This window comes from Podarcis cretensis (genome assembly GCF_951804945.1).
Source record: "Podarcis cretensis genome assembly, chromosome: 2".
Taxonomy (NCBI): Eukaryota; Metazoa; Chordata; class Lepidosauria; order Squamata; family Lacertidae; genus Podarcis; species Podarcis cretensis.
This window is the reverse complement of record NC_137171.1, coordinates 10,078,357-10,366,714: the sequence shown is the minus strand read 5'-3', so window position 1 is coordinate 10,366,714 and position 288,358 is coordinate 10,078,357. Positions and strand designations below refer to the sequence as shown.

The following is a 288,358-nucleotide window of genomic DNA, read 5'->3' as shown; positions in this document are numbered from 1 at the left end:
GGGCTGGGGTATTTACGGTAAGGTAGCCACGGCGGCCACGGCGGGTCCGTGTCAGGTGATCTGAGGCGAGTTGCCGCTGGCGCTGCCGCCCAAACGACGCCGCTTGCCCGGAGGAGGAGGAGGAGGGCAGAGAGGCGAGGAAAATGCAACATGGCCCAGCAGCTGCAGCGGCGGCGGGGCTGTGAGGAGGGGCTGCCTGGCGCGCCCTCCACGGCCCTGACGCGCGGGGACTGCGGCGAGCACTGAGAGCCACTGCCTGCCGGACGCCTTCAGCCCAGACGTGCGCACAGCTCGTCGGTTCCACGAGACATGGGGCTCTGCTACAGCCTGCGCCCGAGGCTCTTCGGCGACTCCGGAGGCAGCGAGCACCCCCCCCCAGATGTTGCGCCCAGTGCGGCCGGGCCCCCCTGCACCCCCCACGCTACGCCACTGTGCAGAGGTAGTGATGGGGCAAGGGGAGCAGGGAGACTGTGGGGAGGGAGTGAAAAAGTGTGCGCACACAGAAGTCCCTGCCCACAACTTTGTTGTTCCCCTAGTAATGGAATCTTGCAGTGTCAGTGAATTTCCTGCGTGTGGGGTGGAGGGAATGGGGCTGGGGGTTGGGCAATGCAAGTGGGACGTGTGTGTGTGTGTGTGTGTGTGTGTGTGTGTGTCTAGGGCAGTGTCATTTCCACCCAGCTTTGCCATGATGGAGAGCAGCGCATCTGCACAATTCATGGCCTGCGGGGTGCTCGGCGCAACCATTCCGACACTGCCAGTGAAATATGTGCTTGCCGTGCATCGCTAATGCGGGCCAAGCAGATGGCACCGCAGCCATTAAAGGAATAAATAACGGGCACCGCAGCCTGCCTGGCATGGGGAGTAGGTGCTCTCTGCCACCTGGACAGATCCCTCCGAGCAGGGGAAGGGAGACACCTAATGGTCACCCCTGGACTACACAGCTAGGCAAGGTGTCCTGAACACAAGTTTCTCCAGGGATAGTCTCTCTCTCTCTCTCTCTCTCTCTCTCTCTCTCTCTCTCTCTCATCTCCTTTGAAGTGGGTGTAAGAATATAGGAAAATCTCAACAGCTTCTAATATTTCTATATGTGCTTTTGAATGCATATAGCACCTTGTTTTGCTCTAAGGGATCCCAAGGCAGTTTTACCTTTCAGGAGGCTGTTTCAAATAGCTTTGGCATGTGTGCGTGTTGCATTTTAATTCAGCAATCATCTCCCCCAAGTTCCTATCAGTGTGGCAGGTGGTGAGTAGACAAGGTAACTTCAGGGTCAGCCCGAGTGGTGTCATGATCAGAGCGTTGGGTAAGACCAGAGGGAACCTGGATTCAAATCTCCCAAGCAGCCACAAAATATACTGGGTGATCTTGGGCCAGCCAGTTGTCATTGCTTAGCCTTATGGTGATGTTGTGGGAGCATGAAGTGGCAGGACAGCGCACACCATGTACACGGCCCTCAGCTGCTTGGAGATATTGTGGAATAAGCAATATGCAATAATACATATTGTTGTGTACCGTTGTTCAGTACCCAGCTCCTGCAACCTAGCAGTTCGAAATCACGTCAAAGTGCAAGTAGATAAATAGGTACCACTCCGGTGGGAAGGTAAACGGCGTTTCCGTGCGCTGCTCTGGTTCACCAGAAGCGGCTTAGTCATGCTGGCCACATGACCCAGAAGCTGTACGCTGGCTACCTCGGCCAATAAAGTGAGACGAGCGCCGCAACCCCAGAGTCGGCCACGACTGGACCTAATGGTCAGGGGTCCCTTTACCTTTACCTTAGAAAATAAATCGGAACAAACAAAACTTGTAAAGGTTACAAAAAATTGTTATTATGGTTAACCACACCTAATATGGTTTTTATGAAAATGAATTCCAAATATAATTTAATTTGTCCGTGGCAAGTCTACGTTTATACACAACTTGTTCATGTGTAGTGAGTTTGTACATATCTTCAATTGAATCGGGCCAGGGAGCTGCATTTTTATTTTTCCAGTTCATCAATACCTGTCTTTTTGCCGTAGTAAGGGCACAGAGAGTATTTTCATATTGTCCCTTGGTTAGATTCCATGTATTGGGTATATAATTCAAAAGGATGTTTTCCTTTGAAAATTTAAAATTATTCCGTACAGTTGTGTTGATTGTCTCTATTACCTTTTGCCAAAAAATTATCAATATAGGACATTGTACAAACATATGTTTTAGAGAAGCATTATCCCTGATACATCTCTAGCAGCAAGATGTCTTAATAAGTTTTAAATACTATTTTTTGTACAACAAAAGCAATATGTAATAACATGCCCATGGTGAAAGAGAAAAATGACCACAATCAGAAAATCCTAGGGTCTAAATCAGAGCTGGGAGACGGTGGCCCCAAAGATATTGATGGACTTCATCTCTCTTCCTCATTGACCCATAGCCATGTTGGCTTGGGCAGATGGAAGTTGTAGTCCAGAAACATCTGGAGGGCCACAGGTTCCCCATCCTTGGTGTATTGAGTCTCATGTCACAGATAAAAAGCAGCCCAAAGCCTGAAAAATACAGGTGTCCAGGTCTGAACACAGGAGGCTGTCAGGTCATTGGTCCAGAAGGTCAGTACATTGGCCCATCTAACTCAGAGCTGTCTACTCTGACTGGCAGCGTCCCAGGCAGAGAATACTGAACATCACCTGCTGGCTGTTCCTTCTAACCAGAGATGCATAGGATTGAATCAGGGACCTTCTGCATTCAAAGCATTTGTTTGACCACAGAACTGTGGGCAAGATCTCCAGCCACAGCCTCCCTCTCCTAAACTCCCTCCAACCTCTGTGCCTTCTGCTCATCTTCCTCCTCTTCGGTAGTCAAACTGATCTCTCTCCTCTTCCTGCTGTCCTTCCAATTCCATCCCTTCAAAATCTACCCATGGGGGGTTTTGTGGGGTTTTTGTGTGTGTGAAGCCTTTCATTAGCTCCCATTTAGCCTGGCTTGAGGGACACGGGTGGCACTGTGGGTTAAACCACAGAGCCTAGGACTTGCTGATCAGAAGGTTGGTGGTTCGAATCCCCGTGACGGGGTGAGCTCCCGTTGCTCGGTCCCTGCTCCTGCCAACCTAGCAGTTTGAAAGCACGTCAAAGTGCAAGTAGATAAATAGGTACTGCTCCGGCAGGAAGGTAAACGGTGTTTCCATGTGCTGCTCTGGTTTGCCAGAAGCGGCTTAGTCATGCTGGCCACATGACCCAGAAGCTGTATGCCGGCTCCCTCGGCCAATAAAGCGAGATGAGCGCCGCAACCCCAGAGTCGGCCATGACTGGACCTAATGGTCAGGGGTCCCTTTACCTTTTACCTTTAGCCTGGCTTGAGCCTCCACAACACCCTGACTCTGAGCCACAACACATATAATGCAGAATAAGCTGGCTGGTGGCCACTGGAGCTGATGGGGTGGAAAGCAGAGAGACCAACAGGAGATGGAGCCAGAAAGCCAATGACAAGCAGAGCTCACACATTCTAGTTTTATTGCCACTTTCCCTCCTGCTCAGTTCCACAAGTGTAACACTGGGACGAAGGAGGAAGAAGCTGACAGAAAGTACCCTCTGGACCAGTTGTAAGTAAGGTAGGCAGGTGGTGGTTGAGGGTAGATGAAGGTTGGTGGGGCAATGCCCCATTCAGCCTAACTGACCAGCCTCCACTGTACTTGTGATACAGAAATGGCAGAATTTAGGCTTAATAGCTGTTGTTGGAAGTTTGTGGCTTTGTGGTGTGGAGAGAATAAAGTTTGAGAAAGAACTTCTTTGAAAAGTCCTTTGAGGTCAGAGCTAAATGGCAAAGAGGGCAACAACCACTCAAAGGATGAGGTTCTCTATGGTGAATCAACATACAGACAGTAGCATCAAATGGTTGAGTGAATCAGTCCAAACTCTCTTCTGAACCTGCTACTGATCGGCTTAACTGAGTAACTGGTGCTATTGAAGGGAGTGGGTAGAGATTCCTTTTTGTCTCCATCTTCACTTAGTTCAAAATATTATGTTGTTGCTGTTTAGTCATTTCGTTGTGTTCGACTCTTTGTGACCCCCTGGACCGGAGCACTCCAGGCTCTCCTGTCTTCCACTGCCTCCCGCAGTTTGGTCAAACTAATGCTGGTAGCTTCGAGAACACTATCCAACCATCTCGTCCTCTGTCGTCCCCTTCTCCTTGTGCCCTCAATCTTTCCCAGCACCAGGGTCTTTTCCAGGGAGTCTTCTCTTCTCATGAGGTGGCCAAAGTATTGTAGCCTCAGCTTCACGATCTGTCCTTCCAGTGAGCACTCAGGGCTGATTTCCTTAAGAATGGAGAGGTTTGATCTTCTTGCAGTCCATGGGACTCTCAAGAGTCTCCTCCAGCACCATAATTCAAAAGCATCAATTCTTCGGCGATCAGCCTTCTTTATGGTCCAGCTCTCACTTCCATACATCACTACTGGGAAAACGATAGCTTTAACTATACGGACCTTTGTTGGCAAGGTGATGTCTCTACTTCTCAAGATGCTGTCTAGGCCTGTCATTGCCCTTCTCCCAAGAAGCAGGCGTCTTTTAATTTCGTGGCTGCTGTCACCATCTGCAGTGATCATGGAGCCCAAGAAAGTAAAATCTCTCACTGCCTCCACTTCTTCTCCTTCTATTTGCCAGGAGGTGATGGGGCCAGTGGCCATGATCTTCATTTTTTTGATGTTGAGCTTCAAACCATATTTTGCGCTCCAAAATATTATAATTGTCTATCACACCCTCCTTTACGATTCTTCCAGGTGGGCGTTTATTGTGGGACTAATGCTCCTCATGCATGCATATATTTATATTTTTTGCCATGGCCCCATGATGCTATCATCATAAAATGTCAGCCTACATCACCCCACCCCACCCCATTAATTTAGGGCTACCCTTTCCAGGATAATCTGATAAATGGGGTGTGATGCCTACAACCCATTTGCAGTATCTCAAAGACCTATTTACAATCTGAAGTCCCCTTCTGGAATTTATTTCCAAGCTAAAAAAGTCTCCATTTGGCCTTTCCTTGTAGTTTGGCAACCCAAACCTCTCCAACATTTTAGCTGTTCTTCCTGGGTCCATATTATACCCTATTTGAGATAGGTTTCCTCTGTCTCCCACGTCAGTTATACACTTTACAGAAAACAGCAGCTAGCCTTTGATTTTCTCCCATCAAGCTTGGACTCTTGGCTCTCACCTCTCAAATGAGAGAAGCATCCAAGATTTTGAGGAGAGCTGCTGGTATTTCCAGGGTCATGTCTTCAGCTCCGGATGGGGCACACAAGCATTGACTCTGTACTCCCCAAGGAGTCTGGACTTCTGTGTCTAACCTCTCTAATTGGTAGCTCTCCTGAAAAGGTGGTGTGGGGGTGGACGTAAGGGCATTTTGTGTCACGGTCAAGCCAAAGAACGCTGCTCTTTCCCATGAGTCTCTCTGCTCGGGACTTAGGTTCATGCTGTTGCCACGGCAGCAGCGTTACCTCAGCAGCTGCCTGGGCATAATTAGGTGGGGCATAAATCACAGCTGCCTGGCACAGATGCTAGGACTGGCGTTGTCCTGCCGGCTCGACGTCTCTGAGCCCAGCCAGGTCATGGGCTGAGTTGACAGGACCCACAGTATGGTGCCTTCTATGAGCTCAGGGCACAAAATTTTGTCGCCATTGGCGGCCTTCACTTCTGACAAGGCCAGGAGGGAGTATTCCCCCTGGGATAGGAGTCATCTTGCGGCATCTATCCAGTGCTGGATTAAAATTCATGTCCTAAGACTAGTAGATCTCTCTCTCCCTCTCCCTCTCTCTCTTTCTCCCTCTACAGTTTCCAATTTTTGGCAGATCTTTCTGAAATCTGGGTGCCACCTGCATAGGCAATAAGGTAACTTTGTGCTAGCAGAACTGCTCCCCCATGGTGGCGTGACCCTGTGGCCCGGAGATGTTGCTGGTCTTAAGAGCCCACCAGCCCCAGCAAGTATGGCCAGTGGCCAGATGTTATGGGAGCTGTGGTCCAATAACATTTGGTGGGTCACAGATTTCCTGTTCCTATGAATCTAAAGTAAGTAGGAAATGGTATCACAGGCAATGCTGGTTGGGCCTTGCTGGAGGTGGGTGGGTTGGACAAGAACATCTGGGAGGCCACAGATTCCCTGCCCTTGATCTAGACCAGAGTTTCCCAAACTTGGGTCTACAGCTGTTTTTGGACCACAACTCCCATTACCTCTAGCTAGAGGACCAGTGGTCAGGGATGATGGGAATTGTAGTCCAAAAACAGCTGGAGACCCATGTTTGGGAAACCCTGATCTAGAAGTTTAAGAAAGTGGACCTAAGAGGCCCAATCCCTCTTCTTAATAGGAAAAGCTGTGGCTTGCTAGAATGCGGGCAATCAACAGAGACTGTATCTCCTGTGCCGCAAAAAGGGAAGACTCTGGCTATAGGGGAAATGGCTTGTCTGCTGCATCAACAAGGCAAATATGTGTTAGATTCCCACTCTCTTTATTCAGGAATAGGGAACCTGTGGCCCTTGGTTCTTCTTGCATGCAAGGCTGATGGCCTCCCACTGCACTATACCCCTTCCTGTTGTGTATCTCTATACTGAACCCCGTCGAAACGAAGGGTAACAACTGAAAGAATGCTCTTCTTGGAGGCGGCATTCTTACCAAAGCCAGACGAGTCATCACATATTTTGCACCCTTGTCCCGGGCATTGAAAGTTGACTACAACAGCCAGCTCTCTGCATATGCCCAGAGACACTATCCTCTCCAAATAGGTTCAGAGATCAGGAGGAGGGAGAGGTGAAATAAAGCACCAGTAGTCTGCCTAAGAAGTTGTGGAACATTGCAAGTACAATCGTACCTTGGAAGTTGAATGGAATCTGTTCCTGAAGTCCATTTGACTTCCAAAACGTTCGAAAACCAAATCATGGCTTCTGATTGGCTGCAGGAAGCTCCTGCAGCCAATCAGAAGCCGCAGAAGCCCCATCAGAAGTTTGGGTTCCAAAAGAATGTTCGCAAACTGGAACAATCACTTCTAGGTTTGCATGTTTGGGAGCCAAAACAGACGAGTTCCAGGACGTTCAAGACCCAAGGTACAACTGTATACTCTTAGCAGGAGCGGAATTTTTTTCCTGCTTGCTTGCCTCCTTGTATACCTGTTTCTGTGATTGCAGTGAAAGGAGAGAGTGCAATAAAAGGACCAGTGAATTATAGAGTCCAGTCGCAGATGACTCTGGGGTTGCAGGGCTCATCTCGCTCTAGGCCAAGGGAGCCGGTGTTTGTCTGCAGATAGCTTCCGGGTCATGTGGCCAGCATGACTAAGCCACTTCTGGCAAACCAGCGCAGCACACGGAAACGCCATTTACCTTCCTGCTGGAGCAATACCTACACCGTATTTATCTACTTGCACTTGACGTGCTTTTGAACTGCTAGGTTGGCAGGAGCAGGGACTGAAACAACAGGAGCTCACCCTATTGCAGAGATTTGAACCGCCGACCTTCTGATCGGCAAGCCCAAAGCTCTGTGGTTTAGACCACGGTGCCACCCGCATTCCTTATAGAACTCAAATAGACTTTAAACCACCAGCTCTGGAGCAGGGCACATTCCATCCCCTTTACCTTCTCTTAATTTTCAACAACTTCCATCTCCAATAAGTGGAGAGGCTGCCATCTAGTGACACTTTTGAGCAAAGTCATTAAAAAAACAACCACCTAGGGCTGAAGCAGAACCAAACAGAGGAGGCTGCCTTGAACATGGCTCCATCTATCTCAGTTATGTCTACACGACTGGCAACAGGGTTTTCCAGACAGGGGCTTTTCTCAGCACTACCTGGAAATGCAAGGGACTGAACCTTCTGCATGTAACAGCTTGTGTTCCGCCGCTGAGCTGCAGCCCTTCCAAATAAAAGCCAAGCCAACATTTCAGAATTCTGGTCTTGAAAGAATTGTCCTTCTTTGCTTTTAAGGTTCAGCATTGAGCAATTCATTAAACAAACATAAATAAACAATCTGAGCAAATTAAAGTACATTTTACTGGATTCAAGGGTGAGTTCAGCATGGGCCTCTCCCAGATATCAGGGCTTCAGTTTGGCAGGGCTGCACAATCTTGTTGCTAATGATGAATATTAAGGCAATTTTGTTAGAACTGACTGTCCCAATACAGTATGTTTACACTTTGGGTGGGGGTTGTTTTATCCCTAACACCAGCATTATTTTACAAATGGGAGTGAAAGGACCACATAGTGAATATACAAATTTCCACCCATTTTTGCAGTTCGGTTATTTTATCACTGCCTCTTTTTGTTACGTTCCACTCCAGAAGATAGAGGGGGGAACCCTTTTCATCATCACTTCCAACTCATCCTTTCCTGCCAATATCCAACCAAGGAGATCCATGTGGAGGGAAGGAGTTTCTGAGAACCTGTCACTTGTTGGATCAGAAGCTGCCTTATACTGAGTTGGATCACTGATCCACCTAACTCAGTATTGTCTACAGTTCTGCAGGGTTCTGGGCAGGGGTCGTTTCCACCCCTTCTTGGAGATACTGGGCCTTCAACCCTGGGACCTTTCGAATGCAAGGCAGATGTTCTACCTTGCACAGGTAGGCTTTATTTTTTTAAAAAATAATATTTATTACTTTTAAAAGGGAAAAAGACAAGAGAAAAAACAAAAGAGGAAAAAAAAGACAATACAATATAATATTTAAACAATACGAAACACAACCTAAACCCATTAAACTAAACCCATTAAACTAAACTAAACCAAACCCACTCCCTAGCCCTAACCCTAGATAAAACAAAACAAAAACTATTTAAAAATAAAAAATAAAAAAATCCCCCCTTTTCGATACTCTTTCTTTCATTCCCTTGTTTCCTCAACCTCCTCTCCCCTCCCTTTTCGTATTCCACTTCTACAAGTTATTTCAGCAGATCCTTTCCATCTTTCTCTATTCTCTATCATATTATAAATAACATATTTTTTAACCTTATTTTAATATTAAAACTAAAATACTTATATATGCTTAACTCCTTATAACATTTCTGCTAAATCCATAAAATATCAATCCACCATTTTTCTATCACTCATTAATTTTGCGATATTTCTATATATAAACTTTAAATTTTCCAGTCTTCTTCCATCAACTCCTCTCCCTGGTTTCGGATTCTGCCAGTCCTTTCCGTCAATTCCATATAGTCCATCAACCTGGAGATCTTATGTCCGAGGCTCTTAACTCTTTTCCAGGTCCCTTCTGCAGATCTTCTTCATATTCTTTAATGCTAGAGAGCAAATCTCGAGAAAACTCCATCCTAACAATATTTTTATTCCTTCTGGACAGTTCAGCCAAATTTCCATAGTTGAAGCTAGGGTCTATACAGTGTTTCAGGATGTATTTCAAGATTCCTCCAAATCCAAAGGCCCCCAAAACTTCAATCTCCTCCAAATCCAAGTCCATGTCCCAAAAGTCAATTAATCCCTGGATAGAAGGATCTTTCCAACTTTCCTTCTTCAGTCCAAGCCGGGATCCAATCTTCAAAATCTGGCTTTTTCTAGATTCAATCATAAAAGGCCTCAATTTATAGTCCTCAATTTGCTTCTGTAGAACTAAGGATCCCGCTTGTGTTATTTTAGGTTCAAAAACAACGACTTTCTCCTTTTCCTCCACCATTTGTTCTGCCAAAGTAGGTTCCTGTGCCAGGTCCTGAATTATTTCTGTGCTGGTGCTCGCTTTTTGTCTCAAATTAGTCACTTTCTGTTCCAAATTATCAATTTTAAAAGTCATGTCATCCATCTTTTTATGAAGCTCTTCCAGCAAATAGTTTATCTTACATAATGCAGTCACAATAACTTCTCCTATCAACATTTTGAATGGCCCAAGGTCAATCTCTGGTTCTCAGAATCCTTATCTTGCAGCTGGAGACCTCCCAGTTACACTCCTATAACAATTTCAAAGGCTCCCTCTAGAGGGAAACAGTCTCCACTTGTATCAGTTCTTTCAAGCACAACTCAAGCAATAAACATAGTTTCGATTTTCAGTTACTTTTTCCTCCATTTTAAATGCAGAAGAGGACAATGGAAACAGTATCTTACTCTTATTTTAGCTAGCTGTCAAATCCGTTCTGTCAATAAACTTTCCCCAAGCGTCATCTGGCAGCCCGTTCCCAGGTTCAGAGCTGTGGTAATTTGATTTTCCCCTCACTCCTGCAGGCTTACTAAGTTCAAAATTTCCCCCCTCTTCACCTGCTTCCAAGGGGTTTTTTGTATTTTTAACCGATGGAGATTTAATCCTTTGTCAAAAGCTTTCAAAGACTTTAGCTTGTAACGTCTTTGCTTCAGTATATATATATATATATATATATATATATAAAATAAATGTTCGTGAATGTGCCAGCCAGGCACGTGCATAGATGTGTGGGCCACATGTCTGGAGCAGCACAGGAAGACCGCCCTGAAACCATTTTGACTCCCAAACTGACCAAATGTTTTCTCTGCAAGGAGAGAGGGGGTGAGGGAACCTTCCCATTGTCTCAGGAATTGGGTAAGCACCATCTCAAAGGAATGCCCAGACTACCAGGAAACCCAATCAGATAAGGCATTATCATATAACCTGGCAGACAGGAAAAACAACAACATTCAAATTTCTGTTGTAGACCACCTTTTCTGTGATGTAGGTATGATGCTTGTGGTGAGTGGTCTTGGGTTACCCCTTCTGTGATGTATGTATGATGTATGGAGGGGTGGTCTTGAGCTCCAGGGCAGGGAATTTAAAATGTCTATATAAGGGCAGACACACCTTTGTTCTGGGTCCTCCTCCTTTCCTGCGTGTGAGGGGAGCACCCTGTTGCAACAGCGTTCATAAACATCAGGCTTACTAGCTGCTTTGCTTCTCAATATTCTCTGGTTGGCCTCTGTTATTTTCTCCTACCGATAGGGAACCCACTTAAGGGCTCTATACAGGCTCTTGGATACCCCATAAGGGAAGAAGGGCAGATTTTGTTTATAACAACACCACACCCAAGACTGTATGCCTAATGTTTGTGTGTGTGTTTGTGACAGGTCTGCTTCCTGATGAGGCCTTTTCCTCCATGAATTTGTCTAGTATTCATCTGCAGCCATCCAAGTTGGTGGTCCTCATTGTCTCCTGTGGCAGAGAGTTCCATAGTTTAACTGTGCACTGTGTGACATCCGTCCTGAATCTTTCAACATTCAGCTTCAAGACAGTCCTTATGCCTGCCTCCTGTGAGTCATGGGGGCCTGAGCCCTGGGTTTTTTGGGGGTTCAGATCTCCTGCCCTACACCCCATTTCTAAACTTTAACACACACACACACACTGCTTACAGGGCTCCTGAATGTGCTTTAACACACAGTTCCTGGGAGGCCTCTAACACACACCATCTTAATTTGCTCAGAGACCTAAACTTGCATCACTGCATATGGAAATCATATGCAAATTACAGCCATATGGGGGGTGGGGGGAAGGATGCCCTGAAGCAACACCCTTGTGCTGATCAGAAGAAAAAAATTCTTCTGAATTCTGCAGCCCCAGAGGCCTCTCTTGGAAGATTCTCTGCTAGGGGAGCTGTTCCTGGAGAGCTTGAAGAGGGAAAGGGAGATTTATGGCCCTTAAGTGTAAACTGCATGGTGATATATCCAATCTGCTGCTGCGGAGGAGGAGGATCGCTTAAGATGCATCACTGGGCAGAACAATGAAAGGAAATCCAAGGCCCCTGCTGGAGAGAGGCTGCGGTGCTTTGCCAAAGAGTAAACTCAATTGGGGGAAAAAATGAGACTTTCCTTAATGATAATAATAATAATTATAATAATAATAAATTTTTCTATATATACCCCACCCTCCCCAACCAAGACCGGGCTCAGGGTGGCTAACAACCAGTAATAAAAACAAGTTGATTGAAATACAACTTAAAAAACAAGATTAAAATACAACATTAAAACAATTAAAACATTAAAATTCAGCCTCATCACAGGAGGAGAAAGGAAAAAAGAAAGAGGGGGAGGGAATCAATTTGTTTCCAAGCCAAAGGCCAGGCAGAACAACTCTGTCTTACAGGCCCTGCAGAAAGAAATCAGATCCCGCAGGGCCCTGGTCTCATGAGGCAGAGCGTTCCACCAGGCCGGAGCCAGAGTTGAAAAGGCCCTGGCTCTGGTTGAGGCTATTCTAACTTCCTTAGGGCCCGGGACCTCTTTGTTGTTTAGTCGTTTAGTTGTGTCCGACTCTTCGTGACCCCATGGACCAGAGCACGCCAGGCACTCCTGTCTTCCACTGCCTCCCGCAGTTTGGTCAAACTCATGTTGGTAGCTTCGAGAACACTGTCCAACCATCTCGTCCTCTGCTGTCCCCTTCTCCTTGTGCCCTCCATCTTTCCCAACATCAGGGTCTTTTCCAGGGAGTCTTCTCTTCTCATGAGGTGACCAAAGTATTGGAGCCTCAGCTTCAGGATCTGTCCTTCCAGTGAGCACTCAGGGATGATTTCCTTAAGAATGGATAGGTTTGATCTTCTTGCAGTCCATGGGACTCTCAAGAGTCTCCTCCAGCACCATAATTCAAAAGCATCAATTCTTTGGCGATCAGCCTTCTTTATGGTCCAGCTCTCGCTTCCATACAGCACTACTGGGAAAACCACAGCTTTAACTATATGGATCTTTGTTGGCAAGGTGATTTCTCTGCTTTTTAAGATGCTGTCTAGGTTTGTCATTGCTTTTCTCCCAAGAAGCAGGCGTCTTTTAATTTCGTGGCTGCTGTCACCATCTGCAGTGATCATGGAGCCCAAGAAAGTAAAATCTCTCACTGCCTCCATTTCTTTCATTTGCCAGGAGGTGATGGGCCTGGGACCTCTAGGGTGTTGCTGTTTATGGACCTTAAGGTCCTCCATGGGGCATACCGGGAGAGGCGGTCCCGTAGGTATGAGGGTCCTGGGCCGTGTAGACAAGCAAAGAATGGAGCTGTCCCTGTGATGTCTTCAGTTAGAACTGACATATGTTTGCCCCCCCCCCCAAGGCTCACTTAAACTGGATGATGGGGACGGGCTGTAGCTCAATGGTAGAGCTTCCGTTTTGCATGGAGGAGACTCCAGCTTCAATCTCCAGTATCTCCAGGTGAGGCTGGGAGGGTACCCTCCCTGGAGGGTCTCTTGTCAGTCACTGTGGACAAGAGCTAGATGGACCAAATGACCTGACCAATTATAAGGCAGCTTCCCATGTTCCTATGCTAAGTGAATAGAGAGAGTTGAGGGGTGGGGTTTGAGAGCAGCAACATCAAACGCTTGGGTGGTCAGCGTGGTAGGAGACCATGGTTCAAATCCTCACTCCGCCATGGAGATCACTGGGCAACCTTGGACCAGTCACTTTCTCTCAGCCTAACCCACCTCTCACAGCCATGGTCTGTGGATCAGTTGGTCATCTCCCTGGACTATAAGTGGCTACAGTGGTACCTCGGGTTAAGTACTTAATTTGTTCTGGCGGTCCGTTCTTAACCTGAAACTGTTCTTAACCTGAAGCACTACTTTAGGTAATGGGGCCTCCTGCTGCTGCTGCGCCACCGGAGCATGATTTCTGTTCTCATTCTGAAGCAAAGTTCTTTTTTTTCCCCCAATAATTTTTTATTATTATATATTTTATAAATTTCCATCCAATTATTCATTTGAAACCACATACAACAAATTATAATTGTTTTTTGACTTCCTTCAGCATCTCTGACAATCCTCCGTAGTTATACCTTTAATACACATTCCCTTCTTTCGTATTGCCATTTTTCTCCCTTACTCCCAATATTTCTCATAAACAATACTTATTTTCTTTTTTTACAGTGCCTCTTTGAAACCCACTAGCGTTGTATTCACACCACATATATTTTTCAGATAGTCCACATATTTCCCCCAGTCCTCGATGAACTTTTGGTCTTTAGTGTATCTGATTTTCCTGGTTAATTTATCCAATTCTGCATAGTCTGTCAATTTTAGTCTCCATTCTTCTATTGTTGGTATCTCTTCTTGTTTCCACTTCTGGGCCAACAGGATTCTGGCTGCCGTTACCTCATACTGGAAGAGCTTACAGTCCTTTTTTCTAATATCCTTTCCTACAATACCTAAAAGAAAAGCTTCGGGTTTTTTCACAAAAGTATATCTTAACATTTTTTTCAACTCATTATATATCATTTCCCAAAAACTTTTCACTTTCTTACATTCCCACCACTGATGAAAGAATGTCCCTTCATTATCTTTACATTTCCAGCATTTGTTATCAACCTTATACATCTTTGCTAGTTTTACAGGTGTCATATACCATCTATAAAACATTTTCATCACATTCTCCTTCAGTGCTGTACAAGCCATAAATTTTAAGTGCTCTTTCCACAATTTTCCCCAATCTTCAAATTGAATATTGTACCCCAAATCCTTTGCCCACTGTATCATTACCGATTTAACCTCTTCATCTTTTGTATTCCATTCCAGCAATATCTTATACATTTTTGACAGAATTTTATAGTCATTATTTATAATGTCCTTTTGGAAACTTGATTCTTTTTCTACATAACCTTTTTCCTTCAAATCTTTTTTAAATATTTCATTTACTTGGAAGTGGTGCAACCAATCATAAACTAACTCTTTAACTTGTTCATATGGCTTCAGTTTCCATTTTCCTCCCTCATTGATTACCAATTCCCCATAGGTGGCCCATTTGTTTCTCATGTTAATCTTCTTTACACTTATTACCTCTAACGGAGACAGCCAGTGTGGAACTTTTGGTTCCAATATATTTTTATATCTTTCCCAAACCTCTATTAAAGAGCCCCTGAAGATGTGGTTTCCAAATCCTTTGTGAACCCTCTTTTTGTCACACCAAAGGTACGCGTGCCACCCAAATCTGTTATCAAATCCTTCAAGATCTAATAGTTCATTATTTTCTAGTTTTATCCATTCTTTTAACCAACAAAGGCAAGCTGCTTCATAATACAGTCTCATATCTGGTAGGGCGAAGCCTCCTCTTTCTTTTACATCCGTCAATAATTTAAATTTTATTCTAGGCTTCTTCCCCTGCCAGATATACCTTGAAATCACTTTTTGCCATTCTTTAAAAATTCCTATACCCTTTAATATGGGTATGGTCTGAAATAAGAATAACATCTTTGGTAGCACCGTCATTTTTATTGTGGAAATTCTTCCCCAAAATGATAATTTCATTCTGGCCCACACCTCCAGATCCTTCTTTATTCCCTTCCAAACCGGAATATAGTTGTTTTGGTATAAATCGATATTCTTAGTTGATACCCAAATTCCCAAATATTTAACCTTTTTCACCACCTCTATCTCCGTTCGTTGTTGCATTGATTCAATCATTTTTTGATCCATATTTTTTGTTTTTCTCTTGTTCAGTCTGAATCCTGCCACTGTTCCAAATTGGTCCATCTCATCTAGTACCTTCTCTATGCTTTCTGTTGGTTCTTCCATAGTCAATACCAAATCATCGGCAAAGGCTTTAACTTTGTACTCATTTTGACCTACTGTTACCCCTTTTATTTGCTTATTTGCTTCTGTTCTCATCCTGAAGCAAAGTTCTTAACCTGAAGCACTATTTCTGGGTTAGCAGAGTCTGTAACCTGAAGCGTATGTAACCTGAAGTGTATGTAATCCGAGGTATCACTGTATAGGCGAAATAAATATACTTGGGGTTTTGTGGAATAGTAAAAATATACAGCCGTACCTTGGAAGTCGAACTTCCAAAACTTCCGTTTGACTTCCAAAACATTCGAAAACCCAATTGCGGCTTCTGATTGCCTGCTGCCAATCCCTCGGTGTCAGGGATACAAGATGAGCCATTTTCTTCCATTGTTATACTTCTTGTACCCTGATAAACGCATAGCACATAAAAAACTTTATTTGAATGTCTGCCACCTTCTGCCTGGTTCTATGCAGACTCCATGGCCTCAACATCACTATGTCTAGGAAACACCCCTCATTATTTCAGCAATGCTGCCAAGGATGCTGAGGTGTGACATCACAAAGGAGTGAATGACATCAGGTGTGTGATGTAAGACTGCTTCTGTTTTCTGATCAGTGTTGTCTCACTGGGATTTCTATCAGTAGCACCTCTCTTTTGCTTTAGGTGGGAGATCTTCCTCTGTGGGAATTATAAGCAAAAGGAGAAATTGACACCACATTCAAAATTTGCTAGGGAATTTTGAAATTTAAAAAATAGGAAATTTCAAAATAATGACATTTACAGATTCCACTTCAAAATTCATATATGAAACTATGGCTTTCAAAAAAAACAGACCTTCCATTTTAAGTTATGTCAGTGCTGGGAGTAGCTAGGATTTATGTTGTGGGAGGGGCCGGCTTTAAGTTAGAAGGGGCAGAACTGAGGTATCTGCGACACGACTGGTCAGTTAGTTAAGAATTTTTATTTATTCACTAGATTTAGCTGCCTCACCATCCCCTTTGGCTATGCCCATGATGTCAGTAAATTTTAAAGCAACAATGTCATGTGCGAGCTTGCCGGGCTTACCTTACAAAATTTTGAAAATTTGATGGCCAGATTTGACCTAAAAAAATGGATATTAGGGTTTCAGTGTTGAAGCTTGAACTCAGCATTATAGCTGTGTCTGTTTCAGTAAAGGTAAAGGGACCCCTGACCACTAGGTCCAGTCGTGACCGACTCTGGGGTTGTGGCGCTCATCTCACTTTATTGGCCGAGGGAGCCGGCGTACAGCTTCCGGGTCATGTGGCCAGCATGACTAAGCCGCTTCTGGCGAACCGGAGCAGCGCACAGAAACGCTGTTTATCTTCCCACCAGAGCGGTACCTATTTATCTCCTTGCACTTTGGCGTGCTTTCGAACTGCTAGGTTGGCAGGAGCAGGGACCGAGCGACAGAAGCTCACCCCGTTGCGGGGATTCGAACCACCAACCTTCTGATCGGCAAGTCCTAGGCTCTGTGGTTTAACCCACAGTGCCACCTGCATCCCTTCATCTGTTTCAGTCGGTTTAATTAATTACTTTAATATTTAACAGGGGTGGGTGAACCTTAGGCTTTGGCTGTGGCGTAGGAAGGGGTGTGTGGTGGGTGCAGACCTCGCTGGGTGTCATCACTGAGGGGGGGGTGACAAAATGGCAAAAATGTGTGTTTTTGGAAAAAATAACTCCCACACACCCCTTCCTACACCACTGCAGGAGCACTGAGTGATTTCCAGAAACCAGAAGCATTGCTGCCTCCAACATTGCAGGCAGAACACAGCCTTTATGGCCAGTAGCCTTTGCAGACCTCTCCTCCATGAATCTGCCTAATCCAGAGGCATAGCTAGGTGAGGCAGGGGGCACTGGGTGCCACACCGCAGGGCCTGCAGTGTGCCTGAGCCACACATCTCTGCTGAGGGGGAGGCGGCTGGTGGACTGTCTGCAAGCTATACATTGCTTTTTCGAGCACCGCGGGGCTTGCATCTGCCCACCGCCTCCGCCGCCCCACAGCTGAGGAGAAGGCTGTGGAGAGGCTCCACGCAGCGCACCCTGCCTTGGCTTGCCTCGCCCCCATGGGTGGCTCATTCCACCCCTGGCTGCAGGGTGCACACGCCACCCTGGGCACCTGAGTGGCTAGCAATGCTGCTGGGGCCAAATGTGGACTTTTAGAGTTCTATAAGATTTTGTATGTAGACCAAAACCAACCCCTTCAACTTGACTAATTGGCAGCCAGTGCAGCTCCTTCAGCATGGTGTGTGTGTGTGTGTGTGTGTGTGTGTGTTAGGGTGTTCCACTGGGCAACTTAGCTGCTTCCTTCGGCTCCAGCTGCAGTTTCCACACCAGCTTTAATGGTAGCGCCATTTAAAGCACATTAGAATAACCTAGCCTTGAGGTTACCAACACATGGATCGCAGCAGCTGGGCTCTGCCTCTCTAGGAATGGTTATAGTGGGTGTTCCAGCCGAAACTGGCATTGGATCCTTGCTGTTGAAGTCACTTGGGCCTCCAATGACAGAGTTGGATCCAGGAGCACCCTGGTTTACGCGCAGTACCAATCTCTTGGGCGTGATTTGTAGAAAGGTGAGCCATTTTCTAATGCTACAGAAAACACTTCTCTCTCAAAAGTAGCTTAAGAGTGAAAGATCTTGTAGTTGCTTTCATATGTTGTTTACCCCACACTGATGTGCAAAGCAATGGTTTTATAGAGATTTCAATGGTTTATGATAGGGCCGACATTGTTCCATGGTGTACACAGATTGGCACACTTTCATTTATTTTGTAATGCTACAATCTCAGGTCAAATAAGTTCAGCAGGTTTTTGAAGCACCAAAAACTTGCAAAACCTATTTGGTCCAAAATTGTAGTGGGCCAGAAAACAGAATGAATTTTATTATTACAGTCACACACCACTTCCAGCTCACTTACAGTATCAGGAGAATCATAAAACACAACAGGAATACACTGAATTGCAATTGGGTATAACAGAGACAATTCAGATATAGTGGCAGTTAAAAATATATATTAAATCTTGATCACTAAAATATAACCTAAAATTGTCAACCAGAAAACACACACACTATAAGCTCCCTCTTCCTACCTGCAGTTGTTGTTGTTGCTGCTGCTGCTGCTGCTGCTGTGTGTGGATTGCTTATATTGTGTGATAATCTCATCAAGTGTGAAATATGTTCATTTTGCTATGGATACACAGAATGGGCAGCCAACACAGTTTAAACCTTGCAGAATGCTACACTCTCTGTATAAAAACCTTTTCACGTGAAGATTCTTGTAGGGGGCGGGTATCATCTCTGGAGTAACTTTGCTGCAGCTTGAAGATGATGTGCTAGCCTAGACTCTGACTTACAGGCAAACGATGCCCTCTAATGTACACTTGTGGTATTCAATCATATCTAGAACTGAAACCAAGATGCTGTGCTTTCCCATTCAGCGTTGATCACCGCCCCGCCCAAAATATGATCAGAGAGCTCAACGGGAGCCAAGTCTCAACTGCAAACTTAGTTTCCCAAGCCAGACAGTAGTGAAAGAGCACACATTCAATGAGAGTTCCACCACAAACTTGAACCTTTTTAACAAACAGGCTCTCCAACTTCCCTAAGTGGCAAGAACTTCCAGGGTCAGTGTCACCCCATGTTTCCTTCCCTTTGGGTGAGAGAGCACTGGCGATGGGTGACTTTTATTTGTAATATTTGCTTTTATTTGCATATAAAGTGGGACTGTCAACAGATTGTAAGGAGTTTCTGTTTAGGCTTCTATCCACCCCAGTCTATCCACCACTCACACGATGTGGCCCCTGGAAGGTTGCCCAAATGAGAATGTGGCCCTTGGCTGGAAAATGGGTTCCCCATCAGAGGAATTCACTACCCTGTTTGTTTTTGTCTGTGACTAACTGCTCTGAGCGTGCCTCTGGAATGGAAAGAGGCAAGACCAAGGAAGTGACTCATTCAAAGATGCAAAAAGGTCAAATTTCAGCTATGAATCATAGATGTGAATCATACCTTTGGAAGCAACACTAGAGGTTCCCATTTGGGTCAAATCAGGGTTTCTATCTCCTACTTGAGAGGGGTGAACTTTCCTGATGCCTAAGAGTCACAAAATGGCTGTGTGGGGACAGAGACCATGACAAAACAATGGCAGGTGGCAGCAGAGTTTGGCATAGTGAGTTGCCCATTATTGACATTGCTGATCAGGTATGGGGGTGAAGAAAGGAGACATTATTGGCAAAAACCTATTGGTGTTTCGCAACTTTCCAACTAGTTGCAGGACCTTAGCCAGACCTAGCAGAGTACATGCAGAATCCACGGAAGCAATTGGCGACTTGGCTGCAGACAGGATAGAGAAAGCAGGAACCAGGAACTTGTAGTTAGGTGTTTATTATATACAGTGGACTATTTACAGGAACAGAACACGGATCTTTTGCTAGCTCTCTCTGACACGACTCACAACTCCTACACTGACACACAGAACTCTGAACTTTGAACTAACACATTCCAGTTAGTAGGCCATTAATTATCACTCCCTTGAGAGAGCTTGACCAATCAGGGAGCTCTCTCCATGTCTCTGTTATCACCAGGCAGAATTACTCCTTCAGATTGCCTTCTCACTGTCTGCCAAACCTTAATTGACTCTGTGTGAGTAGCTGCATGTACACAGTTTCCGACAACAGGAAGAATTTTTCTTCTCTTTCTCCTAAAGTTATGGTTTTCAGAACTCAGAGGGTTAAGGAGTTCTGTGTGACGTCTGTCCATTCTGATGTGTGATTTGGAAGGTGGGAGGAGTTTTCCTCACAGTCTCTTTGTCTTTGAGAGAGACAGTGGCCATGGCTGCTAGCAGCCCAGGAGAATCTGAGAAATGCTGATTTGTTCTCTAATTGCTGTAATAAAGGACTGATAAATAAACACACAAGACTGGGTGTGTTTGCATCTTTTACACCGGAAGGCAACAGCTCCGCTGTGTTTTTACTCTGCACTAGTGGCGAATGGAAGGATCGGCGCAGCTGAGAGGGAAACGTGCCGGACCAAGATCGCTGTAAGCAGCTGGGGCTAATTGGGTTCGTAAAGCAATTAGCCACGTCACGCTAATTTTCCAAGAGATATCAGGGCCGTTCAGTGAAGCTGAACTTTGGATGATTCAGGACAGACAAAATAAAGTACTTCCTTCACACAGCACATAGTTAAACTGTGGAACTCTGTGATGACCACTAACTTGGATGGCCTTTAAAAAGAATTAGACAGATCCATGGAGGTAAAGGCTATCGAGGGCAATGTTACTGCCAGCGGCAGTATTCACCTAAGTATCAGTTGTGGGAGTCAAATGTTTGAGAAGTGCATGTCTCTGGGCTGGCTTCTGAGAACAGAAGGATACTGTGCTGGTCCCAAGGGTTAACCATGTGGCGAGGTCCGAGTCCAGTCCGAGGTCGAGGGTGCAGTATGGAGGCTGTCCGTCAAGGCTGAAGCGGGGTCCAAGGAAGGAAGTTAGGTGAGGTCAGGAACTCTGGCAGGAGAGCAGGGCAGGGTGTAGGCAGGAACAGGCTACCAACAATGTTGCTCCCACAACTTGGGACTGGGGCTGGCTGGCTTTTATCTGCCCCGAGGCATAGGGTGGCCCCGGTCCACAGGTGACTCGCCTCTCCTGGCCTGGAGGCGAGCACTCCTCCTGCGGGAACTTAGTTCCCTCCGCCTCTCTGCCCTGAGCCTCTGCAGCTCAGGAGAGGCTGGAGGGTTACCGGACCCAGAGGCAACCTCATCTTCCCCTGACGGGGCTGAGAGTGGAGCACCTGCAGGCAATGGGTCCTCCATCACCTCAGGGGCCAGAGCAGACTCAGCTGGTGCCTGCACCTGAGGATCCAGCACAGGTGAGGACCCTTCAGGCTCATGCCCCAGCCCTGGCTCAGCTAGTTCTGGAGGCGGGGACTCCTGTGCAGGCTGGGATTCCTCAGGTTCAGCCTCAGAGTCCGAATCCCAGGCCATCACAGATGGCCTAGACAGACCTTTGGCCTAATCCAACAGGACTTTTCTTATTGTCTTATTATTTTCCATTGATATCTATTTCCCTTTGGAAATACTTCATTCTTTACTGCAGTGACCAACTTGTGTTCTCCCCTTTCCTTCCTTTTCTCCCCTCCAATTTTGCCTGGGACAGACAGACTCCTACCTTGCTCTCTAGCCAAGCACCTACTCTCATGAACCTATGTGCTGTGCATTCAAAGAGCTATTGGTACTGGTGTTGGTTCAACTGAAAGGCAAAGTCATCTCAGTGAACCCCACCAGAAAGAGGGTGGACATAGTGGTCCTCAGTTTCCAGCTTTGAGAAACGCTGGGTTAAATAGCTCCATAAGTCCACCCCAATGTTCTGTGTCCCTCTGTTGGGAAAGAATCTGCTCTGGATCCACACAGTTCATTGCACTACAGTGCCTGCCACCGAGTCAGCCAGAAACAACTCACTTTTGAATAGTGGAAGTTTGTCTTCAGCACCAAGGACAGCACCTACCAATTTCTGCCAAGATCAAGGGACCCAAAGGATAGCAACCTTTCAATTCTGCACACCTAAAGGACATTTGGACTCTGGTTCTGAAAATATCAGGTCCCTGTGATCCATGGCAAACCAATGTTTGAAAAATTTGAGATGCATATTGTGATATGGCCCCAGCGCCTGCTGTTCAAAAATGAACTTTTTTTTTTAAGGCAATCACTGAGCATCTACAAACCCAGTGGGTATGCAATGCATATTAGCTTTTTGGATCCTAGCCCAAATCGTCTGTACAAGGTGGAGAATTTTAATTAAGCCATTAACACTATCCATAATAGCATCAAGTAAACAGAGAAAGCTAAACCTAAGGAATATATTTCATAATCTAGATATGTGACACCAAAAATGCTGGAGATTCTCTCTCTATATGGATATTTATTAAATCATTCTTATTCAAGTCCATGATTCTTCCAGTATACAATGAAATTCGCCAAGGTAGTGGTGGTGTTTTAATGACTGTCTGAGCTTTCTCATATTTGAATAATAAGAAATTAGAAATAATGGCAGACTTGATGGCTACTCACCCTGGGACCTTATGGTGAAGGATGGGAAATAAATATATATTGTCACCATAATTTGTGAAACCCCTAAGATAGGGCAGGAAAACAGGTGAGGGACCTGTGGCCCCTTCAGATGTTAGACTGTCAACAACTCCCATAAGTCCCACTCAGCATGGCCGATGCAGTGGGATTTTCAGTTCAGAAACCCTTGAACAGACACAGGTTCCTTATTCCTGGGTCTGAAGTTAAGGGCTTCTGCATACTCAAGGGGCACCCGAAGAATCAGGTGGAGGGGGAAGGGAGACAAAAATCAGAAGCCCATTCTGATATAGTACCTTCCTTCTGTGGTCCATTGTGGAGTCAAAAAGGGGAAGGGGGTTTCACTTAAAGCACTGTCCATCACAGCTTCCCTCTCCCTTGAAAGCTGCCTGAATCTGACCAGAAAGGTCAAATGTTTCACAGTGCAGTGTGTCATCGCGATTAAGAGCTAGCATGCTCACAGGCTGTGGGTGTCACCAGGCATGAAGCAGTTAATCTGTCCTGATGTCACAATGCTCCATGACAGGAAGAGGTGTCAAGCCCACCCACCCACCCACCCCATCTCTGGCTGCCATTGTCTGTGCAAGGCAGCTTTCTAAGTGGGAGATACGGGGGGGGGGGGTGTTGGGAGAACTCTCTTGTCCAACTTAGCCAATGGTGCAGGCCTCACCTACAGACTGGAGCTGGTGCATCGGAATGGTTAAGGGCACAAGCTATGAGCTGGAAGCCTGCTGTTCATATCTCAGAGGTGCAAACTCAAATAGTCTTCTCTCTGTCGCAGTGGGATTAACAATACCAGCCTACCTTCTAGGTTTGTTGTACAGATAGCTGAGATAACGTATGAGTAGGATACAAAGTGCTGTGAGTATGATATAAACATATTGGTTTTATTCGTTTGTTTCAGACTGGAAGACCTTTGGCCATGACTGAGTCAGTCAGTACAAGCCTCTGATGGTAAGCGGTGATTGGCTGTGCCAAAATCAAGAAATCAAGGTCTTTGATGTGTCTTTGGAAGAAGCTGCCCACTCCTCCCCTCATGATGACTATTTCCTTTGAAGCTTAATAGCTCTGCTATCTTAAAAAAATAAAAATGGGGGCAAACATAAGAGCATTAAGCCCAGAGTCCAAAATGACCTAATTGTGCCACTGCAGCTTAAAGGATAGGAGGTGTTGATGCTGAGAAAAATAGCTCTGCAGGGTTATACATTCTCCAAGTCTAATTAAACACACACACACACACACACACACACACACACACACGACCCATTCTGAATGGAACTGGTCCAGCACTTAGGCTTTGAACGCATATTCACTGTACTAATATAGGGAATAATTAGATTGTCAGAGTTCGCTATATAAGAAACCTATATTGGGGAGGCAGTGAGAGAGTTTACTTTCTTGGGCTCCATATCACTGTAGATGGTGACAACGGTCACGCCTGCTTCTTGAGAGAAAAGTGATGACAAACCTAGATAGCATCTTAAAAAGCAGAGACATCACCTTGCCAACAAAGGTCCGTATAGTTAAAGCTATGGTTTTCCCAGTAGTGATGTATGGAAGTGAGAGCTGGACAATAAAGAAGGCTGATCGCCGAAGAATTGATGCTTTTGAATTATGGTGCTGGAGGAGACTCCTGAGAGTCCCATGGACTGCAAGAAGATCAAACCTATCCATTCTGAAGGAAATCAGCCCTGAGTGCTCACTGGAAGGACAGATCGTGAAGCTGAGGCTCCAATACTTTGGCCACCTCATGAGAAGAGAAGACTCGCTGGAAAAGACCCTGATGCTGGGAAAGATTGGGGGCACAAGGAGAAGGGGACAACAGAGGACGAGATGGCTGGACAGTGTTCTCGAAGCTACCAGCATGAGTCTGACCAAACTGCGGGAGGCAGTGGAAGACAGGAGTGCCTGGCGTGCTCTGGTCCAGGGGGTCACGAAGCGTCAGACAGGACTAAACAACAACAAATATTGTGTCTGCTTGTGCCAATATGGTGCTGTTAGGAAAGTGGTGAGCAGGTGGCACCACCTAACTACCCCACAAACCCACATGGTAGGAAATCATCCCAAATTCTGTCTCACATGGCAAACTTTTGGAATTTAGAACACAAGAAGAATCCTGTTGGATCAGGCCGATGGCCCATTTCCTCCAGCATCCTCTTCTCTCATTGGTCAGTCACATGTTCCGATGGGAAGGCAGCATGCAAGACCACAAACACCCTTGTCTCCTGCAATTGTATTCAGAAGCATACTTCTGAGTACAAATTCCGGGTTTATGTCAGAAAAGTAATACAAAACTTTGGCTGGGGAAGTTTTGTTTTTTTCCAAAAAAAATTAATTGATTTTCAAAAAAAATTTTAAACAAACAAACATAAATCTCAACGGTATTTAAACCAAACTTATTAACATTGTTTATGTGACTTCCTCGCATCCCCCTGGTTGAATTTCAATGCATATCATTTTAATGGTTTTCCAAAACCAATATTCTTATAAAATTAACTTAATCACTTAACATCTTTTTTTCCCCTTTCCAGTTCGGCAATTAAACATATTCATTCATCACATTACATATTTAAGTCCTAAGCCTATCTGGTATTTGCAAGCTTCTCCAATTAATTTAACTTAACATATTTAACTAAATAATCTTTAAATTTTGTTCATTCTTCCTGATAATCTCCCTCCTTCTGGTCACGGACTCTTCCAGTCAGGTCGGCTAGCTCCGAAAAATCCATCATCTTCATCTGCCAATCTTCCACTGTTGGTACTTCTTGTGTTTTCTAATTCTTAGCTAATAAAATTCAAGCAGCAGCTGTGGCATAGAAAAACAATTTAACATCTTTCTTGGGCAGTTCCAAACCTGTTATTCCAAGAAGAAAGGCCTCTGGTTTCTTAATAAATGTATATTTCAACTGTGATGGTTCTAGGGGTTGCTCGTGCGTAAACCGGCGCCACACCTGGCTGGGTTGCCTGAGTGAACCTTTTCTGTCCGGACAGCCACTCGCCCGTGGCTGTCTCAATCGCTGGCAGAATCTGTCAGTGGGCGTTTCTTGAACTTCTTCCAGCAAAGAAGTTCTTTGACGCCTAGTCTCCGCCTACTCTCCCTGCGCGGAAGCCTTCTGCGCAAGGAGGGTGTGGGCAGCGGAGGACCCGTGCTCTCCCCGCTGGTCCCCGGTGAGGAGTCATGGGACCGCCTCGCCGATTCCCCCATCTGCCCCCCCTCTCCACTGGTGCTACACTGATTTCCTTCCCCAGAAGATGGGCTGCTTCTCCTCATCCCGAGACGCTCTCCGGAATCCTTCTGGAGCCCTCTCCCTCCCTCTGGCTCTAATGGCAGTTCCCTGACATTCAGCATTTTTTTCAATTCATTATAAATCTTCTCCCAGAAGTCTTTCACCTTGGGGCAGGTCCACCACATATGATAGAAGGTACCCTCCTTTTCTTTTCTTTTCTTTTCTTTTCTTTTCTTTTCTTTTCTTTTCTTTTCTTTTCTTTTCTTATTTCCATGGCTGGGGAAGTTTTGAGAGGCTATCAGACTTTAGGGTTGAAACATGCAAACATATGGAAAAACTTTTCGACAGTAAAAGCTGTTCAACAGTAGAATGGTTTCCCTTGAGGGGTTGTGGACTCTCCGTCCTTGGAGGATATTAAGCAGAGGTTGTCATCGATGCTTGAGCTGAGATTCCTGCATTGCCGGGGTTGGACTAGATGACCCCGCGGGGTCCCTCCCAACTCTATTATTCTGTAAACTGCAAATGCTTCTCTATGCCAGTTTAGAAACATTTTCCTCTCCCCCCACAAGCTTTATATAGTCTGTTTTTCTCTCTCTCTGTAAAGGGTAAAGGGACCTCTGACGATTAGGTCCAGTCATGGCCGACTCTGGGGTTGCGGCGCTCATCTCGCTTTACTGGCCGAGGAAGCCGGCGTACAGCTTCTGGGTCATGTGGCCAGTATGACTAAGCCACTTGTGGCAAACCAGAGCAGCGCATGGAAATGCCGTTTACCTTCCCACCAGAGCGGTACCTATTTATCTACTTGCACTTTGACGTGCTTTCGAACTGCTAGGTTGGCAGGAGCAGGGACTGAGCAACGGGAGCTCACCCTGTCGTGGGGATTCAAACCGCCGACCTTCTGATTGGCATGTCCTAGGCTCTGTGGTTTAACCCACAGCACCACCCGCATCCCTATATCTCTCTCTGTAGCTTCATGCTAATATACATTGGTTTGTTTTGATCTGGAGTGATTTCAATAGACATGCCATTTTGCATTAAAGCCTTTGTCATTCCAAAGGGTCACAGTTTTGGGCCACCCTCTTTGGTGAAATTGCATGACCTGTGACCCCTGCAATGGGGCTCAGTTCTAGGTAAGTGCGGATATAAGACTGAAGCTGTACTGTACCAAGTTGCATATGGCTAGGTAAAGGGACCTCTGACCATTAGGTCCAGTCGTTGCCGACTCTGGGTTTGTGGCGCTCATCTCGCTTTATTGGCCGAGGGAGCCGGCATACAGCTTCTGGATCATGTGGCCAGCATGACTAAGCTGCTTCTGGTGAACGCTGTTTACCTTCCCGCCAGAACGGTACCTATTTACCTACAGTGGTACCTCAGGTTACATACGCTTCAGGTTACATATGCTTCAGGTTACAGACTCTGCTAACCCAGAAATAGTACCTTGGGTTAAGAACTTTGCTTCAGGATGAGAACAGAAATCGTGCTCCGGTGGCACAGCGGCAGCAGGAGGACCCATTAGCTAAAGTGGTGCTTCAGGTTAAGAACAGTTTCAGGTTAAGAACGGACCTCCAGAATGAATTAAATACTTAACCCGAGGTACCACTGTACTTGCACTTTAACGTGCTTTCGAACTGCTAGGTTAGCAGGAGCAGGGACCGAGCAATGGGAGCTCACCCCATCGCGGGGATTTGAACCACCTCCCTTCTGATCGGCAAGTCCTAGGCTCTGTGGTTTAACCCACAGCGCCACGTGCATATGCCTACTCTGAAGCAAATCCCATTGAGTTCAATGGGGCTGATTCCCAAGTACCTGCACATGGTGCTAGTCCCTGATCTCTCACTGCTGCTCTTCTCTCCAAATATTCAGTGGAGGGGAGGGAAGGGGTGGCAAACCTGCAGGCCATGGACCAGATCAACTTACCAAGCCCACTTCAAAGGGCCCACCCTCAGAAAATTGGTGGCAGTTCTTTCCCCTCTTGCAATGTACCTCTCCTTCCTTTTGCACACGCTAGGAAGCTGAGATACTCAGGAAACAGGGACTACAATTCCTTTCTATTTTCTGAGCATCCCAACCTGTTATCAGTCGTGGCGGTGAAAGAGGGGTGAGATTGTATTTGCCTGGTAAGCACTGAGTCAGACTTTATTTTTTTAAAAAAATATATTTATTTATTTTTCCAAAAACAAAGGAAACATCAAAACAACACAAAACAGCAAAAACAGTAAAAAAAGTAAAAAGAAAAGAAAAAGTTAAAAACAAAAACTCCGCTTTTCAAACTCATGTTTACAAAGCTTTCTTTTTTGACTTCCTCACGCCACCCCTCTTTGTATTCCTCTTTGTCCAATCAGTTACAGCAAATCCTTACCCTTCTTCAAAACTCATTTCTGGTTATTGTAATCACTTCTATTATGTCTCCAATCTTTCCTCCTTATAATTAAACACCTTTAACATATTATTTACTTTGACATAATATAGCCTTACTTTTCCACCCTTTTTCTGTTACATTTTTTACATATTTTTTAACACTGTACCCCTGATGCCATATTATTCCATATCCAACATCATTTTAACATTCATACACTTTGCAGTGTTTCTGCAGATAGTTCTTAAACTTCTTCCAGTCCTCTTCCACCGCTTCTTCTCCCAGGTCTCGGATTCTGCCAGTCATTTCTGCCAATTCCATGTAGTCTATTACTTGCATCTGCCATTCTTCCAAGGTGGGCAAATCTTGTGTCTTCCAGTACTTTGCGATGAGTATTCTTGCTGCTGTTGTCGCATACATAAAAAACGTTCTATAGCACAGAGTCAGACTTTAAGCACCTCTGCCACAAGGTGGCACCATCTGCTCATTACTCACCGGTGGATGCATCTCCCGCTTATCGGAGCCTTTCTTAAAAGCTATTTTTAAGTCCTCAATAGCCTATAAGCATCTAATAGGGACGTGTAATCGTTCTTAATGGAGATTAAAAAGCGCAAGAAGGGCACCTGCGATTTGAATGTGCTAGTTAATGTTGGTTTCGCATCTGCATTGCAGGCATAAGAATATAAGATGAGCCTTCTGGATCAGGTCTCATCCAGCACCCTGTTCTCATAGCAGCAGTGCTCTGGGGACTCTGCATTTGCTCAGAGGCACTCTCTGTTCCAGGAGTGAGCTTTGGCATTCAGATCAGAACAGGTCCTGGGTCTGCGCTCCAAGGAAGTTTGGTTATACATTCATTCGTTCATATATTCAGGCATTTTCCAACTCCCAAGAGACTGCGATCTAATCCCGCTATAAAAAAATTGACAGTGATCTACCCATTGGATTGACTAAAGTTGTTGAGCTTTCTTTAGGGGGAGGAAGACACAAAGTTGTTGAGGTTTTCTTTGTGGGGGGCATCAATCAGGCAATCAGGGTCACGCAAGCGACCAGGGACGCCCCGCAATCGACTGATAGATTGACCAGTTGGGCATGCCTGATATATTCCATTTCAGTCCTGTTCCTCATCAGCTAATATCCCATGGCAGGTTAAAACATTAAACGTTGTTGCATTCGCAAAGTAAAGGAAGGATTGGCCCTGATTAATAAGAATACACACAGAGGCTTGAACCAGCAAGACTCTGGGAAGGGTGCGTATAATCGTGTCTCTCTGTGCTTGTCCGAGTCTGCAGTAGCCCCTGGCCCAAGCCGTTTTATTCACAAAAAAGCTTTTTACAGAGTGTTCGTAAGAACCAATCAGATTTCTTCTGGGCATTCAAACAAACCTCAAGTGGGGACAAAGTTAAACTATAAACACTAGTTAACCATGCATACTTTTGGGGTAAATGAATGAATACTACAAAGGAGCAAATACATAAACAATCAGTACACATGATAAGAAGGATGGCCAGGAGGAGCAGATCACTACCACCTTCATGTGAGATCTGTTTCCTGGCTCCAAGATTAACATTTTAAGCTTATATATAAGAAAACTACATCAAAGTAACTTGCCTTCTATCTTTATGGCCCAGGAAGCCTGCCTGGCGAAGCAACTGCTGTGTACTGCTGTGTACGTGACATGAGGAGAGAGAAATGGGCAGTAGGGTCAAAAGGGCCAGAGATGCAGAGGTGTAGATTGATCAAAAATCATATCAAAATAGTTTAAACCCAGACAACGCAATGCTTTCATTGCTGACACAGATGGCTTACTCTATATCTGTTATAATTCCTCATAGCAATCCCACCTGATCACTACATCTCTGGATATTTGCACTCCTACAAACGTAATAATTTTAATTATAATTATTTTTCTCTGCCCATCTAGCTGTGTTGCCAAAAAAATTAATTAATTAAAATTGAAGACTCTCTTGTCTAACAGAGCAGGCATGCTATCTGCTGAACTCATTCAGATTAGAGCCCTGATATTTAGGAGATTGGGACGTGGGTGGCGCTGTGGTTTAAACCACAGAGCCTAGGACTTGCCGATCAGAAGGTCGGCAGTTCGAATCCCCACGACAGAGTGAGCTCCCGTTGCTCGGTCCCTGCTCCTGCCAACCTAGCAGTTTGAAAGCACCTCAGAGTGCAAGTAGATAAATAGGTACCGCTCTGGCGGGAAGTTAAACGGCGTTTCTGTGCGCTGCTCTGGTTCGCCAGAAGCGGCTTAGTCATACTGGCCACATGACCCGGAAGCTGAATGCCGGCTCCCTCGGCCAATAAAGCGAGATGAGCGCCACAACCCCAGAGTCGGCCACAACTGGACCTAATGGTCAAGGGTCCCTTTACCTTACTCTTTAGGTAAGAGTAGCAGAGTGGAGACATTGACCTCTGATAAAGGGGAAAGTCTGACTGACCTCCAGAGCAAACCCTGATGCTAAAATCTGGGGAATTTCACCCCCTCTCTCTGCCCAGATCCCCACCCCTGTTGAGGTCCCCTCACAAGACTTGCATAGGCTGCAGTTACCCAAGCCCTGAGCTTCTACTTCCTGTCGGTTATTTTGGAGAAACTGGAAGTGACTGGTTTGCTTAGAGTCACCATTAGACCTTTAGAAGGGAAGGGGGAACTGCGTAACAAGACAGAAATTACAAAAATCTCTGACAGGCAGGAATAGCAAATGCGGGGTGGGGTGGGGGGGTTATCAACCAAATTGGAAGGGAGAGCAAAGAGCAGGCGTGCCATTGTGTGAAAGCAGGACTGGCGACTCCAACAGTGTCCCTGTGATTATTTCTCAGAAACACCTATATATCTGGTCAGTATCTTGGTTGTGTGATATAGTAGCAGTATTGTGTACTATGCATGCCAATTGTACAAGACCCTTTGTTTAGGAAGGAAGGAAGGAAGGAAGGAAGGAAGGAAGGAAGGAAGGAAGGAAAGATACTTTTCAACCTATGTTGGAAATACAGTGGTACCTTGGTTCTCAAATGTAATCTGTTCCAGAAGTCTGTTCGACCTCTGAAATGTTCAAAAAACAAGGCGTGGCTTCTGAATGGCTGCAGGAGCTTCCTGCACTCAAACGGAAGCCGCGTCGGATGTTCAGCTTCCGAAAAATGTTTGAAAACCGGAACATTTACTTCCCGGTTTTTGACATTCAGGAGCCAATTTGTTCATCAACTAAATTCTTCAAGAACCAAGGTTCCACTGTATTGTAATCATTCTTATGAGACATATTAGAGGCTGCACCCCGCTGTCTTTGCATGCAACCCCCCCCTTTGCATCTCACCAAAGCCAGCCACCCCACTCCTTACTCCTTGCCAAATCCACCCCCTTCCTTCTTGCCAAAACTACTCCTGATACTTCTAATAAAAGCCCTCCCCACCCTCCTCACCAAATGTGAATGTGCCTTATATGGATGGCATGGATGATGCACTTTGTACAAGAAAATCAGGGTGACTGCTCAATAAACCAGCCGTCCAGGGGAAGCCCCACAGATTTCAGTCCTGTAAATCTGACGTCCTGCAGTCCTGTATGTGGGCTGGTTGGAAAGCCAGCAGCTCTGGGTCCCCACTGCCATTTGTAGGCAGCTGCCAGCTGCAAACTTCTCCACAAACCCCAGAAAGTCTCTTTCACTTCCTCCCCATGCCCCGCCGCTGCCATTCTCTCCACACCACATCCTGTCTTAACTGAGGAAAGTGCAGTAATTGCTGAAGGAGCTCCAGATTGCATCAGTGCCTTTTACTGACAACAGGATATCCCTAAGTTAGGTGCTTTCCCTTCTTCTCCTTCTTCAGATGAGAACAGGGTGTTCCAGCTACACAGAACACTCTGTTCAAAGCAGGACCTCCCTTATTTTATTTTTTGCTCATAAAGCATAAATGACAATGACATTCAGCAGCAGCTATGCCCAGTGAGCCAGAAAAGGACACACTGGTTGAATTTTTGCCAATATGGAACTTTCAGTGACACGGCATGGGAGCCTTAAAGAATGGGCAAATCCATTAAATTCAGCTTCTTATTTTTTCAGCTTTTCTGTTCTGCTCTCCAGATTTCCACATCAGCTTGCAGTTTTCCTTTAAAAAAAGCAGAGTCCACGTGAAAATTCTCCAGCGTTTTTAGTGTGAATTTCTCCTAAAATACACATTCTTGCATGCCCTTTTGTCTAATTTCTGCACCCATTGCCCACAAATTTCCCCAATTTTTAATGTGCTATTTTCACCTACATATGCTTTTATAAAGCACACTTTACTCCACTAGGTGTATCTCGTGCACATTACTTGGCTGGAGAAAGGAACTGCAAATTCCCGAGAAGCACGGATTTCAAAGGATAGCTGTGTTTTGGTTCAGATATTGCTTCAGAAAGTCCAAATTCACCTCTAAATGTGAATGGAATGGAATGGAATTTTCCACTCATCCCTACTTGTGTAATGGGGTGCGCTTTCTCCCTCCCCCCAAAATCTGTTCTAGGGGTTTCCCCAACTCTCTCAAGCACATTTGATGCGGACACAGGGGGAGAAGAGGGGGGGGGATGTTCCATTGTGATGCAATATTTGAATGACATCCTATGTTTAGAACATGCACCCTGCAGCACACATACAAGAAATGGTTGGGCAAGATGAGGAAGTGATGCAGAAAGACCCTCCAGTTATTGCAGTCTCTTGGTAATCCCTCTAAGACACTTCCTTCCATTCTGAAGAAATCATATGATACCACATGGAGAAACGGGGGAATGATGATTAATGGCAGACTTTTATGTAATCAAGACCGGCCCTATCGTTGTTGTTTAGTCGTTTAGTCGAGTCCGACTCTTCGTGACCCCGTGGACCAGAGCACGCCAGGCCCTCCTGTCTTCCACTGCCTCCCGCAGTTTGGTCAAACTCATGCTGGTAGCTTCGAGAACACTGTCCAACCATCTCGTCCTCTGCCGTCCCCTTCTCCTTGTGCCCTCCATCTTTCCCAGCATAAGGGTCTTTTCCAGGGAAACTTCTCTTCTCGTGAGGTGGCCAAAGTACTGGAGCCTCAGCTTCAGGATCTGTCCTTCCAGTGAGCACTCAGGGCTGATTTCCTTCAGAATGAAGAGGTTTGATCTTCTTGCAGTCCATGGGACTCTCAAGAGTCTCCTCCAGCACTATAATTCAAAAGCATCAATTCTTCGGCGATCAGCCTTCTTTATGGTCCAGCTCTCACTTCCATACATCACTACTGGGAAAACCATAACTTTAACTATACGGACCTTTGTTGGCAAGGTGATGTCTCTGCTTTTTAAGATGCTGTCTAGGTTTGTCATTGCTTTTCTCCCTATCATTTGGCAGGGTGAAATGGCCAACTTCAGGTAGCAGACTTTGGGCTACCCATTTCCGTGCATCGTACAGTGGTACCTCGGGTTAAGTACTTAATTTGTTCTGGAGGTCTGTTCTTAACCTGAAACCGTTCTTAACCTGAGGTACCACTTTAGCTAATGGGGCCTCCTGCTGCCGCCATGCCGCCGGAGCATGATTTCTGTTCTCGTCTTGAAGCAAAGTTCTTAACCCAAGGTACTATTTCTGGGTTAGCGGAGTCTGTAACCTGAAGCGTCTGTAACCTGAAGCGTCTGTAACCCGAGGTACCACTGTATTGGTTTTGAATGCAGTCCTATGGCAGCTTGCTTTCCTGAGTGCAAGCTCCACAGAACCCCAACACTTTGTAACCATGCACAATAACCGTATTTCTCGCTCTATAAGACACACTTTTTCCCTCCTAAAAAGTAAGGGAAATGTGTGTGCGTCTTATGGAGTGAATGCAGGCTGCGCAGCTATCCCTCTTGCTGTTCTAGATTCTGGCTTAGCCACACGAAGCCTCTTCAGGGCAGGGGGAGCCTTCATCCCACTGTCCTGAAGAGGTTTCACGCGGCTATCCCAGAAGCCAGAACAGAAAGAGGGATTGCTGCTTTCACTGTACAACGATCCCTCTTGCTGTTCTGGCTTCTGGGATTCAGAATATTTTGTTTCTTGTTTTCCTCCTCCAAAAACTAGGTGCGTCTTATGGTCTGATGCGTCTTACAGAGCGAAAAATACGGTAATTAAAAAAAAGTGTTCAGCCATCTTTCTAGTGCTCTCAAAGAGGGCTGTGATTCCTGCATTGCTAGATGCTCCCTTCCAGCTCTAGAATTCTATGATGTGTAGATCATTTGCCTGTGTCATTGCTACCATTTTGCGGAATGTACTGGATGTTTTTAAGAGCTGCGCAGACAAGTCATTCATTTCTGTGGAGGGAAATTGTTTCTTTGTCTGAAGAACGCAGAGTGGTGGACTCTACCCCTCCGCTTAACGTCCCCACAACAACCCTGTGAGGTAGGGTTAGGCTGAGAGTGACAGGTCCAAAGTACCCAGTAAGCCTCCTGACTGAACGGGAATTTGAACTTCCAACCCTCTTAAACACTACATTAAAAAAACATCTTTATTGAAAGTTCAAAAAGTACATAATTATATGTGCACTAAACATTGTGAGACGTAAATAAGAGAGAGAGAGAGAGAGAGAGAGAGAGAGAGAGAGAGAGAGAGAGAGAGAGAACCCATGTAGAAGGGAAAATAAAGGAGGGAGGAGAAACCCCCCAAAACTGTATATTTTACAAGGTGGTTATAGTACTTCACCAGTTCTTAACCTATTACAATATTTGTAAGAATGAATTCCAAATGTCACTGAGTTTGTCCATGGCAAGTCTGCGTTTATATGCAAGTTGTTCATATGTTGAGAGTTTATATAAGTCTTCAATCCAATCATAGAAGGGAACCACATTTTTATTTTCCAATTCATCAGTATCAGTTTTTTTGCTGTGGCAAGGGCACGGAGAGTCCGCTCGTATTGTACTTTTGTAAGGTTCCATGTGCTGGGTATACAGTTCAAGAGGATATTTTGCTCTGTAAATGTAAGGTTCTTCCATACAGTTCTGTTGATGGTTTCAGTTACCTTCAGTTGCCAAAAATCTTTCAATATAGGACAATGAAAAAACATGTTTTAGAGAAGCATTATCATTTGCCCAAGAGACACGGGTGGTGCTGTGGGTTAAACCACTGAGCCTAGGGCATGCCGATCAGAAGGTTGGCGGTTCGAATCCCCGCGACGGGGTGAGCTCCCTTTGCTCGGTCCCTGCTCCTGCCAACCTAGCAGTTCAAAAGCACTTCAAAGTGCAAGTAGATAAATAGGTACGGGAAGGTAAATGGCGTTTCTGTGCGCTGCTGTGGTTCACCAGAAGGGGCTTAGTCATGCTGGCCACATGACCCGGAAGCTGTATGCCGGCTCCCTCAGCCAATAAAGGAGGATGAGCTCGGCCACGACTGGACCTAATGGTCGGGGGTCCCTTTACCTTTGCCTTTATCATTTGCCTATGTCATTGCCAGCATTTTGTGGAATATGTTGGATGTTTTTAAAAACTGTGCGGACAAGTCATTCATTTCTGTATTAACATGTGGAAGGAAATTGTTTCTTTGTCTGAAGAACGCAGAGTGGTGGATTCATCTTAATGTCTGAAGAAGAAGAAGAAGAAGAAGAAGAAGAAGAAGAGTAGTAGTTTGGATTTGATATCCCGCCTTTCACTCCCTTTTAAGGAGTCTCAAAGCGGCTAACATTCTCCTTTCCCTTCCTCCCCCACAACTAACACTCTGTGAGGTGAGTGGGGCTGAGAGACTTCAAAGAAGTGTGACTAGCCCAAAGTCACCCAGCAGCTGCATGTGTAGGAGCGGAGACGCAAACCCGGTTCCCCAGATTACGAGACTACTGCTCTTAACCACTACACCACACTGGCTTGTGTGGTAGGGTTAGGCTGAGAGTGACAAGTCCAAAGTACCCAGTGAGCCTTGTGACTGAATGGGAACTTGAACTTCCAACCCCCTTAAACACTACATCAAGATTTTTTTTACATCTGTGCTAGGAAAAAACTTCATCAGTCAGTCTCTGACTGTTATAGAATCATATAGTTGTAGAGTTGGAAGGGACCCAATGGCCATCTAGTCCAACCCCCTGCAATGCAGAAATCTCAACGCATGGTCCCCCATCCAATTTAAAACCATACTGGACCCTGCTTAGCTTTGCAAATGTGGTAGCAGTTTTACTGCTGCTGTTAAAAGTACAAAACTGCTCCTTCTCCATGTGTTTGGCGGGCATGAAAAGAAAGCCTATATTATAGAAAGACCTGTCCATTTCTCCCCACTCCCAGACAATAATGTGAATTGCTTTGAACTTTGAATCACTGCAGGCTCAATTGCAAATACACCTTGCGGTTTAAAAAGAAGAAGAAATGAAAGTTCATGAGGTTATAACCGCTTTTTATTGGCTTTTAAAATGTAGGAGCTGCAACGGAACATCAGGCTAGATCCATACTTCAGCCAGTGGGACTTCACTTAGCATGACTAATGTGTCACAGTGGTTTCAATAGCTAATTAAATCTGGATCCAACTCATATAGTGTATCTAAGGTTGACGGGTTCAGGGAGAAAGTTCCTGTAGGTATATTGGCAGTGGAGATACAACAATTTCTTTTTTTTTTTTTTTAATAATTTTTATTCATTTTTCAAACACATAATAAAAACAAAACACAAAACAGAAAATCAAAATACAAAACAAAAACATACAAAACATTTAAACAAATATAACTTCAAAATTGTATTTTCATACCCTTCTTTCCTTCGACTTCCCCATACCTCCCCTTCCCTGCATCCTTGTTTTATGATTCTTTAGCAACCCTTTGGTCAATTTATCCTGATTCCCTTTCATTAAATTTCCTTTAGTTTTTTAGTTACAGCTGTAATTCTCTGTTTCTTACCCCTTGACATCTTAGCATTCCTCAATTTTGCAACAGTTTTTAAGGTATATTTTAAATTTCTTCCAGTCCTCTTCCACTGTCTCCTTCCCCTGGTCACGGATTCTGCCCGTCATCTCAGCCAGTCCCATAAAGTCCATCACCTTTGTTTGCCATTCTTCCAGAGTAGGTAGCTCTTGCATCTTCCAATACTTCGCCAGTAGAATTCTTGCTGCTGTGGTAGCATACATAAAGAAAATCCTATCCTTCTTTAACACCAATTGGCCAACCATGCCCAAGAGAAAAGCCTCTGGTTTCTTAGGAAACGACCACTTAAGGACTTTCTTCATTTCATTATAGATCATTTCCCAGAAAGCCTTAATCTTCGGGCAGGTCCACCAAAGGTGATAAAAAGTACCTTCAGTCTCATTACATTTCCAACATTTATTATTTGGCAAATGATAGATTTTTGCAAGCTTGACTGGGGTCATGTACCACCGATAGATCATTTTCATTATGTTTTCTTTTAAAGCATTACATGCAGTAAATTTAATACCGGTAGTCCATAACTGTTCCCAGTCAGCGAACATAATATCATGACCGATGTCTTGTGCCCATTTAATCATAGCTGATTTCACCGTCTCATCCTGTGTGTTCCATTTCAACAGCAAATTATACATTCTTGATAAGTTCTTAGTATCGGGTTCTAACAATTCTGTTTCTAGTTTTGACCTCTCTTTCTGAAATCCTATTTTCCTGTCCTGTTTAAATGTCTCATTTATCTGATGATAGTGCAACCAGTCTCGAACTTTGGGCTTTAATTTCTCGTAACTCTGAAGTTTAACCCTTTCACCATCATATTCTAAGATTTCACAATATTTTGGCCATTTAGAGTCCATATTAAGCTTTTTCACTTCCTTAGCTTCCATTGGTGACACCCACCTGGGAGTTTTACTTTCCAACAAATCTTTATATCGAATCCAAACATTATACAATGCTTTCCTTACAATATGGTTTTTGAAGCCTTTATACACCTTTGCCTTGTCATACCATAAGTATGCATGCCGGAGATACGACAATTTCACGAGGTGTGAAATTCCCCCCCCCCCCTTTATGGCAGCAGGATGGTGGGGAAACACTTCACAGGTGAAATGCACGAGTTCTCAGGACAAGTGCTTGTCTGTGTAAAAACTCTTCCTTGGGAACACAAGTCTTTCCCTCAAAGAATTCTGGGCATTGTAGTTTGCTGTTCACAAATTTACAGTTCCCAGCAACCCTTAACAAGCTACAGTGCCCAGAATTCTTTGGGAGAAAAAATGGGCATCAAATAGGCTTCAAATGGACAGTGCAGATTCAAGATTTCTCCAATGAAAATCGGGATGACCGAAATAAATATAATAATAATAATAATAATAATAATAATAATAATAATAATAATAATATCCCACCCATCTGACTGGGTTGCCCCAGCCACTCTGGGGAACTTCCAACATACAGGGTTAAGTACTTAATTCGTTCCAGAGGTCCATTCTTAACCTGAAACTGTTCTTAACCTGAAGCACCATTTTAGCTAATGGGGCCTCCTGCTGCTGCTGCGCCGCTAGAGCACGATTTCTGTTCTCATCCTGAAGCAAAGTTCTTAACCTGAAGCAATATTTCTGGGTTAGCGGAGTCTGTAACCTGAAGCGTATGTAACCGGAGGTACCACTGTATATAAAAACATAATGAGACATTAAACATTAAAAAACCTTCCCTATACAGGGCTGCCTTCAGATGTTTTCTAAAGGTTTTATAATTACGTACTTATCTCCTTGACTTGGGGTTTTTCAGAATCCTCAGAGCCTTTGGCAACACATAATTTATGAGGTTTTTCCAGCTAATGCTAAACTCCACATATTTTTACACCAAAGCAAAAGTCGCAAGTCTGTAAGTTTTCCATCTTGGGGCAATTGAAGTTCTGGCAGCCGCTAATGTTCATGTCAAGAGTTCCTGAGAGCTGATACCTTTCAATCAATCGTCCCAAAGATTTAATAAACAAACTTCAATGAAGTTGGAATGGGATTCATGTCATACGTAAGTTGGCCACTAATGATCTGTGTACTATTTATTTAATTTTTTCTATATTGTTCTGTACTGCAGGAGATTTAAAGCAGCTCAGGGCAAGAAACAGGATGGGCCCATTCTGCATGTTAGGAAAATAATAATAATAATAATAATAATAATAATAATAATAATAATAATTTATTTGTACCCCGCCCATCTGGCTGGGTCTCCCTAGCCACTCTGGGCGGCTTCCAACAAAGATTAAAAATACATTAAAATGTCACACATTAAAAACTTTCCTGAACAGGGCTGCCTTCAGATGTCTTCTGAATGTCAGGTAGTTGTTTATCTCTTTGACATCTGATGGGAGGGCGTTCCACAGGGAGGGTGCCACTACCGAGAAGGCCCCTTACCTGGTTCCCTGTAACTTTGACTATTGCAGTGAGGGAACAGCCAGAAGGCCCTTGGGGTGGACCTCAGTGACTGGGCTGAACGATGGGGGTGGAGACGCTCCTTCAGGTATACTGGGCCCAGGCCATTTAGGGCTTTAAAGGTCAGCACCAACACTTTTAATTGTGCTCGGAAACCTACTGGGAGCCAATGTAGGTCTTTCAGTACTGGTGTTATATGGTCTTGGCAGCCTCTCCCAGTCACCAGTCTAGCTGCCGCATTCTGGATTAGTTGTAGTTTCTGGGTCACCTTCAAAGGTAGCCCCACATAGAGCGCATTGCAGTAGTCCAAGTGGGAGATAACTAGAGCATGCACCACTCTGGTGAGACAGTCCATGGGCAGGTAGGGTCTCAGCTTGTGTACCAGATGGAGCTGGTAGACAGCCGCCCTGGACACAGAATTGACCTGCGCCTCCATGGACAGCTGTGAGTCCAAAATGACTCCCAGGTTGCACACCTGGTCCTTCAGGGGCACAGTTACCCCATTCAGGACCAGGGAGTCCTCCACACCAGCCTGCCCCCTGTCCCCCAAGAACAGTACTTCTGTCTTGTCAGGATTCAACCTCAATCCATTAGCCGCCATCCATCCTCCAACCGCTCCAGGACCTTCGCTGCCTTCACTGGTTCCGATTTAAAAGAGAGGCAGAGCTGGGTATCATCCACATATTGATGGAAACCTAGCCCAAACCCCCTGATGATCTCTCCCAGCGGCTTCATGTAGATGTTAAAAAGCATGGGGGAGAGGACGGAACCCTGAGGCACCCCACAAGTGAGGGCCCAGGGGTCTGAACACTCATCCCCCGCACCACTTTCTGGACACTGTCCAGGAGGAAGGAGTGGAACTACTGTATAACAGTGCCCCCAGCTCCCAGCTCCTCTAGATAAAATTATCACATTGTCACATTGCTTTTGAGCTAGGATCTTTCCCAGTAAGGTACTTAGCATCATGGTAAACCCTAACCAGTGCCAGTTTAGCACCTCTGGGTTTCTTATAGATATCCACAGCAGGAAGGGATAGCATGTGGGTCCAAACTAATGGAAAAACTTAGGAACAATCTGAACAAAATGAAAAAGCACAGTTGGGGCATAAAGGAGGAAAACAATGGCTTTCTGTTCCTTCACCACATCCTGATCCTTGGTCATATGCTCAGTTTTGGACTATGACGTTGCACACAGCCATGTCAACATTCACGCAGAGACATTTCCACATTTCCACACGAACTGACACCAAGCAAACACCCAGCGATTACCTGCCAAGGTGTTCTGTACCAGTAACACCAAGGAATTGTTGCTGATTGATTTTCACCGAATTTCCCCCCTGTTGGCTTTGTTTCAGTTTACCTTGTAAACTTGCCCCAGGACGAACGTGATGAAATATTATAAACGCCTTAAATAAATAAAGAGCATTGCAATGAAAGTTAATTATATAGGCTGCTATAGTCAAGGAGGAGAGCTTTTAAAAACGTGGAGGCAATAGACTGGAGGCGCAGTTTTGTGGCACTGAGCTCCTGGTTCACGTACACAAAGAATATGAGGCTTGGTAGCTCTCACGTTTTCTATCATTGTGGACTTCAGTTTTGTCCTCTCCCCCCCCCCTTTTTTTGGCCTTGCTCCTCTCCCTTTTTGCAGCAAGCAGTTAAGCAGGGGAAGCTTTTTGTGGCATAGAGAAAAGCAGTATATAGATCCCATCTAGGTAAAGGTAAAGGGACCCCTGACCATTAGGTCCAGTCGTGGCCGACTCTGGGGTTGCGGTGCTCTTCTCGCTTTATTGGCTGAGGGAGCCAGTGTACAGCTTCCGAGTCATGTGGCCAGCATGACAAAGCCACTTCTGGCGAACCAGAGCAGTGCATGGAAACGCCATTTACCTTCCTGCTGGAGTGGTACCTATTTATCTACTTGCACTTTGCTGTGCTTTTGAACTGCTAGGTTGGCAGGAGCAGGGACCAAGCAACGGGATCTCACCCCGTCACTGGGATTTGAACTGCCGACCTGCTGATCAGCAAGTCCTAGGTTCTGTGGTTTAACCCACAGTGCCACCCGCGTCCCTAGATCCCATCTAGAACAAACCAAACGAAGGTGAAATCGTGGAGATAGGACTGGAAAGTATCATAGCATGTCTTTATGGATTGGGCTTCAGGAAAGTCACCTGTGCCATTAGCAGCCAGAATATGAATGAGGAAATGTAATGGCACACAGGCAACAAAAAGTGGCCACCCTGGTGAAGAAAAAGGTGATCCCCAGAATTTCTGTGTGCCAGGCTGCTGTCAAGACCATGTGAGTCTTGTTTGGGGGTGCGGGAGAAAAGAGAGCATTTTTAAAGCTGTGCTATTTAGCAGCTCGAATTTGCAACTCCATCCTGTTCAAAGTGCAGTGAGAATCCCAAATAAGTACATGCAAAGGCTTGCACTCTTTGTTAAACCTGATGTGCCGCCGCAACTGTGTCGCTAAACAAAGCTCTTGAGCAATCTTAACAGACAGCATTACCCAGCAAACCACAGGGAAGGTGGAACTGATCAGAAGAAACACAAGGTCTATCTCTTACTATTTGTCACATTTTAGCAACTCAGAGATCAGGGTCTAAATTATTTGGGTCCCAAAGAGCTGAAGAAGTGCTGCTTTGCATAGGTGTTTAGATCTGCAGTTCCACTGCCCTGTAAAATCCATGGAGTGGCAGTGCAGGAGAGGGCCTTCTCTTTGGTGGCCCTCAGACTCAGGAATGCCCCTCCGAGGTGCTTCTAGACCCATCAGTGCTACATGTTGATGCCAGCCAACCCCCACAGGCCTCTGGGTATGGAGAATGAGATCAGGACACCCCTACTATTTCCAAGTTAACGTTTACATGCACTATGACTGACTAGTATCATGCTATACTCTGGGACTGCGTGCAGATGCATGGTCTATAAACACCAAATAAATAAGCCATTATTATAGATTGTTTTATTTCAGGTTTACAATGACAACATTTATGCAAATTCCATAATCCGACAGTGAAACATTTTCTAAATAGGCCAGCAACCAATATATTATATAGTGCAGGTACACTGGGTTTTGAAATGCTCTAAATTATGATGTCCAAATGTGGGGACAGTGAAAGGGGACCAGATGTACAGGAGGGAAATAAGCTTTTATAGAAAAAGGAATCCCAGCAAAACTCAATTTTCTCACCCTTGAAGCAAACCACCAGGTGAGGTTCTGGTTCTTACATTTTTCTTTCTGCTTTGCATGCAGAATGTCCCAAGTTGAATCCCTGGAATCTCCAGGCACTGCTGGGATTATCCCCTGTCTGAAACCTGGAAAGCTGTTGCCAGTCGGTGTCAGTTATGTTGAGACCAATGATCTGACTGAGCGCAAGCTGTGTCCAAAGCATGTGCAGGTTTTCAGGGAACAGATGGGAGTTTGAAGGAGAGATTTGAAGGAGAGAAAGAGGCGCCATCATGGAGGTGATTGGGGAGGCAGTTCCAAACACGAGGGGCAGCCAGGGAGAACAGGTGGAGCCATTTGCAGGGCGAAAAGATTATTGGATAGCTGGGAATAGTGGTGCTGGATTAGCAAAGGCTATAGACAGGTGGATAACTGTGTCCCTCTAGGTCAGCCTTTCTCAACCTGTGGGTACCCAGATGTTGTTGAACTACAACTCCCATCACCCCTAGCTAGCAAGGCCAGCTAGCAAGGCTTTAAGTGTTGTTGGACAACAACTCCCATCTCACCTGACCACTGACTGGGCTGGCTGGGTGTACAAGCAGAGAGATAAGGAAAGGTAAAGCCATGGAGGGCTTTGAAGGCAAAGACAAAGTTCTTTTGCAAGACCTGGGAGCCAGTGGGAAGCCAGTGAAAGCTTTTATGGAGGGAGCTGCCATCATGTGGTCAGATCCATAAGAAGGTAAATTGTCAACAGAGTGGTGCTGTGATAAATATAAATACATATTTACAAAACAGAATGGTTAAAAGATATAGAGAAAGGGTTGTATCCAAGGCTAGTCCTACTGAAATCGATGGAGCTACATTGGATGCAACCCATCAGCAGCAAAGTGCAGACCAGGCACTGCAGCCTCTTAGCTCCTATTAAAACTGGATGATTGTCCAGGGAGGAGAGACTTTGTGGAGGTACAACATTTGCTTTCGTATCTGAAGCTCGGCAAGTCCAAAAAGTTTTTCTGTAATCCAGCTTCAACAATATGCCAAAGGCAGGGCCCATTATACCAGTTCAGTCTGATTTCCCTATTGCCCATAGGGGCCACAACAGAATATGGAATTCAATTTACAATAATATACCGTAGCAAAAGAACAGGGCCCGCATCATGTGAAGGCCTGGATTAAAGAACTGGGAATCTAGTCCAGTGTGGAAAACCCAGTTAGCTTTTTTTCCTTTCTGGTGACATTACAGCCCTGAGGGCAAACCAGGGTTGGTGGGAAGACCGTATCCCTTTTCCGGTGATGGAGAGCAGCCTGGCTTCCAGTTAGCGGTGGCAGCGGAACCTCTTTGCGAAGTTGTAGACCACGTCTCTGTAAGCCTCGCGGAACTGGCGGTTCATAGCAGCATAAAGCACTGGGTTGATGCAGCTGTTGAGCCAAGTGAGATTGGCGGCGATCATGTGCAAGACGGTTGGAGCCCGGTTCTTGGCATCAAAGATGTTGATCAGCAGGAAGGGGATGTAGCAGATGACAAAGAAAAGGAAGACCACAAAGCACATGCGGGTCACCCGGCGAAATTCTGAGTTGCTGTCCTTGGCCTGGCATGGGGTCGCCTTCTTAGGAGGTGTTTCGCCATTCTGGGAAGCTGATGGGAGATTGGTACTGGCAGTCGACTCAGAGGACGGAGCTTCACAGCTATGCTGGGAAGGACCAGCGCTGTCCACTCCGCTGTCAAGTTCTTGGTATCGTCCCGGTGTGGCTAAACTGGCACCAGCCACGTGGCCCTTCTTCAAGCTGGTCTTCTTCAGCTTGTATTGGTCCATGGCACGGGCGGCACTCTTGACTTTGCGGTGGATGAGGAAGTAGAAGATCCCGACGCAGCTGAGACCCACCACAAAGTAGAATCCCATGAGGATGGTGGTGTAGGGCCGTCCGCGGAGGCGGTGGAAGCTGCAGGTGCACACCTTGGGCACTAAGACATAGACGGGCCACAGCGGCGCGAAACTGGCCAGGCCAGCAACCCAGGTGCCCAGGATGATGAGCATCGTCCCGAGGCGGGAGAAGATGCGGTCAAAGAGGGCGGTGTTGGCAATGATCAGGTAGCGGCTGATGGCGATGAGGCAGAGTGTCAAGATGGAGACGGAGTTGGAGACAAAGAGCAACATCCCAAAGACACGGCAGAAGTCGGCCCCTGCCCGCCAGTGGAGATGGAGGTAGGAGTCAACCGAGAAGGGCTGCAGGAAGGTGCAGTACAAAATGTCCGCCACAGTCAGGTTGACAATCAGGAGGTTGAAGCGCGTCTGCAGCTTGGCGTCAGCTGCGTAGGCCAGCAGGGTCAGCACGTTGCCCACTGTGCCCACGATGGCCACCACAATGCCCCAACTCACTGCCACGTAGCGGTAGCCAACAATGGACGGGTCGTAGCAGGAGAAGTTGTTGGCAAGATCCGCCATCTTGGGTGGAAGTGGTTTTTGGCTATGCTGCCCTCTGGTGGAAAGGTCAGGACCTAGCAGGTCAAAATTCTAACATTACAAGGAAATGGGAGAGAGATAGATTTCAGTTTGAGTGTGTCAAGCTATCAAGCACACAAATTAGCGCTGACTCCAAGGCTGGCACAGGGAAATATTTCAAACAACACCTAGTTAACTTGTCAGATGTTTTGGCACAGAATGTTGTCACGGCAACAAACTTTCCCAGCAGCCACTTCAGATCTCCTTGACTCCCCAAAAAGCCACTTCTGGTCTGTCCAAGCCAGGTAGTAATCATGGTCACTGCTACATTGCCAAGTGCTGAGGAAGCTCTGGCATTTTTGTTTTGGGGAGACAGGAGGACTCCCTGGTCCTGAATGGGGTAACTGTGCCCCTGAAGGACCAGGTGCGCAGCCTGGGAGTCACAGGTCAATCCTGTGTCCAGCCCAGCTGTTTACCAGCTCCATCTGGTACACAGGCTGAGACCCTATCTGCCCGCGGACTGTCTCGCCAGAGTAGTGCATGCTCTGGTTATCTCCCGCTTGGACTACAGTCGTACCTCAGGTTAAGTACTTAATTCATTCCGGAGGTCCGTACTTAACCTGAAACTGTTCTTAACCTGAAGCACCACTTTAGCTAATGGGGCCTCCTGCCGCCACCGCACCGCCGGAGCACAATTTCTGTTCTCATTCTGAAGCAAAGTTTTTAACCTGAAGCACTATTTCTGGGTTAGCGGAGTCTGTAACCTGAAGCGTCTGTAACCTGAAGTGTATGTAATCTGAGGTACCACTGTACTGCAATGCGCTCTATGTGGGGCTACCTTTGAAGGTGACCCAGAAACTACAACTAATCCAGAATGTGGCAGCAAGACTGGTGACTGGGAGAGGCCGCTGAGACCACATAACACCGGTCTTGAAAGACCTACACTGGCTCCCAGTACGTATCCGAGCACAATTCAAAGTGTTGGTGCTGACCTTTAAAGCCCTAAATGGCCTCGGCCCAATATATCTGAAGGAGCGCCTCCACCCCCATCGTTCTGCCCGGACGCTGAGGTCCAGCACTGAGGGCCTTCTGGCGGTTCCCTCATTGCGAGAAGCCAAGATACAGGGAACCAGGCAGAGGGCCTTCTCAGTAGTGGCACCCGCCCTGTGGAACGCCCTCCCACCAGATGTCAAAGAGATAAACAACTATCTGACATTTAGAAGACATCTGAAGGCAGCCCTCTTTAGGGAAGCTTTTAATGTTTGATATATTACTGTATTTTAATATTTGGTTGGAAGCCGCCCAAAGTGACTGGGGAAACTCAGCCAGATGGGCGGGGTATAAATTATTTATTATTATTATTATTATTATTACAGTGGTGCCTCGCAAGACGAAAAGAATCCGTTCCGCGATTCTCTTCGTCTAGCGGTTTTTTCGTCTTGTGAAGCAAGCCCATTGACGGCTTAGCGGATTAGCGCTATTAGCGGCTTAGCGGCTTTTAGCGGCTTAGCGGCTTAGCGGATAAGCGGCTTAGCGGCTTAGAAAAAGGGGGGGGAAGGGGGAAAAACCCCGCGGGAACTCGCAAGACATTTTCGTCTTGCGAAGCAAGCCCATAGGAAATTCGTTTTGCGAAGCACCTCCAAAACGGAAAACTCTTTCGTCTAGCGAGTTTTCCGTCTTGCGAGGCATTCGTCTTCCGGGGCACCACTGTATTATCTCTGCTTCATCTCCCTGCCCCCCTTTACAGGCTTCTTGCCTATGGGCTACTGAGGCTGCGTACACACGATACCTTTAAGGCACATTCAAAGCACATTCATTCCCTCAGAGAATTCTGGGCTCTGTAGTTTTCCTCTCACCGAGTCACACTTCCCAGCAAAAACCCTCAACAAAACCACATAATTCCTTGAGGGAAAGGATGTGCTTCGAATGTGCCTTAGAGTTATAGTGCACATTCAGCTTGAGGCTGAGAGGCACATGCCACCGTGAAAGGACTCCCATCCCAGCTAAGCAGTTGCCACCATGGTGCAGCATATAAGAAAGCCGGAAAGACCTGGAAACCAAAAGAGAAGTGTATCAAGAGCGAGAAAAGATTTCCTTGCCAGCCAGCCGGACGCCTGAGGCCTCTGTCGCATGCGAGTTTCAACATGCGCAAGACTCTCTCTCATTTGCATCCCGGCTTTCTCCAGGGAAGAGAGAGAGATCAAAGCGCAACCCCATTCCTTCCTTTTTAAGGCCTAATTGGGACGTTGCCACGGAAACAGACGTCTCCAAATCGGTCCTGACAGGCACCATCCTCTACCTGGATGGCTCCGCTTTCAAGTTTGAGACGGAATGGCGGGGAGGTAGAGGCAGAAAGGCAGGCGTCTGCCCCCCCACAAAAGAGCCCTAGATAAGGTAGTCATCCTGAGCTGCTGGGAACGCCCAAACAGCCGCAACCAGCCCTAATGGATCTATTACAGTGGTACCTCAGGTTACATACGCTTCAGGTTACATACGCTTCAGGTTACAGACTCCGCTAACCCAGAAATAGTGCTTCAGGTTAAGAACTTTGCTTCAGGCTGAGAACAGAAATCATGCTCCGGCGGCGCGGCGGCAGCAGGAGGCCCCATTAGCTAAAGTGTTAAGAACAGTTTCAGGTTAAGTACGGACCTCTGGAATGAATTAAGTACTTAACCCGAGGTACCACTGTATTGTAGAACATGGACACACACACACACACATGCCCCCCTCTTCATGATGAAAAGTAGCCACACGTTCTGCTTAGCTCTTTAACCTCTTTGGGTTGCCAACTGACCAGGCAGCGGGGGGGGGGGGGGACAACGACCCCAAGCCAGGCCTCATCTTCTGCCGAACACAAGCGTGTGAAACCTCAACTGATCTTCCGGGCCTCCTTATCTGGCTCCTGGCTCTCCCCGCTAGTGTTAAATAAATGATTTCTGTGCGGGGGATTCCGTTGCTAGGAAGGGAGGTGTCGGTGTCTGAGGTTTTATTTTTCTCTACTGGCTAGTGGGTTAAGAACGTAGTTTACTTTTTTATTACTTTGCTACCAGCGGGCGGGGACAGTTTTTTTTGAAAATGCTGTATGGAATGGTCATGATTGTATCTTTTCTTTTCTCTCATATTCTCATTTATATTTCATTCATTATTTCTACTTTCTTCAATGTTACGTTACCTGGGTGCATGCGAAGTGACAAGTGGCTAATAAGTTTAATAAGGAAATAAGAGGGAGGACCCTCCAAGTGTTTCTGTTTTCCAGGGACAGCCCTGGATTTACAGAAGCTGCCCTGGTTTCTGATTTGATCCTGAAATGTCCCACTTTTCCCTAGGACGTCCCTATTTTCATCGGAGAAAGGTTGGAGGGTATGAAGTTGATGTGACCCGTAAGCCAAGGATATAAGTAACTAGACAACCTTTAGAAGACAACTGAAGGCAGCCCTATATAAAGGTCCAGTCGTGGCTGACTCTGGGGTTACGACGCTCATCTCGCTTTATTGGCCGAGGGAGCCGGCGTACAGCTTCTGGGTCACGTGGCCAGCATGACTGAGCCGCTTCTGGAGAACCAGAGCAGCGCACGAAAACGCCGTTTACCTTCCCGCCTGAGCGGTACCTATTTATCTACTTGCACTTTGACGTGCTTTCGAACTGCTAGGTTGGCAGGAGCAGGGACCGAGCAACAGGAGCTCACCCCGGCGCGGGGATTCGAACTGCTGACCTTCTGATCGGCAAGTCCTAGGCTCTGTGGTTTAACCCACAGCGCCACCCGTGTCCCAGCCCTACATAGGGAAGTCATTTTATTTATTTTTCAATTATTTTATATGTCGGAAACTGCCCAGAGTGGCTGGGGCAACCCAGTCAGATGGGCGGGGTATAAATCATATTATTATTATTATTGAATAGGACACCCCTATTTTCATCAGATAAATGTTGGAGGGAATGCGGAGGAATGTGTGAGCATGTGTAGAAGCTAGCCTAGTGCACAGAGGTGAAGTTTAAATTCACTGCTCCATGTCTTTCCCCTATTACTGGCATGCAGTACCCGGAAGGTTGCCCAGAGACCACGTGACCCTCGAGGTCAAAAAAGAAAATGTTCCCCCAACCCTTGCCATAATACAGGCATAGGCAAACTTGCCCTCCAGATGTTTTGGGACTACAACTCCCATCATCCCTAGCTAACAGGACCAGTGGTCAGGGACGATGGGAATTGTAGTCTCAAAACATTTGGAGGGCCGAGTTTGCCTATGCCTGGCTTAATATATTGGCTCAGTGTGCAGAAATCAACAGGAAAAGCCTACTTCCTGTGTGGAGGGGCATGGAGATAATTATTGCTACATATTAAGGACTGCAAATCAAGCCCCTTTTAAAGGCACAGCTGCAGGTCACAGTTCAGATTCTGGCAACCTTAGAGCCTCTAGAACAGGCTTCCTCAACCTTGGTCCTTCAGATATTTTGAGACTACAATTCCCATCATCCCTACCTAACAGGACCATTGGTCAGGGATGATGGGAATTGTAGTTTCAAAACATCTGGAGGGCTGAGTTTGCCTATGCCTGATCTATCGGGCACTACATTGTTCACCCTTGTGCTAATTCAAGTGACCTCCCCACAAACTTTGCACAAACAAATCAAGACGGAGGCTCAATAAATGTGCAATAAAGAAGCCATCTTGGAACTGAATTTAAATTACTCTGGAGATTATACAGCACCAGATATCTCCATGGCAGTGTTCTACCCATAAATGAACAACGTAATAAGGAAAGCATGCCGTCTGGGCATGTTCAAACAGCATTCTCAGGGCTAAGAGATCAGTTATGAGCCTCCTCCCTTCACCCCATCCTTACTGCACCACTGTGGCTTTTAACACCAGCCTCACACTCAGTAATACAGTCCATAAAGTCTTTAATCTCTTGTTTAAGCTCTGTGCCAGAAAAGGCTCCATTGCAGACAACTTTATAAGCCAGGGGCAGCCAATGTCACGACCTCTGGGTGCTTTGAACTACAGTTCCCGCCAGTCCTCCTGGCCATGTCAGTCTGAGATCAGGGATGATGTAGTTAAAAACACATGAAGGACATCACCACATTACCTACCCCTGTTCTAAGCAGCCATGGCGCTAAACCAGACTTGAAAGTTAATATCAACTCTACGCATCTACAGAAAAATAACAGCAAAGCCACCCAAATATTTCAACTTAAAAACTTTATAGATTCTCTTGTATGGAAACTTTAAGGATGTTAAGCAACTTACCAGGGAAAGATGAGCGTTTGGATCCAGGGATTATGTCCATGGGGTGCCTCTACGTTCTGGACGGCTATTTATAAAGGTTCCTCACTGGCTCTGCTGAGAGGAGAAAAACTCCCAAGTGTCTAAACTCCCTGAAGCAACTTCCTCTTTCCCCGCAGGCTTGTAAATGTCTGACGCCCAGACCTGTGTGTACTCACAGTGCGTGAAATATGCTTGCATGTGCGCCTTTAGGCAGGCTCGCCTACAAATGTTTAGAGCAGAGATTTAAACAAATGTAAAAAAAAGGAAGAAATAAAAAAAATTAAAGATTAACCCCAACTGGACGGGGTAGAAAGGGAGTGAGGCAAAGCAAGGTGCCTTTCCCAGACTGCCACCAGTTTAGCAGTATTTTGCAGGAGTGCTTCAAGTTCATCCTGAAACTATAGGTGCAATAAATCTACATTTAGAAAACCCTGACTTTTTGAGATTTGGAAAGTGATGGGTATTGGGAGTGAAGCTAAAATACTTGCAGTTAGTTAGCTGAACACTAGAGGCGACACGTGACAGAAAGGCAATCTTCCTTCTCAACCGATCTCTCTTAGTAGCTGCTTGTCGGTAAACTGGATTACTTCCTTTCAGGTGTTTAGTGCTTTCCTGTTCCTTCTCCAAGCTTTGTTAGTTCCAGCCAGTTGCAGTAGGAGTGTTAACTTCTTGAATCCATCATGGCCACATGAGTGACAAACCATCAGTTCTCTCTCTATGGAACGATCAATTATGTTAGCAAAGATTCTGAGCAGAAATTAAATAAGTGGGAGGCTGAGACTGGTTTACAGCTAGTGGAAATGCTTGTCTATTAATAACAACCTTCTAAAAGCAGAGCCATCACCTTGCCAACAAAGGCCCGCATAGTTAAAGCTATGGTTTTCCCAGTAGTGATGTATGGAAGTGAGAGCTGGACCATAAAGAAGGCTGATTGCTGAAGAATTGATGCTTTTGCATTATGGTGCTGGAAGAGACTCTTGAGAGTCCCATGGACTGCAAGAAGATCAAACCTATCCATTCGGAAGGAAATCAGCCCTGAGTGCTCACTGGAAGGACAGATCCTGAAGCTGAGGCTCCAATACTTTGGCCACCTCATGAGAAGAGAAGACTCCCTGGAAAAGACCCTGATGTTGGGAAAGATGGAGGGCACAAGGAGAAGGGGACGACAGAGGACGAGATGGTTGGACAGTGTTCTCAAAGCGACTAACATGAGTCTGACCAAACTGCGGGAGGCAGTGGAAGACAGGAGTGCCTGGCGTGCTCTGGTCCATGGGGTCACGAAGAGTCGGACACGACTAAACCACTAAACAACAACAAAAACACACCTTTATTGAGTAGAGCTCCTCCTCCCGTTCTTCCCTCCTCTCCATCCTGTGCTATAATTTAAGTGCAGCAATGATTAAGGTCATTTTTAGCAGCCAATTCCGTCTCTTTCAGAACCACAAACAGCTCTCACAATAGCAATTTCCTCAGCTTTGTTCAAGGAGCTTTAGATCAAGTTGAATAGCAGCAAAGTGTGCTGAAATCATTGCTTCGTCATTTCGTTCATTGCCAGCAGGTGGTGCTATTGCTTCACCTATCTGCACTGTAAGAGATACTGTGGTTAAAGGGAATTGCAAAGAAAAGCAGCAAAAGGCCGTAGTCCTGTGCACCCTTAACTTGGAAGTGAGCAGCATTGAACACTGTGGGATTTACTTCTGAGTAGACTGGACTGCAACCTTAGGCTTTGTAGAGCCCGTAAGCAACGTACAGCTCATCTAGGATTTCCTCCACCCCCAAAATAGCAGATCAACAAATGAATCCCATGGAGCACATGACCTTAGCACCTACAATTCAATGAACCATGAACTATTCTCAGACTGATTGATTAATTAATGCATTGAATCTGACTACAGGCATGGTGTTTCTTTTGAAAGCACACACTTCGGTGAACTAGTATTCCCAACCACAAAGTTGATCAGCTCTAAATTCCATTTGACAGTGACAGATGATCACTTGCATCGTAAGGTTCAAGAGTAAACACTGGTAAGATGAATACAGACTAGCAAGAACGATGCAACCTGTTGCATCAAGTAAGGGGTAAGTGGGGTCACTCTCAATGTTGATGAATTCTTGACTTCAAGCCTGTTGCACAAGTCTATATTTTTTTAATCTCCAGCGATAAATTACTCAGACAAAGGCTTAGAGCTCAACCCAAACGAGAGAGGCCACCAGGAGAAAAGTTAAACACTTTAACAAGAATAAAACCATGCAGTTGTAAAAGATCCATAGTTGCGGGGGGAAGGCAAAGTAGAAGACAAACTTGAACATAGTAGAATGAATTCTCTATGGCCCTTATTTCAGAGGTGAGGTGGGAAGGAGGAGAAAGAGAGATAGAGAATGGAAGTAGCGCAGCTGGAGCATTTCCAGATTGTGGGAGGAATACAAGAAATAGCATCTCATTATTTCATTTTATAGGTTAAGTAATACTGCATTTAAACCAAGGGGGCAGTGCTTACATGAGTAGCATTAAGATCATCAGAGCGATACACATCTTAGTCATAGTTGCATGGTGTGCAAAGCTGCACAGAAATGGATAAAGGTAAAGGGACCCCTGACCATTAGGTCCAGTCGTGACCGACTCTAGGGTTGCGGTTGGCCAAGGGAGCCGGCGTACAGCTTCTGGGTCATGTGGCCAGCATGACTAAGCCACTTCTGGCGAACGAGAGCAACGTGTGGAAATGCCGTTCACCTTCCCGCCAGAGCGGTACCTATTTATCTACTTGCACTTTGACATGATTTTGAACTGCTAGGTTGGCAGGAGCTGGGACCGGGCAATGGGAGCTCACCCCGTCGCAGAGATTCGAATCACCGACCTTCTGATCGGCAAGCCCTAGGCTCTGTGGTTTAACCCACAGCGCCACCCGCATCCCTACAGAAAAGGATAGGTAAAGGTAAAGGTACCCCTGCCCGTACGGGCCAGTCTTGACAGACTCTGGGGTTGTGCGCCCATCTCACTTAAGAGGCCAGGGGCCAGCGCTGTCCGGAGACACTTCCGGGTCACGTGGCCAGCGTGACATCGCTGCTCTGGCGAGCCAGAGCCGCACACGGAAACGCTGTTTACCTTCCCGCTGGTAAGCGGTCCCTATTTATCTACTTGCACCCGGAGGTGCTTTCGAACTGCTAGGTTGGCAGGCGCTGGGACCGAGCAGCGGGAGCGCACCCCGCCGCAGGGATTCGAACCGCTGACCTTTCGATCGGCAAGCCCTAGGCGCTGAGGCTTTAACCCACAGCGCCACCTGCGTCCCAGAGATTGTGGGATAGCCAGCCTCATATAACCAACATGGTTCAATCTAATTGATGCATGAAGGGGTTAATACCATAGAGTAAGCTGTCCTGCCAGGCTTAGTGAGGTCACTTCCTCTTACCTTGGGAGGAAATGGGTAATCAGGCCTGTTGTTCAGTTTACCTGAGAAGCTCAAGTGTGAGGAGGCTCTCAGAAGCTGCTTTTGAGTTCACCTACTAGTGATTTAGGAACTTTCACCACTAAGCTGAGTTTTACTGCCTGTGCAAATTTCTGGACGACAGGAAACTGACCTTTGAAGAGTTTGTAAGTAAACCATTTTTAATTCACCAAACATGGGTTTTTTCCCCTCTTCTAGGGAAAGAGGGAAGTTTTGGATCTCACAGGGGCATATTTTAAAGGTCTAACAGCCTGTATTTCACTTTGTTGCATGTTTTGTGATTTTAAATCTCTGCTGGGATTCTCTCACCAGAGTACATAGTCCAAACATGGGTCTTGGCATCCAGGAATTCTCCTTTTATATACCTATTCCCCCCCCCCCCCTTTGCACACACACAGATGGCAGCAGAAAATGTTACTTCTTGTTCTTTGCAGTTTATCCATTGACTTATTTGGGGCTTTACTAGTGCAAATGCGATTCTGAATAATAATAATAATAATAATAATAATAATAATAATAATAATAATAATAATAATTTATTTATACCCCGCCCATCTGGCTGAGTCTCCCCAGCCACTCTGGGCGGCTTCCAATCAAGTGTTAAAAACAATACAGCATTAAATATTAAAAACTTCCCTAATCAAATCCTCATGAACTGACAACCACAAAAAGGGGTTTTGTGTGTGTCCTTATGTGAATAGGAAGTAATCTCCAGCCCAGGGAGCACACAGTAGTAGAGGTGTGTGTGTGTGTGTGTGTGTGTGTGAGAGAGAGAGAGAGAGAGAGAGGGGTAAGGCTTCACCTGTTGGATTTCAGACTGCCATGTCCCCAAGCTACTAACAGGATAGGAGCCTTGCCTGAGCAAAATGGGACACTAGAATAGGCCTGTTATGTTGCCCAATGTCAAGAGGCTCTGTGCCTTTAACTGCTGTGTGACAGGCACCAATTCAACAGGTGTAGCCTTTCCCTTCATTATGCCAGCTGTTTACTTTGTACTTGTGATGAGGCTTGTCAGCTCTGTAAGCCCCTGTAGTCTAGATTGACGCTTCAGAAATCCTTTCGACCTATCCAGTACCTTTTCAGGCAGAAATCCTACAAAAACACTCCCGCGTTCACCCCCTTCCCCATCTGGTAAAAAACAAGAGCTGGCCCCAGCTGGCTGTTTGTGGTTTGGCCTGGGATGGGTGGAGGCCTGTTGGCTAGGAGAGCTATTTATCTAGCACATCTTGGGACATTTCCACGATTCTTCTTCCTCTTTTTTTAGCATGCCAAAGCTGTGGCTGTCAAGTGAGGGAAGAAAAGAGACTTTTCTTGGTGTAAACAGCATGCCACAGCGCACCGCCGCAGCCACGAGCTTAGCACGAGAGGAGGATAAAAAACTGGGAGTGGTGGAATCGGCTCTTAGCGTTTCTTTCTCAAAAATATTATTTGATGGCTTCATATAAACCAGGCCTCACTCCCCTCCAGGGCTTCTTATCAACGGCTTCATCGCTGGAACATGTGCTGCAACAATAGAGCAATGATGGACATGGGGAAAGTACTTTTCCATTTATCACTGAGTAGCTGGTAAGGTAAAGGTAAAGGGACCCCTGACCATTAGGTCCAGTCGTGGCCAACTCTGGGGTTGCGGCGCTCATCGCGCTTTATTGGCCGAGGGAGCCGGCGTACAGCTTCCGGGTCATGTGGCCAGCATGACTAAGCCACTTCTGGCGAACCAGAGCAGCGCACAGAAATGCCGTTTACCTTCCCGCCAGAGCGGTACCTATTTATCTACTTGCACTTTGATGTGCTTTCGAACTGCTAGGTTGGCAGGAGCAGGGACCGAGGAAGGGGAGCTCACCCCATCCACTCATAATTTTCTGGGGTTAAAAGGAGAAATTTATGGTTGCCATGTCTGCACACACCACTCCAAGGCCCTGTTCCTGCGCCTTTAAGAGCAACCACACAATTGGGACATTAGCAGGTGAAACAGTTTCTGACAAGGAGGCATGAAGCAGGTGGGGGAAAGCTTCGTATGGTTAACTTTTATATGGCAGGGTGCTGTTGAGAAGCATCAGGAGCCAGGGCAGTAAAAGTGGCAATTCTATAGGAATTCTAGGGTGGAATAGAGACACAAATAAAAAATGCTGTGAAAAGGCTTTTTTTTAAAATGTGTTTTGAAAAATATACTGTATTGAATTTGCCATAAGCTCACCATTTAGTCTCCCATTTGTATAATGCACTTAAAAAGCTATATTTGCAGCTGTATTCCTAAATCCCAAGGTGCAGGATTTGGGTTCCTTCCAGGCATCACAAAACGTCTTTGAAAAACGGGCCACTGCAGTGCATTTTGGTGTAGCAAGGAATTGCGTGAGAGAGGATCTCAGACCCTCCAATTGTCCCTATTTTCCAGGGACAGCCATCCTGGTTTCTGATTCGATCCTGGAATGTCCCGCTTTCCTTAGGATGCCTCTATTTTCATTGGATAAATGTTGGAGGGTATAATAATAATAATAATAATAATAATAATAATAATACTTTATTTATATCCCACCCTCCCCAGCCAAACCCAGGCTCAGAGTGGCTAACAACAGTAAAAATAGCACAGTTTACATAAAATCACAATCAGTTAATTGAAATACATTCTAAAACCAATTCAGAATTGAATTAATGGCAACCATTGGGCTAGAGTGCTATGAGGATTACCAAAGGAGGGGGTCAGGCTGTGCCTTGGCCAAAGGACTGGTGGAACAGCTCTGTCTTGCAGGCCCTGCAGAAAGATGTCAAGTCCCGCAGGGCCCTAGTCTCTTGTGACAGAGCTTTCCACCAGATTGGGGCCACGGTCGAAAAAGCCCTGGCTCTGGTTGAGGCCAGCCTAACCTCCCTGTGGCCCGGGATCTCCAAGATGTTTTTATTTGAAGACTGTAAGGTCCTCCATGGGACATACCAGGAGAGGCGGTCCCGTAGGTACAAGGGTCCTAGGCCGTATAGGGCTGTTAAAACCAGCACCTTAAACCTGATCCTGTACTCCACCAGGAACCAGTGCAGCTGGTATAGCACCGGGTGAATGTAATCCCATGGCGAGGAACCCGGAAGGAGACTCGCTGCGGCATTCTGCACCCGCTGGAGTTTCTGGGTCAGTCTCAAGGGCAGCCCCACGTAGAGTGAGTTACAATAATCAAGCCTGGAGGTGACCGTCGCGTGGATCACAGTGGCTAGGTCAGGGCGAGAGAGGTAAGGAGCCAACTTCTTAGCTTGGCGGAGTATGGACCTCCAGTGACCCCTGAGCCAAGGAGAAAAGTAATTATACAACCTGTAGAAGACATCTGAAGGTAGCCTTGTATGAGAAAGTTTTTAAATGTTTAATTATGCTTATATATACAGTGGTACCTCAGGTTAAGAACTTGATTTGTTCTGGAGGTCTATTCTTAACCTGAAACTGTTCTTAACCTGAAGCACCACTTTAGCTAAGGGGGCCTCCTGCTGCTGCCACACCGCAGGAAAACGATTTCTATTCTCATCCTGAAGCAAAGTTCTTAACCCAAGGTAATATTTCTGGGTTAGCGGAGTCTGTAACCTGAAGTGTATGTAACCTGAGGTACCACTGTGTGTTTGTGTGTGTGTGTGTGTGTGTGTGTGTGTGTTGAAAGCCACCCTGAGTGGCTGGGGCAACCCAGTCAGATGGGCAGGGCATAAATTTTAAAAAATGTTATTAATATTATGGAATAGGACGTCCCTATTTTCATTGAAGAAATGTTGGAGGGTATGGGATCTCTGCTAGGTTGCCATATTTGATAGCAACCTCTTTAGCTGTCCCTTTAACAGTGGCTTGATATCCAGCAATTAGCAAGACCCCATCATTGGCATCACCCACCAGAGATTCACAGGAACAAGCCAAGCCAGCCCCCCCCCCCCCCCCGCTGCCGGATGGCAACCCTCATCTCCATGCATACCCATTATGAGCAAAGTCTCTTGTGACATCATTTTGCATGATTGGGGGGGGGAATGCTTGCAGTGTAGTTAGTCTTGGTAGGCTATGAACACTGATGTCTACGACAGCTCTGCTTCTTCCTCTGCAACATCTGCTGGTTCCAGAGCCCTGGTCTAAAGTCTCCATCTTGCTGCGTGCATTTGGTATGTAAACATCTGATCTGCAGCACAGTCCTCAGTATGTTTACTCTGAAGGGAGCCTTGTGGATTTTACTCACTAGCTGAAAGTGTTTTGGCCTTCAGCCTTAAGGAGTTGGCTCCTTTTCATAAACATTGGAGCCTTACAATGTGCTTAATATTGTGTCTGATGCCCGTCAGGGTGGGATTTTTTGAACCCGGATTCCCTTTGCTCCTCAGCGTCCTCACTCTCAGGGGTGATGCGATGTCTCCTCTTTAGGTTTCAGAGCGGCTGAAGCCTGGGAGGTCACATGTGTTTATTTTCCTTTATATATATATATATATATATATATATATATATATATATATATATATATTTATTGAAGATTTTTTTTAGTTACCATACAAATGAAAAAAGAAACAAAATAACACATATCATAACATATTTTCTTAACTTCTTTGGACTCCCTCGCATCTCCCGCTCCTACGTTCCTAATTTATAAATGTCTAACCAGCAATTTATCCCCTTATTTCCATTCTTATTATCTATTTTTCCAATATTGTATCTCTAATTTTAGATATCTTTTATTCAAACCTGAAAAATTTAAGTTTAGCCTAATAATTATCCAAAATTTTTCTTTTCTTCAGTTTAACTTATCTTCATATTTCACTTCATCTAGCTTAATGGTGCCAAATTATTTCTAATCTAGCATCCTTCTTAACATTCATACAATTTACAGTGTTTCTGTAGGTAGGTCTTAAATTTCTTCCAATCTTCTTCTACCGTCTCCTCTCCCAGGTCTCGGATTCTGCCAGTCATCTCGGCCAGTTCCATATAGTCTATCAGTTGCATCTGCCATTCTTCCAGTGTGGGTAAATCTTGGGTTTTCCTATGCTTGGCAACGAGTATCCTTGCTGCTGTTGTTGCATACATAAAAAATGTTCGGTCCTTCTTTAACACCCTCTGGTCGACAATACCCAGAAGGAAGGCCTCTGGTTTCTTAGGGAAGGTATACTTAAATACCTTTTTCAGCTCATTATATATCATTTCCCAGAAAGCCTTCACTCTAGGGCAGTTCGACCAGAGGTGAAAGAAAGTTCCTTCGTTTTCTTTACATTTCCAGCACTTATTATCAGACAAGTGGTATATTTTTGCAAGATGGTACTGGGGTCATGTACCATCTATATATCATTTTCATAACATTTTCTTTCAAAGCATTACATGCAGTGAAATTCAGCCCAACAGTCCACAACCTTTCCCAGTCTTCAAACATGATATTATACCCAATGTCCTGTGCCCACTTTATCATAGCCGATTTGACCGTTTCATCTTGTGTGTTCCATTTTAACAGCAAGTTATACATTCTTGAAATTACCTTAGTCTTAGGCTCTAACAGTTCTGTTTCCAACTTCGATTTTTCCACCTGGAATCCTAACTTTTTGTCAAGTTTAAAAACTTCTTTAATCTGAGCGTAATGTAACCAATCTCGCACTTTGTCTTTCATTTTTTCCATACTCTGCAATTTCCAATTATCTCCATCTTTTTCTAATATTTCCCAATACTTCGGCCATTTGGCCTCCATATTGAGTCTTTTGCGGGCCTTAGCTTCCAATGGTGAGAGCCACCTTGGAGTTTTATTTTCCAATAAGTCTTTGTATTTTGTCCAGACATTAAACACAGCTTTTCTGACAATATGATTCTTGAAAACCTTGTTAATCTTAACCTTGTCATACCATAGATATGCATGCCAACCAAAAGCATTGTTAAAATCTTCCAAATCCAGTACATCAGTGTTTTCGAGAAGCAGCCAATCTTTTAGCCAGCAGAAAGCTGCTGATTCGTAGTACAACCTTAAGTCTGGCAGGGCAAAGCCCCCTCTTTCTTTCGCATCAGTTAATATCTTAAACTTGATTCTAGGCTTTTTGCCCTGCCAGACAAATTTGGAAATATCTCTCTGCCACTTCCCAAAGCACTCCGTTTTGTCCACAATCTGTAAAGTTTGAAACAAAAACAGCATTTTTGGCAATACATTCATCTTTATAGCAGCAATCCGGCCTAACAAGGAAAGTTTCAATCTTGACCAACTTTCTAAATCTCTCTTAATTTCTGACCAGCATTTCTCATAATTATCCTTAAATAAGCTCAAATTTTTTGCTGTTATGTTCACCCCTAGGTATTTTACTTTTTTAACCACGTTTAACTCTCTCTTTCTGAAACCTTTCTGACTCTGTAACTGTTAGATTTTTTCCCAATACCTTGGTTTTTTGCTTGTTTAATTTAAATCCCGCCACCCGACCAAACTCTTGAATCAATTGTAATACCCTTTTCGTACTAGATTCTGGCTCCTGTAAAGTCAAAACCAGGTCATCTGCAAAGGCTTTAAGTTTGTACTCTTTCGCTCCGACCTGAATTCCTTCAACCAACCGGTCTCCTCTAATCATGTTCAAGAGCACCTCCAGGACCGAGATAAATAGCAGGGGAGAGATAGGGCAACCTTGTCGTGTTCCTTTTTCAATATTAAACTCTTCTGTCACCACATTATTGACTATCAATTTAGCCTTTTGTTCTGAGTAGATTGCATCTATCCCATTTTCAAAACCCCTTCCCACTCCCATCCCTTCCAAATTTTTCTTCATAAATTTCCAGTAAATATTATCAAAGGCCTTCTCTGCATCTATAAAGATTAACACAGCTTTTGTATTGATATTTGTTTGTAGAAGTTCCAAGATATCAATAATATTCCTTGTGTTAGCAAACAAATGTCTACCTGGGAGAAAGCCTGCCTGGTCCTTATGAATTACTTCATTTAAAACTTTTTTAAATCTGCTTGCTAAAATGTCTGCAAATATTTTGTAATCCACATTTAAAAGGGAGATGGGACGGTAGTTCTTAAGTTGTGTCTTTTCCGTTTCCAATTTAGGTATCAATGTGATGAAAGCTTCTTTCCACGATTCCGGCGCCTTCTTCCCCTCCAAAATTTCGTTGCCAAGCTCCATCAATGGATGTATCAAATAGTCTTTCAGTATCTTATAGTACTTGGCGGTGAGCCCGTCTGGCTCTGGAGATTTGCCCAGTTGCATATTCTGAATGGCTTGTTCAATCTCTTGTCGTGTTATTTTACATTTCAGGATTGATCTATTTTCCTGTGATAGTTTTGGTAGTCCATTCTTTATCAAAAATTGCTCTATTTCCACCTCCTTTTGCGGCCCTTGAGTATACAGTTGTTTGAAATATTTCAAACATGTGTTTATTTTCCAAGTGTACATATTTGTCTTGAGCTTTTCTGGATGCTGCAGAATAGATACCCTGTGTAAACAAACATGAGCCTTGGCGGCGTTTTGCCACACTTGCCAAATCGGCAGAGATTTCAAGGGCTCAGTGTGACAGAATCCAACATGGACCCATCCTTTTCTAACAAGGGACCTGGGCCTGGAGAAAGACAAGCATAAGGCCGGTCAATGTGTGTGTGTGTGTGTGTGTGTGTGTGTGTGTGTTGCTGCTTTGCAACTACAGAAGTATTTGAACCTCCCATAAGTCCTCTCTGACCTGTTTATTCAGCATTCATCTTGATTTGTTTCCACAAATTTTATTTGGTGGCGAGAATCGCCTGGCTAGGGATGGAGAAGGAATTTGGCATTTAAAGGCAAACCTACCTACTTCTCCCTTTCCAAATATAATAACAATAATAATACATGAAGCAAAGCACAGCCATCCTTTGAAATTTGCACTTCTCCAAATTTAACAAACCAATTCTCCAGGCAAGTACAGTAATGTGTACAGATATGCACATACTCAGGAAAGAGTCGGTTGATTTGGTTGTGGGAAGAACAATGCACACATGCCTTCCTCACCAGGCACATGGTACATTAGGAATTACCCCCAGGCAAGTAAGCAAAACATAGGATCTCAACCAAAGACCACGATCTTACACACACACTTGGCCACAAGCCACATTGATTTTTGCAGGCTCTCCCACCTTTTTACTTTTGAGCAAATAACCATTAAAGGCGGGGGGGGGGGTGTCTTTTGGATGGGGACCACAGCCAGGGGAGGAAATACTCATTTTTTAAAAAGTGAAAATCTCTTCTCACTCCTGCAGCCTCTATTTTATTCTGTTATTACCGTATTTTTCGCTCTATAAGACGCACCAGACCACAAGACGCACCTAGTTTTTTTGTGGAGGAAAACAAGAAAAAAAATATTCTGAATCTCAGAAGCTAGAACAGCAAGAGGGATCGCTGAGCAGTGAAAGCAGCTATCCCTCTTGCTGTTCTGGCTTCTGGGATAGCTGTGCAGCCTGCATTCACTCCATAAGACGCACACACATTTCCCCTTACTTTTTAGGAGGGAAAAAGTGAGTCTTATAGAGCAAAAAATACGGTAGTTATTCTGTCATGAGTGAATCCCATCAGTAACATGGCACTGTGGGGAAAGGGGGCAAATCTCCCCCACACTTGGGGCCACAGTTCTGATCCAAATCACCCTCTATGCCATTTGCTGAAATTCAAAGAGACGATCATGGCTCTCCATTGCCTTGGCTAGTTAAATCATAAGTCTGCAGACATGGGATCTGCATGTGTTGCAATGCCCTCTTTGTTAATTAGTTGGGCTGATTTTTCATTGCTTCCTAAACCCAACCAAAGCTGCTCTCTCTGCATCCAGGAGAAGGTCACACAGCAGTCCATGAGAACTAGGATTGAAAGGATCCGTTCATTAATACGTGGATTCTGAACTGGACGCATCTGTGGCAAGAGAGAGCTCGGTTTCCAAGCACTGCTGCTGCCATCTCTCAATTCGGGCAATGTCTGATTGCAGAGATAAACTGTTACCTACGTTCAACTTCCTCCAAAACAAAAATATTTGTGTGCCAAAATATTATCCACTTTATCTTCTCCTTATTCTTCTGGTTCGTCTGCAAATGGGTGAATTAAGATGGATAGTTGCTTCACAGAATCTCCACATCTGTTGACAACAGCCCTTCATATACCAGGGCCCCTTGTTCTCCAGGGGTGCATCTGAGAGGAAATACTGTCTTCAGTTTCCAATCCTCTGCTTGGCTGCCTGCTTGGGCGCTAACAGCTGAGCACAGCTGTGTATCTTCCATTTGCCAAGAGAAGCTTGGATGTTTTTTACCTTTGGGGGCTTCCTTAATTCCTGTGCATCGGTTCAACGGAACAGAATTTAGAGGCACCCTCTTGCTCTTACAGGGAAAGACAGCTACAAGCTTCTGGGTGTAAATGTCGCCTGTGAGTGGGTGTAACAAAAACTCCAAGTCTGGCTGCTTCTCTGCAAAGCAGCACAAAGAGGAGGCAGCCTGGAATGAGCGGGAAAAGCTGTGCGTCACCCTTCTCCCACCGGCTGCTTTCCCTCTTCCACCCGAAGCTGCTTTATTCCACCTGTGGGGTTTCGATCGCAGAATTGCCCTGACCTTTCTGCCCCTGCCTGTCTTCCCACCTGTATTTTCTGCCCCAGGCTGCTTTTCTCATCTTGGGTTCGAGACACACGGTCACCTTGCAAATAGCTATCTATTTATTACTATTCTAAAAATAAGTTTACCCGAAAGATGATGGGTGAATGCTGCAAAGCTACAGGGTGTGTTCCAATAAAGAACAAAAGGTACGCACTTGCCTTGAAACAAAAAGATCAATCCATTTCCCTTACATACAGTGTCAGTGAATTTATCACATCCGGCAACTTCCAAAGCTTGAATCAGCCATGCTCTAATAGCTGTAAAAGGCAATTTCGAGTGTTCCAGTTCCTAGCTAGAGCTATCCTGGCTGAGACTAATAAATTCCAGATCGATAATCTAACAGGAAGGTGGAGAGAGAGATCTAACTTGTTGAGTAAAGATCACCCTAGAATCCAGATTAAGCAATTATCTGGAGCACTGTGGGCAGGGGGGTGGGGGTGGGGGCAGAGTGAGCAGCAGGGAGCAGCAAGTGCAGGGAGAAAAGCTGTGTTGGGTGAAGGGAGGGTTAAAAACACCTCTGCTGCTGCCCTGCTCTGAATCGCCCCTTCCCCTTGCTACTTTGCAGTGAAAGTGGAACACTGAACATTTTTGTGTCAGGTTTAGTTAGACCAAGGTGCCCTCCAGATCTTCCTAGACCTCAGTTCCCATCATCTCTAGCTACTGACCGTGCTGGTTAGGGCTAATTGGAATTGGAACAAAATCTGGAGGGTCACAGGTCCTTGGATGGCCAACCTGGCATGGATGCTTTAATTGAGATGACCCTTGAGGTCCCTCCCAACTCTATAATTCAGACCTGGATGTGCCTCTAGATCAGGGGTCAGCAACCAAAATAAACCCCCAAGTCACTCTAAAGCAGGGGTCAGCAAACTTTTTCAGCAGGCGGCTGGTCCACTGTCCCTCAGACCTTGTGGGGGGCTGGGCTATATATTTTTTTGGGGGGGGGGGAATGAACGAATTCCTATGCCCCACAAATAACCCAGAGATGCATTTTAAATAAAAGCACACATTCTGCTCATGTAAAAACACCAGGCAGGCCCCACAAATAACCCAGATATGCATTTTAAATAAAAGGGCACATTCTACTCATGTAAAAACATGCTGATTCCCGGACCGTCCACGAGCCAGATTGAGAAGGCGATTGGGCCGCATCCGGCCCCCGGGCCTTAGATTGCCTCCCCCTGCTCTAGACGGTCTGCATTTTGTTGGAGGGATTCAAGTGCATGCTGGCACTTTAGTGCTCTTAACACCCTAGCGAAACAAATCCACTTAAAGCAAAAAGCAAAAACACCCCTCTGCGGTTTGGAAAGTGAAGAGGTAAATGCACTGAGAAGTGTGGAGGAATGAATGACTAATGGGAAGACTTAAGCATCCCACAAGCAATTAAGAAAGAATGCTCTTTGTTGTATAACCAACCAGCAAACAAATCAAAAGGAATGCTCAATAAAGACCAGACATGGGCCACATTTGCACCATCCATTTGTTGTTGTTTAGTCGTTTAGTCGTTTCCAACTATTCTTGACCCCATGGACCAGAGCACGCCAGGCACTCCTGTCTTCCACTGCCTCCCGCAGTTTGGTCAGACTCATGCTGGTAGCTTCGAGAACACTGTCCAGCCATCTCGTCCTCTGTTGTCCCCTTCTCCTTGTGCCTTCCATCTTTCCCAACATCAGGGTCTTTTCCAGGGAGTCTTCTCTTCTCATGAGGTGGCCAAAGTATTGGAGCCTCAGCTTCAGGCTCTGTCCTTCCAGTGAGCACTCAGGGCTGAACGGGAGGAGGAGCTCTACTCAATAAAGGTGTGTTTTTGTTGTTGTTTAGTGGTTTAGTCGTGTCCGACTCTTCGTGACCCCATGGACCAGAGCACGCCAGGCACTCCTGTCTTCCACTGCCTCCCGCAGTTTGGTCAAACTCATGTTAGTCGCTTTGAGAACACTGTCCAACCATCTCGTCCTCTGTCGTCCCCTTCTCCTTGTGCCCTCCATCTTTCCCAACATCAGGGTCTTTTCCAGGGAGTCTTCTCTTCTCACGAGGTGGCCAAAGTATTGGAGCCTCAGCTTCAGGCTCTGTCCTTCCAGTGAGCACTCAGGGCTGATTTCCTTCAGAATGGAACCATCCATTTAAAGAACTATTTATTATACCACTTGAACAGTCATGGCTGGGATTTGATAAGAGACCACCATTCCCTTCCCAGAGTTTTCTGGGAAGAGGGACTGATTTTAACTCCCAGAATCCTTAAACTACAGTTCCCAGGAATCTTTGTGGAAAGCCATGAAAATTAAAAGTGGCATAACTGTGTTTTAAATGCAAATGGCACCCAGGTCTAAATTTACGGAAGCGGTTCAGGATGAATGCACAATAAACAGGTCACCTGGAAGAATCCTTAATCTTTACTTCATTATTGCTTTGCTGCAGAAAGCGTTGCAGGTGATATTAATGCTTGTTTTGATTATGATGATGGAGCTACAGATAGTAGGACAGCTGTATGGGATGTGTTTAAATCTGTCATTACTAGTGAGTGGTTCTTTGTGCCACAAAAGCAGGGAGAGGCAGGACATAGATTTATTGTTAGGGCATTTAGGAAAGAAATTGTATTATCTGGACAGTATTTGACAGCTCCTTTGTGCTTGGAAGAAATCGGATTGAATGGATGCTCTTAAAACTGAAAGAAAATATGGTGGCATTTCTTAGACGAAAACATTTTGAAAAAATGAACTAAAGCAGGCAAATTGGGAGTGTCGACTAACTGGAAAGCTCAAGTTGAGAAACTCTCTGGCAAGCTAGTAATTTTAACAAGAATTTTAAAAAGACAGTTGTATAAAACAGAACGTTATCCAGTAGCTTAGATGACTTCTTTTTTAGATAAGTTGCAAATCCCTCAAGTTTCACTTGAAGGCAGGGAAAATTTAAATGCACCATTCCCCTTCCAGGAGGTATTATATCAGATTTAAGTCTCTTTTAAAAAGAGCATGGCTCCCTGTATTGATATTTTTATGTTCCAAAATCTGTAATAGGGCAATAACTTTATTAAGCCAACCATAGTATCACAAAGTAGTGTGCAAACTTTCAGCTTTGGCCAAACTCTTCATCTATGTACCTGGTAAGCAGAGCAATGGGATTTGGTGGGGAGGGGGATTTTTTTGACTGATGTTGAAACTGGAGTCTGCATCCGCTGAAAGTTTTAAGATGGAATGGGCAGTGGACATAACTGCAATTCAAACGAGTCTGTTTAGATGCTATGCATATATCAGCTACCTTTATTGTTTGTGTGATTTTATATTACATCTTTGTGTGCAAATACTGGCTCCCATCTTGATGATTTTTTTTAACATATTGACAAGAGAGCTGAATGTATTGGTGGTGGACTCTGCTTAATTGAAAGTTTTTAAGCAGAGGTTGGATGGGTCCGTCAGGGATGCTTTTAGTTGTGATTCCTGCATCACAATGTTGACCACTCATGGTGCTATCTAAAATAAAAAGAACATAACAGTAATGAATTGCCTCTTCTGTTCGGATCACTGCAATTTTGGAATTTTAGTTTTTATTCACGTTTTGTTAGGGAGGAATAGACCCTGAACCCCATTGGATAGGATCACATGTAGGATTTAAAACTTCGATCAGGAAGAACCACATTCTGTGATACTATGAAACTGCACAGATTTATTTGCTTGGACTATGTATGTCACAAGAGTAAATGGGATGCTTTTTCGGTTAGAACAAACATGAGCCACAACTCACAAGCAATTCCTTTAGATGAGCCTCCCCCAACTTGGTGCCCTCCAGATGTTGTTGGACTCCAACTCCCATCATCACTGACTGTCAGAAATGCTGGCTGGGACTGATTGGAATCATAGTCCAATGGAAATCTGGAGGGCGCCAGTTTGGGAAGGTTGCTTTAGAGGTGTTAATGCAAGTGCAAAGCTTTTTTAAGGCAAAAGTTAATACTGTTGGTGTCATTGAAAGAATGGGAAAAACAGAAATAAGCTGAGTATGGGTATCACCCCATTAGGATTAGCCATGTGGGATTCCACATTTAATTTAGAAGACACAGTAGGGTGGTTTTCTCAGTGGGAAAAATCATAATTTTTCTAAATTTAAAGACTTGCTGGAACATAACAGCTTCATTACCCACGAGGAGGTTAATTTGAAATCACAGTAGTGGATGCCGCCCTCGGATTGTACTTTCAAGTATGGCATTTGCTCTTATAGGAATTAATGGCTGACAGTGAGTTGAAGTTTAACTCAATGTGAAGAAATGTTGGGGGAAATTGATAGCAGGGAGGAAAAAGAGGCTATCACATTTCTGTGAGATAATATCAGATCTAGAAATCATGAGAGACTCACAGACATATTTGGACCAGAGACATGAGAATGGATATTTTATGTAAAATTTGGGGGGAAATACATATCATTCAGTTTTCATCTTTTAAGTGAAGTGCAGCATAGAATTGTATATTGCTAATGCCCGACTCTTTCAAGGTTAAGCAATATTGTGTAAACACATGCTTTTAAATGTTAGAAATGTGACACATTGAATATGCAGAATATAATAATGTGTGGCAGAGCTGTCTGTATGTTTAAGATACATTGCCCCATGATTGGTGTGTATGTGTGGTACAATTGATTGATTTATTGAAACAGCAAGAATAAGATTGAAATGGGCTAGCTTTAATTTTGGGTGATCTTGGTCATTGGAGGGGCAGCTGAATCTTTGCTGCAAAGCATTCTGGTTGCTGCATAAATTTTATTAGTTTGTCACTGGAAAGCTGCACCGCTGGCAACAAGAATGACATTACTAATTGCAGTGCAATAGACATTACTCCCAGGTAAGCATATATAGGATTGCATCTTGAAAGCCCTGGATATAGCAGAAATGTCTGAATGGGCAAAGAACCCTTTTCTGCCCTACTATGGACCACATTTCCTCATGGGCAATGTGCTGGGACTCACATTCCTGTGGCAAAAGTGGATGGGGCAGTGGGCGTGGCACTTTGTACAGGAGGCAACATTCCAGCCATACACAAGTCAGTACTTGCAACCGGCCCATCTCTCCATCCTCCAACCAGACAAGCAAGAGATATCATCACAATGGAAGGATCCATTCCAGGGAGGCAAAGGCATTCCAGAAGGGTAGGGAGTATGGCCAGTGAGAGCACACCCTCCAACATTTCTCCGACTGAAGTATGACTCTCTCTCCTAATGATAGCACCCTTCAGCCTGTGTAGGAGGAAATGCCTACTGACTTCTTACTAACCAATGTCTAGTTTAGTAATAATTGGAAAAAGCATCTCTCAGACTTGGTGGGTGCAAAGTTGAGGGTGGGCAAGTCTGTCAATTTCCATTTAATTCCGTTGCTTGTTTTCCCAGTCTTAAATTTATATCCTCACATATTTTTACTATTACTATTTTTAAGTGCAAGCATTTTAATGCAAAAGTCTCTGTATATAGTGGTACCTCGGGTTACATACGCTTCAGGTTACAGACTCCACTAACCCAGAAATAGTACCTCGGGTTAAGAACTTTGCTTCAGGATGAGAACAGAAATCGTGCTCCGATGGCGCGGTGGCAGCAGGAGGCCCCATTAGCTAAAGTGGTGCTTCAGGTTAAGAACAGTTTCAGGTTAAGAACGGACCTCCGGAACGAATTAAGTACGTAACCAGGGGTACCACTGTACACACATTTTCTTATGCAATCATGTGCAAGTGGGGGATGCCTGAAGTATGCATTTAAACACACATTTTATCTAGTATGTGCACTTTTGTAGTCATTACTTGCTTGGATAGTTTTATTGCAAAATTTGGAAAAGTGAGAATTTCAAAGGAAGATTGTGTTTTGTTCACATACTGTTTCAGGAAGTGCAAATTGGATAGGCTTGCTTTTAAATTCAAACTGAACTGATTATTTCCCCTTCCCCATCCCTATTGACAATGCTAATCAGAAAGCTCCAGGGCCGGCTATTTGTCCACTCAAAACTTACCCACTCCCTGAATTACTATGCCATTTCCCTTGTCCCACTCTGCAGGGGAGAGAGAAGCATTTTGCGGGACAATTCTAAGAAAAAATCCACTAGCAGCAAACAAGGTAACACTGCCACCCCTTTGACTGTGTTTAATTAAAATACACAGATTTCCATGTCACATATAATTTGGACCGAAGTCCATCCACCCTCTCAGCCACAGGTTTGCCTGGGACAACTTTAAATACTATCAGTTGAAAACAAAAGTGGCCTTTCATTATGTGCAGTGCTTTGAACATCAGTCCAGTGCTCAGATCTAAGCATATGTGATTGAACACCTGTCAGGGAAGTCATTTAGCAAAGCCGCTCTTTGTGATGTGCTAGCAAAACACCTGCAGGTGGGATGTCTACTTCATCATCTGCTTCTCTTTCTTCACCCATCATCATGACAGGTATGGTGAAGGGGTATGTATCTTTCAAAGACCCCCCCGATGGACACAGATGGGGATATATACCCTTGTGGAGTCACCATGTCGTCAGACCTTGTTACCGTGTGTGTGTGTGTGAATGTGTGAGTGACCTCTTCACCACAAAGATCATAGAATCATAGAGTTGGAAGAGACCACAAGGGCCATCGAGTGCAACCCCCTGCCAAGCAGGAAACACCATCAGAGCACTCCTGACATATGGTTGTCAAGCCTCTGCTTAAAGACCTCCAAAGAAGGAGACTCCACCACACTCCTTGGCAGCAAATTCCACTGTCGAACAGCTCTTACTGTCAGGAAGTTCTTCCTAATGTTTAGGTGGAATCTTCTTTCTTGTAGTTTGGATCCATTGCTCCGTGTCCGCTTCTCTGGAGCAGCAGAAAACAACCTTTCTCCCTCCGCTATGTGACATTCTTTTATATATTTGAACATGGCTATCATATCACCCCTTAACCTCTTCTTCTCCAGGCTAAACATGCCCAGCTCCCTTAGCCGTTCCTCATAAGGCATCGTTTCCAGGCCTTTGACCATTTTGGTTGCCCTCCTCTGGACACGTTCCAGTTTGTCAGTGTCCTTCTTGAACTGTGGTGCCCAGAACTGGACACAGTACTCCAGGTGAGGTCTGACCAGAGCAGAATACAGTGGCACTAAGATGTGAGTGACCTCTTCACCACAAAGGTATCCCCAGAATGCAATGCTTACATCTCCCATCGGATGGAACCCAAATAATTCACTTGTATTGGCAGGGGAAACATCTGTGGCCCTCTGGAGGTTGCTGTGTTCAGTTCAGCACTGGTTGCTAAAAACTAATTCCTAAACTCAGAGGCACCCCATTATTGAAGACTACAATTCCCATAATCCCTGAATATTGGCCATGTTGGCTGGGGCTGGTGACATCTGGAAGGCCAAAGGTTTTCCCATCCCTGACATCTATGGTGTAAAGTAAAATGGCACACTTGCGGACGCCATTGCAATAGCAGCTAAGTTCCTGTCTTGTTGCTTCTGGTTGTCTAGCCAGTAAGATATAAGCAAGCCCTGGTTTGCACATCCCTCCTGCACCTGGTCCTGATGCAAATGGTCCAAAGTGCAACTCACACAGGCCTCTTTTTCCGCATATAAATATTTATGGAAACACCCTGCCAGTTAGAGCATCTGCATGGACACGGTTGAAATGCATACAGATGTGGCTGAATATTTCCTGTATGGAAGTTAGGTCAGTGTAAGGAGCTTTATCTGTTTCTGTGTGTGTAAAATACTCTTCGAGAAGACAAAATATAGGCGGCTTTGCATGATGCTAAAACAATGCAGAAATACCCTTCCTTCCCTGGGAAAGAGAGCTGTTTCTTTAAGAGTCCCAAGAGAGAAAATACAGGAGACGCGGGTGGCGCTGTGGGTTAAACCACAGAGCCTAGGACTTGCCAATCAGAAGGTCGGCAGTTCGAATCCCCGTGACAGGGTTGCTCCCGTTGCTCGGTCCCTGCTCCTGCCAACCTAGCAGTTCTAAAGCACGTCAAAGTGCAAGTAGATAAATAGGTACCGCTCGGGCGGGAAGGTAAATGGTGTTTCCGTGCGCTGCTCTGGTTCGCCAGAAGCGGCTTAGTCATGCTGGCCACATGACCTGGAAGCTGTACGCTGGCTCCCTCGGCCAATAAAGTGAGATGAGCGCCGTAACCCCAAAGTTGGTCACTACTGGACCTAATGGTCAGGGGTCCCTTTACCTTTTCCTCCATCCCACGGCCCACCAGCCATCCAGAGCATGTGAAGAGAAGGATGTTTGGACTGTTTGGCATGGTCAGGGAGGGGGGAGTTGAGCTGTATTTCTTTGTGGCCCCAAATGCTCTGTTGGCGGAGTTGTGGAGGTCCGCAGCAGTAAGCAGGAAAGCTATGTTAGAGGCAACGACCAAGACGATCAGTTAGAATCCATGCGTCACACATCTAATTTATCTCGGACTAGGCAATAGCCAGACACAAGTAGAGTTAAATCAGATGTCTGGCCCAGCATTTAAGCACAGGAACCAGCGCAACAAGCTTCTAAAGTTTTAAAAGCATTTTTGGCCTGTGCTCTCAGGTTGCCGTCAACACCTGTGGCCCTCCAGATGTTGTTGAAGTCCAGCAGCTGTCATCAGGCCCAGCCAACATTGCCAATGATCAGGGTTGATGGGAGCCGTCATCCAACAGGGTTTTGTGCTGCTGTTCCTTTCTCTACAAAGGCATGCCCACAAGCCAGGAGGTGGAACCTGCGGACCATGTCCTCCTGTAGGTTTTATGCTGGAATTCACCAGCAGATAATTGCTCAACCAGTGTGGTGTGTTAGTCAGAGTGCTGGATGAGGATGTGGGATACCAGGGTTTGAATCCTTACTTTGGGCCTATCCTACCTCACAGGGTTGCTGTGAGGATGCAGTGGCGAAGAGGAGTACAGTGGTGCCCCGCAAGACGAACGCCTCGCAAGACGGAAAACCCGCTAGACGAAAGGGTTTTCCGTTTTGGAGGCGCTTCGCAAAACAAATTTCCCTATGGGCTTGCTTCGCAAGATGAAAATGTCTTGCGAGTTCCTGCGGGTTTCCCCCCTCTTTCCCCCCCCTTTTCCTAAGCCCTAAGCCGCTTATCAGCTGATCCGCTAAAAGCCGCTAAACCGCTAATAGCGCTAATCCGCTAAGCTGTCAATGGGCTTGCTTCGCAAGACGAAAAAACCGCTATATGAAGAGCCTCACGGAACGGATTAATTTCGTCTTGCGAGGCACCACTGTAGTGTCTCTGCCACCTTCAGATCTTTGGAGAAAGGTGGGATATACATGTAGTTCCCTCTCTCTCTCGTTCTCTTTCTATGTGTGTGTATAAAATATTTGCTGGGAAATAAAATCCAGTGCACATTATTGATAATGGCCAAATTCCTATCAATGGCAGTGATAATATGGAGGAAATTAACAACCTGAAGCTGAAAGGATTATGTCCAGAGTGTGATCCTGAATTGCAGTTACTATGTATTTTCGTATTTTGTTACGTATTTATAATATTGGTAGGGACGCAGGTGGCGCTGTGGGTTAAAGCCTCAGCGCCTAGGGCTTGCCGATCGACAGGTCGGCGGTTCGAATCCCTGCGGCGGGGTGCGCTCCCGCTGCTCGGTCCCAGCACCTGCCAACCTAGCAGTTCGAAAGCACCTCCGGGTGCAAGTAGATAAATAGGGACCGCTTACCAGCGGGAAGGTAAACGGCGTTTCCGTGTGCGGCTCTGGCTCTGGCCAGAGCAGCGATGTCACGCTGGCCACGTGACCCGGAAGTGTCTCCGGACAGCGCTGGCCCCTGGCCTCTTAAGTGAGATGGGCGCACAACCCCAGAGTCTGTCAAGACTGGTCCGTACGGGCAGGGGTACCTTTACCTTTACCTTTAATATTGGTATCCTCTATGGGACAACATTTGTAGGGTCCCGGGCCCCCATCCATGCTGTAGGCAGTGCTTAGTGGGGATGGGGCATGGCCTAGGTTCAGGCAGACAAATCAGTACTACTAATAATGCAAACTGTCTTAGAAAGAAGTTGTGCCTTTTAGTCAGGTGTGAGGTTCAAACTCAAGAAGGAGACGCCCTACCCCACCCTCCGGAGGTATGAGGCAACACATACATCACCTCAAATTGTGACTCCACAAGATGAACAATTAATTTTTCAATATATTGGCATTGTTTTCTGTTAACCTAACACAAATAAGTTAAATATTGAGACCCCCAAAGATGATAATTATTAGGTGGGCTGTGCCTAACTTTTAAAGTACAGTGGTACCTCGGGTTAAGTACTTAATTCGTTCTGGAGGTCCGTTCTTAACCTGAAACTGTTCTTAACCTGAAGCACCACTTTAGCTAATGGGGCCTCCTGCTGCTGCCATGCCACCGGAGCACGATTTCTGTTCTTACCCTGAAGCAAAGTTCTTAACCTGAGGTACTATTTCTGGGTTAGCGGAGTCTGTAACCTGAAGTGTATGTAACCTGAAGCGTATGTAACCCGAGGTACCACTGTAATGAGATGAGTTGGACCTCTTTCCTTTCCTTCCTGAATTCCACCCGTTTTTAATTCTGGGGAAGAAGCAAGGTCACCATTCCTAATGAGGGAATGGCATGCTGTACACGGGAGGAAGTATTGTATAATGAATGTATTGCCTTTTTCATTGCAAAGAGGCAGTGCTAATGGATCTATCTCAAAGAGATCAAAAGCACCTAAAAAGTATAGACTTGGTTGGCATTCAACACACAGCCACAGTTTGTTTTACAAACTGCAAGTTGTCACACAAGCAGTTAAGTAAACCATGGCTGGTTTTTCCACTGGTTTTATTTCCCAGCTGCTCTTGCCTCGTGCCTTTGTGGTCTGGTGAGCATCTGGGGCAGGGTAATGAAACAAACCATGGCTAAGGAAGAGTGCTGGGTTTTCATGTAATGCCAAACCAAGTTTCATAAGCCAGCAATGAACCATGGGTTTGTACCATGGGTTGTTAACAAAGCTGCTGGGCAGAGTTCGCACATAACACTAAGCCGAGGTTTAATAAACCACAGTTCAGCAGTATGTGCAAAGCAGGATGCAGTGGATCTCCAAGCAGCGACAACTGCTCCTGCTCATTTAGTACCCGCTCCTTTCATTTGTCCCACCACCATCATCACCTGGAGTCCTGCTTGGCACAAACAGGTGAAAGTGTGGACAGAGAAAATGAACGGGTTGCTGTCTCTCATTGAGGAAGATTTAAGGCCCACACCCAAGGGAAAGGAACACTCCTACAAGGAATGCTACCCATGCCATCAGGTACCTTACTCAGTGATGGGGAACCAAATGTTGCTGAACTCCAATACCCCAAATCTCCTAGTGGATGGAGCTGCCCCCGGCAGAGACAAAAGGATTGCTGACCCAAATTAAGCACTGAGCTGGGATTTGGATCCAGGTCCCCCTTTGGTGAAAGAGTTGTGTCCTGCATTTGTTTTTTAACTTTGGGCAATCTGCTTGGCTGGGATTTACCTGTTCTCACCTGCTTCTGCTGCTGTATAAGCCTTGCTGCTCTCCGTGCTTGCTATAGGTCAGGTTCAGACAACCCATGAAACCCATGACACAGGCTCATCCATAGAAACCACCCAGATTTATCCTGGGATGCCTGGGTAGCACTTCCACTGCAAGGTTGCATACCTTCAGATATTCTTCCAGGCCCCAGCCAGCTCTCTCAGTTGGCCAGAAGTCATTCTAGATATTTAGCATCTAGCATCTTTTCTACTGCCAAACTCAGCAGTATTCACACACCGACGGCAAGGCAAGCAGCTTGCTTGGAATTAAGACATGATGCAATCCAGGAGTTGCCAACGTGGCACCCTTGAGGTCTTCCCCTGGTGTCCATGAAGCCTTTGAGGCTCCCAATAAACATACACACACACACACACACACACACACACACACACACACACAGCACCCTTGGTCATTTTGAGACTTGTTACCTTCTTCTCACTTGACAAGTACAGAGAGCTGGAGGAGGAAGCTGAAAGAGGGACACTCTTTCCTACTTCCTCCTTTTACCTCTATGTGTTTTTCAAAGCTCAGATTAATTCTACTGGATCCTAGTGTGTGTTTGAGCATTTTCCCTCCATGGAGGCTGATCCACAGGAGCGGGTAGAAAAGAGATCATAGCACACATTCAAAAATCTGTATATGCCCACAGACCTCCAAAGGTTACTGACCTTGATGTAATAATATGGTATGTGTTTTTGTTTTGTTACAGTGTAAACAGCCCTGTGATCTTCGGATGAAGGGTGGTATAGAAATTTAATAAATAATAAGAATAGTAAGAATTAATTCTGTGTCTGTATTTATACACACAGGGCTTCTTCGGCTACAGCTGCCATATCCCAGCCTGAAGAGTCTTTCCGCCTTTCATAAAAACCTAAGTACTGCCTTGACAGATGAGCCCAAAGGTATGGTAATTTAGTCATAATAACTAATGTTTAATTAACCAACCAATGTTGTATGAATTTGTGTAATCCCTTTTACAAGCTATCTAGGCCAGGGTTGGGCAGATGGTAGCCTGGGATCTACTGGTAGAAGATCTCTGGTTGATTTACTGTAGATGAGCAAGGATTTCTGACACCCGCCGTTTAACAATAGCAACTGTAAGACAACCTTTTCACCCAAATTAGGCTGTAGAAATGACACAAGCTAACCAGGACTGGATTTTTGTGTGGAAGGGCTTTTGTGTTCAGTTCAGTACTGGGTGCTGAAAACTATTTCCTAGGCTCAGAGGCGCCCCATTAATTGAATACTAGTTGCATGTCTTTGCACCCGATTGGAGTTCTAGAAGAAAACATACACAAGTAGGTCTGGCAAGACAGAAACCTCTGATTTAAGCTTGTGCTGTCACATCTTGTGATAGTGAGTTCCACACATTGATTACACACTACATGAACCTTTAAAGAGCTTAAAGGCAGCAGCAGCAATACCTTCTGCACAATTGCTCTAATGGTCCTTTTGTCCATCCTCTCCTGCCTGCTGCCTGTGAGCTGTGGAAGTGATTGCCTGAAATGTTCCATTGGCACAGGGTGGATATAGACAACCAATAGCCAAGCAATAACTTAACCCATGGGGGTCAAACCACTTGCTGTCAGATGTCTGTAATCAGTCGCAGAGATTTTTTTTTTAACTGCACATCAAACGTTACTTTTGTATACTGTATATACAGTATACACAATATACTGTGTCTATACACTATATTTGATGTTTGCAGTACATAGACCGAACAGACACCTGTATATCTCCACATTCATGGTTCTTAAGGGCTGTCGCACCTTAAGAGCCATGTCATTTTGAATTGAAAGGGTGTTGAGTCAAGTGATTGAGAAGATGCTGCAAGCCCAGCAAGAGCCCTGATCAATGGGACGAGGATTGTGTGGGATGAAGGTGCTGTGGTGCAGAGAACAAATGTGTTCTTCTGCCCCCTGCTGTCGTGAGCCAGCACTGCTCACCGCATGTCTAAGGAAGCAAAAGATTGCCAGCAAGGAAAGGTTTGTCTGTTTGTTAGGCGCTAAGAGGGTCAAAGGCACCTTCTCTTCCTAAGCCCCTGGGAAGTTTACTGCAGCACATTTTCAAGAAGCAGGAGAAGGCTCCTGGGGAAATGCTTGTGGTACTCTGGCTGTGCATGATGCTGTTGAGATTCCTGCATTGCAGGGGGCTGAACTAGATGATTCTCAGGGTCCCTTCCAACTCTACAATTATATGATTCTATAATGTGAATTCTGTGCTATAGGCAGCCGCACTCTCAGACCCATGGGCCAGCCCCAGGCTGAAGTCACATGAGCTGATAAAATGGAAACTTGGACCCAGCACAATCCGTAATCTACCCTCCCTTGCTTGCACTTTCTCTGCACTGCTTGAGCAAGCAAGGAAAAAAGAGGATTAAAAACCAGGGGAGGCAGCAATCTGCATGATCTCTCTCTCTCTGGGAGAGGGCTAGGTCTAAAATAGACATGCACACAAAACCCAGAGCCAATCGGAGTTGTTTGCGGGGCTGCCCTCAAGACATTTCAGTGATTGAGGCAGGAAATCTGAATAACATATTTAAACTGTTCGCCCCAAGGCAGTGGGAAAATCTCCAGCGCAAGCCACACTTAAATGAACCGAAAATGCTCGGGAGCATCATGTGCTCACACAGCTCTTAAGTTTGGTGGCGCTTGGAGAACATCCCAATGAACCATGACCTGCAGGTCACATCTGCTTGCCTCCCACTCTCCTTAATAGCACTCAAAATATGCTGCCCGAAGCAATGGCCTCATTTTGCCTCAGGGTAGAGCCACCTCTGGGTCACATTGGTGTTCAAGCGTAGGCTGAGACAGTGTAGGCAGTCAAGATCTCCTCCTCTGAGGGACACATCACATGCTACAGTCTCAATGGATGCACATTACAGACTTGCAACGTGCATCGGTTGGAAACTGCAATGTTTCAAGTGTGCTTAACACTTTTTACCTATGCCATGGAAACATTCTCAGGAGTAAACAGCTGCAGCATGGAGATGCATCGTATACCTGTTAATCAGGCACCCTCAAACTCGGCCCTCCAGATGTTTTGGGACTACAACTCCCACCATCCCTAGCTAACAGGACCAGTCGTCAGGGATGATGGGAATTGTAGTCCCAGAACAGCTGGAGGGCCGCTTTGGGGGTGCCTGCCGTTAACGTATATCGTCATGTATGAAACTGGTCTGAGCAGAACTCTTGTTTTTAGAGTTGAGTGGTGGTAGTCAAAATTTGTGGTGGTAATCAACTAAGTTTTAGTCAAAGCAGACCCAGTGAAATTAACGGAACTAGTCATGTTCATTAATTCCAGTGGGTCTGCTCTGCGTAAAACTTAGTTGAATCCATGAACTCGTTTTAGGGCAAGGGTAATAAGAACAATCTATATTGAAGTTTCTTATCCAGTGGTAACTGCAACTAAAGCTGTACAAGAAGGCAGATTAAAGTTGCTTGCAACTCAGCAGCTAATAGGTGATGCGCAGCCATGGGCATAGCCAGGATTTTTGTTAGTAGGGGAAGGACCTCAAATTTGTATTGATTTGTATTGATTGGAGGAGGGGGGCTGGCCCCCTGCCTCCCCCTTGGCTATGCCCATGGATGCAGCTCCCTTATCAAGATCTTCACAAATCTGACCAGTAGGGGGTGGAAGTGGGAATTTGCTTCCCCTGAAATCCCCACCCCGTATCCCAAGGCTCTGGGATTTTGTACAGTGACATTTTCATGACTAGATCCAGGGGATGGGTTCTCTAGCTAAGTGTCCCTGAGGTCAGTGGAGCAGGAACAAACAGGATGCACTGGTCTGCTGACCTGGAGAGAACAGAAAGCCACTTTCCCCGTGTTTATACCAGTCCTATCCAATGCAGTGTTTCCATAATGCCTGCCAATCGCACGTTCCATGCCTTCCCTCCCTTCAGCATCTGACGTGGGCTCTGGGATCAGGGCACACGCTTGCCCACAGAGCCTAGGGGTTGATCCCAGTCTGAAGCCGCCATGTTGAGCCCTGGAGTCCCCGACAGAGGCGAAGAATGCAGGCGAAAACGAGCCTTATCACTTTTATTGTTGTCAAGGGGCAGAGGGATCATAGGTGCTATATGGGATGAAGCAGAAAGGCATTGGTGTCAGCAAGAAAGGTGGGGCGGGGGGGGGGGGAGACAGGGCAAGGAGAAAGTCTAGCATGGACAGACGGATGGCAGATGGAAAGACAGACACTCTGGGGTGAACAGGACACCTGGGATGGGCAGAGGGAGGGGGACAGATTGCCCTGTGGGCTTTGAGGGACTGAGGTAACGCGGGACAGGACTGGTGTGATTCATGCCAGCTAGGGGGAAGGTGGGTCCCATTCCCCCCACATACACCAGTGTCTCTATTGCTCTGAACGTCAGTCACAGTTTTGAAAGGGGCAAGGTAGAGGAGTGTGGCTAATGGCCATGGCATGGAAGACCTTCCTCCCTGGTCTACGGGGTCATATTCCGGGCCTTGCATTGTTGTTCTGCTTGGGGCAGATGGGAAACAGCAGACCATGGGTGCATGCATGCGTGTGTGTGTGTGAGAGAGAGAGAGCGAATCCGAACCTCCGTTCTTCCATTAATCAACACACACAAATGTACACACACACACGCAAAATCCACGGATAGGCGCCAACTAGGATGCGTGCCAGGGAATTTAACAAGCATCTGGAATTTTATGTGCTCCGGGTGGGGTTGGGCTTTAGGAGAAGGGGGCCTGGAGAGGAGGAGGCTGTTTAATCTCCAGGAAACTAATGACCTGGCCTCCTGGTTAATGTCCCACCCACTCAAGAAAGGGGTGGAGGGATGGGGACCCAACGCTGTCGAAAAAAAGCAGAGGGGGAAGGAGACACAGAGAGATGTTGTGCTACCATGGCAACAGCTCAAATAACCCAAAGGGAAGGTCTACAGGCAGAACGAGATGCAAGGAACTCCTTTCGAGAGGAGATCCCTGCTCTTCTTTACTTAGGAGCCAAGAGTCGAGGCTGACAACCCAGACCCAGTCAGATGAGTCAAAGCCCTTGCTCCTACTCAGTGAGATAGCAGTGTGAGTCCCAGTTTTTCATCACCACACACACACACAACCATACCCATCACATGGTTTCCAGGTTAGGTGATGGGATCGCACTCACTTTCTCAATTCGGAGTTCTTCCTGATTCCTCCAGATTTAACGAAACGTAACTTTAAAAGAAGAAAAACAGCCCAGCCCAGATTCCCTTGATTTTCCTTACCTAGGGAGGGTGGGTGGTGTAGAGGTTGTCTGACTCAGGAGTGTGGATGTCACTTCTGAACAGAAAACGATGCTGAGTTTGTTTGTGTCTGTCTGCCTCTTAGAGGAATGGGGGGTGAGGGCAATGGGAGCACAGTAATTGCTCTGCCAGTCTCTTGACGAGGTGCAGCAGTGGTGGGGCCACGGGGGGCCCCCATTGCATGGAAGCGCAGTGAGGGTGGGGCCAGCACAGGGGAGCGTGGGGGAATCGGGGGGGGGGATATGTACATGGAGGTGCCGGCCAGCATTATTGCAGTAGGGGCTCTGTCTTCCGGAGGCCCTGTCTTCTGTCCCGTACACACAAACACACACACACACACACAAACAAACCCCTTTCAGTGCAAGTGGACAATGGCTTGTATGAGTGGGGGAGGCAAGGGCCCCCCCTTAGCTCTGGGATGGAAGGAGATTGCTTGCTGATCAGTCCCTGAGGTACCAGAACTGCCTCCCCTTTCGATGCTCCACAGAGTCCTGGGGAGGCACTATTACTCCCCAACCTTTTGTGTACCTCGGGAGATGTGACTGACACACACACATAGATGCACACGAACACACCTTGGCCCAGCCTGTGGGAGACCCTGGCTCTTGTGCAGATTTGGCCAGGGACCCCAGATGGGGTTGAGAGCAGGTGCGTGTGTGTGTGTGTGTGTGTGTTTGTTTGTGTGAGGGCGGGATTGTCCCTTTTTCTCTTCTCAGAAAAATATTTCCATCTCTAGTTACAAAGAAAAAAAGAGGAAAAGAAACAAAAAAAGAAAGGAAAGAAAAAAATCGCTCCCGTTGGATGGAGCCGGGCGCCATGTGACGTTGCCGAGACCTGTTGCTAGTTGCCGGAGTGGGCGGTTCCAGTGGTGCCAAGAGTCCCGGGATTGTGGCAGGCAGGTGGGTGGACGGGCGGCATCAGTATGGCGAGAAGAGGATGGGTCCGTGTGCAGTTCGGATGGGCCCCGGAGCCGGGCGCAGGAGCGGGTGCGTCAGAGGCGGGCCCTGCAACAGCGGGGGCGTCGGGGCTGGTCGCAGCGTCAGGGGCGAGGAAGCGGCGGCTGCCATGGCTGCTGCCACAGCCAGCGGATTGGGCAGCAATCCGGCCGCCAGCGACTTGGGAAGCTCCTTCGGGAAGGCCAGGGAGCCCTGTGGAAACGAAACGAGAGAGGCAGGCGTCAGAGGCAACGTAGGAGATTGGTCCACCTAGCTCAGTAGTGTCTGTCTGGCAGCAGCTTTTGCACAGTCCCAGGAGTGGACATTCCCAGTTGTCATGGACTGGATACAGAGAGGTGGTGGCAGGCACCAGCTGGGAAACCCCAAAGGGAAGAAGGCTCAGAGCTAGGGGATTGGTGGTGGGACAACAGTGCCAAAAGCTGAAGAGGTAATAGGGTTTTTAGGGAGAAGGAAGAGGTGGTGGCAGAGAGCAGTCCAGAATCAGTGGCAGAAGCGGAGTCAAGGAGCAGAACTGAGGCAGGCTGTTGAAGACGCCAGGGAGTAGGGCTGGGCAATGTCAGGTTTTTGACATTGTGATCTGGCACCGCGATGTTGAAATGGAGGAAGGAACAAGATGCGTTGGCTCCAGCCCTGCGAGGTATCAGGGTGAAACTGCCACCACTCTCACCGAGGGAGCCGTGGTGTTTTCACCCTGGTTCCTCACCAGGGCTTCCTTGTGCTGCTCAGCTGGGGAGAGGGCATGAAGGCACCTGTCCCCCCAGCTGAGTCCCAATGTCCTTCTGGTTCAAGTATGAGGCATGGGGGCTCGCTCAGCTGGGGGGTTGGATCAGTTTAACAGAGCTCCCACCCCGCCTCTGGCTTGCGCAAGCCAGAGGCGGGATAGGGCTTCTTTAAACCGCTCCGCTGAGGAGTGAGCCCATGCCTTAGCGGAGCTGTTTACAGCTGAGGGAGGAATAAGCTGCATTGGCCCAGCAATGCAGCTTGCTCCTCCCTCTGTGTTAGGAGGGGCAGTGTGTGATGGTGGCTTCACCCAGCAGTATGTAGTGGGTGAAACCACTGCTGCTCCCGAGTCCCTCTGCTTCCAGCAACCCTGTTAGCAGAGGGGATTCAGGAGCAGCGGCTGTTACCCCTGCAATATACTGCTGGGTGAAGCCACCATCTTTGTGGGCAACACATCGCCCAGGCCTACCAGGGAGTCTCCCCCTCCTGCTGCGACAAACTTTTCTCTTCCCTGGTCTCCCTGAATCAGGAGAAGTAGAAACAGGTGCACTGGCAGAGTCCCAGACAGCTTGGGAAGGACTAGGGAGAGGAGGGCACTTAGGCAGCTTTGAGAACTTCAGTCCTCACCGGGGCAAGATATACCGGGAGTTGTTGTTGTGCTCATTAGGCCTGGCACTATTGAGCAGCCTTGTTACTCCTAATAAAGAGTTAACTTCACTTTGTGTGATTTATTGCTGGACACCCAATGTTATATTGAGATGCCAGGGACTGAACCTGGAACCTTCCACGTGCAAAGCAGATGCTCTAGCCCTTCCCCAACATTGGGGGGGGGGCTGTTACGCATGTGTGATGTCACACGACTGTCGCAGATCTCCCAAGTGTCTTCCGTTGCTGCGTGGCCTAGGATGACCTCCAGCCAGGCCATGCAGCATCTCCCAAAGCAGTGCAAGACAGCAGACAAATGGAGGGGGGCAAGGAAGGAGTCGGCCTCCTCAATATTGGGGGAGGGGCTTGACCCCACCCCAACGAACATGGGGAGTGCGGGCTGAAGATGCCTCAGCCCTGTAGAGTTGGTGCCTATTTTTATGAATAAAAAACCACCCTGGAACAAAAAGCTACCTTCAGACGTTTTGTTTTGCTCAGTTTATGTCATCTGGTGAGATTTAGGGGTATGTATGTACAGGGTGAGCAGAGACATCACCCTGCCGACAAAGGTCCGTATAGTTAAAGCCATGGTTTTCCCAGTAGTTATGTATGGAAGTGAGAGCTGGACCATAAAGAAGGCTGATCGCTGAAGAATTGATGCTTTTGAATTATGGTGTTGGGGGAGACTCTTGAGAGTCCCATGGAACGCAAGAAGATCAAACTTATCCATTCTGAAGGAAATCAGCCCTGAGTGCTCACTGGAAGGACAGATCCTGAAGCTGAGGCTCCAAGACTTTGGCCACCTCATGAGAAGAGAAGACTCCCTGGAAAAGACCCTGATGTTGGGAAAGATGGAGGGCACAAGGAGAAGGGGACGACAGAGGATGAGATGGTTGGACAGTGTTCTCGAAGCTACCAGCATGAGTTTGACCAAACTACGGGAGGCAGTGGAAGACAGGAGTGCCTGGCGTGCTCTGGTCCATGGGGTCACGAAGCGTCGGACATGACTAAACAACTAAACAACAACAACAATGTGCAGGGTGGCAGCTCTCAAAGTCTGTCCAATACTGCTCTGAATGGAGTTACCCCAACCCACTCCAAACAGCCCCTGCCCGCCCTGGCCAATGCCACCACTCACCTGCAGCTCTGCCATGCCTCGCTGCTTCTTGTGCCGACTCAACAAGGGGTTGGGCTTCCCAGCTACTCCATCCCGGTGCCGTCGACTGGAAATGTGCTACAAAGAGGAAGAACCAGACATAATGCTTAGGAGCAACCAAGGAATCTTCACTCCCTGACTTGGTTTCGCTCAACATCTCCTTCCCTTCCCCAATCCATCAACAAGCATGCCCAGAATTCAGTAAGTGAAGTTCTGACATGCTCACTGGAACTGCTAATTTCTGTTTTCTTGTGCACATACCTAGGGGAGAGTCAATGGGGAGTGGGATGTGGGAGCATTCAGGCATTATTTGTACACAGACAGCAAATAATGGGCTATGCCATGGTTGTCTGGTGCCTGAGGTGGGCAGCGTCAATGTTTTCCCCACTCCAAATTAACAGAGCACAATCCACCAGAGAGAGCCCCACTGAATGATAATAATAATAAAATTTTATTTATATCCCGCCCTCCCCAGCTGAAGCCGGGCTCAGAGCGGCTAACAACAATAAAAGTAACACAGTTTACATAAAATCACAATGAATTAATTGAAATGCATTCTAAAATCAATTCATTCTAAAACCAATTCAAAATCCAATTAATGGCAACCATTGGGCTAGAGTTCTATGTGGATTACCGAAGGAGAGAGGGGGTCAGACTGTGCTTTGGCCAAAGGCCTGGCGGAACAGCTCTGTCTTGCAGGCCCTGCGGAAAGATGTCAAGTCCCGCAGGGCCCTAGTCTCTTGTGACCGAGCGTTCCACCAGATCGGGGCCACGGCCGAAAAAGCCCTGGCTCTGGTTGAGGCCAGCCTAACCTCCCTGTGGCGCGGGATCAACCAGAGCCAGGGCTTTTTCGGCCGTGCTTAAATTTATGCAATAGGAAGTCCTGATAGGGAGCTCAAGGTACCCTGGAAGCTGTGCTCTTTCAACACAAAAGTGTGCTATTCTCTAATCCTGGACTGGCTGCCATTACTAAGAGAAGAGGATAATGTACTCTGTGTATGCTCAGAGGCACATAGCTCTTTCATAGCTGAGCATTATAAAATAAAATAACTTTGATTATACTGTGTCCCTTACACTCTTTCTAGCAGCACAAAGGCCTCCACCTGCTGTGGTATTAAAATGCCTCCCCACCTGTTTGAGCTGGATCTCCGAGTTGACTTTGACATTGCAGATTTCACAGTGGAAGGTTCTCTCCTGAGCACCGGGGTCTTGGCTGCCTGGCTCCCCTCCAGTGGTGGGGCTCAGGCGTGGATATGCCTTGATAGGCCCCAACCCGCTGCGTGCTTCCAGGATAGTCTTGTGCTTTGTACCTAGGAAGAGAACAAGAAGCAGTTCTGTAAGTGTAACGGCTCAAAGTACCCTCTTGAGATACTTCTATTCATCAGAACTCTTCTTTATAGCACTCCAGGCTGGATGCTTGCTTCACAGCGAGTGCTATGCACAAAATGGATCATTAATCTTAACCAGCCCTCCATAATATAGGGGTTTAAGTGAAAACTTTAGTTATTTTAATTGTAATTATAGAAATTATAGTCCTACAATTAAAGGAATTTAACCTATGGTTTGTTGTGCATCCCATGGTTCCCCGTGGGAAGATCAGTGGGGACATGGACCAGGGTCTTTTCTGCAGTGGCACCAGCTCCCTCAGCAAAACCACCAGGCTCCCTCGTAGCTCCTTCCGCAAGCAAAGGAATGTGTTTTTATTTCTTTCAAATAGATGGTTAGCCAAAGGGGCATGATATGTCATCATCTTATTTAACATCTGCTGCCTGTTTTTATGTCACAAATAAAGTACAATTGGCAACTTCACTGACAAGAGCAAAAAAACAGACCTCTCAAACATTGACCTAACACCTCCCTCCACAGAACCTCCATTTGTTCTCAGAACATCCCTCCGGGATTAGGAATCTTCTCACAGCAAGCTTGACTCTCCCTGCCCTCTCTCCCTACTGGGTTCATTTACAATTGCCACCTCAGATTTAGGTTATAACCTCATGGAAGTGGGCATGGTAATAACCAAGTTCTCACTAAGGTGGATAAACCTGTATTGGGTTGCACTACTTCAGTGATGGCCAAACTTGGCTCTCCAACTGTTTTGGGACTACAGTTCCCATCATCCCTGACCACTGGTCCTGTTAGCTAGGGATGATGGGAGTTGTAGTACCAAAACAGCTGGAGGGCCAAGTTTGGCCATCACTGCACTACTTCATGCTTCAGGCAGAGATTTAAACAGTGGAATCCCCTTATGCACAACATTCCCAGAACATGGAAAACAAGCATGTCAAGGACGAAGATAAGTTAACATTCTTCTCCCCAACATCTGGCTTTCTCTGTTGAGGGCTCAGGTCCCCCACTCATGACCTATAGAATAAGAAAATGGCCATGGAGGGGGAGGGCAGAGGCAAGAAAGCCAGGGTCTGCTTTCCAACCCTGCACTGTATGGATATAAGTCTTACGGCAGGCATCAAGGTCACTTTCAAATAGCTATACATTAATTTTATGCCAATCGCACAGGGTTTTGAGGGAAAACCCAGGAAGCCCATAGGTTAAAAACTGTTGTGTGTGTGCAGCTGACACGAAACACAACTACTCTACTGATGCATGACATCAGGAGCCTCTGGGCAGGCCTATTGGATCAAATCAAGACACTGAGGTAACAAACTTGACAGCCATCAGACGTCAAGAAACCTAAAAATGGACGGGCCTATAGCCAGAAATTTGGTGGCAGTGATGGGGCCTAGAGTTACACTGAGGGCCCTTTGTAACTCAGTGCAAAACAACAAAAAACCTCATTTCAAGAGATGTAATGAGTTTATAGGCACTTATTTTCTTAGAAGTTACAATAAAACAAATGTAAAAAAATATTCAGATTATATTCACAAGTGCCAGTGTCCATGTATTAAGTAGGCAAGACCCACTGGCAGGAGCAGGCTTCCATGTTACTGAGCCCCTGGGTAGGGTATTACCTAGGCACTGTATCTTCCCTTACACCTTTTAAAGTCAGGGATGGGGAAACCTGTGGCCCTTCAGATGTTTTTGGACTCCAATCAGCCCCAGATAGCATGACTCAGTGGCGAAAGATGATGAGAGCGGTAGCGCGACAATATCTGGAGCGCCACCAGTTCCCTATCTCTGCTTTAAGTAAGAGGGCTAGATGTGGTCTTCAAAAAACAGACAGTGTCCTGGAATATCCTGGCCCATGGGCAGACACCCCTCTTGTGTGGGTTTAGCTCAGAAATGATTGGATTCATTCACCTGAGAAGCAATAACCTACTCTAACACAAGGTAATGAGGTGTGTGCATGTTGCATGTGACAAGAAGAGTTGCATTGCTACACACTAATCATGTTCCCAAAAAGCTGAATTTGTACAAATTAAACAAATATGCTTTTATTTGAAAATTTGTTCTGCTCTACTGGTCAAGGAGCAAAGCAATAAGGAGGGCACTGAAACATTGCTCTCTCTCTCTGCTAGCAATCCTGCTGAAATCTGCCTCTGCAGCCACAAGGGCCAAACACTTGGGTTTTTGTCTGCTTTCTACAATGAGGCCCAATAGATGCTGAATTCTGGATGCAGGTGGCACTGTTGGTTAAACCACAGAGCCTAGGACTTGCCGATCAGAAGGTCGGCGGTTCGAATCCCCACGACGGGGTGAGCTCCTGTTGCTCGGTCCCTGCTCCTGCCAACCTAGCAGTTCGAAAGCACGTCAAAGTGCAGGTAGATAAACAGGTACCACTCTGGCGGGAAGGTAAACGGTGAGTGCCGCAACCCCAGAGTTGGCCACGACTGGACCTAATGGTCAGGGGTCCCCTTTAAGGTATGTCTGCAGAGTTAGGGAATGTGCGTGCACACACACACACACACACACACACCCCTACCTTGCAACTACCCAGCTGCCACTGTTCATGAAGAGGGGACAGAGAAAAATTAAACCAGCCACATATACACAAAACATCCAAAAGTACAGTGGTGCCCTGCAAGACGAATGCCTCGCAAGACGGAAAACCCGCTAGACGAAAGGGTTTTCCGTTTTGGAGGTGCTTCGCAAAACGAATTTCCTATGGGCTTGCTTCGCAAGACGAAAATGTCTTGCGAGTTCCTGCGGGTTTTTTTTCCCTCCCCCCCCCCTTTTCTAAGCCGCTTATCAGCTAATCCGCTAATCCGCTAAGCCGCTTAACAGCTAATCCACTAAGCCGCTTAACAGCTGATCTGTTTTCTAAGCCGCTTATCAGCTAATCCGCTAATCCGCTTAACAGCTAATCCACTAAGCCGCTTAACAGCTGATCTGCTAAGCCGCTAAGCCGCTTAACAGCTGATCTGCTAAGCCGCTTATCAGCTGATCCGCTAAGCCGCTAATAGCGCTAATCCACTAAGCCGCTAATGGGCTTGCTTCGCAAGACGAAAAAACCGCAAGACGAAGAGACTCACGGAACGGATTCTTTTCGTCTTGCGAGGCACCACTGTACCGTTCTCCCCATCCTACACCCCCCCCCCAAAATCATCAGGAAAAGAGGTAGCATTCTAAACTTCACATGAGCCCGCTTTATTAAGGCGAGGTTACCATAACGGTGGAACAGAAGGTCCCAAATTCACTTCCCTACCTCTCAGGCCAGGGGTGGGGTGGGGTGGGGTGGGGTGAGGAAGCGGCAAGGTCAGGAGAGCTCAAAGTTAGTGCCAGGGGCCCCACAGGTATGTGCACACCTGTGCCACTGCTGCCACCAAACTGAAGCTCCCCACGCTTCACCCCATCCTGCCACTGCCTTGATTCTGCCGCTACCGCCACGGCATGTGCCGCTGCTGCAAAACCACCAACACAGAGCTAGAGCCTGACTTGATACAAGGCAGCTTCCAATGTTCCTAAATCCAGCTGTTTCTGAAACGATGGGAAAAGTAATCCCCAACTGTAGCATATCAGTTAAGAGTATGAGCTATGAAGTCAGGAAAAGCCTGGTTCAAATCCCAGCTCAGGGAGCCAAAGAAGAGGCAAAGTCTCAAAGATGCGCTGAGAAATGAGTCTTGTTCAAATAATACACAGTCCTTGTGAGGCAATAAAATGCCAAATGTGTTTCAGCTGATGACAGCCTTCCTCAGGGGCTCAATATTAAGGCTCTCCACTCATGTGAAGGTTAGTATCAACCAAAACACGTTGGGCAGTTTATTGTTCCATAAGGATTATGGTTACTCAGTAAAATATTTAATTTTGCAGTACTGTTCTGAGGCTTCCTTTTGTTTTTGGTGCTGCCCAAATCTTGCTTCAGCCACCAACTAACTCCTGAGGTGGCCTAAGTGAGACCTCCAGGTATAGGGCGGTATACAAATTAAAAAAATAATAATAAAATCCACTCTTCTTCCACCTCAGTCCTATCACCAGTCCCTACATCGTGGGGGAGAATTACCGTACAACACTTATAGAGCTGGTGGGAGTTTTACTTCGGGCCAAACTACAGGTTGTATTAAAAGTGTTTTTCACCAGTATGCTGAGAACTGCCCACAACTTTTTCTTTTTTCCTAAATCAGCCATGGGGGGGGGGGCGGGTCCCTGATCTGGATTGGGATAGGTAAAAGGACTACGATCCTATCTCTGTGCTTTTTTTTCCTGTCAACACCACCTCCTCTCCCACCGAACTACGATTTGCTCCCAAAGGTGTGCAGGACCTGCCCTGTGGAACACCCTCCCACCAGAGAATGACAACTATCAGACTTTTAGAAGACATATGAAGGAAGCCCTGTTTAGGGAAGCTTTTAATATTTCATGAATGAGTGTATTTTAATGTTTTGTTGGAAGTCTCCCAGAGCGGGTGGGGTATAAATAATATATTATTATTATTATTATTATTATTATTATTATTATTACAATGGTACCTCGGGTTAAGTACTTAATTCGTTCTGGAGGTCCGTACTTAACCTGAAACTGTTCTTAACCTGAAGCACCACTTTAGCTAATGGGGCCTTCTGTTGCTGCCGCGCCGCCGGAGCACGATTTCTGTTCTCATCCTGAAGCAAAGTTCTTAAACTGAAACTGGGTTAGCAGAGTCTGTAACCTGAAGCGTATGTAACCTGAAGCGTATGTAACCCGAGGTACCACTGTATTAAAAAACAACACGGGTGGGAACGGGTTAAGCTCCCTTCTCACCTGCTTCATGGTCCTCATCCAAACTGGGGGGGGGGCTCCAGCAGTCCCCCTCCCCCCCCCCCCAGTCCTAAGCACGTTACTTTAAAAGGCTTTCACCACAATGTGTGGCTTGGACCTTAGATAATGCCTGTGAGGGTTTTGAATAATTGAAATGTGTTGTATAAAGTGCTAAGCATTATCATTAAAACAAAACATAACAGCCCCTTCATACTGTCACAGTTCTGAGGAACTGTCTATAACAGAGAGAGGCACTAGAGCCGAGCCTCCCAAACTTGGGTCTCTGGCTGTTTTTGGACTACAACTCCCATCATCCCTGACCATTGTTCCTGCTAGCTAGGGATGATGGGAGTTGTAGTCCAAAGACAGCCGGAGACCCAAGTTTGGTTATCACTGGATTAGGGGATAAGCCTCAGAATATGATACCACAGACAAGGTGCCAACAAGGTGAGAGCCCTGTTCTTGCTGGCACAATGGTTAAGCCCAGCCCTGTTCTAACAAACCCTTCTTTTTTTTACCGGTTTTCAGCAAAGTATAAGGTTTTTCCAGGTAATGACTCAGTACCACAGAACACCCTACTATTCTATTTTTACCAAAATGGAAGGCAAAGCTCTTTTCTCCCCCTGCTGGGGCTGGCTAGAGCAGAGTAGGTCTACAGGCAGCAAATGCTGGCTGCCAGCAAAGGGTGGGAAATGATCCATTGCTTATTTTATTCTTATATATATATATATTTCTATGCAAGGAGGAGGAGGACAGAGAAGGGGAGAGAAGCACCAATCAGATTTCCTTCCTCAGGCGCTAACATGTCTTGGGTCACCCTGCTTGCTATGATGGCCTTGGCTTTGCTGCTGAGCCATCGCAGTTCTGACCCGCGGGACCCTTCCAAAGTCTCCAGTTTCCTTTGAAGCTGCCCAGCGGCCTCTCGGCCAGAGCGCTGTGGCTCTTGACTAGATGCTAATGCATGTGGAAGGGAGATACAGGCCGAGGTGAGGCATGCAAAGGGACGAGAAAGGATACAGCTTGCAAAGTATTGGAAGACACAAGAGCTACCCATGCTGGAGGAATGGCAGGCGAAAGTGATCGACTTTATGGGACTGGCAGAAATGACCGGCAGAATCCGTGACCAAGAGAAAGAGACTGTGGAAGAAGACTGGAAGAAGTTTAAAATATATCTTAAGAGTTATTATAAAACTGAGGAATGCTAAAATGCTAAGGGAGAGGGAGATGTAGAATTACAGCGGCAAATTTTGCTTGATTTAGGGTAAAATTGAAAAGGAGAATGAATTTATATTTAAATTGACTAAAAGGGTTGTTGAACAACTGTAAAAAGAAAAAAAGGATGCAAAAAGGGGAAGGTATGGGGAAGTCCGAGAAAAGAGGCTTATGGAAATAGGGTCAAGAAAGTATGACTTTTTGTGTTTGTTTTCATGTTGTTTTTGTTGTGTTTCTTAAAAATTGGAAAATTAATAAAAAAATTTATTAAAAAATAAATAAATAAACCACCAAGCCTCCTGGGCTTGCAGATTGGAGGGTTGGCAGTTCAAATACCCCCTCCCCCCCAAAAAAAGGAGATAGGATACAGCTTGCTGAAAGGCAAAGCCTCGCTCAAGAGCGGCTGCTGCGCTGCTCTCGTCTCTTGATTCTCCAGACCTGGAAAGTTGGTTGGGAGAAGGGAGCAGGGGTTTCCACAGGAAACTTAAGCTCCTGTGCCTGTGAGCTCATTTTTGTGGGGAATGCCTGACGGGCTGCCAACAGGGGCTCTGCAGCCGCACCCAAGGCTCCAGCTATTGTTTCCATGGTGACAAAGCCAAAGCTGCAAAGCACTATGGGGAAAGGAGACAAAATTGCTGAGTTTGGGGCAGGGGAAAGAGAGGAGGAAGGAGTGTCAGGAAGGTTGCCACTTTTTTTCCTGGCGGGGCTCCTGTGTCTTTATCAGCTGCTGAAAGTTGGGCTAGGAGGAGAAATGGAGCAATTTTTACTGGCATAGTAGGGCAATGGCTATAAAGCTGAAGCAGGGTGTATAAGAGGTGCATGAGACTACTTAAGATCAGCAAAGACTAGTACAGGGATGGAAGAATCCTTATGTTCCAGAATTGCCATAACCCCTAATCATTGGCCATGCCGGCTGGAGGTGATGGGAGCGGGAGTTCAACAGTGTCTGGAGGGGCTAAGGTTAGTAAAGGTAACGGGGCCCCTGACCATTAGGTCCAGTTGTGGCCAACTCTGGGGTTGCAGCGCTCATCTTGCTTTATTGGCCGTACAGCTTCTGGGTCATGTGGCAAGCATGACTAAGCCGCTTCTGGCGAACCAGAGCAGTGCACAGAAACGCCGTTTACCTTCCCACCAGAGCGGTACCTATTTATCTACTTGCACTTTGACATGCTTTCGAACTGCTAGGTTGGCAGGAGCTGGGACCGAGCAACGGGAGCTCACCCCGTCGCAGGGATTCGAACCGCCAACCTTTTTATCGGCAAATCCTAGGCTCTGTGGTTTAACCCACAGCGCCACCTTAAGGTTACCCCCCCCTTTACTAGGGCAGTGGCAGAACAGGTGTTGCCTTCTTGTTCTATTTCGATCTGGGGCTCATCCACACAAGGTTAATGTGGAATTGCAGCTGTGTTTGCATATCGTCTTCATTCAAGTGGCAGTCTGACGTTCCCCCTGCTAAATTCTTATCTTATGGATGCACAGATAATCTGATACAGGATAAAAAATCAAATATAAAACCATGTCACCCAACTGTGGATGCCCTGAAGCACATTGTGCGGGTGGGCAGGCTTGTTTTTGTTTTTACACATGTGGTATCATTTCACTGGGGGGGGGGCATCTGGTGCCACCCCCACTACTTTTATTTTGTTTCCATCAGCCCAAAGGAAAGGATGCCGACTGCCCTTTCCCGCTGGTTGCTGCTGAAGTCACATTTGCCATTATTTTTTAAACAGCCATTTTGCGCAGAACTGCTCTTGCACAGAGTAGCTGTATTCAAAATTAAAACAAAATGTGGCCCTGCAGGTGCAGGAGGTGAGAAAGGGAAAGGAGAGCAAAGGAAACATTTGGCAGTCTTTCATGCAAGTGAATTCAAATACTTGCCATGCTTGGAGCAACACACACACACACACACACACACACACACTATTCTTTTAGACACACCTTAAAATTATATTTGACTGCTCTTTTGGGTATATTGGAAAACTTGCATATTGTTCTAAAGGTGCATGCAGAGCTAAAGAAATACCTGTACGCACAGCCACAATGGGCCTCAGGTTTCTGGAACTTATGGGGAAGTACTACTTGTGAGGAGGGGACAATGCACAGCATGAATACATCTCATCAAGCACTGCCCACAAGTGTGGACAGGAAACACCGAGAAAGATTCCAGAGGTATAAAACTGAAAGCACAAAAGGACACATGGGAACAGCAACCCATGAACGGGTGCATGAATCCCCGAGCATGGACACAGCCTTGGATCAGCTATCCTGCACATTCAAAGATCTGCCCGTCCTCTCCCATCTCTCTGCCAGTCCAGGGCCTTCACATGGAACACTTTTCTTTCATCTCCACCATTTCTTACCGTAGAAAGAAAGAAAACAAAAGCTTCGTCTTCAGACACTAAAGGAAATATTTACACACTTCAGTGCTGTTCAGTGTGCTGTTCAATTGGCGCTAAGAGATTTTGAATGACTCTGGCTATGGCACTGAAGTTCCGCTGGAAAGCAAGTGGGGATTGACACCTCGCGAGAAGCCAAAGGGGGAGGCTGAATGCAAATTCTAGTACTGATGAGCACAGCTCCTTGCTCCTACCAGTCTCTCCAAAACTAGAACTAATTACACAGAATAGGGGAAAGAAGCTATGCAAATGTGTATATGAGTTTCAGAATCCCCTTTTTCTTGATACAGGATTTGGAATACCTGGGTGCAGAACATGAGGGGTGGGAACAGGGAATATTGTTTTCTAAAATGCAGACTATACAGATCTGGTTATCACCAGCTGGAACACACAACTCATAAAACTGTTTTTCCAAACTACCATGTTATTACACTGATGCATGTAATGATAGTTTGATGCCAAACCTCCTTCCTTTGCAAAAAACTTTAAAGCAGGGAAGCTGTGAGAGGGGCAGGGAGGGAGAATGGGAGCACATGCCTCCCCTTGCCCCTTGATTTTCACCTGATTCATACCACCACTACCAAGTTGCTTTTATCTTTGATGAGATTTTGGGCTGATGGGTCTGCAATCCTGCAGCAGAAAAAGCAGCTTAGGTACTAATTTCAAGTGGAAATTAGTGTGGCCCTAATTTCAAGTGGATGGGACGCGGGTGGCGCTGTTGGTTAAACCACAGAGCCTAGGACTTGCCGATCAGAAGGTCGGATGTTCGAATCCCCATGACGGGATGAGCTCCTGTTGCTCCTCGGTCCCTGCTCCTGCCAACCTAGCAGTTTGAAAGCACGTCAAAGTGCAAGTAGATAAATAGGTACCACTCCGACGGGAAGGTAAACGGCGTTTCCGTGCGCTCCTCTGGTTCGCCAGAAGTGACCTAGTCATGCTGGCCACATGACCTGGAAGCTGTACGCTGGCTCCCTTGTCCAATAAAGCGAGATGAGCGCCGCAACCCCAGAGTCGGCCACGACTGGACCTAGTGGTCAGGGGTCCCTTTACCTTTAATTTCAAGTGGAAATTGACTGGGATAAGTACTACCCACTTCCCAAAATCTGTGCAGCAAACCACCTCCCCACAAGGGCACTTTGCAAAGGAGAAGTGAACCCTGAACAGGACCATGAAGTGGTAATGAGAAATCCTATCTCATGAAAACATGCTCTCCCCAAAAAAAGTTTTTACCTTTGTTGTGGGCCTCGAGTTGAGACAGTGAATTGACAGCCACTTTGCAAAGTGCGCAGTACAACAGCTTCTTGGCCTTCTCTTCGTCAGGCTTGGTGTTGCCGTTGCTACTGGGTGCCGCCCCTGAAGTGGCTGGAACTGCAGTTGCCGTAGAGATCTCTCCCACCTTTGTCGCCCAGGTTTGCCCGCTCTTGGAACTCTGGCTAGGTTCTGGGCAGGGGGCTGAGTGGGGCGGCGGGGGTGCTGCCGCCGCCGGAGACACCAGACAGGGCTGCTTATCTGGAGAGGTGGGAGCAGGGACGGGGGGCACCGTCACCGAACCTCCGATGCCGTTCAGTTGCTCGGCTGCATGAGAAAAAGAGAAGGCAGTTAAGTAGGGATGGAGCAGGAACAGGGCAGATATAGATACACACACACACACACACCTATGGCCAGTGCTTAATTTACGAAATGCCAAGTTGGGGGGGGGGGGCTCAAAGTAATGATTAATTTCAGCTCAAGCTCACCAGGGCTCTGCCCCAAAATCTTTTCAATTGCAGGGCTTAAGCAGAGAGCAACGCCAAACACATCACTACAGTGGTACCTCGGGTTACATATGCTTCAGGTTACATTATTTTTTAAGTGGTTACATTATTTTTTATTATTTTTTAAGTGCAAGCATTTTAATGCAAAAGTCTCTGTATACAGGGGTACCTCAGGTTACATAAGCTTCAGGTTACATACGCTTCAGGTTACAGACTCCCGTAACCCAGAAATAGTACCTCGGGTTAAGAACTTTGCTTCAGGATGAGAACAGAAATCGCACAACGGCAGCGCGGCAGCGGAAGGCCCCATTAGCTAAAGTGGTGCTTCAGGTTAAGAACAGTTTCAGATTAAGAATGGACCTCCGGAATGAATTAAGTACGTAACCAGAGGTACCACTGTAATAGTAAACACAGAACACATGGCTCACTGGATAGCTCAGTTGGTTAAGAGTGTGGAATTGATAATGCCAAGGTTGCAGGTTTGATCCCCATATGGGACAGTCGTGCATTGCAGGGTAAAGGTAAAGGGACCCCTGACCATTAGGTGCAGTCGTGGCCGACTCCTGGGGTTGCGGCACTCATCTCACTTTATTGGCCGAGGGAGCTGGCGTACAGCTTCCAGGTCATGTGGCCAGCATGACTAAGCTGCTTCTGGCGAACCAGAGCAGCACACGGAAACGCCGTTTACCTTGGGCTAACTAATCCTCAGGGCCCCTTCCAACTCTACAATTCCGATTCCTGCCCCTCACTACAGAGAGCCAAAGCAAGGTGCCATTATGTATTTATTTTATATACCACTTGATTCTCCTGCCAACCTAGCAGTTCAGAAGTACGTCAAAGTGCAAGTAGATAAACAGGTACCGCTCCGGCAGGAAGGTAAACGGCATTTCCGTGCGCTGCTCTGGTTCGCCAGAAGCAGCTTAGTCATGCTGGCCACATGACCTGGAAGCTGTACGCCGGCTCCCTCGGCCAGTAAAGCGAGATGAGCGCCGCAACCCCAGAGTCTTCCGCGAGTGGACCTAATGGTCAGGGGTCCCTTTACCTTTACCACTTGATTACATCAGTCTCTTTAATCACTGTATAGAATGCTCATCAGCTACAATAGAAGTAGAATCAGTTAGCAGCTATCTCAGTGAATGCCTTCCCCGAGCCTCTCCCTATTACAGCAGGGATGGGGGACCTTTGTGCTGCCGAAGGCCACATTTGTTTGAGGGTTAAGTGTTGGGGGCTGCATGCTGGCAGCATATAGGGGCTGGAGCTCCTGGTGGATGGAGCCTATGCCAAAACATAGGATATCCTTTTCTCTCTCTTGGTGCCAACTCCCTTTCCCTCATTTCCTCTCTCCCTGCCACGTACAATCAGAGTTGGAAGGGATAACGAGGGTCATGCAGTCCAACCCCCTGAAATGCAGAAATCTTTTTGACCAATATGGACAATCTGAGATTAAGAGTCTCAAGCTCTATTGACTGAGGTATATCTCTCTCTCTCTCTCTTTCTCTCTCTCCATACCAGCCCCCTTTTCCTTATTTTCTCTCTCCTTGCCCCCTGCACAAAGATAGGCTGCAGGTTCCCCACCCTTGCCTTATAGACACACATCCCATTAACAGGTCTGTGTTGCAGGCATGGCACACATCACCTTCCCTGCATCAGGACTAGCTCTGCCACTCTGTCAGGAAATTGGGTCAGATCAAAGGGATACCACATTGAGGACTGAGCATGCCCAGTGGTCGTGGAATGCAGGCTGACGGTTGGAGGGGGTGGGAATGGAAAACTGGGGGGGGGGGAGGGAGAGAGAGAGAGAGAGAGAGAGAAGGAATGGTGTATTGTGGAAGAGGGTAGAGTTCCAGCTAGCCAACCACAGTTCACCATTCTGTTTGAAGTCCCACTTGTATATTTCTCTATTTCATTCCATCTTAGACAAAGCTAGGAAACTTTTGCTCCTAAGCAGGGGGTGCCAGTACCAATGTATTAATATTTGGCATGCCTTAGATCTGAGCTCTGGCATTCAAAGCAGGTTCCAGAGCTGAGCCCTGGCTTATTAAACCTTGCCTCTGGGGCTGGATTATGGAGACCTCTTTACGAGAGCAAGAGGAGCAAGGCTGTAATACCGCCTGCTAAATATTTTAGTTTATTATTATTTAAAATGCAAATACCATGCCCAGGAGCCCTCAGTTTTATCCTCAGAACACACAAATATATATTGCACATGCATTTGCTTGGCATAATTTATTCTGCTGCCAAGATTGAAAATTAAAATATGTTTTATCATACAAATGTAGATTCAAAGATCAAAGAAGCTAACGAAGAAAGAACAGAAATAAATAAAATCTACTATTCTCTGCCAGAAGAGCAATCTTTAACATGGTTATTCTCTTTCCCCTCTTATTTCCTATTAATGTAATACAGCAGAGCCCATATATTTTATATATCACACACACACAGTTATTCCTCCTGCAATGAAGATTGTTATAATGGTCCTTTGGGGTTCTCAGGAAAACAGATCCTGCGCCAAATACCCCAGATTCTCAAACTTCCAGAGTGAATAGCAGAATATGTCCGAACACAGATGCAGATCTTGTTCACCCAGGAGCTAGGGAGATGACTTTATAGCAGGCAGTCCCCACAGGGCACGGCAATGGACTCGTCTGATCACGCTGGGAGCAGAATCAATTATGAACAGTCAGGAGGTGGCTTTGAATGGTCTAATAAAGCACCAATTCTCATGTGTGAAGTGTGCCTCCCTAGGGAGATGTGGACAGTTGCTAAATCTCTCTGATCCCTGCCACAATGCACATCCAAGATCACTTTACTGAGATTAGTCCCCTTTTAACAAAGATTATCCACCTCCCCACCTTCACCAACAGGGACTTTCCCAAGCCTTTTTAATTGAACCCACTTTAGCGACTGACCACGGAGAGAGGACCCACTGTGCCTGGCAGCTTGTCCAGATTAATTTAGTGGGGAGTATGACTTTGTGCTTGAGGTATGGCTCTGTCCTCTGACTGACCCAGCAGAAGTGTCTGTTGAGCCCCTCTTCACTTTCTAAGTCAGCATCGCTGATGAAAGAGGCAAAGCTGGGCTCCGAACCTCTGGAAAAACTAGAGCTGCAGCAGAGAAAGCAACCAAAAGCTGCGAAACTCAGAGAAGGGTACAGCGGGCAGGAGAAAATAAGGAGTTTCAAGGTGTGTACCTGGCAGCAGAAAACAAACTGTTTGCAATGCGATGCATTATTCATTGCAAGCAGCTCTTTGAGTAAAAATGGGCCAGTGCAGGAGCTGGAGCTGCCTGTCTGGTGGGGGCGGGGGGGGGGGGAGGTCTGCAGCAAGAGCCTCCTGGCAGAAGTGTTGCTGCAGCTTAAAGGGAGGAAGAGGGCCAAGGCTGCTGTGAGGTTGGGGCCGGCACCGGTGGGAATGGCGAATCGGCTCCATCACTGCCCTGACCCTGCCACCACCTTACTCCTCCCTGGTAAGCGACAGTGATGCTTCTGCAGGGAGATTGTTGCTGCAGCTCTGTTCCGCCAGGTGACCCACTCCTAGGGCAAGTGTTTTCTAAGGAAATATGTATTTGAGCGTATATGCCTCTCGCATCTGAACCAAGTTCGTCAGTCCTGGTGGATTATTATTATTGTTTATTAAATTCCATCCAAGGATCACAGGGCAGTTTACAATATAAAAACACAACAATAAAGGTAAAGGGACCCCTGACCATTACGTCCAGTCATGACCGACTCTGGGGTTGCGGCACTCATCTCGCTTTATTGGCCAAGGGAGCCGGCGTACAGCTTCCGGGTCCTGGCGAGCCAGAGCAGCGCACAGAAATGCCGTTTACCTTCCTGCCGGAGCAGTACCTATTTGTCTACTTGCACTTTGACGTGCTTTCAAACTGCTAGGTTGGCAGGAGCAGGGACCGAGCAATGGGAGCTCACCCCGTTGCGGGGATTCGAACTGCCGATCTTCTGATCGGGAAGCCCTAGGCTCTGTGGTTTAACTCACAGCGCCACCCGCATCCCAATATGTACCATAGCAACAAGCAAAAACAATAAACTCCCCTATAAATCCTCCCAAGGCCTGGGAATGTTTTTGCCAGGCACCTAAAGATATGTAACGAAGGTGCCAGGCAAGCATCCCTGGGGAGAGCATTCCTCAAGTGGGGAGCCACCACAGAAAAGGCCTGTTCTCATTTGCTGCCCTCCGGACCTCTCACAGAAGCACACAGAGAAGGGCAACAGATGGGGAGGAAAGGAGGGGCTGTCAAAGAAGCAGCTAAATAACTACCAGCAAATAAATCTGACAGTTGTGGTTTGCAGTTTAAAGTGGGGGGTGGGGTGGGGATAACACTTTTGGAAGATCTGAACTGTTTCCCAACCCTCTTCTCCATCTTCGAGGATGTTTGCCTTTTTAAATCCCTGTTCTCAGCAACCATTCTCCCCACACAGCTTCACAGCACTCCCCGTGGTTCCATTCCTGCCTGTCCCAGAAAACAGAAGGTTTTGCTTCAGTCAGTCCCTGCAGGGTGAACATAGAGCAAACCAATTTGACGGGGGGTTAAACAATGTGATTTAGGAGATCAATAGGAAGTCCAGCCCTCTGAAAACAAAACAAAAAATATTGAGAGAAAACGGTGATGGTCACATCCAGGAGCTGGCTATCTTATAAAATACATTTATTTGGAGCAAGCACTGGTTTCCTTGCTAATACAGCCCTGATTTGTAGATACAATGGGTGAATTTTCAGCTGCTCTCAACTAGGTAATTACCGTATTTTTTGCTCTATAAGACTCACTTTTTCCCTCCTAAAAAGTAAGGGGAAATGTGTGTGCGTCTTATGGAGTGAATGCAGGCTGCGCAGCTATCCCAGAAGCCAGAACAGCAAGAGGGATTGCTGCTTTCACTGTGCAGCGATCCCTCTTGCTGTTCTGGCTTCTGAGATTCAGAATATTTCTTTTCTTGTTTTCCTCCTCCAAAAATTAGGTGCGTCTTGTGGTCTGGTGCGTCTTATAGAGCGAAAAATACAGTACCTACTGGTAAAAAAGATAATCAACTGAAAGCAAGGAGCAATGGCAGGCTTACAAAGCTATATCCTGTGGAACATATCACAAAGCATGCAAAAACTCTAGTTTTTGCATGAGTTTTTGATGAGTCACTTGGAGTCCTTAAGCACTGAGTCCACAAAGTTCTAGGACAAAGAGAGGATTCAGGCTATGGAGATTAAGTGTGACCTTGCGTCTATTAATAGGACCTATTTTTCTTGTTAGTTCTCGGTAATTAAAAAGAAACATGGCTATGAAGATTGGCTCCCTGTTTTCACGCCTGAGAGCATATGACTCGCCTCCTCGCATCATGCCCAAGGCCTATCTGGTCCAACAGCAGCCACTGCCATGTGCTCCTGGGAAGCTCAAAACCAGAGCATGACAAAGGAGAAACTCAGAAGGGATTCTTCCTCCTTCCTCCTAGTAACAGAGACTTGGGGGGTCAATGAAACCAATTGACAGCAGATTCAGGAAAGACAAAAGAAAGGACTTCTTCACAATGCATTACAGACCACAAGAGGAGGTGATGGTCACTGCCTTAGATGACTTTAAAGTAGTTGCGGGGAACACCTGCCCCCCCACTTGATCTTGCTAAAATACAATTTCCATCAGCCCCTGTAAGCACGGCTAATAGGCAGGGATGATGGGAGTTGTAGTTCAGCAGTATCTGGAGGGCACAAGGTTCCCCACACCTACTTTAAAGGGAGATTAAAAAAGGTAAAGGGACCCCTGACCCTTAGGTCCAGTCGTAGACGACTCTGGGGTTGTGGCGCTCATCTCGCTTTATTGGCCGAGGGAGCTGTCGTACAGCTTCTGGGTCATGTGGCCAGCATGACTAAGCCGCTACTGGCGAACCAGAGCAGCGCACGGAAACGCCGTTTACCCTCCTGCTGGAGCGGTACCTATTTATCTACTTGCACTTTGACGTGCTTTCAAACTGCTAGGTTGGCAGGAGCTGGGACCGAGCAACAGGAGCTCACCCCGTCACGGGGATTTGAACCGCCAACCTTCCGATCGGCAAGCCCTAGGCTCTGTGGTTTAGACCACAGTGGCAGTATTAACACCCTTTTGCTTGCCCAAAAGAGTTCAGATAATGCGTGTGTCCTCCAAGCAAAGTCCCCCTCCCTCAAGGATCCACTATGCTCACCTGGGCCACAGGGAGGAGGTAGCAGTGACAGTGACCCCCCCCCCCCTTCAGCAGAGTGGCATTTCTCACTAAGTAAGGGCACCAGGGATGGAGGCCACTGACTGGCAGAAACTGACACCAACAGCGTATTATCTTTTTAATGAAATAAATAAATCCCTGCCAAAGGGGCTGAGACTTATGGCCCCAGGGTCCTTCCTCAGTAGGCTGTTGAGGAGCTGCAGCAACTCCACCACCTCCCCCTTCCTGTGCACCAGATAACCTAAGTGTGCTTGCCTTTTATGGGGTCAGGTCATTTGTCCATCCAGCTTGGTATTGCCTGCACTGACTGCCAGCAGCTCTCCAGGGCTTCAGGCAGGGGTCTTTCCCAGGGACTGAACCTGGGACCTTATGCATGCAAAACAGATGCTCTCCTGCTGAGCTATGGCCCTTCTCCAAGGAAGAGGAGGCAGTGGTAGGTGCAGAAGATGCAGACTGCATGAGCCTTGCTTGCAGCAGGCACCTCTTACCCATCCCTGAAATAAAGGTAAAGGTAAAGGGACCCCTAACCATTAGGTCCGTCTCGCTTTATTGGCCAAGGGAGCCGGCATTCAGCTTCCGGGTCATGTGGCCAGCATGACTAAGCCGCTTCTGGCGAACCAGAGCAGCTCACAGAAACACCGTTTACCTTCCTGCCGGAGCAGTACTAAGGAGCAGGAGCAGGGACTGAGCAACGGGAGCTCACCCCGTCGCAGGGATTCGAACCGCCAACCTTCTGATCGGCAAGTCCTAGGCTCTGTGGTTTAACCCACAGCAGCACCCACATCCCCCTGAAGTAAACATACTCACAAATAAATAAAAGCTCTCAAACAGTCGGAGTTAAAGCAAGCACCTGCCTCTGCTCAGCTCACAATTCCTAACAGAAAATTCGCCTTTTTTTGGCTTTTTTAGCTCAATGAGCTGCTACCAGTTGTTTTCAGCAAGCTTTCTCTCACCTCCTTGTGCCAATGTATGTGGTATACACACACATACTTGAAAAATACACTTCTCCAGGGATAAAGCTCTTTATCTGCAGTGTGCAAGAAGTGGACAGTTTACTTCTCCACTTATATGTATGGTCCTTTTAAAATTCAATCAGGGAAGAACTGCTTGAGCTAATTTTTAAAAAGACACTTCATCATCCTACCATATTCCAAAGTGATGTATTTATTACTGGGTGGTAAGTATACGGCAGAACATTTTGCAGGGAAAGCTGCCGGTACTTCTGGAAGTTTCTGGCAGTCGACGTGCATTTTGTGACAGTGGGGGTAAATTGGGTGCAAGAAATGTCTGTCTTATTTTAACTACTATGCCTCATTTGAATTACCCCAATGTTTGATGAAGTGCAATATAAAAACGATGTTTAAACAGTCCTTATTTGTTGTGACTGATTAAAATGAAGAATAAACCACAGATACCAGATATGTGCATATGCACACTGTACAGATTCTACATCCATTCAGCCCCAGACAGCCAGCATTGCTATTGGTCAGGGATGATGGGACTTGTAGTCCCAACAACATCTGGTGCTCCACAAATCCCTGCTCAGCCCTTGGTCACGGCACAATTGCTGAAGCTTATTTCACAGGCAATTATTACAAAGGCAATTGTTCCCTGGAGGCATAGAAACATAACAAATATATATATCCTGATAAGTGGTATCAGTCAGGCTCATTGTTAAGCCAATGTCTATCATCAAAAGTGTAACTGAAGTTGCAATGCAATGCACATGTAACTGGAGAGTACATCCCATTGAACAAAATTGTAACTTACATGTCAGTAAAAATGCATAGAACAACATTGGAAGGCTGCAATCCTAAACACATTTAGCTGGGGGGTAAGCACCTCTGAACAGAATGAGACTTACTTCTGAACACATTGGATTGTGTTGTGAAACTCTTCTGATTAGGTTTTTTTAAAAAAAACAAACAAAAAAACCAGCAACCCAAAACCTTCACCCTTGACTCATGAGGCCATTAGCTAAGCCTTCTGAAACATAGAGCTTCTGTCTCTAAAATGGGCAGTCTGGTTTGTCCTTATGACAATGTACTTGGGTAACACCTCTTCAATTCCCAATATTGAAAGTACAGAATGAGACCTCCAGTGAGGCAGAGCATACACACACCCAACCTGGCCAAGAAACAGCTTCCATCCTCAAAGTGTTCCTACCATCAAAATATTTCTCTTAATGCTCAGCCAGAGAGCATGAACATGCTCCTCGCTGAGCAGACAAGAGGCCCATCAAGTCTTGCGTCCTGTTGGCCACAGTAGGCAGCCAGATGTTTACAAGAAGCTCCCTAAACAGTCAAAGGCAACAGTCAAAGAATAACCAGGATCTGGCAGCTGTCATAGGCAATAGCTATTCATGGGCCTGGCACGTTTATGAATGGCACGAGGAAAACTTTCCGACACTCTTCTAAGAGCCTGCACCCTGTGACACCAAAGTCTATCAAAATTCACTATTTATTGTGGGAAGAAGGGTTTTATTTTGTCTTTTCCAAAGGGCTGTCACATAGATGATGGAACAACCCCACTACAATTGCTTCAGATGGTAGAGCCAGGACCAGTGGGTTCAAATTAGGTAGATCATTTAGACTAATTCTTAGGAAGAGCAAGGCCCCCTTTTCTTTTTAAGCAGAGGTTGCATGGCCTCCTAGCAGGGGTGCTGTTCCAGTGGATTTCTTGCATTGGCTGGGGGTGTGTGGACCAAATGGCTGCTGTGGTCCCTTCCATCTCCAATTTCCTACCAATCAATTCCACTAAAGGACCCTGTGTTCTACCATTGTGGGAGAGAGTAAAACTTCTCTCCATCCACTTTCTAAACACCGTAAAGGTAAAGGGACCCCTGACCATTAGGTCCCGTCGTGGCCGACTCTGGGGTTGTGGCACTCATCTCGCTTTATTGGCCGAGTCGGTGTACAGCTTCCGGGTCATGAGGCCAGCATGACTAAGCCGCTTCTGGTGAACCAGAGCAGCACACGGAAACACCGTTTACCTTCCCACTGGAGCAGTACCTATTTATCAACTTGCACTTTGACATGCTTTCAAACTGCTAGGGAGCAGGGACCGAGCAACGGGAGCTCACACCGTCGTGGGGATTTGAACCACTGACCTTCTGATTGGCAAATCCTAGGCTCTGCGGTTTAATCCACAGCGCCACCTGCATCCCCTCTAAACACAATGCATATTTTAAAAACATATCTCAGGTGTGGTTCCATCCCATCATCTCTGGCCGCCCAGCTAAAAATCGCAAGGAAAGCTCTCCAATCCCCTGATCATTTGGATCCCCCCCTTAAAGCACTATGCCCTCCCTTCTGAGAAGGAGCAAGCAGACATTTTCACAGTATTCCAGATGCAGCCACACCATCGGTTTACATAAAGGCATTAGGAGAGCAGCTGTTTTATTTTCAATCCCTTTCCTAATAATCCCTCGCATGGGATTTCTTCACAGCGGCTGCACACTGGTCTCACTGAGCCACTTGGCATAAGCTCACGATCTCTTCCCAGACTGTCCCTGAATATGCAAAGTTAGGATTTTTGTTTTTTTAGTTTTGTCCCAATGTGCAACATTTCCCACTTGCCCTTAGCTCCATTTGCCGTTTTGCTGTGCTGGGTCTTCATGGTGCCCTTTCCTGGGAGCTTGAGTTCAGCAACCTCTTGGTTCCCCATCCCTGTGCTAAAGCAATAACCTGTGTGTGTGTGTGTGTGTGTGTGTGTGTGTGTGTGTGTGTGTGTGTATGTGTGTGTATATTCATCCCTTAGCAGGCAAGTGTTTTCCCCCTCCCCCGCACAAAAGGAAGTCTTCTACCGAGTGGATTGGTGAAGTTCTAGAGTCACCCCGTCCTCCACCTCTGCTAACACTCTGCATTTCTATACTGGGAATTTAAAAAAAGGGTTTTCCTTCCTCCATGGCTAGCACAGAAACCAAGTGGCCTCTCCCACCTGTGCTCCTGCTCACCTGCACAGAATTCCTGGTCACCTATGGTGACCAAGCGAAACTTGGGTGTCCAGTTGTTTTTGGACTACAACTCCCACCATCCCTGGCTAGCAGGACCAGTGGGTCAGGGATGATGGGAATTGTAGTCGAAAAACTGCTGGGGAAACCCTGTTCTACACCATGGCTGGGGAACCTGTGGTCCTGAAAATGTTGTTGAACGTCAGCTCCAATCATCCCTAACAATGCTGGGCAGTTGGTGATGAGAATTAGAGTCCAACAGTGGTCAGGGATTATGGAAACTGCAGTCCAAAAACAGCTAGAGACCCAAGTTTGGGAAACACTGCCCTAAATGCTCTCAAGGCTACCTGCTGGGTGCCTTCGTTTCACCCAGTCTTCCCTTCCGCCAGCTGGGTTTCAGCAGCAGAAAGTGCTTGTCTCGCACTTGCTGGGTGGGGAGGAGCCATTACGTTAACCTCCTGGCAGGTGGGGCACTTCCAGGCAGGGAAAGGAGGTTTTCGTTGTTGTTTCCCTGCCTGCTTAAACTATACGGATCTTTGTTTGCAAGGTGATGTCTCTGCTTTTTAAGATGCTGTCTAGGTTTGTCATTGCTTTTCTCCCAAGAAGCAGGCGTCTTTTAATTTCGTGGTTGCTGTCACCATCTGCAGTGATCATGGAGCCCAAGAAAGTAAAATCTCTCACTGCCTCCATTTCTTCCCCTTCTATTTGCCAGGAGGTGATGGGACCAGTGGCCATGATCTTCGTTTTTTTTGATGTTGAGCTTCAAACCATATTTTGCGCTCTCTTCTTTTACCGTCAGTAAAAGGTTCTTTAATTCCTCCTCACTTTCTGCCATCAAGGTTGTGTCATCTGCATATCTGAGGTTGTTGATATTTCTTCTGGCAATCTTAATTCCGGCTTGGGATTCATCCAGTCCAGCCTTTCGCATGATGAATTCTGCATGCACCCTCGGGAGTGCCAGACTGCCCCTGCCAATGTGTCTGCACCACGCCTGTCTCTGTACCATCTCTCCCTCTCTCTCTCCCTGCAAGCAACGGCAACCCACCTGCTAGGAAACCTGTGTGGCAGCTCTGCCGTACCAGAACCTCGACTTGTGGGTCCCACTAGCTGCTCTGTAGAATGTCTCAGGCCGGCCCTGTCTATATGCTCCATCACCACCGGATCACAGTTGTTGCTCTATTTAGCTCGAAGCAGACAGCTATTATTAGATCCAATTTTGAAGAATTGCAATCAGACTGAGCTGGGGATGGTTTCTGGGCTCAGGCAGACGCCTGCTTGGCCCAGCTCAGTCGAAACCAAAGCAGCCCGGCCCAGATTAACGTGTCAACAGAATAAACAGCGGCCCTGGCTCAGGAGCCAGACATGTGCTCCGAATTATGCCGTCCCCCAAAAGCAATAATTTCATTAACACAGCTGCAACAAAAAAAAAAGAGAAACAAAAAGGCTCCCTAGCTCAGCATGCAGCATGGACAGCAAGAATGGGGCTAAGGCATTACAGTGGCTCCTTTTCTGCAGAGAAGGCAAGGGTCGGGCTTAAGTGCCACTGCCTAGTGACAGACTCAGGTTCCTACAGAGAGACAAGGAACCTATGTCTCTCTATAGATATTGACAGACTCCAGCTTCCATCATGCCTGACCATTGGCCATGCTGGCTGGGGCTGGTAGGAGCTGGAAGGCAGCAGGCGCTCTGCTCCTGGTTTAAAGGATCAACTTCTTCCCATTAAAACACAGCTCTGGTTTCAACCTGGGAACTCCAGGGCCAAGAAGGATGGATGTCACTGATCTAGGGAGCAGAGAGAGTGGTGATCTCTTTCTAAATGTCCAAATGGACAGAGGTCAAGCTAGCACAATCTGATGCTGGAGAAGACATGTGACAACTGTGAAGAAGAGGAAATTCTGGCATGTGCCCCTCTACCACCCTGTGGCACTGTGTTAGTGGCCAAAATCCACTCTCATATAGAAGAGTACCCCCCTGCTCTCCCCCTGGCTTAAGCCTGTCTGCAATTCCTGGCTTTTTATTTCAGATGTGTAGAGGCAGGATGTTCTGGGGTTGAGCAAAGGGCTTTTCTTTCAAAACTAGCCCCGGCCCTGTATATTTTAACAGCAACGTGACACAACTGAAGTCTTCCGTGGCCTGGAAGAAAAATGACAGAAGAAATCTCACCACCTACATCTAAATGGTTCAAACTGTTGTCCAAGGTACAGGAACAGACCCTTAAAAAAAAAGAGCTAGCAGTCTGATCTCTCACTTGTATTAAGCCTATGCCATGCCTCTTTCCCCAAGAACCTTCACTTTATTTACTTCAAGGCTGTGATCCTGCCATAAAACAAAGGGTTTGGCTTGGTGCAGCCGTGAGATTCCTGAAATTCCCAGCTTTCCATTGTTTTCATTTGCAAATTCCCAGCTTTCCATTGTTTTCATTTGCATCTTACCCTGTCTGCCTTTCAGGATCTTAAAAAGGCGTGTGCGTGTGATACTGCACAGGCGCACCCCCCACACCCCACGAGGCAGAACTTGCGAGCTTGCCAGGTCAGCATGTGGTTCCTATTCATACATAAGATCAGTGAATCCTAGCCTACCAGGCTTCGATTGTCCGCTTTCTCCCAGAAAGGAAGAAATGTGGAAGAAATGAGCAGAACTGGGAAGGCAGACTTCCTGTCCCAAATGCATCCCTCTTCCCCCTCCGGAGAGTAATCTCACTTAATGCGCAAGCTGGTTCAGGGCTGGGACAGAAGCAGCATTGCCAAGATGCAAGGAGCAAGGAACGGATGCTCTGCCTCTGCAGTTGCTCTGCACCAAATGTGTGTGATGTCTGGTGCCCATTTCAACCCGCAACCACCCCCCCCCCCCAGGGATCCCAACTTCCCTTCCTTCTTTTTAAACGAGTTTGTAATCTTTGTGGCTGTGAAGATAAGCTTGCAAATACAAAGGGAGTTCGGTCATCAGTATTCTGCCCAAGTCGTTGTTCCTCTCTGGACTTGAGCGTGCAGATATGAATTAAGCAGAACCCCAGTATGCACACATTGGTACAACTTACTCAGCTGATTTGCCAACAAAGGTCTGTATAGTTAAAGCTATGGTTTTCCCAGTAGTGATGTATGGAAGTGAGAGCTGGACCATAAAGAAGGCTGATCGCCGAAGAATTGATGCTTTTGAATTATGGTGCTGGAGGAGACTCTTGAGAGTCCCATGGACTGCAAGAAGATCAAACCTCTCCATTCTGAAGGAAATCAGCCCTGAGTGCTCACTGGAAGGACAGATCCTGAAGCTGAGGCTCGAATACTTTGGCCACCTCATGAGAATAGAAGACTCCCTGGAAAAGACCCTGATGTTGGGAAAGATGGAGGGCACAAGGAGAAGGGGACGACAGAGGACGAGATGGTTGGACAGTGTTCTCAAAGCTACCAGCATGAGTTTGACCAAACTGCGAGAGGCAGTGGAAGACAGGAGTGCCTGGCGTGCTCTGGTCCATGGGGCCACGAAGAGTAGGACATGACTAAACGACTAAACAACAACAACTCAGCTGATACAATTTGGTGTTTTGGGGCAGAGAACTTGGGACCATTTCACTGAAGAGACTACAGCCCTGAGTACAGTGAATGCTTACAATCAACTATTTCCGTACCCATCTTAGTACACAAAGCTCCTCCACATATCTGATCTTTTTCCATCTGCATAATCGTACTGGCGAAGCTGTTCACTGCTCCTCCTCTGTGACAGACAGAAACCAAGATAACATGGAGCACCAAAGGTTGCCAGTTTTGTTCAGTGCCTCTAACTTTCATCGTCAAAATTCAGTGTTACTTTTCAACTTTCTGCCAGTTCCGAGCTTGAGTTTAAACATCTGAACAACAGGCCAAAATTTAGCCACCAGGAACAGAAACGTTGCCAAAAGAGGGGTGGGTGGGTAGCTGACAAATTTGCTTTCATCTATGCCATGAAACGCAGGCTTGAACTTTACCTGGCTGAAGTCTCACTGGGGGTTACAGCCGTTTCATTGGCCTATGCCCCTAACAGCAACCCGAGACTCTGAAAATTAAGCATGGAGAGATTTCCAAGCATAGAAACGGAAGTGACAGTGAAAGCTTCAGCTGCGTAATTTCTGTATGGCGGGTTGCTGTTAAAGGCACTTAAGAAGGTGGCAAACCTGTTGACCCAATCCTGCTACACATTGCTGTGATTAATTCCCTCTGAAGGCAGTCTGATTTAAGTTAGCTGAGCTATCTTTATTCCTCTGGATTCAATCAATGGGTCTTCAATCAATCCTCAGTACTCAACCCCACTTTGTTCAATTCTTACTCCCAGTAATAATTAATAGGACCCCAGCCTTACACACAACTTAAGGTGGATTGGACCCCCTATCTGCCTGGCCATACTGGTTCCTATGTGACCATTTTGGTTTCTGTTTGGCTCTTCTTCTTTCTCAGTACTGCAAATACAGGTAAAGGTAAAGGGACCCCTGACCATTAGGTCCAGTCGTGACCGACTCTGGGGTTGCGGCGCTCATCTCGCTTTACTGGCCGAGGGAGCCGGCGTACAGCTTCCAGTTCATGTGGCCAGCATGACTCAGCTGCTTCTGGTGAACCACAGCAGCGCACGGAAGCACCGTTTACCTTCCTGCCAGAGCAGTACCTATTTATCTACTTGCACTTTGATGTGCTTTCGAACTGCTAGGTTGGCAGGAGCAGGGACCGAGCAACGGGAGCTCACCCCGTCGTGGGGATTTGAACCGCCGCCCTTCTGATCGACAAGTCCTAGGCTCTGTAGTTTAACCCACAGCGCCACCCATGTCCCTAGTACTGCAGATACTTCTATGATTAATCACAAGTGGAGAGAGGGCTGTAATGGTCAGATCCTGCTTTGCAGGCTTCCCATAGGCATCTGCTTGGCCACCGCAAGAACAGGAGATTGGACTAGACTGGCCTGATCCTGGCAAGCTCCGCTTATGTTCATACTGCCAGACAATAGAGAAGGCTGCCTCAGAAAGTGATGGCCTCTCTCTCTCCTTAAAGGTTTTTAACTGAAGCTAGATGACCACCTAGGAGAGATGCTGTGACAGTAGATATTCCGGATTGTCAGGAGGTTGAGCTGGACGAACTTTGAGGTTCCTTCCAAATTGATGAGTCTATATGAGAGTCTGTGTTTCACAGCAACCATAAACCCCAAAGCTTTTTTCGTACAGAGTGAAGGAGTCAAGTCTTTCAGGGAAAACAGGTTGACACACAGAATCAATAAATGTGTTGCCTCTGGGACCCTCTGTAATCTCCCAAAGAAGGGTTTGCCGATACCTAGCAGAGAGGCACCAAGTCTGTGAATGTTATCTATACAGCAGCACCATCCACGCATATCGTGGTTCACAGAGGAGGGGGCTCCTCCCTAAAGGGGCTTGCAATCCAGAAACAAAACAAGAGGAGGGAAATCGAAGCTGGGGTAAACCGTCGAAAATGCAAGTATTGAAATGATTTGAAAGAACAGAAGAAAAGCGAAATTAAAAAATTCCTTCCAGTAGCACCTTAAAGACCAACTAAGTTAGTTCTTGGTATGAGCTTTCGTGTGCATGCACACTTCTTCAGATACGAAGAAGTGTGGTATCTGAAGAAGTGTGCATGCACACGAAAGCTCATACCAAGAACTAACTTAGTTGGTCTTTAAGGTGCTACTGGAAGGAATTTTTTTATTTTGTTTTGACTATGGCAGACCAACACGGCTACCTATCTGTAACTAGAAGAAAAGCGCTGCAGGATCAGGCCAGTAAGTAGCCCATGTAGTCCATCATCCTTTTCTCACAGTTGCCCACCAGAAGGCTATGGGAAAAACATGAGCAGGACTAACAGTACTCTCCCAATTTGTGATTCCCTGCAAACATAGCCATTGTGGCTAGCAGCAATTGATAGACGCATCCTCCCCATCAATTTGCCTAATCCTCTTTTAAAGTCATCTAAGTTAGGTCATGTGGGGACGCAGGTGGCGCTGTGGGTTAAAGCCTCAGTGCCTAGGGCTTGCCGATCGAAAGGTCGGCGGTTCGAATCCCTGCGGCGGGGTGCGCTCCCGCTGCTCGGTCCCAGCGCCTGCCAACCTAGCAGTTCGAAAGCACCTCCGGGTGCAAGTAGATAAATAGGGACCGCTTACCAGCGGGAAGGTCAACGGCGTTTCCGTGTGCGGCTCTGGCTCGCCAGAGCAGCGATGTCACGCTGGCCACGTGACCCGGAAGTGTCTCCGGACAGCGCTGGCCCCTGGCCTCTTAAGTGAGATGGGCGCACAACCCCAGAGTCTGTCAAGACTGGCCCGTACGGGCAGGGGTACCTTTACCTTTACCTTTAAGTTAGGTCACTGCCTCCATAGTTCAACCATGCACTGCATGAAAGAGGATTTCCTTTGTTCTACCTGGACTCTTCCTGCATTTAGGACTAGCAGGGATGTGCTTGCTTTATAGAAGATTCTGCAGCTTTTAATTTTGTTTAAAGCCAGGCTCAGTCTAAAGCACACACCAGCTGAGCCAATTGGGAGAATAAGACCTGCACAACTTGAATGCAACACCTGGGCTCCCCTGGGATGGAGCCTGAGGGAAAGGTCTTGAACAAGAGCCCCCAGTGAGAACATGGCTTTGGAATCCTGCCTGGGATTGTTATGACAACACCACCAGCCAGAAGACACACATGGTGAGCATGCAGGCAGCACTGAGTGCTCTGTGTTGTTGTAAGTTACACCCTTCTCTGGTGAGTCACCTAGATGCACTTCTCATAATCCCTACCCCTTCTCTCAGCCCAAATCCTGAGCAAAAGCAACAGGGTCTTGCTCAGGAGAGGGGAGGGAAGCCCAAAAATATAGTTCTGAGGTCATTGGTGGCAAGATCCCAGCAGCTTTGAGTAATTATTCCTATAATTTCTATGTCTCAAGACAACAGCATCTGTGCCAAGCATTTGCTAGACCTTGAGAAAATGTCCAGCAACTGGCTGATGGAGCCCTACAGAGTTCAGACACACCTTACAAGATGGGAAAACAACAGCAAAAGCTCACATTAAATAGGTGTTTGTGTGTGTGTTTAAGTCAGTTTTAAAGAGTGGATTTGATGGGCTCTGAAGTCCTCTTGGGGATCAGGAACTGATTAAGAGTAGGACTAAATGGACAGTTGTCTGAATGGTGAGAACAGAAGTCCCCAAGAATTGGTATCAGGACCTGGGATGAAAAGGTACTTATTTTAATCTTAGCATCAGAAACAAAGGAACCTGCTTTATATGAGAGCAAGCTATTTGTCCACCTAGCTTCATGGACTTATAGAATTGCAGAGCTGGAAGAAACCCATGGGCAAAATGGATTTCCTACGCCAGTTGTGGAGCCGCAATGTCACCACAAAAAATCTGAGATTAGGAAGCAGAGCATATTTTCTCTTATTCTGACTGGCAGCAGCTTCCCAGGGTGTTGGGCAGAGAGAGGTCTTTCCCATCACCTATGGCCTGATCCGTTTTAGCTGAGGATGCCAAGGATACAGCCTGGGACCTTCTACATGTAAAACTCAGCTAGGAGCCCTTCCCATATAATCTAGGGCTGTGTGCTGTATATAGACTAAAGCCACCTGCAGCAGAGGTGAAATAGAATTGCACACAATGTCAAAAATCAATCTTTTAAAAAAGTTTCTTCCCCAATGTTTACTTTTAAAATATATTTTTAAAGAATTTAAAAGTATTGAGATTTATTTATTTTTGAAGCATCCAGAGACAATAAATTCTTTGAGGAATCGGCTTCCCAAGGGAGCTTGCTGAGCTCACCTGCGGGTGGTGTTCAGGAGTTTGGCAAAACAACAACAACAATCTTGTTTACACATGCATTTCTGGCCCCCAGCTGATTCCAGTTGGTTGTTTCATGTGGTGCTAATACTCTTGTTTTCCACTACTTTTTGTTTTGTGTTTTTTCATCATTTTTTGGTCTGAGCCATTGAGGAAGGCAGATGAGGGGAGGGAAGAATGTGGAGCAACATGAGGTAATGAATGCAAATCAAACCATATAGTGACTAAATTTCTAAAAGGGGCTTTAATCCTCTAATCTGGCAACCTATGCCATTTTGTCCAAAATATTCTGGCAGTGCCAGCCCTATCATTAGGTAAACAGAGGTGGCTGCTTCAGGCAACAGAATACCCAGAGCTGGGGAAGGGACAGCAACTTGCCCTGAGCCCCCTAAACTAACCTGTTTCCATCAGGGGCCGTGAAGGGTGCTATTACGTCACCAGTGGTGAAGGAAGATCCAATTGCCAATTGCACTTGTCATTCACACGGCAAAATTTGGGGGCTAGCCCCCAGGCTGCCATCAATTATATGGCAATCAGAGATGCTTTTTCTGTGCATGCTCATAGGCATGGCTCAACATATTCTAGGCCTAGCTCCTGCCATTCACAACTTATTCTGGGCTAATCCTTCACCTGTTTCTAGGCTAAAAGGCAGAATATGAGGTCACATTCATACCACATGTTTAAAGCTCTCTTAAACCACTTTAGCAGGCCTGGCTCGCCCCCAAGAATCCTGGGAACTTTGGTTTGTTAAGGGTGAGCTAGAATTGAAATACTTTATTGTCACTTGTACAACTTGTATACAGTGAGATTACACAAGCACCTTAGTCTTAATTCCCCTCGTTTACTGACGCACACCCACCAAACCTGAAAGTCGGTTGCCCTGTTGTTACCTTTTCATTCAGCAGCCTAACAGCCCACGGATAGAAGCTGTTCTTTACCCTGTTGGTGCAACTAATTCCCAGCACCCTAAACAAACTACAGTTCCCGGGATTCTCAATGACTGTTAATCAAGCTTTAAATGTATGGTGTGGATGTGACCTAAAGTTTGAAGCACATTTTCTTTAAAAGAAACCAGCTTGGCAATTTTCACATACTGCTTCCTTCTCTGCTCGAGATCAACAGAGTGCCAGCCTGCTGAACTGGAGTCCACTGAAAGATAGGACGCTTTATTTTATTTAATGTGTACATTTATTTTCCACCTTTCTTCTATCGCAGAACTCAAAAGTTGCCTACAGGGAGCTTCCAGATGGTCTCCCATCCAGGCAGCAATGGGGGAAGCCTGTGCTTGCTTAGCATTAGCAAGGCATTTGCCTCTTGTGCCCTCAGACCATGTCCTTATCTGACACCATTTCATTATATAGACATCATTTCTTTGGGTTTGAATGGTGACATGGCTGGTTAAGTGGTTGCAAACAGTAATTACCCTCACATGTAATGCAAATTGAACATCAGCCTGAGAGGGTTGGTTATGTCTGGGGCCTATCTACATTTATGGGCTTGTCAATTTCTAAATGAATGTTAATTTTGCTTGGTTGAGTCACGCATTGTGCCTGTTTGCAGAATATGTTCCTTCGTCGCCTTTTAAAATCACCTTGCAAAATATAGACTCTGCACACTCCCAGACGCAGGCACGCATGGGTTTACAGATACCTAGCAGAGAGGCGCTGAGTCTATGAATTTTATTTATACAGCACCCACAACACACACCCTGAAGAACATCTTCACAGTTTCTTCTTGACTGTTAAGCTCCTGGCTTTTAAGGTAAAAGGTAAAGGGACCCCTGACCATTAGGTCCAGTCGTGACCGACTCTGGGGTTGCGGCACTCATCTCACTTTATTGGCCAAGGGAGCCGGCATACAGCTTCCGGGTCATGTGGCCAGCATGACTAAGCTGCTTCTGGTGAACCAGAGCAGCGCTCGGAAATGCCCTTTACCTTCCCGCCGGAGCGGTACCTATTTATCTACTTGCACTTTGACGTGCTTTCGAACTGCTAGGTTGACAGGAGCAGGGACCAAGCAACGGGAGCTCACCCCGTCGCGGGGATTCGAACCGCCAACCTTCTGATTGGCAAGTCCTAGGCTCTGTGCTTTAACCCACAGCGCCACCCGCATCCCTACTTTTTAAGGTACTGCAGGGCATTTGGTGTTTTCTCAAAGGATCAGAAGGGGAGAACCTTTGACACTCTTGGTGTTGCTGGACTCCCAGCTCCCGACATCCTTGCCCACTGGGCCAAGCTGCCTGGGGCTGGTGGGACTTGGGAGTCCAACAACATACAGTGGTGCCTCGCAAGACGAAATTAATCTGTTCCGTGAGGCTCTTCGTCTAGCGGTTTTTTCGTCTTGTGAAGCAAGCCCATTGACAGCTTAGCGGATTAGCGCTATTAGCGGTTTAGCGGCTTTTAGCGGATCCGCTGATAAGCGGCTTATCAGCGGATCAGCTGATAAGCGGCTTAGGGCTTAGGAAAAGGGGGGGGGGAGGGAAAAACCCCGCAGGAACTCGCAAGACATTTTCGTCTTGCGAAGCAAGCCCATAGGGAAATTCGTTTTGCAAAGCGCCTCCAAAACGGAAAACCCTTTCGTCTAGTGGGTTTTCCGTCTTGCGAGGCGTTCGTCTTGCGGGGCACCACTGTATGGGGAGTATTGGTTCCCCATCCATGGGATAAAGTGTAGTGACACGGCAGAGAAAGCTCTCATTTCAGCCCTGGGTTAAATCCTGCCATAAAAACAAAAGCCTCTTGCTGGGATGACAACCCCTGCTCTTGTCTTTAGCCTTCCTGCTACTGGCAAGGTGGCGTCTGTTTTTTACCTGTGCTCCCTCCCAGTTTACCAGAGTCCCCAAGGCATCTACTAGCCCCCTGCTCTTTGCTCTTCCTCCTTCCTTAAAGCACACAAAAGTTCTCAGATTAGCTATTGTACTTGGCAGCGGCATAGCAGGGAGGAGGGCGTCAACCCATCTCATCTGAGGTTGTGTGTGGGGAGTGCCGTGGGGCTGGGGGAATGGGTTACTTGGCACCCTTCTCTACAGCTGGGAGGCAGAGTTCCCCAGGCGAGTCACTTGGCTACAGCCCCAGCTCCATTTCCACTGGCCATCAGAGCCGTGATCAATGTTTAATTAGATGCGATTTAATTACCCGCTTGCTCCTCCGTCACCAGTGCTGACAAGTCAGCTCAAGTTCCCAGCACTGAGGACAGGCAAGATGTCAAAGGCAGGATGCGAGAGCCAGGCCTCCCCCCCCCCTTCTGAGCAAAGGTTTCGCCCTTGACCCTATAATTGATGCAGAATACGGCTAATGTCTTATTGAACCCTGTAATTGAGGCGGGATACAGGCAATGCCCAGGGCCCTGTATTTCTTCCTTAGCCAGCATTGTCAATATTCACCACACCTGCCTGACTGCGCTGCGGCAAGGAAAAGGCTGCAAAATCCTGCAGGGCATGTGGGGAGAGCAACACACTCTCCTACTGGGAATGAAGGGCAAGTCCCCCCCCCCCAATAGAATTCATAGAATCCTAGATCATCATTCTAGTCCAATCCCATGCAATGCCAGAATATGCAGTTGTCCCATACGGGGCTCGAACCTGCAACCTTGGTGTAATCGGCACCATGCTCTAACGCAGGCTTCCTCAACCTCGGCCCTCCAGATGTTTTTGGCCTACAACTCCCATGTTCCCTAGCTAGCAGGACCAGTGGTCAAGGATGATGGGAACTGTAGTCTCAAAACATATGGAGGGCTGAGGTTAAGGAAGCCTGCTCTAACCAGCTGAGCTATTTGACCACTGAGCTATTCATTTGTTGTTGTTGGTTTTTTTTAAAAAAAAAACAGCCAAGAAAATACATGTGACTGGGCTGTATTTAGTGGTGAGGGAAATGCTCTCTGTGAATGATCAGGGCCACACCTCTTCAGTTTTACTTCCTGTGTTTCAGGGCAGAGTTCTTGTATGGAAACGGTTCCTAGACTTGGGGTGACAAGTTCTGGAGCTAAGCTCTGGTGCAAATTGGGCCACAGGGAGCTCACAAAGCCCAGTCACCTTCTTCTGGGAATACATAGCACTTCAAACACTGCACAAACAAACATTCCTCAGGCTCTAGGGCAAGACCAGAATGGGAAACTCGGTACCTGTGCGGTCAGAGTCACTCTCCCCGATGCTGGAGGACGGACTGCCCACAGGCCCCGGTTTGTCACCCTCGCGGGCTCCCGATTCCTTCTGCCGTGTCCTGGCGGCCTCAATTCCCTTTACTCGCCGGGCATGGCGGTTCCCCTTGTAGTGTGCTTCGGCTTGGCTCTGTGGAAAGGAGAAAGCACGTGAGCAATCAAGCAAACCACAGGCCTATGCCTGCATACTTCTGGTGCTGCTTCTTCAAGCTAGTCAGCTGTCAGTACCGCTCAGCGTGAAGCCACAGCCCCTCACCCCTGCCACAAACCTGTCCTCTTAGGAATACAGTTCAGCTAAAACTGATGCCAGATCACATCGTGCTGTAAGTCTGGAGCTCAGGGGTAGTCAAGCTTGGGCCTTCAGATGTTGCACTACATCTCTCCTCATCCTCAACTGTAAGAACATTATCGGGCCAACCAGATGGTTGTGAGAAGCCCGTAACCAGGACCCAAGAGCTCTTTCCTCTCCTGTGGTTTCATTTCTTTTTTTAATACCCGTATTTTTCGCTCTATAACACGCACCCGACCATAACACGCACATAGTTTTTAGAGGAGGAAAACAAGAAAAAGAATATTCTAAACGAAACAGTGGATGTATGATTTTTGTGGTTCATGCAGTGGCCACAGACATGTGATCTGACGGTGAGTTTGGGGTAGCCCAATGCAAAAATCCTGAGGATCCATGTGGATCCGTGCTTTGTAACCACATTTTAAGTGGGGAGGGAAGGAAAAGCACTCAAGGGACAAGGAGCACGCGTGGAGTGGGTGGAGAAGGATGCTGCTAATAATGAAGAAGAGGGGTATAAGTGGAGAAGGCTGCTCTCTTCTCCTGCTTTGCTCCTTTAAAGCAAGCAGGCTCTGCTTCTCTCCCTCCTCCCATGCTTGCTGAAAAACTTTGCTGCTATTTAGCCAGGTGAGTGGGGAGGAGAGAGGGACAGAGAGCCTGCTTGCTTTAAAGGAGCCAACCGGACAGGAGCCACTTACACTAGTGTAAGCGGCTCCTCTCCTCTCCTCTCCCGCTTTGCTCCTTTAAAGCAAGCAGGCTCTCTGTCCCTCTCTCCTCCCCACTCAGCGGCTCTTCTCCCACTTTGCTGTTTCAAAGGAAGGGGAACCATGGATCCTCTGCTCATGACTGCAGCAGATCCCCCCCCCCCCCGCCACCCGTAGGCATTCCCTCCATAACACGCACAGACATTTCCCCTTACTTTCTAGGAGGAAAAAAGTGAGTGTTATGGTGCAAAAAATACGGTATTTTTTTATTCAGAATTAAAACAAAACATATTATCCAGAAATATATCATCCTTATTCCCCCCCCCATTTTTCTTCCCTCCCCCCCCACAGAACCCACCCACCCCTACCCCCCGACTTCCCTCAGTTCCAGTCTTTGATTTCTCTAAAAATGCTGTTTTCTGCATGTTACACAGTTGTATCGATCCTCAAACTATTTAGCTGATTATTATCAATAACAAGTTTGTGAATGTTTATTCAAAACCAGCCAAGGAGTCCAGTTCACTTTGTTGTGTCTTCAAATACTTTGTAAAGGGTTCCCATTCATCTTTAAAGTCACAGTTATCCTTGTCCCATAGCTTGTATGTCAGTTTTGCCAGTTCTGAAACAGTCCATCAATTTTTCTTGCCATGATTCTTTAGTTGGGGTTTCTTCAGTCTTCCATCCTTGTGTTATTAAAACTCTCGCGGCCGTTGCCACATACATGAAGATGTTTTTCAGCTTTTTTGGCAGATCTTTCCCTTCCTATGGTTTCAAACAAGTCGCTGAAGAGGCATATTGCCTCTCACAGTGAAGGTAGCCATTGATAACCTTATTCCTCCATGAAGGTGTCTAATCCTCATTTGAAGCCATCACTACTTTTTGTGGGAGCAAAATCCAGAGGGAAAGAAGTACAGTGGTACCTCGGGTTACATACGCTTCAGGTTACATACGCTTCAGGTTACAGACTCCGCTAACCCAGAAATAGTGTTGTTGTTTAGTCGTTTAGTCGTGTCCGACTCTTCGTGACCCCATGGACCAGAGAACGCCAGGCACTCCTGTCCTCCACTGCCCCCCGCAGCTTGGTCAGACTCATGCTGGTAACCTCGAAAACACTATCCAACCATCTCGTCCTCTGTCGCCCCCTTCTCCTTGTGCCCTCCATCTTTCCCAACATCAGGGTCTTCTCCAGGGAGTCTTCTCTTCTCATGAGGTGGCCAAAGTACTGGAGCCTCAGCTTCACAATCTGTCCTTCCAGTGAGCACTCAGGGCTGATTTCCTTCAGAATGGAGAGGTTTGATCTTCTTGCAGTCCATGGGACTCTCAAGAGTCTCCTCCAGCACCATAATTCAAAAGCATCAATTCTTCGGCGATCAGCCTTCTTTATGGTCCAGCTCTCACTTCCATACATCACTACTGGGAAAACCATAGCTTTAACTATACGGACCTTTGTTGGCAAGGTGATGTCTCTACTTCTCAAGATGCTGTCTAGGCCTGTCATTGCCCTTCTCCCAAGAAGCAGGCGTCTTTTAATTTCGTGGCACCTCGGGTTAAGAACTTTGCTTCAGGATGAGAATAGAAATTGTGCTCCGGCAGCGCGGCAGCAGCGGGAGGCCCCATTAGCTAAAGTGGTACCTCAGGTTAAGAACAGTTTCAGGTTAAGAACAGACCTCTGGAATGAATTTTGTCCTATCCTAAACCTTCAGCTTCACTGAATGTCCCTGAGTTCTATGAAAGAGGGAGAAAAAACTTTCTCTATCCACTTGGCTCCTCACCATCCAAATTTTTATTTTAACCGTTGGCCACATGGGCTGGGGCTGATGGGAACTGCAAGCCAGCTACATCTGAAGGCTGCCATGTTGCCTACCACTGCCATAACCTTTCCTGAGCATGTTAAAAGCTCACACCTGACTGATCCAGGGTGACCAAGAACACCAGGAAGCTCTATGCATAAATATATGTGACTTCCACATACAGTACTAGCCTCTCTCTTTGGAATGGCCAGCCTTTGTTCATGTGGGTTGTCTACTTTTGTTAAGCCACATTGTTTCCTGTGCAATCCTCCCATGAGCTTCGCACACCCAATTTGTGGGCGATTCTGGAACACAAATGCTGCAGCACCAGCTGCCCTGTCCCGTGCGGACAAGCCAAGCACCTTTAAGGGTTTCCAGGTTTAATGAATGTTTGCAGGTCCTGTCCATTTTATTGCCTGCTTGTGATTGCAGCTGGGGGATTAGCAATAAATAGCCTCTTAATTGCTTCTTGAATAGCTTCTCTTAATTGCGCTCTCTCTCCCCCCCCCCCTTTTCTTGGGAGAAGGGGGAGTGCTGAAGACGCTTTAATTACCTATTTCCTCTCATTATCCTTTCTAATTTCTTTCTTTCCATTGTTTTTATAGCCAAGCAACACTTCTGCTATCCTAGATGGCGTATTTCCTGGGTAACATTTTTTAAAAAGTGTGTAATAGTAGATTAACGGTCTTTTTGCTTTTCATACTTCCATGAAAAAGTGAGAAGAAATTTTAAAAAGTCTTTCCCCACTCCCCCACGAAATATAAACAACTGGGGGCTTATCCACATCTCCATTTGCCCCACCAATTCCCCCAGGAAACCCGATCTTAAGCACCAAATTGGAACAAATGGCAATCGGGTTTTCTGCAGACTGCAGTTTGTTTCGATTCAGCACTAAAGACTGGGTTTTCTGGGGGAAAGCGGGGGGGGGGGGCAGAGCAAAGGCAAAACCACTCAGACCTTGCCTATAAAGTGTGGGACAAGCAGGAAATGTGAATGAGAGGCTACTTTGTCACTGATCTCCCAAACCTGATTGACCATGCCATGAGCTTTTTGTCTCATCCTGTGCAGCTGGGATGGAACGAGGCATTACAATAAGGTTACCAGATTTTTTTTTTCAATGAATCCAGGAACACTTTTCAACTTCAGTAGGAATGACAGGATTTTGTCAGGGGACTGATTTGTAAATCCAGGGACTGTCCCCGGGAAACGGAGAAGTCTGGTAACCTTACATTACAAGTAACAGGGTTACTGCAACTGTCTGTCTTCCTAGTCTTCATCCCCTTGTGCGTTTCCACACTGCCTGTCTCACATAATTGGCTACTGGCACAAGGGAAATGACATCACACTGCAGGTTGTATCTAGTTTCATCCTTACAGTGTGAACCTAAGCGGGTTTCTTCAGAAGCAGGCCTCACTGATGTCAACGGCCCTCACTTCCAAGACAGCAGCCTTCCTCGGATCTTGAATTTACATGACCTGACCTTGAATTAAATGGCTTCTCGGGTCTAACAGGATAGCTATTTGTACAGTGGTGCCCCGCAAGACGAATGCCTCGCAAGACGGAAAACCCGCTAGACGAAAGGGTTTTCCGTTTTGGAGGTGCTTCGCAAAACGAATTTCCTATGGGCTTGCTTCGCAAGACGAAAATGTCTTGCGAGTTCCTGTGGGTTTTTTTTCCTTTCCCCCCTTTTTTCTAAGCCGCTAAGCCGCTTATCAGCTGATCCGCTAAGCCGCTTAACAGGTGATCTGCTAAGCCGCTTATCAGCTGATTGCTAAGCCGTTTATCAGCTGATCCGCTAAGCAGCTGATCCGCTAAGCCGCTTATCAGCTGATCCGCTAAGCCGCTTATCAGCTGATCCGCTAAGCCCCTAAGCCGCTAATAGCGCTAATCCGCTAATGGGCTTGCTTCGCAAGACAAAAAAAAACGCAAGACGAAGAGACTCGCGGAACGGATTCTTTTCGTCTTGCGAGGCACCACTGTATTTTCCTTTCAAAAGCACCTTGGCTAACCTGCTCCCATCCCCTGTGGAGGGGCCATGCGCTACATGTAGAACTGCCTAGGCACATTCCCAGGCATCACCAGTAATAGGCATGGAAAAGATCTTTGCTGGAGACCTTGAAGATTGACTGCCAGTTAGGGCAGCACTGGATTAGATGGGCCAGATCGGAGTGAAGCAACTCCTTGTGTTCATACATGTCAACCTGCAGGTTCATGAAGTGATGTACTTTGTTGCTTTCTTCATTCTACGGTAAAAAATCTCACCTTGGGGCAAGAGGCTGGGCAGTAACCAACTTGGTCTTTGCGTCTTACGGTTCAGATACGGAGCGTAAGGCTTACCATTTCATAGAGGCTAAAGCAATCGATAGGATGACTATGTTCCGCCTCCACTGTCACAGGCAGTATGCCTCTGAATACCAGTTGCTGGTAATCGCAGGAGGGGAGAGACCTGTTGTGCTCAGGTCCTCCTTGCTGGTTTCCCATGGGGACAACTGGTTGGCCATTGTGAGATCAGGAGGCTGGCCTAAATTGACCTTTGGCCTGATCCAGCAAGGTTCTTCTTATGACATCACCATCATCTCTGAAACCAGCCCTACAGAGATCCCCCACATTCCAGATTTCTTAAACCACATGCCATTTCCCTGAGCCTCGTTGAGTCTCTGGCTTGCGTGAGTGGGATGTGACCTGAGCAATGTCTCTCAATGCATCTTCAATGGGATTTGCACTTCTCCCGCCCCTCAACAGCCCACTGCCGCTCTCTGAGACCCACCACCACGGGCCGCACCGCATGAAAAAGCTATGAAGAGAAGGGCTGGGACCTGGGGTCGCCAGACCCTCCAAGACTCACCTCAGAATTGAAGCGGATCTGGCAGACGTTGCAAGAGATGATTGGGCGCTTGGCCTTGGTTACGGGTACCCCAAAGGTGTGGTTGATCACTGCTTTCTGCACTGGGTCCATCTGCCAGAGGAAAACGAGGAGGAAGGAGAGGGAAGAAATGGTGGTCAGCGAATATAGCCTGCTACGCCTACAAGGCCAACTTCCTACCATCTAATCTAACTGAAGGTAAAACCACGTAACCCTGTCAAGCTATGGCAGCTACTTTTGAGGCTTCTGAGCCAGACACCCAATGATGAGCTGGTCATGCACTGTCTGTAAATCAACAAGTTCCAGTGGGGTGGGAATAGCCCTAGCTTGGGCTGGAAGAGGTGGCCAAGATTTCAGAATTAACACTGAAGGCTACATTTGACTATGGTTAGCTTTCCCTCCCCCATCACTGCTGCGGGCAGAGAATCTGGATTTTCTGCATTAGGCAATGAAATGTCTTGGGCTGCTACGGAGCTGAGAGAATTGAGCAAATTGCTCCCCACCCCCATTCGCACCGTTTACACAGAGGTTCTATGTATGTGATAATCCCAGGAACTAAGGGAAGGGGAAACAGAACAAGCACTGGACAGTCTCCAAGAACAAAGAGATAAGGCAAGGGTAAGTAAGGAACATCTGGCCTGGGGGGGCATGCATTTGGCCCCAGGCCTATATCCGGCCTAAGGACTCTCCCCAGCCACTCCCCTCACGGGGCCTGCGTCAAACTTTCCTCGGGTGTTTTTGCCGGGCTAGGATCTATCCCCACTTGCATGGATGGAGGCTACAGAGGGGTGTGTGCAGAACAAAGGAAAAAATGGAAATTTGTTGCTTGCCAGCTTTTGCCTCTGGAGGCAATGACCCCCCCAGAAGGCTCCCCAAAACAGAATGAGGCCCTCAGAGTGAAAATAAGTTCCTCACATCTGGGATCAGTGCCGGATTTAGGGTGTTGCAGGCAGTTCCCCCAGAAAATGGTGCTGAGCTGAGGGGGCACACAACAACAACAACAACAACATATATTTATATGAGTACCTACTCAAAGTTTGAAATATTGGGGGAGCGGGGGATTTTGTCGTTGCTCAGGGTGCCATATTACAAAAGTCTGCCCCTGCTGGGACAGAAGCCCAGATAAATAATGGTTTGGCTTAGTTGTGGGGGGGGAGGACCAAGAGCGGGGAGGAGGGGGAACCCCACCAGGATGTGGAAATCTCACTAGGGACACCTATGACCTATTTCCATGATGACCTAGATTTACATATTATACCAGTCATCCATATGCTGTGGAAATCTGTATTATATTGCCCTTTTCTTGAGAATCCCCAACTGGACAACGCCCTTCCCCGCTTGTATTTGATAATTTTCACTTCTTCCTCTTATCCTTTATTTACCCTGTAACTCAAGACATCTCGATTTCTCTCATTTGCTATTGCTGATTATAGGACAAAAGCAACCCTGAGATCCAACTGAAAATTGAGAACAAAGCATGATACATTTTAAGTTTCATCTTCATGCAAATGGTTGGTGACACCAGGTGGTTAACTGCACTTTGTCACAGTTACGTTAAACAGGAATGTGTGTACTGCAGGGTGACTGGCACTTAAGCAAAACTGCACACCGTTTTAGGGTTCCTGTGACTTTAAAAAGATGGCTGCTGGTGGAGTCCGTAGCCTGGGAAGTTCCTGAGTCAAATCTTGCCTTAGCTATGGACTTGCTAGGTGGCCGGAGGCAAATCGCCCTTCTCCACTGCAACATGGGAGTGAGAGAATAATATTTATTGTATTTATCACATTTTTATATCCCACCCTTTCCTCCAACGAGGAATAAAGATGTGGCCAGTCCCATTATATCCTCAAAACAACCTTGCAAGGTAGATCAGCTGAGAGATAGTGATTTGTTCGGGGGGTGGGGCTGGCCAGCGAGCAGAGATCTGGTACCCCCCCCCCCCAAAAAAAAAACCGTCCACTCCATCACACTGGCTTCTGTAACAGTTCCTTCTCTACTTGTAAGGATTACCAGGTTAGCATAGGCAGTGCTTTCTTTTCTCATAAAACAGGTCTGGCACTCAACATGAAGTTGTTACAGTAAGTGCCACACTTTTTAACAACTAAAAAAAAAAGTGGTGTAAAAAAAAAAAGCACTGAATATATGCAATGTGCTTTGTACGCTCGTAAGTTTTCCATCATGGGTGGTGCTGGGGGTTAAACCACAGAGCCTAGGACTTGCCGATCAGAAGGTCGGCGGTTCGAATCCCCGCAACGGGGTGAGCTCCCGTTGCTTGGTCCCAGCTCCTGCCAACCGAGCAGTTCAAAAACACGTCAAAGTGCAAGTAGATAAATAGGTACCGCTCCGGCGGAAAGGTAAACGGCGTTTCCGTGCGCTGCTCTGGTTTGCCAGAAGCAGCTTAATCATGCTGGCCACATGACCTTGGCCAATAAAGCGAGATGAGCACCGCAACCCCAGACTCGGCCACGACTGGACCTAATGGTCAGGGGTCCCTTTACCTTTACCTTTAAGTTTTCCATGAATGTTAAGTAGTCATGCTACCCTCCACTCCACTGGCAAAGGAATTATGAAAGATTTGCAACTTAAAAAAAAATAATAATAATCACTTGATCAACATGATACACTCGTTTGGGGTGGGGAGGGAGAGGTTCAGAGAAGACAGGGAAGGGCGTTGTTAATTCTCAACGGAACTGCCCCTTTGAACACCACAGAAATCCAGTTGCTTAGCCACCCAGTGTCCCGCCTGAAAACCTATCTACTACCCTCTGGCCAGTGAAACATGTGATTCTGCACATACGACTAAACATACGGAAAAATGTTCTGACAGTAGGAGCTGTTCAACAGTGAAATGGTCTACCTCATGAGGTTGTGGACTCTCCTTCCCTGGAGGTTTTTAAGCAGAGGCTGGATGGCCATGTGTCATGGATGCTTTAGCTGAGATTCCTGCATTGCAGGGGTTGGTCTAGATGACTCTTGGGGTCCCTTCCAACGCAACGATTCTGTGATTCTAATTCCCTTTGGGAGACCTGGCAGCGACGTTGACTGAATCTGAAACCGGGCTCGGTCCATCAGCCAGCGGGCCAAAGATTCTGGGAGTTCCCTGGGCTACTGCTCTGGCCCATCCATTTCTCACGCCTCTGTCCCGGGTCTCACTCCAGTCTTCTTTCGCTATCCCCAGCTGACACATCTTGGACTGCATATATTATACCCTTATCATCGCACGTTGCGCTGGGGGACTCCATGCTGACACTTCCATACAGAACTGCATGGGCTTGCAATGCTGCTGGAGACTTTGAGATCCAAGAGCTCCACTCCCCCAAGTCTAACCTACTGGACACCCCAGCCACTGACAGCACAGGCAAAGGTTTGATTGGCTTGCTAGCTGCATCGCAAAGAAGTATGACCAGGCTTTGAAATGCTGCAAAGGAGCCACTTCAATGGGCAGTCACGCCCCCATAAGGATCCCAACAGCGCAGAACATAATTAATAAATTCTTGGCGTAAAGCTGGAGCAGGGCCCAGCCTTGGTTGGCTGTTTGGCCCCGGTTTCTGTGATTACAATATAAATTGTCAACAGGCAGCTGCTGAAAAGGCAGGAGCCAACTCCAGCGCCAATTGCCTCATCACAGAGAGATTTAGTATTCAGGGGAAAGGCAGGAATCGAGGACACAGCGCCATATGGGGACCCTCAAGAAATGATAGCTGAGTCTAGTGTTTGCCCACAAGGTCCACAGTGGGGAAATGGCATCATCTCAGTTGCGGATGTCCAAGTTGGCAGCCGGTCAGGGCATTTTCATACAGCAGACTTAGATTTCAGAGCTCTTAGCTTCAGCTGGGTTGCTAATGTAAATTTAATACGTCACATTACGCAAAATCCTCATCTGCATTACAAATGCCCCTTTCCCACATTCTCTCCCACTTGAAGAGTGACCATTTAGGTTAGCAGAGGCCTCTCAGAGGCTATTTGAGCCCCATATAGGAAAATGGCCAGTGGCCAGCATATATAGTGCAGAGCTCCTTCTGAGACCTACTTATTTCACTCTTGCTCTCAGGAAGGCATGGTGGGGGGTGCACAGGTTCGTAACAGAAGAGCTTTTCTTTTATTAAGGCATTACACTTTTGCAGGATTGGTCTAGTTTACCTTGTTCACATGTTACACTGAACACACGTTCTCTGTACACATGTACAAGTGCTTGTGTGAAAGAGTATACTGTATGCTTAATTTGGACAACTCAGTTATTGTGTGCAGAGGCACAAAGACTGTAAAGGTAAAGGTAAAGGGACCCCTGACCATTAGGTCCAGTCGTGGCTGACTCTAGGGTTGCGGCACTCATCTCGCTTTATTGGCCGAGGGAGCTGGCGTACAGCTTCCGGGTCATGTGGCCAGCATGACTAAGCCGCTTCTGGCGAACCAGAGCAGCGCACGGAAACGCCGTTTACCTTTCCGCCGGAGCGGTACCTATTTATCTTCTTGCACTCTGACATGTTTTCGAACTGATAGGTTGGCAGGAGCAGGGACCGAGCAATGGGAGCTCACTCCGTTGCGGGGATTTAAATCGCTGTCCTTCTGATCGGCAAGTCTGAGGCTCTGGTTTAACCCACAGCGCCACCCGCGTCCCAACTAAGACTGTACACTCATTGGAAAACTGTATGAGTGTATAACTAAACTATTTGTGCACGCAGGTACACAGATCGTACACTCGTTGAATGCAACTTGTGTCCCCCGCCCCTTCGATATTTTTTTTGTCCTGCTTTTCCTCCATTAACCATTTATTATTGCTTTTCCCATGGCAAATTCAGGTCAGGTTTCATTGTGAATAGAATCCGCTAACTTGTTCCAGCAGAAGCTAAAGGTAAGGTAAAGGTAAAGGTACCCCTGCCCGTACGGGCCAGTCTTGACAGACTCTGGGGTTGTGCGCCCATCTCACTTAAGAGGCCAGGGGCCAGCGCTGTCTGGAGACACTTCCGGGTCACGTGGCCAGCGTGACATCGCTGCTCTGGCCAGAGCCAGAGCCAGAGCCAGAGCCAGAGCTGCACACGGAAACGCCGTTTACCTTCCCGCTGGTAAGCGGTCCCTATTTATCTACTTGCACCTGGAGGTGCTTTCGAACTGCTAGGTTGGCAGGCGCTGGGACCGAGCAGCGGGAGCGCACCCCGCCGCAGGGATTCGAACCGCCGACCTTTCGATCGGCAAGCCCTAGGCGCTGAGGCTTTAACCCACAGCGCCACCTGGCTAATTACAAATCCAGAGCCAAAATAATTCACCCTCCTGCCTCAAATGTCTCCCTCCCCACTTCCCCACGTTTTTCTAGTAATCTGGATCAAATTTATGGGGTGCTGTGTGTTGTGTATGACCCAACTGCACAAATTCCATTTCTTATTAGGGAGGAGAAGGCACAATAACCTAAGGTGTGCTAATCCAGGAAAAGGAAGGATGTATGTATTGAAAGCGTGAAAAGCTTTGTCCTGGGACTGCGAGTAGCAAAAATTAAAATTAAATGAAAATGCAATAGAAATACTGATCTAGAATAGATCCTTGCTCATGGTTTGTGGATAAATGTTTGGATGCACTATGGTAACAGCAATGAAGAGCTGGAAACAAGAGGCCTATTCAGACATTACTTGACTTCAGGGATTCGGGGGAAATTATTCTATTCCAAGCAGATCTCAGGTTTGGAGCTTCCCCTCTCTGCCTCTCTGCCTGATCTTGGGAAGAAGGTAATGAACAGGGGAAATGATGTGATGATCTAAAAGTTAAATGCAGGATCTCCCTGACCCAATGAGATGGATCTTGCTTTCCTTGTGGGGTTTCACAAGTTCATTTTCTGCCTAAAATGAGGTGGAATGAAGGGGAGAGCATGCAAGTCCCAGGTCCATTCCCAAGCCAAGTAGTATATGAATAGCTGCAAAGGAACAGCTTTCATTAGTTTGTTCAGCTTTAGACATTTCTGCAGTTGACACACCAAGATGGATACAGTGGTGCCTCGCAAGACAAAATTAATCCGTTCCGCGATTCTCTTCGTCTAGCGGTTTTTTCGTCTTGCGAAGCAAGCCCATTGACGGCTTAGCGGATTAGCGCTATTAGCGGTTTAGCGGCTTTTAGCGGCTTATCGGATAAGCGGCTTAGCGGCTTAGAAAAAGGGGGGAAAGGGGGGGGGAACCGCAGGAACTCGCAAGAAAATTTTCGTCTTGCGAAGCAAGCCCATAGGAAATTTGTTTTGCGAAGCACCTCCAAAACGGAAAACTCTTTCGTCTAGCGAGTTTTCCGTCTTGCGAGGCATTCGTCTTGCGGGGCACCACTGTATATGAATAGCTGCAAAGGAACAGCTTTCATTAGTTTGTTCAGCTTTAGACATTTCTGCAGTTGACACACCAAGATGGATATAGCCATTTTCTATTTGTGTGAAACTATTCAAAAAGAAGATTCTATTACTGAGTAATTGCAACAAGCCCCGCTCTGACATGACCCAAGTTCAGGATGTTTATATGCAAAAAAAATTCATCGAGACCTAGCAGTTGTTTGACTCGTTGAACTCTGTTGTACGCTGCTGTGGAATTATTTTAGCATTTCATTGCTTATAAATATCTCAATAATAATAATGGATTTTATGACCAAACTGCGGGAGGCAGTGGAAGACAGGAGTGCCTGGCGTGCCCTGGTACATGGGGTCACGAAGAGTCGGACACGACTAAATGACTAAACAAAATTATTTATACCCCACACATCTGGCTGGGTTTCCCCAGCCACTCTGGGGAATATAAACAAACAAACATACACACTCCTATTTCTATAGGGGATCTCAGTGTGGAAAAAGATTCCACACTGACCAAAAAGGATTTGGAAGGAAAGATGACGATTTAGTGCTTTCAATCTGGGTTTTGCCAGTCTATTACAGAAATAAATCTTCGACTGAATCTTTGTTGACTAGAAATATTTTTGCTTAAGGATACCACAATTCACCCTTTGCCAGCCTGGTGCCCTTCATGTGCTTTGGACTACAAATCCCATCAGTCCGGGGGGAGGGGCGCTGAATTTTGGCCTTGCACAGGGCGCCACTGAAATTCGAAGGACCAAAGTCCACCCCTGATTGCATGCCCGTGGCCCTCCAAATATTGCTGGTCTACATCTCCGCCCTACCTAACAGCAGTCACAAAATTAAAAGATGCCTGCTTCTTAGCAGAAAAGCAATGACAAACCTAGACAGCATCTTAAAAAGCAGAGACATCACCTTGCCAACCAAGGTCCGTATAGTTAAAGCTATGGTTTTCCCAGTAGTGATGTATGGAAGTGAGAGCTGGACCATAAAGAAGGCTGGTCGCTTTTGAATTCTGGTGCTGGAGGAGACTCTTGAGAGTCCTGTGGACTGCAAGAAGATCAAACCTATCCATTCTGAAGGAAATCAGCCCTGAGTGCTCACTGGAAGCACAGATCCTGAAGCTGAGGCTCCAATACTTTGGCTACCTCATGAGAAGAGAAGACTCCCTGGAAAAGACCCTGATGTTGGGAAAGATGGAGGGCACAAGAAGAAGGGGACGACAGAGGACGAGATGGTTGGACAGTGTTCTCAAAGCTACCAGCATGAGTTTGACCAAACTGTGGGAGGCAGTGGAAGACAGGAGTGCCTGGTGTACTCTGGTCCATGGGGTCACGATGAGTCAGACACGACTAAACGACTAAACAACAACAACAACAAACCTGACCATTGGTCATGCTGGCTGGGGCTGATGGGAGCTGGATTCAGGAGGGCCACCCCTTCCCAGTCCCTGCTTCAACTGCTTTCTCACAGGAAACAGAACATGAGCTAAAGCACACCCACCATTTGTGAAATCAAAGCAACGTACAGCAGTGCATGTGGACTTGGGCTGTTTTTGCAAGCCTGCCTTATCTCAGCAGTGCTGGCCCAGCTCTGGAAAGGAAGGTGACTCTGGTCACGGTGGAGAACAGCCACACCAGGCTGTCCCATGGGGTGCCAGAAAATTCCTATCCCTCCCAAAAGCTGTCAAGTGACAGAAAAGCCACCAGGTCGGATGAGCAGAATGGGTGCACAGCCAAGCCTTGCAGGCCTTTCCAGGCATTGGGTAGGGAGGCAAGAATTTCCCAGCCTCTTAGGAGAGGAGCCGCCCTGCTCAGAAGACACATGTCAGACAGAACAAGACAGAGCGAGTGCACTGTTTCCAGCCCAGCCAGTAACAGAGCCTGGGGCTTTGCATAAACTGGAATCCCTTCACACGCCTCCACAGGGACAGAGAGAATAGGAAAAGGGTGCGGCAGCTGTTTAAACAGCTCCCACTTCATTGCACACTTGGCCAGGACTTTAGAAATTCACAGGGGGATGTGGAGTGGGGGAGACGCCACAGCTTACAAGCGGCTGGAAATGGTTTGCAGCCTCTGTTTTCGCTCTTGGACAAAGGCAGCATCTTCCCAGATGCTTAACAACTGGGATGCAAGGCAGCAGAATTGCATGTTGTTGTTGTTGTTCAGTCGTTTAGTCGTGTCCGACTCTTCGTGACCCCATGGACCAGAGCACACCAGGCACTCCTGTCTTCCACTGCCTCCCGCAGTTTGGTCAAACTCATGCTGGTAGCTTCAAGAACACTGTCCAACCATCTCGTCCTCTGCTGTCCCCTTCTCCTTGTGCCCTCCATCTTTCCCAACATCAGGGTCTTTTCCAGGGAGTCTTCTCTTCTCATAAGGTGGCCAAAGTATTGGAGCCTCAGCTTCACATGACTGCATGATGTAGCACTCACAAAACTGGAGCATTTTAGACTGCAGGGGCACGTCCCTGTCCCTACCAAAGCATTGAAAACTGGCCTGTTAGAGGAAAGGATTGAACCTGCGATGCTCTGTGCATTGCCAGTTTTCTGTCTTCAGCGAGTTTCCTCCCCTCCCTGCACCCCATAAGAATAAGCATTCAAACATGTTCATTCACACCTCCCACCTGCTGTCTGAAATGGTACAATCCAGCAAGAGCTGTGCCATGCAATTCTCCTGGCCATGTAACTAACCTCTTACAGACTCAGGACAAGCATGGTCTTTATGTGGGGTTCTAAACCTGAATTCCAATGTAGTCATGAATTTGTGGGTGCTTTACTCTGCTTGCACCTTGCAAACAGAGCTAGACAAGCTTCAGGCGGCTACTATTTTCTACTCTGACAAGGAATGGTTCTTCTGAAACAGAGGGCTCTCTCAGCCATGCCATCCCAGACTGTGTAAACCAGGCTTCCTCAACCTCGGTCCTCCAGATGTTTTGAGACTACAATTCCCATCATCCCTGACCACTGGTCCTGCTAGCTAGGGATCATGGGAGTTGTAGGCCAAAAACATCTGGAGGGCCGAGGTTGAGGAAGCCTGGTTTAAACAATACCCACCTAAGCCTTTAAAGCCTTTAATGTGAAATACTTTGTGTTACATGCTTTTCAATGCACAAACTCTTGCCTGCAACTAAACCAATGCCCTTTCAAACTGGTACTCCACCTGCACAGTCCCACCTGACCGAAATACCACTTTCTCAACATCTATGTTGCACAGAACGCAAGAGAAGAAGTAGGAAAGAGGAAGGAAGCACCTGAGGCCCACAGAGTATTTCCAGTCTGAAATGAACCTAACCAGCAGCAATTCTTCAGGATCTCAGACAGAATTCTTTCCCAACTCTACTTGCTTGTGAGCTATTAACTGGAGACACCAAGGACTAAAACAGGGTAGGGAAACTGTATTTCACTAATGAGATTTGCACCTGCCTAGTCATCTGTCATCATTATGATATCAGTTGTTGACTTCAAAGAGGCCCCCTTCTCAGTGCTGATCAGCTGAAGGGTACTGAGAAGAGCTCCTTTGAACAAATGGACTAGAGAGGGATGAGTAGCTGAGAGCAGCCCATCACAGCCATGTTTTTACCTGTTCCACACTTTGACATCACATATAATATCAGACGTTGGACAGGTGGGTGTGATTAGGTGAAACAGCCTGGAGGTACCCACCATTGGAATAAGCCAATGTTCTTTGCACATGCAAAGCATGCACTATGCCACTTGGGTCTTGTTGCTTGTTATATGGAGAAAAAACCCTTTCTACAATAACTCTGTAAATTGAGCATCCTTATTTGGCTGTCATTTTAGTTACTGGGCATGGTGCTTCCGATATGCATAGTCAGAAGGGCACCGAACAAGGAACACAACATGCTGTTGCTTGAACATACCCTAAGGAGCTGAAGCAGTTTAGAGGAAAAGTTTACGGTAATTGAGGATGGAGTCACACACACAAAACTTGATTCGTCACTCAATTACTCATCGCTAAACATGTAAACTGCTTCCACTTCAAAGATGGTACATATGAAAAGTTATGTTTGTGATATTTGATCTTGGGTGATCCACCTTAACAAATGTGGTTGCAGACTCATTGTGCAATCATCATCATATATGTGCAAATTCGCCCAAAGGGGGAACACGAAAGAGGTTTTAAGAACACACACACACAGTAACAGAGAAAGCCAGGAGAGAGAAAACTGCTCACTGTCCCTCAACACACTGACTTAGCTTGGACAATCAGTTCCTGGAAAAATACATACATCCTTTGCAGTCATTTCACTCCTCCCTTCAAATGAGTGTCTGAACAAACTAGGAAACCAAAGCTGACCCTAGCTTCACCATTGTCTGAACCAAGAATTGATGGGTTTGCAGCTTCCAAAGCTTGGCTTACATGTCTTGAGTTGTTTGGAAGCCATTAAGCATAGTTTCCCAGTTCAGATGTAACAGGAAGCTATGGTTCACTGACTTCCTGGTTTGCTCAGGATGGCTGCTTACATGAAGGGAGGAGAAAAGGGGCTGCACAGGAGCCGTGTGTGGCTACACAGAGCTCATGATTATCCTGACTCTGTAAGACAGAAATTGATGGTACAAATGTAGCCTTCATAGAAATGTAGAATTGGAAGGGACCCTATCAACTAGTCTAAGCCCCTGCAATGCAGGGATATGCAGTTGTCCCATACAGGGATCAAACCTGAAACCTTGGCATTGGCAGCACCACACTCATCAAACCAACTTGACTGGCATGCAGTTCAGAACAAAGAAGCACAGCCCACATTTAACTTATGCAATCTAAGCAGTTCTGTGAGTTTTAAGCAGTTTAATTGAGAAATCAACTTAAATTTATCAGCAGGGCTGCACAGAAAGAGTACATGTGCAGTTTCTGAAGAAGAAGAAGAAGATGATGATGATTTTGCCAAGCAGTCTATTGTAATAGAGAAGTAAAAGCAGGAAGCTGTTGCAGATGAAAAAAAAAATTCAATGATGGGTAGCTGTGTTTGCTCACAAATTTTCTTAAAAGGGAGCAAATGTTTTTTATCTAATGTGCAAGTTATCTTGAACTTCCTTTTAATGATTTGAAAGGTGATGAGAATATTTGAGTTTACCCAGCTTTCATTAATTAATCAGCAGAGTGACAGATGGTTTATCAACTAAACCTTTCCTAACTGCTACAGGGTGCTGTGAAGGCCACTGGCATAGATGGATTCTAAAATGAATTAGGCCAAATCCTCCACTGAGTTATCCGCTGCAAGCTATTAACCACAATTGTTCGGAGACTGAGAGAGAAAACAAGAGGAGACAGCTATCCACCTCTTGCTTGGATTATATAACTTCTTTGGGCCATCTGACTGGCCACCAGAGAATGTCTATAACTGATGGTACATGTTAATTGATTTTAATATTTGGTTTGAATTCATTCACACACACACACACACACACACACACACACACACACACCCGAGGGATACAGAAAAAAGGGCAGGAAATAAATTGTAAAAATAAAACCATTGAAGCCACAGTGTTGGGCTAGATTGAGATAGATAATTTGTTGCCATCCGTATGGTATTAAACAACAACTCCCATCAACCCTGGTCACTGGCAGTGCAGGCCGAGGCTGATGGTAGCTATAATCCGCACCTTGAGGGCATGCTGTTTATCCTGGGCAAAATGGCTTTTGATTATCTGACTGCCATTTTGTTTCTTATCCAGGCAAAACACACACACGCACCCCATTTATGTGGAGGCTACGTTCTGAGGCACCGTGCATTTAAGTGAAATCGCATATATATGAAACCACCATTTGAAAAGCCAGCAAACACTCTCTAAACCTTTGCAAAAACAAAAACCTAAACAGTAGCACTTAGCAGATGCCAAACTGCACCACAATCACTTCCTCCAAACCTCCTTGACCAAACTCCAACTCTCCACAGGCCTCACAATTGGTGCAAAGGCTAGTGGGATTGCTAGGTGCGGTTTTTGCACCATTTTTTGCCTTTTCTTTTGCACGCGGATGGCACTGTGGGTTAAACCACAGAGCCTAGGACTTGCCGATCAGAAGGTCGGCGGTTCGAATCCCCGAGACGGGGTGAGCTCCCGTTGCTTGGTCCCTGCTCCTGCCAACCTAGCAGTTCAAAAGCACGTCAAGTGCAAGTAGAAAAATAGGTACCGCTCCGGTGGGAAGGTGAACGGCGTTTCCGTGCGCTCCTCTGGTTCGCCAGAAGCGGCTTAGTCATGCTGGCCACATGACCTGGAAGCTGTACGCCGGCTCCCTCGGCCAATAAAGCAAGATGAACGCTGCAACCCCAGAGTCGGCCACGACTGGACCTAATGGTCAGCGGTCCCTTTACCTTTACTAGGCTCTTTTAGGGCTCCATTTGCAATTTTAAACTTCACTTCGGTTTGGCGTTATGCATGGTCACGCATATATTCAACACACATAAACGAGGGGTTGCTTGTATACTTATGCCCTTCAATGGTCTGTTCTCCAGGGACACTGGTTTGGCAAAAGTCTCTCTGACCTTCCCATTGTCGTTGTTTTTTTTTTTTGGGGGGGGGTGACAGTGAAATGACTGGAATGACAAAGGAAAAACGAAGCGTGCAGGTGAGGTCACAACTGTTTTAAGGAAGTCCCTATATAAAAACACCCCAAATAGACATGCTTTTCCAAATAGGACACTGAGATGATACAAAATGCAAGCCATCCTTGCTATGAAGGGAGGAGAGGGTGTTTGTGCGTGAGAGAAGATGCAAGGTCAGTTCACGGAGGGGAGAGGGCTCACAAGACCCAGCTGCCACTGCAGTCAGCGCCACGCTGCAAAGCTGTTATCGATCCCTTTGCAGTGAAGCCACTGAAGAAGTGGGACATTGCAAGGATTAATTATGGGACAGCAGTTGCCTGGCTACTACTGTTTAGCACTATCAACTTAGTTTAGCACTGTAGTCAACTTCAGCAGCATGGTAGGTGTTGTTCAGAACAAGAAAGCAGCTAGAACCACTGACCCTACAATTTACATTACAAAAGGACGAGCAAGGAATGAGGAGAAAAAGGTTGGGGTGGATTGGAGCTGGATTCCAATAACATGTAGAGGGCTACTCTAAGAAGATAAACACACACACACAAGTAAGCTTCTCAGGTGAAGACATATATATCATTTTAATGAGTGGTAAGTGTGGTTTGATAACATTTTCTCCTGGAAAAAGGAGAAGGAAGGAATAGACAGTTTAAAAAAGAATAGAGAGAACCATCTTTGGAGCTGTTCTGGGTTTTTTTTTTTTGTAAGGTGAAGGATGTAAGTACAGTGGTACCTCGGGTTACAACCACCTCAGGTTACAAACACTTCGGGTTACAGACTCCGCTAACCTGGAAGTAGTACCGCAGGTTAAGAACTTTACCTCAGGATGAGAACAGAAATTGTGCGCCGGTGGCAGCAGGAGGCCCCACTAGCTAAAGTGGTTCGTCAGGTTAAGAATGGTTTCAGGTTAAGAACGGACCTCCAGAACAAATTAAGTCCGTAACCAGAGGTACCACTGTACATATAGATCAAAGAGCTTGTTCCTCTTTTTTAAAAAAATCATTTTAAATAAGTGAGACATCCCACCTGATACATACTGACTCCTTCACCAATCCAGTGATTGCTGTGCTGATGTGCAGGCTTGTATTGCCAATATTACAGGCAGGCTCACTGCTTTGACCACTCCAGAATATACATTTGTCTTCACCCAAAATAATCTACTCAGACAAATGTTCACACCATAGGACATAAACCCAAACAAATAGCAAATCACAGTCCTGTGTGTATCTCTATATGACTTTAAACATTGGTGGCTCCCCTCTTCTTGGTGCAGAGAACACATGCCTTTGACGGTGAAAACAGACATGGATCACAGACACAGGAATCTGTGATCAGTTCTCCCGGCTTTTTAAAGCAGCAGCCACAAGGCGCTTCTTTTGATTGGAGGAGTGGCATTTGAGAGGAGGTATTCAATTAACTAACCCTCCCTCTTGAACTGGGGAGGGTATATTTAATTCTTTCCTTCCGCTGCCATGTGTCCCAGCTGAAACTGTTGGTGGAAAAAAACTGGCACCTGTGTTTCCCCCTCCAGCAGGGAGTTTTGGAAAGAGGGTGGGGGGATTTAGACAGAGAAAATGGTGTGGGAGGAAGAAATCCTGAAATTCAGCACCCTAAAACTCTAAGGTTTTATGCATGGGGAAAACAAGAAGTTTCTAGCCTTTAGACACACACACACACACACACACACACACACACACAAAATAAAACAACACAGACACTATGGGGCTGCCCTGATCAAAATCAGATTCCTGGTGGTTGGCCTATTAATAAAAAAGCTGTGAGATTGGATTGCAGATCTCCCACATCATGCCTGTTTCAGCCCTGAGCCAGATGGATTGTGACCTGGAAGTCATGGGATAGCAAACCAAGGTAGCTGGTTCTCCAAGGTCACCCAGGGTGATGGCCACAGTCACGGCAAGGGCCAAGGATTCTCGTACGTCTGCCACAGAGCTACTTCTAGAAAGAACCCAGGAGTGCCTAGTTTGAGACAAGCTGGCCCCTGCCTCTGCCAGCCGAGGCCCGCTGGCAACTTCCCAGGCCCTGTCACTCTACCTGTTAACATTTCCACTGCCTTTGCCCAGCGTGTAACAGACACCAGTGCTCCTCAAGGCCGCCGAGAGTGTCATCACGCCCTCTCTCTCACCAAGAGAGATGGGGAAAGGGTTCTCGTTTTAGACACTGACCTCCGCTGGTTATGTGCAAGTTGTAGAACAGGCAGCCGGCCCAAAATGATGGAGAGTAGGAACTAGAACCAGGAAATTGCAATATCTCGCATGCTCATGGGAGGGCTGCGTATGCACATAATTAAGAAGCCAGCAATTCAGGATCCAGAAACTCTTAAATTTTCATGAATTGAAAATTTCTAGCCCTTAGGGGATGAGTCTAAGAGCTCAAATGCCTTCAGTCGATGTGTGATATACAGTGTAAGGTAAAGGTAAAGGGACCTCTGACCATTAGGTCCAGTCGTGACCGACTCTGGGGTTGCAGCGCTCATCTCGCTTTATTGGCCAAGGGAGCCGGCGTACAGCTTCCAGGTCATGTGACCAGCATGACTGAGCCACTTCTGGCGAACCAGAGCAGCACACGGAAACGCTGTTTACCTTCCCACCAGAGTGGCACCTATTTATCTACTTGCACTTGACATGCTTTCGGACTGCTAGGTTGGCAGGAGCAGGGACCAAGCAACGGGAGCTCACTCCGTTGCGGGGATTCGAACCGCCGACCTTCTGATCAGCAAGTCCTAGGCTCTGTGGTTTAACCCACAGCGCCACCCACGTCCCTTGATATACAGTGTAGAAGGGGACAGAAGGTAACTAGGAATGGAAGGTGTTTTAAACAAAAGTTGGGAGGAAGATGGAACTTGCCTTTTCGCAGTAGGCTAGCAGAGACTTTCTAGATTGCCAAAACAGAGCGGCAGTTGGAAGTTAAGCACTGCTCACTTCCATTTATTCCAAAGGGACTGTTTAAGCACCTGTGAAATCTCTGTGACTTAAAAGGGTTTTATTTTCCATGGTTACTGATCTAAAGGTTTAAATTCATATTCTTTGGCCCATTTCATGTGATGTTTTAAAAACTGCATTATGCGGCACAAAGTTCCCACCCAGCCTTGCTTGTTAAACCATAGGATTAAAGCTGGTCATTTGACTGGTCAAATTAAGCACCCAAACATTCCAAGTATTAATTTGTTAAAACTATTCTATTAATTTGTTAAAACTCCTGTTCAATCACACACACAAATTAGTCATTGTACTGAAGCAGATTGTACTGAAGCAGATTCCCAACAACTGTAATTATTACTTTTCATAACACTGTTATACAAAGCTAAATGAATGCGAATGACCAAGGAATTTCAACAATTCCTCTTGGCTTTCATCCCAGAACCCCAGAGAGAGCACAGTTACAGAAAAAAATTAAAAATGAAACCAAACCCCGGACACATAACATCTGCAAAGAGACCAAGATCCAACTGGAAGGTGTGTGTGTGTACAATGATTGTAGTAGTGCAGGCCGTGTGTCTAAATAAATGTGCACCCTGATTCTTGCACCACTGAGAAACTTCACTGGGTAAGCCCCTGTCGCCCGGCCTTTCACCATCAGATGACATCACAATGCAATTACAAATTTAGGATACCAGCAGCTCTAACACAACCCAGAAATGGAACTCAAAGAAGGCCTATGCAGTTCAGAGGAGGCTTCCATCTCAATGGCTGTGAGGGTCTTCAAAGCCAGAAAACACCCCATTTACTTTGCCCCTGAACAGGTGGTATGCCCTCTTATCGGGTGCGGGAATGAAATGTGGCGCTAGGGGACAGTGAGCCATAAATGATACCTTCTGCCTCTGAAATTAGCCCCTCTATATGCACCCCCTATAATCCATATACCCTTCACTATGACGTCCTTTCTTCTACCTCTCTCGCACAGCAGTACCTCCCTCTGCACACATTAGGGTGTTTCCGATTGGTGTTTATTGTTGTTCATGCGTGCAAATTTTTTGCCGCATCCATACAAAGTCATCAGCATCAAAACGACAGCCTGTATTTCCACCCCATTTAATCTGGATTTACTCTCTCTCTGCAGAAAACCTGAGGTTAAAAAGCAACAACCTAAAAACGGAATGAAAACCTTTTCCAACGACCCGTTTGTGATATTAAGCACTTATCTGGAATCATTCGGTCACTGGCCTTGCTCCATCCTTCTGGCTTGTTCTTGGTCCTTCCCATATTTCCCAAGGGGTGGGGGGAATCGGTGGAGTGAAGTGGGGGCCAGAAGACCCTATGACAAGGTCAAGAGACCATGCTGATCTTCCTCCCCAAACTCATTGCAGCAACCTCAACTGCCCTACTGACACCTCTCCTCATAAGTCCACATTGTACGGTACATTCATGAATACGTTTTGCACATTATGGTGAACATATGTGCCAGGGCTTGTAGGGAGGGTTGCACAAGTCACCCCCTCCCAGCTTTCATGTCCTCAGCTTAGCCTATGTATATAAGATCTACACGGGATGGAGCAAAAGTTACACCTGCATCTACTAGTAAATCTCCAGCTAATTTGTATTAGACCAGCTAGGGTTTCAAACTCCTAATGGCTTAACAAAAGCACCAAGAAAAAGTCTCCCCCAGGCCCGCTCCGAAATTAAGCTGCCGAAATCTAGGAAGGCCGGATTTCCAGGCTGAGCATGTGCTCAGAGCAACATGTCCAGCAATTCAGTGCCCATCTTCCTGAGCCAGCTGGTGGACCTCAGCGACCTCGGCGATCTATCTAGCAAATAAAAGCACAAGGCTGTCTACCGCTAATCTATGCACATGGAGTGTACCCATATAAGTACGGTATATTTCTGAGCAACGGAGAAGCCTGATTTTCCAGAACCCCTGACTGCACAGCAGGGTTGTACATACACATGTGTAGAGGCCAGGACTGGAAACAGCACAGGTGATCATGTGCATTCACACATTCTATGTAAGAAAAGCTGCACAGAACTCACCATCCCACCCCCACCCCCCACGTTTTACTCCAACATGTCCTTTCTCCACACAGCAACCAGGCCAAGGACCATATGCCTGCTCAGTGTCTTTCTGGCACTTGCAAGTTGCAGACTCAATTCCCATCACGGAACATGGCCTGCAACCGCGCAGTGTGCACAAGTTTGCTGCTTGTGTCAGGGGAGCTCAGACAATGTTGCAATTCATAGCAAACCATGGGAAAAGGGACATCTGAACTTTGTATATCTATTCTGCATATTTGCATTATTTCTATCCTCCCCTAATAATCGTTTTTTTCTTTTGTATATATCCCAGTTTTGCTAGTCATTATCGATAGGGCAAAACTAATGGAAAAGAAATTCTCTAGAATCCCGTGAGATGAAGGGGAGATTAAAAGTGTAACACATACATGCGTTAAAAAAAAAAGGTAAAGGACCCCTGACAGTTAAGTCCAGTCGCGAACGACTCTGGGGTTGTGACGCTCATCTTGCTTTACTGGCCGAGGGAGCCAACATTTGTTTGCATACATGCGTACATATACATATACTTTAAAGCATATGCACACAGCCATAAGGAGTAGAAAACTTTTTTAAAAAGTCTGAAATTTTCATGGAACTGATTTCTGCAAACACCACCACTTTCTGTACATTTTCTTCATGCCCTTGGAATGCCAAGTGGTGATCTGCCTGTATTGGCCAGAAGATTGCTAAGATTGGCTAGTTTGACATTATCAGTTTCCATATGTATGCAATAGCCTAAGAACCGTCTGTTGGGTCAGGCCAGTGGTCCATCAACTCCATCATCTTGTCCTCACAGCAGATGTCCAGCAGATGCCCCTATGGGAAGTGCACAAGCAAAACTTGAGCACAAATTTTGGTCTCCAGGAACCGGCATTCAGTATTTTCTTCTGTCTGTTCTGAATCCTCCACATTCAACTTCACTGGATGTTCCTTAGTTCTCGTGGTATGAGAGAGAAATTTCCCTATCCACTTTCTCTACACTGTGCATAATTTATACATTGCTTGCCATTTCTCTAAACTAAACAGCCCCAAAGGTTGCAACCTTCCCTCATAAAGAAAGGCTCCACCCCCTTGATAATTTTGGTTGCCCATTTATCTTTTTTTTGGGGGGGGGGGTTTCTGGCTTGAATATGGCCCCAGCTTTATTGGTTACATTATTGGTTATCAACCTTTTCCCAACAGCCTTTCGAGGCGAGATGACTAGATATGCTTTAAGCTGCCCAGAGTGGCTGCGGAAACCCAGCCAGATGGGTGGGGTATAACTAATAAAATTATTATTATTATTACACAGGATTCCATGTGTGGCTGTGCCATAATTTGCATAAAGACGTTATGATAGCCGTCTGAGAATGGCAAGACAGTATCACAGGTAATCAATCTATCAGGGATTGAGGGAGAATTGCATTCCTTGTCTGCATATTTGCTTAAATGCCAAGGACCCTCAGACTTGGGGGCTGTTAAATATTGATGGCACATTCCAGAAAGCATGCAGACAAAATCCCTTCTAAGGGGGCTTCTTTTATCTAATTCACGGGGAACAAGGTGTGAACAGCCCAGATCTTTGAAGTAGAGAAGAAGCTAAGGTGCTCTCTAGTGAGGAAGCAGTTTTCAGTAGGTTGTGTGATGTGATGATGAGTTGAATGCCTTTGGTCACCCTGTGCCAAAGCAATGAGATAATGATATGAGGCCGCAGGTCAGATTTCTAGGGCAGTTTTCAATGAAAAATGGGCAATTGCCAAACTGTAGCGGGAGGGGGTCCTGGCCTGTTCTATCAGTTATGACTCCAGATGTTGTTGAACTCCAAGACCCATCAGCCATAGTGATGATGCAAGTGGCAGGGATGCTGGGTCACAATCCAGCAACATTTGAAGGGCTACAAATTTCCCACATCTGAGCTACATAAACAAATTATTTTGGACTGGATTTAAAGGTCTCATGGGTTACCTGTTCTGTGAAGATGTTATAGGAGACAGCAAGAAACCCCTACAGCAGTGATGGCCAAACTTGGCACTCCAGCTGTTTTGGGACTACAATTCCCATCATCCCTGACTACTGATCCTGTTAGCCAGGGATGATGGGAGGTGTAGTCCCAAAACAGCTGGAGGGCCAAGTTTGGCCATCACTGCCCTACGGGATGCGACAAATGCATCTTCAATTGCCTTCAGAGCAATTTGGGGTGAGTAAGAGTATTCATCTAAACTTTAAGTGAGGCAATGAAAGTCTTGTGGCATCTTAAATACTAGCAATATAGTGGTACCTCTGGATGCGAACGGGATCTGTTCCGGATCCCCATTCGCATCCTGAGCAGAACGCAACCCACGTCTGCATGTCTGCACATGCACGGGTTATGATTCGTTGCTTCTGCGCATGTGCGTGATGTCTGGGCACGCGCGAGCGGTGAAACCCGGAAGTAACCCGTTCCGTTACTTCCGGGTCGCCGCGGAACGCAACCTGAAAACACTCAACCTGAAGCATATTTAACCTGAGGTATGACTGTACTTATTTTGGCAGCAGCTTCCACAGACTGGAGTCCACACTTCATCATTCTGCATCTTCTGAAGTCCACAAAAGCTGATGTCATTGTAAATTAGTTTGTCTTTAAGGTGCCACCATACCCTTGGTTTGTGCTGCAACGGATTAGCAAGGTTAACCCTCTGGAAGCCGTTTGAAGGGGTGGCCGTTAAAAGGGTTTACAGTCCAAGTCAGCATGGCCAACGGTCAGGGATGATGGAACTTGTAGTCCAGCAATGCCTGGAGGGCATTGGGTTGGGGAAGGCTGCTTTAGCAAGAAGACATCACAACTTCGGGGCAAAAGGTTGGATGGGATGAGCCAGCAGTTTTCATTGCTATGTCCTAACTGCAGAAAATGAAACAAGCTGCTTCACAGAGTTCTGGACTTTGGGGGAACTTTTTTTTAGATATGGTTGAGCAAGCTGCTGCTGCTCTCAGAGACAGCTTAAGAACTAAACAACTGTAGCTGTTGCACAGAGTTGGACTCTGTGGTTAACATCTAAAAACAGGAGAGTTACGTTGCTTGGCAGCCATGACTTCTGACCTGAAAGGCTGACTTCTGGAGTGTCAGGTTCAATGCAGCCCAAGTGGCGCTTTAGTGCCAAGATAAGCAAAGGTATCTGGGTGGCACTGGCAAACAGTGCTAAACGAATTAAGAGTTTCCACTATATGCAAGGGGGGGGGGGGATGGTCGATGCTCTTGCCATTCTAACGTACCTTTCCCGCTTGGTGTTGAAGGATTTTCCTTTTGAGCTCTATGGACTTCACCAAGTTGCTCTATTGTAGAGAAAAGGCATCCTTCACATGCTCAGGAGCACTGTTGTTACTTTGCATGTTCCAGAGCTAAATGCAGAATGCAACATAAAGGTTGCATCTCAGGTAAAATGGAGATTTAGGTTGGGCTAGAACAGGGGTGGGGAGCCTTTTGACTCCTGGCTCCCATCAGCCCCCAGCCAGCATGGCCAATGGTCAGGGATGATGCAAGTTGTGAGTCTGGAGGGCCACATATTCCTGGTCCCTTAGAAACGTTCTTTTTAAATCTTAAAATGCTCAAGCTGTAACAGATTATTATATCTACTGAAAAGAAGCCAGCCACAAAAACAAAAACAACCACGCCCCTATCCTGGTCCTTCCAACAATGTCCCCGTATAGGGCAGAGCCTTGGAATAGTTGCAAGTCAGCAAAACAGGCTGCAACTGCAGGGTACAATGGTGGGGTTTTTTTCCAACTGGGATGAGCTGGCAGGCTGCCTATCACAGCAGCACACTGAGCCAGGAAGGTCAGAGAGCTGAAACTCTGCACAACCCCTTTTCCTCCAAAAGCAAGTTTGCAAAGCTGCAATTGGCTTGGCCTGGCTGAGCTCTTCTTCCAGGATCTGCCTTGCTCCAAGGGCACTTCAAGCCTTATTATGTTCCCCACTGGGCTGCAACTGCACAGAGCACTTCGAACGGGGAAACCAAGGCACAGCAGCTGCTCCTGGTTCCGCTGTGGCAGAGAAAGGGTTGGGATTCTGGAGTCACTTCTGCTGCCTGCTGCACACTTGTTTGACCCAACATACCTCCATCCCTGCACTGGCTCTGGTAGTTAATCCCCGGACTCAAATAGAAGCCAACATGCAAGCACAGCATACTCTCAAAGTCGGGAACTGATTTCTCCGAAGCCCCATTTTGAGAAGGGAGACAGAGAAAGAGAGTGACAGAGCACACTAAAAGCCCTAACTTCCACGCCAACAACACAAACCACCTTTAAATCCCATCACTGTGTAGGCTACTTTCTCCTTCACCTACAGATTGCAAACAGGGGAGGATGGGGAGGCAAGGAATGTGAATTAATGGGAATTAACCAAAGGGAGCCCCTTACAGACTTTGTAACAGAGTTTACTTTTCTGTTTCATGCAGTTTGTTCTCAGATTGCAGCCTGTCAAGAATGAATAGGTAAAGGGTAAAAGGACCCCTGACCGTTAAGTCCAGTCGTCAACGACTCTGGGGTTGCAGCGCTCATCTTGCTTTACTGGCCGAGGGAGCCGGCGTTTGTCCGCAGACAGCTTCGGGGTCATGTGGCCAGCATGACTAAGCTGCTTCTGGCGAACCAGAGCAGTGCACAGAAATGATGTTTACCTTCCCGCCAGAGCGGTACCTATTTATCTACTTGCACTTGACATGCTTTCGAACTGCTAGATTGGCAGGAGCAGGGACCGAGCAACAGGGGCTCACCCCGTTGCGGGGATTCGAACCGCTGACCTTCTGATTGGCAAGTCCTAGACTCTGTGGTTTAACCCACAGCACCACCCGCATCCCCCAAGAACGAATAGGACATCATATAATAATATACTACCACAACTATCACCAAGGAGCAATTGCTGGGGGAAAACACAGGAATCTTGATACCCAGACTAGAATCTCCCCACCCCAAAAAAATCCAACCTCTGAATATGAGTTACGAGGACTCACTAGTGGGGCGCTGCTGCTGGGCTCCCATCTGATTTGCTTACCGTCTTCCCAAAGGCATCTAGCCGGCCACTGCAAGAACAGAACCCAGAACTCCTTGTCTGCTACTGGAGTAACACACCTCTCCCAGGAATGCAGAATGGATCTGGAGTTCTCAAAATATGCCCACCACCCTGCGTGAGCTGCACTTCCGAATAGCCTTTTTAACTGCCTGACACCCTTCCAGGCAGCTTCCAGGCAGCTGAAACTGACCACACCACCCACCCTCCATTCAGAAGATGCTCCGGTGCCCTACCTTCCATTCATCCATCTTCCTGCCTTCCCCCCAAAATGTTTGCTCTCAAGCCAGGTTTGCAGTGCTGTACAAAGGACAGGCAGCGGCAGCAGCTCTCTGCAAACCTGACGCTCTCCACTCTGGGGTCCATAAACCCAGGGGCATGAGCACAGGCGTCATTCAAACGCTTTAGCAGGAGCCGGGCAAAGCGAGAGGCTCCTGTGAACTCTGGGAGTTGGAACGGCCAGCACAATCAATTCGGCAGAGAGCAAAGCTAGCCTGGGGACAGTTCCCAGGGACTCCTGCCTGCTTCTCTTTGATACTCTGCTGTGAAAGCAAAGTAGCATGTTCTCTTACTACACGTACACACACACACACACACACACACGCCTGGAGAGCTCCTCCCCAGAAGCAGCTGCATGCCCAAGAGCTCCTTGTTGTGAAAGAAGATTTTCCAGGCAGGGAAGCATGTCTCATTATTAGATGCCTTTGGGCTCCCCAAACTTTGCAAGATGATCCTAGGAGAGCTGGCAGCCAGCAATCTCCCACCCTGCTCCTTCCCAAACCTCATCCCCTGTCATGACAAGCGAGCAAGCAAGGATGGCGATTGTCTCAGTCTGCCTGCGCTTGGCTGCAGGCAGCCTGCGGTATCTATTCTGGAGCACAGAGCTGGCACCCGCTGGGTGGGGATGTAACTACATCTTGTCATGACATCCAACAAGCAGAAACCCCGCGTTCAGCAGATAACAGCTCAAAATAATACCCAAGCCATAAATAGCCCCTGTGGTCTTAGCATCTGACCCTGTGGGCGGCCCAGGACAAGAGGTAAGGACTTTTTTTCTTTCTTTCACTTTTTCTTTTTTAAACCTTCCTGGACTTGAGAAAGGGACAGGCCCCTGGGGTGGTAAACCTGTGACACTTCAGAAGGCAGGTGAGGGCTCACGTGACGGAACGTCTTTTGCATTGGGAAAAAAAAATAGTCCCGGCACATTGTAAACTAGCATGTCAGGGAAAAGGGGCGGCTGGAGCCCTGCTCCCTAATATGATAGTTTTCTATCATGCAGGTGTGTGTAGAGGAAATCAGTCATGTGAGCCTTTTCCTGTAGCTTGAAGTGGTAAAGCCCAGATACACATACAGTAGTTTGTACTAAGGTTGTGAGCTAAGTCACAGATGCACACCTCACTCCAGTCAACCTCAGGAATTGTGCCTCCCTCTTCAGGGAGAGGGGAGAGGTTCCACCACAAAGGTGTGTATATATATATAATGACACCCAAGCTCCTCTGTGTTCCCAAACCGCCACGGTCTGCTTTTCCAAACATCATCCATTGAGCATTCTCACACCAGTTTCACAACATGTCCCGCCTGAATACACAGTGTACCTTCTAGAACTAAAAGACTTGATGCATGAGGAAGACAGTGTAAAGGAGGGTTTTTTTAAAAAATATAGGGTGGGAATGACAAAATAGTGGCATTCTGCAGCCTGGGAACTTGAATTCCCAGCTTCGAAGAGGAGCAAAACCTCATAGGGAGCATCTATCGCAGAAAGAGATTAATAGATTGGAAACTGAGAGTCTATTACTAGGTGAAGACCAGGGTTTGTGTTCTAAAGGCTTCTGGGTATTTACTGTGTATACCTAAGAGAAAGCAAGGGGGAGACAGGCTGGAAGCTGGTCATCTCGTTTTCAGTTTTGGGAGAGGTGTAGTACCCAGTGGGAACTAAGTTTCTGCAAACTTCTGAATGCCAAAATGCACTTCTACAATTGGAGGTGCACCTGAAAAGGTTTACTTGGAATATAAGCAGGAGCAGGAACTACGCATCCTCAAAGGAGCTCACCCTCTTGTGTTCCCGTCCAAATCACTGTTGTGAGCTTGCCTTCTGGATGAAAAGTGGTGTCTCCAGAGCAGTGACTCATACAGAGAGATGCAACATACAGTTTACTCTGAAGGCGAAAAACTGCTGCAGTTCTAGCACAAGAGATCTGATCTCTCCCTAAGCAGAGAAGCAACAGCATCCCAGCCCCTCTCAACAGAGGCTGACTCAGAGAAATAAGGTCAGAGCAACAGATCATGCTGAGATGCAGCGGCAGCCTCCTCAACGCAGAATTCATTCTCAAATAAATTTATCACTGGGCACAATTCGGGAATTACTAGATGTGGATGTGTGTCAAGAGAGCCAGGGCTCCTGGGAAGTATTGGGTGGAGCAAACCAGGATTCCTTGGTTCTGCCTTTAAATATGGAAAATACTTTGACATTTGACATCCTTCCGCAGGGCCTGCAAGATGGAGCTGTTCCGCCAGGCCTTTGGTCAGCGTTCAGTCTGATTCATTTTCTCTTAGTATAAGTACAAGCATGAAAGAGGTTTCCCAGCCCGCTCACAGGTCCTTTTAATATCAGTGGAAACAGTTGGTCCTGGCGAGTATTAACCACTTTCAATTTTAACCTGAGGATTGTCATTTGTCCAGTTTTAACTTTAATTTTAATTTATTTTAATTAATTTTGGGATGCATTTTAATCAACTGATTGCTTGTTTTTATGCACATTGTATTATCTATATGATGTTAGCCGCTCTGAGCTCGACTCCGGCCAGGGAGGGTGGGGTACAAATATATTATTATTATTATTATTATTATTATTATTATTATTATTATTATTATTGGGATCTACTGTTGGGAGGTACAGCCTAGCTTGGGAGCCAGACTCGCCTTGCCTTGGGAGATAACAAATATCTATCAGTGACTCTAGCACTACAAGGGTGAGATAAGGAAGGGAAATCAAGACTCTTTGGCTCAATTATGCAAACCTTTCCAGGAGAAAATGAAACATGGTCCATACAGGTTGTAGGGGTTAGAAGTCAAGTTCCCTATTAGGTTTTTACCTCTGCCATTTCCTTTCTCTCTCTCCTCTCTCTGCTGCCTGGCCAGAGCATCATGAGATTGAACATTTTAAAATGCCAGGGATGAAAATGAACCAGAATTGGCAGGCCGTGGTGGTGGGGAATCAAGCATCAATGAAGAATAGTGGCAGGAAAGCCAGCTGAAAGGCTCAGAAGAGGGGCAGGGAATGTGCGACAGTTCCTGGGAAAGGGGACGAGAGGGTGACAACAGGCCTGCGGGACAGGAGATCCAGGGCCCAGAGCAAAAGCTCCCAAAGCCATCCCTGCTAACCATGCCCCTGCTTCAGCATTCTGTGTGCAAAACCACAATCGGAAGAAGACGGGGTTGTTGTTCTTAGTAAGCAGGGCTGTTGGGGTCTCACAGCTCATCAGCCACTAAGGCTGTGTACGCGTTAACATCTTAAAACGCAGCTAGGTTGTTCTTTTTTTCTAAATGTGGATCCCAAATTGGGTTGCGGGGGGCTGCAATGCATCAAATCACACTATTTCATAAGAACCAATGGGATAGAAACGGATTGTGGCTAATGTCCTGCAGAGACTGCTTCCCAAACAAGCTGTGGGAGAGCTCGGGTTGGAGAGGGAACAGGAGAGCGTAAACAGCCTAAGTTGGTTCATGGAGGTTGTAACTTAGGATCTGCACGTGTTCTGTGCACACAGCACAGCACAACATTTTGATTATTGGCTGTTTGGCACAGTCAGGCCATGACTAGGATTGAGCATAAAGGCACCTGTTTTGCTTTGGAAGCCAGGCACAAAATACTGTAGCTGAGAGATAATTCACAAGAGCACCCACAGTCCAAATACTTTGACTGGAGTCAGAGTGAAACTCAGAGACGTGCGGCTGTTACTATCCTCCCTGTTTCAAAAGATCTGCCACCACCACCCTGCAAATACATTATCCAGGATTTAGTAGGACTTTTTGCGGGTGTATGCCACAACTCGTCACTGGTGCAATATTAGCGGTGGTTTTTATGCTGGACCACCTACAAATTATTCTGCTTTATTGGTTGTTCCCTGGTGCTTTCCTAATGTTCTTGCGTGTTTGCTGGCTGGAGCGGCAGTTGTACTGCAGTGCAACAAAGGGGGGGGGGGCAGGCAAAAGAAACCCGGATCATTAGTCGTATAGAAAGTTACAGGGTTTCCACTGGATGTGACATGAGGTGAACTGATTGGAAAGAGAGCAGCACGTTCACCCTGAAACCTTTGCAGGCTCAAACAGTATTGAAAACAGAGGTGGGACGTGTTACTGCTCTGTACCATCAGAAGCACAGATCATGAACACACAATGAAAATGACATGTGGAGGGGCCCTCCAACGCTAAAACTCCAGACTGCCACCAGTTATCTACAGAGGGGGGCAGTAGTGTATCCTGTGACAGAGGGCCAAGAGGCTCTGGGGCTGTAACCCCAAACCCTGGGAAGGCAGGGGACAGGGAACCTGGTTAGCTCAGCTGGTTAAAGCCTGCTGCTGATAAGGTTCGATCCCCATGTGGGGTAGCTACATACATATTCCTGCACTGCAGGGGGTTGGACTAAATGATCCTCAGGCTGCCTTCCAACTCTACAATTCCATGATCCTAAGTAGGCTGGACTGCAAACCCCCCCCCCCCGCCACTGGTCCACATCTGGAGGGCCACAAGTGCTTCAACCCAGGCTGAGACTAGATGAAAGAACCAGGGGGTGGCAAAACTGGGTCAAATGGATTTCAACAGATAACTAGCTACCCAGGAGACCCTTTCCTGCTCAGAAGGAAGCAATGCTACCTAGTGGGTAGAGCACCCCCTGGTTTTTCCCCAAGGCAGTGGTCTGAGGGTCCTTTTACCTGACTGTGGAGGGAGGAGAAATCCCAAGAGAAAATGGAGACGACCCCCCCCCCCGGCTCTGCAGAGGGATGGTGATTAAATGGTGAGCGGGGTTACGACAGGGCTTCTCCCTCTTCCAAGCATCCCTGCTTACAAACTCTGCTCCCCGTCTCGGAAAGCAACGGAGGGAGGCAAGAGGCGGGGGGGGGGGGGGAACGGTGTCAGCGCAAGCTGGGAGAGGAGAACCGACTCCGGAGTGCAGAGGCTGGCGGTGTTTTTGCATTTCCAGGGAAGCTGTGCAGCTGAATGGACCAGAGTGCGCGCAGTGGGGGGAGTAACTTATTCCGTAGCCCCCGCCGCCGCCACCTACCTCTAGAAGCCCCTCTCCCCCGCACTTCGGATCTCTCGCGCCGCAACCCCCCCCCCCAAGCCGCTTAATCCGGATCAGGGCAGGCGCCTCTCTTACCCCGTGCAGCTTCAGTGCGCGCTGCCCGCAGCGGCCGAATCCCCCGGCGCATCCCGGCAGCCAGCGGAGAGAGTGCGAGCCGGGCGCCCGCCTCCCTTCCCCGGCTGGGGAGGAGCGACCGAAGGGGACTCCCTCTTTCCCTCCGCCCACCCCGGGGCCGGACAAGCCCTGCCGCCCCGTCGCCCCGGCTAGAAGGGGGCGCCCTCGGGAATTCTCCTTCCCTCGGAATCGCCAGGTGATCTATTAGTGATCTCCTCTTCCAACTCCACTAGGCAGGAACTGCTTTGAACCAAGCTCTCAGCCCCGGGACCCTATCTGCAGCGCTATGGAAGACAGGAGCAGTGGCGTAGCGTGGGTTGTCAGCACCCGGGGCAAGGCAAGTAATTTGCGCCCCCTAACCCGTGGATTTGCGCCCCCTAACCCTAACCCCCACGGGACGCAGGTGGCGCTGTGGGTTAAAGCCTCAGCGCCTAGGGCTTGCCGATCGAAAGGTCGGCGGTTCGAATCCCTGCGGCGGGGTGCGCTCCCGCTGCTCGGTCCCAGCGCCTGCCAACCTAGCAGTTCGAAAGCACCTCCGGGTGCAAGTAGATAAATAGGGACCGCTTACCAGCGGGAAGGTAAACGGCGTTTCCGTGTGCAGCTCTGGCTCGCCAGAGCAGCGATGTCACGCTGGCCACGTGACCCGGAAGTGTCTCCGGACAGCGCTGGCCCCTGGCCTCTTAAGTGAGATGGGCGCACAACCCCAGAGTCTGTCAAGACTGGCCCGTACGGGCAGGGGTACCTTTACCTTTACCTAACCCTAATCCCCAGATGTTGTGCCCAGTGCTGCCGGCCCCCCCTGCACCCCCCACGCTACGCCACTGGACAGGAGTGTTTCTAAGAGAGTGCAGAGTGCACTTCCGTCGGCCCCGGACACGGGCAGCTCTGATCAAATGGGGTTAATAAAATCCTAAAGAATATCATCATCATCAACAACCTTTATTACGGTCCAGAGACCCAACAAATCATTACAAAGCAATACACAATTCATACAGCCTACCTCCAGGTTAAACAAGCATTTTGTTCAGAATAAAGGGCTCACTGGTTCTTGGAACCACCAATAAAAACTTTGCCACTGCTATGTTCTAGCGTTTGTCCGGTCTTCCAATAGGAACCTGACATAGTGAGCCTCTGATTTTCCCGGGAAAGGTACCAGCAAGGGTAATCTCAGTTCAGCCCTGGCTTGCTCATATTTTGCACAGTGCAACAAAATATGTTTTATGGCATCGATGTCTTGAGCACACGAGCAAAGTCTGTCCTGGTAGGGAACTCCTAAAGAATAAGTAGTATTTGTGCCATGCAGAAAATATTCCACAAGCAACTCTGCCACTCCAATACCCCAATCTCAGAAATATATGAGAAGCAGCCCAGGTATTAGAAACTCATCTCAATATTATAGCTGGGAAACAGTGGCTTAAATAAGACAGTGTAATGTTTTGAGATCCTTATTTTCTCAGCTCATATTCTTTTCTGCCTATCTGTAATGAGCCCCAGAGGCTATTTTCAGTGCCAGTACTTTAGCATTGTAACATGGGCAGTAACCGGAGGTCACTGAGCATGTACAGAGCGTTTTCCCTTCACCAGTGCCAGTGAGATCGAGGCTATATGCATCTACAATAAGTATGTCTCATTCAACTTCTGAGCAGGCATGCCCAGCAGCCAGTGACCCAAAACCTTTGCCCCAAAATCTTTGCAGGTGCCAAGCATACTGAAAACGGAATTGTGTGGAACCCCCCCCCCTCATACCATCACAAGCACAAATCATAATGAATGCACAATAAGAAGGGAATCTGGAAAGACCCTTACATATGGTTCTCAGGTTGTACCCTATCCATACAAGATATATCGTTAAATACAGAATAAAAAATAAAAATGCATTCCCTAGGTTGGGGCCCGGCAACCCTATTTAGAAAAGGTTCACAGCCTTTGATGCTACCATGACTATCACCACTAGCAGTCAAGCACTTTTAGGTCCATTTTACAGATGCGGAACTGATCAGAACAGTAACATGCAAGATAGATGCTTCCAAGATTATGGAATTTTTACATGTGCACAGACTCGGGGGTACGAGAATGAAGTGTGCTTTCAGTTTCAACTTGTGGGGTCCTGGGGGAGGAAATGTGCCTCAGATATTAGAGTTGACAAGTAGTAATACTTTGGGGATTTGGAATTCCTAAAAGGACTGGCCCTGCATTGCTTCCCTTCTCCTTGTGACTAGCTTGAGGAAAAGGAAAGCCTGTGGAGTTAAGAAGGAGTTTTTGGTTACCGATTCCCTATCTGCAATCTGAAGATGTATATGACCCATTAGCAGGTCTACTAACTTCACTGTTGTCTGCATGTAAAAGTCGAGACATATTTCACATTAGGGAGAGAGAGAGGGAGAGAGAAAGAGAGAGAAAAACTGGGCATCTTTCTTTTAGCAGGCAAACTGCTTAAGGTATTTGTGCTACAAGGAGAGTTAAGTGACTTGAGTTAGCAAATCACTTTAAAAAAAAGCGAAAACAATTCAAACCCTAAAAGGGAGAGAGAGAGAGAGAGAGAGAGAGAGAGAGAGAGAGAGAGAAAACCCTTTCAGTGTAAACATTTTCACCTGAATGTGATTGGCAGGTGAGCTTCAAAGGACCATTGCACAAGCACCAATCATTTCACTGGAACCAGCTGTTGGAGCATTACTGAAAAGAGGAGCAGGCAACTCAGATGCAAAGATGGGCAAGCCATGTGCGCTCTGCAACAGGTGCAACCAGAACAGGGTGATTGGAAGAAACACAGCTCCTTACTGAATATACACCCCAAAAAGTGTGGCAGGGAGGAGGAGGAGAGGGCTGCCACAATCTTTGGTGTAAGAAGACGGCACATTGCGCACCAGAGAGAGGGAGGGAGGGAGAGATCCCACCCCCACCCCGCTTTCCATCTGTGAAATGTTGGGAGGATGTTTGCAGTCCTTGGGACAAGATACGTTTGTGACATGTGGCACTGTAGCAACAATCTCGTGAGGCATCTTCCATGCACCTAGGAGAGACACTTAATACGCATGGAACAGCTAATCCACACCACATCGGATCTGCATAAGCACAGCAGGCTCCTCCCCCTTCGCTGATATCTCATTACCGGGGATTTCACAAACATCCAAAGCTCCCAAAGGATTTCTTATCCCAAGTGAAGGCTGGGTGAGTGGGGGCCATAGAACCACACTTTCCCAAACTGAGCGACTTCCCCGGTCCCTGCTGCCAAAACCTTTTAGCAGCATAAGCATTCTGCGTGTAGAAATTAAACAGGTGAAACTTATCCTGTCCCTTATGATAGATGCCAGGAAGAGATTAACCTGGAGCATTTCTACCTTCTAGACAGCTGTTAAAGGCGCTAAAGACCTGCCAGGAATAAAAATACCAATGAAAATAATTTCACTCAATAGGTGACTGGTGTGCAAGGCAGACAATGGGAGCCAATGGGCAGATCCATCCTCTCTGTTGGTACCTTGCAGTGTCTAAAAGAGTGGTTCTTAAACTTGGGTCCCCAGTTGTTGTTGGACTAGAGCTCCCATCATCCCCAGTTTGAGGTAAAGGTAAAGGGACCCCCTGACCATTAGGTCCAGTTGTGGCCGACTCTGGGGTTGCGGCGCTCATCTCGCTTTACTGGCCGAGGGAGCCGGCGTACAGCTTCCAGGTCATGTGGCCAGCATGACGAAGCCGTTTCTGGCGAACCAGAGCAGCGCACGGAAACACCGTTTACCTTCCCACCGGAGCGGTACCTATTTATCTACTTGCACTTTGAGGTGCTTTCGAACTGCTAGGTTGGCAGGAGCAGGGACCGAGAAACGGGAGCTCACCCCGTCGCAGGGATTCGAACCACCAACCTTCTGATCAGCAAGTCCTAAGCTCTGTGGTTTAACCCACAGCGCCACCCGCGTCCCTCCAGTCTGAGAAACACGGGTCTAAAACATGCACAGGGAACCTGTTGGACTCCAACTCCCATCAGCCCCAGCCAGCGCCCAGGGGTGATGGGAGCTGTAGTTCAACAAACATCTGGAGGGCCACAGCTTACCCATCCATGGGTTTACTTGCATGAATATTTTTTATTTATTTAAGGCATGTAGATATCTATTGCCAGTTGCCCTGGGAGTAGAGAGCATCCTCTGCCAAGAGAAGAAGAAGAAGACGAAGAAGAAGAAGAAGAAGAAGAAGAAGAAGAAGAAGAAGAAGAAGAAGAATAGTAGTAGTAGTAGTAGTAGTAGTAGTAGTAGTAGTAGTAGTTTGGATTTGATATCCTGCCTTTCACTCCCTTTAAGGAGTCTCAAAGCGGCTAACATTCTCCTTTCCCTTCCTCCCCCACAACAAACACTCTGTGAGGTGAGTGGGGCTGAGAGACTTCAGAGAAGTGTGACTGGCCCAAGGTCACCCAGCAGTTGCATGTGGAGGAGTGGAGACACGAACCCGGTTCCCCAGATTATGAGACTACCACTCTTAACCACTACACCACACTAGCTCTCCAAAGAGCCAAAGGAACAAGGACTGCTGTGGCAGTTAAGGAGCTATATCTGAGGATAAAGACCACAGCTTAGTGGTAGAGCATCTGATTTGCATTCTGAAGGTCTCAGGTTCATACCCCAGCATCTCCATCCTAAAGCCGCAGTCAGTGTAGAAAATACTGAGCAAGAGGGACCAATGGTCTAAAGCAGTTTCCTCTATTCCTACCCAAGCAAGAAGACCAACAAGGAAAGACCAGAAGAGCTGCAAATGGGTATAAAGGCAAGTTTGTTCTAGTCTTGCCATTTTTTACTTTGTAAGCTTGAAGGCAGGGCCTCTCTGTCTGTGCACTATTTTGGGAGACGGTATCTGGTATGAAAAGCAGGATAAAAATATAATTAAATCTCAGGATTGGGCACTTGATCAGTCAGGAAAGATATAGCCTATCAACTGGTCCAATAATGGCCAAGAATTTAAAGTATTGTTCTTGTTCTAATAAATGTTAATGCTTAATCATCAACAGACACTTGTAATAACTTGTAATGTTTCGTTGCAATTTTTTAAAACTTAAACAGCATTACGGTAAGGGTTTGTTTTTTAAGAAAATAAAAAAGTGAGCAATGTGACTGACCTTCTCTTTGTCTTTCATCCCAGAACACTAGTTTCACATTTTATTAAAAAAAAAGCAAAATAAAAGAAATTATCATTTCAACACAGCCTTCAAGACGTTACGCAACGTAACAGCAGGCCAATTCTGCAAACATCATGTATTCAAAGAATATTGATAATACTGGGCTGGTCAATTGAACAGCGTGCCAACCCTAATATATCAGGCCTTGCTCATGCCAGCATCTGTTTCATCTTAAAAGTCAGGAGTTGAATCCAGGAAATGTGCTTCCCAAGAAGAGTGAATTATCCACAGAACATAGCGGAGGCATTGTTGCAGCCCCTCTTCCATGCATACTATTTACACACATACTGGGGGGTCCCAAAGACCACTGCTCCATTAACTCAAGGGTGGTGGTGTTGATGTTGTTGTTGTAGTAGTAGTAGTAAGATAAGGTACCGTATTTTTCACTCTATAGGATGCACCCGACCATAGGACGCACCTTGTTTTAGAGGGGGAGAACAAGAAAAAAAATTCTCTCCCTCTCTGTGCAGCGCCCCTTCAGTGAAGCGGCAGGAGAAACGGAGCCCCTTCCATTTCTCCTCCCACTTCGCTGAAGGAGCGCTGTGCAGAGAGGGAAAGCTGCGCAGCGCCTCTCCAGCGAAGCAAAGCCAGGAGAGTGAGAGGGATCGGTGCGCACCGACCCCTCTCGCTCTCCAGGCTTCAGCGAAAGCAACGCAAAGCCTCCGGAGCGCGGCGGGAGCGCTCCCACTGCGCTTCGGAGGCTTCGCGTTGCTATTGCTGAAGCCATGGAGCCTGCATTCGCTCCATAACACACACACACACATTTCCCCTTACTTTTTAGGAGGGAAAAGGTGTGTCTTATGGAGCAAAAAATACGGTATTTGCTGCCCTGCGGAGAATGATTCTGGGTGAGGCCGTTTCCAGACTCTGAAGCAGAGGTGGAGAAAATGTGGGCCTAAATGGATACCTTCTAACCCCAACCAGCATGGTTAATGGTCAGGGATTATTAGAGTCATGGTCCAAGGACAACAAAATCCTTCTTCACCACTGCTCTTAGGGGTCAAAGGCAGTGTGGAAGCTGTTTTCAGGAAGGGATGCAAGAAGGAAGGAAGCAACGAAGGCAGGAGGGAGAACAGAAGAGTTTTGAGATGGTGACAGCTTGGAAGTGAGATTGGACGGGCCAGAAGGTTAATTCATCTTGGAAAAACGTTTCATCTTTGGGGAGAGCCAAGAGCAATTTTGAGAAAGTCTGTTTTTCTGTGCAAAGAGTACCGAAGTCTGTGTGCTCTGGTACTCTCTGGAATAAAGCAACGATATTCCCCGGAGGGGACAGGGAATAGAAGAAGCTGGGGGGGGGGGAAGTCACTAAAACAGAGCACCAAAGATTCTTTGGCTAGTCCTGCCCCAGGACATCCTGATCTCCGCCCACCTTAAGTGTAGGGTTATTTGGGGCCAAACTTCATGTTACTGAAAAGATCCATGGTTAGATTTTCTGTCATGTTTATTTTTACTTAATGCAGCTGTGCGGAGGGGAGGCATTTGAAATATTATCTCTGCTTCAATCAGCCCCCTCTCCCCAAATCCTAGCCCAAAGCTGCCATTAGATGATATCGGATTTCCCCCCCCCCTCGCTTTTGCAGGGACTAATTAGCATTTTGCTAGGGAAGAGAAGATTTAGATGGAGGAAATTAGCAAGAAGAAAACAGTGCTGCCCCCTCCTCCAGCTCCAAAAAAATATCATAACGCCCCATCTCTCCATGGTTGCATTTAAATATCAATCACAATAAAAACACCACTCTGGGAGATCTCGATTGTGGATTATTTGCTTAATGTGCAGCCTGGCCCACAGGGTTCCACCTGGGATTATTTTGACCTGGGGAAGCAAGTGACGAGAGAGAAAATGGAGGGCTCCTTGGCTTTTGCCAACGTGGGTGTTACACAGTATTGGAAACTCAGATACAGTGAGGGGGAGAAGTATTTGATCCCCTGCTAAATTTGCCCATTTGCCCTCTGACGAAGAAATGACCAGTCCATAATTTTATGGTAGTGGCGCCCGCCCTGTGGAACGCCCTCCCATCAGATGTGAAGGAAATAAGCAGCTATCTTATCTTTAAAATACATCTGAAGGCAGCCCTGTTTAGGGAAGTTTTTAATATTTAATGCTGTATTGTTTTTAACACTCGATTGGGAGCCGCCCAGAGTGGCTGGGGAAACTCAGCCAGATGGGCGGGGTATAAATAAATAAATTTATTTTCATTTTTATTTTTATATGGAAGGTTATTGTAGCTGTAAATAATCTAATCACCAAATGGCACCTTTAACCTAGGCTGCGGTCACCACAATGGAATGTGTAGGCACTGTTCTCTGCCCCCTAAGCGATTGTTGTTGTTGTTATTTCCATTTCTATTACCACCGTATATTTTAAAGAACAAATTTCAATGTCGTTTACAACACATTGTACAAAACATCACACAAAATGTTACAAAACATCACACAAAACAATCCAGAATAAAACTAATTCAAGCTTCAAGGAAAATATTTCAGGTCCTTCTCTAAGTGACATTTTGTTCTCCCAAGTTGCCAGGCTGGCATCTAGAGATCTCCACATGGTCACAACTGGACCCTTGGATAGTATGTTTTGTTTTAATTTTGAATAAAATATATATATTAAAAAAGCAACAATAATTGGACCCACGTCAGTTGCAAAACGCACCTGGCGCCTGGCTAATTTCAAACACTGCTGGTCTTACAAGCAATGTCTTAAAAATCAAGCCAATATAAATTCCAGAAAATATATCTATTGCAGGCCATTTTCACTGTGAGGTTATTAGAGGCATGTCAATTTCATTCTCAGGCAGGAATTCAGGACAAACAGGAAACCCAGCAGGGTGGGCGCCTTGCAGCCTAATTTCATATGACACGGAACCCGACTGCACGTGGACAGCTAGCAGGAGAGAAAACAGTACAAAAAGGGGGTGGCGAGAGAAGCAAAGGGGGGCACCCAACTCACGTTTGACTCTTTCTCACTGCTCACCGCGGGTTCTGGCAGCCCTCAAAGGATTACCTTGGAGGGAATGTGGGCCTCAGCAGGGAAAAAAAGGAAAGTTTTTCCACCCCTGAGTTAAACGCTGACCTCTCACAGTGAAGAGTCATCAGTGGGGCTCTTAATAATTGAGGTCTTAAGTGGCCTACTTAACACACTAAAAGAAACAGCAGGCAAGCGTGGTTTTCTTCTTTAGGAAGACTGTATGGCCGTGCCATGGGGAGCCCCAAGTGTATGTGTGGTTTAAATACAAAGGGGGGGGGGGAAGGCTCCCATCCTTTAACAGCACAGATCCGCTCCACTTCCCAGTGGGGAGGAGTTGCGGTGGACCGCGTTCGCCACCCACTCCCCACCGGGGGCGGGGAACTTTGTCCCCCATTGCCTGGGGGATCCCGGTCACGCTAGAGCCCGGCCAGCCAATCCGCTGGCTGCGGGAGCCATGGCCGGAGCCGTTTAAACGGAGGAGTGAACCAGAGGACTTCCTCTTTGGCTCGCTTTCTCAATCACCCGCCCTCCCTCCCTATTTTGCAGGTTAGGCAATGACCTTGCTATGGACTTCGGCTGGTCGCCTTGGTTGTCCGAGGGGCCTGGTAGGAATTTTTCCACTTGGCAAATTGGCACTGGCCACTTGGTTTTCGCCTACCTTGTAGCAATCGTCACAACTTTGTTAGGGTTGCGGTTAGGCATGGTTTGACCTTGTGTGGGGGAGGGGAGGTGTGGCCATCACCTGCCCCTCCATGCTTAAGGGTAATCCGTTAAAGGAATCCGGGGGTGTTGATCTTGTCTGAAGCCCGGTCGGGGGCTAGGGCCATGCCACGACCCTGACGGGAACACCAGGGGGAGCTTGAGTTGGTCTGCAACGACAGGGCACCCCCTACCGGTAGCTTACCCTTACTGGACTTCTTGCACAATGGGCAGGAGTCAGATATAGTCAGGTCCAATCAATGCCTAAGCCAATACAGCTCACATTCTGTAATTTCAATAAAGTTGTGGCCAAAATTTGCCCAATAACATAAACCTAATATCTGTGTCCTTGTGTGAATTTTTCCAACGAGGGGGTGGCTGCGGGGTCTCAACACACAACATGGGCCAAATGTGTGATGGCTTGTATTTCTGGATTTCATGCATTTGTGCCTTTAAGGATAGAGGTATCTGGAGTGTAAGTTACCAGTGTGGCTGTTTTTCCAGTCCCAGTGCTGCAGTGACAAGGGAAGCGGCCTTTGCAAGAATCCTCTCTTGCAAGCAATTCTTAAAAACCAAGGGTCTGGGAAATCTGGATATCACAACCAGATTCTTCAGAAGGAGGAGGAAAATGTAAACCTTGGGAACTCAGAGATGGGGGGGAAGAATGTCAGAACAGGCCAAAGCTCAAGAAGAACAGAATGGCCAGAGACACTTGGTATTGTTCTTGATGGCTTATCTAATTTTAAAGACATGTTCATTGTATATCATGCAAGCTTTGAAGCTGCTCTGGATTCAGTTTACCCATTAGCCTCAATTCCTTTAAAACCAAGTGCTTTTGGGGGACAGGGACGCGGGTGGTGCTGTGGGTTAAACCACAGAGCCTAGGACTTGCCAATCAGAAGGTCGGCGGTTCAAATCCCTGCGACGGGGGGGGGGGGGCTCCTGTTGTTCGGTCCCTGCTCCTGCCAACCGAGCAGTTCGAAAGCACCTCAAAGTGCAAGTAGATAAATAGGTACCGCTCCGGCGGGAAGGTAAGCGGCGTTTCCGTGCGCTGCTCTGGTTCGCCAGAAGCTGCTTAGTCATGCTGGCCACATGACCCGGAAGCTGTACGCCGGCTCCCTCAGCCAATAAAGTGAGATGAGTGGCGCAACCCCAGAGTCACTCACAACTGGACCCAATGGTCAGGGGTCCCTTTACCTTACCTAGATTGGTCTGGGATAGGCAGAGACAGGCTAGCTTTCTGCAATGGTGATGATCAATGTTTGAAAGGGAAAGCAAGATTGTTATCCCACACATTTAAAGCCAGGCCAAATGGTCAAATCTGGATTTCAAAAGGTGGGTTCCCACATTACGGTTTGAAATTTTAGTCCCCCCTCCCACCAAAAAAACCCATCATGCCAGCTCAGTGCAGTAAAACATGGCTGGAAATTGCGGTAAAATTCCATGTAGCACTAAGGAGACTGTTCTATCAGCACAAGCTTTTCTGCTTGCCCGATGCAAGCTTACTCTCTAGGTGGCACAATGGGTCAGTGCACCTGACTGTTAACCAGAAGGTTGGTGGTTCGAGCCCAGGCCTGGGGCAGGATTCCTGCATTGAAGAGGGTTGGACTAGACGGTCCTCAGGGTCGTTTCCAATTTTGCGATTCTTTGAGTCTTATGACTCTGTAACTATCTCCCCTCTCCTCCCCTGCACCTGCACCCTGTTTTGAGGGATTTCCTAACCCTCCTGAATGGATTTGTAGGACACAGCGGGAAGAGGGGCAAACCCCACTGCACTAGCGGGAGTCCTTATGCAGGCTTCTGTGAGCAGAACGAGGTAGTTGAAAACCTCCCTAGTGGGAGAGGCGGAAGCATAAAAAGGATTGGAATGATTCTTTTGTGAAATCGCTTTGAGATATTTGATGGGAAGCAGTTCACAAACGAAAGCAAGTAAAGTCGAAAAATAAACCGTCAACAATCCATCTTAGCAAAGTGACAAGAGTAACAATGTGGAGAATGTGTTTCGCTGGATTGTTTGGAGTTTCCTTGACGTGTTTGGGGGAGCTCAGTTTGCAACTAGGAGATCCTGGGTTCAAATCCGTGCAGAACACAAAGCAGCAGCCTCAACCTGACATACCTCTCAAGGTTATTGTGAAGGTAAAGACAATCAGGGGAGTCCTCCAGGACTACAGCTCTAATCATCCCTGGCCACTGGCTATGCTGGCTGAGGCTGATGGGAAATGGAGTCCGACTACATACGGAGGGCACTCCTTGAGTGGCAGGTGTGGAAGAGAATTCATTAAAAAGTTTACCTTCTCCACATTGCAGAGCTAAGCAACTCTACTATTTGCTTATACTGCTGCAAGAGAATTTGCTGCCCTGCACAGCGGGGTCCTGACTCTCTAAGGGGAACTCAGCCTGGGACAGATGGCCCTCCTGTTGCTTCTCATTTCCCAAGTACTGTATAAAGTCATCGCTGCCTGGACATCCGCCATTCCAGACAGATATGTCTGGAGAGCACCCACCATCCCAGCATGGACATACAAGGGCTGTGGCTCCCCCTGCAGACAGCTGCCTGGCAACACAGGAAGGAAACCCACTTCTTCCTTATTCTTGTACTTTTAATACATAAAAGGCTGAACTGGACCCCCAGCTCCTAAACCAGGTTGCTGAAGAGCTGCAGAACAGTGAGAACAATCTGCAGTGGGAGAAGCAGCAGGCGTGGCAGTTTAACCCTTTACCCAATTCAAAACACTTTCCCTTGCGATGTAGCAAATGTGCATTCTAGGAGGGGTTTGGAGGGGGGAGAAGGGGGGAATGTCAACCAAGAAAAGGTGTGTATCTGAAGAAATACACAAGAAATCAACCAAGAAAAGGTGTGTATCTGAAGAAGTGTGCATGCACACGAAAGCTCATACCAAGAACTAACTTAGTTGGTTTTTAAGGTGCTACTGGAAGGAATTTTTTAATTTTGTTTTGACTATGGCAGACCAACACGACTACCTATCTGTAACTGGAACCAAGAAAAGGGTTAATGGCCCACCTGCTGCTTCTCTGCTGCAAACCTTGCTCCCTCTGCCAGCGCTTCCTGGAATTAAAGCTTTAGGTATAGTCTAGCAGGGTTTCAGCCTGCTGATTACAGCCTCCAGACCTAATCTCTCTCTCTCAATCTATCGCTGTCCCTATTTCTAACTCTATCCAGATGTGATTTTGGAAGGAAGGTAGATGGGATCAAAATAAACCCCCAAGTCACTCTAAAGCAGGGGTCAGCAAACTTTTTCAGCAGGGGGCCGGTCCACTGTCCCTCAGACCTTGTGGGGGGGCCGGGCTATATTTTTTTGGGGGGAAATAATGAACAAATTCCTATGCCCCACAAATAACCCAGAGATGCATTTCAAATAAAAGCACACATTCTACTCATGTAAAAACAGCAGGCAGGCCCCACAAATAACCCAGAGATGCATTTTAAATAAAAGGAACACATTCTACTATGTAAAAACACACTGATTCTCGGACCATCCGCAGGCCGGATTTAGATGGCAATTGGGCCGGATCCGGTCCCTGGGCCTTAGTTTGCCTACTCATGCTCTCTTGCCTTCCCTGCAATCATGCAGTACAGCTTTCAGAGGGGTAGCAGTGCTAGATTCTTGTAGCTAAAACCACCTAAAGGTTTGTGCACCTTCAAAGACTAATAAATTCAGGGTACTGGTAATTCTAAACTGCAGCTATGTGTATGACCCAGATCGAACGCTGCTCCCATGTCTTCTCTACCAGCACTATTACAGGATTCAGCAATGTCATCTGCAACACCAGGAGTTCATTTGTCTGCACATCTTTCAACAAGATATATGTCGTCATCTGCCAACGAAGTCCTTCTACAGAACCATTTCTATGCAAAAGTTTAAATGGCAATGTTGAGAAACCAGTGGAGGAGTATTTCAACTTCCCAGGCCACTCTGTATCTGACCATACTGGGACAAAGGACCTTCAAAGGAAGACTGCAGCATGAAACTGCTGAATTGTAATTCCTCAAGAGGTTCCGTGCTATCGCTAGCGGATTGAATCAGCACAATCACACTGCTTACATTAATTGGCTAACCAATGCCAGGATGCCTGTGCTATCGGTCACATCTGTGCCTGCCTGTTTGTTTTGTGAATGGCCACTATTAAGGATATAATCATCACCATCTGTACCCTCTGCTACACTTCCTTTCCTTCTGACCACACTGATTACAATTATACACACCCATATTCCTGCAGCTCGGAATAACACTCCATGCATCTGATTAAGTGGATTGTAGTCCAAGAAAGCTTATTCCATTAAAAAGAAAAATAGCCTTTAGGGAGCCAGTAGCCAGTACAGCTTCTCATCTCTCTCTCTCTCTCTCTCTCTCTCTCTCCAGCAGAGGTCACTCCAACATAGGCAAAGCGACCAAATGACTAAACACACCATCACCAGCTGAGAATACCTGCCTCACTCCGTGCAGGAATGGGAATGGAGTCACTGCAAAAGAGCCTGATTACTGCTCTTTAACACATACACACGTCTTGGTTCCTAACCAATGACCTGAGCACAATCACTGATCTCCAGCTGCCCCCTGAAATGGAGATGAGAACTCTCCACAAGGCGGCAAATCATTACTAGGCATGCTCACATGGTACTTCGTATCTTAAAGGCCAGGCACACATGCAGTGAAGAGGAGGCTGCCCTCAAAGGTGTACAGCAGGGACAAGGAACCGGTGGCCTTCCATCAGCCCCAGCCAATGGCCAATGGTCAGAGATGATGGGAGTTGTAGTCCAGCAACATCTGGTGGTGGTGGGGAAACAGCTTCCCCATTCCTGGCGTACAAGTTGAGGTGGTCTGGTGAGCAAAAGATTCCCTCAGGCTCCCTTCCAGCTCTACAGTTCTATGATGCACCACACATGCAGTGGATCTGATCTCCTCAACCCACATACATTAAAGGCTATGTTCCTTCATGAGAGCCAGCGTGGTGTAGTGGTTCAGAGCGGTGGACTCGTAATCGGGTGAACCGGGTTCGCTTCCCCGCTCCTCCACATGCAGCTGTTGGGTGACCTTGGGCCAGTCACACTTCTCTGAAGTCTCTCAGCCCCACTCACCTCGCAGAGTGTTTGTTGTGGGGGAGGAAGGGAAAGCAGAATGTTAGCCGCTTTGAGACTCCTTCGGGTAGTGATAAAGCGGGATATCAAATCCAAACTACTACTACTACTACTACTCTTCTTCTTCTTCTTCTTCTTCTTCTTCTTCTTCTTCTTCTTCTTCTTCTTCTTCTTCTTCACCACCTATTTGTGGTACCTACCTGCCATTACAGTGGTACCTCGGTTTAAGAACAGTCCAGTCTAAGAACGATTTGGTTTACAAACTCCGCAAAACCGGAAATAGTGTCCTGGTTTGAGAACTTTACCTCGGTCTAAGAATGGAATCTGAAGGGTGGAAGGGCAGGAGGACTCATTAGGGAAAGTGCGCCTCAGTTTAAGAATGGTTTTGGTTTAAGAACGGACTTCCGGAACGGATTAAGTTCGTAAACCGAGGTACCACTGTATTATTATTTTTTTACTAGCCTGACAAGACAAACTGAAAAACTAGCAAAATTCCAAAGCCAGCAAAACTCCCAAGCAAGGCTAGTGAGTCCCAATTTCCCTACAGAACCTGACCCCCAACAACTTGCTGAAGCCTACCCATTTTTCTGCTGCAGCAGTGAGTGGGCAGAGAGGCAGGAGACCATCGACCGAGTGGCAACATGCTTTGGAGTGCATGTAAACACTTGACGAGCCAGTTGTCCTCTCTCTGCCCGTCCCCACCCCACTCCAGCAGAAGCATGATGGTTAATTCCAGGGTCATGGGTGGCAGCCCCACGTTGGGCAAAATATTCCTGCACTGCCGCAGTTCAGACTAGATGACCCTTGTGGTCCCTTCCAACTGTGCAGTTCTATGATTTGAGATCTCTTGTGATTTAAGGAGATGTGGTGCTGCAGTCTCCTTAAGTGAGCCATTTGAAGCGTGTGCTTAAAGCAGGCATAGCTAGCTTCCCTGGCCGGGGTCTGCGTTCAGATCTCCCCTGGAGGCTGATCCATTCGGCTCGCCCACCAACCCCAGCGTGGCCCCCAGCCAGCCCCCACCTGACTGCCTTCAGAACATGGTGCTGATAAAGCTAAGGTTGCAGCTTCGATCCCCGTATGGGACAGGTAATTAATAATAATAAATAATAATAATAATAATAATAATAATAATAATAATAATAATAATAATAATAATTTATTATTTGTACTCCGCCCAACTGGCTGGGTCTCCCCAGCCACTTTGGGCGGTTTCCAACAAAGATTTAAAATACATTAAAATATCACACATTGAAAACTTCCCTGAACAGGGCTGCCTTCAGATGTCTTCTGAATGTTAGGTGGTTATTTATCTCTTTGACACCTGATGGGAGGGCGTTCCACAGGGCGGGTGCCACTACCGAAAAGGCCCTCTGCCTGGTTCCCTGTAGCTTTGCTTTTCGCAATGAGGGAACCGCCAGAAGGCCCTCAGCGCTGGACCTCAGCGTCCGGGCAGAATGATGGGGGTGGAGACGCTCCTTCAGGTATACTGGGCCGAGGCCGTTCAGGTATACTGGGCCGAGGTGCATATTCCTGCATTGCATGGTTTGGAGTAGATGACCCTCAGGGTCCCTTCAACTCTATGATACAACTTGCCATGAGCTCTCTGGCGCCACCTACTGTTGATCTCCCTGCCTTCCACCCTACCAGTCCCAAACGGGCCCCAGCCACCACTTGTCTCCAGGGCTAACGTAACCCCTCCCGCACCCTCATCTGTGAGCCCTGGGTGCCTCACCTGGCATTCCCAGGGGCCAGGTGTCCAGGTCAAAGCCCCTTTCTCTGGTGGGGGCAGAGGAAGAGAAGAAGGAAAGTAGGAGGAGTTATACAAACAGTCCTACCCGAGCCTGTACCTCCTGGGCCGGAAGCAGCCACGGCCTTACCGTGTTGAAACCTGCGAAGAGGCCCACGGCCGGCTGCGCCTCCATAGGGAACGACAGGAAGGGCTTGAGATCGAGGGGTTGCTGCATCATGGCAGGTGGTGGGCGCAGGATGGCCGGGATTGGGCCCGCCCGGCTCAGGCTGCCTAGGCAAGGAGAGACAAGGGGAAAGCATCAACAGTTTGCCCTGTGATGTGGGCGATGCAGAGGGTCAGGGGTAAAGGGCAGAGGAAAAGAGGCTAGGACCAAATGATTTTAAACTTGCACAAATTTTACAAACGAAAAGGACTTTCTCAAAGAGACTTGCGGAGTATATTAAAAAAAAATGCAGTAACAACAATCCATGAAAGCAGAAGCAAGGAATGCAAATGAAAGCTTAGGGTGAACAAGAGCAAAAATGAATGGTTGAAGATTTAAATCAAGCTATTATCAGCAACGCTGGACATTTCCAAAGAACACAATAACTGGTTGTTGCACATATCAATATCTCAAACTTAAAAACATCCAAATTCCCAGACAGGGCCTCATATTTCAAATCTGCAGAAATCTCAGACTATGCGTTTCAGATCCGAGCTTGAATTCAACAGTATTTTTAATTTGGGGAGAAATCTTTTCAAGTTAAACACAGATTTTGAAGGGTTTTGGTGGGAGGTTTTTTTATGTTCCTTTGCAGCATAGATGAGATTGGCCCATTTTATTCTCACGCACCACAATCTTGCAAAGTAGATTATGTCAAGACAGGGGGGGCTTCCACATGTCCGTTTACTGTGGACTCAGTGCTGCTCATATTCAGCACATAAACACACAAATCCTGTCTAAACAGCAGCTCCAGATTAAACGGGTAAAATATAGGATGGCATTTTGACAGGGACAAGCTTGTGTGTGGACACTGTGCAGAACTTGCGTGCCCAATCAGCACCAAGTCCACAATAAATTGCTGTGGGAAAACACTCAGAGGGAGATACCCAAGTGGACTTCATACTATTTAAACCCTGGGTCTACCCAATGGTGTCCAACATACTGTTCACTACGTTACAGCATGCTGAACTGAGCACACACGTGCTAGCTATGTGTTTCATGCACATATCTGTCGAAAGAAACCAGCAGCATAAATGAGAGAGTTGAGTTTGCAGGTTTGCACACCTGATAAATTAGGCCTAGGCGCCGGTGTCCTGTGGCATGCTAGCTGGTTGTACCTGTCAACCGCTACTGTCACAAGCAAAAGTAGGTTCCAGAAATACAAGCGGGTTACTCTTGTGGGTGGCAAGTGGATCCCAGGAATCAAACCCTGCATTTGCCTAGAACAGTCAAGATATTCATTGCCAACTTGGTGGCCAAGGCTTATAGAAACTGACATGAAAGATATCCCAGAAGAGCCAAAATAAGAGAACCTAATGACTGTTCTGTGGAAGAATGGAAGCCCTATTCAGATTAGTTAAAGAAATACTCTAGCATGATGAACTCGCGAGCAGGATTTGAACTATGAGCAACAGAAGAAATGAGAGATTATTGTATTGTTGTTGTGGTATAGGGCGTAGGACTTGCCAATCAGAAGGACGGCTGTTTGAATCCCCATGACGGAGTGAGCTCCCGTTGCTCGGTCCCTGCTCCTGCCAACCTAGCAGTTCAAAAGCATGTCAAAGTGCAAGTAGATAAATGGTACCGCTCCGGCAGGAAGGTAAACGGCGTTTCCGTGCGCTGCTCTGGTTCGCCAGAAGCGGCTTAGTCATGCTGGCCACATGACCCGGAAGCTGTACGCCAGCTCCCTCAGCCAATAAAGAAAGATGAGCACCGCAACCCCAGAGTCGGACACGACTGGACCTAATGGTCAGGGGTCCCTTTACCCTTTACCTTTACTAGGGTGCAGCAGAGGGGGAGAAATAAAAACACCATGGAAAACAGGGTGGGAAGTCAACAGAACAAAATAAAAAATTTTTATGTATTGGAGTGTACAGTATATGTTAAACTTTTGAAAGTTGCAAAAATAATTGAATTAAAAAGGAAACTATGGCCCTCTAGTTGTTGTTGAGTTTCCAGTTCCCATCAGACCCAAGAAGCATGGATGGCCAGTTGTCAGAGAAGATGGGAAATGATGTCCAGCAACATCAAGAGCCTGAAAGGTTTGCTATCTCTGTTCTAGGGATTCTTTTAGCAAGCACACTCAGCCACGCTCCCCAGCGCAGTGAGTCTTGGGGCTATGACTGATAAGTCCTTGCACATGGCAAACGAGTTGACTTGGGTGCTATAAACGCAGCTTTACACGAAAGGGTGCAAATCTGCAGCACACACTTGGAGCGCAGCAGCAAACTATACAGTTAGGGATGTGTTGAACTGGTCCAGCCCACCTAGAGCCAGATAGCCAATGGAAACACTGCAAAATATCTGACATCTGTGGAGTTTCCACCCCAAAAAAGGCTTCTGCATGGGCATGCGTATTCCCTCCACCACCACAATCACACCGCCAAAAAAAACAAAGAAAAAAAGCTGTTTCTCTCTCCCTCCTCGATTGCTTACATAACCATTTGTGCAGCCAGCCATCAGTCCTGGAAAGTTCAGTGGTAATTGCACATCATCTAGTCGCCACCGTAAAGGCAGAAAAGAGCAACAGTGAAACTGGCATTCTTTCGCTCCCCGCTCTGCACTAAGCTGGGAGATGCCTTTTCACTGTGGAGGTGAAACTGGAAAGGGGTCTTGAGGTGAGCAGAAGAGGAATTGGTCAGTTTTGCCAGCGCTCTTTGCAGCCTCTGTAGGCAAATCCCCAAACTTGTACAAGGTGTTGCACATCCATTGCGACTTGCTGGGCGCCCTCTGCAACGTATTTATACTGATAAGGACCCCTACAAAGTCACAAGGGAAGATTTTCTATTTCCCCAAAGCCTTGGTGTGCTTGGATGTGTCCTCCTAGAGCTTAATTCAGTAATGAAGCAAAGCAGCAGAATGTATTAAGTAAAACACAACTGTGACGCCGCAAGGAGAGAGAGAAATCAGACCCAGACACTCACTGGTCCGTGGTTTTTGGGCCGTTTCCAACAGCAAGGTCATGAACAATCTCACAATGGAGAAGGAAGTGGATCATTACAGTATTGTGCAAGGGGGTTGCAAGAGGGCTAAGATTTGAGCTTATTTGAGCCAGAGAATAATTTGAGAAATGGGAAGGTTTGCTGGGGTGGGGTGCTAAAGCCTGCATCAGCTGCAAAATTCAAGCTTTGTCAGAGTTTCAGGTTTCATTTTTGTAAAGCAAGTTTCTAGACCTTATGGCTGCAAATATATAAGTGTATATTTAAATTATATGTATGTATATATGGCAAGAAGCCTGCTAACAGTGTGATCTGGTACATGCCTACTTAGAAGTAAGCACTGCTGAGTTCAGTGGGGCTTACACAGCCTAAATCTCAGAAGTAAAAGGGGTAGCTGAGTAAGTTTTAATAACAGGATATCATTGCCCTTCATAGTTCCCACCTCTACATACCCCACCCCATAACTAACAAACCAGAATACGTAATGAAGGATAGTGAATAAAATAAAATGCAGAATAAGTAAGGCAGTCTGCAAAAGTTTGCATAATATATACAGGTTGCAAAATTCAGCTTCTCTGGATGCAGAACTTAGATTTGCCTGGGTGCATAACTGGTTTACGTCTGTATGACACCCAGTCCTGGGTACACACTTGTACAGATGTTATAATATATACCAATGCAGCACATTTATGCAAATCAAGTGAAGCTGCAGCACAGCTGCAAGTATTAAATGATTAATTGCTGTGTTTATATCAACCACAAGCTTAACATGCAGGTGAAAAGTCCCCACCGTCAACACACTGCCAGATCAGCGGGGCTGACAATAAGGAAACTCTGGCATTACGCACTTTTGTAAGGGCTCATCTCTGTCTGGAAGGGGCCAACGCCATCCTCGCTGTTCCACCTTTAATGTTAAACCAGTCCTCACACCCAGCTTTGCCTTCTGGCCTCTGTAAAGAGTGGCAGATAGCTGAACACAGCAAAACAGTAACATAAAATTATGACGCTCCCTTCAAAAGCCTCAAAAGGGCTTCCGAGTATACAAACGAACTTAAATGCAAATGATTGATTGACCGATTGCTTAAAAGCCAGACAGTTAATCGATTTGGAACAAAAAACCTTTGCTTCGGATGAGAGGCCTAACTTGCATATGATATATCAATGTGCTTATTCGCCACGCAGAATGAAGGCTTCTCTTGCTCTGAGCACAAACAGAGCTGACATTTGTTAGGCCTGAATCCATAGAGAATCTCCATCGTTCTTGCTACTGGACTTTCACAGCTGTGGCTTTGACTCCAAAGCTGCTCCCCTCACCTTAGGGGCTTACAGCGCCTGCTGAACTGATGTGTTACACAGCCTGGGAATGACAGTGTGAGAGCAAGTGGGCTGCTAAACTGATTTGCTGCCTGTCCTGGTCATTCAGAGACAGAGCAAACAAGAACAAGGCAAACTGTCATGTGTGGACTGTCTAGGCATACCACAACTGATCAGTATACCCTGCAAATGTCCCTATTTCCGAGGGACAGCTCCGGATTTACAGATGCCATCCCGGTTTCTGAAATGATCCCAGAATGTCCTGCTTTTCGTTGTTGTTGTTGTTGTTGTTGTTGTTGTTGTTGTTGTTGTTGTTGTTGTTTAGTCGTGTCCTACTCTTCGTGACCCCATGGACCAGAGTATGTCAAGCACTCCTGTCCCCCACTGCCTCCCGCAATTTGGTCAAACTCATGTTGGTAGCTTCGAGAACACTATCCAACCATCTTGTCCTCTGTCGTCCCCTTCTCCATGTGCCCTCCATCTTTCCCAACATCAGAGTCTTTACCAGGGAGTCTTCTCTTCTCATGAGGTGGCCAAAGTATTGGAGCCTCAGCTTCAGGATCTGTCCTTCCAGTGAGCACTCAGGGCTGATTTCCTTCAGAATGGATAGGTTTGATCTTCTTGCAGTCCATGGGACTCTCAAGAGTCTCCTCCAGCACCATAATTCAAAAGCATCAATTCTTTGGCGATCAGCCTTCTTTATGGTCCAGCTCTCACTTCCATACATCACTACTGGGAAAACCATAGCTTTAACTATATGGGCCTTTGTTGGCAAGGTGATGTCTCTGCTTTTTAAGATGCTGTCTAGGTTTGTCGTTGCTTTTCTTTAGGACGTCCCTATTATCATCGGAAAAATGTTGGAGGGTATGGAGTTATGCAACTCACGAGCCAAGGAGATAAGCAACTCTACAACCTTTAGAAGACATCTAAAAGGCAGCACTATATAGGGAAGTTTTTTTAAAAAAATGTTTTTAATACCTTTGCTTTGTACATTGCATTCTTTCCGGGACAGCTGATGACTTTATGTGTTGCGAGCGGGGGGGTCCTTCCTTGGAGTAGGGCTGATTTGGCATGTGGCATCCTCTAAAGGCCTGGCACACCGGCCATATAATAATAATAATAAATAATAATAATAATAATAATAATAATAATAATAATAATAATTCATTTATTTATACTCCGCCCATCTGGCTGGGTTTCCCCAACTGCTCTGGGCAGCTTCCAACCAAATATTAAAAACACAATACAGCATTAAACACTAAAAACTTCCCTAAACAGGGCTGCCTTCAGATGTCTTTTAAATGTAAGATAGTTGCTTATTGCCTTGACATCTGCTGGGAGGGCATTCCACAGGGCAGGCGCCACAACCAAGAAGGCCCTCTGCCTGGTTCCCTGTAACCTCACTTCTCGCAGCGAGGGAACTGCCAGAACGCCCTCGGCGCTGGACCTCAGTTCTTTGGTCCAAAGGCAGCCTGGACCTTAAGTGGTCCGCAACTTTCCTGTCACATGGCACTGGCCTAGGAATGGGCAAGTCTTTCAGTTTTTAGTTTCTCTGTTTAATAGGACGTCCCTATTTTCACTGGAGAAATGTTGTAGGGTATGAAGAGATCAAGTACAGTAGCTGGTGTCGAGTGCAGACATCCCTTGAGGATGCACAGAGAAGATCACACCTGTGCGGAAGAATAACCAAAAGAAGAATAACCTTTACAGCTTTCACACAGAGGGTGCCCCCAAAAGCCCATTTGCAAGTGGCGGCAGCTCCATGCGAAATCTGTAACATTTGCAAGTTGCAAACCCTGTGGATTGGCACACTCCCCGCAAAAGGGTCGCCAAAATAGAGCAATCAATATGCTGGAACAACTCTCTTAAGAGGGAGGTTCACAACATTAGGGCCTTTTTAGCTTGGGGCCTTTTAGTTTTTAGATCTGAGCTGTGGTTTGAACAAATCATTTAGATTCTTTGCCTTTTACTTTATATAGGGATATCTCTTGTCTTCCTTCTTATTTAAACTGGGCAGGATCTCTGCAGGTGAACTCATTGATACAGGGTTATGATTATAAAGGTCACTCACAGCTCCTCAGACTTTTTGCTGACAACCTCTCTGTTCTTTCAGATCCCCAAATGCCTCTTCCGCAAGAGAAATTGGCAAATTTAGCTCTGTGACAGGGCTGGGCATTAATTTTGATAAATTGGAGACAATGTTTTTGGAAGCTGGGGCCAAGAACATGGCTGTTTATTAGGTGGCGCTTTTGGTATCAAGGTGTGTCTGACTCCCCTGAAATACCTGGGGGTTCATATGTCACAGGATTTATCTAGACTTAGGTTGAATAATGTACCTGTTTTGCAATGTATTACATATGACTTATGATCCTGGCATCCTGGCATCCCCTCAATTTATTCTTATTAGGCAGGATTGCTGCTATTAAAATAATAGCCCTCCCACGCCTTCTTTTTTTCTTCCAAGCCCTCTCAATTTTTATCTCAGACAGGATTATGAAACAATAACAATCACTTTTGAACCGTTTTATTTTGTGAAACAAGAGGGCAAGATGACTGACCAAACTTCCTTACGCTAAATCTCAAGTTGGGGCGAGTGTGGGTGTGAGAGACAGACAGACAGACTGTATTTTGATGCCTTTCAATTAGGGCAGATTCTTTTTACGGTCTCTTGGGGTCAAGACTAAAACTTGGGTAGGGTTGGAGGCAATGAATGAAATCAACAGCTCCTTAATAATAATAATAATTTTATTTATACCCAGCCCTCCTCAGCCAAGACCGGGCTCAGGGCGGCTAACAACCAATAATAAAAACAAGTTGGTTGAAATACAACTTAAAAAACAAGATTAAAATACAACACTAAAACATTAAAATGCAGCCTCATCACAGGAGGAGAAAGGAAAAAAGAAAGAGGGGGAGGGAATCAAATTGATTCCAAGCCAAAGGCCAGGCGGAACAACTCTGTCTTACAGGCCCTGCGGAAAGAAATCAGATCCTGCAGGGCCCTGGTCTCATGAGACAGAGCGTTCCACCAGGCCGGAGCCAATGTTGAAAAGGCCCTGGCTCTGGTTGAGGCTAATCTAACTTCCTTAGGGCCCGGGACCTCTAAGGTGTTGCTATTTACGGACCTTAAGGTCCTCCGTGGGGCATACCGGGAGAGGCGGTCCCGTAGGTACAATGGTCCTAGGGCACTTCTTTCCCTACCAGCCAACAAGGTAATGTAGAAGAAAGTGACACATCCTTTCTTTCATTGTTTAGTTTGGCACAAATGGCACAAGAAACGAGAACCCTTTCTTTCTGCAGTGACCACTCTCCTATTTCATCTGCCATATCAAGCAAGGGTGCTCTGAGTTCCATAATGCACAAAGTGGGGCTGCCACACTAGTTGCGGGATGTCTTTGATCGATCTATCCCTTTGTTGGCACAACAAGTTACAGATAAGATTAGGGGCACTTCTACTAACTGACTGAGGATTCACTAAATTAGCTCATTTTTGCAGGAGCCTTCTGTTGAGAGAACAGCAACTACCGTATGTCCCCACACAGCTTATAAACTTCTCGTTGCTACCTCTCCAGAGTCCAGAAGAGGCCTGGTATTCGACTGAGGACCACCTTTTCTTCTTTTTCTGGCCTTATGGTCCTTTGGGAGAGAGGTACTGGACAGGAAGTGGGTCCTGGTCTTTGGAATAACCTTTGGACCCCTAAGCCCCTGTCCTCTGTTTCAGCCACCATTCGTGAGAACTCACTGAGTTGCACTCCATTCTTGCTTGCCAGAGTTCAAGCATTGGGCAATGCCGTTTATGTTGGCAGAACCGCAATGAGAAGGGGACTTGACGGCACCTCTGGTGGGCTTGTCCAGGGGTGGGCGTCTTTGGGGAACACATGGTGAAACAAATTGGGGTTATTATTGGGGAAAGTGTGATGTTGGAGTCCAAGTTGTGTTTGCTATCAGTGTTTGAGGAGAGTAATGTAGCTATTGTGTGAAAATAACTAGTAATTTATTTAATGGTCCTAGCTTAATTGGTCATTTCACAGGGCAAGAAAGATTCTTCACGCATTACTTTGGATAGATGGCATTCAAAGGCATTATTTATTACTGTTTGAGAGAAGCTAACCCATCATTTAAAGACTCTTAGAGTCCAGGCAGAGCCAGAGAATTTTGCCGCAATTTGGTGGGAGTTTTATCTCATACACGAGCATGAACAACCATTTCAGCCTTTCATTCCATCTGAGTTTATTGGACAGAATTTTTAAACTTTTGTTCATTGTCCTTTTGATCCTTTCCTCTGTTAGCTCAGTGGATGCCCTGGGTATTATTAGATGTATTGTAAGAATACGTTACAGCTACTGTTTTAGGTCACCCTCTTGAAGGTACGTCGTATCATCCTGCCTGCTATTTATGATTTTCTTGTCTTTTTAATTTTTTTTAAGGCAAGTAAAGGTGGGGGTGGGGAAGAAGGCTTGTTGGAGGTATATACATTTGTGGATGGTAGAGAGAAAGTGGATAGAGAGCAGTTTTTTCCCTTTCTCACAAATCTAAAGAACAGGGCTCATCCAAGGAAGCTGAATGTTGAAAGATTTGGGACAGGCAAAAGGAATCACTTTTTCACGCAGCCCATAGTTTAACCGTGGAACTCACTGCCACAAGATGTGGCAACAGCCACCAACCTGGACGGCTTTGAAAGAGGATGGGGGGGGGAATGGATGATAAGGCTATCAAGCTATTAAAGCGATCAGCCTTCTTTATTGTCCAGCTCTCACTTCCATACATCACTACTGGGAAAACAATAGCTTTAACTATACGGACCTTTGTCGGTAAGGTGATGTCTCTGCTTTTTAAGATGCTGTCTAGCTTTGTCATTGCCTTTCTCCCAAGAAGCAGGTGTCTTTTAATTTCGTGGCTGCTGTCACCATCTGCAGTGATCATGGAGCCCAAGAAAGTAAAATCTCTCACTGCCTCCATTTCTTCCCCTTCTGTTTGCCAGGAGGTGATGGGACCAGTGGCCATGATCTTCGTTCTTTTGATGTTGAGCTTCAAACCATATTTTGCGCTCTCCTCTTTCACCCTCATTAAAAGGTTCTTTAATTCCTCCTCACTTTCTGCCATCAAGGTTGTGTCATCTGCATATCTGAGGTTGTTATTTTTTCCGCAATCTTAATTCTGGTTAGGTGATTCTACGTTACTGGAATCCAATTCCCATCATCTCTGACAGTTGGCTATCCTGGCTGAGGCTGATAGGAGCTGGAGTCAGGTGACATTCAGAGAGCACGACATTGGCTACCCTTGGGCTACATGGCGAGACGGTGTCACCGCTTTATGTCATCATAAAGCCTACCAGTTAGAGGTCAAAGCTTCCTGTCCACCTTCTAAGGGCTTGCTGGGTGGAGAAACCAGCTGCCAGGATTCATGCGAGGTCCCCTTGCTTCCATATGCTAGCTTTTGCACCCCCAAAAGCGACCAAAAATGCCACACCAACTTCCCAACGTGGATGGTGAAGTTGGAGGAAGCATTTCAGCTCAGCCCCAGCTTTCACCCCAGAGATGCAAGGATAGAACAACACCGCTCTCTGCATTCACAAGGAATCATAGGCAGTTTTCAACATCATACCCCAAGGTGCAGAGTAACTTTGATTCTAGCCTCCCTCACCTACCTCTGTGGTCTTCGCCCCGGCAGAGGAGAGCAACGGTGCAAGAGGAAGTGAGGAACCAGCCACAGAGATAGAGGGTCAGCTGTCCTTGCAGCGACTGCCTTCTCGGTTCCTGTTACAGGCACGAGGGAGAAGCCCATCGCCACCAGCCCTGCCCCATGGCAGAAGCCCTCCTAAGCTGATGGGGTTCCCAGGAGGCTAAAACACAGCCTTAGCCTTCCAGAAGGGAAACTTGCCCTGCTGAATCCCGCCCTAATATCCCTTTGTTCCTCCAGCCCAGGCACACACAGAAGTGCAGAGTCAACATCAACCTGCTGCTTTAAAGGCTGCCTGTGTCCTTGCTGTGCCCGGCCTGTCCCTGTCACAGTTGCTTGGGATGGCGCGAGGGCTTAAAGGAGATTAGCGTCCACTTTTACCCGGCAGGCACAGTGGCAAGGTTCCAGAACAGGAGCTAGAGGATCCCTCCACAAGACCAGGGAGATAATAAGGGCCTTCTGGGTTTCAAATCATACACACACAGAGAGAGAATGAAGCCAAATGCACTTACCTAATACATCCACAGTTATTACCTATAAACTAAGGGCTAATCCACATTTACCTTTTGCCTTGATCTTTCCAGACACTGGTCTGTCCTTAAAAGCTCCATATCTGCACATTTTCTTTTTATGCTCAGGAGCTTTCCCCGCAAAAACCCACTCTTTAGTGTTATTTGTTTTTATGTTTGTTTGTTTTACATACCGCCCTTCGTCAAAAGATCTCAGGGCAGTTTGACAATCCAAACTAAGGGATATGATTTCCAGGTAGACTTGAACTCTAGCACATCTCAGAGTTAGAAATTAATGCCCTTATCTTCTGCATGTTTACTCGGGAGTAAGTCCCACTTTGTTCCCTCGGGCTTACACCCTATTTCCTGGTTGTAGGCATCCCTGGAGAACTGCACAAAGAACTTTGGCAGGTTGTCCCGCTCACCTGTCAAAATTGGGCTGCAGGGATGGGGAGAATGAGGATCTGGCCAAGTCAAAAACAGTCCCCCACTCTTGCCCTAACAAGTTAGGAACTGCATCCGAAGCTTGCTTTGAAGGGAGCACTTTGGGGCTGAAGAAAACCCATCTGCTCTCTATAGATATCTTCCCCCTCTTTCCTCACGGTAAAACAGCTCCTTTCTTACCCATTAAGTGCAATGTTGCAATGTTGTGTTTTGCATTGGTGCTTTTGGTTCTTCAATGGCTAACAACACAGAGCAAAACCCTCTGACCCTCTGAGCAAGTCCTAAATGTCAGGAGACCAACTTTGGTGCTCAGGAATTAGATGTCTGCAAGCCTCTGCAGCAATGCCAGAAAGGAACAGCTATGAAAATGAAGTCTGGAGGTGGGGGGGGGGGGGACGGGGGACGAGACGGGATGACTTGCCCATCACGAGCACCACAAGTCGCTTGACTGACAGCTTTTCAAAGATCTAAATACAGAGAAGGGGGATTTCCCCGAATTCAGCAGTTGAGCAATTTGAGTTTCTACCCATCATGCCCACCAGCAGCAGCAAAATTTATTTTGAGGGAGGAAAACCATCCGAAACCATCTGCCTGTGTTAATGCAAGCATGTTTTCCTCCCTAACGAGGCCACACAGAACATCAATAAAAGATGGCACTGCAATTTGTGTGGGTGGTGACAGAAGGGTGTGTGTGTGTGTGTGTGTGTGTGTGTGTTTGGGCTTGTGTATAGTAAGGAAGAGAAGGCCTGACGCTTTGCAATAATGATCTGTGGCTGGGAAAATGTCATGCACCTGGTGCTGCTGCTGTTGTTTTTGTGAAAAAGAAATATGATACTAGAAGTGGTCATGGGGACACACACACACACACACACACACACACACACACACACACACACACCCTCTCTCCCCACAAGCCTGAACAAGGCTGCCACCTAAGAAACTGATACAGTGGTACCTCAGGTTACATACACTTCAGGTTACAGACTCCGCTAACCCAGAAATAGTGCTTCAGGTTAAGAACTTTGTTTCAGGATGAGAACAGAAATTGTGCTCCGGCGGCTCGGCAGCAGCAGGAGGCCCCATTAGCTAAAGTGGTGCTTCAGGTTAAGAACAGTTTCAGGTTAAGTACGGACCTCCGGAATGAATTAAGTACTTAACCCAAGGTACCATTGTACTGCTGGCTATTTGAGGGGACCAGAGCTGAGCCAGAACATTTTGGTACCTGGGATGTGAAAAAGCCATGTGGCGCTCGCTCTCGCACGCTCACTCTCTCTCTCTCTCTCTCTCTCTCTCTCTCTCTCTCTCACACACACACACACACACACACACACAATTGTGCCCCTGCTTGCTCCACTCACCAAGCCACCAAGCCCCTTAGACCTTACCAACTCCCTCCCCTTGCATCTCACCAAAATACAAACCTCTCCCCTTAGACCTCCTCCCCACCACCAAACATACTTTCCCACCTTGCACTCATGATACTGCAAAGAGGAGGAAGCAAAGGATGCTAGAATTAGCCATGCGATGGGAAGCTCCCATTGGCGTCAATGGGAGCTCCCCCCATCCCACCTACCCAGGCTGTTTTCAGCACCAAGGAATGAAGGGAGGGGGCAGTGAGGAAGAGATTTGCACCAAGATTGTGCTTCCTTCTTGCTGCGCTACCATTAAAACTTGAGAGGTGCTGGCTGTGTCTAATTTGGAGGGTTTAGAAAAACAACTACCAAGATGTGGTTACTAGCCATACAATTACTTTTAACATTTGGTTTGAGCCTAAGCTTCACTAAAAGCAATGTTAGTCATCAGTGGGGTTTGCACAGAATCCCCCCATCTACCACTCTTCCAAACTCGTAGGAAGGCTAGTTTGGCTGAGGGCATTCCCTAGCCGCCACTGCCACCTGTTAACACCCACAACAGTTGCCACCCATACAAATTGCAGTGCCATGTTTTACTTGATGTGATGTTTGGCCTTGTTATTTGGACTGCCATGGTTCCTTGCACAGTGACAGAGCAGGAAGTGACAAAGCGCCCAGAATGAGTAACAGATATTCCTCAACATTCCAGGAACCTATTTCTGGATTTAGAAAGCTCATTCAAGATAACCCACAGGAATATTCACCTACTTTATAATTAAGCTTATTTAACAGATGCATAACTAGGGCTGGGCAATATCTGGTTTTCAACATCAAGGTAAATCACCAGCTAAACATTGTGATATACCGATATATCACGATGTCTGAAATAAGGATGGAACTATGTACAGGCAAATGCTAACCCACCTTTTAAGAAACATCATTCATAAAGCAGTTTACAAAACACACCATCAGCACATAAACAATAAAATATTATTTGAAACTTCTTTTTCGCAATACTACTAAAAGCCAGCGCAACAAATAGTCCAGCATTATTTAAACATATAACACCCACACTATTTCTCTAGCTGTTTGCAATTAGCCACTGAAGGTCATCACAAAAAGGTCCTCCAAGGCCTATGGATAAACACAGTGAGGGATGGGACTTGATCACACTATGATGGAGCTTCATTTCACAACTGTGGGGCCACCATTGAGAGGGCCCTGTTCTGTATGCCCACCACAGGGATTGTCTTTGTAGGTTGGCACCTAAGCAGGGCCTCTGAAGTACACCTTAATGCATGGGCAACTTGATATTTTAGGTAAACTCAGACTATTTAGGGCTTTAAAGGTCAATATCAGCACCGTGAATCGGGCCTGGACACACAGCGAAACCGGTACAATATAGGTACAGAACAGCTTTTAAGACAGCAGAAATGTTACATGTTCTAGACTGAGCCAGTTCTATGCCTTAATGCCCCCATACAAGTCCTCGTCTTCTCGCCTTCTTCTCTGAAACCCACACAAAGCAGAACATGTGCCAGCATGCAGTTGAGGCCTGAATATTTAAAGTGCGTGCCCAAGACATTTCGCTCTCTAAAGTGGAGTCAAAAAGAAGCATCTTCCCCACCCTTAGGCTAGGACCAGCACTTATAGGGATTCTTGCTGCAGTATTAAGACAGCGCATTCTGGTCTTCATCTAACCTTTCCCCTGATGCAGCCTGAACTGCTCTGCTGCATGGCCTTAGAAGCTTAAAAAGTAACATACACATCAAGTGAAACGTGCGAGTCCTGAGCTCCGGACCACATAATGTGATAAACCAGAAACTGCATCTTAGCTTGTGAAGAGTAGCTTTTGTTCACCATCGAACAACAGCATCTGTCACATCTGGGATTAGGGGCAAGATCAAAGGGTGTAGTTTTTTAATTAAGTTTGACATTCAGCTCCTCTATTTTTAGCAATTAAGTTACAAAATTTATACCCTCTTTCCCTTCTCTCCCTCCCAACCATTGTGCTGTGATGTAAGGTGCAAAACTAGCCACAGAAATCTGCTACATTTTTCCATTGCGGGAGGGGAATTGATGTCTTAAAATGCCATTGTTTTGTAAAATTAATTAGCAACATAACAAACGTTACGTGCCGAAATTGGTATGTTACCAGTTTCCTTCACCCCCCCCCCACCCTCTGTCCAGAAGTGCGGAGCCTTTAGCACATGGACCAATGATGGGAAGTTTTGCTTCTGCACATGACTCTGGCAAACCGCTCTAAGCTGAAGCGTTCCTTCCTCACCCACCCTAGAATGTTTAGTTCACATTGAGTTCATGGAACATCGTACCCTGACCTGTTCTCAATGCATGGTCAACCACATCTACGGAATGCGATAGTTATGTTCTTTTAAGTCATGTTATATCAATCATTAGTAATAGTTTAATAAGGAGGTTTTCATACCTGTCCAATTCTGTGTTCCCTTTCCCAACCTTTAATCTATTGATGATTAATGCCTATATGCAACCTTTGCATTGTTTGCATTGTATTTGTGTTAACCAATCAGCAACAAGCACATATGTGGCAATGCTGTAATATTCAATAAAAGGGACTCCCCGAGACATGCTCGAGAGATGCCTCCCATATGACACTTGTCATTCGTCTGTCGTTTATTTCAACCCAACAGACCAAGTTTAGTCCAACAGTTCATTTGCCCTAAACCACGCCTACCAGCTCCACACCTGATGTAATATGTGACGTCAGATGTAGGGAAGGTAGAGACCTTGCAGGATTGGCTTATTTGCTGATCCCTGCAGAAAGCAGGGCTGAACTTCCCACTGGTCTAAGGGACGCAGGTGGCGCTGTGGGTTAAACCACAGAGCCTAGGACTTGTGATCAGAAGGTCGGCGGTTCGAATCCCTGCGACAGGGTGAGCCCCCGTTGCTCGGTCCCTGCTCCTGCCAACCTAGCAGTTCAAAAGCACCTCAAAGTGCAAGTAGATAAATAGGTACCGCTCCGGCGGGAAGGTAAACGGTGTTTCCGTGTGCTGCTCTGGTTTGCCAGAAGTGGCTTAGTCATGCTGGCCACATGACCCGGAAGCTGTACTCCGGCTCCCTCGGCCAATAAAGCGAGATGAGCGCCGCAACCCCAGAGTTGGTCACAACTGGACCTAATGGTCAGGGGTCCCTTTACCTTTACCCCTGCTCTAGTCATTGGAAGAATGTCCATGAGGCCCTTGAATTTTGCAGGTCTGAAAGGGAGGCTGTCCTCAGATCCTCCCTTCCAAGCAGCATGAAAAGACCCCTGCTGTTGCCCCTCTCATGACAGAGAGGGCAAAAAGGGAAAACTGGATCTGCTAGATCCAAAGCCCTCACATTCCCTTACAAGCCCACAGAACGGGAAGGGTGGGGGAGAGAGCAATACACACTCACTCTCCCTTCCCCAGTCTATTTCTCTCCAGCATTCCCAAGATACTGCATGCTGCTGAGCTGTCATATCTTAAAATATTTACAAGTATTTCATTAAAAATGATTTTCATGTAATACTATGAGTAGAACTTTTAAAACCACAATAGCTGTGCTTTATTGAATTCCTTCCCGAATCAAATATTTCCAGTTCAAATACTTTAGATTATGAGAGAAGGGAGGGGGAATATTTTGAGACATTTATGCAGCAGGTAATATTAACAGGGGGTACTTTTTATTAGATTAAGAATTTATAAGCTGCTTCGCAACCAAGTTTTCCAAAGAAGTTCAGTAAAGGTATCAGAAAACCTAATGTATACTAGAAATGCATGCACAGCAATTTAAAAGCAAATCTCAGAATCACCAGATTCAGTATGCATTATAAAATGGCTTCAACAAGCTTTAGGGAAGGCCCTCTTTAAAAGGTAAGTTATCAGTAGTCTCTGCTATGCATTTATCTAATTTCAATCGGAACCAGATTCCAGAGGCTTGGAACTGCAATTCTCAATGCATGGTTTTTAGCTGATGTCATGTGTGCTGTCCTCTTAACAATGCTCCACCAGAGTAACACAGTTCCAGCCAGGTGTGTATGGGACAAGGTGACCCCTCAGGTAACATGGGCACTAGTTGCATACGGCTTCAGTGTTAGAAGCAACCGAGACTGGTACCCTATTGGCCGCCAGTGCAGTTCCCTTGGCGGTGGTGTTGAGAGGATGCCCCAGGCAACAGCCTAGATACCATGTTTTGCACTAGCTGCAGCTTACAGACCATGGCCAAGGGAAGCCCCACACAGGGTGTGTCACAGTAATCCAGTCTTGCAGTTATCAGTGCCTAGATCACAGCTCCAATACTTTGGCCGCCTCGTGAGAAGAGAAGACTCCCTGGAAAAGACCCTGATGTTGGGAAAGATTGAGGGCACAAGGAGAAGGGGACGACAGAGGACGAGATGGTTGGACAGTGTTCTTGAAGCTACCAGCATGAGTTTGACCAAACTGCAGGAGGCAGTGGAAGACAGGAGTGCCTGGCGTGCTCTGGTCCATGGGGTCACAAAGAGTCGGACACGACTAAACAACCAAACACAAAGACCACAGTGGTCTAGCTCACATGCTTCAAGAGTGGTCATAGCTGCCTTCCCAGCAAAAGCTGATAAGAGGCTCTTCTAGCTACTGATATTCCAGTGGCATAGATGCATTGAAGAGCACTCCCGGACTGTGCACTTGCAAGCCCATTCAGAGCAGGAACTTGGCCTATTTAATGGACACAGGGACCACTCACTCTCAGATCCTCTATCTTGCAAGGATTCAAATTCGGTTCACTGGCCCTCGTCCAGCCCATCACTACTTGCAGACACCTGCATGGTCACTCCTGATTCAGATGTTAAAGAGAACTGGAGCTCTGTGCCATCAGCATACAGATGACTGCCCCCAGTGGTTTCATGTAGGTATTAAATAACACTGAGCACAGAATAGTGCCCTGCATAGCACCATAGCACAAGGGGGGCATGAATTACTCTCCCAATGCTGCTCTCTGTATTCGACCCTGCAGAGTGGAACAGAACCACCTTAAACAGTGAGCCTGTTCCCACGGAGGCAATCCAGAGAGACAGACTACTAGCCAGGTATCACTCCCATTGCCCCTCACTCAATAAATACTGTTAGTTAGGGCAACCAAGACAATTTGGCCCCCAAACTAGGTCTGAACCTAGAATGGAATGGGCCTAGATGATCAGTTCAATCCAAGAACAACCGCAGCTACTGCCAAAACCCTTTCAACCACCTTCCCAATAAATGGTGAATTTATTCTCCTTAGCTTTGTTTACTAAAGATAAGTGCAGTAAACATGCCGAATTAGGTCCCAATTAATTTAGGGAACACAACTCAAAATTAAAGGCAAGCGCACACATCTTTTCTTACAGACCCTACAACTCGCCCGTCAGTCAGGGCCTATTTTTCTTTAGGAAAACGTATGCAAAACTCTTTTCCCCAACCAAGAGGCGACAGCATTAACAGGAGCAGCAAGAGAGTCACCAGAGGTATACGCACCACTCTGGCCTTTGCAGTTCCAGCACGCAGAGCAAATACCCCACCTGCCCAACAAACCAGCCGGCCCAGGCTTTAGCGCGAAGTGGATAGAGCTGGCTTAGCCAATCATCATGTCTATCCCCCGGGTCTGTTCCTGCCTCTCCAAAGGAGCACAGAACAAGCAGGAGGCATCAGGGGAAAGCCTCTTTTCGACACTCTTAGACTTCTTAGCAATTCCTAGTAGGCAGTCATGCTGTTTCGTTTCCCCCAAGCACACGCAGGAGATTCCCCAACTGGATTGCCGGACATTTTTATCTCTAGTTTTTAAAGAAGCTGAGGTGAGGGCCTTCTGAATCGGACAAGAGCAGTAGCACTGGGGAGGTGGGGGAGGCACTTAACCCTTCCCCTCCCATCTTCGTTTTCCCTATCGAAAACACCCTTCCAAAAGGTTCTGTTGGCCCGTCAGAGGGGAGCTGGACACAGGTGAAGCCATGATGCCCTTGCTCCTCACCCCCATTGCCGTTTCAATGTCAAGGGCCACCAAAGAACTAACAAGTCACTGCAGAGGTTCCAGAGGTGAGCTGCTGTCCCCAGCTCAAGACCGGCTGCAAGCTACTTTTGTGATCCATGTCCCTCTGGTCATAAGCAGGTAGTGGAAGCATTTCACAAGCTCGGGGGCAGCGGGAGGAGATGCAACAGAGCAAAATCATTGACGCCGCTGAGCTGCAGCGGCAACAAATCCCAGAAGGGCATGAAACTAAGTGGACCAGACAGGCGCGACAGCACCACCGATTCTCCCAGCTAATGTCTCCCTTGGGATTTCTTTTGGAGAGGGGAAGGTGGGGGGGGTGCAGCATGCCATTTACCTGACCAAAGGCCCCACCCCCACCCCATGGCCTCCCTATCCCCCAGTAGCTTCGCTCACTCGCACATGCAGGAAAGCGCAGGGCGATTACGTAAAAAGGACAAAGCTGGAAATAGCCCAGATGCAGTGATTCCCAGTTCCCCGTTCCTTCCCCCCCCCCATCAAGAACCCAAGCCACCCTTCCCCCACCACCATGGAGCTGCCCTCCCTCCCCACCCCAACCGCTTGTAAGGGGCTCTGGAAAGCACAGCCAATTAAAGACGCTCAAAAGTGGGGCAAGCATGCAGCAGAGGGAGGAGGGGGATGCTGGAAAAACTGCAGATGGGGGGGGTCTTGTGGGAGAGGGGATAGCGATACGACCATCCCCACCACCCTAGAATTAATTTGCCGCCTCCCAGGTTCCAAAAGGGACTGCAGGTGACAAGCCAGTGGAAAGGAGGGAGGCGCAGAATGACATACACCCCACATAATAATAATTGTGTGATACACAATTCTCTCTGCAGATTGGATTTGATATCCTGCTTTATCACTACCCTAAGGAGTCTCAAAGCGGCTAACATTCTCCTTTCCTTTCCTTCCCCACAACAAACACTCTGTGAGGTGAGTGGGGCTGAGAGACTTCAGAGAAGTGTGACTGGCCCAAGGTCACCCAGCAGCTGCATGTGGAGGAGCGGGGAAGCGAATCCGGTTCACCAGATTACGAGTCCACCGCTCTTAAACACTACACCATGCTGGCTCTCCAAATATTATCCAATGAAGCGAAACAGACAGCACAAGTGGCAGCTGGGAGGCAGGACTCCTGGGTTCTTTCACCAATACAAGGCTGTGTTGAGCGGGTCTTAGTATATGGGGCACATTGCTGTCTGGCCTCATATCAGAGTCCCAACTTTTTGGGAGCTCGACACCTCAAGACGGTCATGTTTGAGGGGCAGAAGACCAGACCCTACTTAGCGTGCTTAGATCAAAAGAAAGAAAATTCTAGGGATTTGAATGCCAGGACTAAGAAACACACCCCTACAAGCCATGGACCTGAGATGAGTTAGAGTAATGGATGGTTCTTTTACCTTGAACAGTGGCCCCATAGGAAGATTTCTTGCAAGAGAAGAGGAAATAGCTCCTAACAACTAGTCCAAACACTGGACATTTGTCCCTGGGTGTCATTGGCTTGAAAAAGGGACAATCACTATCGCCTCCAAGTTGGTGTTTTGCATCATAAGGGAATGTGATACAGTTACTAGGCAACTAAGGATATGATCCTCAACTACTGTTAGGTCATTTGTCAGGATCAAAGAGGCAGCAAGCCTAGGGGACCAAAGCACTGTGTTCCCAGAGGCTAAGACCTATCCTTCTGCTGTCCATCTCAGCCTTCTCTTGCCCATCTCTGAACAGTTCCCGCAGAATCTCTGCAGACCTCTCTGGCAGAGTTACGTCTCCTCGCCGCCAAAATGGGGGAAGGGACAAAGATAAACAAGGACATCTCTGTCAAAGTCAGATAGAGAGTCCTCCCAACCGTTGTTTAGCAAACTACTGTCTTGGCAGAAGATTTAGGGCTGCTGATGGCATAACCCATGTGTTTCACTTTACAGAGAGCAGTCCTCTGTTTGAAGTGCTGTCGGTCCTAGCCTAGTTTAAAGAGCAGGAACCATAAGAAGAGGAGGAGGAGAGGGTCTTGAAGTTGCCTATCCAGGAGTTAGCAGTACCTGGGCTGTGGAAGGACACAGGTCACCAAATCCCTGTCTTCTGCCCTGCCCTCCACCATGATGAGTTGTGTTGTCCTTCTGTACACATCAATTAGCACATGCAATTTCTGTGCAAATCTGGGTTCTTTGCGTGTGCATGAGAGAGACAGATGTATGTCCTCTTTTTTGGTGATGTGTATGTGGCCACATAGGGACGCGGGTGGCGCTGTGGGTAAAACCTCAGCGCCTGGGGCTTGCCGATCGCATGGTCGGCGGTTTGAATCCCCGCGGCGGGGTGAGCTCCCGTCTTTCGGTCCCAGCTCCTGCCCACCTAGCAGTTCGAAAGCACCCCTAAGTGCAAGTAGATAAATAGGTACCGCTTTATAGCGGGAAGGTAAACGGCATTTCCATGTGCTGCGCTGGTGCTGGCTCGCCAGATGCAGCTTCGTCATGCTGGCCACATGACCCGGAAGTGTCTCCGGACAGCGCTGGCCCCCGGCCTCTTAAGTGAGATGGGCGCACAACCCTAGAGTCGGACACGACTGGCCCGTACGGGCAGGGGTACCTTTACCTTTACCTTTTATGTGGCCACATGGGAACCAGACCAGATGTCTATGTTAGTAGTAGTACTCATTTAGTAATGGGATAGTTCCCATAGTACCACTGCCCATCTTTGTCCATGGAGTTTTGCCAACAAACCTTGCCAACAAAGGTCCGTATTGTTAAAGCTATGGTTTTCCCAGTAGTTATGTATGGGAGTGAGAGATGGACCATAAAGAAGGCTGATCGCCGAAGAATTGATGCTTTTGAATTATGGTGCTGGAGGAGACTCTTGAGAGTCCCATGGACGGCAAGAAGATCAAACCTATCCATTCTGAAGGAAATCAGCCCTGAGTGATCACTGGAAGGACAGATCCTGAAGCTGAGGCTCCAATACTTTGGCCACCTCACGAGAAGAGAAGACTCCCTGGAAAAGACCCAGATGTTGGGAAAGATGGAGGGCACAAGGAGAAGGGGACAACAGAGGACGAGATGGTTGGACTGTGTTCTTGAAGCTACCAGCATGAGTTTGATCAAACTGCGGGAGGCAGTGGAAGACAGGAGTGCCTGGCGTGCTCTGGTCCATGGGGTCACGAAGCGTCGGACATGACTAAACAACTAAACAACAACACCACTGCCCACCCAGGACAAGGAAGTGGAATGCTTAGCCCTGACCCATCACCCCTGACTCTTGGCCATGCTGAGTGAGGCTGATGGGAGTGAGAGTCCCACAACATCTGGGGGGGCCACAGTCTTCCCCCTCCATCCTTGTTTCAGACCATCTGGTGCTGAGCACCCCAACACCACCCAAGCAGGCCTGGTCTGCCCATTCGGAGCAGGACGGATTGGGGCACTTCAAACTGCAAGCAAATGTTTGCTCTTGTAATTACTCATCTAAAGACATCCCTACAAGTAAAAACAAAACCTGGAAAGGTATTGCGCCTGGGAGAAAAAGCCTAGCACAGTCCTATCCGATTTGTGCATGTGTGCATGCATGCGGTCTATGGAAGGGAGCATTTTTTTAATAAAAACGAAAACAATGACATCACACCCACACAGCCCTTCAGTCTGAAGTAGTTCAGTCTGTTCAACCCCCCCTTGGGGCTCCACTGGCTCATTTACACTGCATTCTGCTGACTCCCGTGTAGGCCAGGGCCTCTCCTGGAGAGAAGCTTCCCAGTTCCCTGCCCATCGGTCTCCCAGCATGCCTGTGGGGCTTCTCCCATCCCCTTCTGTTACCGGGAGTTGGCTCCCCTCATTCTGCCACCTCTGAGAACTGTTTTCCTCCCTAGGCAGGTCTCAGCATGAAAAAGATACAGCTGAAACGAAATCCAAGTGTAATTGAGTTTGTCCCTGGGCTTGTGGGTGGGGGAAGCAGCAGGGAGTGCTCAGCTAGTCCCGGTTTTGTGAGGCTTGGCAAAAAACAGCAACCAGGGGCAGGGGTGAGGCCTGAAGTCCACATACCCCACATTGATGCAGAAACACACACATGTTCCCACACCTATGTGTGTGTTCCTGAACAGGGAATACTGAAGCACCCAAACATTCTTAACCAGTGAGTGCATGCACTTCTCAGGCCACATGGTACATGATTGCCATACAGCAGCGTTAACCATTGCGTTCTCTCACACACTCACATGCCTGACACACACGTGCACTTACATGTATCACAGGCAAACGCATCACAAATATGCCTTTGCCACAAAACCTCAGCAGTCCGCTCTTTTTCCCCCACCCAGTTCACCCTGTTTCTCCGACGAAAATCCACAATTCACAGACTTACAGGCATCGCTCCCCTGTACGCACATGCAGGCAGAACTGCGTGTCTTTCTATACGCACACTCACAAGAAGCACATCATCTTTGCACCTAAACCCCTCCTGCCACACTGGAGACAGAAGTGCCAGCATTGAATCATCAGTGGTGGTGTCCCAGGCCTGGCTCTCTAACTCCTGTCCACTCTGCAAAACAGAACCACCAACAGCCACAGATCCCATCTCTTTCCTTCATCCACCCACCCCGCTTCAGCCCAACTCTGCTGCCCAGGATCAGGACCACATGCAAACCTCAAAGGAGCTCTGTTCCTTGCCGCCATTGGCCAGGTCATAGTACGGTCAAGAGGGAGGAGGGAAGCAGGTGAGACAAAAGCCCTTTGTTTGGGGGAAGGCAGGTGCTGGGAGTGGTATGGCCCATGCCACTCCTCTTTGAGTGAGGGACGGCAGGGAAGCCGACTGTACAAGGTTTCTTTGCAACCCCCCCCCAACATACACACACTCACCGGTTCCGAGAGACACTCAGAATGGGAGAAGATTTTGTTCCCTGGAAGCTGCAGGTGCACACAGAGACTTAGGCACCAGAAGCCTTGAAGCATGGGGGAATTCAGCGCCAAACTGTGTGTATGATGGGGTGTGTGGAGGGGGCTGGAGAGCAAAATGTGAGATAAGCCAACTAACCAATTAGGACCCAGGAGTCCCAAAGCAGCCCTCTGCCTTGCAATGCACTCTCTCCAGAAATGAAGGGGTTTGAGCTTCGGTGCCACAATCCCAGAGGTGACGATCTGAAGTTTTATGTAGAGGAGGTAGCAGGAGACAGCAGACAGAGCAAGTAGCAAAGGCTGCCCATTGCCTACTTGCTCTCTCTAGCCAGCAAGGGAAACAGCTAGGACCAAAGAGATGCTCAAATTACTAAACTGCAACTAAAACAAAGATGTGAAGGTCACAGCGAATGAGGCACCAAGCCAGGCTTCTACAGAGTCCTGGCTGTAACCACAAGGGTGGCAAAAGCTGTGGCAGAGACCCACCCACTCCCAGCAAATCTGGCATGGACGCTAGTGACAAGTTGGAGGAAAATACTCCTGGCTAAGCTGGAGGGGACGCGGGTGGCGCTGTGGGTTAAACCACAGAGCCTAGGACTTGCCGATCAGAAGGTTGGTGGTTCGAATCCCCACGACGGGGTGAGCTCCCGTTGCTCGGTCCCTGCTCCTGACAACCTAGCAGTTTGAAAGCACGTCAAGTGCAAGTAGATAAATAGGTACCGCTTCGGCCTTTCCGTGCGCTGCTCTGGTTCACCAAAAGCGGCTCAGTCATGCTGACCACATGACCCGGAAGCTGTATGTCGGCTCCCTCGGCCAGTAAAGCGAGATGAGCGCTGCAACCCCAGAGTTGGTCATGACTGGACCTAAGGGTGAGGGGTCCCTTTACCTTTACCTTTAAGCTGGAGGCTGAGGTCACATGCACACCGTGTATTTAAAGCACTCTTACACCACTCTGACAATTTTGCCTTCCTCAAAGAATTCTGGGAGCTGTAGTTTGTTAAGTGTCTCCTATCAACTCTCAGCATCCTTAACAAACTACAGCTCCCAATATTCTTGGGGGGGGGGGAGGTAGGAAAGTGGAATAGGAGCACTTTATATGTCCTAGAAGGGGTGGAAGAGGGAAAGCCATTTTCTTCACCCCCTTGTCCCTATGTGCCACCAACAAAGAACAGGTGCACGGCAAGAGCTGCTTACAGAGCAACCCCTCCAGATGGCTCACAAAAGCAAGTCAAGCCATATCTGATGGGTTATGTTGGGGGGGGGGGAGCAATCGAAGGAAACATGGAGGAGGTAGAGAGAAACCCTGATCTGGCTGTGAAACATCTTCTGCTGCAACATTCAAAGACCGGGGTGGGGAATTAAGTCCTTCCCTACACTAGGTAAAGGTAAAGGGACCCCTGACCATTAGGTCCAGTCGTGACCGACTCTGGGGTTGCAGTGCTCATCTCGCTTTATTGGCTGAGGGAGCCGGCGTACAGCTTCCGGGTCATGTGGCCAGCATGACTGAGCCGCTTCTGGTGAACCAGAACAGTGCATGGAAACACCGTTTACCTTCCTGCCAGAGCGGTACCTATTTATCTACTTGCACTTTGATGTGCTTTCGAACTGCTAGGTTGGCAGGAGCAGGGACCGAGCAATGGGAGCAACCCTGTCGCTGGGATTCGAACTGTCGACCTTCTGATCAGCAAGTCCTAGGCTCTGTGGTTTAACCCACAGCACCACCCACGTCCCTACACTACAGAATCACCGATTCATGCGATCTTGTTGAGGAAGGCGGAGTGGCAAAGACACCACAAGTTGAATTTCTGATGGAATGCGAGTTCAAGCTACACAGGCTCTAGAAACAACCCAAAATTCTGCTCTGAGGAAAAAGTTGTTGCTTTGCAGCCAGTAAAAAAAGGTTTCACGAGCAACAGAATCCTACGCAAGTTTAGTTAGAATTCTGTTCTATCACATTGAAAAGGTGGGAAATGAATTATTCCCAGCTGAGTCACCATGGTATGGTAGTTTAAAGCATCAGGCTAGGACCCAGGAGACAAGGATTCAAATCCTCACTGGGTTACCTTGGGCCATTAACTCTCTCCCTCTCAACCTAAGCTGCCTCAAAGGGTTCTTGCAAAGACAAAATTGAAAGCAAGACACCCTGCGCACCACTTTGATTTCTTTGCAGGAAAGGTAACCATCAATAAAGAGGCTCCAGTCTCAACATGACCCTGATTGGCACTTTCAATATTAATTAGATGAAGAACTACGCACTTGAAATGGCGAGTCCCAAGAACAAAGGGCTTGCATCACAAAGACTCAGGGGCAGATCCCACCCTGATCTGTGTCCCCAATGTCTCATGGGCCAATTTTAATTCAGCTTTCAATTCACACTGTGTCTTGCTCCACCCAAGTCTTCCTGATCACCGAAGCAGTGAACACACTAGCCTTTTTGCAGCACAAGAATGTCGTTTTTTTCTTAATCCAGATTTATGCTTATCCCCCAACATGCTTCTTTCAGTCTAGATTTTACATATAGATACATAGATCCTGCTGTCCACAAGGATATGACTACTTGATTCACATTTGAATATTCTCCTCTTCATAGGTTACCCAGTATTTTCCTGCCTGCTCATGCCTATAAAGGGGGAGGTGGCAATTGCAACCTTAGCACACGCCCACCCACAACACCATTGGGCAAGGGAGGATACCCTCCATTGCTAGGACCGCCTACATTGGCTTTGATCCAATTTCAAATGGGCACACTGCAGGGTAAAAGGTAAAGGTAAAGGTACCCCTGCCCGTACGGGCCAGTCTTGACAGACTCTGGGGTTGTGCGCCCATCTCACTTAAGAGGCCAGGGGCCAGCGCTGTCCGGAGACACTTCTGGGTCACGTGGCCAGCGTGACATCGCTGCTCTGGCCAGAGCCAGAGCCAGAGCCGCACACGGAAACGCCGTTTACCTTCCCGCTAGTAAGCGGTCCCTATTTATCTACTTGCACCCAGGGCTGCTTTCGAACTGCTAGGTTGGCAGGCGCTGGGACCGAACGACGGGAGCGCACCCCGCTGCAGGGATTCGAACCGCCGACCTTTCGATCGGCAAGCCCTAGGCGCTGAGGCTTTTACCCACAGCGCCACCTGCGTCCCTCAACACTGCAGGGTAATTCAGATTAATCTCTAGAAATGCGTTTCAGAGGCATTGTTTGTTTGGATTAAGCAAAAAAAAAAAAACCACCAACTCCTCAGTCTCCATTAATTCTAGAATAAAATGTGTGTATGCAGACGAAGCTTGCTTGGGTCTCCTCCAAGGCTTCCCAAAGTTTATCATATATTGCTTGCACACTCACACACACATCTTCACAGCCTCAGTAGCTAGAAACCTCGGTCTACCCACAGTAAATGAGGTTGTTAGGCTATAACATGAACTTCTCTGGGCAGCTTAATTAAGAAGTATAAAATACATACACAGCAACATATGCAAAAATACAGTTCCTATGCTTACCCAGTGCAATCATTTAATATAAGCAACCTTGTGATTATGCCCAGCTCGCAGACATTTTGGTGCCCAAGATAAAAAATGCAAATAGCAGCATCTCTCCTCCACTAATTAACACGAGGCACAATCAAACAATCCACTACAAAATTCTTTTGCCTGGGACTCTTTCTACACTTTCCAGCCTGGGAGGAGAGCCAGACCAGACCACTGCTATTCACCCTCAATAAGATTTGGGCAGAAAAAATACTCAGTGTATTGTGCCTCTTGGGTCAGATCTGCCTCCTTCTTGGCTGTTTCTAAAAGGCACCCAAAGTCTGTCGCCCAAGATGGTTGCCTCATCTTGCCTTGGGACAGGGCCACCCCACAGCGCATGCGCGCACACACACACCAAGTCAGGCTTTTGTCCCATCTAGCTTAATACTGTCTACAAAGAGACTCTGCAAGGTTTCAGACAGGAGTTTCCCTACCTGGAGATGCTGAGAATTGAACCTGGGACTTTCTGTATGCAAAGCATCTGCCCACTGAGCCACAGCCCTTCCACACATATTCCTCCTCTTAGCTCAACGCCACTTTTAAATGATGCTCCAGGACATAGTTCATTGTAGCCTCCACACAGGACCAGCAGTGTCTCATGGGCCAAGTCAGCCTTGCCTGAAGAAGGAGAAGGCGGAATGACTCCACCTGCAGCTCATCACCTTCCACAGAGGAGAAGGCCCTGATGAGAACCAGCTGGCTCTGGCCTTCTCAAAGAGAGCTCTCAGCAGTAGTCAGATGCTGGAAACAATGCCTGTAGTTTCTAGCCCTACCTTGCTGCTTCCTGCTCACCATCTGGGTTCCCTGTCCTCTGGACTGGACCCCTGGCTGTGGGACCATCCAGCTTCCCTGACTTCTGGACTGTGTGTATGTGGATTTTGCTCTCGGAGTTCCTCAGAGACTGCTAGCCCCTCAGTGCCGGATTAAACCCTGTGGAGACCCCTAGGCCAGGCATAGGCAAACTCGGCCCTCCAGATGCTTTGGGACTACAACTCCCATCATCCCTAGCTAACAGGACCAGCGGTCAGGGATGATGGGAGCTGTAGTCTCAAAACATCTGGAGGGCCAAGTTTGCCTATGCCTGCCCTAGGCAGTCAAAATATTGGGGGGGGGGGTTGCAAATTATCTCCTGATAGGTTTCTGTACTTTTCTTTCAAGATCAAATCAATATTGTTTTGATCCGTTGTTGTGGGACCCCTAAAAGGCATGGGGCCCATAGGCCAGTGCCTACTCTGCTTATTTGGTAATCCGGCACTGTAGCCCCTGCTTAGTCAGCAATGGGACTTAGAATCATAGAATCATAGAATCATAGAATCATAGAGTTGGAAGAGACCCCAAGGGCCATCGAGTCCAACCCCCTGCCAAGCAGGAAACACCATCAGAGCACTCCGGACATATGGTTGTCAAGCCTCTGCTTAAAGACCTCCAAAGATGGAGACTCCACCACACTCCTTGGCAGCAAATTCCACTGTCGAACAGCTCTTACTGTCAGGAAGTTCTTCCTAATGTTTAGGTGGAATCTTCTTTCTTGTAGTTTGGATCCATTGCTCCGTGTCCGCTTCTCTGGAGCAGCAGAAAACAACCTTTCTCCCTCCTCTATGTGACATCCTTTTATATATTTGAACATGGCTATCATATCACTCCTTAACCTCCTCTTCTCCAGGCTAAACATGCCCAGCTCCCTTAGCCGTTCCTCATAAGGCATCGTTTCCAGGCCTTTGACCATTTTGGTTGCCCTCCTCTGGACACGTTCCAGTTTGTCAGTGTCCTTCTTGAACTGTGGTGCCCAGAACTGGACACAGTACTCCAGGCGAGGTCTGACCAGAGCAGAATACAGTGGCACTATTACTTCCCTTGATCTAGATGCTATACTCCTATTGATGCAGCCCAGAATTGCATTGGCTTTTTTAGCTGCCACGTCACACTGTTGGCTCATGTCAAGTCTGTGGTCAACCAAGACTCCTAGATCCTTTTCATATGTACTGCTCTCATGCCAGGTGTCACCCATCTTGTATTTGTGCCTCTCATTTTTTTTTGCCCAAGTGCAATACTTTACATTTCTCCCTGTTAAAATTCATCTTGTTTGTTTTGGCCCAGTTCTCTAATCTGTCAAGGTCGTTTGGAAGTGTGATCCTGTCCTCTGGGGTGTTAGCCACCCATCCCAATTTGGTGTCATCTGCAAATTTGATCAGGATGCCCTTGAGTCCATCATCCAAGTCGTTGATAAAGATGTTGAATAAGACCGGGCCCAAGACAGAACCCTGTGGCACCCCACTAGTCACTCTTCTCCAGGATGAAGAGGAACCACTGATGAGCACCCTCTGGGTTCGGTCAGTCAGCCAGTTACAAATCCACTGAGTGCTAGCATAGTCAAGACCACATTTTATCAGCTTCTTTACAAGAATATCATGGGGCACCTTGTCAAATGCCTTGCTGAAATCAAGGTAGGCTACATCCACTGCATTCCCTTCATCTACCAGGCTTGTAATTCTGTCAAAAAACGAGATCAGGTTAGTCTGACATGACTTATTTTTCTGAAATCCATGCTGACTATTGGTGATCACAAGACTATTGGTGACTTGGAAGGGGCTACAACACAGTGATGAATGGGAATGGGAAGTCTTCTTCATGGTAGCTGCAGCATGTTGGTGGGGGCTGTTTGGAAGTAGCATAATGGATACAGGAGTGATATTCAAAAAGCCAATGCAAAAGCAACAGGAACATAATACTTTCTTAAACCCCTTTGAGGGGTTTTTCCTGCAATCAAGCAGTATATAAATTTCATTAAATCAATTAATTAAATATCGAGGCCAGCTGGAGCAGCAGGCAAACCTTTCAGAGCATGATGGTTCATCCAGCCTCTAGAGCAGTTCTTGGAAGCTTGCTCACTTTTTTTACAGCTAGGTCTGATGCAAAAGGCAATGCACTGCTGGTACTTTGGAATTCAATCTTAATAGACCAGTCTGGCTACCCATGCTTTTTGTCATCAACCCCAATGGTGTTCAAGTGACTAGAGAAAGCTGAACTTAGACTCAAGTATCCTCCTCCCATGGGTTCGTTTTGTGGTCCCACGCAAGTGGCTCATTCATTCTTGGCCTCAGTTCTCGGTTGTGGTTCCCTCGGTGGTGGACTTTCCTTCATTTGAGGTTTTTAGGCAGAAGTTGGATGGCCATCAGACACATATGATTTAGTTGAGATTCCTGGATTGCAGGGGGAGTTGGAGTAGATGGCTCTATGTTTCTCTGGTTCTATGAATTACAAGCGCCCTGCTTCAGAGAACTCTTGTGATAAGCTCAATATGGATCAACGTATCCTCCCTGTATTTCCTTATCCGTCTGTTAGAAAGGAAGGAGAGGAATGGGAACCCTGTGAATAGAGGATGTCAGAGAATTCTAATGGAAGCAGAAGCGTGGTTGCTTCCTTGCCCCATGTCCGGAACAAAAATCAATCCAGGGAATATGATCAGTATTCACTGCTGCTGTTGCCTTCAGTCCACAAGTGATAGGTAATAGATGGCGTCCCTTCCACCTGTCATTTGCAGTGTTCTTCCTTCAATGAATGGCCTTTGCACTGAAATGAATGTGGTGGGATAATGCAATGGCAATGTCATTACGTAGCTATGGAATTAATTGCGGAAAAATTCAGCAAAGTGGACAGCGAGACAAATAGTGCAGTTTTGGGCGGACTACGAACTGCAGAAGAATGGAAACAGCTCTACATGGAACAAATATAGGGTAAAACAGGTAATGCTGCCTTCTTGTACCCCTGCCTGTGCACACTTTAGATGATGCTAGACTCCCAACTTTCAGAAGCTCCAGCCAGCATAGGGATCCTAGAATCACACTGTAGAATTAGAAGGTACAATGCAGGAATCTTTTGCCTAATGTGGGGTTCAAACCCACAACCCTGAGATTAAGAGTCTCCTGCTCTATTGACTGAGCTATCCAAAAAGCAAATACAGTGGTACCTTGGTTGTCAAACGGTTTGGCTCCCGAACAAATTGGCTCCCGAGTGCCGCAAATCCAGAAGTGAGTGTTCCGATTTGTGAACATTTTTTGGAAGCTGAACATCCGACGCACCTTACGCGGCTTCCGATTGAGTGCAGGAAGCTCCTGCAGCCAATTGGAAGCCATGCCTTGGTTTTCGAATGCTTCCGGGAGTCAAACGGTAATGGGACCTGCAGTCCAATAAACACCTGGATCCCCGCAGGTCCCTCATCCCGGTTATATAAGTAAGCAACCACAGCATTTTTTACTCTGTGCAGGCACTTGGTGTTTAAAAAGGTGGAGGAAGCAAGCTCAACTTAGAGGCCCTTATACCTTCCTTCCCATATGTGAGGAAAGGGTAGAGTTAGGAGCCCATCGAAAATGTTGCCAAAATGGCCCACAAAAAGATGGAATCACACTTGTCCCAAGATGTACAAAACCACACACAAGATTGGCTTTCAAAGAGGGCTCTGATAACATCAAAAGCTGAATGGGGGCTTCTCCGAGAGTCGTGGCAGTCAAGACAATACCCTGACAACAGGAATTTCCTGGCACTAGTGACCTTCCCCCATAATGCACCACTGTAGTGGAGTGTTGGGACTCTTCACTCAAAGTTCCTTTGGGGTCTCAACAGGCTAGTAGAAGACTCAGTCAGGCTAGTAGTTCATCTAGCTCAATGTATTGATGGCCGTTCTTTGCTTTTTCCTGGGCCCCTAAGGAATCTAGGGTCCTAGCAGGTCTTCCGGCAGACACATTAGCATGGAAATGACTCCTTGAAGGTAGAGAGACTGGAAACCATTGGCATGCTGGAGCAATCTGTGGCACATTCATCCCACCTCCCTCCCCTTGGAGTCAGTGTGCAACAACTTCACCACATAGCCACAACTTTACAGAAAAATGAGGATGTGGGAGATCAGGGTGGTCTGAAATTATAGAGCGAGAGATAACAGTAGATGCAGGGTGACCTCAGCCACTGCAGTGACCGACATATTTGTCTCTCTTTCGCACATCAGCAGCGATGACATTACAGTGTGCGCCTTGGCAATAACATCTTATTCTACAGAATCGGTGTAACTCTGCTCCTGCCCTTGACAGCAAACTGCCCTGGCCTGGACGAGAGATGGCTCCCTGCCCATAATCACGGCTGCCAGCAGGCACCACCTCAGCTCTTTTCAAGGGGTCTCTGTCACAGCAGGAGACGCTGCAGAGTCTCTCTCTCTCTCTCTCTCTCTCTCTCTCTCTCTCTTCCCCATCCCCAATTCACTCACACAAAATGACCATCCAAGCTTTGTGAGCGAAGATAAATGGTTTTTTTCAAGCTCTGCCATAACAAGCCTCCCAGGCCAAGAAGAAGAAGAAAAATAATAATCACCAACTGTAATTACGACAGAACAAAGATAGATCACTTGGCTACTGGTGCACTTTTTTTGTCATGGAGCCAGGTAGAGAAGCAGCTCAAAAGGGAGGAAGAGTTATGTGAAGGTCTGTATGGAGCAACTGCACTGGGATGTCGTTCAATCACCCAGTAGAAGCTCATCTTTTGCCCCCTGGGCAAATGGCTCCCTTGGTTTCTCTCTAACCTTCCCCTTTGGGAGCAAGAGGGCATTTATCCGACTGCAATCAGCATCGCCTAACTAAGTCGACATCAGCACCATACATTTTAAAGCATTCTTGTGCCACTTTAAACAGTCATGGCTTCCCTCAATGAATGCCGAGTAGTTTGTTAAAGATGCTGAAAGTTATTAGGAGACCCCTGTTGTTCCCCTCACAGAGCTATAACCCTCTTCCCAGGGAACTATGGGAATTGCGAGGGAAATTAATAAAACATTGGGGCATGATGAGTTGGATTTCCATCTCCATCATAATGTCTACATCAGGGGTCAGCAAACTTTTTCAGCAGGGGGCTGGTCCACTGTCCCTCAGACCTTGTGGGGGGCCAGACTATATTTGGGGGGGGGGGGATGAACGAATTCCTATGCCCCACAAACAACCCAGAGATGCATTTTAAATAAAAGCACACATTCTACTCACGTATAAACACCAGGCAGGCCCCACAAATAACCCAGAGATGCATTTTAAATAAAAGGACACATTCTACTCATGTAAAAACACACTGATTCCCAGACTGTCCACAGGCCGGATTTAGAAGGCGATTGGGCCAGATCTGGCCCCGGGCCTTAGTTTGCCTACCCATGGTCTACATCACATAAGAAGCAACTGAGAAGCTACATACCCCACCAGTAAGTAATTTTTAACCACCAGGGCCATATTTTAAATTGAGAAAGGGTTGAAAGGCCAGCAGCACTGACTCTGCCAGCTGACTACTGGGAAGGTAGGTGAGAGGCATTCTTTAATCCTCTCCTTCCGAGCACAAATGGAAAACCAGTGCTCCATGCAGCCCAGTATTTCATCTGTGTACAACACAGAATTAGCCCACTCAACTCAGCCTCCAAACCAGGCCATAGGTTCCTAAATGCTGCATGGGTAGAGGAGACCAGTGCACCAATTAAGAGGCATTTAAATTAGAGAACAGGCCAAAGGTAGGAACCTTTTCTAAGCACGTTTGCCACCACCCAGGCAATTAAAAAAAAAAATGGTTGCAAGCTTTAGTATGCAATGCAAGCTTCATCAAAGTGCATAAGAAGGTCATTTGATAAAAACTAGGCAACAGCAGCGCTATTCAGTCAAAAAATAGAATCCCAGAGTAGGAAGGTTATCTCAGAGGTCACCTGGTCCATCCCCTTAAGAACATAAAAAAGAGAGCTGCTGGATGAGGCCAACTGCCCATCTAGTCTAGCATCCTGTTGTTGCAGTGGTCAGAAAGATGCCTGGCACAGCCCACAAGGAAGACATGAGCACGGCAGCAGCAGTATTCAGAAACATACTGTCTCTGACAATGTCTGCAGAACCATAGCCATTAATATAGGCTTGTCGATACAGGAAATCTGCTGCCACACCATTCCCAAGAGCTGGGAACAAACATTCGTGCCTGCATAAATCCTAAGAGCAGCCCTGCGAGGTGAATTCGGGAGTCCATCAAGTCTGGTACACAACAGTGGTCAGATAGATGCCTCTAGGAAGCCCAGAAGCAGAGCATGGAGGCAAACAGCCCTCAGCAGTTGGTTGGCTTCCTCCCAATAGTGTCTGGAGATTGTTCCTCGGAGCTTTAATGGCTAAGAGGTAGCTGGACCTATCCCCCATAAATTTGGCTTTAAAAGAAGATGAAACATCTAAGCCTGTGGTCAACCCCATATCTTGTGACAGCAAATTCCATGTTAGTTATATATACATATATGAAGGCTTGCTTGCTTGTTTTCACCAACCCTGAATGCACAGCTGGATCAATTTCACTGGTGATCTCAGTGAATTGGGGGGGGGGGAGTGGGGGAGAGAGACAGAGAAGAAGAAGCCCGGCTATGGACTATTTACAGAATTACTACTATCATCATGCTTTTGCCTCATTTGGGACCAGGGCTGAATTAACCCTTTACATCAAGTGCATCATGGCACCAGAGGGCTTAATTTCTAAATCATCGTACATGGATCCAAGCCTTCAAGGAGATAAACATTGTGTAACCTGGGGACGGAGGTGTCCAATCCCGCAATACAGCAATGTTACAAGGCTGGGGCACAGAGCAGTCATCTTTTCGAACAGCTAGGACAGACCCTGCAAGTGTCCCTATTTTCCAGGGACCATCCTGGATTTCCAGAAGCTGTCCCAGTTTCTGTTTTGATCCCAGAATGTCCCGCTTTTCCTTAGGATGTCCCTATTTTCCTTGGCGACATGTTGGATGGTATGGTTACATGACCGCCAAGCCAAGAAGATAAGTACAAGTTTTAGATGGCATCTGAAGGCAGCCCTATATAGGGAAGTTCTTTTTAATGTTTAATGTTTTATTATGTTTTTATAAACACTGGAAACCGCCCAGAATGGAATTATTATTAGTAGTAGTAGAAGTATGGAACAGGACATCCCTATGTTCATCAGAGAAATGTTGGAGGGTATGCTAGTACCACTGTGCCTTTAACAGCAGTTTGATGTGCAAACATTAACAGCTCAAGAACCTTCCACCTCCAGCTGTGAAAAGCTTCAACTGATGTGGCTTCTTCACATCCAACTGCTGCTAAAGGCACAAGAGGAAACCAGGCCGGTTGTTTTCTAGTCAGCTGGCAACCCTAGGGAGCAATAAGAGCATCTCTTCTTGGAACAGCTGGAATGGAAATGCAAAAACAAAACAGAGTCACACGTTGAAAATACTGACAGCTAGGGATGTGTTCTTTCAGTATAGAATAATTAAGCCTGTCTGCACAATGCGAGATGAAAAGCCAAACATTAGCTTGCTCAGAGGCCTGGTGAGGGCAGCAGGTCTGACCCTATAGCAGTGTAGGCAGCTTCTCATTATCCCTGCACCTGCAGCCTAACACAGTACAGCACATTCAAAATGATCCCAGTTGGAAAAAAGGGAAAATGGAAGTTATGAGGTCAGGCAGCAAATGATCAGGTCAGCAGGGGGGGGGGGGGTTTGCACACCAGGTTCCAAGCAACGAGAATTTGCGATTTTGCTACAATACTTTTATGGATTTAGCTACAATACTTTTTACTTTTATGTTTATATAACTATTGTTCCTCCCCCTCCACACACCCCTCTCTCGTGCACACTATATTACTATAATTGGAAGCCTACTTCAGGCATACAAGTGGAGGCACACAGGTAAAGGGATAGCGGTTAATTGGCGGTGGGGGAAAGGCGCATTGCACAAGTTCAGAAGCGCACATTTGTCATCATTGCAACGGGTTGAGCCTGGCATTAAAAACTGGTTGCAGGGCTAATCCCTGGCTCAAATTAAGCCTTGACAGAATGGATGATTTAAGAGGAAAATTCAGAATGCGCAACTTTTGTCCCGCGGCATTTTTGTTTACGCAGCACTGCAAAAAGGCGCACTTGCCAAAGTTCTCCCTTCTAAACTGCTATCGAAAGGCTTAGGGCCCCATCTTATACAGAAACTGGCAATTCACAGCCCACCTGCATATGAGAAAGCCTCTAGGTGTGAGCAGGGCTGTGTTGACCTTCCAGGTGACCTCAGTCCCGTTTTGCAAGCATGGCACAATACTTTGCACTTCAAAACTCTCAACTTTCCCCACCTTCCCACCCCGTACTCTCTTCTCTTTTTAAAAGAAAGTTTCCAGTCCTCATAACTGGGTGAAAATCTCAAAAGCATGCAGAAACTAGGGACTTCCACTGGTTGAGAGATTGTGCTTTTAGGAACTTGAGCAGCTCTCTCTCCTCCTGGTCAAGTTTATCGGAGAAAATAAATTACACAAAATAAGAAAACACGCCAAGATACTTAATCTGCATAATTATTCCAGTCTTATAATTTAATTCATTTTGGAGCAGAGAATTTGGATCCCTTGGTGCAAAACATGCATTAAAAAAAGGGAGGGGAGACCAACAGAATACGCTTATCGCCATCTCCAGTCTCATTCTCCTTCCAGGCATCTCTATGTGGACGAAGCTGATTAAAGTGATAAATCTATTGGATCTGATGATTCAAGAGGTTTGTGGGATGCTGAGCTGGTGACCTTTACTCCTCCACCCCCCCCCCACTTTTTTTAAAAAAAAAATCTTACGGATCTAAATGGAAGCGGGGGGGGGAGAAAGAGAAGATGCTGATGTACGGGGGTGTCCCTTAAAATATTGAGTGCCTTCTAAAGCACAGTCGTGGCGAAGTGGACCCAGGTTCACGAGCCAAGGCCTTGGGAGTCATGAAAAGCAGCTCTGCCGCGACTCACAGCCTTGAAACAAGTCAGGATCAGGCCCCCTCTCCCCATCATGCATCACTTGGCCACCCACACAGTGCTCTCCTATGCCTTGCGGCTCTGCTATGTCTGAGCAACGAGAGGTTCTTCCCTCCCCCCCCCCCCCGCTCCATGTTCTGGCTGCCCGGCACGCCATGCGCCCCCTTCCTCTTCTTGCCCCCACCCCGATCCAACCATTGCTGCGTGCGGAGCAAGGAAGCGCTGAGGCAGAAGAGACTCTGATCTGTCCTGACAATCTGGCCCAGTTTCCTGCTGCCGCTGCAGCAGCCAGGGGTGTGGAGGAGGCAGCTAAGGGGGAGCCCAAGGTTAGTGGCAAGGCAGGAGTTGTGGGGAGGGGAAAACGGGGGGGACGGGGACGGCTGGTTGTGACATGAGAGACTGCATGAAAGGGACCAAGCCGTAGCGAGCTGCGTCTGTAACTGAATAGCCAAAGCAGGGAGGTTCAGTTGTGAGAGGGTTGTGTGGCTACACAAGGAGGCCACATCACCTGTGTTCTAGAACTGGATTTTAGACATGAAATCTAGGGGCTTACAGGGAACCTCAAAAAGTGCAGAAGTCTTGTATTATTTATTTAAAGGTAAAGGGACCCCTAACCATTAGGTCCAGTCGTGGCCGACTCTGGGGTTGCGGCGCTCATCTCGCTTTATTGGCCGAGGGAGCCGGCGTACAGCTTCCGGGTCATGTGGCTGATAAATTTGAGACAGAGTGTTGATAAATAAAGGCATCATAAATAGGCCACCTTATGACAGCTGCTTCTTCCCACCTCACCCCACCCCAATACAGTCCCTCCTGTCAAGAAAAGAAAAGAAAAGCAAGAGGAGTGATCCTGACCTGCCTTGTGTACTAGGAATTGGCATTGTTCCTTACAAAATGGCGTTGGTTAGAAAAGGGGCCTTTGCCCTTTTTGGACTTGTCACGTGACACTGATTCACAAAGAGTACCTTGGACATAGGTAAAGGCCAAGGGACCCCTGACCATTAGGTCCAGTCGTGGCCGACTCTGGGGTTGCGCACTTATCCCACTCTATAGGCCGAGGGAGCCGGCGTACAGCTCCCGGGTCATGTGGCCAGCATGACTAAGCTGCTTCTGGCGAACCAGAACAGCGCACGGAAACGCCGTTTACCTTTCCGCCGGAGCAGTACCTATTTATCTACTTGCACTTTGACGTGCTTTCAAACTGCTAGGTTGGCAGGAGCAGGGACCAAGCAACAGGAGCTCACCCCGTCACGGGGATTCGAACCGCCGACCTTCTGATTGGCAAGTCCTAGGCTCTGAGGTTTAACCCACAGCGCCACCCGCATCCCAAAAAGTGTGCTTTCGAACTGCTAGGTTGGCAGGAGATGTAACAGAGCAATGGTAGTCGCGAGGATTCGAACCGCTGACCTTCTGATCAGAATGCCCAAGAGGCTCAGGGGTTTAGACCACAGCCTGTGCCTAAAGAAGTCGGCAGGAAAACAACAGTAGGATCAGGAGGAGACCATGGCTAGCTAAACCACCTGGTCTGTCTAGACTGAACATTGCCACTCCGTTGCTCGAAGAATGGAACAGGGTCCCCTTGTTTACAGTCAAAAATGTGCCCCAAAGCTGTCATCCACGCTGTATTTTGTTTACCTGGGGGACAAGACCCATCATGGGCACAGGTTGGGAGAGTCATAGGTGTAGAAAATCCAGGAATAGTTTCCCCAAAGCACCTGTGTTAGCAAAGGACTTTCAGGATGGAACTGGATTTACGGCAATGCAAGAAGTTTCCCAGCACAGGGTGCTGAGCCGACAGGGTGCAAAATAATAATTATTAAAACCCTATATTTATATGAGTACAGTGGTACCTCGGGTTACATACGCTTCAGGTTACATACGCTTCAGGTTATAGACTCCGCTAACCCAGAAATAGTACCTTGGGTTAAGAACTTTGCTTCAGGATGAGAACAGAAATTGTGCTCCAGCGGCGTGGCAGCAGCAGGAAGCCCCATTAGCTAAAGTGGTGCTTCAGGTTAAGAACAGTTTCAGGTTAAGAACGGACCTTCGGAACGTATTAAGTACTTAACCCGAGGTACCACTGTAGCTACTCAAAGTTTGTTTGTTTTTTGCAGAGGGACACCACATTTTGTTCTCACTCAGAGCACTGTATTACCAAAGTCTGTCTCTGCTGGAGATGATGTTTTATTTGGAGGGCCTCCAGTTGTAGACAGAAAAGGGTTTTGATTTTCCTTCCTACATAAGTGAATGGGATCTTTAGCTTACATAGGAATAGAGGAAGCTGCTTTATACAGAGTTAAACCTTGGGGTCCATCTAACTTATCTATACTGACTGGCAGTGGTCAGAACCTCCCCCTCTTCTAGGGAACCAGGTAGTGCCCCAGCTAGATATGGGGATGGAGAGTAGGAAATATACGCTGTATGCTGTATACAGCATACTATTAGAATGGGAGACAAAAGATGAGGTAAAATCAGTTATGATTAAATGGGCACCAGATGTAGGTCACAACATTATGATGGAAGATTGGGAAAAATTATGGAAAACTGATTTAAAATTTACAGACTGATCCCTATTGAAGGAGAATTACATGAAGATGATGTACAGATGGTAAATAACACCAGTGCAGTTAGGGAAAATGTACAAAACTAGTTCAAATATATGTTGGAAGTGTAAAGAGAAGGAGGGGACATTTTATCCTATGTGGTGGGATTGTAAGGTAATTAAAAATTTTGGGGAAATGATATATAACGAATTGAAGAAAATGTTCCATTTAATATTTGTTAAAAAACCTGAAGCATTTTTATTAGGGATTGTAGGGAAAGATCTCCCAAAAAAGCTGAAAAACATCTTCATGTATGCGGCAACGGCCGCAAGAGTTTTAATAACACAAGGATGGAAGACTGAAGAAACCCCAACTAAAGAATCATGGCAAGAAAAATTGATGGACTATGCAGAACTGGCAAAACTGTCATACAAGCTATGGGACAAGGATAACTGTGACATTAAAGATGAATGGGAACCCTTTACAAAGTATTTGAAGATGCAACAAAGCGAACTGGACTCCTTGGCTGGTTTTGAATAAACATTCACAAACTTTTTATTGATAATTATCAGCTAAATAGTTTGAGGATCTATACAACTGTGTAACATGCAGAAAACAGAATTTTTAGAGAAATCAAAGACTGGAAATGGGGGGAAATAAGGATAATATGTTTCTGGATAATATGTTTTGTTTTAATTTTGAATAAAAAAGTTTTTTTAAAAAAAAGAGAGAGTAGGAAATATATGACCCAATAAAAATATCCTTTCAGGAAATCTGGTAGAGCCCTTAATAATAATAAGTTGTTATGTGTCACGGCTGCAGTGTTAAGCATGAAAACGCTCGAGCAATACATGGTCAAATTCCAGCAATCAGACCAGGGAGAAGTAACATTTCTAGCATGCAGGAATTTCCAGAGGGTGTGTGTGTGTGTTAGGGAAAAACAATAACAACAATGGAATCCCTAAAGACAAACACATTTTATTGTGGCATAAGGTTTTGTGGGCTAAAGCCACTGACTTATGTATCCTGCAGAACCCTTTCCCGATCAACATGTTTAGAAGACGATGTTATGCAAAATAAAGCTGTTTTAGGGAGGCTTTCCTAATTTGCATAATCTATATAGGTCACAGCATTTGTCTTGTGATTTGGTGCAGAATCTGGGCACAGAAGGAGGTCTGGGGTACAGTGCATACAGTTCTGGGTACAGCGTGCCAGGGATGGTACCCATCATTTGTTCCTGTGCTGAGGCCCAGTTCCTGAGGGTAGGGTAAAAGGTAAAGGTAAAGGGAACCCTGACCATTAGGTCCAGTTGTGGCCAACTCTGGGGTTGCGGCGCTCATCTCGCTTTAGTGGCCGAGGGAGCCGGCGTACAGCTTCTGGGTCATGTGAGCAGCATGGTGAACCAGAGCAGTGCACAGAAACGCCGTTTACCTTCCCGCCGGAGCGGTACCTATTTATCTACTTGCACTTTGACGTGCTTTCGAACTGCTAGGTTGGCAGGAGCAGGGACCGAGCAACGGGAGCTCACCCCGTCACACGGATTCAAACCGCCGACCTTCTGATTGGCAAGCCCTCTGCGTCCCCCGAGGGTAGGGTAGCCAGGTTCAAATTCCTGATCAGCCACAAAGCATCTTTTCTTAGCCTAATCTATGGTCATCATGACGATAAAATAGGATGCCCCAAGCATGCTATCCTAAGAACCTTAGTGGGAGGGTGGCATACAAATGGGAAAGGAAAACCAGGAAGTTGCCTTATACCTGATCAGACTATTTTGTCCATCCAGCTCAGTATTCTTCAGCTCTCCAGGCGAAGAGGGCTTTTCATATCGCTTGCTACCAGATTCTCTTTTAACAGGAGATGCCAGGGATAGAACCAAGGACCTTCAGCATGCATCATGTGAGTTCTGCTGTTCAACTACAGCCTTTCAAATTATAATCAGAGGTGTGGATAGATCTTGGGCTGGAGAGTGGGGCCTGTTTGGGTGGAGGACAGACTTGAAAGCATTGCAGTCCCTTCCTGGAAGCTAACCTGGTACAAGTGATGGTGAACTGCAAAATACTTTTGGTGTTTTAGGTGACTTGCACAGTCCAGGACTTACCGTATTTTTCGCTCCATAAGACACACTTTTTTCCTCCTAAAAAGTAAGGGGAAATGTCTGTGTGTCTTATGGAGCAAATGTGTGGTCCCTGGAGCCAAATTGCCCAGGGGCGAAAAGCAGATCATGCTTTTTATATATATATATGAAGAGGGAAGTGGGTGTTGAAAGAAAGCCGCTGATCGGCAAGCGATCGGGAGGGAGGTAAGGCTGCTGGTAAAGGAGCCTGCCAGGTAAAGAAAGGAACTTGCAAGGAGAGGAGACAGGAATACTAAAAACAAGCAATGAGGAGAAAAATTAGAAGAAAAGGAGGAGCAAAAGTCTGCTCCAGCTAAGGAAAAGACACTAAGGCAAACAAGAGGGAAGGGGGTATTGAAAGGAAGCAGCTGATCGGCAAGCAATCGGGAGGGAGATAAGGGACTCTAGCGATAAAGGAGGCTGCCTGAGAGGGGGAAGGTAAAAGCCCATGGATCCTCAGGATTTTTGCATTGGGTCACCCCAAATTCACCATCAGACCATATAGCATGTCCATGGCTACAGCCTGCACCCAAAAAAACACCGCATCCACTGTTTCGTGGGGCCACAATGGTGCAAAAACATGGTTACAAAGCTCGGGTCCACATGGATCCTCAGGATTTTTGCATTGGGCTACCCCACACTCACCGTCATATCACATATCCTGTCTGTGGCCACAGCATGAACCACAAAAATCATACATCCACTGTTTCATTTGGAATATTTTTTTTCATGTTTTCCTCCTCTAAAAACTAGGTGCGTCTTATTGTCGGGTGCGTCTTATGGAGTGAAAAATACGGTAATCCCAAGGGAACTGATTTACCGCAAGCTGCAATCTTAGGATTCTTGCACTGCAAGGGGTTGAATGAGATTACTTTTGGGGTCCCTTCCAACTATACAATTCTATGATTCTATGACTAGGTGAACCAAGCCCTCTAATCAACGTGTATGGTGGCATTCAACAAAGTTTGACTCAGAACATTAAATCAGTCTAACTTAGCCATGCTTATTCATTTCAATGAGTCTACTCGAGTAAAACATGGCTGCATGCCATTCGTATTGGGCAAGAATAGTAACGAGAATGAGAACAGCAATTGTTCTCACAGTGGCCAGCCAGCTGCCCTTATGGGAAGCTCACAAGCAGCGCATGGAGGTAGAACATGAAAAAGATGCTCTATGCTAAATCAAATCATGAAAGGCTTTAATAAATCAGACTCAGGCGTGGGCAGAATTCCACTCTATATCAACAGAACTGGCAACAGGTATTAATTTCCCGCCTCTAGTTATTTCCCATCCTTCACCCTAAGGCCAGAAGATGGGTTACAGCATTAAAAAAAACCCCTAATTAAAACAACTTAGTCAGCAATATAAGGTGTGTCCTCAAAAGCCGTTGTCAGGCAGCTTGCCATGGTATCATCCTTGATTTAAATTAAAGGAAAAAGGCGATGAGATAGATTGGGTCCTGATGTAGGAGGAGACAAGTTTCAACCGTTTGCCCCACTGTGGTTTTGATTAGAATTGTGCCCCCGCTCCTTCCCAGTGCCTACCGTTTGCAATGAGAAGAAACTGGCATTCATTGGTATGAAACTGGTGCAAATGGGAGCTTTCCACCAACTGCTAATAGCAGAATTGAGGGGTTACCTGGAGGGCAAAGGGTTAATTCCTTCCTCCTCTACACCATAGTCCCAATCAGACTCATGGGCCCCTCTTCCACCTATTTATTTACTGGGGCTGGGAGGAGATCAAACACACCAGGTATCCTACCTAGTTTGGCCTTTCCTTGAACAGGGGGACGCAGGAAAGCTGGGGAAGGGCTGTGGCTCAGTGGGTAGAGCCCATGCCTTGCATGTACAAGGTCCCAGGTTCAATTCCTGCTATCTCCAGGTAGGACAGGGAGAGAGCTCAGTCTGAAACCCTGAACAGCTGCTGCCTATCAATATATAGAGAAAGCTGAGCTAGATGGAACAAGCTTGTGTAAAAGGCAGCTTCATCTTCTACAGTCGGAAGTCTTTTTTCAATGGCTGGCAGTGGCTCTCCCAAGATATCAGACTGGGTTCTCTCTGAGTCCTACCTGGAAAGGCTGGTGACTGAATCCGAGACCTTATGCATACAAAGCAGGGTGGATAAAAATCAATTTTTTTAAAAAAGATTTTTTTAATTTAAATCAGATTTTTTTTATTTAAATTGGATTTTTAAAATAAATTGCGCTTGGAGGGAAAATCTTTCTACAGATAGTTTTCTGTTTAAGTTACATTAAAGTCCAAAGGCTATTCATCAGGAAATATGTTTTTCATGTGTGCTAAAACTCACGTCTAAGTTGTGTTTTTTCCCCATTTGTAACCACATCAATCAACAAACATTGTTACATATGATATAATGTTATTGTTTTAGTTAAATAAATTGTTTAAATTGTTGTTAAGGGAATGATTATTTTTCTCCTTCCAATAAAGTACAGCAGAAAAGTTGTCGAAATATAAACAGTTAACTTATTAAACCTCACCATAGTTTCATAATTATCTGTCTATGTATTTCTAATAGTATAACCAAATCAGTCATTTTTTATATAACTGTAAAAACTACTCTGAAAACTTATAATTCCAAAAATGAAACCTTCATCTAGTTGTAAATATTAAGATTATACCAGCAAAAATGAGTCTTTCTGTAAAAAAAATTGATTTAAATCAAGTCTTACTGACTAGTGATTTAAATCATGATTTAAATCGATTTTATTTAAATCAAATCCACCCTGATACAAAGTAGAATGTTTGCCACTGAGCTACACTCCCTTTCGTGCCAATTTGGGTGCTCCAGTTCTAACTGCAGACGGAGGAGGCATTGCCCTTTGAAAACATCGAAAAGGTAGTCTACAAGGGCAAGGTTAGGTCTGTCTGGTACTGAAAAGGAGCTAAAAAGCCTGAAATCTGCCAAGCCTCAGAGCTTTGAGTAGATGCTGTCTTACTTTCCCCCCCTTTACTGCCCAAAGACCAGAACCTTATTCTTTTATCCATACTGCAACCTGAATTTACAACTAGTGCATGTGCATTGCGACTATTGAGATTCAGTACACCCTTGTTGTTCCTTACATTTGCTGATGCTCAGCTGACACTGAAGAAGGTTCTCAACACTAAAGTAGGGATGCTCAGGTTGGCAGTGCGTGCCACATTTTGGGTATGGCACAATTCATTTAATAAGTAATCTGGATTTGGAATCTATACCTCCATCAAGAAATCCAACTCTGCCCCAGCCCAAAGAACTTGCCTTGGGTGTTCCAAGGTAAAGGTAAAGGTAAAGGGACCCCTGACCATTAGGTCCAGTCGTGGCCGACTCTGGGTTGCGGCGCTCATCTCGCTTTATTGGCCGAGGGAGCCGGCGTACAGCTTCCGGGTCATGTGAGCAGCATGACTAAGCCGCTTCTGGCGAACCAGAGCAGCGCACGGAAACACCGTTTACCTTCCCACCGGAGTGGTACCTATTTATCTACTTGCACTTTGACGTGCTTTCGCACTGCTAGGTTGGCAGGAGCAGGGACCGAGCAACGGGAGCTCACCCTGTCGCGGGGATTTGAACCGCCGACCTTCTGATTGGCAAGTCCTAGGCTCAGTGGTTTAACCCACAGCGCCACCTGTGTCCCTCGTTCCAAGTGTAGGCCTTCAAAAACAAACTTCTTCTACATTCCTGTAAATGATACAAGGACCCAGCCCTGCAGAGCAGATCCAGAGAATCCAAATGCAACTTCCAGAATGCAGTATGCTTTGTGCTCTATTTCATTCATCCAAAAGCTCTTCCAAGAATTAACATACAGCAGAACTGGAGGTCATCTGACCATGAATTGCCCAAGAGCATTCCGTGACCTCACCGCAGAATAACAAATGGAATGCGTGTATCCCACTTTCACACATCTAATGGGGTGGCCTGGGAATTGGTTGTGCAGATGAAGCAGCAAGTAGACCCCTGACAACGAGCACATCCTGGGGGTTTCCCTGCCAACAGCTTAAAGCAAAGACAGGCACCACACACAAAACACAAGGCAATTCCTCCTCCTTGGCAGCTGAAATCTGTCTCAGCCAAATTCCCCCCAGGAGCAGGTGCCTGGCAAGGGACCAGTCTCCCCTCCCCAATGCATCCTTCTCTACTCCCACCATCCCAAGAGCATCCCGGGCGTGTAGGAGTCAGCCGACAACCGCAAAGGGCAGCCAAAGCACCAGATGATGCCACCTGCCTGGTCCAGCGTGGAAGGTGACCTCCATCACATCCACTGCCAACATGCGTGAGCAGCCATCTATGACATGGCAAGGGGCCATATCCAAACACTGTGACACCAAGTGGTGGCACCCAATGCGGTCCTTAAGATAAACCTGCATCAAAAGGAGCTGGTTAGATGGCTAGTTCAAAACTTTCCCTATCCTGCCCGGTTTTACAAAGAAACTCAAAGGGGCAAACAAAGCAGTAGCAAGAGTCCCCAAATGAAGCCAAATCACAGAATCAAATACAGTCGTACCTTGGTTTTCTAACAGCTTAGTTCTCAAACCTTTTGGCTCCCGAACGCAGCAAACCCGGAAGGGATTGTTCCGGTTTGCGAACTATTTTTGGAAGCCGAACATCCAACGGAGCTTCCACGGCTTCTGATTGGCTGCAGCAGCTTCCGAATGTTTTGAAAGTTCCGAATGTTTTGAAAGTCGAACAGACTTCCGGAACGGATTCCGTTCGAATGTATTGATGCAAACTGACAACGAATCAAACAGTTCCAAAATAGCCATCAAATTAAACACCCGCACATGCCCAAGCTAAACCAGAGAAAACATCCTAAGTAGTAAAACAGTAGCCTATTAAAAACAACAACACCACACACACAATTTACCTATAGCCTAAAGCAGTGTAATGATGGGGCCTCACTCATCCAGTTCCACTTAATACAAATCCCTCTCTCCTCCAGTTCTTGCAAAACCAGCTTGAGTCGTATCAGAATTTGATAGTTCCAGGAGTTTTTCCAAAAGCTCAAAAACTGGAATATCTTTACAGTGCTACCTCGGGTTACATATGCTTCAGGTTACATACGCTTCAGGTTACAGACTCCACTAACCCAGAAATAGTGCTTCAGGTTAAGAACTTTGCTTCAGGATGAGAACAGAATTCGCACTCTGGCGGTGCGGCGGCACAGGAGGCCCCATTAGCTAAAGTGGTGCTTCAGGTTAAGAACAGTTTCAGGTTAAGAACGGACCTCCAGAACAAATTAAGTGCTTAACCTGAGGTACCACTGTATATTACACATTTGGTATGGGAACTTCATAGCAAGTTCCCTTCCCCCACCAGAGGGTACCCACAAGCCTGGTTGCTCACACCAGATATGAGAGGCCACTGCTTGGAGATGAAAAGGCTCCTTTTGCAGTACAGTGGTACCTCGGGTTAAGTACGTAATTCCAAGCCAATGAGGCTTGTTTCTACTTCAGCACAAATCCCAACACGTAGGTCAGAAAAGATGTGGGAGAGGTCCTCTCCATCACTTGGAGCAACCTCTTTCCAAACCTTTACACAGAATAAGCACTTACTAAAGCTGCACGAATCCCAACACCACAGCTACATGTGTTTTCTGATCTACTGCTCAGACAAGCACCCGGCTTTCACAAAGGCCCCTGGGGAGCAAGCAGCGCTCTTGGCAGCAAGCAAGACACTTACTTGGATTGAAAGGAAACATGGCTGTGTGAGATCACCCACAAGGGGCACAATTTGGGTCTGAAGTTTGTGCATGCCTCAGCCTGACCTTGCAAAACACACTGTAGCTGTTGCTAAGCCCCAAGGGTAGGATGCGTTCCGCTGAAGTAGGACATTTGTAAAAGTCATGATCAAAAGAAAAAGCGAGCTACCTTAATTGTGAGATCACTTCCTCTTTCAAAATTGAAAATCCCCCACAGCTATTCGTGCTGAGGTTGCTGGTCTTTCCCATACATGACGGTCCACTGTGTAGCAGGGAGGGGGAACTTGAGAACCCCTGCACGTTGCTGGACTACAACACCCATCATGCCCAACCACAAGCAGGCTGTCTGGGGCTGATGGGAGTTGAGGGTCCAACAAAATCAAAAGGGCTGCAGAACCCCTATCCTTGGCGTACAATAATACACAATGCAAAGGAAAAAGCAGAAAAGAAAATACCATGGGCTAAGTAGCTGATAGGGACGTGGGTGGCGCTGTGGGTTAAACCACAGAGCCTGGGACTTGCTGATCAGAAGGTCAGCAGTTCGAATCCCCGCAACGGGGTGAGCTCCCGTTGCTCGGTCCCTGCTCCTGCCAACCTAGCAGTTTGAAAGCACATCAAAGTGCAAATAGATAAATAGGTACCGCTCCGGCGGGAAGGTAAACGGCGTTTCTGTGTGCTGCTCTGGTTCGCCAGAAGTGTCTTAGTCATGCTGGCCACATGACCCGGAAGCAAACACAAGCTCCCTCGGCCAATAAAGCGAGATGAGTGCCACAACCCCAGAGTCGGCCACAATTAGACCTAATGGTCAGGGGTCCCTTTACCTTTAAGTAGCTGATAAATTTGAGACAGAGTGTTGATAAATAAAGGCATCATAAATAGGCCACCTTATGACAGCTGCTTCTCCCCACCTCACCCCACCCCAATACAGTCCCTCCTGTCAAGAAAAGCAAGAGGAGTGATCCTGACCTGCCTTGTGTACTAGGAATTGGCATTGTTCCTTACAAAGTGGCATTGGTTAGAAAAGGGGCCTTTGCCCTTTTTGGACTTGACACGTGACACTGATGCACAAAGAGTACCTTGGACATAGGTAAAGGCCAAGGGACCCCTGACCATTAGGTCCAGTCGTGGCCGACTCTGGGGTTGCGCACTTATCCCACTCTATAGGCCGACGGGTCATGTGGCCAGCATGACTAAGCCGCTTCTGGAGAACCAGAGCAGCGCATGGAAACGCTGTTTACCTTCCCGCCGGAGCAGTACCTATTTATCTACTTGCACTTTGACGTGCTTTCGAACTGCTAGGTTGGCAGGAGCAGGGACCGAGCAACGGGAGCTCACCCCGTCGCGGGGATTCGAACCGCCAACCTTCTGATTGGCAAGTCCTAGGCTCTGTGGTTTAACCCACAGCCCCACCCGCGTCCCACCTTGGACATAATCACCACTAAAACGATCTCTGGGCACAACCCTTACTCAGGTTCTCCCAACCCACTCTCTTGCACACTGGTGCAACTGTGAAAGTTTTCGGGTACTAAAAGCCAATCTAGCAGGGGTTGCAAAAGACACAGTGCCTTGGGGGCTTCCTGTGTTGCTTGCCAATATATTCTTAAGGCACCCATATTGACTGGTGCTTTTGTAGGTGCGGTTTGGTTTGCAGTTGTCCTAGGACTCCTCCATGCATTCCTGGGAAGAGGAGAAAAGGAGGAGGCAAATCAGCTCCAGCTGTACACCAACATCATATGGCTGGTGTAGTGCCACTGTATTCTGCTCTGGTCAGACCTCACCTGGAGTACTGTGTCCAGTTCTGGGCACCACAGTTCAAGAAGGACACCGACAAACTGGAACGTGTCCAGAGGAGGGCAACCAAAATGGTCAAAGGCCTGGAAACGATGCCTTATGAGGAACGGCTAAGGGAGCTGGGCATGTTTAGCCTGGAGAAGAGGAGGCTAAGGGGTGATATGATAGCCATGTTCAAATATATAAAAGGATGTCACATAGAGGAGGGAGAAAGGTTGTTTTCTGCTGCTCCAGAGAAGCAGACACGGAGCAATGGATCCAAACTACAAGAAAGAAGATTCCAGCTAAACATTAGGAAGAACTTCCTGACAGTAAGAGCTGTTTGACAGTGGAATTTGCTGCCAAGGAGTGTGGTGGAGTCTCCTTCTTTGGAGGTCTTTAAGCAGAGGCTTGACAACCATATGTCAGGAGTGCTCTGATGGTGTTTCCTGCTTGGCAGGGGGCTGGACTCGATGGCCCTTGTGGTCTCTTCCAACTCTATGATTCTATGATTCTATGGTGGGAAACTGGGTAAATTCCCATATTCCGACAAGCCCTGCACAGAGGTGGCCAGACAAGGCTTCCTGAGAACCCTGAACTCACCTTGCCAGGCTATGCCCGCAGCTGCGTACAATTTCTATCATGTGCCACTAAATGCCAGTTTCGAAAACCTGCATTTATTATGCAAGTGTGTGCATACACTTACACAGACCAGATAATTTATATGAAATTATATGCAGAACCCTGAGGTCATTTTCCCTAGCTGTTGAAAGCCCCAGATAGTCTTCCCTCCCACATCATCATCTGAAATTACATGTCATTGCCCACACCCTTTCAAGCTAGCCCTCAGAGGTTTGCATTTTTAAAGAAAGCAAAAGCTCGGAGTCTGAGTGTATGGAATTCTGTGCCCAGTACCAGAATGCTGGGGAAGCACATAATGGCCTGATTCAGTTGCTATGATCTCAGTTTGGTGAACCATGGTTTATCAAACTAAAAGTAAGCATCATGCTCTAATTCTTCCTCTCCACCTTAATGCCAGATTTCCAGGATCTGTTAGTTTTCCATTCTAAATAATAATAATAATAATAATAATAATAATAATAATAATAATTTATTTATACCCCGCCCATCTGGCTGGGCTTCCCCAGCCACTCTGGGCGGCATCCAACAAAATATTAAAATACAGTAATGTATCAAACTTTAAAAGCTTCCCTAAACAGGGCTGCCTTCAGATGTCTTCTAAAAGTCTGGTAGTTAGAAACCATGGTTTAAGATCCGTCCTGGCTTGCAAACTAGGAGAAAATCATTGTTTCTTGGTTCAGTTGGTAAGAGGACTGTTTAACAAGTCCTGGAAGTCTTACATGAAGGCACAAGAGAGAATAGAAGAAGGTAGACATAGGCACAATGGCTTATCAGACAGGTCATTATGTCTGAACTTGACCAATATATAGATTTCTACTGAGGGTCATCTACTGGGGTGAAGCCCAATGCATGCAGAAATAAACCTTCGTACATGAACTGGCTGTGCATCAAATGATAACGTTAAAACACACATGATCCAAACTGTCCCTGTTTACAGATAGTCTCTGTTTCTTCCTGGTAGATCCCTGTCCTTCTATGGTTGCTCTTAGGAGTGCCTTGTTAACAGAGATGGTTGTTCTTAGGAGTGCCTTGTTGCCAGAGTTGTCCATGGTTCAAGCTCCTGCCCCAGGAGATCAATATCTCTTACCTGGGATGTAAACACCTTGCATCTAATGCACACACATGCAACTGCGCACACAGGCTTGGTTTGCATGTAGTGCTAAGCCGTGATTTATCAAAACATGGTTTGTTTGATCATCCATAGCCTGCCAAACTATGGTTTGTTTACTGCAAATGAATCATGAATCGAAGCTGCAGTTATTTTGTTTGCTTACAAACCTTGGTTTGTTTTAATTACAACTTAGATTTACGTGCAACACCAGCACCTTTAATTACAACTTAGATTTATGTGCAACATCAGCACCTTTCCATAACCATGATTTGCTTGGCCACCCCATACTAGACACTTACCAAGTGATAAAAGACCTAAGGCAAGAGCAAGTGGAAAACAAAACAAACTTTGGAGAAGCCAACCATGGTTTGCTTCCTCATTTGTAGGACATCTCCCACTAGCATTATGTACAAACCAAGTCATATACACCAAGATGCCATGTGGAACACAGCCTGCCATTTCTTGTGGCAATGGGGCATATTTCGAACTGTCACTAAGAGCTTCTGCGGCTCTGAAGGCAAGGCAGACAAGCTATCGCAAAGTCAACAAATACAGAAGAATGAAAAAACTTTCTTAACATGTGCTGGCAGACAGTGAGGCTTGCAAAACATCCTTGGCATAAGAACAGAGGTGTTATGAAACCCATAAACAAACAAGGGTGCTACATATTCCTATCCTGACCAGTAATATGTTGGACACTAGCCCGGCCCTACCATTAGGCAGAATGAGGAAGGCACCTCAGGTGACATATGCTGGGGATGGGGCAAAGAAGTGGCAGCCCAACAGCCGTTCTTCCCAACCCCTTGGTCATTCCCCTCTGTTTGATATCGGAGCTGATGTCCTGTGGATCGATCATACACGCCTCCTGCCCAGAAACTGATGCATTGGAGGATGCTATCCCACTGCCAGTGCTGAAGATTCAGTTGCCAGTCCACTCAGCTTCTCCGGCGTGAGTGGGAGAGGGAACATCTTGTGGTTTTCCTCAGGGCCTGGCTGGGGGCATATAATGACAGCATGGCCCTGAACCCTCTTGGTGGAAGTGGCTCCTGGGCTTTTGTCAAAAGGCCGACGCAAGCACGTGCCAGGTGAAGGTTTTCCTGGCATGGGATAAAGTGATGGGGAGGGGAAGAGAAGAGAGGGGGCAAAACTTCACCAACTCAGGAACAATTCCAAAAGTGTGCCACTACCGCACAGCCACTTCACAAATCACAGCAAATGGACCTTCCAATAAACAAACAATCACAGCAGACTAACATCTGAGCTTTGGAAACAGAAGATTTGGTTTGAGACTGGGTGTTGTTGTTTTTAATAAAATAAAACTTGATGGTTGGTACTCAATACAAAATTCCCTCCCTCAAGCAAGTAGGAGCCAGTGACGCTATCTAGGAAGCGTAACAGTTTGCTGCCACCAGGCCTGGACCTGGTTCCCCCCACCCTCAATAGATACCTGGCCAGGAACAGAAACAAGAGATAGTGGTTTTAGCCTATCAATCAGGGTTTCCCAAACTTGGTTCTTCAACTATTTTTAGACTACAGTTCTCATCATCCCTGACCGCTGGACCTACTAGCTAAGGATGATGGGAGTTGTAGTGTAACAACAGCTGAAGTCCCAATTTAGGGAAAAGTAAAGGTAAAGGGTAAAGGGGCCCCTGACCATTAGGTCCAGTCATGGCCGACTCTGGGGTTGTGGCGCTCATCTCACATTATCGGCCGAGGGAGCTGGCGTATCCGGGTCATGTAGCCAGCATGACTAAGCCGCTTCTGGCGAACCAGAGCAGGGCACAGAAATGCTGTTTACCTTCCCACCGGAGTGGTACCTATTTATCTACTTGCATTTTTATGTGCTTTCGAACTGCTAGGTTGGCAGGAGCAGGGACCGAGCAACGGGAGCTCACCCCGTCGCGGGGATTCAAACCTCCGACCTTCTGATTGGCAAGTCCTAGGCTCTGTGGTTTAACTCACAGCGCCACCCGCGTCCCCAAGTTTGGGAAAACCCTGTTATAAATGAATGATTCTAGAGCAAGAACAGGGGAACTTGAGACCCACTACAGTGGTACCTCGGGTTAAGTACTTAATTTGTTCCGGAGGTCCGTTCTTAACCTGAAACTGTTCTTAACCTGAAGCACCACTTTAGCTAATGGGGCCTCCTGCTGCTGCCACACCGCTGGAGCACAATTTCTGTTCTCATCCTGAAGCAAAGTTCTTGACCCGAGGTACTATTTCTGGGTTAGTGGAGTCTGTAACCTGAAGCGTATGTAACCTGAAGCATGTGTAACCCGAGGTCCCAATGTAGAGGTTATTGGGCTACAACTCCGGCCAGCATGACCAATGGCCTGGGATGATGGGGGTTGGAGCCAAGCGTTCCCCATCTCTGTTCTAAAGTCTGCCCCAGCCAGGCTGCCATTAGAGGGGCAAAAAGCAAGGCAAGAACTAGCAGACAGTTCATAAGTATGGCAGGCTTTACATATTCTACGCCCCAGAATTCCCTGACAAGCATTTATTGCTGTAGGAGAAAGTGAATGCACCTATGACTCTAGGGCCCCACTGAACAGGAGCTATTTAGCCTATGCAAGATCTTAAAGCATCTCACGCACACACACACACACAAACCCCTATGAGTGGCAACCGCCACTGGCACTGAGTGGGCCTCCTAAGCTAGTGTGCTGCTCTCAAGTGGAATGGATGACGTTGTCCGGTCGCCAATACAGTAAATTGCCAGTCAAGTCACCTTCTGCCCAAAGGGGCACCATGTTGCTCTTCACTTGAGGCAACAAAATGTCTTGGACTAGCCCTGCCTAAGACTTGCTGAAATAGCACATGTGAAGCAACATTTGAAGGCCAAGAATTATGCTGCTCGTGTTATTTAGTGTGCATGCACGTGCATGGTAGAGCTACTTTACTGTCCTTATTGTGGATCCTATGATTACTCCTCCCATAGGATTTGAGCCATCATTTACCAGGACCAAATAATGAATCATAGAATTAAAGAGTCAGAAGGGAAAGATGTGAGGATGTTTTGGCCATGGGCAAAATGGAATTTCCATACCAGTTGAGGAGCCGCACCGTCACCACAAACAACTGCGATTATGAAACAGAGCATCACTCCAGCCAATAGGAGTCCCAACACTACTTTAAATCGACCATTGATTATTCTCATTTTACAAGCAGAACCACAACAGTGAAAAACTGGAAATTGCCCATGGTCAGCTAGAAAGTCCATGGCCAACCTGCGATACAAATCCAAATTTGTTTAGGTCCATGGCTATTGTTCTGGGTAACTGCTTCCCAAACCAGGAATTATAAAATAATTTTGAGAAATTAGTGTCATGCACACCGTATACAAAGCCCTGTGTACCTCCGCTACAGAAAAGCAGAGCTTTCCCTATGGACACACAGAGATTTCTCCGGATACTCAGGTCCAGCTTGCTACTGCAGCCCTGACTAACTGTCCAAAATAGCATCACTATATCACAGGCCCCAAAAAAACTCAAGGTTGGACAGGTTGGCAGTGCCTCAAACGGTGCTTTCTGGGACAGAGCAGAGCCAAGCACTGTGGCTTGCTATCTCTAGATTTACTGCAGCTGAAAATCTGGGCAATTGTTACAAACCAGCCCTCAGATGAGATCCTGCTCAGGCGATAAAAATAGCCACTAAAGCTGTGGTTACCTGGTTATGTAAAGGCTGTCTGGGCACCCGGCTCAGCCTCCAAAAGCATGGGGGGGGGAGTCTGACCCAGCTGGGAGCCTCCATTCAGATGGGCTGGTCTCAAGCATCTTGTGGGATTACTAAAGCCCAGCAGCAGCAGCAGCAGCAAACGAAAACCTTGAACAAACATCCAGCCACTGGGGGGGGGGGGGGGAACCATGTTTGAACCTGGCACGATCAAGCAGGTCCAAGCTTTAAGGCCCAAGAAGGAAGTAGACTAAAATAATCAATGCCGGCATATTAATGTCGCACACTTTAACCACTCTGTCTCGTTCACATGCTGGGTGGTAAAAGTCACCCCCCACTGCCACAGTCCATAATCAATAGGAATCTGTGTTTAAACAGCATAAGTCAGGTCATTTCTTCACAAGTCACTCCCCCTCCCCTTTTTTTGCTTTCACACTTTTATTTTTAGGAATCGTCTCCTTTCCATATAATTTGATAGCACACGGGCCCCGTCATGGCAAGAATAATCTTTTTACAGCACATCGTTCTGCCCCAACTCCATTTTGACCTTGGGCACGCAGGGTTGGCTTGTGGGGGCCTAATTTGCGTCTTCCTAGAACAGGGGTAGGCGACCTAAGGCCCGGGGGCCGGATCCGGCCCGATCGCCTTCTAAATCCAGCCCACAGATGGTCCGGGAATCAGGGTGTTTTTACATGAGTAGAATGTGTCCTTTTATTTAAAATGCATCTCTGGGTTATTTGTGGGGCCTGCCTGGTGTTTTTACATGAGTAGAATGTGTGATTTTATTTAAAATGCATCTCTGGGTTATTTGTGGGGCATAGGAATTCGTTCATTCCCCCCCCCAAAAAAAAAATATATATATATATATATATATAGTCCGGCCCACAACATGGTCTGAGGGACGGTGGATCGGCCCACAGCTGAAAAAGGTTGCTGACCCCTGTCCTAAACAACGAGATGCAGCAGAGTCCAGTGCAAGGCATTCATACACTGGGTGCCTCAAAACAGCTGACGAGCCGAGGCATTTCTGAGTATCAGAGCTGCGCTACCCCACAGCTCTCCTCATTTCAGCAGTCTAATTTGGGAGGCGGGGAGAGTAATTTTGCTCCTACTATTGCCGAAACAATGCAGAGTCAGAAATCCTTTTACAATCTAGTGCCATCACCCAGAGACCTGCTGGTAGACCCCCTTCTACCTTCTGCTCACTCCTGGTGCAGAAGGAGGAATTTCAGAAGGTAGAGCTCGTCCGAAGATTCCTTCTCCGCAACTATTAAAAATGAAGGAGATCAGTCTTCTTAGGCATTTAGCATACTGAGGCTGTGAACACACTACCGGCTTAAAACATAGCAGGCGAAGGTGGTTTTTACCTCAATTTGCAGAAGAAACACAATAAAACACAGCATTTCCTAAGAAACAGCAGGACAGATACAGGATAGATACGGATGGTGGCTAACTGCTTCCCGAACCTGCAGTGGGAGGGCAGGCTGCAGAGTAAATGGGGTGTATGTGTGTGTGCACAGCACCTTTATGCAAGCCCAAATCCAGCACCAGTGCAAATACAGTAATTAAAGAGGGGCTCCATATCACTTCAAATGCCTTCCCTTTAAAATAATATTTTAATATCTGCACTACAGACATGTTTCACATTTATACCACTCCAAAGAAAACGGGGAATTGGAGTAACAGTGCTGAGAATTTTATTAAGAAAAGCACATTTTGTAAGGTTTCCTGGGGAAAGGGAATAACTGCTCAACCCATTTAAATCTGCAGTATGGGACATGATCAGGAGAGCTCAACTTCTGAAGCATTATTTTTTTTAAAAATGGGTGAGCAGACACTTAGATTTATTTGTTTTTTCAGCCCTGCAAAAGTATAGCATTCATCTGGAGATGTCCAGATATTGCTCACGGCTTAGGTCAAAGCAGTGGAAAAGACGGTTACATGAGAGGACTGTTTTCTGGGACCCCATTACCATCCCAAGGTCAAATGATGCAGACAATATTTTGAGTGGCACTGAAAATAAAAGAGCGCTCCTCTGATTTCTGAGTTAAATTCAATAAGCTGCTTTCGCTGGAGATCCAGCGAATCAAAAGAACTTCATGCCACCATTTCTGTTGAATTGCAGACCACATGTTGAAGCAGACAACTTGCTTCCCCGCTCTTAGCTTTTATGCTAATAATAATAATTATAATAATTTATTATTTATACCCCGCCCATCTGGCTGGGCCTCCCCAGCCACTCTGGGTGGCTTACATAAAAACCAAAAATACAGTAAAATATCACACGTTAAAAACTTCCCTGAACAGGGCTGCCTTAAGATGTCTTCTGAATGTCAGGTAGTTGTTTATCACTTTGACATCTGCTGGAAGGGCGTTCCACAGGGCGGGCGCCACTACCGAGAAGGCCCTCTGCCTGGTTCCCTGTAGCTTTGCTTCTCGCAATGAGGGAACCGCCAGAAGGCCCTCGGTGTTGGACCTCAGCATCCAGACAGAATGATGGGGGTGGAGACGCTCCTTCAGGTATACTGGACCGAGGCCGTTTAGGGCTTTAAAGGTCAGCACCAACACTTTGAATTGTGCTCGGAAACATACTGGGAGCCAATGTAGGTCTTTCAAGACCGGTGTTATATGGTCTCGGCGGCCGCTCCCAGTCACCAGTCTAGCTGCCGCATTCTGGATTAGTTGTAGTTTCCGAGTCACCTTCAAAGGTAGCCTCACGTAGAGTGCATTGCAGTAGTCCAAGCGGGAGATAACCAGAGCATGCACCACTCTGGCGAGACAGTCCGCAGGCAGATAGGGTCTCAGCCTACGTACCAGATGGAGCTGGTAAACAGCTGCCCTGGACACAGATTTGACCTGTGCTTCCATGGACAGCTGTGAGTCCAAAATGACTCCCAGGCTGCGCACCTGGTCCTTCAGGGGCACAGTTACCCCATTCAGGACCAGGGAATTCTCCACACCTGCCCGCCTCCTGTCCCCCAAAAACAGTACTTCTGTCTTGTCAGGATTCAACCTCAATCTGTTAGCCGCCATCCATCCTCCAACCGCCTCCAGACACTCACACAGGACCTTCACCGCCTTCACTGGTTCTGATTTAAAAGAGAGGTAGAGCTGGGTATCATCCGCATATTGATGAACACCCAACCCAAACCTCCTGATTATCTCTCCCAGCGGCTGCATGTAGATGTTGAAAAGCATGGGGGAGAGGACAGAACCCTGAGGCACCCCACAAGTGAGAGCCCAGGGGTCTGAACACTCATCCCCCACCACCACTTTCTGAACACGGCCCAGGAGGAAGGAGCGGAACCACTGTATGACAGTGCCCCCAGCTCCCAGCCCCTCAAGACGGTCCAGAAGGATGTTATGGTCGATGGTATCAAACGCTGCTGAGAGTTCCAGCAGAACTAGGAAACAGCTCTCACCTTTGTCCCTAGCCCGCTGGAGATCATCAACCAGTGCGACCAAGGCAGTTTCAGTCCCATGATGAGGCCTGAATCTCGACTGGAAGGGATCCAAATGGTCCGCTTCTTCCAGGCGTGCCTGGAGTTGTTCGGCAACCACTCGCTCAATCACCTTGCCCAAGAATGGAAGATTTGAGACTGGGCGGTAGTTGGCCATCGTGGCCGCATCTAAAGATGGTTTTTTAAGAAGCGGTTTAATAACCGCCTCTTTCAGCGGGTCTGGGAAGGCTCCCTCACGGAGGGAAGCATTCACCACCCCACGAAGCCCATCGCCCAGTCCTTCCCGGCTAGCTTTTATAAGCCAGGATGGGCAAGGATCCAGGAGACAGGTGGTTGGTTTCACTCGTCCAAGGAGCCTGTCCACATCCTCGGAGGTAACAGATTGGAATTGATCCCACTCAACTTGACTAGACAGAACTCTAGCACTCTCCCGCCCCGGTCCTGCTCCCACGGTGGAGTCTACTTCTTCCCGAATCTGAGCGATTTTATCTGCAAAAAACTTTGCAAAATCATTGCAGGAGAACATGTGGCCCGTACTGGGCCCCGATGTTGCAGGTGGTTCCGCTAAATTGTGAACCACCTGAAAAAGTCTCCTACTGCTGTTTTCTGCAGATGCAATAGAGGCGGTGAAGAAATTCTTCTTCGCCGTCGCTATCGCCACTTGGTAGGCTCGACGTTGAGCTCTAACCTGTGTCCGGTCAGATTCGGAATGAGTTATCCGCCACCGGCGCTCTAGCCGTCTCAACGATTGTTTCATTGCCCTCAGATCCGTGGAAAACCACGGGGCTATCCGGGCTCCATGCAATCGGAGAGGGCGCTTCGGAGCCAAACAGTCAATAGCCCTGGTCAATAGCCTTTTGCAGCACCTCACAATCCCTTGTGGTTTGTACCATCCTAAACAATTTGGTGCTCTCTGCAAATGTGACCACCTCTCTATTCACCTCTAACCCCAGGTCATTTATGAACAAGTTAAAAGGGGGGGGGCCACCACTCCCAGTACAAAAGAGCCTCTATTTCTTCATATTGGAATTCACATTCCAACAAAGGAATTTTTGTTCTTGGGAAGAGCACAGTCGTCTATTTTGATCTAATCACTACAAACCACCTACAATTCTATACCAGAAGAAGAAGAAGAGGAGGAGTTTGGATTTGATATCCCACTTTATCACTACCCGAAGGAGTCTCAAAGCGGCTAACAATCTCCTTTCCCTTCCTCCCCCACAACAAATCAGAACAGAGGACCATCAGTGACCAGCAGGCCATTAAAGGAACAGCCACAAGTGTTTTCTTGAAAACCATGGTTATAAACCAGAGTTTAATTTTCACTGGATAAGAACATCCAGTGAAATAGCACATGCAAGATTGGGAGAGACAATTATAAATAGCAAAAATGCTAGTTTAAAACAGACAACTAACACGCTGGTTCCCACTGCACTCTTTAGGTATAGATACTTGACTGGAGATAATCATAGTGAGATCCTCAAACTGGTATAAAATGCTCATTCGCATGTGTGGCCCACTCCCTGCCCAGATCTTACCCACCTATGCCCTTGGGCCAAGGTGCAAACCAGGAAAGCAAGTCTTTACCTCCACTGGGGAGCCAGGTGAATGCCCACCACCACCTCATGCACAATGGGGTTATGTAACATCGTTTAAGTGAAACAGGACTGGAATGGGGATCAAGATTCCCAGGACTAATTCCCAGCACCAGCAGCTGCTAGTGGGTGGCCCATTACAGGAAGCATCATTTGAATACAACACCCTGCTTGAGTCAAGCCAGTAAGCATGAGAGAGAAGGATGGGAGAGCCTACCACCCAGCCTCCTTCGTCCAAGTAGCAGCTGTCTCAAAACAGCCAATTCCTTCCATTAAAAAAAGGCACATTGCCAAATGGAAGAGTTTCAAACTACAGGGACACCTCTGGAATGCTCTCACACTGCAATTCTTTTCCTCCCCTTTTCTTTTCTTGTTTGTAATGCACTTTAAATAAAGTCAGGATTCAAAATGCTCATAGAAGGCTTCTGGTGTCTCGATTCAGCTGTGTCGGTATGATAAGTAAAGTATGCTTTCAAGCTGCACAGGAAGCTTCTTCACATAAAATTATTCTGTGAAATCCAAAAGCATGCCACCCTGCCAGCATGTTCTAATGCCGAGCTAGGCAACATGATTATCTCAGATGCTGTTGAGCTACAGCTCCCATCATCCCTGATCACAGATCATGCTGGTTTATGTAACAAATATGGTCTTATTTGCCTTCACTGCATGCCTAGGATGCAGGGGAGGGGAGAAAAGTCACAGGGCAGTAAGATTTCAGTTCTGCAGATAAGGAACTGTGGTGGCCATGGCACAGTCAGGATGTCAGGGCAGATTCCCCCACTGAACCACATTGGCTCACTGGTTAGGAATGGGGATAAGGGAAGGCAACAGCCTCCACAAGTCAAATCAGGGGTCAGGGCCTGTTGCTATTGCTGCCTGCCGATCCCATCTGCATCCTCACTTAACCCCGCTTCCCATCTGGACTTAGCAGCTGAGGGATTATTCAAGCCCCCACAGAGCTGGTGTAGCAAAGCCCAGGGACAGCCACGCCTTTGCTGCCACTCTGCTCACATCACAACTCTGTGCAGTCCACAATGAAATAATCCTCCCTCGTATAATCTGCATGCAGGAAACCCAAATTCAGTTATCAAAACAATTTGCATGCATTGGCCTACTCTTATGTAATTTATTCTGCTTTCAGTGTTCAGTTTTTTCAAGGAATTTTCTGGGAGAGGGGAAGCTGCAGACCCAAGAAAAGCGGTTTTCAGACTGTGTGTGGGTGATCCCTGAAGTCCTAAAGAAACTTCTCAGGGGGTACTGACTGACAGGGCAAGAAATGGCAGACAAGAGTCCCTGAAACGAGAGCTGGTCCACCAATCATGCAATTAACAGCCACATGGGAGCCATCTAAACCAGAGATGGAGATATGCATCTCTTTGGATATTTTTGGATTACAGCTCCCATCATCCTTGGCCACTGGCTATGCTGGATTGAGCTCATGGAAGTTGTGGGTCCAAGACAACATCTGATTCCCTTCCTCTGTTCTAACTAGTGTGCCTTAAGTTCACATGGGACAACACACAGCAAAGGCCAGGCATCTGGGCCAATGCCCCACATGTACCAAATATATACTATGGAACATGTTCCAGAATCCTTGGCAGCATGGACACAGTTCCTTGGCAGCCAAGCCAATAAGAAAAGGGTTTGCCAAAGGTTTAAAGCTTGAAAAATCACTGGAATAAAATAAGAAAGAACGGCACAGAACAGGGAGAGACAACCTGGTGCCTTCTAGTAGTTGTTGGGACTACAACTCCCATAATCTCTGAGCATTGGCCACAATGGCTGGGAGTTGGAGTTCAGCAACACCTGGAGGGCAACACACTGCCTATCCCACCACAGAGGCTGGGGAGAAGAGAGTCGCCAAGTTCAGTAGAGGCATCAAGAGAAGAACAATACCCATGAGAGAAGGACTTCTTCCAACGCACAGAAAGTTTAGCTCCTGGTCACGGGCAGCTTGGCCCAGAGTCTTGTTGCTGTAACAGCCTAACAGAAGGCTTAGACATTTCTTTGTTTTATAATAAGCCAAGGTTGAGTCTAGTCACAACAGCCTGGCCGAAAGGCAGCCACCTAAATCAGGAGGATGCTGGAAAACTCTGGCATCAAAGAAGAGTTGGAGCCAATCTTGTAAGAAGTGCAACATCAGTACCAGTCTTCACTGTGGCATTGAAGCCTTAAGCTAACTAATTTAGGCACACAACATGGAAGAGTTTGCACAGAGCCACAGGGAAGAACAGTGTATTTTCCAGCACAGAGTATTTTCATTTGCTTTCCATCAAGAACGATAGAAAATCTGGTCAGTGTCCTGCTCTGTGGTGTGGCGAAGGAAAAGGAAACTCTGAAGTTGCTCCAGCACCAAACTAACTAACACTGAGCCCTTCTATACCAATAGCAGCAAGGGCAGCCTGACTCTTGAGTAACGTGTGCTGCAAGATGCCACTAACTTAAAGGGGGCGAGCCTTCTCCAGTCCTAGTCCTGCTTAGAGTAGACTCATTGAAAGTAATGAAATTTAAGTTATATGTGTCCATTAATACCAATGGGTCCACTCTGTGTGGTGTGGGACTAGGACTGGATACAGGCCACACATCCCACTTCTTATTTCCAGCCTAGACCTACAAGTTCATGCTAAGAGAAGCTTTGGAGCCACCTGGACAAGTCTCTCTCTCTCTCTCTCTCTCTCTCTCTCTCTCACACACACACACACACACACACACACACTTCCCCTTTTCATTCTGCTGATGCTCCTTTCCATTTCCCTTCAGGACAAAAAGCTGAACTCTTGATCTTAATGTGGAATGATACAAATTGACACAGAAGAAGCTATATTTATTTCACATAACTTCGTCAGCCAAAGGCCATCGTCAAAGAACGCAACCGTCTTGAGTCCTACTCTTCCATCTTTTCCCTGAACACCAATGTCTGGGATGTTCGCTGTGTTTTGACTCAGCTTCTAGATGTTTCTGTCCATCCAAACTCCTCCCCCCCCCAAAAAAAAACACATAACCCTCCTCTTCTTCCCACATTCTCAAAACAGATGAGCTAAGAGAGGTGTCAGGCAGTTCAGGAGAGAAGGACTGCAGTGCAGTGGTAGTGCTTGGCTTGCAGAAGGTCTCAGGTGGAATTCCTGGCATCTCCAGGTAGAGCTGGGAATGTCCCCTGCCCCTGAAGAGCTACTGCCAGTAAGTGGACAATACTGAGCTAGTCAGGCCAATAGTCTGATTTCTTAGAAAGAAAGAAAAAGACAGTCCCAATTCCAAGCAAAAGCCGAATGAGACCCGTCTTTTAACAGCGCATCCTGGACACATTCAGCCTCTGGCATAATTGACAACAACCAGTCAGCTATGCCAAAGGCAGCACAAAGCAAATTTGGCTGAGAAACTGGGCAAGGGAGCTGAAATGCAAACAGCACCAGGGCCAGTTCCCCCAGCCAGCCTGAGCAAGAAGGGCCAAATTCAGTTTGGACTCCCAGGGGATATAACACACTGCACACTGAGACGCACTGGGCAGTTTACGTCATGGGTATGCAAACTAAGGCCCGGGGGCCAGATCCGGCCCAATCGCCTTCTAAATCCAGCCTGCGGACGGTCCAGGAATCAGTGTGTTTTTACATGAGTAGAATGTGTCCTTTTATTTAAAATGCATCTCTGGGTTATTTGTGGGGCATAGGAATTGGTTCATTTTCCCCTCCAAAATATAGTCCGGCCCCCCACAAGGTCTGAGGGACAGTGGACTGGCCCACGGCTGAAAAAGTTTGCCGACCCCTGGTTTACGTTATGTGTGCAAGGCTAAATCTAATGGTTTGGGAAGCTAATAAACCTGCAAAGTCTCGTGCCAGCAGTAGTAGTAATAGTAATAACAATAACAATAAGGCATTGTCTTTGGAAGAAAAGGGGCTGAATTTCAGCCCAAGCTGCTGCCTCAAGAGCACACTTGATAAACTGGGGTCCATCTTGATGCTGCAGAGCACGTAGATCTGCTGCCCCACAATTGCCCTGCCTACTCACAGGACTTCCATCACTGCTTTTCACAGCACATTATTATGATCAACCCCTCGGCACTGCATGGCATCCCCCCACCCCAGTTAGTGGCTGTCATTGCTCTTTACACTATTATCCCCTTTCCTAGGCACACTCACTGCTGTTCTGTTGCCCTGTACTCATCAGCTTCCCATCCCATTACCCAAGACCAACTCACTCATCTTACTAGCATAGTTCATCACCGACATTACAGGCACCTTTGCCATTCTCTAAACTCTCCATTACATACACCTCCTCTGAACACCTCTTGTTGGAGACACTCCATGCCCCGTGAGCCTGTGCGTTTTGCCCTTGTTAACTGACTGTGCCACCATCTTTTCCAGAAATCTTCACTGGAATGACCCTACAGCTCAGAACACAGCCACCTGACCGCTATTATTCACTATTTCTGTCACAACGTAGCTTGCCACCTGCATCTGCAAATCCTCTGAATGGCTGATCAGGACTGAAACTGGCTGTTGCACAACTGTGTCTAATGAAGCCCAGGATTGTGTTGGAATCTGACGCAGAGGAATTCCAAGCCACATGCAATGACTGAATCTGGAAAGCCTCTAGATTAGGGATTAGGAGCATCTTTGCTGCAATGTCTCTGCTGGACCATGGCAAGATTCCCCAGTGGAAAAGGAGGAAGTGGGAGAAAGAATTAACAATAAATTGGTGACAGAGAACCTGTCATCCGCCAGGTGTTTGTAGACCACAACTCCTATCTCCCCTGGCCATATGAGCAGGGGGATGGGAGGTGGTGCCCAACAACATCTTAAAGGGCCATGGGTTCTCCAGCCCAGGTCAGTAAGTGGAACTGCATTAGCCAGAGCTGGAACAAAACCAAGTCACAGGCCCCAGGGCCGTGCCATGGAATCTTTGTGTGGCATTTCCCACCCCAGAGGCAAGTCTGGCACCTACCTGGGAAATACCTGGGACTCTGGCCCGATTCCATGTCTCACACACACAAGCTACCCGGCAGCATGAAACCCAGAGCTGGAGCAGAGAGACAGATGGATACAGAAAAGAGAAAGTGAGGAAAGGGGAGGGATGTTTAGGACATAGTGGAGAATTAGAAATAGGCAAGGAAGTGTAAGGGGAAAGACAACAAGAGAGAAGGAGGGCTGCGAGCACAGACCAGATGCAGTGAGGGCTTCCCCAGTAAACTCCAAGCCTTGCCTGGAGGCCCAAGAATGAGATAAAGTCAGTCCCTCCCCTCTCCCCGCAATCCTTTCAGTCCCCAGGGGCAGATTCTTAAACGGGAAGCTGATTTATTCTGAGTCAGACCACTGCTCCATCTAAATCAGTATTGTCAGCACTGACTGGCAGCAGCTCTCCAGAGTTTCAGGAAGGGATTCTTCCCCAGTCCTACAGGGAAAAGTACCTGCATGCACAGCCCTTCTCCCAAATCAGTTAAAAGGCAACAGCGGAGCCAAAGGATGCAAGTGCAAGGACTGTGAATGGAAGGAAGGCCGAGTTACCGAGCCCCTTTATCAGTGAGTCAGGTCAGACAGGTAGGCAAGTGGCTGCCAGGCTTGAACAACATGGGTCACAGATCAGGCAGAGTCCCGTAAGTCAGACCTTTGCTCCTCCTCAGGACCCTTGTGAGATGCAAGACATCCAGAAAAGGGGAAGCTACTGTGATCCATAGTGATGGGGGGTGGGCTGGGAAGAGACAGGCCACACCACTGCCATAGGCAATAGAGGCCAGGGGCCAATTTGGGCTGGAGTGCGGGGGCAGGGTGGAGTGGAAGGAATGCCTGCATTTGCCAAGGCAAAGCAGGCAGGCAGCTAGTAAAGAGAGATTTGCCAACAGGCAATCCAAAGCGCATGCATTTTTGCAAGGTCAAGATGGGCACTTACAGAGCTGGATAGGAGGTTGTCATTGGGGGTGGGAAAGCGACTGGGAGAAGGATGGGGTTCTGAAGGGCATCACTCAGGCATGCTGGACGTTATCCCTTTTAGTTGCATTTTGCCCAAGGTCTTCCTTGTGTGGGACGACGACTATGACCAACCGGACCATAGCCCAAAAGGCCTGGCTCAAGATTTCTTGCTTAGGGAAATTAAAACATTGCTCCTGTGCTCAGCAGCATAACAAGAGCACATTAAACAACCCAAGAGATAACCAAGTCAATATCTCCCCCCCACCCACCCAAGTTTCATTTGTAAGGTCTGTCACTCCTTTGCTCGCTTCTCCTTTACAATTGAATCTATGCCCCCAGGCAGTGGGGATCAAGAAGGCTCTCAATTATGTCTACTGGAATGCAGGTGGGGGGGTATCACTCAATGGAGGACAAGCTTCCTCTGTGCACCTCCTTCAAAGTGAAGTCTTCCCCCCCCCTCTCTTTTCAATGCACTTTAGTATGGCTGAGACATACACCTGAGGCATTGGCCCAGCTTGTCTCTGCAGCCTGGATCTGCTCCGGCTTGGAACTCCAGGGGCACGTCCATTCCTGGATATATTTTATGCACCGTAGCTGTACCTCCAGATTGGCCAAGATGTATGTTTGTGGTGGAGAGTGCTGTTCTTTCACTGCATTCACAACATCATGTCCCTCGGTCCAGATTAAGTAACCCAGAACCGTGGATCGTGTGCTCACAGCCATTTGACACAGATCAAAACTGCTCCCTGCTTTTGCTTGGGAAGGAAGGCCACCTTTTGCAGGACCTTAACCTCCTCCTTTCACCGGTGGCGCTGTGGGTTAAACCACAGAGCCTAGGACTTGCCGATCAGAAGGTTGGCGGTTTGAATCCCCGCAACGGGGTGAGCTCCCGTTGCTCGGTCCCTGCTCCTGCCAACCTAGCAGTTCGAAAGCACATCAACCTAGCAGTTCAAAAGCACATAAAGCGAGATGAGCGCGGCAACCCCAGAGTCGGCCACGACTGGACCTAATGGTCAGGGGTCCCTTTACCTTTTAACCTCCTCCTTTAGTTACACAAGGGTACCTAAAGGGGGAAACTAACCCGTCTTAGGGGATTGCAGCGCTGCTCTCGGCTCCAACCCACTTCCTATTCCTTGTTCCCAATTGGCTCAACAACCAAGCCACCATTCAGCTCAATGACGCTGCTGTTGGGGGGCCTGGAAAGCGAAAGATGGGGAGCCGGTTCAAACAGCAGACCCGTCTTTCTCCCACATGGAACAGGAAAGGAAAGCGCCTGTGAAGGAGGGAAGAGAGGAGGAGGAGCCTCTGAGTCGTCGCCCCCCCCCCTCCTCACGCACAGAGATCTAGGTCAACACTGATGCTTCAAGCTTTGGACAGTTTGTCAGAATAAGGGATTCATCTCATCTCTTTCCTTTCTCTCTCTCTCTCTCTCTCTCTCTCTCTCTCTCCCCCCCCCCCCCCCATATCTCCTGCCTGGCAACTAGCTTGTCTCTCCCCCACCCCTCCTCTTCAGCTTCTGGGCAAACAACCCAGTGGTGGGGTCAGCTCATCAGAGGGACCCTCCATAAGCCAGGCAAAGGTCGAGGGGGGGTCGTGTTTCTCAACTTGCGGGAGATCTGGGTGCCCTGTTTCCGTGGGTGTGCAAGGGAGGCAATCACTGGCTGCCCTGACTCTGTCCCCGGGGTAGTTTGCCCCCTACTTTTGCCCCAATGCACCCCTCCTCTGCCGTATCCCCCCCCCGGCTCCCGACACTGCATTGCCAGCCCTCGTGCCTCCTTCTCCCCCCCCCCCCGCCCCAAGTAGCGCTGTTCAGAACAGTTCAATAACTTCCACCTTGTGACGCAGACCTGAGCCTTGTTTGGGGAGGGGGAAAGGGGGCGATGCAATGCTAGATGGGAGGAAGGTGACGGGTTCCCTCGTAATACCACAAACCCCTTTTCTAATGGGGTGATAGAGCGAGAGCGAGCGGAACGATCTTCCAAGCATTGCCCTTCACTCGTCACCCGAGAGGCACTGCAACCCGGCATTCACACGGTCGTCCCTTCCCGATCCGGATCTTGGGGAGAGGAGTCTAGATTCTGCCCTATGCAGCATCACTGGGACGGCTGAGAAATTAAGGAATAAGAAACATTGTCCCCTTCCCACCCTCTCTCTATTTCGTTTCGCGAATCCCAGGCAGCCCCAAAGATCCCAATTTTTATGGGGGGGGGGGTAGGGATCTTCTCCATAGGGGTTGGTGGGAGAGGGATCGGAGCCTTGGGAATAAGTAAGCGATTTTTCCCAGGACGGGTGTCGGAGTGGGGGGGAATTCCCAGGGCAAAAAAGTGAATGAGACCCAGGCGGGAAGGCAGGAAGGAGATACAGAAGCCGGAGGAGGCAGCAGCAGCAGCAGCGTCACTCACCTAGGATCATCCCCGCTGAGCTCACGCTGCCGGAGCAGCACCTGACGTCTGGCAGCGGCGCAGCAGGATGGCAGGCGGCCGCCGAGGCAGAGGATCAGCTGCCGCCGCCTCCTCTTCTTCCTCCTCCGCCTCCGCCTCCCCCGTGTCCGCTGCGGTGCTGCTGCTGCTGGTGGCGGCGGCGGCGGAGGCAGCAGCAGCGCTAGGAGCGAGCTGGGCTGGACGACAGCAGCGGTGGCGGCGGCGGCCGGAGTAGCAGCGCCGGCGCAGGAGCAGCGCCGGCTGCAGCAGGGCTGGCGAGCGGCAGAGCCGGAGTAACAGGAGGCATCGCCAAAAAAATGTCAGCGCAGCGAAGCACACACGCTTCCCCCCCCCCCCCGCTCTACACCCCCCGGCAGGCGGCTCGCGCGCGCCCTCTCCGGCTCGCCATTGGCCGCGGCGCAAAGGCGGGCGCCCAATGAGAGCGGGCCGGAGCCAACTGGCCGAAAACACTCGCCGAGCCCTCGAGCGGCAGGAGGGCGCCTTCCTCGACCCCCCGCTCCTCCTGCTGCCCCTCAAAGTCCGCGCAGCCGGCCCGCGACACGCGCTCTCTCTCCGCAGTGGCAGCTGCAGGTAGAAACGCACCACCTTCGGCGCCTCTCGGGCGCCGGGCGCGAAAGCGAGCTGAGGGGGGGGGGGGGACGCGAGGAGGCGGCCGGGTCGTCAGAACGAGAGCGCGCGAACGCACACACGCGCGCGCGCGCGCACACACACACCTGGCGTGGCAGGACAGCAGCCCGCGCGCCACGGCGAGGCGGGGACGCTTTCTGCAGGCCGGTGCTTTCTTTGCCAGCCTTCACTTCTGGCCAAAAAGCGCCGCCAGAGGGTTTTCTTTGGGGGGAGAGAAAGGGGTCCGGGAATATCTCTGCCTGGGTTAAGTTGGAGGGCTCATGGTGGAGAATGCTAAAATATGACTCCTATCATTATCATCAGCAGCATGATTTCTAAATTCCGTGCCAAGGAAAGGTGGATTTTGCAACCTCCCGCCGTTTTTGAAAATCGCACCTTTTACATCTAAAACTTGCATTTTTACTATTCTGCGAATGAGGGCGGGCGGGTTATGCATCTTGAAGCCCCGTAGCACTGCAGGCTTCCGAATGAGTTTGTAGGCAGCTTAGGGGTCTATTAGGAAATAAGTCCAAAGGTGACCAAACTATTTATGTATGTGACAATAGCAGCTGGAATATTATATGCACAGAGCAAACACGATGTTCTACAACTTACATAAGCACACATTTAAATTACTTCACACCTTTGCTCATTCACTTGTGGAATTCATTGCTACAAGATGGGATGGTGGCCTGTGTCTTTGCCACACCTTGTGACATACAGTATTAGTCAATCAAGTGGGTGGAGGATAAACAGCTTCTGACTCTGATATCGAAATGAAGCCATGCCAAACAACCATACCGCTTTGATAATGAGTAGAGATGACCGCACTCTCCTCTTTCACCCTCAATAAAAGGTTCTTTAATTCCTCCTCACTTTCTGCCATCAAGGTTGTGTCACAAATTAAAAGACACCTGCTTCTTGGGAGAAGGGCAATGACAGGCCTAGACAGCATCTTGAGAAGTAGAGACATCACCTTGCCAACAAAGGTCCGTATAGTTAAAGCTATGGTTTTCCCAGTAGTGATGTATGGAAGTGAGAGCTGGACCATAAAGAAGGCTGATCGCCGAAGAATTGATGCTTTTGAATTATGGTGCTGGAGGAGACTCTTGAGAGTCCCATGGACTGCAAGAAGATCAAACCTCTCCATTCTGAAGGAAATCAGCCCTGAGTGCTCACTGGAAGGACAGATTGTGAAGCTGAGGCTCCAGTACTTTGGCCACCTCATGAGAAGAGAAGACTCCCTGGAGAAGACCCTGATGTTGGGAAAGATGGAGGGCACAAGGAGAAGGGGGCGACAGAGGACGAGATGGTTGGATAGTGTTTTCGAGGTTACCAGCATGAGTCTGACCAAGCTGCGGGGGGCAGTGGAGGACAGGAGTGCCTGGTGTTCTCTGGTCCATGGGGTCACGAAGAGTCGGACACGACTAAACGACTAAACAACAGAGATGACCGCCTCTGTCATAACTTTGCTTATGAACTTCTCAGGTGCCTATGGCTGGCCACTGTTGGAGACAGAATGCCAATCTGCTTGAGGGTCCTGCCACAATGAGTGAGGCTGTTCTTCCTGTCTGAGGCACGAAGCACCTGTTGCATTTGCCATGGGGGTGCCCCTGAAAATGGTGCTCCCCACTGTATAAGACTTGAAAATAAATATGGATGATCCGACTGTTCTGGGGAGGGAGGGGGGACTTTCCAAAATTGGTAGCCATGTTGGTGCAACACATACAAGGAGTTGGGACCTGTGGCCTTCCCGATGTTGCTGGACTACAGCTCCCATCATGCTGTGGCTGATGGAGTTGGGAGTCCAACAACATCTGGAGGGCCCAGTGGCGGAGGAAGCCTCTTGGGCACCTGGAAAAGTGTGCCCAGGGACGGGGCAAAGCGCCCATAGGGGCGGGGTGAACCACCCATAGGGGCTAGAGACGGGCCACGCCGCACAGTGCCCATAGGGATGGGCAGAGGCAGAGCTAGCAGTGGCGTGTGTCCCCGGGGGGGGGGGGGGCGCCGGCAGCAGGTAGCATCCCGGAGGGGCACCACCAGCGGCAATGTCACCCCCCCCCTCAGAGATGACACCAGGGTCAAGCGGCCCCCACCACCCCCACCTTGCTCTGCCTCTGGGAGGGCCACAGGTTCTCCATACCCAGAAAACGGGTATTAGGGTGCTAATATGCTAATGCTAAGCCAAGAGAAGCTGCCACCCACATGCACCAGGTAGATGTTACTGTGGAGCATGGAAAAACCCTTTGCAGACAGCAGGTCTGATGAGCATGTCTAATCCTCGAGGGCAGGGGAGTATAGGGCACAGACAAGTCAAAGATCTTTTCGCCTGCTTGCTGCATTGCCTTTGACAGGCTGGTGGGGGACGGGGGACCCTGAGCCTCTAGTCCAAGGTCTCTGTCTAATCCAGTTAACATAGTCTGCACCAACCTCCTTAAGAGCTACATATCCAGTCAGGTTCCTATTGGCTATGAGGACAGAGAGAGAGAAGACCAGTATGGGATGAAACACTGTCAAGTACAGGAAACACTGAAACTCCTCACCAAACCCCCACATATACAGCTCATCGTTGCCATCCCGTATTTGCATGCCACTTACTGCCAGAACAGTATCTAGACATGCCCTGAATAGTCATGGATATGTATGATTCTTAGGGTTAATTTGCACAAAAATATCCATCACTGCTCAACAATAGGACTGCCAGCTTTTTTTCCTGGCAAGGCTCTCCTGATTTTTAACAACTGCCTGACAAGCAGAAATACAGCAGCCGGAGCTTTTCAACAGAGTGCAGGTGCGGTGATGGAGAAAGCTTCCCCTGCTAAGTTTCTCTTTTGCTATCGAGTTGTTAAAGGCATTGGAGGAAGGCCAGGAAAGAAAGTTGACCACCCTACTTGATGAATACAGAAATATCCAGAGATATCCTGCACGTGCGGAAGACTCATTACAGAATAATCAACCACAAGAGGTTTTCGTTTTCCTTTCTTTTTTAATTTTCCAAGTGGTGCTAGTAGCAAAATGTTGCCGCGTGGAGCCAGCCAGCCATGCCCCTTTTCAGGATAATCCATTCCTGCTGCCTCTGTTCCCCTCCCTCTTTCTACCAATCCATCTACATTTCTATGTTCACTTAGTGTGCTCGATTCTCATCAGCCTGGCTTTTCTTTATTATTATTTCCCTCTCTTAGAAGTTCTGTTCCCCTAAAGATTTTTTGAACTTCTGCAAACCCTGGGATTTCCTCAAGACTTCTGATACCTCCCTCTGGGATGTGGGTGGTGCCTTTGGAGACTACAGAAGGAGCCACATTTGGAGAATGAACTTGCTATTAGCATCTGAGATTCTGCCTTTCTTCCAAGGACTCCATACATTGGGTTGTTCTCCTAGTTCTACTCGAAGAAGACCCACAGGGTTCTCAAATACTTTCCAAGGGAGAGCAATGACAAGTTCAGATGTAAGGACACAAAGTGATGAAACACTGGTACACATACACAAGTGGTTCAGCCCTTAAGACAAACACCCATTCCATGCTGGTTATTAGAAAGTACCCACCTCCTTAAAGCCCCACAATTATCTTGCCTATGCCTGCTGAAGTCCTGTAACACAGCACCGATCAAGTATGAAGCTTGCTTTTTATAGCAAAGGAAGGTGAGAGAAGCCTTTCGCTTACACAGAACTCTACTTCAGATGGGAGGTTAGAAGCAACTGGCTCAGCGCCTCCGACTTTCCTGAACAGGAGTTGGATCTAACGCGAAAATCTCAACTCACCTATGTCGTAGGAGAGCTGCATTAGCTCCTTCCACATCTTCTCCCCTGTCTTGTGAGGAGGTGCTGGCTTGGGATGGGCTTGGGCAGAAGTGGGAAAGGGCTCCAGCGTGGGACAGGCTCGGGGGAAAGGTGTGGAAACTGCTCTGACGTGGAGCAGCAGGCTTGGGCAGGAATATGGCGGGGGTGTGGGGGCAGGGCGTGGAGCAGCGCTCTCAAAGGCTGCAGCTAAACAAACAGGGCTCTGTGTAGGGGTATCACAGTGATGGTTTTCTATCTTTACTCTCCAAAAAAGGAGGTGCAAGGTAGCAAACAAATAGGCTATGATTTTTTTTTAAAAAAACAGCCTAAACCACGATGAAACACCATTGGTAAATGACTCTGACTGATAAAATCCTTCTGATAACAATCGAGCAATCGCCATCCTTCTAAAATGACATGCGGCAGGGCAGGGATATTATTATTATTATTATTATTATTATTATTATTATTATTATTATTATTAATTATGTTTGTTTATACCATGCCCATCTGGCTGGGTTTCCCCAGCCACTCTGGGCAGCTTCCAACAAAAGATTAAAAATACATGGCCTGTGGTCCTCCAGATATTGTTGGACTCCAGGTCCCATCAGCCTCAGCTTCTTTAGCCAGTGGGCAGGGATGATCGGATTTAGAGTCCAGCAGCATCAGGAAGGTTTCCAGCTCTTGCAGGTAGGAAGAGAATTCCACAGCTGGGGTGCCACAGCAAAAAAGGCCATGTGATATAATAGATTTCATTTCGCAGGCAGAAAGCACATTGAGTAAGGCCTTCATGAAAGTCTTTATTTGCTTATGTGGGTTTGTATGGAAGAAGACACTTCCTTAGGTATGCAGCTAGTGTAAACTTTCACAGCAGATAAGCAGGACCTTGCCTCATGAGCAGAAGCAAACAGAAAGCCAGTGAAACGAATGCAACACCATTCTTACCTGCTTTCAGCAACTTACACAAGTTAACTAGAGGGCCACAACATTCTGCATTAGCTCTGCTTTCTTAACAGTAATCAAGGGCAGCTCCACATAAAGTGCACTGCAGTAGTCAATCCCCTATTTTACCAAAGCGTGGTCCTGGTCCTCCAGGAAGGGGTGCAGTTGGTGTATCCATGTAGTTGATAAAAGCTTTCTTCACATCCACTTTCACTTGCGCTTCAGAATTAGACTTAGGAACACTTACTCATACTTTCCTTGTAAATTAAGTATTCAGCTCCCACCCCCAGCAGCTGAATGCTCAGCAAAGCCATGCAAGCATATCCCAAAGTTCCTCTACTTGGAGTCAAAATAATCCTTCCTGATGGGAAGAGGTGGAGACTATCCTGCTCTTGCAAGGTTCACATACACACAAAAAACGTCTGATTATTATAAAGGATTATAAAGGAGCGTCTCCACCTCCATTGTTCTGCCCGGACACTGAGGTCCAGCGCCGAGGGCCTTCTGGCGGTTCCCTCACTACAAGAAGCCAAGTTACAGGGAACCAGGCAAAGGGCCTTCTTGGTGGTGGCACCCGCCCTGTGGAATGCCCTCCCACCAGATGTCAAAGAGAAAAATAACTACCAAACTTTTAGAAGACATCTGAAGGCAGCCCTGTTTAGGGAAGCTTTTAATGTTTAATAGGTTATTGTATTTTAGTGTTCTGTTGGAAGCCGCCCATAGTGGCTGGGGAAACCCAGCCAGATGGGCGGGGTATAAATAAATTATTATTATTATTATTATTATTATTATTATTACTCCAACTGCACTCTCTTCCATCAGGTAGGATTCCCACCAGATTGTGCCACTAACAGCTATTTGACAGGATGCCAATGATGCAGTGATGAGAAAAACGTTTAATTTGTTGATTTCTGCCCAGGAAATAAAGCTGGAAATCTGAGTGCTAACAGTGCATTAAGACCAGGTTTAAAAAATTTTAAAAAATTTAAAATCACTAACAGCAGCACACCCTGTATGCGTGTGAGGGGGGGTGGGTTGTCATTAAGACAGCAATATGTTCAGAGGGGAAATTTAACCAATTTATTCCCTGTCACGACCCTGACAAAAGTCAGCCCTGCATTTCTCTTGGCCTCAAAAGAAGAAAAATCTGTTGACATCAATGGAGGCTCCACCACACCACCCCTGGGCTAATAGTTTGCGGAAGGGGGGGGGGGGAGCTGAGATCACCTGTGAGCACAGACACTTATTTCACAAGTGCTCTGAAACATGTGCTTTTACTATGTGGGAGACCATTCTCTGCCCGCCCCATTTTATCATGTGAGTACCGAGGCAGAAAGTTGCCATGTGGTTATTCATCTGCCTCCAATGTGGTCCTGTGAATCAGCTCACTATAAGAACAGAAGAATAAGAACACAAGAAAAGGTATAAACGGTTTATTGTGCATTTGAGTGGCATAACCTCTTGTTTGAAGAAGGCAGCCTAAGAAGTTTGCCGGCTCAGTGTGGGGTCCCAGCAAAGATTTTGATCATTTGAAGCATTTTCTTTTCGGCAATTTCTCGGTTTGCTGTTGTTGTTGTTTTCAAATCAACAGCCAAACGCGTCCGTCATCTCAATAAGCTGAGTAGCTGAGTGCCATTCAAAACTACCAGCTTGTATGTCAACTCGTGCACAAAGACAGGTGCAGACATGCTTAGAAAAGCCGCACTTAATTGCAACACTCACAGCCGCCTCCTGAGATAAGTGCAGACTTAATACCCATGTTATCTCTCCCCACCCCACCTTCTGCAAATGTAGCTAGCTATACATAATAATTCTTAAAGCCAGGGAGCAAAAGTCAGCCCATGTACTGCATAATGACACTGTTTCCCCTTTGGTACATGACAGATCCACTGTTATAGCACCTGGGGAAGATCTGAATAATCAGGAACATCACAGCATGTCCAGACTGAGGTGTGCTTGCCACACACTTAAGAACATGAGGAGTGCTTTGCTAGTTCAGAGCAATGGCTCCATCCAGCCCAGCTCCCTATCTACTGGCCCAGCCTGGCCGAAACTACAGTCTACCAACACCCTGGCACCTTCGGCTAAGAATCCTTGCATTAGATACTTGCAAGCAGCATGTGGTGAGGATGAGTGTTTATCCCCTGCAATGTACATGGACTCTGAAGCTCCTGTTCCAATCCTAGCTACTCACAGCTTTCCCATTCCCCATAAATTTGCCCAATCTGTGCTGAATCTGCCTAACAGCAGAAGTCCATCTTCGACAGCTCTATCTCAGCATTCCATTGTAATCAGGAGAGGATATGAAGGTGTTTGACAGGTTCTAGAAACATTGATGGATAAAAAGGTAAAGGTAAAGGTACCCCTGCCCGTACGGGCCAGTCTTGCCAGACTCTGGGGTTGTGCGCCCATCTCACTTAAGAGGCCAGGGGCCAGCGCTGTCCGGAGACACTTCCGGGTCACGTGGCCAGCGTGACATTGCTGCTCTGGCGAGCCAGAGCCGCACACGGAAACGCCGTTTACCTTCCTGCTGGTAAGTGGTCCCTATTTATCTACTTGCACCTGGAGGTGCTTTCGAACTGCTAGGTTGGCAGGCGCTGGGACCGAGCAGTGGGAGCGCACCCCGCCGCAGGGATTCGAACCGCCGACCTTTCGATCGGCAAGCCCTAGGCGCTGAGGCTTTAACCCACAGCGCCACCAAACAGGGTGTTTCCTGCAAGTGGAAATTAGGTCTACGACTTGCTCTGGAAGGGATTGCACTCCTCCAGAAGCAAGAAGTTCATAATCTGGGAGTATTCCAACTTGTCACTGGAGTCTCAGGTGGCTTTGTGGCTAGAAGTTATTAAATTATTATTATTAACAACAACATGATTTATATCCTGCCCGTCTGACTGGGTTGCTTAAGTTGTTCCCTAGCTACAAATACTCCTAGAATGGGATAGCCTGGCTTCAGTTGTCCATGCCCTAGTCCTGCTTGGACTACCGTAATATGTGGGCTACTGTAATGTGGGGCTGCCCTTGAAGACAGTCCAGAGGCTGCCGCCAGTGCAGAATGAGACTACAATCGTAACTTGGATTTCAAACTCCCAAACAAATCGGCTCCCAAATGATCAAAAGCCGGAAGCGAGTGTTCTGGTTTTTTAATGTTCTTTTGGAAGCCAAACATCTGACGGGGCTTCCGTGGCTTCTGATTGGCTCCAGCAGCTTTCTGCAGCCAATCAGAAGCCGTACTTTGGTTTCTGAACGTTTTGGAAGTCGAACAGATTCCATTTGACTTCCAAGGTATGACTGTACTAGGTTGGTAAGTGGAGCAGCCTGATAAGATCATATGTCACAGGCTGCCAGTGAATTACTGGGCCCAATTAAAGATGTTAGTAGTAGCATATAAAGCCCTAATTGGCTTGAGACACAAGTACCCAAAAGACCACCTTCCCCAGTATCAACCATCTCAGACCCTAAGTTTGGCAAGTGAAGCTTTTTTGGTGGTGCTGCCCAGCTGGTGTTGACCCGTGACAGGGACTTTTTGGTGGTAGCTCCCTGCTTGTGGAATTCCTTCCCTAATGGTATGTTTTTGTCTTCAACATTATTAACTTTCCAGAGGAATCTGAAACTATTCCTGTTTACTCAGGCGTTTGGTGGCTGAAGAACTCCAATCCTGGCAACCCTGAGATCACTGCATGAAATAATCTTAACTTTTTTTTGGAATGTTTTTTAGATTAGATTAGATTAGATTAGATTAGATTAGATTAGATTAGATTAGATAAATTTATTGTCATTGTCCGTATATACACAGTATACACAACAACGAAAATCAAACACCCAAGACCGGATTCACATACACATTTGCACGTATCTCCAACACTCTCATCCTATTCAGACATAATCTATTAAAACATACATAATCCAGAATATAACACAACCTATTAGAAGCATAAAGGTAAAGGTAAAGGTACCCCTGCCCGTACGGGCCAGTCTTGACAGACTCTGGGGTTGTGCGCCCATCTCACTTAAGAGGCCAGGGGCCAGCGCTGTCCAGAGACACTTCCGGGTCACGTGGCCAGCGTGACATCGCTGCTCTGGCCAGAGCCAGAGCCAGAGCCAGAGCCGCACACGGAAACGCCGTTTACCTTCCCGCTGGTAAGCGGTCCCTATTTATCTACTTGCACCTGGAGGTGCTTTCGAACTGCTAGGTTGGCAGGCGCTGGGACCGAGCAGCGGGAGCGCACCCCGCCGCAGGGATTCGAACCGCTGACCTTTCGATCGGCAAGCCCTAGGCGCTGAGGCTTTAACCCACAGCGCCACCTGCGTCCCGATATTAGAAGCATAGCATAACCTAAAACCTATCTCATTCCTTACTACTCACTGCTTGCTATTTCTTACAACTGGCCTGAGATCATTGTTTAGTGCAATCAGAGCTCTTGGATAGAAACTATTCAGAAGGCGTGTGGTTCGTGTTTTCATTGTCCTATATCTTCATTGTCCTATATCTAAACAGTTTTAAACTGTTTATAGATGTTCTTAACTGTTTTAGAACTGTTTTTAAAAAAATTGTGGATGTGTTTGGTGTCTTGGGTTCCTTTGGGAGGAAGGGCAGGACAGAAAGTCAATAAAAACAGATACAAGTGTGTGTCTTCCCCCAAAGAATCCAGGGAACCATAGCTTACCCTTCACAGTGCTACAATTCCCAGCACCCTTAACAAACAACCATTCCCATAATTCCTTGTGGGATGCCATGTGCTTTAAATGTATACTTTCCTGAAGAAACCAGAGGCCTTTTCTCCTGGGCATGGTCGGCCAACTGGTGCCAAAGAAGGACAGAACTTTTTTTATGTATGCTACAGCAGCAGCAAGAATACTCATCGCAAAGTATTGGAAGACACAAGATCTACCCACCCTGGAAGATTGGCAGATGAAATTAATGGACTATATGGAATTGGCGGAAATGACTGGCAGAATCCGAGACCAGGGAGAAGAGTTGGTGGAAGAAGATTGGAAGAAATTGAAAGATTATTTACAGAAACATTGTAAAATTATTGAATGTTAAAATGATGTTGGAATGAAAAGAAGTGGTCTTAGCAATAAGGTTAAAAGGAATATGTAAAAAGGGATTGATATTAGATGAAAATTCGAAATCATAATATGTGAAGACAATGAATCAAGAGAAAATAGAGAAGGTATGGATTTGCTGAATTAAATATTTGAATTGGAATACAAAAAAGGGAGGTGTGAGGAAGTCATGAAAATAAGTAAATGAACTGTATGATATTGAAAGAGGGATTTGTTTTTTAATTGTTTTTGGTTTTCTTAGTGTTTGTATTTTTTGTGTTTTCTTTTTACTATTTTTGTAATCTTTTTCTTGTGGAAACTTTAATAAATATTATTTAAAAAATAATAATTAAATGTATGGTATGCATGCAGCCAGGTATGTATGCAACAAAATCTAGATAGTTGCTCTTCGGGTAAGGTAACAGCATCTTCAGAAAAGGGAATTGGAAATGGGAAGTGGTTTAGGGAGATGGTGTCCACTGCTTCTCAATCCCAAATTCTCCCCACCTCCCCATACCCCAGACTAGTGGTCTTCCAAATGCATAACCTAAGCACATTCCTTCTGGCACATACATATACAGTGGTACCTCGGGTTACATACGCTTCAGGTTACATACGCTTCAGGTTACAGACTCCGCTAACCCAGAAATAGTGCCTCAGGTTAAGAACTTTGTTTCAGGATAAGAACAGAAATCGGGCTCCGGCGGCAGCGCGGCAGCAGCAGGAGGCCCCATTAGCTAAAGTGGTGCTTCAGGATAAGAACAGTTTCAGGTTAAGAACGGACCTCTGGAACGAATTAAGTACTTAACTGCCTCTGAAGACAGTTCGGAAACTTCACCTGGTGCAGAGTTCGGTAGCCAGGTTGCTCACCAGTGCAAGACAGTTTGAACATGTTACACCGATCCTGGTCCAACTGCACTGGGCCCAATTCAAAGTGCTGGATTTGACCTATAATGCTTTAAACAACTCAGGATCACAATACCTCCAAGACCACCTCTCCCCATATGAACCAATCTGGACCCTGTGATCTGAGGCCCTACTTTGTGTGCCTCCTCCACAAGAGGTCCAGAGCATGGCAACCCAAGGACAGGCCTTTGCTGTGGTGGCTCCCCATTTGTGGAATGCTCTCCCCGAGGAAGCCCACCTGGCACCTTCATTACATAACTTTAGGCATTTCTCTATAAACAGGCCTTTGGCTGATTAACATTCTATGGCCTTTTAAATGTGTTTGTGAGAGAGGAGTTATTGGTTTGCCTTTGTTTTGTTATGTATTTTGTGTGGTGTAGTGGTTAAGAGCGGTAGTCTCGTAATCTGGTGAACCGGGTTCGCTTCCCCGCTCCTCCACCTGCAGCTGCTGGGTGACCTTGGGCCAGTCACACTTCTCTGAAGTCTCTCAGCCCCACTCACCTCACAGAGTGTTTGTTGTGGGGGAGGAAGGGAAAGGAGAATGTTAGCCGCTTTGAGACTCCTTAAAGGGAGTGAAAGGCGGGATATCAAATCCAAACTCTTCTTCTTCTTCTTCTCGTTTTGTATTTTTATGCTGTGAAACACCCTGTGATTTTGGGATGAAGGGCAGTATACAAATTTAATAAATAATAATAATAACAACTGCATAGTGTGTAGCTAGGAGCTGGGCAATTCTAGAAAATAGGTTTGTAAGTGCTTCTCGGTTATCCCAGGACTCGTGGGTCAAAATCAGTTCTAGACGCCTGAGTCTCCTCTTTTGGCTGCCTCCATTTCCTCCTTTAAGACTCTCCATAATGTCTAATTCTTCAGCAAAGACAGTCCCGCATCTCCATGCAGTCGAACTGCATGCAATCTTACTTGACAGTAAGCCACACTGAAAAATATATCCCGCCTCGTGTGTTAAGATTCTGCATTGAGACCCTGCTGTGATACGAACCAAAAAGTGGCTATACTTCAAAATTTGCAGTCTGAATTTTGCACTGCGGTCCGCCAGCCAAGTCAGGTGTAACAACATACATATGCTAGTATAAAGTGTACTCGTAAGTGGATGCATTAGTGAAAACGGCATACGAACATGCATTATATCAGGAGGAACTGCTTTGCAAAAACATGCATACAACACTATATACAAGAAGATTGTGGACAGGAATTGAGAAACAGAAACTGACAAGCATCCCTGAGTGCCCTGCAGCCTTGTCCTCAGAGAAAACTCAGTAGTGGTCAAAATTAGAAGTCCATACCCTCCAACATTTCTCCAATGAAAATAGGGATGAAAGCATGTGAAAGTGCAAGTAGATAAATAGGTACTGCTCTGGCGGGAAGGTAAACAGTGTTTCCATGCGCCGCTCTGGTTTCACCACAAGCAGCTTAGTCATGCTGGCCACATGACCCGGAAGCTGTCTGTGGACAAACACAGGCTCCCTCGGCCAATAAAGCGAGATGAGCGCCGCAACCCCAGGATTGTCCACGACTCGACTTAACGGTCAGGGGTCCCTTTACCTTTGAGGAAAAGTGGGACATTCCGGGATCAAATCAGAAACTGGGATGAGCTCTGTAAATCCAGGACTGTCCCTGGAAAACAGGGACACTTGGAGGGTCTGGAAGTCCAGAACAAGAGTGGCAAGTAGGTGCATCTCCTCCTCCATCACTTGTGTGAAAATGTGTATTGCATCCTAGCAGTCAGTGCCTCCTTTTGCTAACCAAGATGAGGGCCCTTTCCCATCAGCTCTTCACAGCTCCGTCAGCAGATGCTTCAAGGCAGCAGCCTCTGCACAAGTGAGTCAATAAACCTCCCATGACTCAGCATGACTGGATCTTTTGCTCTGGTAAAAGAGAGTGTAGGAATCCATCACACCTCTCTAGAACACCCACACTTAAAAACAAATTGGTCTCAGTGCAGGGGAGAGAGGGAGCTGTGTGCTATGTATGAGCCAGTGGCAAGGCTTGCAGCAGTTTCAAGGTACTTTGAACACCTATGAATCCAGCCAGGCCACATTGGCACCTGGCAGAGAGCAAAGCCAGGAAATTTGACAAAAAAGGTGCAGGTGGTGATAACGTACTCTTTGTTGGTTTGTTGGCAAGTTTTCAGGCTACACAGCACTCTTTTTTCAATGGAAGAATTCTGTGCAGCTTCAAAACTAGCTTCACCAGCATTATCAAAATAAAAACGGAGGCCTCTGAACAAAAATGCAGTGATCAGAAGAATGCCGCTTACACCGCCTCCAGCTGACAGCCCAGATATAAAGGGGAATAGGCAGGAAAGGGGGCGTCAGGACTTGCCAGCAGATCATATGTGGGAACCTCAAATCAGAAGTTTTTGCTCTCTACTTCCCATTCCATATTCAGCCTATGAACATGACTGATTCTGCTGATTCCGGCAAATGATGAATGCAAGGCTAATCGCACAATGAGCCGAGGGAGCAAGTTTACTCAGCGCATCGTGCACAGAATAGGAAGCAGGGCACATGGCAAAGCAAGCAGGCAGACACAACTTTGCTACAGGGCAAAGCTGATCCGTAGCTCAACGGAGACAGAGAGCTGCATACATTTCCGCATAGGAGAGAGTAAGGCACAGTAAGCAGAGAGGTGCGTTCGTCCCTCTCCAGCCTTTGTCTCCCACTCCATTGTTTACCCTATTATCTGATTTAGACTGTAAGCTCCTTGGGAACTGAGACTAGTCTGCCTATGAAACTCTAAGAGGTGTAATGTTTGATGACATTGTAGAAGTAATACAATGAATGAAAGGGAAAGAGTAGACCTCACCAAAGCACCATCATCAGTTCTGAGAAATACAGTTCAAGAAAGATCTACTAGGAGATGGGTGCCATGGCCTTATAACCATGGCTTTAATTTGTGTCTATGCCATGAAAAGTTTCCCTTGCTTAATTTCTTTGTATGTCGTGCATCCGGTAAAAGCTGCATGGGAGCAGGGCAGATAGGAAAAAAGTAGCAGCCCTTGCTTTTCTTCATCAAGTTTTTGGGGATCTCTGGTTCTCTGACTAAAACAAGCCCCAGCTTGTTGGTCAAGATGCAAACTGAAGGAACCTCAAGGCTCCCCATACCACTTTTTTGTGGGGCTCAGAAGTGATCCAATCACATAGCAGAACTTTTAAAGTGCATTGAGGTCCTCAGAGGCCCTAGGACAACAAATCTATTTAAAAAAGAATAATACAGTACCAGGCTTTTTGCAGTATGGAAAGTGACAGGTAGATGCATTGAAAATGAACAAATGCATTGGATGCATTGGAATGAACAAATGGTTAGCGGGAAGATGTGCTAACACCCTGAAAGCAAATCGGGATGACTGTCCATTGTTGTATTTCTTCCCTGCAAACAAACCAGGACAAATGCAGAATAAAGACCAGACGCAGTCTAACTTCTGCATAAGCTTTGTGCAAGCAAATCAGGTTGTACATGCAACAAGCAGGGTATCTGGAGGGGTCCCTCTGTCTAATGATGGAGCTGCTGTCTCATCTGTCTTGGCTTCCATACAATCCCCATAGAACCACGCACACAAATATGCCTCATTCCACCTCTCTTTGCCCCTCTGTTATAGAACCATAGAATTGTAGAATTGGAAGGGACCCAAAGGGTCATCTACTCCAAGCCCTTGCAATACAGGAATTTCAGCTAAAGAATCTCAGACAAACACACACACACACACACATACACACACACACACCCTGCGCTTCAGGGCAATAGCATTTCCAGGCTTACAGAACCAGAGTAAAAGCAAGAATAAAACTGGAGGATAATCAATCAAATAATAAGTAACAGAAGCATCTGTTATCACAATTCTAGCAAAGGTGGGGTAGTGTTAAGAATTAGCAGAAGCATACATGCAGTTAACCATTTTTTCAGTGCTCAGAACAACCCTGTGGGGTAGGCTAAACAGAGAGGGGCTTGCTTGCTCAAGGCCATCCTGCGAACAGGACATGAATTTAGGTCTCTCTGGTCCAGGTCCCAACACTCTGATATGCTTAGGATGTACTGCTCAAAACCTCTAAGGTCAGAGTCGTGGACAATAGAGCCCCATAAGTAAAGCCTAGTTGGTGGGCATATTTTTGTCCCACAAGCTACACTTTTTCTTCTACAGGTACCTCCCCGCAAACTCACCCCGGAACTGTGCTTATTCCAGCAAGTTTGATGCCGTTGAGCCACTGAAACTGACCACACTACTCACATGTTCATTTCTCATGCAAGGCCACAGGACCAAACCTGCAAATTCTGCCGCCTTGCAGCTGGAAACTCCGTAACTGTTTTAAAGAAGGGGCTGTCACACAGGTACCAAATCTGATCGTCGTTCAACCCAGTTTTGCTCCTGCACTCTTCCACAGCATTGACCTCTTGACCCAAGCATTTTTAGATCTGCTCCTGTTTTTTTGTTTGTCCCCTCCCACTGTACACTGAGGCAGCTAGAATCTGAGTAGGCATCAGGTACAGGAATCTGCTCATTTCCCTCCCTGAGGGCAGGGAAGGGGGACTTGTGGCCCTTCAGAAGTCATTAGACTCCAGCTCCAGCTCCAGCTCCATTGGGCCCTGTCAGGGTGGCTAACAGTCAGGTAGTCAAAACAACATGCAGTGGTACCTCGGGTTAAGAACTTAATTCGTTCTGGAGGTCCGTTCTTAACCTGAAACTGTTCTTAACCTGAAGCACCACTTTAGCTAATGGGGCGTCCTGCTGCTTCCGCACCACCGCCATGTGATTTCTGTTCTTATCCTGAAGCAAAGTTCTTAACCCGAGGTACTGTTTCCGGGTTAGCAGAAGTGTCTGTAACCTGAAGCATCTGTAACCCAAGATACCACTGTACAGTAGAATCCTATAACTGTAGAGCCGAAAGGGACCGTGAGGATAATCTAGTCCAACTCCCTGCAACGCAGGAATCATAGAATCATAGAATCATAGAGTTGGAAGAGACCACAAGGGCCATCGAGTCCAACCCCCTGCCAAGCAGGAAACACCATCAGAGCACTCCTGACATATGGTTGTCAAGCCTCTGCTTAAAGACCTCCAAAGAAGGAGACTCCACCACACTCCTTGGCAGCAAATTCCACTGTCAAACAGCTCTTACTGTCAGGAAGTTCTTCCTAATGTTTAGGTGGAATCTTCTTTCTTGTAGTTTGGAGCCATTGCTCCGTGTCCGCTTCTCTGGAGCAGCAGAAAACAACCTTTCTCCCTCCTCTATGTGACATCCTTTTATATATTTGAACATGGCTATCATATCACCCCTTAACCTCCTCTTCTCCAGGCTAAACATGCCCAGCTCCCTTAGCCCAGCTCCCTTAGCCGTTCCTCATAAGGCATCGTCTCCAGGCCTTTGACCATTTTGGTTCCCCTCCTCTGGACACGTTCTAGTTTGTCCGTGACCTTCTTGAACTGTGGTGCCCAGAACTGGACACAGTACTCCAGGTGAGGTCTGACCAGAGCAGAATACAGTGGCACTATTACTTCCCTTGATCTAGATGCTATACTCCTATTGATGCAGCCCAGAATTGCATTGGCTTTTTTAGCTGCCGCATCACACTGTTGGCTCATGTCAAGTTTGTGGTCAACCAAGACTCCTAGATCCTTTTCACATGTACTGCTCTCAAGCCCGGTGTCTCCCATCTTGTATTTGTGCCTCTCATTTTTTTTTTGCCCAAGTGCAATACTTTACATTTCTCCCTGTTAAAATTCATCTTATTTGTTTTGGCCCAGATCTCTAATCTGTCAAGGTCGTTTTGAAGTGTGATCCTGTCCTCTGGGGTGTTAGCCACCCCTCCCAGTTTGGTGTCATCTGCAAATTTGATCAGGATGCCCTTGAGTCCATCATCCAAGTCGTTGATAAAGATGTTGAATAAGACCGGCCCCAAGACAGAACCCTGTGGCACCCCACTAGTCACTCTTCTCCAGGATGAAGAGGATCCATTGATGAGCACCCTTTGGGTTCGGTCAGTCAGCCAAATATGCTGCAATCCCATAGAGGGCACAAACTTGCAACCTTGGTGTTATCGGCACCATGCTCTAACCAACTGAGCTAGTCAGTCCAGTCTAGAGACTATTCTGGGGAAAGAGATTTACCTGCACCTCCCCGCTGAAACTGCTGACAGTGTTTGCAGCCTCCTTCCCCTGTGCTGAAATAATCTGACATTCCAGAAGAGCTGCTCTCCTACCCTGCCAGACCCAACAGCCCTGTTACCCAAGTCTCCTTTTCCTACAGACCATGTGCCATCAGCCAGTGTTGCCATCCGCATTTCACACCCTTCTTTCCTCCTGTGGCTGCAAACTGCTGATAGAGATCTCCAATCTCTTAATCTCAGAGTCATGGGGTTTCAGCCCCACATTGGGCAAAAGATTCCTGCACTGCAGGGGGTTGGACAAGAAGACTCCCACGGTCCTTTCCAACTCTACGATTCCATGATTCTATGACCCTGGAGCTGCAGTGCAGAAGGAGGCATTTAAATGGAAGGGGAAAGTGGTGTGCAGTAGTCCCGTGGACAGTGGCGTAGTGTGGGGGGTGCAGGGGGGCCGGCCGCACCGGGCGCAACATCGGGGGGGCGCGCTTGCCGCCTCTGGAGTCGCCGAAGAGCCTCGGGCGCAGGCTGTAGCAGAGCCCCATGTCTCGCGGAACCAACGAGCTGTGCGCGTGTCCGGGCTGAAGGCGTCCGGCAGGCAGCGGCTCTCAGCGCTTGCCGCAGGCCCCGCGCGTCAGGACCGCGGAGGGCGCGCCAGGCAGCCCCTCCTCACAGCCCCGCCACTGCTGCTGCAGCTGCTGGGCCATGTTGCATTTTCCTCGCCTCTCTGCCCTCCTCCTCTGGGCAAGCGGTGTTGTTTGGGCGGCAGCGCCAGCAGCAACTTGCCTCAGATCACCTGACACGGACCCGCCACCGCTGCCGTGGCTACCTTACCGTAAATACCCCAGCCCAGGCAGCAGCAAGAAGAAGCTGGCAGCGGCGGCAGGTTAGGAGTTAGGGGCGCAAATTACTTGCCTTGCCCCGGGTTAGGGGGCGCAAATTACTTGCCTTGCCCCGGGTGCTGACAACCCACGCTACGCCGCTGCCCGTGGAGTCTAGCTAGGCAGACTGCTATGGGCCACATTGAGTACAGTGGTACCTCGGGATGTGAACGGGATCTGTTCCAGAGCCCCATTCGCATCCCGAACAGAATGTAAGACGCGACAGCGCGTCTGCGTGTGCAGGGGTCGCATTTCGCTGCCTCCGCACATGCGCATGACGTCATTTTGACTGTCTGCGTATGCATGAGCAGCGAAACCCGGAAGCAACGCGCTCCGTTACTTCCGGGTCGCCACAGAGCGCAACCCAAAAGTGCTCAACCTGAAGCGTATTTCTCCCGAGGTATGACTGTGTACAGCAAAATACCTGATAAGTAAATGGCAGACGAGTCCCTCGTCTCAAACATCTGATTCAGGTATGCATACAAAACATTGTAGATGCTCCTGTCACATTGAGGACTGAATATGAGGATGCGGCAAATGTGCATTTCTCGAGATATTTGTCATGCAGGTAGGTGGAGGTGGCTACAGCTATGCTCCCGCGCATGTGTGTATGAACAGTAACACTACAACGCTGGATCAAAGTGAATATTCACCTAACTGGGCATTTTCTTCCCATAATAGCAACTGGCAAGATGCTTCAGGATATGCAAGGCAGGAAGGCAACAGACCTTTCCTGTTGTCTGTCCTCAGCACTTGATACTCATAGGAGTAACAGAATTTTAGAGTTGGAAAAGATCTTAAAAGATCATCCATTCTAGCCTGCAGCTCAATACGGAAATCATGCAACTACAGTGCCCCTAAGAGATGAGCATGCAGCCTCTGCTCAAATGCCTCCCCAGTGAAGAAGAGCCCATTTGTTCTGCTGTCGAAAAAGCTCATCCCACTGGGAAATGTCTCCTTGTGTTTTACTAAAAGCTGTTCCCCTGTGATTTTTCACTGGTTCTACTCTTGCCCTGTGGAGCAACAAAGAACAAGTCTGCTCCATCTTCTGCATGACAGCCTTTCAGATATTTGAAGGCAGCTATCATGTCTCCCCTTAATCTCTGGCAGCCTAGGGTGCCTCTGATCGCATGGAGCCACTTTAGCGTGTAGCTAATATGACAAGTGTGTTTGCCACAACATATTGCGTGACGCCACCCTGTCACACTGAGTGGCATCGCAACAAGCGTAATCCTCTAATCCCCACAACCTTTGTGCATCCAGATCATATACAATATTACAATGGGTGATAATCCAATTGCAGTTGCTCCCAGTCAAAGTACCCATTTAGCATTCATTCTGATTTGTTTGCAGGAAAGTTATATGGGGCCAGCTATTTATTTAGCATTCATTCTGATTTGCTTGCGGGGAAGTTATACAATGCCACCTCAGGTAACTGTTATCCCACAGTTTCCCATCACATCCCTTACTGCAAAAAGTCTGGTGGTTTTGCAGCTCCTATCATTCCTTAGCCACCTTGCTGATGTTTGAAGAGAGTTGAGGTTCCACAACATCTGCAGTGCCAAAGGCTCCCCACACTTGCCTTATCAAATTATCCAATGGATCAGGAAAATCCAAATTTAGCAGGAGGGAGGTGTGGGCTGCGGTGTGAACACCACACTCGGAAAGAGAGCCATGAGCAACTTTAAATCCACACTAAACTCCATTGTAGGATGAGGCCCTAGTGACTGGAGAAGAAGTGAGTATCACATTTTTCCAGCAACAGACTACCATGCAGAAGAGCTGTCTTGGGCCCTCCTGTCCTCTCCCATAACAACAACTGAGTGACAACTGCAAACCAGTTCAACCTTGTGAGTAATTTGGGAACATCTGATGGTGAAGCACTCCTGAAGCTAAGCAAGTGTGGAACGGATTGGTGCCTTGAGTAGGAAGACTCCTGAAGCAAGTTGGATTGATCCATCCATCCGTCTGTCTGTCTGTCTGTCTGTCTGTCTGTCTGTCTGTCCGTCCGTCCCTCCATCTATTCTAATCTATCCAGTGCTGTTTTTCTAGTAAAAGAGTTGCTGTAACTCACCATGAACACCTCCTTCGTTCTCTTAGAATGGCGATGGTGCCCACCTGAGAGGTGCCAGAACTGATTTCAGGCTGGAAAAAAAAGTCCTAAAATTATCTACACACATTGAGGAATAGCCCTTGGACAAGATGGTTCCCATATTTTGCCACAGCAAGGCGCTCTCTGCTGGGGCGGAGTCGTTTCTTCAAGCATGACAAAGGCAAAACAAAGGCATGCAACTTGGCTGCTGATGCTCACTTTTGTCACAGGTCCAAAAAAGGCAGGCAGATCAAAGGGAAAAGGAAGGAGCCAGACCACATGGGTCGGAGGCACCTGGTAAGACATTCTAAGGAAGTGAAAAGCTCAGGGAATGTGGGTGTGGCACTCCCAATCAACTGGGGAGCAACCAAATACACACACAAAGACACAATCCTGGTAACCCACTGGCTGGATTGATTCAAGCCAGGAATGTCTGGAGGAGGAGGAGGAGGAGGAGGAGAATGAGACAGGGATCATTTCGTCTAATGTATAGCTTTTGAAGTTTTCCAATATGGCTTGTTTACCTCTTTCATTTTTTAATGAGAAAGTTTTCCAATGAAATGGTTAAAAGGCGGGGGGGATGCATTGAATGGAAGACGGCAGGACAGAGGTTTGCCACTGAAGGTAAACTGACCTCAGCATAGCATGGTTTATTATAAACAACATCATGGAAGCACTGAGTGGACAATCAGGCATCATTGTGCAGGAGAGAGAGGATGAGATGGACTCTCAAGCAGTCTGGCATAGATCCTAAGGGACATGGCTATTGGGTGGCTCTTTGGGCATCCCTGGGAAAGGTCATTCCTTTTATTATTTCATCCACATGATCACTCTTTCTGCATTCCTGAGTTGGCATGGAAAAGGTGTGGGATAACCGGTTTGCATGCCCACTGTACTCCTCTCCAACACAACGGATGCACTGCTTAGGGCTCCTACCATGTGGACAGTATGGGTAATATTCAGCCAAGCTTTGCACAGAGTAGACTCATTCAGATGAATTAACATGGCAAAGTTAGCTCCATGGATTTCAATAGACCTACCAAGAATAAAACTTAGCTGAATACCACCCAATATGTACATTTCCCACCCTGCTGTGACCCATTATTGCACCATACATACAAATTTAGTTTCAGACATCAAAATACATAATCTGAGCTCCCCAGTTGTTTGATTTTAAGTTTCTAGTCCACAAGTTTGCAGACAGCAATTTGAAAACACAGGTGAGTAGGTGTCATCTTGTGGATTCTCAGAAACCAGAGGGAGAAATGGGAAGAACTGCGGATCGTTTTCTGCATAGCATTTTGCCCATGGCTAGCAGAAGAATTACTCATTACATACATTGCCTTTTGGGGTATAATTTGTTTCTATCAGTAAATTCTGCCCAATGGGAAGCATATGTAAAATATTTAATGTGTGTAACATCCTGAAGTTGGCTTAAAGTTCAGGTTTTAGGTGTGGCTGAGTGCAGAATTCTTACATTGTCTTGGCTCAATATATTTTATTTTTTTTCAATAGATTTTTATTGAGATTTTAAAGGTTACAAAAAGAAAAAAGAAAAAACATATTTAAACAGAAAAAAATAAAAATACAGAACAATACAAGAACAAAGGAAAAAAACGGGGGGGAAATGCAGGTAATTAAAGAGAAAAAAAAACAAATCAATCCTTTACATCTTTCTTTCCTTTGCTTATTTCCTTGACCTCCTCACACCTTCCTTTTTTGTATTCTAATTCAATTAGATATTTCAGCAAATCCTTTCCATCTTTATTTCTATCCTAATGATTTATCTTAATATACTATAATTTTACATTCTGTTCTTTCACCAATTAACAACCCATTTTTAAAGGTAAAGGTAAAGGTAAAGGTACCCCTGCCCGTACGGGCCAGTCTTGACAGACTCTGGGGTTGTGCGCCCATCTCACTTAAGAGGCCAGGGGCCAGCGCTGTCCGGAGACACTTCCGGGTCACGTGGCCAGCGTGACATCGCTGCTCTGGCGAGCCAGAGCCGCACACGGAAACGCCATTTACCTTCCCGTTGGTAAGCGGTCCCTATTTATCTACTTGCGCCCGGAGGTGCTTTCGAACTGCTAGGTTGGCAGGCGCTGGGACTGAGCAGCGGGAGTGCACCTCGCCGCAGGGATTCGAACCGCCGACCTTTCGATCGGCAAGCCCTAGGCGCTGAGGCTTTAACCCACAGCGCCACCTGCGTCCCGTAAAAAAAAAGGATTTTTACTTAATCCTTTATATCATTTCTGCTAAAACCACATTACTTCATTCCAACATCCTTCTAACATTCCTTAATTTTACAATGTTTCTGTAGATAAACTTTAAATTTATTCCAATGTCTTGGCTCAATATAAACACAGCTTGCTGCTTCCATGAACCCCTATTAAAAAAACCCCTCCAATGTTCTTTCTCATAACTGGAGCCCACAGGTTGCTAGGACTCATGAAGGTGATGTTGGATGCTATCTTCCTGAGCCTCCACCTCTATTTCTGCTCCAGCCCTTGACTTTTAAATATCTTACACCAAGATGCTTCTCTATTTTCCCTGTTCCCGATGTAGCTTGTGACTTTGAGGCGTCCTCCGAGCCTCACGTCCCATTGGCAGAGGGAGGTTGGGTTACAGTCGCCCGGGTGGGGATTCAGTTTCTGACTCCTAGGCCTGAGAAGGGAAATGCTTCCCAAGATGAAAGGCACCAATTGCCTTTCTCAGCCCCCGCCCCCCCCAAAGCCTTGGCATGGTTTCTGCCATCTCTCTTCTGGGGTTGATCTCTATGTGTCTCCCATCTGAGCAGACTCCTCAGTCTGGATGCTGAGATTCCATAGAAGGGAAGAGGTCCTCTCTAGGTATCACTGCCTCTTGGGTATTTTCGAGCTGTTCACTAATTTGCCTTTATCAGTAGGGATGGCACAGAAATTCACTTCACATTTAAACAAACCAAACGTCCCAAAACATTACGCAAACTAAAACCCAGCTTTCAAAATTTGCACTTTTCTGAATTTTGCAATGTTGTTCTCCAGCCAAGTAAGGTTTATGAAAATGCTTCATATTTTTATTTATTTATTTATTTATATTTATACCCCTCCCTCCCCAGCTAAGACCGGGCTCAGGGAGGCTAACAACCAATAATAAAAACAAGTTGATTAAAATACAATTTAAAATACAACATTAAAACATTAGGATGCAGCCTCTTCACAGGAGGAGAAAGGAAAAAGAAAGAGGGGGAGGGAATCAAACTGATTCTAAGCCAAAGGCCAGCTGTCCCAGAAAGAAAGCCAAACATAGGCAATAAGGTGCACTGGGAAGCATAGCCTCGATGCCATAGGAAATTCGGAAGCATGGTCAAGGCACACTCTGGGGCTGCCCTTGAAGACAATCTAGAACTTCCGCCTAATGCTAAAAGCATCACCCTATCTCCTGATGAGAGAAGACAAGGGGGAACATGCAACAGCAATTCTCCTGCATTTGCACCAGCTTCTTCCAGACACAATTAAAGGTTTTTGGCTAGTGTTACTTATATGGCGCTGTGGGTTAAACCACAGAGCCTAGGACTTGCTGATCAGAAGGTCGGCGGTTCGAATCCCCACGACGGGGTGAGCTCCCGTTGCTCAGTCCCTGCTCCTGCCAACCTAGCACGTCAAGGTGCAAGTAGATAAATAGGTACCACTCCAGCGGGAAGGTAAACGACGTTTCCGTGCGCTGCTCTGGTTTGCCAGAAGCGGCTTAGTCATGCTGGCCACATGACCCGGAAACTGTACGCCGGCTCCCTCGGCCAATAAAGCGAGATGAGCGCCGCAACCCCAGAGTCGGTCACGACTGGACCTAATGGTCAGGGGTCTCTTTACCTTTACCTATAGCGCAGCCTGTGATCTTTGGGGATGGACAGCTCCACCTATACGAACACTCTCGCACACCCCCTTCCAGTTTCCTTAGGAGGGGTAGGAGGGGGCTAAGCCTTCCGCCCCATCCTCTCCGGATGCTAGATCAAGGGGGATTTGCTTCCCTGCCCTCTGGAATTCTCTTTCAGCAGGGCCTGCCTCAGCCTGTCCCTCCTGCAACTTCAGAAGGCAGGTGGGGGTAGGGGAAGCTTTCTCTCGGAGCAAGCTTTTGGGCTGTGAGCCGGCTTGCATCTAAGCTCTCTCCTCTGAAAAAGGTTTTCGTTTGGTTTAATGTGTTATTTTATTGTATTGGCTTATGTATTTTAGCACGCATCGCCGTGGGCTATGTAAGGAGCTGATAAACGCAAACACACTCCCTAAAACAAAATCCTTTAAAAAAAATAAAAAAATCATAGTAACTGCTGAGCAAAACGGTTGGAACAGGCACAGAAAAGGAAAGGAAAGAAGCGAGGAGTCCAGTGCTTTGCTATGTCTAGATGATATATAGTCCCCAAGCCAGGAAAGATTTGGTCTCTGATTTGCTCTGCTGCAGAAAGTGTGGGTATGTTTTGCCTGGGGGAAGAGAGATTAGCCCCGCTCAGATATCTGAAGGACTGTCACATAGAAAATGGGGCAAATTTGTTTTCTGTTGCTTCAGTGGGTTCAATGGGTTTGAATTACAAGAAAGGGGATTTTGACAAAAGATTAGAAAAAACTTCCTGAAGGTATGAACAGTTCAGTATCGGAAAGTTGCAGGCTTTCCTTTGCTGCATGTTTTCAGCAGAAGCTGGACAGCTGTCTAGCAGGGATGCTGTAGCAGAAGATTTCCAGCAACACTGGGGGGACTGGACTAGGTCCTCTGCAATAACCTTACCAGCTCCAATATGCTGTTCTGTGTCATGCATAAAGACAGAAATCAGGTTTTATACTGATGAAAATTGCTCCGCTTGGCAGGCAGGGCAATCTGATGTGCAGCTGAGGGTACAGCTTATGCCAAGCAGACGCCAATGGCACGCCACTAACTGGCCTGTGCCACAGGTCATACGGCTTGGTTGCCTCTTGGCCACAGTCAGTGCTTTTTTTCTGGGGGTACGCATACCCCTAAACATTTTGTGAATCTTTGTACTTTTGTCCATTTACTGTACAGTCATACCTCGGGTTAAAGTTGCTTCAGGTTGAGCGTTTTCTGGTTGCGCTCTGCAGTGACCTGGAAGTAACAGAATGCGTCACTTCTGGGTTTTGCCACTCACACATGCGCAGATGCTCAAAATGATGTCATGCACATGCGCAAAAGCGGCAAATCACGACCCGAGCATGCGCAGACACAGGTTGCGTTCGCTTCAGGATGCAAACAGGGCTCCAGAACGGATCCTGTTCGCATCCAGAGGCACCACTGGACAGTGGTGCCCCGCAAGACGAACGCCTCGCAAGTCGAAAAGCCCGCTAGACGAAAGGGTTTTCCGTTTTTCAAGGCGCTTCGCAAGACGAATTTCCCTATGGGCTTGCTTCGCAAAACGTTTTCGAAAACGTCTTGTGAGTCTTGCGATTTTTTCCGCTTTTTTCTCCCTTTTTCTAATCCGCTAAGCCGCTAATAGCCGCTAAGCCGCTAATAGCGCTAATCCGCTAAGCCGCTAATAGGGTTGCTTCGCAAGACGAAAAAACTGCTAGACGAAGAGAATCGCGGAACGGATTCTTTTCGTCTTGCGAGGCACCACTGTATTTATTTCCCCCGATTTGAACTATAAAATGTTAATTTTCTTGAGTCAAAATGAGAGTACCCCTAAACATTTTTTTAGGGGGAAAAAGCACTGGCCACAGTGCTCAACCAACCCTGTATAGTATAAGATTGCTGGTAACACATCGGTGCATGTCTGCAGTAAAAACTGGCACCTGCAGCTGTGCATGTGTTTGTTCATTGTTGGAGACATGTAGAAGAGAGGAGATAAGCAAGAGCCCTTTCCTCATCCTATTCCCAGAAAGAAACAGAGGCTGCAGAAGTAGGGAAGATTCTGTCAAAGGATGCGGCAAAGATCCCTGGACATGTGTTGATAGGTCCTGTGGCTCATAGAATTGTAGAATTGAAAGGAACCACAAAGGTCATCTATCCCAACTCCCTGCAATGCAGGAATCTTTTCGCCCAATGTGAGTCTTCAACCCATGAACCTGAGATTAAGAGTCTCATGTTCTACTGACTGAGCCATCCCAGCAGTCATCTTTTAAAGAAGAGGTGCAAGGGCTAATATCAGCTTAGAAGGCATGCCCTCTGCACATACTCAGAAACACTCTCTCCTTCCTATGAGACAGGCTGAAAGTTGACGTGAAGAACAGGGCTTAAATGAAATAATGACTGGGTAAAAAAGGGATCAGGGGCACGGGTGGTGCTGTGGGTTAAACCACAGAGCCTAGGACTTGCCAATCAGAAGGTCGGCGATGCGAATCCCTGCGACGGGGTGAGCTCCCGTTGCTTGGCCCCTGTTCCTGCCAACCTAGCAGTTCGAAAACACATCAAAGTGCAAGTAGATAAATAGGTACTGCTCCAGCGGGAAGGTAAACGGCGTTTCCATGTGCTGCTCTGGTTTCCCAGAAGAGGCTTAGTCATGCTGGCCACATGACCCGGAAGCTGTACTCCGGCTCCCTCGGCCAATAAGGCGAGATGAGTGCCGCAACCCCAGAGTCATTCACAACTGGACCTAATGGTCAGGGGTCCCTTTACCTTTAAAAAAGGGATCTCTCCTAAAACAGGGAAATCCAAGACTGGCTTGGAGGAGCAGATTCCCCTATTCCTCCCTAGGGCGTCACTGCATCTTGCCCTGACGCCTCTGCCTGCTGCAGTGCACATGGGGTTACTCAGAGGCACCCAAGAGCCAACTCATTTTGCAGGGTAGTTTTCCACCAACTTGCCCTGAGATGCCGGTAGCGGGGGGAGTCACCCACACGACCACCCCCAAGCAGGCTCCGCTGCCGACCTTGCGGGGAAGCTCACGTTTCCCATTCTCCCGTAACATTAATAATGCAGGCCGGGCCGTGTCGTGCTCAATAGCTTGCTGCTAATTTGCTGTTCTATCCTTTTGTGCACCGGCTGAACGGGACTTTAATGGATGTAATGATGAGAGGCGGAAACCTGAGAGCCGGATCCCAACCCAGCCGTGCCGCCAGCTGCGTGGCTCAGGAGCAGGGCACGCCACCCCCCTCCGCATTGCCAGTAGGGCGAGCCTTAGGTTTCCACGGGATCAGGGAAATTTGACAAGGCTTCACCTCCTGGCCGACCCTCCCTTCCGCCCCCCTTGCACCTTCTGGTGTTGCTTGTCCCAAGGACGCCTTCTGCTCTACCCATGTGGCCTTTCTTTCCAACAGCAAAAGAGGACCAGGTGGGAAGCCTGCATCCGCATCCCATAGGGTTCCTGCTCCAGGCATATGTCGCAGGCCCTCTGGGCAAGGGAAGCGAATGGTTAAACATGTAAGGCAGGGAGGGCTATCCTGGGTGGCACTCAAGATGCTGCTGGATGGAGGTGTCATCAGCTGGAAGGCCCAGTGGTACCTGGAAGGCCAAAGTTTCCCCACCCTTCCCTTGCTGTGGCTAAGCTGTGTGGTCCTCCAGGGGTTAGAATCATAGAATCATAGAATCATAGAGTTGGAAGAGACCACAAGGGCCATCGAGTCCAACCCCCTGCCAAGCAGGAAACACCATCAGAGCACTCCGGACATATGGTTGTCAAGCCTCTGCTTAAAGACCTCCAAAGAAGGAGACTCCACCACACTCCTTGGCAGCAAATTCCACTGTCGAACAGCTCTTACTGTCAGGAAGTTCTTCCTAATGTTTAGGTGGAATCTTCTTTCTTGTAGTTTGGATACATTGCTCCGTGTCCGCTTCTCTGGAGCAGCAGAAAACAACCTTTCTCCCTCCTCTATGTGACATCCTTTTATATATTTGAACATGGCTATCATATCACCCCTTAACCTCCTCTTCTCCAGGCTAAACATGCCCAGCTCCCTTAGCCGTTCCTCATAAGGCATCGTTTCCAGGCCTTTGACCATTTTGGTTGCCCTCCTCTGGACATGTTCCAGTTTGTCAGTGTCCTTCTTGAACTGTGGTGCCCAGAACTGGACACAGTACTCCAGGTGAGGTCTGACCAGAGCAGAATACAGTGGACTACAACTCCCATCAGCCCCAGCTGGCATGGCCAATGTCCCGGGATGACAACGCTTTATTAGATTTCTTACCTACCCTTCACCACGAGGTCCCAGGATGGTTTACAGCAATTTTAAATTGCAATATTAGAAACAGTTAGGACAAATCCTAGTCAAGAGAATAGGGCGAGTCTGGAAATATTGTATTACAAGTGTCAAAGATGGAGGAGAAGGGGAGGTGGATCTTTAGTATACAGTGGTACCCCGGGTTAAGTACTTAATTCATTCACTCCCACCCCTGTTATAAGCAAATCCCCATCTCTCAGCCTTGGTCCCTTTAGGCTACAGGTAAGAACCATGATTTGATTAAATTTGTGGGGGCCAGTGGTTCTTTAGGATTTCATTAAGGCAGAGCCGTGAAACCAGTCCCCGCCACCTGTAGCCTAAAGGGACCAAACCACTTCCAGCCCCCCTGTCATCTGAGCAATGGGGAAGAAGAGGCTGAGAGATGGGGATTTGCTTATAACACAAAAATCAGACAACAGCAGCCAGAATTCTCTATGCACAAAAATGAAAGAAGAAGTTCCCACCAAAGAAGAATGTGTAAGTAAGGTGGTGGACTATGCAGAAATGGCAAAGTTAACAGCCAAAATAAGAGAATCTAATGATGATTGCTTTGTGGAAAAATGGAAGCCCTTTTCAGACCATCTAATATCATAGTTTGATGTACTCATGAGGCAGATTTGAAATATGAGCAACAGAAGGAATTAGAGAACACAGTATCAATGTGTTGGTATAATAAATAAAAGGGATTGTGTAGTAGAGACAGGGGGAGAATTAAACCACCATGGGAAACGGGGCAGGAAGTTGAGAAAAGTTAAATTTATTATGTATTGAAGCATATATGTCAAACTTTTGAAAATTCAATTTAAAATGATTACAAAAGAAACCCCAGACATATTTGTGGGGTGATGCAACTCACGACACAAAAACATGCAAATCTTTAGCCCTTCCTCCCTGCCTCACTCTCACTACAGACGCTTTGAGTACTTGGGTCCTGTAAAATGTACCGTATTTTTCGCTCTATAACACGCACCCGACCATAACACGCACGTAGTTTTTAGAAGAGAAAAATCCGTAGGCATGCCACCCATAGGCATTCCCTCCATAACACGCACAGACATTTCCCCTTACTTTCTAGGAGGAAAAAAGTGAGTGTTATGGTGCAAAAAATACGGTAGTCATTTCTAATGTGGCTATTGTGATAAAGTGATTTTTTGGAGGGGGGTACAAGGGACCCTAGGTAGGTCTCTGCTTATGGGATTGTTGTGAGGAGTACCGAGGTGGTTTTTTAAAACACAAATGCTCAGTATTGATAATCACGAGATTGAAAACATACAGTGTGATTTCCCTTGCAAGTCACTAACCACAACACATTCTCTCCTAGCACCTGGGCCTCAGAGCCAGAGGCTGTAGCTTCCATGCAGAATTAGTCCCAGACAGCGCCTCTCTTTAAGAGACAATTGTAGCACAGCGGCTAGTATGTTTGTTTTGGACACAGGAAACCTAGATCTCTGTTTGGATATTAAGTTCCATCGGTCTCCAAGCAGAAGAATAAGTGGGCACAGAGCTGATCTGAGAAATGGCAACCATCACAAACCAGTACAGGAACATTTTAGCCTAGCCGGACACTCTGCTATTGGTCTTTATGGAAGCTATCCTTGAGCAAAGGAATGTAACAGGGAAACTCCAGCGTGAAACTGAATTACAACTTACCCCAAAGTTCCAAAAGTTCATTTCGGTCTGAACAGCAACAAACGATTTCCTCAATGCCTATAGGACTTAATTTACTCAACAATGCTAAGACAACTGTGTTAGTTTATATTTCCGATCCTGGACTAGTTACCTGGCCACCCAGGTAACCAGTGTTTGAAACGCCCCCCACTTTCAGCTACTCTCTGAAGACTGAAGAAGAGACCCTTTTAAAAATATTAGGGGGTTGGGCAGGGGAAGGACTAGACCACGTAAAAAATGAATATTTTAGATGCAGTTCATTCATTTTCAGCTTTGTATTCTTGTTATAAAAAAGCGCCCCTAGGCATTCCGTTGTTGTGCCCATAACCTAGGTTTAAGGTGCCGTTTAGCTCCTAGTTTCATATCTCATTTTCTAACACTGCCTATAACTCAGCACAGTACTTCATGCATCTGATAGAATGGGTGTCGGCAGAGCCAGAGGAAAAAGTGTTCTGGATTAACTAATCCAGAAAAAAGACTGTTCTGCTTCAATTTTCAACATGACTACTTCAGATCAAAATGCCCAATCCTGTGTAGATCTATGCAGAAGTAAGCTTCACAGGGTTTACTATCAAATAAGTATATGGAATATATTGGCTTGTTTGTTTAGTAACACAGACCAACACAGCTACCATTCTGGAAAGCAAGCAGAAGTTATTCCTGTCTGACTTCAGCATCTATATCTATATAGATATTTTTATTTATATACTAACCTCTCGTAAACTGTCAAGGCAATGTCTAGCAATATAACACAAAAACCATTAAAAGCAGTACAGAACTATCAATAAAATGAACCATCTTTACAAATATAGATCTAGATCTGCACTGTACTTTTAAAGCCGTATCATGAACGGTTGTGTCTCCCCTGCAAGAATCATGGGAACTGTAAGGGTACTGAGAGGACATCCCGTTACCCACATAAAGAGATTGTCCTGAACCCCTGGCCTACCTAGCAGCAAGCCCGTATTGTCAAGTCCCACATGCCAAGGGGACTTGATAGAGTCCAGCCTGAAGCACAGTCCTGCAGACATCTTGCAGAGTCCAAGCTGAGATCTATTAACATGGGTAGCTGAACAGACACAGCACCTCAACTCTGCTTCCCTTTTATACTTTGCCTGCTGATTGCAGCACCTGGGCTTGATGTGACAGGTGACCCTCACCTGTTCCAAGCCTATTCCAGCTGATGAATCACACCCCTTCTCCTAGAGCTAGGGATGTCCTACCATACCCTCCAACATTTCTCCATTGAAAATAGGGACATCCTATACCAGCGGTCGGGACGCGGGTGGCGCTGTGGGTTAAACCACAGAGCCTAGGACTTGCTGACGGGGTGAGCTTCCGTTGCTCGGTCCCTGCTCCTGCCAACCTAGCAGTTCGAAAGCACAGCAAAGTGCAAGTAGATAAATAGGTACCACTCTGGCAGGAAGGTAAACGGCGTTTCCATGCGCTGCTCTGGTTCGCCAGAAGCGGCTTGGTCATGGTGGCCACATGACCCGGAAGCTGTACGCCGGCTCCCTCGGCCAATAAAGTGAGATGAGCGCCGCAACCTAATGGTCCCTTTACCCTTTAGCTTTATATCAGGGGTCAGCAACCTTTTTCAGCCATGGGCCGGTCCACCGCCCCTCAGACCATGTGGTGAGCTGGACTATATTGGGAGGGGGGGGAATGAATGAATTCCTATGCCCCACAAATAACCCAGAGATGCATTTAAATAAAAGCACACATTCTACTCAAGTAAAAACACGCTGATTCCTGGACCATCCGCGTGCGGGATTGAGAAGGCGGTTGGGCCACATCCGGCCCCCGGGCCATAGGTTGCCTACCCCGTCCTATACCCTCCAACATTTCTCCAATGAAGATAGGGGGGTCCTAAGGAAAAGCAGGACATTTCAGGGTCAAATCAGAAACCAGTTAGACTTCTGTAAATCTGGCACAATCCCTGGGAAATAAGGACACTTGGAGGGTCTGAACAAGCTCCAGGGAAGATGGAAGCTTTTTGGAAAAAGTCCATTCTAGTGTTTCTTAACCTGTGGGTTCCCAGATGTTGTTTGACTACAACTCCCATCATTCCTAGCCAGCATGACCAGTGGTCAGGGATGATGGGAGTTGTAGTCCAACAACATCTGGGGACCCGCGGGTTGAGAACCGCTGCCTGGAGCTGCGGTGACAGATATGCCTCGGGTGCCCCTATTGCTGGCATCTATTTGATCTATATTGCTTATGATCATAAGAAGCACCCTGCTATCTAACCTAGCATTTGGTTCCCACAGGAAACTTGAGAGCAGAAACTCAGCTGCAATTCAGAGACATACTGCTTCCAACAGTGAACACAAGCCATAGTCATCATGGCTAGAAGCCACTGAGATCCTCCATGAATTTGTCTAATCCTCTTTTAAACCAGGGACAGGGAACCCATGGTCTCCACATGGCACTGAACTACAACTCCCGTTATCCCAGACCATTGCCCAAGCAGGCTCGGGCTGATGGATGCTGGAGTTCAACCACAGGCTCTCTGCCCCTGTTTTAAAGCTATCTATGTTGGTGGTCACCACAACTTCTTGTGTGAGTGAATACCATCGTTTAACCATGGAATTATTGGAGCAGTGTGTAATCGCTTGCAAAAAATTGTACGTCTTGCTATGAAGGCAAGGCACCATGGAGCAAGATGTACAGTGGTAACTCGGGTTACATACGCTTCAGGTTACATACGCTTCAGGTTACAGACTCCGCTAACCCAGAAATAGTACCTTGGGTTAAGAACTTTGCTTCAGGATGAGAACAGAAATCGCGTAGCAGCAGTGGGAGTCCCCAGTAGCTAAAGTGGTCTTCAGGTTAAGAACAGTTTCAGGTTAAGAACGGACCTCCGGAACGAATTAAGTACGTAACCAGAGGTACCACTGTATCTCCAAAATTCCTTGGTGGCACATACCACCCAGCATCACAAAGGACAGACATGGCCTCTGGCCTACAAAAGGTTTGTTGTTGTTGTTTAGTCGTGTCCGACTCTTCGTGAGCCCATGGACCAGAGCACGCCAGGCACTCCTGTCTTCCATTGCCTCCCGCAGTTTGGTCAAACACATGCTGGTAGCTTTGAGAACACTATCCAACCATCTCGTCCTCTGTCGTCCCCTTCTCCTTGAGCCCCCAATCTTTCCCAACATCAGGGTCTTTTCCAGGGAGTCTTCTCATGAGGTGGCCAAAGTCTTGGAGCCTCAGCTTCAGGATCTGTCCTTCCAGTGAGCACTCAGGGCTGATTTCCTTCAGAATGGATAGGTTTGATCTTCTTGCAGTCCATGGGACTCTCAAGAGTCTCCTCCAGTACCAGAATTCAAAAGCATCTATTCTTCGGCGATCAGCTTTCTTTATGGTCCAGCTCTCACTTCCATACATCACTACTGGGAAAACCATAGCTTTAACTATACGGACACCACACTAAATGCTGCTAGCCTTTGCAGTGCCACAAGACTCCTAGAATCATGGTATTGTAAAGTAGGAAGTGACCGCAAGGCATGGCTGTCAACCTTCCCTTTTTTGCAGGAAATTCCCTTATTCCAGCGCCCTTTCCCGCTGCTATCCCAAATTGTTAGATATCCCGTAGACTGTCCCCGGGACAGGGGAGACTGCTGATCCCTTATTTTCGAGGCTGCTGATCCCTTATTTTCAAATCTGAAAGTTGACAGCTATGCCCCAAGGGTCATCTAGCCCAACCCTGTTTGGGCCTGCAATAGAGTAACACTGTTAGCCCTCTAGCAGCACTGGATTTAGGGTGGTGCAGGTTGTTCCCCTGTACAGGACACTGCCCCAAGGGGACACCAAATAATAAGAAAGAAAGAAAGAAAGAAAGAAAGAAAGAAAGAAAGAAAGAAAGAAAGAAAGAAAGAATTATTGTGAAAATAAGAAGCATTATTGGGGGAGGGGCTGCCAAATTTCATACTGGCTCAGGACACCATATTACCAAAGTCCGCCCTTTCCTCTGTAGATTCTTCCTACAGTTTGGACCCATGCAACAAAAAGCTGCATTTTAGCATTAACTGCGCACCCGCAGGCTTTTCTGTTAGAGCAGACATGTTCAATGAGCTGTGTGTTACTGAGCAAGATGGATGCCATCATTAGAAAGAACTGAGATCCCACCCATATGGTTGCCTATGCAAGGGGCGTATTGCTCTAAGAATAGCTAAAACATATGGTGCTCCGGATGTTGCTAGACTACAAGCCCCATTCTTCTCAACCATTGGCCATGCTGGCTGGAGCTGATGGGATTTGGAGTCCAACAACATCTGGAGGGCTACAAGTTCCCCCCATCTCGGCCTAAAATTACATTGGAGTAGATTGCTAAAGACAGCATTAGGAGATACTGGAGCTCCAGGGGTCCCCATAAGCCACTAGACCAGGCACCCCCAACCTTCGGCCCTCCAGATATTTTGGACTACAATTCCCATCATCCCTGACCACTGGTCCTGTTAGCTAGGGATCATGGGAGTTGTAGGCCAAAACATCTGGAGCGCCGCAAGTTGGGGATGCCCTGCACTAGACACCATTGCAGCTCAAGTGTTTCCGGTGTGTTATGTCAAACCCTGATAACACCAAGGTTGAAGGTTTGAACCCTGTATGGGACAGCTGGATATTTCCGCATTGCAGGGGGTTGGACTAGATGATCCTCAGGGTCCCTTCCAACTCTACAATTCTATGATTCCTTCTTTTCCTCGGCTGCATCATCGGATGGTACAGCAGAAGGTCGCCCTGTTTGTCTCAGTCCTATGTTAGTAAAGTTCTTGCAAAAGTTGTAGTGCCCTCTAGTGTCCGGAAATGGAAAGCTGGTTTCTCCCTGCCTCTTCCTGCAAACCTCCTTTCCCTGCTCCAAACTGAAATAAATGACAGAGGGAAGAGTTGGAAGAGACCACAAGGGCCATCGAGTCCAACCCCCTGCCAAGCAGGAAACAAGCAGGTGGAGGGTGTGTTCATACTTAGCAACATCAGCTTTCCATACACAGACACAGACAGTAGCTCCTGCAGCCAATCGGAAGCCATGCTGGACATCTGGCTTCCGAAAACCGTTCAGAAACCGAAACACTCACTTCCGGGTTACGATTGTCCGGGAGCCGATTTGTTCAGGAGCCAAGGCGTTTGAGATACAAGGTACGACTGTATATATACTCAGGGGACAAGGTGGAAAGGCAGGTGATCTTTCCCATACCCTCTGTTATGTACTGAGTTGAATAGGATCCAAAATGCAGGAGTCAGAGTGGTCCTAGAACAATAGAATCCAAAATGCAGCAGTCTGATTGGTCCTAGAACAATAGGATTCAGAATGCAGCAGTCTGATTGGTCCTAGAACAATGCAGCAGTATGATTGGTCCGCAGGAGCCACCCAATCCAGCTCCAGGTGGAAGTGAATCCACAACCTGATTGGCCTACAGGGGAATCCCGGAATTAGCCAATCACAAGCAGCCCATTGTGTAAATAATGTATATAAAGCAGATATTGTGGGGGAACTTCCATTCCTCCTTACCACTATGAGCTGAATCAAGAACATGAAATCCACTCTCGACTCGGAGTATATTTCACCCTCCAACATTTCTCTCATGATTTTATTATTTATACCCTGCCCATCTGACCGGCTTGCCCCCGACACTCTGGACAGCTTCCAACATATATGAAAACATGTTTTAATAAAACATTAAACATTAAAAAAACCTTCCCTATAAAGGGCTGCCTTCAGATGTCTTCTAAAAGTTGTTACTTATCTCCTTGGCTCGTATAACTCCATACCCTCCAACATTTCTCCGATGAAAATAGGGATGTCCTAAGGAAAAGGCAGGATATTCTGGGATCAACTCAGAAACCAGGACAGCTTCTGTAAATCCGGGACTGTCCATGGAAAATAGGGCTACTTGGGAGGGTCTGATATTCTGAGGATGCAGGACACTAGAAAGCCAGGGTTGAGAGCACAAAAATCACTCCTGAATTGCATCATCTAGTCCCAGGAACAACAGTGTAGAGGAGATTTCTTCTGAGGACATGGAAAGTTAATTTCCCTCACCACAAAGGGATCACAGCCCACATGTACAATTGTAGGATTACAGTGGTACCTCGGGTTACATATGCTTCAGGTTACATACGCTTCAGGTTACAGACTCCGCTAACCCAGAAATAGTACCTCAGGTTAAGAACTTTGCTTCTGGATGAGAACAGAAATCGTGCTCCGGCAGCACGGCAGCAGCGGGAGGCCCCGTTAGCTAAAGTGGTGCTTCAGGTTAAGAACAGTTTCAGGTTAAGAACGGACCTCCAGAACAAATTAATTATGTAACCAGAGGTACCACTGTACACGGCAGGACTTCTGCATGCAGCTTGAAGAGATACCTCAGTCTAGCCATCATGCTGTACCAGAATTATTCTGTTTAAGGATATTTAAGAAGCTGCCTCCTATTGATGAGGACCATGGATCCATCTAGCTCAGGGATGGGGAATCTGTGGCCCTATGGTTTAGAGCTAATCTGACCAAACTCTCACCAGTTTCCATAAGAAATGCCTTTCTTGAGCTGTGTTTCCAAGTTATGCCCACTGCAGTCTTGGATGTCCAATACAACAAGGTCCCTTATGCAGACAGACTGTATCTTGTGGTCAACCTCAGGTGGAAGATATAACTCATTACACTGGGCAACAATTTTTTACTTTTTGAATGTTGTCTAGATTTCTACAACTGATTTAGGGTATTTTTGCACTGCTGAATCAGGAAATGGCATCCATTTCTCTCCATCAGGTCAGGTTTTCTGTAAACTGAATGGTGGGCATTGATAAAGGTAAGTACACGTAAATTGCATGTTGCTTCACCATTTTTCGAACTTCAGGGCTTGAACTTCTGTTTCTTGGAACTCCTGGAATGCTCAGCAGCACGGAGGTCTCTCTTCAGAGTCCAACAGTAGTCAGCCATCATGACTGCGTCCCAGCGACCCTGATACCTGGTCTCCATCTCTTTCATGTCCTGATGGAATCTCTCCCCCTGCTCGTCACTCATTGAACCCAGGTTCTCAGGAAACTGGTCCATATGTGAAAATAGGTAGTGCATCTTGACGCTCATGTTGCAACCCAGGTTTCTGAAAGCAGTCAGCATGTTGTTGACAAGTTCTGCGTAGTTTCTGGCCTTATTGTTGCCAAGAAAGTTCTTCACTACCAGAACAAATGCCTTCCATGCTTCCAGTTCCACTTCGTTCATTGAGTTTCCGAACTCTGGATCTCTGATGAGCTGACGGATCTGAGGACCGTCAAAGATGCCAGCTTTCAACTTCTCCATGGTCAATCCTGGAAAAGCCTGGCACAAGTAAATGAAGCAGTCACCATCCTTGTCCAGAGCCTTGGTGAACTGCTTGATTAAGCCGAGCTTGATGTGCAGCGGTGGGAAGAGTATTCTGTCTCTGTCCACCAGAGGGTCGTTGATGACGTTCCTTTCTTTGCAAGGCACCAATTCTCCCGCACAGGCCAGTCCTTCTTCGTGTAATGCTGAGCACGGTCCCTACTATCCCACATGCACAGAAAACATGGGTACAGCCAGACTGTTGTTCCAACAAAAAGTTCACCATCTTCAGGTCAACACAAATAAACCACTTATGCTGATCATAACCAATTTTCTCCAGCACATACTTCACCGCTTCATAGTTCTTCAGTGTACTCGAGTGAGCCAGGGGTATAGAGGCAAACTGGTTGCCGTTGTGTAGCAGAACACATTTCAGTGATCACTTGCTGCTGTCAATGAACAGTCTCCAATCTTTGGGTTCGTACTGTGGTACTCCAAGCTTGAGCAGAAGCTACGCAATATCTGCACAGTACACCAAGTCCTTCTCTTTCGAGAAAAAACGGAGGTACTCTTGATGCCTGTTGTGAGCACTGTCAGAGAGGAGGTTTTTTTCCTTCAATCTGGATGTCAACAGTTTGGCAGAGTCCTTTGACAAGCTGAGGTCGCAAACTAGATCATTCAACTCCTTTTGGGAAAATGGATGTGGAGCATCATCTTCAAGAACCACTTCTTCTTCATGTCCTTCAACACTGGAGGCATCTTCGTCACTAATGTCAGGAAGTTCTCCGAAGATAGGCACTGGAATTTCATCACAATGAGCTACAGGACGACGTGCTGATTGAAGATCAGGATACTTCGTGGGGCGGCTGCCCCATTAACTTAGCTTTGATCCCCCAACTTTATGCTTTGCTGGACCAATTTATGGAAGATTTCGAGGTTTTATAACTTCAAACTGATCCCTTTTCGACATAATCACCCAGAACTATCGGACCTGAATACTTCTTGACATTAAAATAATCATTTCCAATCAAAACAATTATTTGACAAGGCATTTTACCCCCACCAACTTCTTCTAAAATGCTCCAAAGAAGCGTACATGTGAACAAAAACGTAAAAAAGACATGTAGCCATAGCTCAAAAACTTGACCTGATTGAGCAAAACCAATGTGATTTTTGGATTCAGCGCATCAGATTCATCCTAAATCAGCTGAAAAAACGCAGACAACAAATTTGTTGTTGACCAGTGTTATCTGTTAGCCTGCCCTTTATATAGAAACCCAAGAGATGGGTTTCTGAAACCTTTGTGCACATAAGCAAGCAGGTATACCCCATCAGGAATGGTTCAGTTTCTTTTGAGTAATAATAGCTTCAAAATACACAAAGTGGCCCTCTATGCACTGGCTGCAAAAAAATAAAATAAAATCAGGAACGAGTTAGATCAGCGTTTCCCAAACTTGGGTCTTCAGCTGTTCTTGGACTACAGTTCCCATCATCCCTGACCACTGGTCCTGCTAGCTAGGGATGATGGGAGTTGCAGTCCAAAAACAGCTGGAAACTCTAGTTTGGGAAACCTTGGGTTCGATGAAATTGCTATAAATTGTTGTGGTGATTCGGAGGTTTAATCTGAAATCAAGCTAGTTTTAAGCTTGTTCGTGTCTCTCCTCTCTCACACACACATTATGGATATATATTCTGTATTATTAATGTTATGTACTGAGGTTCTCACCCTGGGCCAGCAGGGGGAATACTGTAGATAGTTTTCACTCAGGTCCACATATGCAAATAAGGAATTGAAAGTGACGTTCAGTGATTGGATAGTTACAGAAAGTTGTTACTGTTGTGTTTTAGTGGAGCTCTGTTATAAGCTGGCTGAACCCTTCAGTTCAGTTCAGTTCTGTTCTGGGCTGTGAATAAACAAGAGCTGTTTGAAGAATCGCTGTTCACCCACAACTTAACAATTAATATCATTGCTACAAGTTTGTCATGGCCTTTGGCTAGAATAATAAACTTCTTTAAAAAACAACAACCCTGAAAATTTGTTTTGCCATCCTTACCCTAGGTGTCTTCCCCTTGTGCCATGATTATTACTTTTAGATGTCAAGGATAGATTTTAGACTTCCTAAACAAATTTCCCATGATGCCAATGAAAACTTTTTAAAAACACACCCAAAAAGTGCCATGAGCAGAAAGTGGTGAGGGGAGGCGCCATTGGCAGAATCTGTCCCATGGCCTGGAGGGTCCTCACTCCTGGTTTGGGAGATCAGTATTCGAATCATACCAAACTTCAGTTTACTGTGAATATGTTTTCATTGTTCCCCAAATAAACAAACCTGTTTTTTTGTTAATGCTGAGTAATCGTCAGTGAAACCCGTGCTTAAAGGGGTTTGAACGATTACCCCCCCCCCAATACCTACACCTACGCCCATGCTGTTAGCACTGCAAGACTGCGGCAAATTAAAATGGATCTGATTTTTAAACACTCGTTTAGCCTGGTTACTTCACCTGCTCTCACGCTATTCGTGATTGGCATATTATTTTAAGGCTTTTTTAAACTGAACGCGCAAGGCGTCTTCGGGGTATTTGCAGTGGAAAAGGCAGAATCAAAAAGCTTTTCAATCAAACAAACAAGCAAAGCGAGAGGCACCTATTTTTACCGCAAAGATTTCCGAGCGCTGGAACGGGAAGCCTGCTCAGCGCCCAAAGCCATTGTGACAGGCCCCTAACAAGGGAGAATCCATTAAACTGCACGCACCAGGCAGGGGTGAAAAATGCTCGTCACATTAGAGTCCACTTTTATTGGGGCAGGAAGCGCCGGGGTGGGGGGCAGACTTCAGCTGGGGTATAAACATGATTTACATGTTCCAGGTGCATGTGTCCAGGCCAAGTTCCAGGTTGCAGCTCCAACTCCCTCATTAAAGAGCTGAGAATACCTCCCTCGCTAAGCTATCTATATTTAGCTTCCCTTGTGAATGCCGGACACATTCCCAGCCTCTCTCAGCCCTAGCTAATCTTCCTCCTGGGAGCTTGCAGTCAAAACAGCTCTTTTGTTTACTGCCCTACATTGACTCGTCATCTTCGATCCCAATGACATTGCAGGCAGACGCAACATGGCAGCCAGGTTATGATGTCACTGACAGAGGATTATGTCCTCACCAGGAGTGGGAACCAGTGGAAAACGAGAAGAGAAGATTCCATTGCCCCTGCACATAAAAACTTGGCAGCGTTGCCAAGAGACTGCATAGCTCTCCTGGTGGGACACTGGAAATGCCTGGAAGTGCAAATTGTGGGATATTGGGGAGCCATAGGCCCCTTCAGACATCTTGTTTATTCAGCAACTATCCTCATTTGCTGGCGCAAATTTTAGGAGGTGGTTAGATTATATCCAGTCTTTGTTGAGCATTCATTCCAATTTTCCAATTTGTTTATGACGCAGTGATATGACAACGCAGTGAAATTATCCGGCATGCACCCGGATATGCTTGTGGGGTGTTTATGAGCATTCCCATTAATCATTCATCCATCCCGTTCTTTTTGGTGCATTTTGCCATCATTTTCCAAACTGCAAAAAGTTATATATATATATATATATATATATATATATATATATACACACACACACACACACACACATATATGTGTGTGTGTGTGTGTATATACACACACACACACACACACACATATATATATATATGTGTGTGTATATATATATATGTATATATGTATATATATATATATATATCTATGGACTTTTTGCAGTTTTATATACAGTGGTACCTCGGGTTACATACGCTTCAGGTTACATACGCTTCAGGTTACAGACTCAACCCAGACAGCTAACCCAGAAATATTACCTCGGGTTAAGAACTTTGCTTCAGGATGAGACCAGAAATCGTGCTCTGGCGGCACGGCAGCAGCAGGAGGCTCCATTAGCTAAAGTGGTGCTTCAGGTTAAGAACAGTTTCAGGTTAAGAACGGACCTCCGGAACAAATTAAGTATTTAACCCGAGGTACCACTGTATATGGGACGCAGGTGGCGCTGTGGGTTAAAGCCTCAGCGCCTAGGGCTTGCCGATCGAAAGGTCGGCGGTTCGAATCCCTGCGGCGGGGTGCGCTCCCGCTGCTCGGTCCCAGCGCCTGCCAACCTAGCAGTTCGAAAGCACCTCCGGGTGCAAGTAGATAAATAGGGACCGCTTACCAGCGGGAAGGTAAACGGCGTTTCCGTGTGCGGCTCTGGCTTGCCAGAGCAGCGATGTCACGCTGGCCACGTGACCCGGAAGTGTCTCCGGACAGTGCTGGCCCCTGGCCTCTTGAGTGAGATGGGCGCACAACCCCAGAGTCTGTCAAGACTGGCCCGTACGGGCAGGGGTACCTTTACCTTTACCTTTTACCACTGTATATAAAAAGTGGATTTGTTACAGTAGGGTGACAGGGCTCATTAATGCATTTTAACTGAGCAAACCTACAGTTCTGCTATGCGTTTATGTGCCTCTAGCAAAATAGTGACAAGTCTGAAGGCCTCCTCTAGCTGCTCCTGCTTCCAGAGAATTTACTATCTCTCCCTCTTGCCAGCCCCACTTTGGTCAAAACTGCTCCCAATCAATAGCAATGCTTGTTTAGGGCCTGCAGGGACTGATAAGGTTTAAATCTGAATTGGCTACCACTGTCAGCAGTGGGAACAATGTTTTGTGTCTGATGTACAACATGCTGCTGCAAAAGATGTTTCTGTGCTTTTAATAGCAACCCAGAACAAGAGGGAATTTCAGGAAGTAAAAAATTCTCACCTGTGAGGCAGTGTGATATGAAAAGCTGCTGAATCCCAGCACTTCTCTGTTCTACGCAACTCATAAAGGTACCCCAGGACGAGAGTAATCAGACCTCAGCAAAGCTGTCAACCTCCCCCTTTTTTTGTGGGAAATTCCCTTATTCCAGCGCCGTTTCCTGCTGCTTCCCGCTGCTATCCCGGATTGTTAGATATCCCGCAGACTGTCCCCGGGACAGGTGAGGCTGCTGATCCCTTATTTTCAAATCTGAAAGTTGACAGCTATGGACCTCAAGATCTACAAGTGTTATAATCAAGTGCAAAGAAAACAACAACAAAACAGTAAGAATTAAAGAACAGGTCTGCCTCTGAGCACATTCTGTGCTTAGGAATTTGTTTCCTGTCCCAGGCTTGACCTGGGCTCAAAGTCCTTTAACACCAGATCCACTCCAGGTTAGCGGCAGAAGCAGCTGGCATTGCAGGACAGTGCCACAGAGCTAACCTATCCTAATGCTAGCTTGGCAGATCCTTAACAGGGTGGGGCAGTGGCAAGGTGGGGGCACTGTACTGGCACGAGTACTGGGCTGGCACTATACTCATGCAGCCCTGAACTTGCTGGTGCCCTGCCTCACCCCTGAACCATCCCGGTACGTGGCAGCAATGCTGGGTTCTGGGAGACAGCTCTAGGGCACGGCCCCAGTGTGCCAGTCGCGCCTGCTTAACTGCTTTCTTTTCAGCAGCCTGATGTAGGTGGGGAAAGTCATTTAGTTGTTGCTCCTGTGAACTATACTTGGAGTCCAGAGTGGATTTCATGCTCTTTATTCAGCTCATAGTGGTGAGGAGGAATGGAAGTTTCCCCGGAATGTCTGCTTTATATACATTATTTACACAATGGGCCCCACATGGTTGGCTAATTCTGTGATTCACCTGTAGGACAATCAGGTTGCGGGTTCACTTCCACCTGGAGCTGGATTGGGTGGCTCCTGTGGACCAATCGGACTGCTGCATTCTGGACCCTATTGTTCTAGGGCCAATCGGACTGCTGCATTCTGGACCCTATTGTTCTAGGACCAATCAAACTGCTGCCTTTTGGATCCTATTCAACTCAGTACATAACATCCTGTGAAACAAATGGGAGTCAAGCCCCCTTTTGTGGATCTTCAAATCTGCCAGAAGACCTGCCAGAAGATCTAGGAGACCTGCCCTCTGGATTAAATGTATACCACAGACTACTGGCCAAATTCCAGTAGACAAGCTGTAGCACTTCCTTGTTGCTGGGGTTATTGCAAGTAGGGAAAGCCAAGGTGGTGTCCTCCAGATGTTATTGGACTCCAACTCCCATCAGCCCCAGGGAGCATGGGCATCGGTCAGGGATGATGGGAGTTGTAGTCCCGCAACATCAGAAGGGCACCACTTTGGCTACTCCTGTTGTAAAGAATGTCAGTCTAGGTGGCTCTTCCTCTTCCTCTGATCTGGCAAGTCATTTCCTATGTTCCTAAGCCAAAGTGCTCAAGATCACTTAACAGAGAGTGCACATCCTTCTTTTGTCAATGCAAAATACATTAGTGGGCCGAGTGGTGGAATTCTATTTAAAACTAAAGCGGGTCATGCAAGACCGGGAGTCAGTCTGCCCATCCCTGCTTTATTGCCTCTGGTCATCCCCGAGCCTAGTCAGAAGAGACAAGCTCCCTGGAGCTGGCCCAGGGCTGGCTCCTTTCTCAATGGGATGCTTTCAGAAAGACCCGAACCTTGGCTTCCCTCACTGCTTAGGATGAGGTAGAGCCAGGGCTCGCTGGCCCACGTCCCAACCTCCCAGTGCTATTTACAGGCTGCAAAGTTTGGGATTCTTCAGCTGCTCTGGCCCAGCCCATGGATTGGCTGCGGTCCCTCCCACATGCTGTGGGCGAAATGAAGCAAGTTAGATGGATGGCAGGTGGGCTGGTGCTGGAGGCACAATTCCCGGGCTTCTTCAAAAACCGCTTCGATCAGGACAGCTAGAGAGCTGCCTTTAGCCTCCCAAAATGGCAATCTCTCCTGTGAAGCAGGAGGCGATGTTTGCCTGTTCCCCCTCCCATTTATAAATTGCTAAAACAAAAGGTAGTTGGATTCCAGGGTACTTGGAAGTAGTCCCTATGGATGGGCCAATTGGTCAATTTGGGTCTCTCTCAGTTTCTCATTTTTCTAAGCTTAAACTCAGGTCTCCACATTTCAGCAGCAACTTGTGATTATTACACTGGTACAGTTTTCGAGTATAATAATAATAAATAATAATAATAATTTATTATTTATACCCCGCCCATCTGGCTGGGCCTCCCCAGCCACTCTGGGCGGCTTCCAAAGAATCTTAAAATACTATGATACATCAAACATTAAAAGCATCCCTGAACAGGGCTGCCTTCAGATGTCTTCTAAAAGTCTGGTAGTTGTTGTTCTCTTTGACATCTGGTGGGAGGGCATTCCACAAGGAGGGCGCCACTACCGAAAAGGCCCTCTGCCTGGTTCCCTGTAACTTGGCTTCTCGCAGTGAGGGAACCGCCAGAAGGCCCTTGGTGCTGGACCTCAGTGTCCGGGTAGAACGATGGGGGTGGAGACGCTCCTTCAGGTATACTGGACCGAGGCCGTTTAGGGCTTTAAAGGTCAGCACCAACACTTTGAATTGTGCTCGGAAACGTACTGGGAGCCAATGTAGGTTTTTCAAGACCGGTGTTATATGGTCTCGGTGGCCGCTCCCTGTCACCAGTCTGGCTGCTGCGTTCTGGATTAGTTGTAGTTTCCGGGTCACCTTCAAAGGTAGCCCCACGTAGAGTGCATTGCAGTAATCCAAGCGGGAGATAACCAGAGCATGCACCACTCTGGCGAGGCAGTCCACAGGCAGATAGGGTCTCAGCCTGCGTACCAGATGGAGCTGGTACACAGCTGCCCTGGACACGGATTTAACCTGTGCCTCCATGGACAGCTGTGAGTCCAAAATGACTCCCAGGCTGCGCACCTGGTCCTTCAGGGGCACGGTTACCCCATTCAGGACCAGGGAGTCCTCCACACCTGCCCGCCTCCTGTCCCCCAGAAACAGTACTTCTGTCTTGTCAGGATTCAATCTCAATCTGTTAGCCGCCATCCATCCTCCAACCGCCTCCAGACACTCACACAGGACCTTCACCGCCTTCACTGGTTCTGATTTGAAAGAGAGGTAGAGCTGGGTATCATCCGCATACTGATGAACACCCAGCCCAAACCCCCTGATGATCTCTCCCAGCGGCTGCATGTAAATGTTGAAAAGCATGGGGGAGAGGACAGAACCCTGAGGCACCCCACAAGTGAGAGCCCAGGGGTCTGAACACTCATCCCCCACCACCACTTTCTGAACACGGCCCAGGAGGAAGGAGCGGAACCACTGTAGGACAGTGCCCCCAGCTCCCAGCCCCTCAAGACGGTCCAGAAGGATGTTATGGTCGATGGTATCAAACGCCGCTGAGAGATCCAGCAGAACTAGGAAACAGCTCTCACCTTTGTCCCTAGCCCGCCGGAGATCATCAACCAGTGCGACCAAGGCAGTTTCAGTCCCATGATGAGGCCTGAATCCCGACTGGAAGGGATCCAAATGGTCCGCTTCTTCCAGGCGTGCCTGGAGTTGTTCAGCAACCACTCGCTCAATCACCTTGCCCAAGAATGGAAGATTTGAGACTGGGCGATAGCTGGCCATCGTGGCCGCATCTAAAGATGGTTTTTTAAGAAGTGGTTTGATAACCGCCTCTTTCAGCGGGTCTGGGAAGGCTCCCTCACGGAGGGAAGCATTCACCACCCCACGAAGCCCATCGCCCAGTCCTTCCCGGCTAGCTTTTATAAGCCAGGATGGGCAAGGATCAAGGAGACAGGTGGTTGGTTTCACTCGTCCAAGCAGCCTGTCCACATCCTCGGAGGTAACAGATTGGAATTGATCCCATGCAATTTGACTAGACAGGACTCTAGCACTCTCCCGCCCCGGCCCTGCTCCCACGGTGGCGTCTACCTCTTCCCGAATCTGAGCGACTTTATCTGCAAAAAACTTTGCAAAATCATTGCAGGAGATCATGTGGCCCGTACTGGGCCCTGATGTAGCAGGTGGTTCCGCTAAATTGCGGACCACCTGAAAAAGTCTCCTGCTGCTGTTTTCTGCAGATGCAATAGAGGCGGTGAAGAAAGTCTTCTTCGCCGTCGCTACCGCCACTTGGTAGGCTCGACATTGAGCTCTAACCTGTGTCCGGTCAGCTTCAGAATGAGTTATCCGCCACCGGCGCTCTAGCCGTCTCAACGATTGTTTCATTGCCCTCAGATCCGTGGAAAACCACGGGGCTCTCCGGGCTCCATGCAATCGGAGAGGGCGCTTCGGAGCCAAACAGTCAATAGCCCTGGTTAACTCCACATTCCAGCGGGCCACCAGGGAATCAGCTGAAAGGCCATCAACATGGGATAAAGCATCCCCTACCACTCTCTGGAAACCAATTGGATCCATTAAGTGGCGGGGGCGGACCATCCGAATCGGTCATCCATTCCGGATGACCGTTCGAGTTCTGAAATGTTCAAAAACTGAAAACTCAATACAGAAAACTCAATACGGAAGCCACGTGGCATGTTTGACTTCTGAGGCATGTTTGAAAACTGAAGCAACAGAGACGTTTGAAAACCGAGATCACTGTATTTTTAACTTTTCATGAAACTTCATCGGTGTCTTAATGTGAATTTCTCATACAATCCACATTTCCAGAGCTGTTGCAAAGATTATAGAGACTGCGTCTACAAGCACAGCAGAACGAAATGGAAGGGTGGACTGTGCCACTTCAGGGTGCAAGTGGCAGGAATCAAAATTTTGAATGCTTCCCTACACAAAAAGAAATAGACTCTGTGTAAGCAGAAAACTAACACTTGAAGAGGTACATTAGAACCTTTCTTTCGAATGCATTCGGTTTTAAGCTAGCCTGACACGTTAGTTTTCTACTTGCGAGGAGTTTTTACATGGCACATTTAAAAAGATCATGCACCAACACATACCGCACACAGTCTTGAGTGGTACAGTTCGCTTTACTAGCTCATTCTGCTGCAACTATATACCTAATAGGCCAAAGATCAGGTAGGTGAGATGCCTGGGACACTAGAACGGCGGTGTAAGCAGTGTATTAAAAGAGGGTTAGCTGTGCCGCAGGCATCATGTGGTTATCACTTTTGTTTAATTAAACAGAGGAGATGCGCTTCCCATTGTTAAAGAACAGCAGCACATTGTTCTATAGCTAAAGAGAAAAGTGACACATGAAATTGGTAGGAGATTACTGTAGACCAGGAGTGGAGAACCAAGATGTTGCTGGATCATAACTCCCATCATCCCAGACCAATGACCATGCTGACTCAGGCTGATGGTAGCTGCAATCTAACAACTTCTGAAAGACCACAAGTTCCCATCTCTGGTGTAAAGGAAGTTTTAGCCTTGCGTGGATTCCCCATACCCTATTTTTAAAAGGCTACAATGATCACTCCTATGACTGCTTTTAAATGTTATCAGAACACAAGTATGATTGTGACACGAGAGCCAGTGATGACACTGGCACTAGCCAATAGGGGCCTTTTCAAGGCTGTAATGTGTAATACAATGTAACCCAGCAACCAGGAACCAACAGGACAAACCAGGAGGCAAGGTCAGAAATTAGGTCAGAACCGGAGAACAAGCCAGGGTTGAAGACCAGGAGCACGCTAGAGCTCAAGAAGCCCTTGTTGCTCAAGCAAAACTCAACTGGCACAGAAAGCCTCTCTCATAACACTAGAACTCGTGGACATCCAATGCAGCTGAACGCTGGGAGATTCAGGAGAGAAGATTTTAAAAAGTACAAGCAGTGAACATTTTGCACGTGTTTGATTGGAAGGGTGGCAAACTGAATGAAGCCAGAGAGAGAGACATCTGTCAGGAGCTGGAGTCAGGCGTAAGTACCGTATTTTTTGCCCTATAGGATGCACTTTTCCCCCTCCAAAAATGAAGGGGAAATGTGTGTGCGTCCTATGGGGTGAATCCAGGCTTCAGGAGAGCCGCAGCACCAGCCCCACAAGGTCGGGGGAAAGCGGGGAGGCGGAACGCCGCCATCCCGCTGTCTCCCGATGTGGTTTGGAGGCTGATGGTGGGGAGACGCGTGCTTCTCCCTGCCGCCAGCCCCGCAAGCTCCGGGGACAGCGGGGAGGCGCAGCGCGTCTTCCCGCTGTCCCGGGACCTGGTCTGCAGGCGGGCGGCGGGGAGAAGAGTGCTTCTCTCTGCTGCCGGCCCCACAAGTGCCTGGGGGGAAAAAAAAATTTCTTTATTTCCCCCCCAAAAAAACTTGGTGCGTCCTATGGGCCGGTGCGTCCTATGGGGCAAAAAATACGGTAACAATAAAACACCCAGAGTCAGTTAACAGCACAGGCTAGTGATCCCAGCAACTCTTCCCAGCAGGTCTTGCCCCAATGAGGCAGCTGAATGAGGCACTGAAGGTCCCTGCCTTCCCACGTCTGCCTGTCCCCTCCTCTCCAGGGTTTCCCCCAAGTATCCACAAACTGTGCCTGCCCTGAACACAAACCATCTCTGCTCTGCTCTGTGTATTCTAGGAGACCGGGGAGTGGGGAGCTGGTCGCAGCAGGAGTGGGAGACTTCTTCAGCAGGCTGCCTGGTCTCTGCCTGTTGGCCCTCCTCCTCTCCAGTCTCTGCTTCTGCCTCTGATTTTGGACTGCTCTCTGCTCCAGAGTCTTCCTGCTCACTAAACCCTGTTACCTCTTCAGTTGCCGACACTTCCTTCCCCCAGTCTGCTCCCTCTTCTCCCTCTGACCACTCATTGTCACCCCACCACCGCTCCCTGAGCTCTGAGTCTTCTTCTCTTGGGGGGTTCCCCAACTGCTGCCTCCCACCGCTCCTCTGCATCCAGCCAGTCCCTGACAAGACAGCAGTGTGGATCCTGCTGCTCGCTGGCAAGAATCAGCCTTTGGAAAAGAGGCTGCTCATGCTATTTCCTCCATGGGGAACTGACACTGTTTGAGAGACTAGCGTTGTCTGCCAGGGTGACTCCCTGCTGCTAAGCTTGCAAGCTTGTAAATGAACAGATAGTACCCAAAACGCTAAGTCTCAATATACCCTCCTCTCCGGGGCGGGAAACCCACTGCAAAAGGTTTTTCCTGGAATGGCCTTTGAATGCGCTCTGCACATGGTCAGAGGCATTCTCCTCTTCATCTCAATCTGTTCCAGGCCAGCCTGAGCCCTGGAGAAGCCTTGCTTAGCACGGTGGCCGTGCATCGCACCCGCCTTCAACAGGCAAACATACTGTAAACATTTCTTTCCCTGTCATTGCCAGCAACAAAGAGAACGTCTCCTGCTGTCAGGCAAATAGTGAGTGCAAGGCTTTCTCTCATTCTGACTTCAAAGGCGGTGTTTCAAGCATGGAGGAATTCCAGCCATGCTGAACAGGAGACCCACACAGTCCTTGTGGGAGAGTGTGGGAGAACTCAAGAGTGCACCCCCGGGAAGAATGGCAGATGAAGGTGATGGACTACATGGAACTGGCGGAAATGACTGGCAGAATCCGAGACCAGGGAGAAGAGTCGGTGGAGGAAGATTGGAAGAAATTTAAAGACTATCTACAGAAACATTGTAAAATTAATGAATGTTAGAAGGATGTTGGAATGAAGTTATGTGGTTTTAGCAGAAATGTTATAAGGGTTTAGGAAAAAATAGACTGTTAATTGGTGAAAGGAGGGAAAGTAAAGTTACATTATATTAAGATAAATTACAGAACAAAAAGTGGAAAAGATGGAAAGGATTTGCTGAAATAGTTAACTGAACTAGAATACAAAAAAGGGAGGTGTGAGGTGGTCAAGGAAACAAGCAAATGAAAGACAAGTTATGGGAAGATTAGCTGTGGTTTTCTTCTTCTTCTTCTTCTTCTTTCTTATTGTGATGCGTTGTTTTGTTCTTGTTTGATATGGTGTTTTTACTTTTACTTTTTGTAACCTTTAAAATTTTAATAAATATTATTTATTAAAAAAGAGAGAGAACTCAAGAGTGCAGTTCATAGTTCCAAGTCATCTTTCTCAAACAGCAATCGTCCCCTTACATTAGCGCCAGCGGTCAAACTCTCTCCACCTCAGGACCCTCTGTACTAGGACTGGGCGATATTTGGTTTTCAACAACACGATATAACATCAGCTAAACATTGTGATATACAGTGGAACCTCAGTTTCTGAATGTAATCCGTTCCAGAAGACCATTCGACTTCCAAAACGTTCGAAAACTGAACACTGAAAGCGGAAGCCTCAATACAATATAGGAAACTCAAAACAGAAGCCGTGTAGCACGTTCGGCTTCCGGAAATCATTTGAAAACCAGAGTAGTTACTTCCGGGTTTTTGGGATTAAGGAACCAAAACATACGACAACGGAGGTGTTCAACAACCGAGGTTCCACTATACCAATATATCATGGTGCCTGAAATAAAGATGGAGCTATGTAGCTGGCAGTTTTTCCCACACTGTGATTTTTGCACAGCACACACACACACACCATGATTTGCAATATATTGCCAGGTCAAAAATTATGAAACCGATATCACGATATGGACTTCAAACTGGTTTTGGACGAAATATTCATATATCTCCCAACCACGCTCTGTACTTCAGTGGAGACGAAACCATCACACAATTCTCTCTCTCTCTCTACACTCATTGGCCCCAATTTCAGGGAAAAGTAGACTCAGCTAGGAGGACTTAAAGTGAGACACAGAGGATTAGGGATGCCTTGGTGTGTGTCCCGTACTCTAACCACTACACCACACTGACTCTCTTGTGATCTGGAAACCAACTGCAACAATCTGAAAAGCGCTACCAGCTAGACAACTCTTCCTGGGATGAGAGAGGCCCAAATACTCCTGCCTGGAACTCCTGGGGAGCCGTGTTTAGGAGGACACCCAGATGCCAATTAACAATTGAGGGGGTACATGAGGACCGAAGCAATTAATGTCACATGCCGTTAGGCCTGCCGTATCACTTGCAGCTATAAATACCAATAGAAAAGGGACAGGCTTTTGCTCAGTGGCAGAGGATCTGCTTCACATGCAAATGCTCCCAGATATATAATCCCCAGCGTCTCCTGATATGGCTACGAAAACCCCTGCATCTCAATGCCTGGAAAGCCATTACAAGTCAGCACAGATCGCTCTTCCCCAACTTGGGCCCTTCAAGATGCTTTAGACTACAACCCCCCATCAGCTCCTGCCAGCACAGGGCCAGAGTTAAGTACCAGGTGAACCAATGCAGGGATGGGGTCAAGGGTCAGCACAGTCATCTGGGCTTGCTGCAGGGAGGAAGATATAGGGAGGAAGGGGAGTCAGTGTTGGATCTGCAGGGTCCGGCAACTTCCCATAATGTTAAAACCAGTGCCCCTCTGTTCCTAGTGGTCCAACTCTGTATAAGGCAGTTTCATACAGTCCTCTGGAAACCTGCCAACCAAACCTGTACTTAAAATAAGACTTTTATTCAAGTTGGCTTGCAGAGTATGCTCAATACTTTCCGGCAGGGACAGCTCACCTCTGGCTCTCCAGATGTGGTTGGACTTCGGACCCCATCATTGTCCCTGACAACTGGGCCATGCTGGTGGGAGATGGAATCCAAAAAGATCTGGAGGGCCACGGGTTGTCCGCTCCTGCCTTAGGAGATTTCCTAAGCGATCCAGCAATCATAAAAACACCAGCAGGAGGAATGCTATTGTATCCCTTACCTGTGCCCAACATGTGGATGAAATCCAGAGAGCGGGGCTCTAAGAACCGGTCACATGAAGATGCAGATCCAGGAAAGGTCAGAGGTCACCAGCGGAGGAAAGCTCAAGCAGATGCAGATGCCACAAGAGAGACAGGAGCCAAAAACCCCAGCGGAAGTCCTGCAGGGTCTGTCACCATCAGAGCTGGTCAGAAGGAGCCACTAGGAGGAGATCCATCATGCAAAGCGACCTCACATGGCAACCCACCATGGGAGATGTCTCAGGAGGTGGGTTACAAGGAGAAGGAGCCGTGCGGAGGGGAGGCTGATCCCACCGGGGTGCGTCCCAGTTTGCTTGCCAAAGCCACCACGGCATGACACAATGGGGCCGCTCTGTCTCACTGCATCTCTCATCAAAGGCAGAGCGAGAAGGCAAAGACGACAGCAAAGAGAGGACTTGAAAGGAAGCGCGGAGACGTCAGGGCTTCACCAGTCCCTTTTGCAGAGGGAGGCAGAGGCAGGCGGGAGGCAGGCAGACCCCCGGAGCCCAAAGGAGGCCTGGACGGGGCATGGGGACCGGTGTCTCCCTTGCTCAGCTTAGCCACAAGCTCTCCCTTTGGCCGTGCAAGCAGCTGACGCGGGCGCTGGGAATTCCTCTCCTTGCTGAGCCAACAAGTTCTGGGAGCTGGTCCCGAGAGGAGGCAGGGCAGTTTGCACAGCTGGGAAGTGGTGTTGGCTTTCACCCGCCGGGAGAGGTGGAAGCGAGCCGCAGTGGGGGCCTTTCTAAAAACCAGCAGAGGGGCAGCAGGTTTTATCCAGTGCAGAACCAACACTGGGAAGCCTTGAACTTACACACACACCAATCACAGTCCCCAAAAAAGGACCGCAGTCTCTTGGGGTTGCCACCTTCTCTGCCTGCCCTCGCTCCTATGACCTGAGTTGTGGGCTTCCCTCCCCAATTATCTTCCTGTCCAGGGAAGCTTTATCAGATCAAGTATCTCTCTTCTTTCACTGTCCAGGTGTCATACTGAAATTGAAGGGAGCCTGCCACAGTTGGAGGCAGCGATGCTTCTGAACGCCAGTTGCTGGAAACCACAAGAGGAGAAACTGCTCTTGAGCTGTAGACTTAGGCCGGCCATTGGCTTGATCCTGCAGGCTCTTCTTATGTTCTTAAGGCACAAGAAGGCAGATCCACTTGAAGGAAACAACTCTCATGTTCTCTCCCATAACCTCTGCGTCTTCCAGTTAAGTTGACTGGCCAGTCTGCTTAGGACAGAGGAAAGGGAGGGTGTTTTCATAAAATGCATAGTTGGCATATGTAATTCATTGCTAAGATAGGATGATGCCCACTAACTAGAAGATAAGTAGCTTACAGATGCACTTCTTACATGAAAAAAGGGGGGAACCATGTTTATTTCACTCCATTAATTTAGGCCACAATCCTGTACACACTTACCTGCGAGTAAGTCCCACTGATCTCTAAATATCATCTGTTGGTTAGAGTGCACTGCTGATCATGCCAAGGTCAATGCCCATATAAGACAGCTTTATACTCCTGCATTGCAAGGGGGTTGGACTAAATGATCCTCAGTAAAGATAAAGGTAAATGGACCCCTGACTGTTAAGTCCAGTTGCGGACAACTCTGGGGTTGCAGTGCTCATCTCATTTTACTGGCTGAGGGAGCTGACGTTTGTCCGCAGACAGTTTTTCCAGGTCATGTGGCCACCACGACTAAGCCGCTTCTGGCAAACAAGAACAGCGCACGGAAATGCTGTTTGCCTTCCCTCCGGAGTGGTACCTATTTATCTACTTTCACTTTGACGTGCTTTCAAACTGCTAGGTTGGCAGTAGTAGGGACTGAGCAATGGGAGCTCATCCCGTCACGGGGATTTGAACCGCCGACCTTCTGATCGGCAAGCCCTAGGCTCTGTTGTTTAGACCACAGAGCAACCCATGTCCCTTTAGATAATCCTCAGGGTCCCTTCCAACTCTACAGTTCTACAATTCTGTGGCAAACAATAAGGAGGGACTGCTATCTTCATGACCTGCTTGCAGACTTCCCAGAAGCAGCTGGCTAACCACTACAGAATAAAGAAAGATGGGTGGATTGGATGACCCTGCAGTGCCCCTTCTTATGCTGTAATAACCTTTAAAGGAGACATCATGTGCCTGTATACAGCTTTGACGGTTGATGGCCAGAAAGTTAAAATGTAGCATGGGAAGAATGGCAGATGAAGTTGATGGACTATATGGAACTGGCGGAAA

At 47.1% G+C, this 288,358-nt stretch overlaps 2 protein-coding genes and 1 long non-coding RNA gene across 12 annotated transcripts; 1 reads left to right on the top strand and 2 right to left on the bottom strand.

Annotated features, from left to right (window-relative positions):
* Window positions 1-43,560: 43,560 nt before the first annotated feature.
* On the bottom strand, window positions 43,561-50,423 carry GPR84 (G protein-coupled receptor 84). Its single transcript, XM_079966817.1, has 2 exons — window positions 50,214-50,423; window positions 43,561-45,047 (listed from the first exon to the last, which is right to left on the bottom strand). The coding sequence occupies exon 2, from the start codon at window positions 44,976-44,978 to the stop codon at window positions 43,851-43,853; it is 1,128 nt and encodes a 375-aa protein (XP_079822943.1). The 5' UTR covers window positions 44,979-45,047; window positions 50,214-50,423; the 3' UTR covers window positions 43,561-43,850.
* A 28,306-nt stretch (window positions 50,424-78,729) lies between these two features.
* ZNF385A (zinc finger protein 385A) lies at window positions 78,730-286,142 on the bottom strand. 10 transcript variants are annotated; one of them, XM_079966765.1, is made up of 8 exons: window positions 286,115-286,142; window positions 166,700-166,884; window positions 122,620-122,730; window positions 116,959-117,124; window positions 94,390-94,734; window positions 84,554-84,732; window positions 83,405-83,500; window positions 78,730-81,093 (listed from the first exon to the last, which is right to left on the bottom strand). In XM_079966765.1, exons 1-8 carry the CDS (start codon window positions 286,125-286,127, stop codon window positions 80,863-80,865), a joined length of 1,326 nt encoding a protein of 441 aa, XP_079822891.1. In that variant the 5' UTR covers window positions 286,128-286,142; the 3' UTR covers window positions 78,730-80,862. The 10 variants fall into 10 exon arrangements, with proteins under 10 accessions (XP_079822891.1, XP_079822890.1, XP_079822893.1 ...); XM_079966764.1 differs by lacking the exon at window positions 286,115-286,142 and adding an exon at window positions 238,513-238,763; XM_079966767.1 differs by lacking the exon at window positions 286,115-286,142 and adding an exon at window positions 238,513-238,590 and having other exon boundaries at window positions 166,700-166,880.
* LOC307210806 lies at window positions 122,746-145,503 on the top strand. The gene is made up of 4 exons (XR_013836136.1): window positions 122,746-123,255; window positions 132,163-132,332; window positions 141,803-141,880; window positions 144,921-145,503. It is a non-coding gene; the product is annotated as an uncharacterized lncRNA (long non-coding RNA).
* Window positions 286,143-288,358: the final 2,216 nt, after the last annotated feature.

Coding starts and splice junctions, on each gene's coding strand:
- GPR84 (XM_079966817.1), bottom strand. CDS start 44,978: ATGGCGGATCTTGCCAACAACTTCTCCTGCTACGACCCGTCCATTGTT.
- ZNF385A (XM_079966760.1), bottom strand. CDS start 186,547: ATGACACCCAGGGACAAATGTCCAGTGTTTGGACTAGTTGTTAGGAGC. Junction 166,885..186,450: donor CTATGGGGCCACTGTTCAAG/GTAAAAGAACCA, acceptor CTCCTTGCCTAG/GCAGCCTGAGCCGGGCGGGC. Junction 81,094..83,404: donor GAGGCATGGCAGAGCTGCAG/GTGAGTGGTGGC, acceptor TCGTTTCCACAG/GGCTCCCTGGCCTTCCCGAA.